General features: G+C 52.7%; 19 protein-coding genes, 1 long non-coding RNA gene, 6 other non-coding genes and 1 pseudogene across 54 annotated transcripts in view; 7 read left to right on the forward strand and 20 right to left on the reverse strand.

Annotated features, from left to right (window-relative positions):
* Nucleotides 1-6,504: 6,504 nt before the first annotated feature.
* LOC120872114 (40S ribosomal protein S23) lies at nucleotides 6,505-7,029 on the reverse strand. The gene has a single exon (XM_040252244.1). The coding sequence runs from the start codon at nucleotides 6,995-6,997 to the stop codon at nucleotides 6,566-6,568; it is 432 nt and encodes a 143-aa protein (XP_040108178.1). The 5' UTR covers nucleotides 6,998-7,029; the 3' UTR covers nucleotides 6,505-6,565.
* Nucleotides 7,030-7,669: 640 nt separating this feature from the next.
* Nucleotides 7,670-13,541, forward strand: FUZ (fuzzy planar cell polarity protein). Its single transcript, XM_040252247.1, has 11 exons — nucleotides 7,670-8,019; nucleotides 8,266-8,387; nucleotides 8,635-8,719; nucleotides 9,222-9,290; nucleotides 9,516-9,620; nucleotides 10,717-10,914; nucleotides 11,060-11,155; nucleotides 11,503-11,609; nucleotides 11,685-11,749; nucleotides 11,830-11,904; nucleotides 13,057-13,541. Exons 1-11 carry the CDS (start codon nucleotides 7,909-7,911, stop codon nucleotides 13,281-13,283), a joined length of 1,260 nt encoding a protein of 419 aa, XP_040108181.1. The 5' UTR covers nucleotides 7,670-7,908; the 3' UTR covers nucleotides 13,284-13,541.
* LOC120872117 lies at nucleotides 12,364-13,060 on the reverse strand. The gene is made up of 2 exons (XR_005723188.1): nucleotides 12,745-13,060; nucleotides 12,364-12,601 (listed from the first exon to the last, which is right to left on the reverse strand). It is a non-coding gene; the product is annotated as an uncharacterized LOC120872117 (long non-coding RNA).
* Nucleotides 13,324-40,489, reverse strand: AP2A1 (adaptor related protein complex 2 subunit alpha 1). Of its 2 annotated transcripts, XM_040252245.1 has the most exons (24): nucleotides 40,249-40,489; nucleotides 27,742-27,810; nucleotides 27,477-27,619; nucleotides 26,798-26,991; nucleotides 23,379-23,508; nucleotides 23,026-23,127; nucleotides 21,500-21,608; nucleotides 19,569-19,719; nucleotides 19,069-19,237; nucleotides 18,781-18,918; nucleotides 18,459-18,641; nucleotides 17,964-18,061; nucleotides 17,597-17,828; nucleotides 17,333-17,500; nucleotides 17,082-17,245; nucleotides 16,726-16,791; nucleotides 16,331-16,387; nucleotides 16,145-16,227; nucleotides 15,951-16,040; nucleotides 14,734-14,857; nucleotides 14,533-14,649; nucleotides 14,371-14,440; nucleotides 14,028-14,162; nucleotides 13,324-13,762 (listed from the first exon to the last, which is right to left on the reverse strand). In XM_040252245.1, exons 1-24 carry the CDS (start codon nucleotides 40,313-40,315, stop codon nucleotides 13,685-13,687), a joined length of 2,937 nt encoding a protein of 978 aa, XP_040108179.1. In that variant the 5' UTR covers nucleotides 40,316-40,489; the 3' UTR covers nucleotides 13,324-13,684. The 2 variants fall into 2 exon arrangements, with proteins under 2 accessions (XP_040108179.1, XP_040108180.1); XM_040252246.1 differs by lacking the exon at nucleotides 16,726-16,791.
* Nucleotides 40,490-45,845: 5,356 nt separating this feature from the next.
* On the forward strand, nucleotides 45,846-61,046 carry TSKS (testis specific serine kinase substrate). Its single transcript, XM_040253826.1, has 11 exons — nucleotides 45,846-46,015; nucleotides 46,586-46,811; nucleotides 54,917-55,012; nucleotides 55,219-55,302; nucleotides 55,614-55,697; nucleotides 56,223-56,509; nucleotides 56,954-57,148; nucleotides 58,581-58,754; nucleotides 59,402-59,537; nucleotides 60,611-60,735; nucleotides 60,867-61,046. The coding sequence occupies exons 1-11, from the start codon at nucleotides 45,846-45,848 to the stop codon at nucleotides 61,021-61,023; spliced, it is 1,734 nt and encodes a 577-aa protein (XP_040109760.1). The 3' UTR covers nucleotides 61,024-61,046.
* A 3,094-nt stretch (nucleotides 61,047-64,140) lies between these two features.
* LOC120872118 lies at nucleotides 64,141-64,848 on the forward strand (annotated as a pseudogene).
* Nucleotides 64,849-65,979: 1,131 nt separating this feature from the next.
* On the reverse strand, nucleotides 65,980-87,451 carry CPT1C (carnitine palmitoyltransferase 1C). 5 transcript variants are annotated; one of them, XM_040252254.1, is made up of 20 exons: nucleotides 87,211-87,450; nucleotides 86,373-86,524; nucleotides 82,494-83,539; nucleotides 81,586-81,725; nucleotides 78,709-78,880; nucleotides 78,449-78,550; nucleotides 78,218-78,355; nucleotides 74,420-74,497; nucleotides 74,080-74,187; nucleotides 73,889-73,973; nucleotides 72,200-72,395; nucleotides 71,941-72,123; nucleotides 71,088-71,193; nucleotides 69,607-69,723; nucleotides 68,516-68,680; nucleotides 68,130-68,264; nucleotides 67,370-67,522; nucleotides 66,770-66,883; nucleotides 66,543-66,635; nucleotides 65,980-66,312 (listed from the first exon to the last, which is right to left on the reverse strand). In XM_040252254.1, the coding sequence occupies exons 3-20, from the start codon at nucleotides 82,497-82,499 to the stop codon at nucleotides 66,199-66,201; spliced, it is 2,205 nt and encodes a 734-aa protein (XP_040108188.1). In that variant the 5' UTR covers nucleotides 82,500-83,539; nucleotides 86,373-86,524; nucleotides 87,211-87,450; the 3' UTR covers nucleotides 65,980-66,198. The 5 variants fall into 5 exon arrangements, with proteins under 5 accessions (XP_040108188.1, XP_040108187.1, XP_040108186.1 ...); XM_040252253.1 differs by lacking the exon at nucleotides 82,494-83,539 and having other exon boundaries at nucleotides 78,218-78,319; nucleotides 87,211-87,451; XM_040252252.1 differs by lacking the exon at nucleotides 82,494-83,539 and having other exon boundaries at nucleotides 87,211-87,451.
* LOC120873369 lies at nucleotides 72,432-72,537 on the forward strand. The gene has a single exon (XR_005723444.1). It is a non-coding gene; the product is annotated as a U6 spliceosomal RNA (small nuclear RNA).
* Nucleotides 87,452-87,978: 527 nt separating the features above from the next.
* ADM5 (adrenomedullin 5 (putative)) lies at nucleotides 87,979-89,812 on the reverse strand. Its single transcript, XM_040252269.1, has 2 exons — nucleotides 88,642-89,812; nucleotides 87,979-88,436 (listed from the first exon to the last, which is right to left on the reverse strand). Exons 1-2 carry the CDS (start codon nucleotides 88,710-88,712, stop codon nucleotides 88,184-88,186), a joined length of 324 nt encoding a protein of 107 aa, XP_040108203.1. The 5' UTR covers nucleotides 88,713-89,812; the 3' UTR covers nucleotides 87,979-88,183.
* Nucleotides 89,813-90,120: 308 nt separating this feature from the next.
* PRMT1 (protein arginine methyltransferase 1) lies at nucleotides 90,121-100,445 on the reverse strand. 4 transcript variants are annotated; one of them, XM_040252262.1, is made up of 11 exons: nucleotides 100,014-100,445; nucleotides 97,753-97,806; nucleotides 97,114-97,215; nucleotides 96,205-96,360; nucleotides 95,995-96,058; nucleotides 94,102-94,244; nucleotides 93,252-93,339; nucleotides 93,040-93,155; nucleotides 92,256-92,406; nucleotides 91,836-91,957; nucleotides 90,121-90,420 (listed from the first exon to the last, which is right to left on the reverse strand). In XM_040252262.1, exons 1-11 carry the CDS (start codon nucleotides 100,047-100,049, stop codon nucleotides 90,337-90,339), a joined length of 1,116 nt encoding a protein of 371 aa, XP_040108196.1. In that variant the 5' UTR covers nucleotides 100,050-100,445; the 3' UTR covers nucleotides 90,121-90,336. The 4 variants fall into 4 exon arrangements, with proteins under 4 accessions (XP_040108196.1, XP_040108197.1, XP_040108198.1 ...); XM_040252263.1 differs by lacking the exon at nucleotides 100,014-100,445 and adding an exon at nucleotides 98,989-99,018; XM_040252264.1 differs by lacking the exon at nucleotides 97,753-97,806 and having other exon boundaries at nucleotides 100,014-100,142.
* Nucleotides 100,446-104,192: 3,747 nt separating this feature from the next.
* Nucleotides 104,193-111,139, reverse strand: BCL2L12 (BCL2 like 12). Of its 3 annotated transcripts, none has more exons than XM_040252266.1 (7): nucleotides 111,033-111,139; nucleotides 110,248-110,362; nucleotides 109,891-110,033; nucleotides 107,881-107,967; nucleotides 107,703-107,794; nucleotides 106,243-106,521; nucleotides 104,193-104,407 (listed from the first exon to the last, which is right to left on the reverse strand). In XM_040252266.1, exons 2-7 carry the CDS (start codon nucleotides 110,352-110,354, stop codon nucleotides 104,357-104,359), a joined length of 759 nt encoding a protein of 252 aa, XP_040108200.1. In that variant the 5' UTR covers nucleotides 110,355-110,362; nucleotides 111,033-111,139; the 3' UTR covers nucleotides 104,193-104,356. The 3 variants fall into 3 exon arrangements, with proteins under 3 accessions (XP_040108200.1, XP_040108201.1, XP_040108202.1); XM_040252267.1 differs by having other exon boundaries at nucleotides 110,912-111,037; XM_040252268.1 differs by lacking the exon at nucleotides 106,243-106,521 and having other exon boundaries at nucleotides 111,033-111,118.
* A 183-nt stretch (nucleotides 111,140-111,322) lies between these two features.
* IRF3 (interferon regulatory factor 3) lies at nucleotides 111,323-117,627 on the forward strand. 4 transcript variants are annotated; one of them, XM_040252259.1, is made up of 8 exons: nucleotides 111,323-111,472; nucleotides 112,269-112,441; nucleotides 113,350-113,417; nucleotides 113,705-113,825; nucleotides 114,240-114,426; nucleotides 114,531-114,911; nucleotides 115,878-115,993; nucleotides 116,653-117,627. In XM_040252259.1, exons 2-8 carry the CDS (start codon nucleotides 112,277-112,279, stop codon nucleotides 116,818-116,820), a joined length of 1,206 nt encoding a protein of 401 aa, XP_040108193.1. In that variant the 5' UTR covers nucleotides 111,323-111,472; nucleotides 112,269-112,276; the 3' UTR covers nucleotides 116,821-117,627. The 4 variants fall into 4 exon arrangements, with proteins under 4 accessions (XP_040108193.1, XP_040108191.1, XP_040108192.1 ...); XM_040252257.1 differs by lacking the exon at nucleotides 113,705-113,825 and adding an exon at nucleotides 113,092-113,263 and having other exon boundaries at nucleotides 111,354-111,751; nucleotides 116,653-116,885; XM_040252258.1 differs by having other exon boundaries at nucleotides 111,362-111,751; nucleotides 116,653-116,885.
* Nucleotides 117,628-118,131: 504 nt separating this feature from the next.
* Nucleotides 118,132-131,385, reverse strand: SCAF1 (SR-related CTD associated factor 1). 3 transcript variants are annotated; one of them, XM_040252248.1, is made up of 11 exons: nucleotides 131,349-131,385; nucleotides 128,600-128,713; nucleotides 128,297-128,354; nucleotides 127,514-127,608; nucleotides 127,098-127,198; nucleotides 126,895-127,010; nucleotides 121,185-123,968; nucleotides 120,608-120,690; nucleotides 120,181-120,399; nucleotides 118,794-118,922; nucleotides 118,132-118,563 (listed from the first exon to the last, which is right to left on the reverse strand). In XM_040252248.1, the coding sequence occupies exons 2-11, from the start codon at nucleotides 128,705-128,707 to the stop codon at nucleotides 118,372-118,374; spliced, it is 3,885 nt and encodes a 1,294-aa protein (XP_040108182.1). In that variant the 5' UTR covers nucleotides 128,708-128,713; nucleotides 131,349-131,385; the 3' UTR covers nucleotides 118,132-118,371. The 3 variants fall into 3 exon arrangements, with proteins under 3 accessions (XP_040108182.1, XP_040108183.1, XP_040108185.1); XM_040252249.1 differs by lacking the exon at nucleotides 131,349-131,385 and adding an exon at nucleotides 129,748-131,173; XM_040252251.1 differs by lacking the exon at nucleotides 131,349-131,385 and adding an exon at nucleotides 129,108-129,738.
* Nucleotides 131,386-133,272: 1,887 nt separating this feature from the next.
* Nucleotides 133,273-137,049, forward strand: RRAS (RAS related). 3 transcript variants are annotated; one of them, XR_005723190.1, is made up of 7 exons: nucleotides 133,285-133,459; nucleotides 135,295-135,382; nucleotides 135,493-135,595; nucleotides 135,678-135,786; nucleotides 136,242-136,433; nucleotides 136,544-136,662; nucleotides 136,743-137,049. XR_005723190.1 is itself a non-coding variant. In XM_040252273.1 (6 exons), exons 1-6 carry the CDS (start codon nucleotides 133,307-133,309, stop codon nucleotides 136,825-136,827), a joined length of 657 nt encoding a protein of 218 aa, XP_040108207.1. In that variant the 5' UTR covers nucleotides 133,273-133,306; the 3' UTR covers nucleotides 136,828-137,049. The 3 variants fall into 3 exon arrangements, 1 of the variants encoding a protein (XP_040108207.1); XR_005723189.1 differs by having other exon boundaries at nucleotides 136,262-136,433; XM_040252273.1 differs by lacking the exon at nucleotides 136,242-136,433 and having other exon boundaries at nucleotides 133,273-133,459.
* Nucleotides 137,050-141,118: 4,069 nt separating this feature from the next.
* Nucleotides 141,119-170,349, reverse strand: PRR12 (proline rich 12). Of its 2 annotated transcripts, none has more exons than XM_040252272.1 (14): nucleotides 170,085-170,349; nucleotides 168,465-168,577; nucleotides 167,347-167,508; nucleotides 163,939-167,258; nucleotides 162,781-163,426; nucleotides 160,458-160,867; nucleotides 150,187-150,303; nucleotides 149,836-149,969; nucleotides 149,065-149,537; nucleotides 144,314-144,439; nucleotides 144,122-144,219; nucleotides 142,621-142,767; nucleotides 142,304-142,399; nucleotides 141,119-142,106 (listed from the first exon to the last, which is right to left on the reverse strand). In XM_040252272.1, the coding sequence occupies exons 1-14, from the start codon at nucleotides 170,168-170,170 to the stop codon at nucleotides 141,960-141,962; spliced, it is 6,075 nt and encodes a 2,024-aa protein (XP_040108206.1). In that variant the 5' UTR covers nucleotides 170,171-170,349; the 3' UTR covers nucleotides 141,119-141,959. The 2 variants fall into 2 exon arrangements, with proteins under 2 accessions (XP_040108206.1, XP_040108205.1); XM_040252271.1 differs by having other exon boundaries at nucleotides 162,781-163,447.
* A 534-nt stretch (nucleotides 170,350-170,883) lies between these two features.
* On the reverse strand, nucleotides 170,884-176,583 carry PRRG2 (proline rich and Gla domain 2). 4 transcript variants are annotated; one of them, XM_040252278.1, is made up of 7 exons: nucleotides 176,436-176,583; nucleotides 175,486-175,582; nucleotides 174,654-174,829; nucleotides 174,448-174,487; nucleotides 172,811-172,946; nucleotides 171,850-171,987; nucleotides 170,884-171,467 (listed from the first exon to the last, which is right to left on the reverse strand). In XM_040252278.1, the coding sequence occupies exons 2-7, from the start codon at nucleotides 175,568-175,570 to the stop codon at nucleotides 171,449-171,451; spliced, it is 594 nt and encodes a 197-aa protein (XP_040108212.1). In that variant the 5' UTR covers nucleotides 175,571-175,582; nucleotides 176,436-176,583; the 3' UTR covers nucleotides 170,884-171,448. The 4 variants fall into 4 exon arrangements, 3 of the variants coding, with proteins under 3 accessions (XP_040108212.1, XP_040108211.1, XP_040108210.1); XM_040252277.1 differs by having other exon boundaries at nucleotides 175,486-175,656; XM_040252276.1 differs by having other exon boundaries at nucleotides 175,486-175,705.
* A 714-nt stretch (nucleotides 176,584-177,297) lies between these two features.
* Nucleotides 177,298-188,324, forward strand: LOC120872128 (nitric oxide synthase interacting protein). Of its 2 annotated transcripts, XM_040252275.1 has the most exons (9): nucleotides 177,304-177,414; nucleotides 184,185-184,354; nucleotides 184,941-185,046; nucleotides 185,902-185,983; nucleotides 186,405-186,567; nucleotides 186,656-186,774; nucleotides 186,949-187,136; nucleotides 187,252-187,360; nucleotides 187,525-188,324. In XM_040252275.1, exons 2-9 carry the CDS (start codon nucleotides 184,285-184,287, stop codon nucleotides 187,594-187,596), a joined length of 909 nt encoding a protein of 302 aa, XP_040108209.1. In that variant the 5' UTR covers nucleotides 177,304-177,414; nucleotides 184,185-184,284; the 3' UTR covers nucleotides 187,597-188,324. The 2 variants fall into 2 exon arrangements, with proteins under 2 accessions (XP_040108208.1, XP_040108209.1); XM_040252274.1 differs by having other exon boundaries at nucleotides 177,298-177,414; nucleotides 184,185-185,046.
* An 11,888-nt stretch (nucleotides 188,325-200,212) lies between these two features.
* On the reverse strand, nucleotides 200,213-208,624 carry RCN3 (reticulocalbin 3). Of its 2 annotated transcripts, none has more exons than XM_040252282.1 (7): nucleotides 208,518-208,624; nucleotides 207,857-208,104; nucleotides 205,894-206,096; nucleotides 204,717-204,889; nucleotides 203,342-203,402; nucleotides 201,025-201,224; nucleotides 200,213-200,771 (listed from the first exon to the last, which is right to left on the reverse strand). In XM_040252282.1, the coding sequence occupies exons 2-7, from the start codon at nucleotides 208,096-208,098 to the stop codon at nucleotides 200,664-200,666; spliced, it is 987 nt and encodes a 328-aa protein (XP_040108216.1). In that variant the 5' UTR covers nucleotides 208,099-208,104; nucleotides 208,518-208,624; the 3' UTR covers nucleotides 200,213-200,663. The 2 variants fall into 2 exon arrangements, with proteins under 2 accessions (XP_040108216.1, XP_040108217.1); XM_040252283.1 differs by lacking the exon at nucleotides 208,518-208,624 and adding an exon at nucleotides 208,332-208,352.
* Nucleotides 208,625-209,041: 417 nt separating this feature from the next.
* On the reverse strand, nucleotides 209,042-215,623 carry FCGRT (Fc fragment of IgG receptor and transporter). Of its 2 annotated transcripts, none has more exons than XM_040252279.1 (7): nucleotides 215,192-215,314; nucleotides 214,677-214,763; nucleotides 214,130-214,378; nucleotides 213,743-214,018; nucleotides 210,579-210,848; nucleotides 209,840-209,956; nucleotides 209,042-209,530 (listed from the first exon to the last, which is right to left on the reverse strand). In XM_040252279.1, the coding sequence occupies exons 2-7, from the start codon at nucleotides 214,747-214,749 to the stop codon at nucleotides 209,451-209,453; spliced, it is 1,065 nt and encodes a 354-aa protein (XP_040108213.1). In that variant the 5' UTR covers nucleotides 214,750-214,763; nucleotides 215,192-215,314; the 3' UTR covers nucleotides 209,042-209,450. The 2 variants fall into 2 exon arrangements, with proteins under 2 accessions (XP_040108213.1, XP_040108214.1); XM_040252280.1 differs by lacking the exon at nucleotides 215,192-215,314 and adding an exon at nucleotides 215,537-215,623 and having other exon boundaries at nucleotides 209,049-209,530.
* An 8,399-nt stretch (nucleotides 215,624-224,022) lies between these two features.
* Nucleotides 224,023-226,655, reverse strand: RPS11 (ribosomal protein S11). Its single transcript, XM_040252284.1, has 5 exons — nucleotides 226,413-226,655; nucleotides 225,354-225,485; nucleotides 225,094-225,169; nucleotides 224,630-224,759; nucleotides 224,023-224,204 (listed from the first exon to the last, which is right to left on the reverse strand). The coding sequence occupies exons 1-5, from the start codon at nucleotides 226,425-226,427 to the stop codon at nucleotides 224,081-224,083; spliced, it is 477 nt and encodes a 158-aa protein (XP_040108218.1). The 5' UTR covers nucleotides 226,428-226,655; the 3' UTR covers nucleotides 224,023-224,080.
* Nucleotides 224,872-224,958, reverse strand: LOC120873404. The gene has a single exon (XR_005723472.1). It is a non-coding gene; the product is annotated as a small nucleolar RNA SNORD35 (small nucleolar RNA).
* A 5,542-nt stretch (nucleotides 226,656-232,197) lies between the features above and the next one.
* On the reverse strand, nucleotides 232,198-235,930 carry RPL13A (ribosomal protein L13a). 3 transcript variants are annotated; one of them, XM_040252285.1, is made up of 8 exons: nucleotides 235,692-235,930; nucleotides 234,214-234,286; nucleotides 233,761-233,826; nucleotides 233,442-233,543; nucleotides 233,157-233,242; nucleotides 232,918-232,977; nucleotides 232,503-232,625; nucleotides 232,198-232,313 (listed from the first exon to the last, which is right to left on the reverse strand). In XM_040252285.1, the coding sequence occupies exons 1-8, from the start codon at nucleotides 235,704-235,706 to the stop codon at nucleotides 232,227-232,229; spliced, it is 612 nt and encodes a 203-aa protein (XP_040108219.1). In that variant the 5' UTR covers nucleotides 235,707-235,930; the 3' UTR covers nucleotides 232,198-232,226. The 3 variants fall into 3 exon arrangements, 2 of the variants coding, with proteins under 2 accessions (XP_040108219.1, XP_040108220.1); XM_040252286.1 differs by having other exon boundaries at nucleotides 235,557-235,723; XR_005723192.1 differs by having other exon boundaries at nucleotides 232,503-232,977; nucleotides 235,692-235,781.
* LOC120873403 lies at nucleotides 232,746-232,834 on the reverse strand. The gene has a single exon (XR_005723471.1). It is a non-coding gene; the product is annotated as a small nucleolar RNA SNORD35 (small nucleolar RNA).
* LOC120873399 lies at nucleotides 233,047-233,117 on the reverse strand. Its single transcript, XR_005723469.1, has one exon. It is a non-coding gene; the product is annotated as a small nucleolar RNA SNORD34 (small nucleolar RNA).
* Nucleotides 233,318-233,402, reverse strand: LOC120873397. Its single transcript, XR_005723467.1, has one exon. It is a non-coding gene; the product is annotated as a small nucleolar RNA Z195/SNORD33/SNORD32 family (small nucleolar RNA).
* On the reverse strand, nucleotides 234,086-234,169 carry LOC120873398. Its single transcript, XR_005723468.1, has one exon. It is a non-coding gene; the product is annotated as a small nucleolar RNA Z195/SNORD33/SNORD32 family (small nucleolar RNA).
* Nucleotides 235,931-236,750: 820 nt separating the features above from the next.
* FLT3LG (fms related receptor tyrosine kinase 3 ligand) overlaps nucleotides 236,751-244,021 on the reverse strand; it is a 9,358-nt gene continuing 2,087 nt past the window's right edge. The window contains exons 4-9 of one of the 3 annotated variants that reach the window (XM_040252287.1): nucleotides 243,584-243,637; nucleotides 243,258-243,401; nucleotides 242,732-242,870; nucleotides 242,266-242,346; nucleotides 239,116-239,303; nucleotides 236,751-236,974 (exon numbers count right to left, since the gene is read on the reverse strand). In XM_040252287.1, the coding sequence (XP_040108221.1) occupies nucleotides 236,768-236,974; nucleotides 239,116-239,303; nucleotides 242,266-242,346; nucleotides 242,732-242,870; nucleotides 243,258-243,401; nucleotides 243,584-243,637 (813 nt within the window). In that variant the 3' untranslated portion in view covers nucleotides 236,751-236,767. The remainder of the gene's footprint in view (nucleotides 236,975-239,115; nucleotides 239,304-242,265; nucleotides 242,347-242,731; nucleotides 242,871-243,257; nucleotides 243,402-243,583; nucleotides 243,638-244,021) is intronic. The other 2 variants (XM_040252289.1, XM_040252288.1) reach the window with 2 other exon arrangements.

The raw sequence follows: 244,021 nt of genomic DNA on the forward strand, positions 1-244,021 counted from the left end.
GCCGCCGCCGCCGCCGCCTCAGACGCCGCGGGCTGAGCGGAAGTGCGCCTGCGCCGCGCGCGCCCCCGCGCAGGACGGCCTCGGCGCTGGCGGCGCGCTGGCGGCGCGCTGGCGGCCATGTTTGTGCGGGGCGCCCAGGGCGGGTGGGTTTATCTCCATCCTTCTTCGCACCCAGTGTGTGTAACACTCAAAAAGGACCTAGAGAACTCCTTCGGGGACCAGAGGTGGAAGCTTGAATTATTTGCAGAACTTTCGAGGGCGAAATATACTGAAAGCCGCGCGTCAGACGCCATTTTTGAGAGGGGCGACCTTTCCGACACCGGTTTCAAAGGAAGGGCCAGGAGACCTGGTTGCTATGCAACGCATACGCTGCCCTTGTTTTCCTAAAAAGACAGATTAGGTTTCTAGTTAAGTTCTTTCTGGTTCTTGGGGGATGGGGGTGGGTGGGTCGTGTGAAGGGTCCAATCACAACGTCTGAAACGGGGTTACTAGGCAACGCTTTAAGGTGGCAATCAACTCTGAAAGGAGTGCAGCTGTTTTTTCCGCACTAAAAGAAGCCGAACTCTAACCCGAGTGGAGGTTGCTAAGCAACACCTGATAGTTGTTTTCTGGGAGAAAAGCCAGAAACTGGCCTAGGACGTGAATACATTCCAGGTGGATTAAAAATGTAAATATAACGAATGAAACCATAACACTGTATAATCCTGAAGACTGGGGAAGAAAGAGTTTCTTATCATTACAGCAAAGCCAGAGCACGGAAAATATTGAACTGTTTGTCCGCAGAAGACTTCATAAACCAAGCTGAAAACGATACGGTAAACTGCGGAAGTCACTGTAACATATGTGTTGACAGAAACTTACTACCCAATTACGTATTACTGATCAATAAAAACTTAGGAAAACAGAAATACTTTATTTTTTTTTAATTGGGGAGGAAACTAAGCAGGTTTTTCCCGTACGCAAAAAAATGTTAAAAGAAAGTCGCTCATATGCACAAGTTAATAAGTGCTAACACAGGGTCCAATGATATGTCACTTTATCTTTGTCATGTTAATTAATGTTGGAAAAATAAGTCCATGACGGTGGGAAGGTTTGGGTGAAATGAGCAGGCTCAGACGTGATCTAGTGGAGATGGAAACCAAAACAGCTTGCTCCAATGCAGTTTGTCAATATATTTCAAGGTAAAAGGGTGCATTGCTTTGCACTCAGCAGTATCACCGTTTTGTCACATGTACTTTATTGATCCTTTTATTTTCTTTGCTGAACGCTTGTAAAGCAAATCCCAACATCGTATCATTTTACCTCTACCTGCTAGATAGGCATCTCCCAAAAGTTGCAGGTAACCACTATGCCATTAACACCTCTAACAAAATTCTTACTTCTGGGTATTATGGAACACTTAAATCCGTAATCAAATTTTCCCAGTTCTCGCAAAATGTCTTTTTACAGTTGTTTTATTTGCATCAAGATCCAACAATGACTGAACCTGTGTTTAGACATCTTAAAATTCCTTTATATCTAAAGCAGATCCCTTCTTTTGTATGCTAGTGTAATTAAATTTTAATAAAATCATAAGGAAGATAAAAGTAAACTGGAGAAAGGCAAAATGATCAACAGGTATGGAGCTTGAAATGGTACCTAAAATGCCCTCCTTAACCATAAGGAAACTTTCCTTTAGATAAGCTGAATGCATAATTGGTTCCGTTAGCTGATTTTAAACTGTTACCATGGTTACCATCAATGGATTACAAATAGTAAAACAAACAATGAGATATTTTAGCTTGGACTTCAGCTTCTGGCATTGATAATTAGATGATATGACACTGTTTTTGCGACATTGGTGGTTTCATAAGAGGTATGGGTAGTCTTCAAGGATCTTACCTCCCCCGGAGAGGAAACAAATTGACAACAAGAAAAAAAGATGGGGTTGGAAAAGAAATTCTAGGGGTACTCATTGGCATTACCAAGAACCTGAAGGCAGCTGTGATGTGAAAAACTTGGTGTGGTTCCTCAGCTAAGCAATGGCCTTCCACAGCAGCTGATCTAATTCTGGGCTAGTCTTTAAGCCTCTCACACAGAGAAAAACAAGTATATTAATGCAAATATATGGAATCTAGAAAAATGGTACTGATGAATCTAGTAGAGGGACTTGTGGACACAGCAGGGGAAAGTGAGGGTGGATAGAGCTGAGAAAGTAGCACTGAGGTATATACACAGTCACCTGTAAACTAGTGGGAAGTTGCCAAATAACAAGTGGAGCCCGGCCTGACACTGTGATGACCTGGAGGGTGAATCCTCCCTAGAGGACTCCGACCTATAGCACAAAGACCACAGCTGCAGAGACAAGGATTGAATTTAGAATTCACAGAAACAAAAATTAACCCGATGTAGCCCCACTCCCACCCCCAGGATTCAGGTACAGGAATTGTCAGGTTCATAATATACCACAATATGCAAAATAATAGAAACAAAGGACACTAAGTTACCCTGGGCTGTGTAACAAATTACCCCGAAACTTAGTGGAATGAAACAGCAACATTGTTACTTTGAAGTTCCTGTAGATCAGAATTGAGATGTGGCTTAGCTGGGTCCCATGCTTCAGAGTTTCTTACAGGCTATAATCAAAGGGTCAGCAAGGGCTGTAATCATCTCAAGGCTCGACTAGACAGGACCTGCTCCTGTGCTCATTCTTGTCATTGTTGGCAGGGTTCAGTTCCTCCCAGGTTATTGACTAGAGGTTCCATGTGTTTCTGACCAGGGTCCTTGGGCTTGATTTTAATCAACAGAAATTGATAAGAGGCCAAATGAGAAATTCAGGCAAGGCTTTATTGGGACTCTCCCACAGACTCTTAGCATGAGGGAGAGAAAAGAAGAATAAGAAACATGCACCCCTGCTTGCTCATGAGGAGAAGCAGGCTGGTTCTTTTAAATAAGGCGAGGGTGGGGAGGGGTTGGGCTGGAAAGGTGGCTTAGGTTGTCTGCCCACCCCTTGGTGGTGCTGTGTGCAGGAATCGGGCACAGTACCCTGCTTTAGCTCCTGGAGCCTCAGAAGTGGCAACTGGTTTGTGGCCTTTTTGTATCTTATTGAACATTAATTAGGGCTCAGCATTAAAAAAAAAAAAATCTGCTTTCAGTGCAGGAACTGCAGGAGATGTAGGTTCGATCCCTGGTGGGGAAGATCCTTTGGAGGAGAGCATGCAACCCACTTCGGTGTTCTTGCCTGGAGAATCCCATGGACAGAGGAGCCTGGTGGGCTACAGTCCATGGGGTTGCAAAGAGTTGGACACAAAGCGACTTTGCACATATGTACATGATTTTCCCCAACTGCATGCATGCAGTTATTTTTAGTCTCATACTTTCTTTGTATTCTCTTGCTCAAGGAGATGTCTCTTTTAAGTGCAAGCACTCTAGTAAAGGTTCCCAAGTTTCAGGTCCCAGCCTGACTCACAAGGACCTCTTTTTGGGTAAGTCACAACATGGCATGGGCTGCATCAGAGTGAACAAGAGAGGGCAAGAGAGAGAATACAAAGAAGAATGGAAGTTGCCACTTTATAACCTAATCTCAGAAGTGACATCCCACCACTTTTGCCAAGTTCTTTTTTTATTATTTATTCGGCTCTGCCTGTTCTTAGTTGTGGCACATGAAATCTTTAGCTGCTGCATGTGAACTCTTAGTGACAGGATAAGGGGCCTAGTTCCCTGTGCGTGCCACGTGCATGTTCAGTCACTTTAGTTTTGTCAGACTCTTTGCGACCCCATGGACTGTAGCCTGCCAGGCTCCTCCATCCATGGGATTCTCCAGGCAAGAATACTGGAGTGAGTTGCCATTTCCAGGGATGAAACCCAGGAGCCCCCTGCATGGGGAGTGTGGAATCTTAGCCCTGGACCACCAGGGAAGTTCCATATCCATGTAATTGTTTGTGTCTCTGATTCCAAAGTCCCAATCTATCACTCCCCTGGCTGTTCGTTTTTATCCTTTGTAATATCCTTTATAATAAACCAACAATAGTGAGTAAAATGTTTCCGTGGGTTCTGTGAATCCTAAGCAAATTATTGAACATGAGAATGAAATAGTGTACAAGCCCTGTGTCCTTGTCTTTTGAAGTAAAATGCTGACCCAAAAGTTAATGATTTGGAAATATGAAGACGTAGAAACAAAGAATAGCTGTTGAACTGGGGAACTGGTAACAATTTAGACTATAATTCTGCCACAGAGCAGAAACACTGAAATCCCAGTTCCCTGAAAGATATAGATAAAGGCCTGACACACATTCCTAAGTTGTTTTTTACAGGAAGCAGACCCGCTCCAGATGAAAACTGCTGACCACAAAAATGTAGACCCTAGACTGGTTGAAACCAGAAAATTGATGATGCTTGAAACTTCACCTAAATGCCAACCAATCCAAGAATAGTCCACGAGCTGATCACACCCTACTCCCTGAACACTGTGACATTCCTCCCTGCCCGCTCCAGGGTGGGTCACAGTCTTTAGGACATCAGCCCACTTGGTCCCTTTTGCCTGGCAAAGAAATAAAAGCTACTCTTCTCTACTCCACCCAAAACTCTTATCTCCATGTTTCTATTCAGCACCGGTGAACAGAGGCCAAGTTAGGGCAATAAGAAGAGGGGGTCACGGGGATCCCTGTTATATGTAGGCCACTCAGACTGAAGTGTGGATAACCTGGGGACCCACTACTTCTAATTGGTGTGTGAAGTGGCTGTAGTCTTGTGGATCTGAGACCTTAAGAATGTGAGTGTGTGTGTGTGTAACTCTAGGTGGTTGGTGTCAGAATTTAATTGGCTTATGACACAGTCTGTATCCACAGAAACTGGAGAACTGCTTGGTGTGAAAAACCTGCACATTTGGGATTAGAAACATTGTGAGTAGAGAAAGTTTTCCAGTAGGAAATCCTCTAGGAAGTAGGAAATTTTTCAGCTATCCCTGGAAAGTGATCTGAAATGCAAGAAGGAACAGGGAGGGCAAAATGTCATAAAGATACAATTACAATTGCCTGAATAAAATAAGAAAAAATATTTAACGAAGGCATTGAAAAAGTCAAGTTAGAATGCTAGTGACACTGGTTGCTTAGTCTGGAGGGAGTTTAATGGAGTTAACTTGTCACATTCTTTGTAGTTTTTGAGAGAGGGTTTAAAAACCTTTAACCTTTTGCTGAATTAAATGTGATGGCAAAATTTCAAAAATAATTAGTAGAAGAGAATTAATGTATAAATTTGAAACCAGAAGAAAGAGGACAAAATGGATCGAGGAAACAAATCCAGTAAAAGAAAGGAAGAAAAAAAGCATGGAAAAGGCAGGACAACAAGAAATATAAAAATAAAATGATAGAAATAGGTCCCTCTTGCCTCTGCGATGGCCTCCATGCTGTCTATGGAGTGTTCTCACATCACACTGTCGTCAGTCGTGTCCGACTCTGTGTGACCCCACAGACGGCAGCCCACCAGGCTCCCCCGTCCCTGGGACTCTTCAGGCGAGAACACTGGAGTGGGTTGCCATTTCCTTCTCCAATGCATGAAGGTGAAAAGTGAAAGTGAAGTCACTCAGTCGAGTCCGACTCTTAGCGACTCCATGGACTGCAGCCCACCAGGCTCCTCTGTCCTTGGGGGTTTCCAGGCAAGAGTATTGGAGTGGGGTGCCATTGCCTTCTCCAATGGAGTGTTCTACTTCTTACCAAAAAAAATTAAGTGATAGACATAAACCTAAGTATATCAGAAGTCTAAATAAACATAAGCAACTAAAGGAAAAATTCATAGAACTACAAGGAAAAACTGATATTTTTCTTCATTTGCTATTTTATGCATCTTTTTCCTCTTTAAATTTCATGTAATTTAATGTGCAGAGTAAACGTCTTATTTCTTATCCACTACTAGAAATCAAGTCCAGAATGCAGGCAAAATATGTTTAAAAGAGATAAACGCCTTCTTAATACAACTATATGTTTTGTAAATATATTTGCATAAATGAAGGCAACTGTTCTGAGAAAAACGATCTGATTAACTGAAAATGAATATTTACTTTATCCCTTTAAACACATAGTGAAAAAAACCTAACATGTCAGTATAGGATGAGCTAAATATATTGTTACATCCATGATATAGGTTAGGATAAGACATTTTAAAAAGACGAAGTATATTTCTACAATTTCATGAGAAAAACAAAGTTTGAAAACAACGTTAGCACAGTTGTATCTGTGAAAACGTGAATATCCTGTGTTAAACTGTCAACGTTTTTTTTCAGGGAAAGGATTTCGGTAGGAGTATTTTCACATTCTGCACTATACACTATCATGAATAAATTCATTATAAATAATATTATTTTACGATTCTGGAATATAAAGGACTTCATCTTCCCTGTTCTAATAACAAAAACAACCAAGTCATTTGTTGGTTACTAGGCAACTCTGGAGAAGGCAACCCACTCCAGTACTCTTGCCTGGAAAATCCCATGGACATGACTGAGCGACTTCACTTTCACTTTTCACTTTCTTTTTTTTTTTTTTTTTTGGTATAGGAAAATTTATTACTATCGTGCTTTCATCATCAAAACTTATGATCTTGGTCTTTCCTTCTTGCCTTTGTATAAAGCCAAAAGAGAGACATTGGCTACTTTGACAACCTTAAAGCGGACTCCAGGAATGTCACCAACAGCATGACCTTTGCGACCAAATCCAGCAACCAAAACTTCATCATTTTCCTCAATAAAATTCAAGCAACCATCATTGGGTACAAAAGCAGTGATTTTTTTGCCATTCTTGATTAGCTGAACCCTGACACACTTCCTGATGGCAGAATTTGGCTGTTTGGCTTCAACTCCTACTTTTTCCAGCACAATTCCCTTAGCGTGAGAAGCGCCGCCAAAAGGGTTGGCCTTCAGGGCTGTGCCCAGGTGGGCTTTCTTGTACTGCTTATCATGCCACTTCTGGTCTCGGCGGTGGCTACGGAGCTTCCTGGCAGTACGAAGACCGCGACACTTGCCCATCCTGCCGGCGCCAAGGGCCTGAGCGAAAGAAAGCTCACTTTTCACTTTCATACATTGGAGAAGGAAATGGCAACCCACTCCAGTGTTCTTGCCTGGGTCCCAGGCAAGGCGGAGCCTGGTGGGCTGCCGTCTATGTGGTCGCACAGAGTCGGACACGACTGAAGCGACTCAGCAGCAGCAGCAGCAGCAGCAGCAGCAGCAGGCAACTCTTGCCGGACCAAACCATCCTCGAAGGTAAGGGGGGAGATGGTGTTTTTCTCAATTTTGCTCTAAGGAAGATTGCTCGTGATTCGTCATGCGGCCATCTTTGAGAGGGGCACAGCTATTTACAGCCTTAGAAGGAAAATAAGACTGGTCGTTGCTAGGAAACCCCAAGGCACGGTCGGCATCTTTGAGCCGGGCACAGTGTTTCTACCATGACAGAGAAAGCCAAGCTGAAGCGGTTGCTAGGCAACGCCTCGGCACCATCGCCATCTTTGAGTGTGGTACGGTTGTTTGTCAATTCAGAATGTGAAACACACTCGTTTACGTGGTGGTTACTAGGCAGCGCCTTGGGGTAGTCACTACCTTCAAATTGGGCTCTTCATCTTCTTTAAATAAAGTCAAATCGCTTCAAGTAGCGACCAGTCAACTTAGCAAATACAAAGCCGCCATCTTTATTAGGGGTATTGTGACTTCCGGCGGGGGCGGAAGAGAGCGTAACCGGGCTCGGGGAGAGGCTCTGGAAAAGGGCTTGACGAAGGGTTTGAGTTGTGATGAGGAAGGCGGGAATCTAGTCCTCTTCCAATCAGCTCCCTATCTCGCCCTCTGGCGGCTCCGGACAGCAGCAGCCCGACTTCGTGTGACTATGGGCGTGCTCCGAGGCGGGCACTGACTCTCTCCACGAGGGAACTGGGTGGCGAGCGTTCCAGATGGGGGAGGAGGGGTCCGAGGGCACGGTACATCTGCTGTGCCTCGCGGCATCTAGCGGGGTCCCCCTGTTTTGCAGGAGCAGCCGCGGTGGCGCCCCCGCCCGCCAACAGGTGGGAGCCCTGGCGCCTGGATCTCTGAAATAGCAGGGTTTTAGGACTGGGTCCTCAAGGGAGTAGAGGGTGGGGACTTTCAGAGTTGTTTAGACCGTCGAAGGTGCAATTGACCAGTGATCCTGGTTCCTTGAAGCGGAGGGCCCAGGGGAATCTAGAGAGAGGAACGGGGCTGGGGGCCTGAGTAATTGGTTCCCAAGGAGGAAATTGGGAGGCTCTTGTCTCAAGTTCCCAATCTTTCCCCAGCTCCCATTCTCTGTCATCGGCTCCCTCAATGGAGTCCACATGTTTGGGCAGAATCTCGAGGTGCAGCTGAGCTCTTCGAGGACGGAGGACACAACCGTGGTGTGGAAGAGCTTCCACGACAGGTCTCCAAGGGTAGCTTGGGGGCAGGGCCAGGGGGACAGCCCCTGTTGAAGATGACCCCTAGGCTGTCCGGATCTCCAGCGTCAGCTGAGACTGGGTTGTGGGATCTTTGACAAGGCATTCAGCCTGATTCCTGAGCTTCTTTGTATGAGAGGCCGGTTGTGCTGGGGCATGGATCCAGGGCAGACCTACTCCTCTTTGCCTTGTTTACTTGGCCTGGACTCATCCTTCTCACCTTCTTTCTCACAGCATCACCCTCATTGTTCTGTCGTCTGAGGAGGGCACCTCGGAGCTGAGGCTGGAGAGACTACTCCAGATGGTGTTTGGGGCCATGGTGAGACTCCCTAACCCTCTTTAAAAAAAAAAAAAAAAGTTCTTGTTTGTTTTTGTCCATACCCTGTGGCATGTGGGATCAGAGTTCCCAGACCGGGAACTGAACCCGCCCCCTGCTGGGTGGAAGTGCCCTGTCTTAACCACTGGACCACTAGGGAAGAGAGAAGTTGCTCAGTTGTGTCTGACTCTTTGTGACTCTATGGACTGTAGCCCCCAGGCTCCTCCATCCATGGGATTCACCAAGCAAGAATACTGGAATACTAGGAATACTGGAATACTAGGGAAGTCCCTCCTTAACTCTCTTTCCCAACCCCAGGAATCTGAGCTCTCAGCATCCCTCTCACTCAGACCCAGGAGTCCAGACTCCCAGCAGCCTCCTGTAGAACCCACGAATTCTGGCCCTCAGTCTGACTCCTCCCTTAGACACAGAAGTCTGAGTCCCAGCCCATCCTGTCTTATAACCAATTGTCCAGGGCCCCTACTCTCCTATATGGTTCTTCTAGGTTCTTCTTGTGGGACTTGAAGAGCTGACCAATATCCGCAACGTAGAGAGACTGAAGAAGGAGCTGAGGGTGAGGATGCAGGACATGAGGATGGGAAGTTAGGATACCTGGTCACTGATATTTGGGAACTGTAGTTTCCAGAAAACCCTGGGGCAGCCTTATCCACTGGGCTCCCAGGGCATCTTGGTTGTCTAACATCCCCTAGCAAGGCCCAGTGGGCCAGTTTTCTGAGGGGGAGCCAGCAAATTTGGGTGCCACCTGGGTCTTAGGCTTCTCCATTTTCCCTTCTGCTAGGCCACTTACCGCCTCATCGACAGCTTCCTGGGGGACTCAGAGCTCATCGGAGACCTGACCCAGTGTGTGGACTGTGTGGTTCCTCCCGAGGGGTCCCTGCTGCAGGTATTGGGAATGCCTTGTAAACTTTTAAAACTATCCCTCTCGCCCTGGCTCAGTGGCCATCGTCTTACCTTTGGACCATTGCTTCTTCCTATCCTTTTGGCTTCCAGTCCAACTCCCACTTGACCCTGGAAGGATCTTTCTACACCCACAGCTGACTCTGTCCTTCCCCTGGTCACAGCCCACCTGAGACTTCATCAGTCCCAGGACAAGGTCCCAGCCCCTTAGTCTCAAGTTGAGGACCTGAGGAATCTGATGCCACCCACCTTCTCGCTCTAACCTCTGCTAACTCCTAACTCCACAGTCCACCCTCTCTTAGCTGCCTCATGAGTCTCACAAATCCCCACAACTCCCCAGTTTCTCTGCCCTGGCACATCCCGTTCTTTCTACCACGGAAATCTCTATCTACTGCTACTGCTGCTAAGTCACTTCAGTTGTGTCCGACTCTGTGCGACCCCATAGACGGCAGCCCACCAGCCTCCCCCGTCCCTGGGATTCTCCAGGCAAGAGTACTGGAGTGGGCTGCCATTTCCTTCTCCAATGTATGAAAGTGAAAAGTGAAAGTGAAGTCGCTCAGTCGTGTCCGACTCTTGGGTACCCCATGGACTGCAGCCTACCAGGCTCCTCCATCCATGGGATTTTCCAGGCAAGAGTACTGGAGTGGGGTGCCATTGCCTTCTCCAAATCTCTATCTACTGTTCCTTAAATATCAATCTGATTTCATCTGGCATGGGTGCCTCCCAGCAGTGTGGCTCTGGGCAGGTGATGACCTCTCTGAGCTTCAGTAGATTGTAGATTGCGCCCATCTGGCATTTAATAGCACTCAATAAGCTGCTGCTGTTAAAATTACTAGCTTCGGTAGGACGTGTCAGACTAGGCAGCGGTCACCCTACCTGTTTAATGTTACAGTGTGACTTGGGGATGGTAAGCTGCATGTGAAGGTGAAGGAACTCAGGCCCAGGGAGGGTGAGACACAGGAGCACGGCCACCAAGCTAGCTTTGAATTGTACGCCAGTCTCTTCCCCCTACTCACCCACCTGGGAAGTCTGTCGCCCCTGCTCTTGTCCTCTGACTCGCACGGCCTGCCTCCCTTACCCAGGAAGCCCTCTCTGGGTTCGCTGAGGCGGCGGGCACGGCCTTCATCAGCCTGGTCGTGTCGGGCCGGGTGGTGGCAGCGACCGAGAGCTGGTGGCGGCTGGGGATGCCGGAGGCCGTGCTTCTCCCTTGGCTGGTGGGGTCCCTGCCGCCGCAGGCCGCTCGCGACTACCCGGTGTACCTGCCGCACGGGAGCCCCAAGGTGAGTGAGTGGGTGGGGCGGGCAGGGCGAACGGTGAGGGCTGGGAGGAGCGCGCCGGGGGTGGGACCTGGAGGACCGCCTCTAGGAGCCCGGGCTTGACATGAGAAGAGGAGCTCAGGCCAGCCTACCCTCCTCGCTGCTGCAGGTTCCACACCGGCTACTGACCCTGACGCTTCTGCCGGACTTGGAGCTGTGTCTGCTCTGCGGCCCGCGGCCTCCCCTCAGCCAGCTGGATGCGCAGGTGAATCGGGGCTCCGTCCCGCTTTTCTCCTAGTTCACCTTTCTAGTCGCGAGCCCTGGCCCTCCCCTGAGCATCGTGCGGGGCAAGTGCGCCTTTACCCTGAACCCGCCCTGTGTCCGCCCCGCCCCTCAAGGCCCCACCCATCACAGGCCCCACCTTCTTGTAGGCCCCGCCCCCTTGGGCTCCGCCTCAGTGGCCCCCATCCTTCCAGGCCTCTATCTTCCCTTCCGCGGTCCCCTCAGCCTTTGTGGTCTCCTCCCCAGCTCCCTGGCCAAACTGCCTCCCCTTGGTACCCCCTGACCTCGTCCTTGGGCCCCGCCTCTCTCGCTGATCTCGCCCCCCTGCAGCTTCTGGAGCGCTGGTGGCAGCCCCTGCTGGAGCCGCTGCGGGGCTGCCTGCCGCTGGGACCCCGAGCGCTGCCCACGGGCTTCCCGCTGCACACGGACATCCTCGGGTAGGGCGCGGCAGGAGGAGTGGGTTGGAGGCCTTCAGCACCTCTTTCCTGGCCGTGACACCTGTTTCCCCACAGGCTGTTGCTCCTCCACCTGGAACTGAAACGCTGTCTCTTCACGGTGGAGCCCTCGCGGGATAAAGGTGACTGGGAAGTGGGCAGGGCCGGGAGGGGCGGGGCTGGGCAGGGGCTCTGCGTTACCACGCCCCTCTTCCACCTTCAGAACCGTCTCCGGAGCATCGCCGGCGCCTTCTCCGCTCTTTCTACACCCTGGTTACCGCCACTCACTTCCCACCAGGTCAGCGGCGGGCACAGTGACCCCTTTGCACAGATTGGGGCACGGGGTCCCAGTTCTCACGAGGTGGGAGTAAGAGGCGGAGGAGGGGAAAGCGGTAGAAGCGCGGACTGGGTATGGCCGTCTGTGAGGCCAGTGCATGTACACGGGCAAGAAGGGAAGAGAGCTGAAGGGAGGGGCAGGGAGGGCCCAGCCTGCAGGTGTCAGCCTCCTGGTTGATCTAAACACCCAGACCTCATCTCCTGCCAGGTGCTTTTTGTGTATTGACACGTTTCTTCCTCGGCTTTCCCTTATAGCTCAGTTGGTAAAGAATCTGCCTATGATGTGGGAGTCCTGGGTTCGATCCCTGGCTTGGAAAGATGCCCTGGACAAGGGAAAGGTTACCCACACCAATATTCTGGCCTGGAGAATTCCATGGACTGTATAGTCCATGAGATCACAAAGAGTCAGATAAGACTGAGCGACTTTCACATCCTAATAGTTGAAGGTTATGTCCTGTTACATCATTATTTCCATATTATAGATGAGCAACCAGTCTTAGCTAATAAACAGCAGAGCTCTGCTGTGATTCAAACACAGGCAGCCTGGCTCCCACATCCACACACTCCTGCTCTACTGCTGAAAATACAAGCTTTTGGGTGGAGGAGGTTGGTAGATTCCACAGAATCCAGGTCCAAGAGGAAAAGCTGTCACACAGAACCTGAGGCCCAAACAAAGAAAGGGACCCAGAGTGATACTACAGTCCCAGCAAAGACCCTGATGAGTGTAACAAAATGGTGAAAAGTTCCATCTGGAGGGGCAAAGGACTGCCCCTTCCTAGTCATGTGACCCCACCTCCCTCACCTGTTTCCCAAGTTGGGTGGGGTCCTCTGAGGCCAGTGCCTGGCACCTGGGCAGCATCTCTTGCATGTCTGTGATCTGTACTGCTAACCAGATTGCTTGGGGCTGCACACACAGTGTCCCCAGGAAAGTGGGGCACTGGGGCTGGAAGAGGGGGAGAAGTCTGATCTCCTCAAGTCCTGACAGCTGGCTGGAGCTGCGAGCCTCTTCCATCAGATGTCAAACTTAGCCCAGGATGGGGGTGGCTCCCTCAGGTTGGCATCCTAGTTGTCCAGGCCTCACTGGTCACCTCGACCTTCGCTGTCCTTCCTTCAGAGCCGGGGCAGCCAGAGGAGAAAGCAGAAGAGGCCGTCCACCGGGCCCAGGTAGCCAGAGCCTGCTACTTGGTGTTGGGGACTGAGGAGCCAGGCACGGGATGGCGGCTGGTGGCACTGCAGTTGGGGCCACGGCGGCTGCTGCTGCTGCTGTCTGCTCAGAGTCCCACATATGGGCTGCGGGGCCTGGCCACCCACACTCTGCATGCCCTCACCCCGCTCCTCTGACCACTGGACCTGAACGCCAGACACAGACAAGGACAGGGGCTATTAGCGTCTCTGTTTATTCGCTCACAATAATACACAGCCCCTGGAAGGGAGGGGGCAGGAGGGGCTATGACAGGATGGGGTGGGAGAGGAGGAGGCACCCACTTCCCCGGCCCCTCTCCCCTCTGTGCTTCGGGGGAAAAGGGAGGGAGGGGGCTCCCCCTTACCCCCCCAGAATGTAAACAGCAGCAGATGAACAAAAATAAAAATACAAAAGGCCGGAGGAAGTTCCTGGACATCCCCCCACCCCAGGGTCTTCCCGGTCACCAGCGGAGGTCCCTCGCTGCCCCATCCACCAAAGCTGCCTCAGTCCTGGGGGCTGCCCAGTGCCAGCCACATCCCCGGGGGGCAGAGTCCAGGGCTCAGAACTGCTGGGCCAGCAGCTCACACAGGTGACGGGAGACAGGCTCCTTGCTGGTGCGCAGGGTCAGCCGGTACATCTAGCAGGGACAGGGCGACTCAGGGAGGAGGCAGAGAGAATGGAGAGCGGCGGGGGGGAGGAGAGTTAGGGCAGATAGGTGATGAGAGAGAAAGGATCAAGGAGTCAGAAAGGTGATATAAGAGAGGAAAAGGATGAAAGGTAAAAAAGAGGTCAGAAAGGGTATAAAGGATATATAGAGAGAAAAAGCAGGGAGGAAAAGGGAGAGGAAGACAGAAGGGCAGAGAATGCACAAAGAGCAGGAGGCCTTGGAAACCACCACTCACCTGAGCCTGGGCATTGGGCTCCAGCCGGAGCAGACAGCCCACCTGCAGGGCTTTAGTCTGGATGATTCCAGCCCCCACAAAGTTCTCAGGGTTGGGGTCCACATTGTCCAGGAGAGCAGAGCCAAACCCCAGGAGCTAAGGGGGAAGGGAGGGTGCCCAATCTCTGTTAGTTCCCAGACAGCGGCATACCAGTTACCCCAAACCCTCGGGAGTGGAAATTAGTCCCACTTGACCAGTGGGAAAACAGGTTCAAGTAAAGCAGCCACCGTACTCCAAATCAGAGTTTGGGAGAGGAAAGAGGCTGGGATGGTAGCCCCCGTACCTCTCCTGTCTAGCCTCTCACCTTGGCCTTAGTGACCTCTGCGTCCATGGGGTGGTTGGCTTTGAAGATTTTCTGGGCCTCCTGTTGGGGGCTAGGGGCGGGAAAAGGTCCAAGTCAGGGATCTGGAAGCCCCAGTCCTGCCCACCCTGAGGGCGGCTTTGGTTCCCCTTGCCCGCGGCTCACAGGCTCAGCTGCTTCCAACGCTGGAAGAAGTCCTGGGCCGCCATCTCTGTCGGCTGGAAGAACTTGTTGATGGTCACTGGGAGCTTCAGGGTGAGGGACTGGGGGGCGCCCCCGTACCTGTAGGGAGAGGGAGGGCTCGTCAGGCCCCGCCCTCGCCCTGGAGGCCCCGCCCACCCAGCATCGCCCCGCCTCCTGACTCACCGGAAGCGCACCGACAGGAGCGGCGGCGTCAGGAAGTCCCGCAGACACTCAATGTTGAGCACCTGCTGAACTTGCGCCCCGCCATCCACCTGCGAGGCCACCCGCTTGGTCTGCACGGCCAGCTGTGCCCGCCCGTGGTCAAGGAAGCCAGAAACGCGAGCGGTGGAGCGGGGAGGAATGGAGGGGAGCCGAGGAGGGTGTGGGGACTTCACCATCACCTGATGGTTCAGAACTTCCCTGGCGCTCCCAGCCCTGCCATCCCGGGCTCATCCAACATGAACCAGCTCCAAAGTCCTTCCTAATCCAAACCTCTGACCTGGGTGCCTCTGGCTTTCCACAGTGGGCTCAGCCACCTCTATGGCACAGGTCACGGCCTGGCTCTGAAGGCTGACCTGGGCTTGAATCCCAGCTCTTAGAGATTAAGAAGTCACTTAACCTCTCTTAGCCTCATCTTCAAAATGGATGTAAGTGTCCTCAGCAGTCAATGAAATAATCTCCCACAAGTACCTGTCAGTGTGTCTGGCACATGGTAAGTTCACTGAAATGGTAGCAATCAGTGTTACCACCATCTATCTTTGTGTCAACAACCCATGGCAAGTTGGGGCCTTATTTCTCTCCTCCCGCCCCTGCCCAGCACAAAGCTGAGCCTCCAGGAGGTCTCTGGAAATGATGAATGAAACAAAGAGCTAAAATGGTCTTCAAATTTTGGGGTATAATCACTCTAATTTCCAAGTTGTGGAAACTGAGGCCCAGAGAAGGGGGACAGGGGACTGACACTGCTCAAGCAGTTCCTTCATGCCAGCCACCCTTCCAGGGTCTTCCAGCACACTGATTTTCAAAATGAGACTGAGAAGGAGAGGATCCACACTTCACTGAAGGAATTTCAGGGCTCAGAGAGGCCAAGTGACTGGCCGAGGCACTGGAATCATGGGTGTGGAGCCCGATGGAAGACAAGGTTAGGACGGGGGGCCTGACAGGGACCAACTGAGGCCCAGAGCATGTGGGATTCGGGAAATAACATCTGCATCCCCGTCACATCATGTCAGTGTCCTTTCCTGTCCTGGGAAAGAGGCCTCTTATAGAAGATGCTAAATCTCAGAGAAGTACCATGGGCTCAGTCTCTCAAGTAAGGGGGCCAAACAGGGATCTGGATCTGTTTCCCAGCTGCCAGGAAGGCAGACCTGGAGGGGCAGGGCTGGGCCAGGCTGAGAGGATATGAGTCTGGAGGTCTCCAGGGTGGACCACAGTGGGAGAGAAGTTCTGGAACTGCACCGAGGTCTTGTTGCCATAGAAGAGATACATTCGGCCTGCGGGAGCAGGGGTGAGAGGCAGGGCTCCATCTGAGTTCCTTCCATGTCCTCCCCAAGCCGGGATCTCCTGGAAACCTCCCCCCATTGCCCCCAGGACCCACCCAAGTTCTGCCGGAACTCTGACTTGACTCCAATCTGCAACAGCTGGTTCTCAAACAGGACCCCGTTATTCCTGCACACGAACCTGCGTGGGGCAGTTGGGGGTCAGGATGACGGTGCCTGCCTGGGCTCTGCTCTGTGCTCCCCACATGTGCCTACTTCCCTCCCCAACCTCACCCACAACTCACTTATTCAGCAGCTCATCAGCTTCCGGGATGGGCGGGCCAATGTCCTCAGGACCTGGGCTGCAGGTGGGAAAGGAGAGAGATGGGACGGGGGTTGGGGGACTAGAGGTCAAGGCCCAGAGCTAGTGGTAGGAGACAGCAAGCCCTGAAGGAACAGAAGCCCAGAATCCACATACCTGGATTCCCCACAGAGCCCCTCAATCACACTGGCAATTGCCTCTGATGGGAATAGGACCCTGGCAGGAGCCATCACCCCCCTACCCTGTACCAGACGGCCCTGATTCTCACTCCCAAGCCCTCGCAGCTCATCAGGAGAGACTGCTGAGAGCTCCCAGTCCCCTAACCCTCCCTGGGGGATACAAGAGTCTGCCCCCCAACCCCCTGAGGCCACCCCTTACTCAGCAGCTGGAGCTGGGTCAGCCAGCAAAGCCATGGGGCTCTCAGGGGCAGGCGGCTCCAGCTCGCTGGGCCATCCAATCCCAGAGCAGACAAGAGAAGACAGGCGTGGCAGGCAGCCAGTCCCAGAGAGGCAGCAAGAGGGCAGAGAGAGAAAGAGAGACGGGAGGAGAGGAGAAGGAAGAGCAGGCTGAGACGGTGACAGGGAAGGACGACACAAGGTGGCCAGGGTCAGCGAGAGCCCAGAGAGGCCCAGAGGGAGGGAGCGGGGAGACCGGGGCAGGCAGCAGCCAAGGCAGACACGAGGCTCAGGGAGAGGGGAGTTCGGGTGGGGGGCAGATGGGCCCAAGGCCGGTACCTGAGGAAGGCCTCCTCGGGGCTGGGCCCCAGACCGGGCTGGGTGGCCGGGCTGTCGGAGAAGACATCCACCAGGAGGTTGCCTGCACCTGAGGGGGCCGGGGGTGCCGCGGGGGGAGGGGCTGCCCGCAGCCCCAGGAGGTCGGCGGAGGGCGAGGGTGTGGACTGCGGGCAACGTGGAGGCAGGTGAGAAGGGGCTGGCCTGGCTGGGCCCAGCCGCCCCTGCCCCCAGCCCAGCCCCCCGGGACTCACCACGGTGCTGGGGGTGGGCTCCACGCCCCCATTGATGTCATGGCTGCTGGGGTCCCTCCGGCTGTCGTCCAGGGCGCTGCCAGCCCCCGGCCCCTTCTTGCGCTTCAGCTTGGCCAGGATGGACGACTCTCGCTCTGGGAAGGGTGGCATCTCCTCCAGCACCGTGGCCTGCAAGGTTCGGTCAGGGACGGGCATCAGCGCCGGTCTCGGGCTGGAGCCGGGGAGAAGGTGCAGGGGCGGGGCACATGGGGACTGGGCTCTGACCAGGACGTCTGTGCTGGCCACCGAGCTGAGGGTGAGGTACTCAACAGCCCGCTGCTGGAGCTCCACGTCGGCGTTGCGCAGCTGGGAGCCGGCCCGCAGCACGCCCTGGATGGTGGCCTTGGTCTCCGGGAAGAGGTTGATGAACTTGATGTAGGTGGAGAGCAGCAGGGCCCGTGTGGCCACGCTGCACAGGTGGAACTTGGAGTGCAGCAGGGAGAACTGCACTGGGGGGCTGCGGGGAGTGGGCGGATGTCGGTGGGCGGCGCCTCTACCGCCCTCTCCTAGAAGCCCCCGCAGGAGGTGCCCCCTCCCTCAGAGGGACCCTTTCTAGGACCCCATGTGGGCCCTGGAGCCTCAGACCCCTCACCTGGAGCGGGGGTCCCCAGCAATCAGGTTCCCAAACTCCCCAAGGATGTAGCCGCCGACCTTCACCATGTTCTCATGGCAGGCGGGTGCCTGGAGCGCCTGCGGGCGGGGACAGCGGTGAGCATCAGCATCCTGGCTCAGGAGCGCTCAGCATGCGCCAGGCGCTCCACTGAGCCCTTGACTCCTATTAACTGCAGAAGCCTGGTGACTGCTGTGGGTGGGTTTACAGCTGGGGAAACTGAGCCATGGAGCAGTTAAGTGAGTGAACTGAGCTCACACGGGGAATAAAACGGAGCTGAATGGGCCCTCTTGTCTGGGGTGGAAGGGGTGGGAAACTGGCGGAACACACCAGGCATCCTGTGCCCTGCTGACCTTCACGTTGGCCCGTGGTGGCCCAGCCCCTCTGAGGATGAGGCCTGAGCCAGCTGGCCCCACAACCCCAGCTGTCCTGGCTCTGTCCTGATGCCCCATTATGGGGTGGGACAGGGGCGCTGACCTCGAAGACGGTCTTGGCAGCGTAGCCCTGCACGTCGTCGCGGTTGGTGACGATCTGTAGCACGCGGTACCACACCTCCTCGCTCACGTAGTCGCCCGCGATGCGGATGAGGTTCAGGATGGTGTCCACGTACCAGCTGTAGTCCACGGCGTACTTCTCAGCCAGGATGGCCACCTTCAGGACCTGCCGGCCGGAGGGAAGGTAGGGCGTGCGTGTGTGCCCCAGACAGGGGAGGTGGGGTGTGGACTTGCCACGTCTGGGCTCGGCAGGTCCCCACCTGGAGACCCTGGAATCTGGGTGCCTGGCCCCTCCCAGGACTCACAATCTCTTCACGAATGGCATAGTCGGCCGTCTCCAGGTACCGCAGCATCTCTGACACGATCTGTTTGGCATTGCTCCGGTCACACATGGCGTAGAGGAGGTCAGCCGCCCGCTGCCGCACACTGACGTCCCGTTCCGTCTGAGGAAGCAGAGCAGGCAGGGTGTGCTCTAGGCTCCCTTCTGGCCTGGGCTGGTCACCCAGGGCCGCTGGGTCCCTGAGCCGCTCCAAGGGAGCAGAGGAGCCACAGGCCAGGTCAGTATGGCCAGGATAGGCTCCCAGAGGTCGCACCTTGAGGGCGTTGATGACGGTGTCGATGTGCGTCTTGACTGCCTCGTGGGAGAACTCGGAGCTGGCCAGCGTGCACATGCTCTCCAGGGCCAGGTAGCGCAGGTTGGTCTCCCGGTGCTGCAGGAACTGGCCCAGCTGGTTACAGGCCCGAACCAGGAGGTTGGGCTCACTGCCGGCGCGAGAGGGAGAGATGGGGGCCGGGGGCGGTGAGAACACACAGCTGACATGAGGAGACGCAGGACTGGCCCCAGCCGACGCATCTCGCATCCTCCTCAGGACCCCACTCTGAGCTCCCACCCTGTCCCAGTCACAGCCATGCCTGGGGACCCAACACCTGGGCCGTCCAGCCCAGATGCGGAGAGCCAGGAATTCTGCCCCGCAGAAGGGGCCCAGCGCCCGCGAGTCACGGCAACATTCCAGAACCACATCACCCTCCTACCTCGAAGTCACGTTCCCAGACCCTGTCCCCTAGGACCCGGGAGTCTGGCCCCTGCAGGCACCTGTCATAGTGGATAATGAGGCTGATGGTCTCGAAGAGGATGGCGTTCTTGGCGTTGGAGTGTTGGACCTTCTTGGATTTGGGCGGCTCCTGGGCCTTGTTGAGCACGGTCTCCAGGCACTCCACCAGCCGCCCCTTCACGGCCGCGTCCTCTGAGGAAACAGAGGGCATGCCCCAGGTTGAGCTCCCTGCAGGCCCGGGGCCCCTGCCAGGGGGCAGGGGCCACACCATGGCCCCTGTCCTCCAGAGGAAGAGGGCAGGCCCAGCAGCTTCAGGCTGGGGTCTTGACTCCAAGCCCTTCTGGGGTCCCCAGGCCACACAGGGAAGCTAACAGAGGACAGGACCCCAGACCTGGGCTCTCGTCCTGCTCTGTTCTGATTCTGCTGGGACAGAGTCGGCACCCCGGGAGCCCCTCTTTCCCCTCGCTGCAGCACCCAGGCCCTCTAGGAGTCTCACAGAGCAAAGACAGTCCCAGGAACCCTCCCCAGAGACACCTCCAAACCCGGCCCTTCCCAAGGAGGGGTCTGAGCACCTGAGACAACTGCCAACCAGGAGCTCACAAAACCCAGAAAACCACCATTCCCTTGCCTGTGAGGTGACCCTAAGTGGACAGAACAGCTGGCAACTGTTCTAGCAAAAAATGCGGCACCCAGATCTATCAGAAAATTCACGAGACAGAAAACCAGCTAAAGGACCTAGGGAGCGATCAGCTGAATCCAGAACGTTCCACACACCGCAACACAAAACTCTCCTGTTTTTTAAAAAACAGGCAGTTTTGCAGTTTGTGGGAGGCACAACTATTCCAGATGTGGGGCAAAAAATGACAGACATAATCATAGTTAATTTGCAGTCCTGGACTGTATTTTTTAAGCCCGCCCTGGGCACACCCCAAAATTACGAGGTGGGGCTTAGGCTCTAGCTGTACCTTTTCTTAAGGGGTGAGCAAAGCAGCCCAGCTTGGGAAGAGCCTTCCCCAGGGACTCACAACAAAATGCATCCCTGGCTTTTACAGGCTGAGAAGGGCCTCTGTGTCACATTCCTCACACACTCTACTACAGTGTGTGCACACTGGCTGCAAGATTCAGGGCCGCACACCAGCCACCATCCCCAGCGGGTGCCCAGCACCCTGGATGAATCGAAGGGCACCGTTTCTCAAGCACCTACTATGTGCCGAGTGCCTCAGCACAGGTGCTCGAAACTGCTCTGTGAGGTCAGACAGCCGAGGATCGGGATGTTCCGGGGGAGCCTGGCCCATGTGGCAGAGGGAAGGGGTTACGTGCATGGACTCAGGGGTGAGGCTCTGCTCTTTGTCACTGCCCAGGGCCTGGAAAGATGCCTCATCTCCAAGCCCCCATTTCCGAGACGGCTGCCCCTCGCCAGCTCTGCAGGGGCGGCTGGCCACCCTGGTACAGCACCTGCTCACTGCAGGCCCTTCGTCCACACCAGTGCTCGTGACCACGAGCACTGAGGGCGTGAAAACCCCTAACAGAGCTATGCTGACTCCCACCACTCAGCCTAGGGTTACCCTTTAATCTGCTGGGCAAGGCCCCCTCCAAGCCTCGGTTTCCTCATCTGTAAGAGAGAGGTGACAAGAGCCCCAGTGTTCCAGGGCCGGGGCATGAGTCTGGCTTTACAAGGCCCCTGGCCCACGGCAGGGGCCTCAGTGGCCATCTGTCCGTTCCCTGGGCTGGGGGGAGGGCTCCCTGCTGCAGGTGCCCCCCCCCCGGCCCCTCACTGCCTCGACAACATGCTCGTCCCAGAGCCTAAGTGGGCCGTGGGCTCGGCACTGCCCCCACTGCAGCCTCGGATCAGGGGCTGCAGACACCAGGCCTGCCTCTGGGAAATCTGGACACAGACCCCTGGGGCCCCACCCCCTGGCCAGGCTGGGGGTCAGAGGCCCCCAGACCCCGGCCCGTGTGGGCTTGTTGGTACCTGGTGGCGGGTAGCACTGCAGCAGCCGCAGAAGCTTCACGGAGAGCCAGGGCGCTGGCACAAAGTAGTAGGTGTAGTCCTGGAGGTCAGTGGAGGCCGAGGAGACAATCTGGGGGCAGAGAGGGGTGGGCAGGGGCATGGGGAGGGGCGGCTGTCACAGTGTGAACCTCTATGGAGCAGAAATTGGAGGCTCAGGGAGGGTGGTGAGGAAGCCTTGGGGACACAGAGTCTGACCAGGTGGATCTAAGCCCAAGCTAGGACTGGTCAATTTTTCCAAGTAAAGCTGGTGTTGAGTGGGCAGGGAATCTTGGCCAATCAATCCCCTTCTGTGAACGCCTGATGCCAACCCGGCACCTCACAACACCCTGGGCCACCTCCACTAGCAGATGGACCTCACCAGCTCCCTAGAGCGTGCTCCCTTGTGGCTCTCCTCCAACATCGGAAGCTACTCAGGAACAGGAACTGAATCTGACCCTTTCCTGGGTCCCTGGGCCTACCACACAGTCAGACAGGAGAAGGGCTCAGCGAAGGGGTGGGGGAATTAGTGAAAGAGTGTGTGACTTTATTGTCCTCACAGCAAACTCCTGTGCAACTGTGAAAACCCCTTTTCCAGGAGGCAAGCCTCATCCTGCTCTGAGCCCTCTCCATGACAGTAGTTGCCCCTCCTCCACTGTCACTGTCTGTGTCTCTCCTACCAAGCGTGGCCCACAGGAGTATTCAAATGTGTGGTGAATGAATGAAAAATGTGGTTGAATAAATGAGCTGATGTTTTGTTCTCTTTCATTGAGAACCCAGGCCTCTCTTTACCTGCTCAGGAAATGTTTTTATTTACTCCAAGTTTCAACTCAGGCAAGGATCACCTCCACCAGGAAGCCTTCCTGGACATCCTTGCTATCTCCACGACCATACACACTGTCCCTTTTATGATAATCTGTGCCTGGTCGGCCTGTCCTGCAACACATCCCTCCTCCACATCCTTCCTCCGACCAGGACAGGAAGCCCCTGAAGGCAGGGTCTCATTCATCTGTGTCTCAGTGTCAGTCCGGACAGAGCTGGGCACAGAAGCAGCCTCGGAGCATGCGCCCAGGATAGGGCCGAAGGTGGTGAGGAGCAGAAAGGAGGGAAAGAAAGACGCGTGAGAAGGAGAAGCAGGAGAAGAAGCGGGAGGAAACGAGGGTGCAAGAGGGAGGGGGACAGGAGAGCAACCTCCCTTGCTGGGAGCTCCCGGCGCACTGGGCCCTGTGCTCACACTCTACAGGTTAACTCACAGCAGCTATGCTGTGAGGCAGGTTCCTGGAATCATCCCATCAAACAGATGAGGTCAACGAGGCCCAGAGAGGTGACGCCACTTGCCTAGGGCCACACGGCCAGGGAGTAGCCGAGCAGGGATGAACTCCGCTCCAAGCCTGCGTTCTTAACTGCCGGGCTGGATGGTCTCTCACAGAGAGCGAGGGGGGACCAGAGGGGTGCCCAGAGGACAGGCACACCAGGGCCACCTTCCCAGTCAGCGCGGACACCACACCTACCCGGCTCAGGCGCGACACGGCCAGGGAGACGCACGTCTTGAAGTCATCCGGGTTCTTCTTGCAGAGACAGGTGATGAGGCTGACTGCGGCTGTGACCACGCCCTGCAGGGGCAGGACAGAGGCGGCTCAGGGCCCTCGGGGGACTGGGGCATGGGGTAGGGACAGCGGTCCGCGCCTCTGCCCTGGCTGGGCAGGCGCTGGGACGTGGGGGCCACGCTGGGTGTCAGAAACAGGGGCTGGATGTTCCCTGAGGGGCAGGCTGAGTGATGGATGCTGGGGACACTGGACAGGACCCTGGGCAGCCAGGAGGGTGTGGTGTCGCGGACACAGGCAGGGTGGGGCAGGGGCCTCACCATGTGCTGGTCATTGAGCAGGTGCACCACGCGGGCCGTCCACTCGCCCATGGGCACCAGGTCGGGCGAGGCCTTGTAGAGCCGCAGCAGGCACAGGGCCGCGCTCTGCTTCACGCTGTCCATGCTGTCCCTGTGGGCACACAGAGTGGGGTGGGGGGTGCTCAGTGCGACCCCAGCCCTGCACTCCCTCCTCCTCTCACCCCTCCCGGGAAGGGTGTCCAGCGAGAGGCGGCAAGAGCCTCCCAGGAACCCTCTGAGGCTGCCCTCACTGCCCACCGGGCCTCCGTCTCTTCCTCTGCAAAATGGGTTGTATCGCAGTGACCTCACGGGGTCTCAGGCAGGACAAGTGTGGCTCTGCGCCTTTAGTCAGTCACCGCCTGCTTATCTGAGCACCTACTGGGCGCCGGGCACTCCTGTTGGCACTGTGGACTGTGTGTGCGTGCTCAGTAGCTCAGTCACATCTGACTCTTTGCAACTCTGTGGACTGTAGCCCACAAGACTCTGTCCGTGGGATTTTCCGGGCAAGAATACTGGGCAGAGTGGTGGGCAAATTGCTCCAAACTGTGTCCTCAGAGAGCTTATGTTCTTACCAAGGCAGCCCCATCCTACAACAGATACCGTCTGGGTTCAGCGCTCCAGGGCCAGCTAGCACAGGAGCTCTGGTGATGGTGTTAAGCACGAAAGCCTCACTGATAAGGCACCGGGTGAACAGAAAACTCCGAGAAAACACTACAAATCTACACAGATGCTCCCGGCAGAGCCAAGAGCCTGTGGAGGCCCTGAGCCAGGTGGGCCTGTGTGTGGGAGGAGCCTCAAGGAGGCTTGGCGCCCCCTACAGTCTCTAGACTATCTGAATCTTAGGATCGAGCTCTTTCATTGATTCTTGTATCTTCTTAGCCGTCATCTGTTCAAACACTGCTTCTGTTACGATTCTCTCCCTTTTCTCTTCCTAGAACTCTAAACGGTGTTGTTAGACTGTATCTCCCTTGACTCTTAGCCTCTCTTAAATTTTTCCATCTCTTTGCTTCTCTGGACTGTATTCTGATTAACGTGTCCAGTTCCTCTGCCTATTTCTAATCCCTGCTTTGGTTCTGTCTACTCTGCTGCTAAACTAAAACACTTATTTTCTTTATGAAAACTCCCAATTCTTTTTTTGGCTGTATTACGTGGCTTGTGAGATCTTAGTTCCCTGACCAGGGATTGAACCTGGGCCCTTGGCAGTGACAATGCTGAGTTCTAGCCACTGGACCACCACGGAATTCCCTGAAAACGCCAATTCAACTGTGATTTTCCGTTTTCTTTTTGCTGGCTCTCCTTCATGGCGCCTTGCAGCCTGCGTTTAGTGATTTTCAACCGTGAGCTTCTCATGTAACCTGGAGCTTCATCTAGGGAAATCACAGAGGCTTGTGGTGAAGGTGGCTTTCTCCAGAAACACTTGTTTGCGTCTGTCAGGCACTAGGGTACTAGCAGTATGTATCACTTTAAACTAAAGCTTGGCTTACGGATCTATGGATGATCCAGGAAAGGGAAACTCAGGCTGAAAACCAGTGTTGTGGCCTGTTTCATGCCAAGACTTGAAAGGGGTAACTCTGCCTATAGTCCCTAAGGGGATTTATTTCTAGGTCACCCTCACTTTGAAGTGTGGCCTCTGGAGCCTCTGCTTGAACAAGCTTTGTCTTCTGTTCCCAAAGGCTGCAGGGCCCCAAAACCAATATCCAGGTTCACCCAGTTCAGCAGATGCCCTAAGCAAAATCCATTTCAAAACAGCGATGGTTTTACCTGCTCAAAACACACCAATTGCTTCCCATTTCAATCAGAATAAAATCCAAACACCACTATGGAAACACCCAAGTGAACTTTTTGGCCAACCCAATACAAAGCTCATGCCTACCCGGGCCTTTGCACTTACTGCTCCTTTTGCTTGGAACACTTTCTCCAATACTTCTAACTGTCCTCTCCTCCTCATTCCAGCCTCCAGTTACATGGCACCTCCGTGAAGACACCCCCCCGATGAGTCTGATCTAAGTAGCCATCCCCACATCCTGCCGCCTGTTTTGTTTTCTTCAGTGACGCTGTCACTGTCTGAACTCAACTCACTTCTCTGCCTATGCGTTTGCTCTTTGGAGCCCTTCTCAGATGCCAGCTCCCTGAGGGTGGGGACAACTGTTCCCCCAGCTCCTTCCTGCCTCCCAATGCCTAGAACAGAGCCCGGGACTTTGCAGGTACTCAAGAAATAATTGCTCAACACCCTCCTGCTTTAGAAAGATCACAGGCTGATCACTGACCTTCATCCCTTTCCTTTTTCCACAGCCAACTCCTCTTCCTCACCCAGGTCTCAACCTAATGCCACTTCCTCTGAGAAGCCCTCTGACCCCCAGCCTAGTTCAGATGCTCCCACTAAATGCCCCTAGGCTCCTGTGCCCCACAGCAGGGTTCTGAGAGGAAGTAATACGTTTTACCTTGCAATTATTCCATCAATGTTTATCTCCCACCTCTGGACCGTGAACACCAGGAGGATGATGAGCGTGTCTGCCTCTGGTCATGGCTACGTCCCCAGCAATAAGCACAGCGCCTCACACATAGATGCCCAATAGATGATTGTTGAATGAATGAATGGAAAAGGGGCAAAAGTTCTGGAAGGCTGTCACTGACATAATTTAAGGTCACTGCCTCTTCTTTACCAGATGTTAAAGGTCAATCAGAAATTTTGCAAGTTTTATCACATTCAGTGATAGCCCCTTCACTCCTGTGAGCAAAAAGTCATTTAATTCATTTTGCAAGATGGCTACCCACTCCAGTATCCTCGCTGGAGAATTCCACGGACAGAGGAGCCTGGCGGGCTACAGTGTCACAAAGAGTCAGACATGACTGAGCAACTAACACTATCATTATAGTTATTTTGAGTGTTTCTCATTACTAGACCTGTGCTTCCTATTATTTTTATAAAAAGGTTATTTCACTCCCTTTGTATTGGTTTATCTTATACCACATGGTAACCAAGGTTGTATGAGAGTCAAAGGAAAATGCCTAAGAAACTCTCCAAGCCTTTCAACTGCTTCTTATTTGGGACAATACATTTTTCTAGTTCTTACCATAAATAAATAGTAACAAATTTCTACTTTTTTTAACTGTACTTTTGACCTTATTTTTTCTTATGGTACATAAACAATAATTTATAAATATATTTAAAAAAAAAGGTCAGTTAGACAGACACTCCACTGGCTTTGTTGGGAAGCTGCCTTACAAGGCCGAGTTGGACTGGCGAGATGACAGGAGACAGGCACGGGGCTGCCACCAAGCCCAGTGCAACCCCCACGTCCTGGCTGGGAGACCTGGGCAGGTGACACAGCCTCTCGGACCCTCAAACTGGGCTGGGGCTCGTCTAGCCCGCCCCACCAGCGGGGTCCCCAGTGCCTCACCCAGCCACCAAGATGCGAGGGATGTCCGCGGCGAAGGCCTCGCCCATCTCGCGGCTGCCCACGTTGGCGATGCAGTGCAGGGCCAGGCACATGAAGGTGGGGTTGCGGCTGGCCAGGTCGTTCTTGATGGCGTTGTTGATGAGCCGGATCAGCTCGGAGTTGGAGTTCACCAGCACCGAGATGAACAGGTAACCCTGGGCGGCGAGGAGGTAGGGGGCTTGTGGCTAACTGACCCTCAGCCCTGCAGTCTACATTTCTGGCTCCTCCTGACTCAGACCCAGGGGTCTAGCCCCCAGCCCCTCCTCCCCAAGACCCAGGGGTCTGGCCCCCAGCCTCTACCCCCTCAGACCCAGGGGTCCAGACTCCAGCCCCTCCTCCCCCAGACCCAGGGGTCCGGCCCCCAGCTCCTCCCCACTCAGACCCAGGGATCCAGCCCCCAGCCCCTCTCCCCCCAGACCCAGGGGTCCAGGCCCCCAGCCCCTCCCCCCTCAGACCCAGGGGTCCAGGCCCCCAGCCCATCCTTCCCCAGACCCAGGGGTCCAGGCCCCCAGCCCCTCCCCCATCAGACCCACGGGTCCAGGCCCCCAGCCTCTCCTCCCTCAGACCCAGGAGTCCAGCCCCCAGGCCCTCCTCCTCAGACCCACGGGTCCAGCCCCCAGCCCTTCCTCCCCAGACTCACAATCTGCTTCTCCGTGTACTTGTTGGAGCTCAGCAGGTTCACGGCCTCCATGTGCCCAAAGTCGATGTCGTGGCCAAGCAGGAAGATGAAGAGCAGTTTACACACATACTTTTTCTTGCTGTAGCCGTCCAAGGCTTTGTCCCCTGGGGTCAGAGGAAGGAGGACAGGGTGGCAAAAGTGAGAAAGGATTATACTTACAAGTCTCAGGTATTCCAGCTCTCAGCCTGCTCCTTCCACAGACCCAGGAGACGGGCCCCCAGCCTACCCTTGAACTTGGAGCGGATGTTGGCCAGTTCCTTGTTGATTCTCTTAATCTCTGCCTCCTTGCTCTTACCTGGGGAGGAGAAGGCAGGGCAGGTGAGGAGGGTCCCAGAGAGTTGAGCTGCCTGCTCTCACTTTCCGGGGCCAGGACCCTCCAGGCAGGACCGTCCCAGGCAGAAGGGCGGATTCTCTCTATGCTGGGGTCCCGGTCTGGGGGCTGAAGTCAGGCCTGGGACCCCATCTCTGTATGGGAGCTTCAGGGAGGTGAGAACCTTCGCTCAGGGGTCCCTACCACCCAGAGGAAAAGCCTGGCACACACTCTGAAGCGATCCCTGACCCCCTCCCTTCTTCCTCTTCCTGTTCCCGTCGCATCCATGGCTCTGCACCAGCCCCCAGCTGAAATAAGCCCCTGGCAGAGAATGTGTGATGAATGAAGGAGTGAAGAGATGGGCTGCCCTCAAGCCGACCCCTGGGGCCCTCAACCCCACATCCCCACTGACCTCAGCATCTCCTGAAAACCTCCTCTGCCCTCAGCTTCCTGATCTTACTCGCTCACCAGGCCTTGTGTCCTGAGCTGCCCTCCTCTGCCGCCAACTGGTCCCTCCTCCCAACCTGCAAGTTCTCTCCACACCCCATGCCACCCCCGAAGCCTGGCCCACGGACCCACTTCCTCCTTCCCCGCCACACGTCTGTCTGCAACATCCCTACTCTTCTGATGAGACCCACCCAGAGGCGGACTCAGGAGGGCCTCCCTGGGCCCCACGAGCCTCTGTGCTCCTTGATGCCCAGGAGACCCCATCAGACCATGATCCGACTGGACAGTGACCCGGTCTCGGCCACCCTCACCGCCAGCTGTGTCCCTCCTCCAGCCTCCCAGTCCCATTCGAGCCAGACTTCACCATTGCACCCTTGGCAGGCTTCAGCACTCACTCAGCTCCTCCGAGCAGAGAACCCTGGGTGTCCTCACCCCTCACTCAAGTCGTCGCCACGTCCTCTCTGTCTGACCTTCAGAACATGAGCCCAGACAACCTCCACCATGACCATTTTGTCCAGACCCCATGCCCACCCACCTGGATCACTGCAGCAGCCTCCCAGGGCGGGGACTCCACCCCAGGGCCAGCAAGCCCTCTGGCCCTGCCCTGGTCACCCCTCACATCTCGCTGTGTGTCCGGCCTGGCGGGCCTCCGCCAGTTCCAGGGCCATTCCAATGCCCTCCCACCTCTGGGGTCTTTGCACCTGCTATGCCCATCTGTCCAGTTCTCGTCTCGTCATTTGGGTCTCAGCTCTTGTCATCTCCTCCACGTGGCCTTTCCTGGCCAGTTCTTTAAAGGCAATGCTTTATTCTTCAGTTTCCTCATTTTATAAAATGTCCTCCCTGGCACATGTCACATTGCATAACCATTTATCTCTACTGTCAAACCTCAGCTCCCTCTTCATTACAAGCCATCATGAGGGAGTTTCTAGAACAGTACCCAGCATATAGCAGGTGCTTAATAGATGTCTGGTCGGGACTTCCCTGGTGGTCTAGTGGTCAAGGCTCCAAGCTCCCAATGCAGGGGGCCTGGGTTTGGTCCCTGGTCAGGGAACTAGATCCCACATGCTGCAACTAAGACCTGGTACAGTCAAATAAATAAAAATAAATATTATAAACAATAAAAATAAACGGCTAGTCATCGGAAGGGTGGAGACTGCTCTGACCCATGGCTTGTGCCAAGGCAACAAGGAGGTTCAAGTGAATCAATGAATGAAGGCTCAAGTAAGAGGATGTCCTCTCCTCCTCTTTAGAAATCCTGCCTCGCCAACTACTCCCAACTTCCCGGGAAGCTCCCGTAAGCCCCACTTCAGCTATCAGCTCCCTCAGGAAGCCCCCTCTGATTAGCACCTCCTGATCAGTTCTACGCAGATGCTACAGCTGCCTTGTGCAATACGGCAGCTGTCAGCCAGGCAGCTCTCGAGCACCTGAAAGGTGGCTGTTCTCAACTGAAATGAGTGGCAAAGACACATTTAGAAGACTCAGAGTCGGGGGGAGAAAACGAATGTAAACTATCTCATTACAAAGTTTAAAATATTAATTAGTTGATGTTGTTCAGTTGCTAAGTTGTATCTGATTCTTTACAACGCCATGGCCTGCAGCACATCAGGCTTCTCTGTCCTTCAACTATCTCCGGGAATTTGCTCACACTCATGTCCATTGAGTCAGTGATGCCATCCGACCATCTCATCCTCTATCACCTCCTTCTCCTGCCCCCAATCTTTCCCAACATCAGCGTCTTTTCTAATGAGTTGGCTCTTCGCATCAGGTGGCCAAACTTTCCTTTAGGATTGAGTGGTTTGATCTCCTTGCAGTCCAAGAGTCTTCTCCAACACCACAGTTCGAAATCATCAATTCTTCAGAGCTCAACCTTCTTTATGGTCCAACTCTCACATCCATACACGACTACTGGAAAAACCACAGCTTCGACTAGACCAGCTTTTGTCAGCCATGTGATGTCTCTGCTTTTTAATACAGATATTTAGTTTGCCATAGCTTTTCTTTCAAGGAGCAAGTGTCTTTTAATGGCTTTGGTCTTTCATGGCTATGGTCACTGTCTGCAGTGATTTTGGAGCCCAAGAAAAAATCTGCCACTGTTTCCATTTCTTCCCCATCTATTTGCCATGAAGTGATGCGACCGGATGCCATGATCTTAGTTTTTTGGATGTTTACTTTTAAGCCAGCTTTTTCACTCTCCTCTTTCGCCTTCATTAAGAGGGTCTTCTTTAGTTCCTCTTCACTTTCTGCCATTAGGGTGGTTTTAAATGAAAAAAAAAAAAATCTAAATACTGATAACATGTTGAAATGATGCTTTCAAATTGTGGTGCTGGAGAAGACTCTTGAGAGTCCTGTGGACAGCAAGGAGATCAAACCAGTCAATCCTAAAGGAAATCAATCCTGAATATTCATTGGAGGGACTGATGCTGAAACTGAAGTTCCAATACTCTGGGCACTTGATGTGAAGAGCTGACTCACTGGAAAAGACTCTGTTGCTGGGAAAGACTGAGGGCAGGAGGAGAAGGGGGTGACAGAGGATGAGACGGTTGGATGGCATCACAGACTCGACATGAATTTCAGCAAATTCCAGGAGACGGTGGAGGACAAAGAAGCCTAGCATGCTGCAGCCCATGGGGTTGCAAAGAGTCGGACACGACTGAGTGACTGAACAAGAGTGTATCAAGTTACATAAATACATTAAAATTAATTTGGCCCATTCCTTTCTGCTTTTTAACAAAAATGTGGCTCCCGAGGAAGTTAAAAACCACACATGCGGCTCACACTCTGGGTAGGACTGCTCTCAGGCTTTCCCAGGGCTCCCCGCACTGCCCAGGTCAGAGCTGCTGTGGTGTCTGGGTCTGCCCCTTCCCCAGACCACACTGGGAACCACCTGAGGGCTGGGCCACTTTTCTAGTAATGACTCCATGTTTCACAGGCTTACTGAGTGGCTGCGCTCAGGAAAGACAAGATGTGAAAAAATACCAAGTGCCTGAAGAGGTACAGTGACCCGCTCCCAGTCCTCAGGGAGAGAGGAGGGTCTCCGGGACCTAGGTGAAGGGCCGTGATGAGGCTGAACCGGCCTGTGTGGCCCCAGAGCCCATCTGACACTTCATTTATTAATTACATGGTTCCTGAGCCCTGTGGGGCAGGCTGAGGAGGGCCACGCTGGGCACCCAGGACTATAGAGGTCCAGCACTTCTGAGCCTCCCCCAGGGCCTCTGGGCCCGGTGGGGCACAGGCTGCATACCCCCTGCCCACAACTGAGCAAGCTATGCATGGATGGAGGTCATGGGGGCACCTGTGGGGCCTTGCTGGTGGCTGCCGAGAGGAGGGGACATTTGAGGAGGGCTGTGAAAGATGAGGCGAGTTCAGGCGCAGTTCACCAGGGAGAACTAAGCCACGCTGCTGAGTGCCCAGGGGAGGGTGGCCAGGGCGTCAGGACAGCGCCTCCTGATGGGGCAGGGGCAGGGACCAGCATCCACGCACGTGGTGCGCATGTTCCGTTCATTCTCCCAGGCTGTGCAACACTCACTCTAGTAAGTTGCCTTAAAGCTATTCTGTAGGTACCAGAAAAGAAAAAAAAACAAAGTTTTTATAAATGGACCACATACCACACAGCGGCTGCCTAACTTTTACCACGGGTAGATGGAAACCTGAATGGTAATTACATTTCCAACACTAGAGCCCTCTCCGGCCTTTGCTTACACCTCTATTAAAAGCTCCAAGAAGCAGAACAGAACTAACCGAGAGTGCTGGATGACTGAGCAGTGAGCAGAAGGTGCTGGGGAGCTGGGGATGTTTGTTCCTGCATCTGGGGGCCAGTTATGCAGCTGTGTTCAGCTGAGGAAAATTCATCAGATTTTGATGATGGCTTCATCAAAATTCATCACGTATGATCTGTGAGCTTTTTTATAGATACACTATATATATATATATACCTATAAGTGAATATATATTTGTATAGGAATATATATTAACATGTTTTTATAGTTAAGTATATCAATGACATAGAAGAGAATGTCAAACAGACACGGAAAATTTAAAGAATATTCAGGAATTCCTTGGGACTTCCCTGCTGGTCCAGTGGCTTAGACCCCACGCTCCCAACACAGAGGGACCAGGTTAGATACCTGGTCAGGGAACTAGATCCTGCTGGCCGCAACTAAAGATCCCATGAGCTGCAAGTAAGATGCAGGACAGCCAAATAAATAAACAAACATTAAGGGACTTACCCACACTCCAGTGGTTAAGAATCCACCTTCCAATGCTGAGGACATGGGTTCAATCCCTGGTCGGGGAACTAAGAGGCAACATGCGGCAGAGCAACTAAGCCCACCCCAAAGCCTGCACGCCACAACTAAGACCCAACACAGCCAAATAAATACATAAAATTAAAAGAAAAAGAATTTATGATAGTCACCTGAGTGAATTATTCATTTATTATGCTATAGTTGGACATTTCACTCCTTTAATAAAAAATATTAGTGGCTGCTATCTGTAAAAATTAAAAATAAGCTTTAAAAAATCTTTAAATTGTCCACATCTATTTGATGTTATCTTCTGGATCACCAATATACTTCCCTATAAAAAAAGAATTCACAGAAAGAACAAAGCATCAGGTCTCCAAAAGAGAATGCTCTGTGGCCCTGAGGAAGGGCATTCTGGCAGAGCACATAACCTCTGCAAATATCTAGGGCCCGGGTGCCCAGAGACAGCACCTGGGTGCTGCTGAGGGTAGCGCACGGGAGAAAGGGGCTATAGGCAGCTGTGACAGAACTGGGCTGCCGGAAGAAATTTTTCATCACTCAGGGCCAGCCTGCGACAGGAGGTGAGCTCCCTGTCACAGGAGGCATGTAAGCACTTCAGGGTGTTTTTTAAAGAGATTTCTTTATCTTCAAACATTCCCTGGGTCAGGCTCAGACCCTGCTCTGCCCTGAGGATGCTCCCTGATTGGAGGGGAGGCTGATAGGGATAACATGGAAAACTTTGACAGAGGCAAACACGGTGAGGGCTGGGAGGCTAGAATCAGATGGGAGGAAGAAAGCTTCCTGGTACCCAGCTCCTGGGATTTGAGGCTCCAAGGACAAGGCTGAAATGCACAAAGCAGCAATAAGGGGAGGTGTGCTTGGGGTACAAAGGTCAGCTTCTGTGAAAGCCCGGGGGCTAGCATAGCAGGGGGGGGTAGACTGCAGGGTTCCCTGCGGGTGCTGACCTCTTCTGCCTGCAGCGGTTGCTGTGAGGGCCCTGCAGGAGGGAACAAGGCCACTGTCTGGCTACAGGCCCGGGCAGGGGACTGCTGGACGCTCCAGATATACCAGGGGACTCCTGGCTGGGGCAGCTGCAGCTTCCCTGAACATGTAACCTGGGGCATCGGGGTGCAGCTCCCGCTGCCATCAAAGGGATCCTCACCAACCCTGACTGCCATGAAGGGACTGTCACGCTTTTACAGCAGTCAGGTAACCCAGGCACTATCCGGTGCCTCACTGCCAGGCCCTTCGGTGCTTTCCAGACAATTGCTATTTACAGTACAAAAGAGCAAATGTTTCTCTCTACTAGGATGTGCCCTGCTGTCTCCCACACAAGTCCTGACAGCCCCGAGTCCTCAAAGACGCTTCTGGGAGATGAGACTGTTGACTCTGGATCCCTGTGAAGTTCACAGCGTGCTGTCCCCTCTCCGCCCACTAGGGGAGCCACTGGCCACACGCGGCCACTGGGCACTCCAAATATGGCTGGTGCCTCTGAGGGACTGGATTCCTAATTTACTCGTAATCAGTTAAAAATTAAAAAATGATCCTCCACTCAGTTACCGGGAAAGTATGTTTGGAACGACTTGGACCCTTTTGTGAAGCTTCTTTTTAACTACAAGTTTTATAAACTATTCAGACAGACCAAGTTATTTCCAATGAAAATGGAGCTTCCGAGTGGAGAAAGGAACATAAACTGTCTCATTAATCATTGAAAAAATATCGATTACACATGGAGATAATATTTGGGCCATCCCGGGGTAAAGGAAATAAAACATGTTAAAGTTAATTTCCCCAGTTTTATTTTTGTAATGTGACTCCTAGAAAATTAAAATGTCTATATGTGGAGGGACCTCGAGATTGTCATATTAAGTGAAGTAACAAATATATTAGAGAGACAAGTATCATATGATATCACTTATCTGTGGAATCTAAAAAAATGATACAAATGAACTTCTTTATGGAACAGAAACAGACTCACAGACATAAAAAACAAATTTAAGGTTACCAAAGGGGATAGCTGGGAAATTGGGAGGGATAAATTAGGAGGTTGGGATTAACATATACACACTACTATACATAGAAGAGATAAATAAGAACCTATTGTATACCACAAGAACTATACTCAATATCTTATAATATCCTAAAATGGAAAAGAACCTGAAAAAGGATATATGTGTGTGTGTATATATATATATACAAAAACTCAATTAAAAAAACTGAGGTATAGTTAATTTCCAACTCACTGGAAAAGACTGATGTTAGGAAAGATTGGTGGCAAAAGAAGGAAGGGGCAGAGGATGAGATGGTTAGATAGCATCACTGACTCAGTTCAGTCAGTCAGTTCAGTCGCTCAGTCGTGTCCGACTCTTTGCAACCCCACGGACTGTAGCCCGCCAGGCTCCCCTATTCATGGGATTCTCCAGGCAAGAATCCTGGAGTGGGTTCCCATGCTCTCCTCCCAGGGATCTTCCTGACCCAGGGATCAAACCCGTGTCTCTTGCATCTCCTGCACTGGCAGGCAGGTTCTTTACCACTAGCACCACCTGGGAAGCCCCTTGTCCTGACAGGTGAGGTGCTGAATGTGATTGTGGACCGAGGTCACAAGAAACACAACGAGAGGGAGAAAGAGGGCTCAGGCCTGGATCTGTCTGTTGTTGGCATCAAGCCAGTCCCTTTAACACACTGATGCTGGGGCACCACCAAAGTGGGACTCATTCCTTCTGCTGAGTCAAATCCTATTCCTTCACTGCTCTGAATCTCTCCCTGGCTCCCATCTGGCCCAGTGTAAAAGCAAAGTCCTTACTGGATCCACTAGCTCCCTCTCTGACCACAGCTCCCACCCTCTCCCCACATTCCTATTCCTCAAGCACAGTCCTGCCTCAGGGCCTTTGCACAGGCTGTCTGTGCACCCAAGAATGTCTTTTCCAGATTTCTATGGGCCAATTCACCCACCAAATTCTGCTCCAATGTCACCTTCTCAGAGAGAGATTCTGACCAGCCAATACCAGAGCGCCATCCCTGACCTTGTCCCGACACCCCTTCCTTGCTTTATTTTTTCCCAGCAGTCTGAACAGCTGAACACTGTATATTTACTTCTGTGTTGGTCCAGCTCCCCGCTAGAATGGGAGCACCACAGGGAAGGGACTTTTGCTCACCACTGTGGTCTCATCACTTAGAAGAGTGTCTAGCACTCAGTCAGTGCTCACAAAGATAGATTCGTTCATTCATTCATTCAATCAGCAAATACCTCAAAAGGGCTCCCACGGGCCAGGCCCTGAAGGTGGAACTGGGGGCCCAGGGAGAAATCAGACCGAGGCCTGTGTTCCAGGGTTTGGGGAAGACTGCCACAAAGAGGATGGGTCACAGTTTGTTGTGAAATGTGCCCCCTGGAGAGCTTGGGGCACTACGACAGCCCAGCACCCACTTCCCGTCCATCACCTGCACTCTCCTCAGGCTTGGGGAGGGCTGGGGCCCTAGAGAGGAGGTAGCCCCACCCCTGCCTTAGGGAGCTCCTGGCAGATAAGTGTCTGGAGGCCAGACTCCCCTCCAGACAAGACAGGACCACGCCTTCAGGCCGGGCCAGGCCTCACCCCTCCCTTTCTTATCTGCAGAATTTGCCCTTCCTGGCTCTTTTCCTCAAAGCCTGCCTTCATCCCCTTCTAGATCCTCCCCCCAGCTCCACTGTGCCAATCCTCCAGTAGGAGGCCTCCACTCTCCTCCTGTCCTCCACCTGCCCCCCAACCCTCCTCTTCCCCTCACTCAGGTTTGAAACCCTCTCTAGTGCTCTCAGGACAAACACCATCCTGGCCTCTGCCCACCTCCCCAAGGTCAGATCGCATCCCTCTCTGTACCAGCTGTAACACAGACCTCAGAGAATCTCGACGGGGCCTCAGGATCTTTGCACGTGCTGTCCCTCTGCCTTCAGAGCTCGCCTCCCCTTCCTCTGGCCTGGCTAACTTCTCCACATTGTCTGGGGAATGCAATAAGACAGTACCTGCTCTCCCAACACCCTGGCCCTCTCCCTCACTGGACTTAGGACAGCTACAATCTTTTTTTTTCCCACTTAAAAAAAAAAATTGGGGGACTTCCGTGGTGGTCTAGTGGCTAAAACTCCAAGCTCCCAACGCAAAGGGCCTGGGTTCAATTCCTATTTGGGGAACTAGATTCCACATGCTGCAACCAAGACCCAGTGCAGCCAAGCAAATAATAAATATAAAATTTTTGATGAGAATAGGAAAGGAGCCAAGATAGGGCTTTTAAACAAGTCGATATCAATTCTGAAAGTAAATTTCACATGACTTTCTGAGGGGCAACAAGATATACCTCCCTGAATGCTCTGTAATATATTTAGATCTGACTTTATGCTACATAAAGAAAATAAATTTAATGTATCATCAAACAGTGGCATACGTGAAATAAGAGGATTTGCTGTATAGCACAGGGAACTATATTCAACCACAGTGGAAGAGAATATGTGACAAAAGACATATATGTATGACAGAATCACTTTGCTGTACACCTGAAACTAACACAATATTGTATATCAACTGTACTTCAGTCAAAGAAAAATTGAGCTACAATTCACACAGCACACAGCTCACCACTCGGCAGTGCCAATCAGGGTTTCTTTAGTAGATCCACAGCGCTGTCCATCTATCACCACCACCTAACTCCAGAACATTCTTATTACCCCCTAAAGAAACCCTGTTCTCATTAGAAGTCACTCCACATTCCACCACCCCCTCGCCCTAGGCAGTCACTCAACTACTTTCTGATTCTCTGGATGTGCTGCTTCTGCACGTTTCGTATCATGGAATCCTACAATATGTCGCCTCTTATGTCTGGCTTCTTTCCCTCAAAATGATGTTTTCGAGGTTCACTCATGCTGTGACCTCTACAGTCCTTCATTCTTTTTGATGGCTGAATAACATTCCATCGTGTGGGCGTCCACACTGTGTTTTTCCATCCATCTGCTGGTGGGCATCTGGGTTTGTTTGTGCTCTCTGGCTATGGATCGTCAATGATGCTGTACGAACATCCATATACAAGTGTTTGGGAGACGGACAGCTGCAATTTTTATGCAGTTCCTGTCTCCTTCTGGGGCCGGGAGGTTCCTGGGGGTACAGACAAGTCTGTCCTATCTACCACTGTGTTCCCAGCACCCACGATAAGGTTTGAAACATACCAGCCAGGAAACATACACTCGATGAGAAAACCAAGGACAAGGGGCACCCTGATCCTCCAGTCCTGATTCTTTCAGCTAAACGACCTCCACTGCCCCCAAGTCAGAGTATCTCCTCCATCCTCTGGCTTCCCTCTGAGGTCCAGCGATGACACCCACTTGTTTTCTCTTTCCTTCTCTACCCCCACCATCCAATCCCTTTGGAGATCCTCCAAGATCTATCTCTAACCCAAACACTTCTCAGGGATTCCTTCCCACCCCAGTCGAGTAAATCACCATCTCGCGCGAGGATGCCTGCAACAGCCCCGTAATTCTTTCCCTGCTTCCATTCCTACCTCCTTGGGTCTACTGTCTATCCAGCAGCCAGAGGAACTATTTTAAAACATCAATCATGTCCCTTCCCTCCCATGCTCAAAACCTTCCCGCCACTCTCGCTTCAGAGAAAGGCCAAGGTGCTCCCCATAGCCCACAAAGCCCTACCTGCTCCCTGTCTCTTCTCTGCCCAAATCTCCCACCTCTCCCACCCTCCCTTGCTTGGCTCCAACCACACAAGCCCACAAGCCCCCTCGCTCTTATCTGAACCCTCACCAAATGTGTTACAACCTCAGGACCTTTGAACACACCATTCCACTGCCTGGACCCCTCTTGCCTCCAAAATCTGTACCACTTGCCCCTTCTCAATCCTGTTCCCTTCCCTCTTTTCCCGTCCTTATTTTTCTTCACAGCACTAGTCATCGTCTGTAGTTCTCTGTGTTTGTATTTTAATCTCCCTCCTGGCACGAGTGCTCCAAGGGGCAGGGATTTCTGTTCACTGTGGTAGCCCTCATGCCTAGAAGTGTCTGGCACACTGGATTGATCAAAAAGCATTTGTCAAGTGAGAACGAATGAATGAACCTTCAGAGACAAGATGTTCTGGTTAACGGAGTCAGCTGACAAGAAAATGGAGCCTTCAAGAGGTTGAATGACTTGCCAAGGGTCACAAGGTAGGTGTCAGAGGCAATGCACACCTTCTTCTAACAGCTGCCCTCCACCACAACCCACAACCCCTCAATGCTCCACACCTTTCCTAACAAACATAACCTCCCTCTGCCACTTGGTACCCAAGTTTCCACTCTTCTTGCTCGCTGAGTACCTACTATGTGCCAGATCATCCCATACCTGCTAAATTCTAAAATCATCACTGGGCACTTGCAGAGGCTGCTCCTCAGATTCGGCCAAGTAACAAAAACAGGAGCCAAGACATCTAGTGCCTGGAATGTGTGAAACGCCTCACTCACATTTGGTTATCATCACAACCCCATCAGGAAGATGCCATCAGCAGTCCCTCCTGACAGATGAGGAAACCGAGAGGTGAAGTCCCTCATTCAAGGTCACAAGGCAAGGGGATGGGAGCAGTCAAACTCAAACCGAAGCCTGGCTGACCCCGGAGCCTGTGCGGATACAGCCTCTGAAGCTCTTGGCAGCTCCAAACACCAACACCCGCTCCCAAGAGCTGGGAGCTGACTTGGCGCCAGGCCTCCCATAGTCACGACCATTCTTCCTGCTGGTGAGGGCTGTCCCCATGTTGATGTGGTCAGAGGGGAGAGGGCTCCAAATTCAGGGCTATCCTGCTCCCCGACCCATGACCCCTCTGGAACCAGGCTTCCCCCCATGCCCACCAGCTTTCCAGATCTCTTCCCCATGGATGTCTAAGGCCCCCCAGGCCCCTTCTTTGAGATCTGAGCTCTCTCCCTTCTGGCACTTCCCCCAAGTCCCCACATTATAATGACCTCTCCTTTCCAGGCCCCCCAGCTCCCTGTTTCAGGTTCTCCCAAGACTCTCCATCTGCAGCACTTCTCCGTGCTCCCCTCAGTAACCCCTCTAGCCCCTTCTCCACTGCCCGCCACGTCTCCATCCAGGAGCCCCTCTGTGCCTCACCAAGGTCCCAGAGAGTCTCCCTTGTTCCCATCTCTCCTCCCCAAATCCCTGGGACTTTCTATCACTCTCAAGTCCTCTCTATGAACCAGCTGAGCGCCTCCATGACCTGTCTAGCCCCTTGGCCTCTATGACACCCCCTCACCCAGGCCCTCAAGCCCGGTTCCTTTTAGGTTTCCTGTGTTTCGCGTCCTCCCAGTCCTCTCTGGCCTCCTCCTATTCTACCTCTCCATAGGGTACCCCCACCCACCCTCCCACCCATGCACCTTCTTCCTTTTTCATCTGCAACAACAGGGATCTCTCTAACCCTACCGCTAATATGATCCCCCAGCCTTCCTTCCATTCCCAGGGGACACCTCTATGCCCTGTTCCCGGGACTTTACTAGTCTCCTCTATTAAGACCCTCCGCGATGCCTCTAACCACTCCGCGTCATCACCTCGAGAGGCACACTATGACACCCTAACCCCCTCCATTCCCTCCAACCCACCCTTAAGTCGCCCCCCCCCCGGTGGCCTCTTTCGCCTCTCACTCTATGGCCGCAATGGATTTCTAATCCTTGGGCCCCTCTGTAACGCCCCCCCGAACCCTTCAATTTCACGCTCTCCCCACTGCCCGATCTCCCCCGGCCGCGCTCTCACAGTTCCGGATGTCGGAGATGAACACGGCGAGCCCCCGCATCCCATCGCCCTTGGACACGGCCGGCATGATGGCGGTGGCGTCGGCTCCAGGCCTGGCCGGGCAGGGCACGGCACGGCGGGGGCTGGCAGGCGAGGGGTTACCGGGAGGAAAGGACCCCAGGCAGCGCGGAGAAGCCGAGCCGGCCGGGGCGGGGGGCGGGCAGGCGGGCGGGGAGGGCGGGCTGGCGGGCGGGCTGGCGGGCAGGCCGCGGCTCCGCCCCAGACCCCTCCCCTCGCCTCCGCCAGCCTGCGCTCTCGGGGCCGCCTATAGGCTGCAATTACTGGCGCTCAGACACAGGCTCGGCCCCCCCGCCTGTCTCATTGGTCACTGGACAAAGGCGTGCGGCTCCGATTGGTCCAGCGCCCCGCTATTTCCGCTCGGGAGTGGAGGGGGAGTGGAGGCGTTGCCCGAGCGACGGGCGGAGTTCGTGACGTACAGTGGGACCGCCCCCTCCGCTCGGCCGCGTGAGGGACCGATTGGATCCGGGGGCTCTCCCAGGAGTGAGGGACGGACGCGAAGGACGGAGGGGGCGTGGACTTGCAGAGGCGGGACTCACGTTGACGGAGGCCAATGGGCGGGTAGATCGCCCCCGCGGGCGTCGCGGATTCGCCGAGCCAGTCCTACGCCCGCCCTCGATTGGGCCGGTGTCTGGGGCAAAGGAGGAGGGCTACGATCCGTAGAGAAAGAAGGAGAAAGGGGGGTCGTTACTCGCCTGGGCTGGGATAGGTGGAGCGGCTCCTGCAATTCCCTGCTGCAGAGAAGGAGTTGGGAGGGGCGGGAGAGCGTGAGGTGCCTACTGCGCAAGCGTCTTTCTGTTCCCCTTTTTTTTCCCCTCCTCTTCGCCACCCCCGGACTCCTTAAATCTTCTTCCTGGGAGCCGTCCCTACCTCCTCCCCCTCCCTTCTTCCTTCCTTTCCCTTCTCTAGCCGCCGAGATGTTGGGACCTAACTTGTCCGGAAGCCTAGTATCCCAGAGCTGAAGAAACAGTAATTCAAGTCTACTCCCATTAAGCAGAGGTTAAAACTGACGTCCAGAGAGGTTGAATGACATGCCCAAGGTCACAGAGCTCGGGAGGATTAAACTATATTCTAACATTTAACTACTTTCTCATATACAGTGGCTTTGTTGTTGCAACTGTAACACCATTAAATAGATATCAAATACAAATTGCGAGTCTTTCCACCAGACTTTGAGTTCTTCCTGAAAAAGAAGGGGACCCGGTAATGAATGAAGAACGTTGCATAAGGAAAGCAGTCGATGAGCCCTCTTTGTTTGGCCCAACCAACACCAGTTGTCGCCCCAGAGACCTTCCTCGTTAGACTGTATTTGGGGAAGGCAAAACCTCAGAAACCCCAACGCCCCGGGCTATTGAGAAATTTGGGGCAAAGGGAACTGGAAGAGTCCATTCTAGCACCTAGAGGAACTAAGTCCCCGGTCAGGCTTTTCCAATATCGGAAATCTAGTATGCTTGGATTGAGCCTTAGGAGTTTCACGGGTCCTGGAACATCCCCTGAGGGAGATGGGGATGGGGCAGAAGAGCCCATCTTCCAGGTTCAATGGATTCGTCCATTTGGGTTTCCAGGGATGGGGCTTGGGAAAGTCTATTTTGGATTCTAGGGGGACAAACATCTCTGGTGTGGGGGGAGGCTGTCTGCCCCTGAAGACTATATAGAATGGCCCCATAAACAACAATAACAACAAACTATTAGGACCAATAAGAGTTGGAAAAGCTCCTTTTTATGGAAGATAACCTCAAGCAATACAAGGACTGGAGCAGTCCATGACAAAGGAAGAAGCACTTTCCTCCCTGAGGATACCACCATTAAATACAGATAGATACCAGATAGATAGATAGTAGTGGGTTGGAATTAGTCTGCTTTTCAGGGGATGCAAAGAGAGACATCCAGAGCCGGATGTACAGAATTATGTCCCTAAGGAAGAGGGAAAAGACACCCTCTTCCTAGACTTCATGGGGATGGATGTGGCACCCTGGACAGGAGCTCATGGGCTCACCAGTGCCAAGTTAGAGCAGCGCCTTCCAAAAGAAATGCAGTGGGGGCCACAAATACAGTCACAAATATGCTCTTCCTGCATTAAAAAAGTAAAAAGAAAAGGTGAGATGGATCTTAATAATATATTTCATTTAACCCCATGCACCCAAATATTGGGCTTCCCTGGTGGCTCAGTGGGTTTAATCCCTGGGTTGAGAAGATCCCCTGGGGGAGGGCATGGCAACCCACTCCAGTATTCTTGCCTGGAGAATCTCATGGACAGAGCAGCCTGGCAGGCTACAGTCCATGGGATCACAAAGACTCGGACACGACTGAGTGACTAACAACAGCACAGGTGGTTCAGCGGTAAAGAATCCGCCTGCCAATACAGGGGATGCGGGTTCAATTCCTGGGTCAGAGTGTTCCCCTGGAGAAGGAAGTGGCAACCCACTCCACTACCCTTGCCTGGGAAATCCCATGGATAGAGGAGCCTGGTGGGTTATAGTCCCTTGGTCACAAAAGATTTGGACATGACTTAGCGACTCAACAACAAACAACAACCCAAACATTATGATTTCAACACAGCTAACATATCATCCTAAGTGTTTGAAATCTGGTGTTTATAAACATAGCACATCTCAGTGGAGACTCACCATGTCGCAATCGCTCAGCAGCCATGGGGCATTATCAGAGGCAGAAAAAAATTAGAGACCGGATTTGAGCGAGACCATTCTGGGGTGCAAGGGCTCAGCAGGGGACCCTTTGCTAAGTTTTAAGACCATCATGAACAAGCTCATGTGTGGGGGTCTGGATGAGGTTTAGACAAATCCTTGTAGGTTTCAGGATGGAGCACAAAGAGAGAGAACACAAGGAGTCCCTCGAAGAGCTCACAGGTTGAACTGCAATAGTTTCTGAGATTCTGACCTGAACAAATCAACTCAATTTTCACCGGAAAAACAGGACTCATCCCCCGTCTTCCCATTTTGGCAGATGGGCCCACCATTAATCACCCAGGCACTCTTACCAGAAAGGACCCCGCTGTGTCCTTCACACCAAACCAAAGCCAGAACATACCCCAAAACCAGCCACTCCCTCCCACGGCCACTGCCTCCCGTGTGCAGACCACCATCACCATCGTCTTTTGCTGGAACCTTGCTGTGACATCCCACGCTGTTTTCCCTGCTTCCATCCTGGCCACTCAGGGTGCTTTTTACAACATCAATCAGCTGTGTCCTTCCCTAGCTTAAATGCATCAGCCACACTGGCCTCCTCTAGGCAACTCAGACCCTCCAGACTCATTCCTTTGGCCATCTGATGCAAAGAGTCAACTCATTGGTAAGGACCCTGATGCTAGGAAAGATTGAGGGCAGGAGGAGAAGGGGGCGACAGAGGATGAGACGGTTGGATAGCGTCACCGACTCAATGGACTTGTCCCACTCCAGGAGACAGTGAAGGATGGAGGAGCCTGGCATGCTGCTGTCCATTGCAAAGGGTTGGACATGACTTAGGGACTAAACAACAACAACATGAAGACTCATTCCTGCCCCCTGCCCACCGTGGCTTTCCCCACGGCTGGCTTGTCCTTCAGGTCACAACAGAATGGCGCCTCTTCGGAAAGAAATTCCGGATTTAGGGATTTAAAGTGATCTCTCCCTGTTATACTTGCACACATTATCCAGAATTTTTAAAAAATGTGTTTTAGCAATTCCATTCCTGGGCATATATACAGAAAAGATGAAAACTCTCCTTTGCAAAGACAGGTGCACTCCAGTGCTCATACCCTACTATTTACAATAACCAAGACACGGAAGCAACCTAAATGTCCATCAACAGAGGAGTGGATAAAGAAGATATGGTCTATATATACAATGGGATATTACTCAGCTATAAAAAAAGAAGAAGAAAATAATGTCATTTGCAGCGACACAGATGGACATAGAGATTACCACACTAACTGAAGTAAGTCAGGCAGAGAAAGACAAGTATTGTATGATATCACTTATATGTGGAGTCTCATAAAATGATACAGGGGGACTTCCCTGATGGTTCAGTGGTTGAGAATCCACCTGTCAATGTAGGGGACAGGGGTTTGATCCCTGATCCAGGAAGATCCCACGTGACATGGAGCAAATAAGCCCATGCGCCGCAACTAGAGAGCCCACATTCTAGAACCTGTGAATCAAAAAATACTGAAGGCCGAGAGCCCTAGAGCCTGTGGCACACAACAAGAGAAACCACCACAATGAGAAGAAGCCCACACACCACAGCTGGGGAGTAGCCCCCACTCTCTGCAACTAGAGAAAAGCCCGTGCAGCCAAAAATTAATTAATTTTAAACAATGCTACAGGGAATTCCTGGCATTCCAGTGGTTAGGACTTGGTGCTTTCACTGCTGGGGCTGGGGTTCAATCCTTGGTTGGGGAACTAAGATCCCCGAAGCCACACGGCACAGCTGAAAAAAAAAAAATGTCAACTTTATTCAATAAAGAAACCATTAAAAAAAAAAAGTTGTAGACATCAGTACACATTAATCCTGTTCTGGGTTGAATTACATCCTGCAAAAGATGTTCAAGTTCTAACCTGCAATAGCTGTGAATGCGCCCCTATTCAGAAGTAGGGTCTCTAGCAATGGTCAAGTTAAGATGCAGTCATCTGGGTGGAAATGGCAACCCACTCCAGTGTTCCTGCCTGGAGAATCCCAGGGATGGGGAAGCCTGGTGGGCTGCCGTCTATGGGGTCACACAGAGTCAGACAAGACTGCGGTGACTTGGCAGCAGCAGCATCTGGGTGGGCCCTGATCCAGTATGTGTTCTTAAAAGAGGGGAAGCTTGGAAACTGGTCCAGAGATAAGACAGTGTGAAGAGTCCTAACCCCTGGACCACCAGGGAAGTCCTTAGTTTTGGGGGGTTTTAAATCGGCAGAATTCACACAATAAGAGGCTCAAATCCCAGGCGCACAAATTGATGAGCTTTGACAAACATCCACTTTGCCGTCACCGGTTTGGACTCCCTTCATGTCACATCTGGACACCTGCTCTTTTCGGTCGGTTTCTACTGCTTGTCTGTCTGTTCCCTTCCAGCTTCCCATAGAATATGAGATCCTCCAGCGACCCTCCTTCCAATCCTCATCCTCTCCAGACCCTGGGAAAGGGACAAGTCCGGCAGGATGAATCAAGTCTGAATGCAGGTGGCAGGGGTAGGGGTGGGTGGGGAGAGTGCCGAAACAAGAGTTTCAGGGAAAGGGAATTTGGACCCCTCCCAAGAAACAGTGAGCCAGTCCACTGCTCAGAATGAATCAATTTCACTATGGTTCTGAAGTGAGGGAAAGATCAGGGCAGAACTAGAGAGCTGGACAAGGAAGAGTTCACTGAGCCCCTCTGGGGGAAGGTGATAAGTCACGTTTCCCACCCCTGTGCCCCGCCCCCCCACCCCCGCCTTACTGGAGCCCAGTGGTTGGGTCCTTTATGAGGCAGGCTTGTGAGGACGGGGGACCTTGAGGGGGCAGTGGTCAGAATAGGTGGACAGTCTCGGAGGAAGGAGCCCCTGGGAGCCGGGCCCCCCACACGCCATGGCGAGCGTGGTGGTGAAGACAATCTGGCAGTCCAAAGAGATCCATGAGGCTGGGGACCCCCCTGCGGGAGTCGAGAGCCGCTCCCAGCTGGTCCCCGAGACTCCTGGGGGGGTGACCAGCCCAGTCAAGGGGATCGCGAAGAAAAAGAAGGCTGTGTCGTTCCACGGGTGGGTTTGTCGCACCCTGTCGGGGTCCTAGGAGAAGGCAATGGCACCCCACTCCAGTACTCTTGCCTGGAAAATCCCATGGACGGAGGAGCCTGGTGGGCTGCAGTCCATGGAGTCTCGAAGAGTCGGACACGACTGAGCCACTTCACTTTCACTTTTCACTTTCATGCATTGGAGAAGGAAATGGCAACCCACTCCAGTGTTCTTGCCTGGAGAATCCAGGGACAGAGGAGCCTAGTGGGCTGCCGTCTATGGGGCCGCACAGAGTCGGACACGACTGAAGCGACTTAGCAGTGGCAGAAGCAGCAGTCGGGGTCCCAGCGCCCAGCGCTGCCTCCGACAGAGCACGAGTTCCACCGTGGGTGCTGGAGGAAGGGGTGGGGAAGGAGAGGACAGGGCAGAGGAGAGGCAGGCAGGGGGCCAGTGGCCAAGGGGGACTCAAGAGTGTAGGAGGAAGAAGGTAGTGGGGACGGAGTCAGAGGGACTAGGGGATGTGCAGACAAGGAGGAGGGAGGGGCCGTGCCCTACTGGGGCCGCACCCTGACCCTCCTGCCCGTTTCTCCGCCCCAGGGTTGAGCCTCGGATGTCCCATGAGCCGATGCACTGGTGCCTGAACCTCAAACGGTCCTCGGCCTGCACCAATGTGTCCCTGCTCAACCTGGCGGCCGTGGAGCCCACCGACTCCTCAGGCACAGACTCAACCACAGAAGACAGCAGCTCACTGGCACTGCCTGTGCCCCCTGCCTCCCCTACGCAACCCTGGGCACCAGATGACCCAGACATCACAGAAATACTGGTGAGGGGCCCCTGGCTGGCTGGGGAAGACCAGGGTCCTCACCCTGGCGGTAGACAACTGAGGATGGCTGGAGGGGTAGTCTTCATGATTGGAAATGAGAAGGTTCTGGTCACCCTACAGGGCCCTGACAGGCAGCCACGAATCTGCTCCATCGGGGGTAAATGATGCCTGTTGCCTGGGGTTGGTCTTCCATTCATTCAGTCACTTCCAAATGCCCTGAGTGAGACTGGGTTCATAGCTGGGAATCAGGCCAGGTCCCTGCTCCAGGGAAGCTCCCAGTCTGGTGGGAGTGACAAATACAGATGGGATGATAAATTCCATGATGGCAGTTCACACCAGAGATCCCAGAAAAGGGCCCCTCAAACCAGACCGGGTATATCAGGGAAAGCTTCCTGGAGGAGGCGGCGTTGGCACTGGGCTTTGAAGGATGAGTAAGAGATCTCAGAGGGGGCCACTTCAGAAGGTGTGACAAAACTGCAAGGTGAGCAAAATCCAGGAAAATTTAGAGAATTCTGGCTAGAGCATAGAATGCTACGTGTGTGCGTGCTTAGTTGTGTCCAACTCTTTGCAACCCTATGGACGAGAGCCCCCCAGGCTCCTCAGTCGACGGGATTCTCCAAGCAAGAATACTGCACTGGGTTGCCTGCCCAACTCAAGGGGGTCTTCCTGATCCAAGAATCAAACCAAAGTCTCCTGTGTCTTCTGCATTGCAGGCAGATTCTTTAACCAATGCAATACCTTGGTCCTTTAACTCCCCTATCACCCAGGTTTCTCCTGGGCCAGGCTCTGAACTAGGCTTGACACAGACACTGAGAATCACACTAACAATAACCCTGGTTATAATGATAGTAAGATTCATTAGCAGATACTGAACCCTTTCTATGTTCCAGAGCCTCAGTTTCTTCATCTGTAAAATGGAGATGCATGTGTATGTTCTTTCAAGAAATATTTCTTAAACACCTACAAATGTGTCAGGCACTGGTCTAGGAGCGGGAAATACAGTAGCACCTAAGATAGAGTTCTGTAGAGAACGTCACCCTCCTCATGAGATTGTCATGACAATGAAATGCAATTCATTCATGCAAAATATTTAGCTCGAGTCAGCCGCATGCTCAGAATACGGGTTAGTTGTTGTTATCCCCATTTCACAGGCAAAGATACTGAGGCTCTAGAAGGTTAAACAGCACCCTCAAATTCACACAGCTTCTAAGTAGTGGGGCCAGGTTTAGGAGTCAGGGGTTGGAGGAGGCGCCATGCATTGACGGGGGCAGTACAGGTCACCGTGGGAGCCCTGAAGAGCAAGGCCTTGGCCCAGCTGGACGTGGTCAAGAAAGGCTTTCTCACTGGAAGAGGCAACTCCCAGGTTGGATCTTGAAGAAAAGGAAGGTGGAATACAGGGAAGGGTGTTCCACCTAGCTGGAACAGCATAAACAAAAGGACAGGGGTTGAAAAGAGCCCCGGGGGGAACAGGTCCTTGTGGCTCAATTGTGGTGCATGGGAGAGGTGAGGCTGGCAAGGGATGGAACAGAGGACACAGAGGCTGAGAAGTGTGGACACTCTCCTGAAAGCAACAGGGAGCCATTGAGTGTTCCTGGGCGAGGGGAGAGGAGCCACGCTGGAGTTTGGGCTCTGTACCCATTTACTGAGCACCTACTATGTGCCAGGCACTGTGCCACATCCCTGTGGTGGGAAGGAGGTTTCATTTTCCTCTCTGAGTTCTGCAAAGGAAATGGAATAATGACCCATTTGAAGAAGAAAAAAAATAACTGAGGCAGAGAGAAGTAGTGTGACCCTCTGCATGGTTAGAGAGCTTGTAAGAAGCAGGGCCAGGACCAGAGGTTTAGTGGCTGTGATGCTTTCTTTCCTTAGGAGATGCCTCTGGGCCCAGGCAGGAGATGTTTGGAGGGGAAAGACTGGAGGCAGGCGGGCCGGAGAGGAGGCCAGGCGAAGGTCCCGGGTAAGAGGACCAGGTGGAGAGAAGGGAGCGGGCAGAGAGAGTCCAGCTGGGATGGATGGCCTGGAGGCATCTCCTCCTCCTCGCTGCCAGCATCGCTCAGGCAGCTCTTGCAGAGGTCCACCTCCCACTGGAGCTATTTCTGAGTCACATCCCCCAGAGGACTGTGATGCCTGAGAAAGAGCCCTGGGCGGCCAAGATCAAGGTCTGCTGCAGCTGCGAGCTGACTGTGGGGCTGCGGGGGAGCCCCAGCCGCTATGAGGCTTCTCTGTAATATGGAAAAAACTACTGACAGGCAGCATCCTGGGCCAGGGGCAAGAAGAGCGAAGAGGCGGGCAGTAACAGGGACTGGAACACAGCGTCAGAGCTACATCAGGACAGAGAGCTGGAGATGGACCAAGAGGAGGGGGCAGAAACCCAGAGATCAAGCAGGACCAAGATCCGGGGACGGGGCACAGGGACCCCAGAGAGAGGAGGACTTGGACCTAGGGAGGGGGACCAACTGAGGGGGACACAGAAACCAGAGACAGAGGAGGGGGCCAGAGACCTGGAGAAGGAAGGAATGGACACCATAGAGAGAAGTGGGACAGAGAACTGGACAGAAGAGGAAGACACCCCTGAGTGACGGAGGCCCTGGAGAGAACGACGATCCCCAGACTGGATGGAGGGTTGGAAGAAGATGGTGAAGCAGACGCTTTGGTTCGTGTTTTCCTTTTTGTTGTTTCTTCGGCCATGCCGGTGCAGCTTGTGGGTTTTTGGTTCCCCAGCCAGGGATCGAACTTGAGCCAACAGCAGTGAGAGACAGAGTCCTCACCGCTGGACTGCCAGGGAAGTTCCTGGTTCATGGCTTAAGCTCTGAGATCTTTATGAGGCCAGAGGATGCAATTGAGGAGGTGGTATTCCTTTTAGGAAATGTCAGTGCCTACGTGCAGAAATGGCCAGATTAGATCTTTGCAGCCTTGCTTCCCACTTGTCCTGCTGCCTGCAGCCTTCCCTAAGGTGGCTGTGCTAACCACCCTTCCTGGTATGTCCTGTCGTATTCTCGTTACCTTTAATGATGCTGACACTAAGCACGGCGCTTGCCTTATGGATCCTAACATCTTGTTGACCCCTCCTCACCACCATCTGCCAAGGTATAGTCATTCCCATTGGAGAGGAAAGGAAACTGAGGCAGGCTTGGAATGGGGAATTGGACTGCCCAGCTGCATGGCGTGTGGGTGGCCAAGGAGGAGAGGTTTATCTCCTGATCTGGCTGCCGCCCACCTCCACCATGGGGCTTCCCCAGTGGCCCAGTAGTAAAGAAGCCGCCTACAATGCGGGAGCCGCGGGTTCAATCCCTGGGTTGGGAAGATCCCCTGGAGGAGGGCACGGCAACCCACTCCAGTATTCTTGCCTGGAGAATCCCATGGACAGAGGAGCCTGACGGGCTAGAGTCCATGGGGTGGCCAAGAGTTAGACGCCATGGCAGGGACTGAACAGGTAGCACAGATGCACCTCCTCCATGCCGTTCACTTTTCAGCCAAGGCTAACAGGCTCAGCCTTCACTATTTCCCAAATCTGCTCCCAGAGAAGCTAAAACTCACCTCCAGTGAACCCAGCTTTTCTCCAGTGCCCTTTCTCTTTCCCCAAGTGTTGACCAGCTGCCTTTCTGGGTCAGCCTGTACTCTTCCCAACAGCAGCCCCGTGAAGGTAGCAATTAGTCCTTCCCTGTTTTACAAGAAGAGAAACAGAGGCTTAGAGAGGTGAAGTCCCATCTCTGAGGACTTACAAGTAATAAGTGGGAGAACTGAGTTGACCCCAGGACCTGCTCCCCTAGTTTTCCAAAACCTCTACCTACAAGAAGTCCAAGACTTTTGGGGTCTTCAGTTTTAAAATATCATTCTGTGCATCTGTTAGTGATTGCAGTGAAACAAATGATTCATGACCTTAAAACAACAAATCTGGAGTGGTTTAGTTGGGTGCTCCTGGCTTAGGGTTGCAGTCAAGATTTTGGCCTGGTGGGACTTCCTTGGCGTGTCAGCGTTTAAGACCTCATGCTTTCACTGCAGGGGAGGCAGATTTCATCCCTAATCAGGGAACTAAGATCCTACATGCTGCTTGACCAAAAAATACTAAAAAAAGAAAAAAAGATTTTGGCAGGGGCCATAGTCATCTGATGAGAAGGAAATGACAGCCCACTCCAGTATTCTTGCCTGAAGGATCCCATGGACAGAGAAGCCTGGTGGGCTACAGTCCATGGGGTCACAGAGTCAGACACAACTGAGTGACTAACACGAGTCATCTGATGATTCCCCAGGTGGCACTAGTGGTAAAGAATCCACTTGCCAACGCAGGGGATACAAGAGACATGATCCTTGGGTTGTCCCTGGGTTGGGAAGATCCCCGGGAGGAGGAAATGGCACCCCACTCCAGTGTTCTTGCCTGGAGAAAATCCCATGGACAGAGGAGCCTGGCGGGCTACATTCCTTGGGGCCACAAAGCGTCGGACCCATCTGAGCAACTAGGCACACACAGTCATCTGAAGGTTTGACTGGGGATGGAGGGGGTGCTTTCAAGACGGTGCACTCATATAGCTCTTGGTTGGTGGCCTCAGTTTCTTGCCACATGGGCCTCTCCAGAAGGAGCTGCTTATGGCCTGGCAGTTATCATCCTCCAGAGCCAGACAAGAGTAAGAAGGAAGCCACAGTTCTTTTCGTGAACTAGTTTTTTTAAGTCACATACCATCACTCTGACTTATGCTATTTACTGGGTATGAGTCACTAGGTCCAGCCAACACTCAAGTGAGGGAATAAAGCACTACATTTGGAAACAGCCTCAAAAAATTTATGGGTGTATTTAAAACCACCATGGCTTTGTTGTGGGTTTTATTGTTTTTAATTATATTTTTTGTAGGTGCTTTTTTCCAGGATGAGGAAGTTCCCTTGTACTTTTAGTTTGTTGAGTGTTTTTATCATGAAAGGGTGGGTATTGGATTTTGTCCAAAGCTATTTCTGTATTCACTGACATGACTGAATTCCACACTCCCCTTGTATTTTACTAATATGGTATGTCACATGGATTAATCTTCATGTTGAACCAATTTTGCATTCCTGGAGTAAATCATATATGGTGTAGTATATAATCCTTTTTTTTTTTTTTTTAAGGGCTTCCTAGGTGACTCAGTGGGTAAAAAATCTGCCTGCAATGCAGGAAACTCGGATTCAGTCCCTGGGTTGGGAAGATCCCCTAGAGGAGGGCATGGCAGCCCACTCCAGTATTCCTACCTGAAGAATCTAATGGACAGAGGAGCATGGTGGGCTACAGCCCATGGGGTCGCAGAGAGTCAGACTCGACTGAGCACACATGCACACAATCCTTTTTATACGCTGCTGGACTTGGTTTGCTAGTGTTTTGTTGAAATGTTTGTGGCTATTTCCAGAAAGGATACTGGTCTGTAGTTTTACTACCTGTGATATCTTTGGTTTTGGTATCAGGGTAACACTGGCTTCATAGTTCCCTCCTCTTCTGTCTTTTGGTGAAGAGTTTGAGATGATTTGGCAGCAACTCTTTTGAAAAAAAAAAAAAAAGATTGGTAGAATTCACCAGTGAAGACATCTGGGCTTTCTTTGTCGGAAGTTTTAAAATCACTAACTCAAACCCTTTACTTGTTATAGGGCTATTCAGATGTCCTATCTCTTCTCCAGTTAGTGTTTTGCAAGGAATTTTTCCATTTCATCTAGGTTATCAAATTTGACAGCATCCAATTGTTCATAGAGTTCCCTTGTAATCCTTTCTCTTTCCCTAAGACTGGTAGTAATGTCCCCTTTTTCCTTCCTGATTTTAGTGATTTGAGTATTCTTCCTCTTTTTCATAGTCAATCTAGCCAAGAATTTGGCAATTTTGTCGATCTTTAAAAAAAAAACAACTTCCAGCTTGTTGATTTTTCTCTACTGTTCTATTTCATTTTCTCCACTGTAATCTTTTTTCATTTTCCTCTCATTCCAAAGTATAATTTCTCTTGTGATTCTTCTTCCACCCATTATTTATGAGTGTGTGTTGTTTAATTTCCATTTATCAATACTTGTGAGTTCCTCAAATTTCTTTCTGCATTTGATTCCTAATTTCATTCTACTGAGGTCTTTGAGGTCAGAAAGCACACTTCATTTTCATATCCTCTAGGGTCTGTCCTTGACCATATGAAGAATGTTTCATTCCACTTGAGAAGAATGTGTGTTCTGCTGTTGTGTGTTATGTTCTATAGATGTCCATTTGGTTTGGTTGGTTTATAGTGTTGTTCAAGTCTTCTGTCTCTTTGCTGATCTACTTTCTAGTTTTCAATTCATTCTTTCTTTTTGAGTGGGGAGGGAAGGGCGCTGTGCCATGCAGCATGTGGGATCTTAGTTCCCTGACCCAGGAACTGAATCTGGGCCCTAGGCAGTAAAAGCACAGAGTCCTAGCTCCTGGACTGCCAGGGAATTCCCAATTCTGTTAGTTTTTGATACATATGTTTTGAAGCTCTATTAGGTGCATATATATTTATGATTGTTGTAATCTTCCCAATGACTTGAGTCAGTTTTAGTCACTTTTTTTCATTGTTTTCATTGAGGGGTGGGATTTGGGGGTTTCCAACTCCTCCATTTTGCTGATATCACCTTAATACAGTATTTATCATGGTATTTATCCAGAGCAGTTGTGCAAGAAATGTGAAGTTGTTCCCATTTTACAATGGAGGAAGCTTGTTCTCTTTTCTTTGTGTATTACTTTAGCAGCTGTGAAAGAAAACCAAAATATCTGGTTGAAGCAGGATAGTTTATTGCTGACATAAACATCTCAAGTTATTAAGTCACAAGTTTGGCTGCTGTAACAAAAAAGACACAAAGTAGCAGTGTTGGGTTTTTTAAATATTTATTTGGCTGCACTGGGTCTTCCTTGTGACATGTAGGGTCTTTAGTTACTGTACTCAGGATATTTTTAGCTGTGGCATATGTTTATGCAAACTCTTAGTTGCAGCATGGAGGATCTTACTTCCCTAACCAGGGATCGAACTCAAGCACAGAGTCTTAGCCACTGGAGCACCAGGGAAGTCCCCAAAGTAGCATAAACAAGGTGGAAAACGTTCTCCTTCTCACATGTAAAGTATTTGAAAGTGGTTGGAATTGAGTATGGCAGCTTCACAGGGTTAAGAATTCAATATTCTTTTATCTTGTGTCCTCCATCTCATAGTTCAAGATGGCTGCCCTGGCTTTAGCCATCAACATCATGGGGAGAAAGGGAAGTATGTTCCCTACTTTCTTTTATTAAAGGCATGAATTGGAAATTGCCTACATTATTCCCACTCATATTCCATTGGCCAGAACTTAGTCACATGGGCTTGCCCAGCTCTAAGAGCACCTGGGAAATGTAGTCTTTGGCTGGGCAGTCGTGTGCCAGGCTAACTCTTCTATAAATGTGGAAGACAGGAAAGTGGAGATCCTGTCACATGCAGCCTTCCTGAGCCAGTTTTTTTGACAGGGGTCACAAAGCATTTTATGATATAAGGTAGCTATGATCAGCAGCTGCACGGCATCATGGTTTAAAACAATGGTTCTGAGTATAAATTCTGACAAGGGCACCTCACATACCATGTACCTGGGAATACAAAGGACATCCCCTCTCTGGGCCTCATTTGCCTCCCTTGCAAAATGCGCCAAAATAACCTCAAGAGGTGTGGTTGTGGGGAATAAATGGGAAAACGTGGGTAAGTGCGTGACTTGGTGCATAGTGAGTGCTTATATTTGGAATGTGGGTTATCTTTAGAATTCTCCACTGCCTGGAGAGAAAGACAGGGCATGTGTTTTAACAGTTTATCTTATTTATGTCTCTGGACCCAAAGGCATTTATCTCAGGTTAAGAACATCCCCCTTCTCCCACATGTCTGAGCAACCCCCAACCCCCCACTCCCTCCTGGATCCTACTTATTTTTCTTCCCATCCACTAAGCAGAAAAAGAGTCTGCCCCCTGGCTTAATGGAGCAAGAACACCGAGAATAAAAGAGGCGCAGCCCTGGCCCCCAATTCCACCAGCTATTCCAGGGCAGAATCCAGGTGTAAAGCCAGTTTTAAGACTTTATCTTGGGGTTGAGGTTTGCTCCCCTACACTCACTGACCCCTGGCTGTCTCTGGTTCTTCCCCAGAGTGGGGTCAACAGTGGATTGGTGCGTGCCAAAGATTCCATCACCAGTTTGAAGGAGAAGACCACCCGGGTTAACCAGCACGTGCAGACGTTGCAGGTGTGAGGGCCACCCCGTCCCCCGCCAACACCTCCTCTTCTTCCGGGGCCACGTTCCCTTTCTTTGAGCTATCCTCCAGCTCAATGCACCCATAGCCCAGTTGGGGGAGACTGAGGCTCAGAAGGGAAAGGGATGTTCCCACCTCTCCTCCCCACGGGGTGTCCCCTGGAGGCCCTGGCTAACCCCTCCTCCCTTCCATGCTCCAGAGTGAGTGCTCTGTGCTGAGTGAGAATTTAGAGAGAAGGCGGCAAGAGGCGGAAGAACTAGAAGGGTACTGTAGTCAACTCAAGGTGAGCTACTGAGGGGCAGGAGCGGGGCAGAAAGAAGGGAGCAGAAGTAGAAAGAGGATGAGAGGAAATGGGGAGGAGTGGAGTGGTCGACAGGAGAGAGATGGGGGCAAGCGGACAGGGAGTATGGGAGAGGTCCGAGGACGAACCCGCCCTTTAGCCATGCGAACCAAGGGTGGAGGCAGTCCTTGCAGAAGAAGTGGGCATGTCTCGGCTGAAGGGGGTGGAGCCTGCATGGAAAATAACGAGGATAAGGGTTGGGAGACGGAACCGGAATGGGAAGGCAGGGCCCCTGCCCTGGTGTCCTGACCCAGGAGAACTGCCGGAAGGTGACCCGGTCGGTGGAAGACGCTGAAATAAAAACCAACGTCCTGAAGCAGAATTCTGCTCTGCTGGAGGTAAGGAGGAGGGGGTCTAAGGGTTTGGGGAAGTTACTCAAGTATGTGAGGTACTCGAGGTGGACTTCGGGTAGGACTTCCCGCACTTCCTGCTCCTTCGTGTTCATGGTCATACTTCTCCACGCACAGTCATATTCAGGTCCCAGGGAGAGGAATTCATGTCAGCCTTGGAGTGGGTGGGAATGCCTGTCCTGCCCACACGCCCACTGATTTCCCAACAGAATGTTGGGAAAGCTTCAGTTGTTCTTCCTAAATAGGAGGGACTGGAGTTTGAGGCCTATCGAGGACTAGAGTTGGGGTGGAGGGCTAGATGGAGACAGAGAGGCAGGCATTTAGAGGTTAAGGTGAGTTGGGACTCCAGCTGGGCGTCAAATGGAACCTCCCTCCCTAATCGCGTCTCCACATCCATTTACTTTCTAGTGTCAGGAATTCATTGGGTGGATCTGGGGGTGGAGGTGGAGGTAGCGGTGGTGGGAAGCAAGGGGCCGGATGCTCAAGCTAACCCTGCCTGCTTTCCCTGCCCAGGAGAAGCTGCGCTACCTCCAGCAGCAACTGCAGGATGAGACTCCAAGGAGGCAGGAGGCCGAGCTGCAGGAGCTGGAGCAGAAGCTGGAGGCTGGCCTCTCCAGGCACGGCCTGGGCCCCGCCACCCAGCCCCTAGGCTGCTCCGGTCCGCCCGGGAGCCCCGATGAACCCCCGCGACCGCGAGGCCTGGCCTCAGGCGGCTGGGGAATGGGGCCCCGAGCAGGGGAGGGCCCCGTCGTGAGCGACCAGGAGTTGCAGAAGGTCTCTGCCGGCCTGGAGGAGCTGAGGTGAGTGGGATCTCGAGATGGGCCCGGGGGGTGGAGCCTCGAAGAGCCTAGGAAGGAGTATTCTGGGGCCATGACCCGAAAGGGCAGGACTTCGAAGAAGTGAGTAGAGTATAGGACTGGTGTCGGGGAGGCCAGTGAAAATGAGGTGGGCGAAGTTTGGGAAGGTGGCAGGTGGCTCCAAACTCAGGGGGACAGGGTTGGGGCGAGTGGTATCTTGAGGAGGCAGTGTCTGGAGCAGTTGATGCAGGGCTGGGAGGAAGGCCGAGAGAAGGCCAGGATATCTGACAAGGGGATTCTTTCTGGGCCGGGTTCTAGGGGAGGTGAGAGGATTCCAAGACATGGACAGGACGGGAGAATTCGGGAATGGGTGGGTCCGGAGCCCCTGGCCAGGCGGACAGGGTGTGTCCAAACAGCGTTGCTGGGTTCCTTACCTCTGCCCCACAGGAGGGAGGTGTCTTCGCTGACCGCCCGGTGGCATCAGGAGGAGGGAGCCGTGCAGGAGGCCCTACGGCTGCTCGGGGGTCTGGGTGGCAGGCTCGACGGCTTTCTGGGCCAGTGGGAGCGGGCGCAGCGCGAGCAGGCGCAGACCGCGCGGGGCCTGCAGGAGCTGCGGGGCCGGGCGGACGAGCTGTGCACCATGTAAGGGCCCACCCGAGAGCACTATGGGAACCTGGGAGGGCGGAGCCTTGAGTGAAGGGGTGGGCCAATCAGCTGGAGTCAATCGGGCGGAGACTGTAGTACTGACAGGTGGGGGCCCCAATTAGAGAGGAGGGAGGGGTGCTTTCTATCTAAGGACTGAGGGGCGGAGCCCTACAAAAGAGTTTCCCTGGTAGCTCAGCTGGGACAGAATCCGCCTGCAATGTGGGAGACCTGGGTTCGATCCCTGGGTTGGGAAGATCCCCTGGAGAAGGAACTGGCAACCCCCTCCAGTATTCTGGCCTGGAGAATTCCATGTACTGTGTAGCCCCTGGGGTCGCAAAGAGTCAGACACAACTGAGCAACTTTCACTTTCACTGCACCGTAAAAGGGCAAGGGGAGGCAAATGGGAACAGGACAAACCAGTTAGAGAACAAGAAGGGGCATTCCCGAAATAAAAGGAAAAAAAAAAAAAAGATGGACCAGTCAGAGCAGAGGCTGCACGTGTGGCGAGGTATTGCAAACTGTACAGAGGCAGAGGTACTGGGCTAATCTTGGGTGAAGCCTTGCTGGGCCTTCACTCTGCTATACAAAAGTAGAGCGGTTCCTGTGAAACCTTTGGTAAGCCAAAATAGCATAAAGCAAAGAAGCAACTACCTTAGAATACATCTTGCCAACAGATGCACAAAATAAATTGAGGTAAAGCACAGATGCCCACAAAACACAGTTCAAAGATATGGTGCTTGATGCCTAGATACTGAGTGTAGTTCTCAGAGGAGGAGCTTGGTGGCTCCACTCTGCTTGTAGTGTGTCCTGCTTCTGTAAAAGCAGGCTGAGCCGGGAAGAATTGATACTTTCCAACTGTGGTGCTAGAAAAGACTCTTCCGAGTCCCTTGGACAGCAAGGAGATCAAACCAATCAATCCTAAAGGAAATCAACCCGGAATATTCATTGGAAGGAAACTGATGCTGAAGCTGAAGCTCCAGTACTTTGGCTACCTGGTGCGAAGAGCCCACACACTGAAAATGACCCTGATGCTGGGAAGGACTGAGGGCAGGAGGAGAAGGGAACGACAGAGGATGAGATGGTTGGTTGGATGGCATCACCGAATCAATGGACATGAGTTTGAGTTTGAGCAAACTCCAGGAGATAGTGAAAGACAGGGAAACCTGGCTTGCTGCAATCAATGGGTTGCAAAGAGTCGGACGCGACATAGCAAATGAACAACAACAAGAGCTTGCTACAAAACGAATGCTTTGTGCTTTTTTCATAAAAGCAAAAATCCTTTTCTGATTTCTTTTGGTTAGTGAAAACAGGTACTAATGTAGGTATTTCCTAAAAATGGACTGGAATAAAGTGACCTTTCAGAAATCAGAGGACGCCTGTATTCTCTTTGAGAGGCAACCTCACTGCACTGCTTATTCTCACATCTCAGGGTGGAGCGGTCCGCAGTGTCTGTGGCTTCCCTGAGGAGCGAACTGGAGGGGCTGGGCCCAGTGAAACCAATTCTGGAGGAGCTTGGACGGCAATTTCAGAGCTCTCGGAGAGTGTCTGACCTCTCTATGAACCTGGATCGGGGAGCCCAAGGCTCCTGTACCCGCTGTGCCAGGTAAGGGGGCAGCACCTGGCTCCAGGTGCATTCTGTATCATATTGAGGACACAGCATCAAAGGAGATGAGACTTTAGCATGAACGGAGAGGGAGATGCACTGTGGGAGACAGGGCAGCCCCATGTATTTTAGGATGGGCCAGTCTTCCTGCATTTGGGGAATCATATTTCTTCCCTTCCCCACACGGTGAAGTCAGTGTTTTGTGGAACACAAGAAAGTCTTGCTTTGTTTCGAGCATCCTGGATTTCCAAGTGCATCATGGGAAGGTTGGGCAGTGGTACTGGTGGGAGGCAGAGTTCTCCAGTGCACTGTAGGGAAGTGTGAGAGCTTGGGGTATTGGAGAGGCACCGGATACCATGTTTAACCTGTATTAGGAATGGTGGGGGCACTTCCAATACAATGTGGGATCAATTTTAACTAGCGCATTGTGAGAAATGTGAGTTTTTGATGTGCTGAGGGCCATCTGCTGTCAGGAGTGGAAACTCCCAGGCACTGTGGGAGTTCCACATGCTGTGGAATCCAAAGTGCACCTGATGCACTGTAGTCTGGCCCCCGTGCATGGTGGGAAGGTGGCCTGGGTGAAAGCAGGTAGGCCTGGGCCATCCTGCTCTGAGGCCTCTTTCATCTGGTGACTACCCCTCCCCCAGCCAGGGGCAGCAGTTGTCCACGGAGTCCTTGCAGCAGCTGCTGGAACGAGCGCTGACCCCGCTAGTGGACGAGGTGAAGCAGAGAGGCCTGGCTCCTGCCTGCCCCAGCTGCCAGAGGCTACACAAGAAGATTCTGGTACCAAGGACCATGGGCCACCATGGTCCAGTTTGTGATCAGGGCAGGGGGAGGGGAGCCCCAGGCACAAGGATACTGCTGGTGTGTGGCAGGATGGGAAGACAGGAGCTGGGGGCAGCAGGTGTTGGGGGTACGCTTGGCTCTAATATGTCAGAATGCTGGGGGGCGGGGAGAGCAGTTTGGTTGTTAGTGAGTCATAGGTCAGTCATTATGGAAGCTTGGGTGATGGACTTGGGCCCAAAGCATCATGGAACCTGGATCTGGTGCTTTGTGGGACAGAGAAGACAGACACCAGTCTATAGCTTCGTGGAATGTAAGCCTGATTTTCTATGAACATTGAGAGGCAATGCATTATATGGGATCATTGCGGTCAGACGAGGGACCAGTGAGTACAGCTCACAGTAAGCTAACGCATTATGGGAAATGGAACCACAGCCCTTCCTGAGGCATTGCACACAGACACGGGTGCGACAGCAGGTGGAATCTGAGGCTGGTGTACATTCTGAAACATAGTGATCTAGTATATTATGGGATATTGGCCTAATGTGTGATGACATAAGAGTTGTAGTGGGTGAGACGGACAAATGAGGCAGTAAAGAACCTGGGGCCTGGTGCATTGTGGGACACAGGGCACCAGAGCACTGAGGCCTATTATTGGGACAGAGAGTCCTGATAGACAAGAGATGTGGGGTCTTGTGAATTATGGGATGTAGACGGTCACCACGTGATGAGAGATGGGGGCCCAGACGTCAAGCACATGGTGGCTCATGGGCAGTAAGGAACAATGTGACAGATGATGATTTAGTGCTTATAGGGACAAAGAAGGCCAGTGCAACCAATAAAGGACAGATGGTGGGACAGATATAAGTCTAGTGCACAAGGGAATCAGGAAGGCCCAGTGCATTGTGGGATGCTGGGGTCAGCCTCAGGCTCAAGGCATGATGGGATACTCCCGGGGGGGGGGGGGATGTGGGCCCCAGGGGACCCTACCCCTTGCGCTTCGCGATCCAGATCCCCCCTCCACCCCCAGCCCAGTCCAGCAAGCCCAGCGGCGCCTACGCTCCTCTCCCCAGGAGCTGGAGCGCCAGGCCTTGGCCAAACACGTCAGGGCAGAGGCCCTGAGCTCCACCCTTCGGCTGGCCCAAGACGAAGCCTCGCGGGCCAAGAACCTGCTGCTGACGGACAAGATGAAGCCGGAGTGAGGAAGGAGGCTGAGGGCATGGGAGGAGGGTGAGGTCTTGGGGAGAGGGCCTGAGTCACCCCCACCTTCCACTTCAGCCCCAAGGCCTCTGGCCTCACCAGCACTAACTGCCCACTGTCTCATTACAGGGAGAAGGTGGCCGCCCTGGATTATCTACACTTGAAAATGTGCTCCCTTCATGATCAGCTCAGCAACCTGCCACTTGAGGGGTCCACAGGGACAATGGGGGGAGGAAGTGGTGGGGGAACTCCCCCCAAACGTGGGGGCCCAACCCCTGAGCAATAAATGGCCCCTCATGCTGGCATGAATTCAGTCTCCTGTTTGACACCAAAAGAGAGTTAGTAAAATTGCACACGCCACGCACCAGCATCTGTGCTCACTCTGACTTGATCCTCAGCCGATGGGATGTCAATGATGGTACACTCTTCTGATGAGTTCTGCTTGAAAGGGGAGTCAAGAATGAACTAATAGCCAGTGTAGAGAAGTGGGAACAAAGAAAGTTCAGAAGTCTCAAATTTGTCTGTGTTCAACCAGATGTTCCCATTGTAAGTCTCAGGCTTCCACTCCTTCCCAATCAATGCCCCAACCTTCCTATCGGAGACTTAGCAAGGTTTTTAATTCAACTTGGTATGTAATTCTGGAACCCATACAGCTACAGCTTGTGTTGGATTTTCAGCCATGTTGACTCTGTGTTTACAAGAAATGTGAAATTCTTTTAGGGTTTCCATGGAAACTCATTAGTTCTCTGAATGTGATTGGAGCTGAGAGTTTAAAGATCTCAGCTCAGGGGGTACAAATTCCATCCCTGTTTGGGGAACTAAGATCCCACATGCTTTGCAGCCAAAAAACAAAACACAGAAGCAATATTTCAAAGATCTGAGCTCATAATGTTCTTTCATTAAGCCTGTCAGGGCACTGAGAAGAAGCCACTGAATGCCACTCCTTGTGGCCATTGTTAGTACCCTGATGGTTCATTGCACCAGCCACTCATCCCTCAAGTCACAGACTTCAATTGGAACCTCCTAACAGTCAAGATGGATGCTAATATATGATTTACCATGATGCCACTGCAGACTGTGGAATATTAGCATTCCATTTCTTGACAAGGAGCTCATCACTATGTTCAAATCCTAAGAACCAACTAAACCATTTCCCAAACCAAATTTGAGAATTCACTTCCTATTTCAAATATTGATGTCAGCCAAGGTATATTCAGGAGACAGAAATCACACTGGTTATTTTCACAAGAGATGATTTCATATAAGGAAATATTACTTAGGTATAAAGAGTTGGTAACTAGGAAACTGAAAAGGCAAGAAGAGAGCCCTGTGGTATCATAGTGGTAATAACTCGTGACAGTGGAAGCAGCTAATAACACTGGTGAAGGAAAAACAAAGAATATGGGTTAGAATTATGAAAAGTAAACACTTGGGTGAGAGGCTCACCAAAGATGAAATCTGAGGATATGAGGAGGGGAGAGTGCTCAACTGGTGCAGATGTTATCTGAGGTTAGAGGACCACCAGGGACTGGGGCCTTCTCTGAAAGCATGCTAAAATGGTACTGGCATTTCTCAGGGTGCGCAAGATTTGGAAAAACTGCAAACTAGACTTAGCAGCTGCTGCAGGAAGGAAATGCCTCAGCTGGGATGAAGAAGCTATGCTGGGTGATAACCGATGAGTAGGAAAAACTGACAGGAAATAAGCAGAGAGCAAACCGGAAGAGCCCAGTCTCTTGGCTTCCTTCAGTCCCTTTGGTGCCCCCTACTGGCAGAGTCGAACACAGCCTGTTGACAAAGAAAAAGTGTGGCTTTCGGTGTCCCAGAGTCCCAGATACACAAGGGAGGGAATTTGAATCCAAGAGATAATAGCATAATAATCGGCACACGTAACAGTAGTGTGTACCAATGATCAGCGATTATGAGTAATCCAATTCCATACCCCTAAGGCCCAAATGCATCTTTTAAGGAGTCCTTGAATACTTGAGAGACTAATTATTTTCCTGGATAACTAGTCTGAATGTTGTGCTGATGTTAATTCTATCCAAATTCTATTGTGGTTTTAATGCAAATTCTTTTTTTTTAATGCAAATTCAATCAAAATCCCAGTGAGATTATTTTTTAAAGGAATTGACCCAATTATTCTAAAGGTCTCCTGAAGAAACAAATAGATGAGAGAAGCAAAGATTTTTTGTTTCTACAGTAAAGTAATAACATGGGTCTACAGCCAGTATGTTAAAATATAAAGTTACACTGGGAATTCCCTGGTGGTCCAGTGCCTAAGACACTGTTTTGAGCTCTCAATGCAGGGGGCCCTGGTCAGGGAACTAGATGCCACATGCCACAACTAAGAATTTGCATGCTGCAAAGATCCAGCACAGCTAAGTATCTTTTAAAAATCATATTTAAAAAGAACAAAATAAATAAATAAAAAGTTTAAAAAAGAATAAATCAGGTTGCTCTTTTGGGAACACTTATTGAAGATACCCCACAGAGACAGAGAGCTCTGGCCACCCATTTCCCAGGTGACCCTTCAGCTTGATGCAATGACCAATGACTAGTGACCACAACAAGGCCAGTGAGTCCAACTCAACCCAGATTGTATGACTGGCACGTTGAATGACTGGCTTTCAAAATTTTGGCAAAATATGCATCATATACAGTTTACCATTTTAATCATATTTAAGTGTCTAATTCAGTGGCATGAATTACACTCACAAGGTTGTGTAACCATCACCACTGTCTATGTTCAGAGCTTTTCATCCTCCCAAACAGAAACACTGTAGCCATTAAACAAAACCTCCTCATTCCCCATTCCTCCCTCCTCCCAGCTCCTGGCAACTGCCAGGAACATCTTTTCATGGGCTTGTTTGAGAATCTTCAGTGCAGAAATGTCTATTCAAGTCCTTGGCCTATTTTTTGAATGGGGTTGCTTGGCTTCTGTTGTTGGATTGTAGGAGTCATGTCATATATCTGATATTAACTCCTTATCAGATACACAACATGCAAATTATAGTCTCCCATCATGCCAGCTCTTTTCACTCTATTGATCGTGTCCTTGGATGCACAGAATTTTTTAATCTGGTTGTAATGCCTTTTTTTTTTTTTTTTTGCCTTATGTTGTCAGTGCTTTGGCTATCACATCCAAGCTGAGAAGTCATTGCCGAATCCAATGTCATGAAGCCTTGAGCCTATGTTTTCTTTGGAAGGGTTTTATAGACTGGGATCTGCAACCTCTGGGATCTAATACATGATGATCTGAAGTGGAGCTGTCGCAATACTAGTAGAAATAAAGTGTACAACAAATGTAGTGCCCTTGAATCATCCCGAAACCATCCCCCCACCCCCGCACTGGTCCATGGAAAAATTGTCTTCTATGAAAGCTGCCAAAAACGCTGGGGACCGCTGTTACAGAGTGCACGTAGTGGTCTCACAGACCCTCTTTCTTCCACGGTGTATGGATGCAACAGACCCAGGGATGCCCCTTCCTCCAGCTTCCCACCACCCTCCAACATTTTTTTTCCAGTTGCAAACTTTGGAATCAGCTACTCAGCTATCCTCGGTCACCAAGACCAGCCGACACCATTTTTTGAGCTTAACTCCTTATTACCGATCAGCCATGAGCTCCCAGATTCGTCAAAATCATTTCACCGAGGTAGAGGCCACCGTCCACCACCTGGTCAACAAGTATCTGCAGGCCTCTTACATCTACCTGCCTCTGGGCTTCTTTTTCCATTGCCACAATGTGACTCGAGGGCGTGAGCCCCTTTTTCCTTGAACTGCTCTAGGAGAAGTGCCAGGGCACCCACCACTTCTTGAAACTGCAAAACCAGCATGGCTGCCGTGCCCTCTTCCTAGATGGGCAAAAGCTGTATCAAGATGAGTGGGGTAAAACCCAGAACCTCCATGAACCAGGCCCATATGGATCCGCATGCCCTGGGTTCTCCCTGTGCAGACTCCCACCTCTGTGACTTCCTGGAGCCTCGGCCTAGGTGAGCAGGTGACATTTATCTGCAAGATGGGTGATCACCTGACTGACCTCTGCAGGCTGGCTGGTCCCCAGGCTTGGCTGGGCAAGTATCTTTTTGAAATGCTCAGCCTTAAGCACAACTAGGAGTCCCCCCCTCCAGAGCCCTACAGCCCTTGAGGAGCCCCCCTGATGTCAGGCCTTCTTCCCGAAGCCGTTCTCTGCAACCACTAGGCAGCTTGTTAACCGCTCTGGTGAACCAGCCCCACCCCAATGACCTTTCCCCTAGTTTCACCAGTTACCAACTCATGGCCAGTCTGGTTTCATCTATGCACCTGTGGTAGGCAGAACAATGGTTCCCCCAAAGATGCCCTGGACCCTGTGGATATGGTATTCTACATGGCAAAGGGGAATTAGTTTGCAGAGGGAATTAAGGTTGCTAATCAGTTGGAGTTGAGATTAGGAGCTAATCCTGGATCATCCCGGATGGGCTCAGTCCAAGAAGGGTCCTTAGATGGCAGGAATCAGTCACAGGAGGTGTGAAATGAAGTCACTCAGTCGTGTCGACTCTTTGCGACCCCACGGACTGTAGCCTACAAGGCTCCTCTGTCCGTGGGATTTTCCAGGCAATAGTACCAGAGTGGCTTGCCATTTCCTTCTCCAGGGGATCTTCCCGACCCAGGGATGAAACCCGGGTCTCCCGCATTGTAGACAGACGCTTTACCATCTGAGCCACCAGAGTGGAGAAAGGCAGAGGGATGCAATGATGATGGCTATGAAGATAGAAGATGGAATCAAAACCAATGAATGCGAGCAGTCTCTAAAAGCAATAAGAATATTGGGGGATTCATTTGGGAGTTCTCAAACTTTAAGTTTAGGGTGGGCAGGGACTCCCCTGGTGGCCCAGTGGCTAAGACTCTGTGCTCCCAAGGCAAGGGCCCCCAGGTCCAATCCCTAGTCAAGATCCAGGACAGCCAAATAAATAAGTATATATATATATTTAAAATGCAGGGTGGGCATTAGGTGTCGGGGCAGCAGGATCTGAACTCATGAAAGCTTGTGGGGTTGATTGGGATGGGTCTTGCATGGTTGGGTTTGGTGTGACTGGAGCTGAAAGGCAGTAAATTAGGCAGGTGCCAGGGTTATAGCTGACATGGTGACTGTAACTGGGAATTCATGGCAGAGCCTGGGGGTGGGTGGGAACTTTTTCTCTTCCTCCACCCTGACCTTCACCTCACCCACCCCTGCCCGGCCCAAGAGCACAGCAGACATCACACCCCCAGCTTACACATCTTTATTAGTCAGGATGTGGGATTTCCAAACCCAGACAGGCTGCCTCTGTCCTGCACCAGCCCAGCTGCAGAGACCTTCCCCCTAGTTCCTGGGGAGACCAGCTCCCCTCTGGAAGGCGTCAAAAGTTAGTGGCTGTCGTGGGGGCCCTGGAGCCCCTGGTAAGGCAGGGGAGAGAGCCACAGCTGTGCTCCGAGTCTTCCTCCCCTAACCCGAGTCTTCCTCCCCTAACCCTCTGCGCTTAAGACGCTGCCCCTCCGGGAAGAGGGAGGCCACGTCCAACAAGGCGTCCTGGATGCGCTGGCCCAGCCGGTGGGAGTCCTGGAAGGAGAGACGTGTCACGTGCAAGAGAAGCTGGGAGAGGGGCTCCCAGAGGCTGAGAAACGAGAAGGCTGGGGTCCCTGCCCCTGGGCCTGAGGGCTGCGGGGTTTGAGCACTGGGACTCCGGGATCGTGGGCAGGCGGCGAGCTGGGAGTCTGGAATCCTGAGCTGCAGGAGGGGAGGGAGGCGGGAGTCCCGAGCGAGGAGGGGCCGGGGTGGGTTAGCCTCACCGTTCTTGTGCTTGATTTGTTGCTCGAGATGTGGAAGGTGATCACGTCATCGCCCATGAACATGTAGGACACACCGTAACCATGGTCATCGGCCTGCAGAGGGACGAGTGAGGGGAACAACACAGCCCCAGGTCCCATCCCCCCGCCATAGGTGGGAGGCCGGGCCTCCTGGTAGATCCATCTATCAGGGCCGGCCCCCTCTTCTCTCAGGGCCCAGTTCCACTCACAGGCCCGAATCCACCACCAGAGGAGACATAGTCGGGGTAATTGTGAATGTCGAACAGGTGAATTTGCTGAACAGGAATCTGGCTGGTGGCCAGTTGCCACTGCTCTGAGTGAACCTGAGGGACAGGAGTCGGTCACGTGTGCGATAAAGACAAGCCACAGAGGCTGAACTGCCCATTTCCCTTCAAGATGTGCCACTCTGCCCCGCCCCTTCCTGACGTCACCCTGTGCTCTTTCCCCCTCTAGACCACACCCCTCTCTCCTTGTTCCCGCCCCAACCACGCCCCTCTCACCAACTCAGAACCCGCCCCTCCTTGTCCCCGCCCCTAACCACGCCCCTCCCTTTCAACTCCTGACCCCGCTGTCTTCTAGACCACATTCTTCTCCCACTGGCCCCGCCCCTCCGCCCTGACCACGCCCCTCACATCCTTTCCATAAACGTGCCCCTCTCTCTAGGCCCCTCTTCCCTCTCCTTTCCTTCCCTTTCTCTCTTGCCTGGCCTCCCTAGCTCTCTCCTCTGTTGATACCTCCTTTTTCCAACATCACCCTCCTTGTCCTGAAGTGCCTCCCTTCTCTCCTTTAACCCTTTCCCTGCTCGAAACCTGGTCCAGGAATGGAGACTGCAGATGGAGGAACTGGGACACCACGTAGAGAGCAAAGAGGTGGCGATCGACCCCCTGTCCACTCATCGCTGCCTTCAGCAGAGCTTGGTGCTTATCCACCGCCAGGCGGAACAGGGCGAGGCACTGTGCGTCCTGGGGCCCCCCGGGGAGGTCGCAGGTCATGGAAAGACAGGAAGTGGGCTTACTGCTGGGGCCTGTCGCACCCCCGGCCTCAACCCAGCTTGCAACTTCCCTGCAAGGCAGAGATATCAACTCCACTTCGCAGCAGGGATACAGGCACAGAGAGGGAAGTCACTTGCCCAGGGTCACACAGCAAGGCAGAATCAGGTGGGTTCCCAGGTATCGAGGGCCCAAACTCCCTTCACTGAGCCTCAAAACAAGTAGGGGGAGAGGAAACAGAGGTGCCTGCAGGGTTCTGAGCAGAGACATTATGTAGGGAACATGAGGAATGGTACAAATGAAAGCTACAAGGTCACACAGGGGTTAAATAAAGAGACCTACATTTTGGAAACGGGTGCCCACTCGTGCCCTCTGTGTGATCCCCATTAAAGGATATAGTACACTATGCTGAACTACCTCTGTCTCCCCTCATCAGTGAGCTCCTTGAGGTCAGAGACTCGGCTTGTTCCCCCCTGTCTCATCACAGAGCTTGGACCTCAGAAGGCGCTCCTTAAATGTTTGTAAATGTATGAATGAGAAGGTGGAAATGACTGAAGCCTCCAATGAGGCCCACACCCACTGTCTTCTCTTTGTCCTCCATGGCTCTCACAAAGTTGCAGGCCTCCCTTGTGCAAGAACGCACCGTCTCTGTGCGGCCTTCCAGGAATAAGCGAGTCATGGTGGATTCATAAGTCAGGCAGAATTGACCCCTGTCCTGGGGGACAAGGAGGAGACACACCTGTCAGCCAGGCTCAGGAAGCCTTCACAGACCTGACCCACCTCTGTGTGGACCTCCAGCCTCCTTCCACCCAGGAACATGCAGTTGGGAGAGGGCTCGATGGAGCCCTTAATCAAGATGGCAGACCCACCACCAAGAAGTCACGAAAGGGCTCGACAATAAGGGTCTTGGGAGCCCAGGGGAAATGAGGTCCTGAGAGGGGGGCTAGGGTTAGGAACCCAACTGACCCGGAAGTGGGCCAGCTGCAAGGTGGTCTGGATGAAGCTGTCTGAAGAGAGATGGCAGCGTTTGATGAAACTCTTGCCGAAGTGGGAGAAGGGGAAGACGTGGCATTCGATGTTTCCAGACAAGGTCTTGGCTGCCCTCAGGGCTAGAGAGATGGATAGATGGATCTACCAGAGAAGGAGGGAGGGAGGAATGGCTGGGAGTTACAGACAGGAGGAGGTTAGAGTTGGGGCTGGTGTTGGCAATGAAGGTCAGGATGGGATTGAGGTTTGGGGACAGGGATGGGATGGACAGGGAATGGAGCTGGGAATGAGGACTGAATTAGGGCTGGGAATGGGGTTGGGATTGGGTATAGGATGGGATATGAATGGGGGTTGTGTATAGGATGAGGTTGAGGAGGGCATGGCAACCCACTGCAGTCTTCTTACCTGGAGAATCCCATGGACAGAGGAGCCTGGCGGGCTGCAGTCCATGGGGTGGCGAAGAGTTGGACATGACTGAGGCCACTTAGAATGCATGGGATGAGGTTAGGGTTGAGGATGGGATTGAATTTAAGAATGGTGATGGGGAGATTTTCCTGGTGGTCCAGTGGCTAAGACTCCGTGATCCCAATGCAGGGGGCCCAGGACAAGGAACTCTATCCCACATGCCCCAGTGAAAAGACCCACCTGCCAAAAAGACCCTGCAAGATGAAACTAAGACCTGGCACAGCCAAATGAATGAATGAATGAATAAACCAAAAAGGAATGGTGCTGGAGATGGAGGTGGATATGAGTTTGGGATGGAGACAAAGTTGGATCTGAGTTGGGATAGAAGTAAACTGAGGTTGAGGATGGTGTGGAGATTGAGGTTGAGCAGGGCTGGTGGAAAGAGGGTTAGTTTGGGGTTAAGGTTAGAATAGAGGATGTGGTTGGGATGAGGTTAGATTGGAGACAGGATTGGGGCTTGGGTTTGGCTTGATTTGGGATGTAGGTTTGGAATTGGGCTTAGGGATGGGATTGATTTTTTGCTTGAGACTGAGGTTGGGGATGAGATTAGAGGCAAACACAGGAATTTGGGGATGTGGAAGAGGAACCTAGAAACCCGGCCTCACCTTGTCTGGAAGGTCCCAGTGCAGCCTCTGGGGCTGGGGCAGCGAGGGGTCAGGGTGCCCCTTGCAGTGACCGTCTGCCAAGTAGCCCAGCTGAAAGCATTCTGTGGCCAGAGTGAACTGTGTGCAGATGGAAGCTGTCAGAGTCCCTCCTCCCACTGGACCAAGCAAGGGGCATCGAACCAGGTCCCCCTTTTCTTAAGTCCCCTCTTAAGGGAGTCAGGACAATATCTGAGAAACAGAAACCTCTGGATGGTCACAGGTGGGATCTTGGGGTCACAGTCATTGAGAGCAAGGCTAATACTAATACTCAGTTTGTGCTTACTGCCCTTGTACTTCTGACTGGTTCAAAGCATGATATGCAGAGATGATAAATAACAAGAAGTGTCTTGTAGGGTCTAAGGTTAAAGTGAATTGAGAGTGTCATTTACCAATATAATCAAAGGCAAAAAAAATTCATTTTTTAAATAAAATATAGGCACAGAGGAATCAGTACTTAGCTAGGGCTGCTCTCAAGATCTAGAATCAGCCCTCCTTCCTCTCATACATGCCTGATCCTCACCCTGGGCCCCAGCCAACCCCTCATGCAATACTACGGAAGACTGGGAACCCCGTGGGATGCAGACATCACCCCTGATGGTTTAAGGACTAAATGAAACAGAGAATGGAGAGAGGCTAAGTTTCTCAGGACTGGACAGGAGCTTAAAAATGAAAGAAAATACAACCCTTTCACTTGATGAGGCAGAAACTGAGGCTCAGAGGAGGGAAGTAATTTGCCCAAAGTCACACAGCAACCCAGAGCCAGAGGATGGTTCTGACTCAGGGTGATATGGTTAGAAGGCCTCACTCTGGTCTCAGAATATTCTGGATTTTTATTCTCACTCGGCAGCTTTTAACTCTGTGACTCTGGGCAAATCAGTTCCCTTTTCTGAGTCCCATATGCCTATTTGTCAAAGAAAGGTCATAGGGAGTTCCCTGGCAGTTCAATGGTTAGGACTCAACTCTTTCACGTGGGAGCCTGGATTCCATCCCTGGTCGGGGAACTAAGATTCTGCAAACTAAGCAGCACAGGCCAAAAAAAAGAAAGGTCATAATCCTAGATGGGCCTCCCGGTGGTTCAGATGGCAAAGAATCCGCCTGCAGTACAGGAGAGCGGGTTCAATCTCTGGGTCAGGAAGATCCCCTGAAGGAGGGAATGGCAACCCACTGCAGTATTCTTGCCTGGAGAATTCCATGGACAGATGAGCCTGGTGGGCTACAGTCCATGGAGTTGCAAAGACTGAGCAACTAACACTTTCCCTTTTCAATCCTAGATACCCTTCTTTATTGGGTGACCCTGGTCCAGTGTCTGCCTCTCTCTGAGTCTCATTTTTCCTCTAACCTTAAGGCACCAGAGAGGAAGGTCTTTGGAAATGGTGGGAGGAGGGTGGCAGTCCCCAGGGTGGAGTCCCCTTTCTTTTTTTTGGCCAGCCAGCTTGCCCTACCTCCCACATGTGTCCTGAGATGGGGCAGTCAGCCCACGAGTGCTCCACGCTGAGGCCCAGCTTCCCATTGGAGAAGACGATTAGGGAGAAAGATTTGTCAAACCAGCTGCCAGGAAGAGAGTTCAAAGTGGTCACCAAAGAGTCAAAGAGGCCAGGAGGGAAGTCGGGGGGCTCTCTGTGGGAACTGAGGGGGTTTTGGTTGGGAGATCTAGGAATCAGGGCTGGGGGCCTGGTGTGGGGATCCCTAAGAAGGTAGGGGTCTCTAATTGGGGGTTCTGATCACCTCTTAAATGTATCTCAGGATCACAGGGTTCAGGGCTTTTGAGAGAACATGTTTTTTTTAAGTTCAAAAAAAATTCAGAAAAAATTAAAATTTTTTTCAGGGTTTACAGGTGCTGAGAGCTTTGGGAAATTCTCCCAAGAGCCTCAGAAATCAGAATGGTGCCTGGTGGGCATCTAAGAATTTATCTGAGAATCTCTAAGTAGGGGTCCCAGGGCTGAGATCCTGAATTTGGGGCACTTGTATTAAAGTCTGAGGATTCCACAGTCTGCAGTTCTGAGTCTGAGGTCCCCAGGCTTAGGGTTTGGCTGGCAGATTCCCTGGGTCCTAGGTTTGGCACCTATTAATCCTCAGATCTGGGGTCCCTGTGTCTGCAATTCTGAGTCTGGAGTCTGAGTCTAGAGTTTCTCAAGGTCTGAGAATCCAGGTCAGGATTTTGGCGGTCCTGAAATCTGTGGTTCTGGATCTGGGGTCCCAGGTCTAGGGGTTAACGGCGTCAGAGGTCCCCAGGTCTCACTGCATTGGGTCTGGGGTCGCAGGTCGGGTGGGGGCCAGATCTGCGGGCTGACTCACCGGTCGTGGCCCCGGCCGGCCAGCAGGGCGTGTGCATAGGCATCTAAGGAAGCCGCGGGGTCCTCCCTGGTGAGCCCCGCGGGCTCGGAGTCCAGTGATACGAAGAAAGCGGCCCCTTCAACGGCTTCCAGGGCCTCTTGGGCCTGGGTCTTCAGAGACCTCCGCACCTGGGCCCACGTGTCCCTGCCGGAGGAGTGACTGAGTCCCCCCTCCCCCCTGCCCAGCCTCCGCCTCGGGCCTCCAGACCTCTGACCCTCACCTCGGAGCAGCGGTCAAGGCCGCCAGATGTTCCTCGTGGGGGCAGGCGGGAGAAGGGTCGTCCAGGATTCGTTGAAACTGCTGCTCCAGGGCCCGCGGGGAAAGCAGGCGGCTTTGCGAGTGAGTCCCCACGCGGAAGAACCGGCCCCGGTGGAAGACGGCCACGTGTCGGCTGTCACGGAGGTGGCGAATGTGATCTGGGGTGGGGGAGATACGTTGTAAGAATAAGGGCTGTGCTGCGTCGGCAGCACATATACTAAAATTGGAATGATACAGAGAAGATTAGCATGGCCCCTGTGCAAGGATGACACGCAAATTCGTGAAGCGTTCTATATTTTTAACAAAGGAAACTATAAGCAAGGTGAAAAGACAGCCTTCGGAATGGGAGAAAATGATAGCAAATGAAGCAACTGACAAACAACTAATCTCAAAAATATACAAGCAACTCCTGCAGCTCAATTCTAGAAAAATAAACGACCCAATCAAAAAATGGGCCAAAGAACTAAATAGACATTTCTCCAAAGAAGACATACAGATGCCTAACAAACACATGAAAAGATGCTCAACATCACTCATTATCAGAGAAATGCAAATCAAAACCACAAGGAGGTACCATTTCACACCAGTCAGAATGGCTTCGATCCAAAAGTCTACAAGCAATAAATGCTGGAAAGGGTGTGGAGAAAGGGAACCCTCTTACACTGTTGGTGGGAATGCAAACTAGTACAGCCACTATGGAGAACAGTGTGGAGATTCCTTAAAAAACTGGAAATAGAACTGCCTTATGACCCAGCAATCCCACTGCTGGGCATACACACCGAGGAAACCAGAATTGAAAGAGACACGTGTACCCCAATGTTCATCGCAGCACTGTTTATAATAGCCAGGACATGGAAGCAACCTAGATGTCCATCAGCAGATGAATGGATAGGAAAGCTGTGGTACATATACACAGTGGAGTATTACTCAGCCATTTAAAAGAATACATTTGAATCAGTTCTAATGAGGTGGATGAAACTGGAGCCAATTATACAGTGTGAAGTAAGCCAGAAAGAAAAACACCAATACAGTATATACTAACACATATATATGGACTTTAGAAAGATGGTAACGATAACCCTGTATGCGAGACAGCAAAAGAGACACAGATGTATAGAACAGTCTTTTGGACTCTGTGGGAGAGGGAGAGGGAGAGGGTGGGATGACTTGGGAGAATGGCATTGAAACATGTATAATATCATATAAGAAACGAATCGCCAGTTTAGGTTCGATGCAGGATACAGGATTCTTGGGGCTGGTGCACTGGGATGATCCAGAGAGATGGTATGGGGAGGGAGGTGGGAAGGGGGTTCAGGATTGGGAACACGTGTACACCCGTGGCGGATTCATGTTGATGTATGGCAAAACCAATACGGTATTGTAAAGTAAAATAAAGTAAAATTTAAAAATTAAAAAAAAAAAGAATAAAGACCTTTGTTAGCCACTCACCAAGTGGGTTGCGGGTACCCTTATTGTCCCATTTGAGTGAAGAGGAAACTCAAGCTCAGAGAGGGTAATAACTTGCCCAAGGTCACACAGCTTGGGAGTTACGGAGCTGGGATTTGAACCCCGGTAGGCTGGCTCCAGAGAGCGTGTTCTTAGCCACTATACTGTTCTACCTCTATCAACGAGATGGGTAGAGGGGGCTCACCTCTGTGGACCCCGGGAATTCGCGTGGTGTTGAATATCTTCTCATACTGGGCGGAGCACAAGGGTCGAATTCCCATCAGCAAAGTCTGCAGGAGATCACAGGCTCGTGACCTGCCTCCCAGGACCCAGGTGTTGGCCACACATTTCAGGACCACAGCCTCCGTCCCCAGCCCGCAGGGGCAGCCCTCTTACTGGCAGGATCTCCTGGCGGTCCAGGCGGTGGCGGTACAGAAGGAGAGCATGGACTGCGTTGCCCGCACGCGCTGCCTGCACAGGAGTGGGCGTGACGTACAGGAAGTCCTGCGGGCCAGGCCAAGCCAGAGCAAAACGCCTGCGGTCAGGTTAGTGCAGGATGGAGGCACTGACCTCAAACACAGGTCTTGATCCCAACAGGTGGGATGGTGAATTCCAGACTGTGATTGGGGTCACTGACCCTAAACCCCACATTCTAGCCAGACATCCCGACCCTAGACCCAGGGAACTATGAACCCCATCCCTTGCCCACTTCCTAACCTCCATCTCCCCTTCTCACCATCAGGTAATAGTTGCTGTTCACCATCAGTGAGTTCCTGGAGCGCAGGTATACAAATTCTTCCCACCAGTCACTGACCTGGGAGTGGGGCAGAGAGACACACAGCTGGGGTGGTTGGGGTCAAGGGAGGGGGGAAATGAGGGGATGGTCCCTCCAGACTTTGCCATGTCAAATGGGGAGCGTGGAGCTCAATGAAACAGGCATCAAGATAGGTAACTAGCAATAACTTAGATGTCCACCCATGGGGGACCAGTTAGCTAAACTGTGCAACCCTCATGTTATGGAATAACATAGCTGTTTAAAAAGAACAAGTTACATCTATATTACTGACAGAGAATGAGCACCAAGAAAGCTGCACAGTGAAAAAGGATAGGCACACAACAAGACATGTGAAATGATCCCATTTTATTAAAAAAAAAAAAAATTCTACTAAGACCCAACCTGTCCAAGTGGATGAATAGACAGTGTGGTCTATCTATACAACAGACTGTTAGTATAAAAAGGAATGAGGCTGTAATTCTTCAGAGTGACAACACAGATGAACCCTGAAAACACACTAAGTGAAATGAATCAGACACAACAGGACTAATAGTGTATGATTCCACATCTATGAAAAATCTAAAATAAGCCAATTCATAGAGACAGAAAGTAGAATAGAGGTTACCTGGGGCTTCAGAGAATGGGGACAGGAATTTTTAAAAAATATTTAGGGACTTCCCTGGTGGTCCAGTGGTTGAGAATCCGTCTTCCAATGCAGGGGATGTGGGTTCAATCCCTGATCAAAGAACTAATATTCCCACATGCTTCAGGGCAACCAAGCCTGTGCGCCACCACTACTGAGCCCGTGGGCCACAACTAGAGAGAAATCTATATGCCGCAACAAAAGAACCCACATGCCACAACTAAGACCGACACAGCCTAACAAGTAAATAAATATTTAAAAAATGTTTATTCTACTTATTTATTTGGCTGTGCTGTCTTAGTTACGGCATGTAGGATCTAGTTCCCTTACCAGGAATCGAACCCAGGCCCCCTGCATTGGGATCGAGGAGTCTTAGCCACTGGACCACCAGGGAAATCCCTGGGATAGGAATGTTTTGCCTGTGGGCACAGAGAGTTTCTGTTTGAGATGATAAAAAAGCTCTAGAGATAAATAGTAGTTATGGTTATACAACATTGTGACTATACTTAGTAGTACCACTGAATTGTACACTGGAAAATGGTTACAATGGCAAAATTTATATTATGTACCTTTGAATCACAATTAAAATTATACATGATATTTATGTTATGTGGCTTCCCTGGTGGCTCAGACGGTAAAGAATCTGGCGCAATGCGGGAGACCTGGGTTCTATCCCTGGGTTGAGAAGATCCCTAGAGAAGGGAATTGCAGCCCACTCCAGTATTCTTGTCTGGAGAATCCCATGGACAGAGCAGCCTGGTGGGCTACAGTCCATGGGGTCACAACATTGTGACTATACTTGGTACTACTGAATTGTACACTGGAAAATGGTTACAATGGCAAATTTTATATTATGTACATTTGAATCATAATTAAAATTATATATATTTATGTGTGTTTATATACTATATATTAAACATGTAATATGATATAACATGTTATATTATTAAATATATTAAAATATAAATAAAATATATATACCTGAAGAATATCTATATAACCCTGGGTATCAATATATGTATACATACACTCAGAAAAGACTCTGACCAAAGTGTTTCTCACAGGCAATGGTGGGAGGGACAAGAATTAACAGGGAGGTGGTCAGAGATTTTTAGTGTTTTCTAGATATTTTCCTTCCTTGTTATTAAGGTTATTTTTAAAATATATATTTAATTATTTATTTATTTTGCTGCACTGGGTCTTAGTAGTAGCCCATAGGATCTTTGGTCTTCTTGCAGCATTCGAGATATTTTAAGTTGGTGGTATCGTACATTTCCTTAAACTTAGACCAGCCAGGATGTAGTTTTCGTTCCCTGGGAATAGGCAACATATTCTGGAAAAATCCAGAAGTTTCCAGCAAATGGTAGAAAAGTAGATTGATCTAAGTAGGTGTTATCTGGTTATATACGTACATAAAACTTAAGCTGAACAGGTAAGACTTGTGTGTTTTACTATATGTATAATATTGTAACATTATGTCCATGTGATGCAACAGGATATGCAAGTGATGTCTCTGCTTTGCGTCTTAGTTGCTGCATGCAGGATCTTCATTCCCCGAGCCAGAGACTGAACCAGTGTCCCCTGCATTGGAAGGCAGATTCTATAAACACTGGATCACTAGGAAAGTCCCTAAGTGAGCTCTTTTTAATATACACCTGTTACTCAAGGTCGTTATGTCCTATAAAGTGGCAGTGAACGCTGATTAGCCAACACTGAGCCATTTTTACAAAGGGAAATACAGGGTCAGGTTCCTTCCGCTCTTGTTTCACCTCAGCTAGGAATGTGCACTTCAAGCCAAGTCAAAATTTTTGCAACCTTGCACAACTCTCCAAATGATCACAAAAGTGCCGCGTGTACTGATTAGGGGTTACAAATATAAGTAGAAGAATCTCAAACACAGAATGTGTGAATAATGAGGATTGATCTGTATAAGTGATAAGAAAGCATTGTGTTAGACTTAATTCCTTTTCTTTTCTTGTCCTAAGGTAATGGTGCTTGTTACAACTGACAGTGCCTTAGTGGTATAATGAAATGTATCAATTAAATGCATATATGGTGTGTATATATATTATTTATATAACTATACATGTACATTATATTTATACATTATATAATTATGTTATTTAAGTGTTATATATATATATTAAGAATGGAATCTAGTCCAAGAATATGAAGTAAAAAAAACCCTCTAAAACTGAGGCTTGCATAGAAAAGAATGAAATACTGCTATCTGCAGCAACATCAGTTCAGTCACTCAGTTGTGTCCAACTCTCTGTGACCCCATGCACTGCAGCGCGCCAGGCCTCCCTGTCCATCACCAACTCCTGGCGCTTGCTCAAACTCATGTCCATCGAGTCAGTGATGGAGATTACCACAGTAAGTAGTCAGACAAAGACAAATATTATATGTTATCACTTATAGGTGGAACCTAAAAAAAAAATAACATCTATTTCTTCTTCACTATCCCCAGCACATCACATGCTGCCTGACGGCTATTTATGGCTTCCTACAGAATGGGAGACCTGGAAGCCGCTTACAGGGCAATTCGCTGCCTGGTTCTATGCCTCAGATTCTCAAGGAGTTTAACTCCAAGTGCGTTCTAGGACCCTAGTTCCTGAAATCAGATGAAAGTACGTTTAGGGCAGGCGTCTGTGCACAGAGAAGGCAGAGGAAAAGAACTATTCTAGGGGAAGGCTTAGAGTCTGTGGCCACCAGGAGAGGGACTGAAATGTTGGAAAGGGCCCGGAATTCCGACTTAAATAACTAGAGGGTTGGGGGCGGAGTTCTCGATGTGGGCGGGTCCCGGAGGTGGAGCTAGATCTTTGAAGACCCAGTCTCCGAATGTGGGAGCGTGGGGGGATGGGGCCTAAAATGTTAGCACAGGATGGACGGGGTTCAATATATTGGAGAGGTGAGGGGAGCTCAGAATATTGGAGCATCTTGGGCTAGGTTTAAACTATTGGAGCGTGGGGGCGGGACTCAGTGGGCTCTCATCGGGAGTGAAGCGCCAATCGCCGCCGGGCCTGGGGTTGTGGGCGGGGCGTAGGGCGGGACGTAGAACTCGCAGGGTTAGGGGCGCGGGTTCAGAAGCTTCGCCTACAGGACGCTGTACTCACGTAGTTGGACGCCCACCAGGACTTGAGCTGCAAGTGCCACTGCAGCAGCGAGGCCTGCAGCTTCAGGAATTCCTGCGCTGCGCCCGCGGTCCAGTCGAAGTCCTTGTCGGAGAGGACGGGGCGGACAGACTCCAGATACTGAGGGACGCGGAGGGGAAGAGGGCAGGTCCCATGGACAACCCCCCTACCCGCTCGGCAGCCTCCCTCCCCATCCTGGAGTACCTGGCCCACCTTGCGCACGGTGTCCTGGACGGAGGGCACAGGCTGGCGCGGCAGAGAGCGCTGGTAACTGAAGAGCCTTGGATGGCGGCCAGAGAAGATGCGCACCAGGGCCTGGTGGGGAGCAGGAATTAGTGGCTCATTAAACCCCTCACTGCAGCCCGGGGCCAAGGTGCTGGGGGGGCGGGGCGCGGCGGGGCGCGGCGAGCGTGGCACTCCACAGAGAGAACAGGGCAGAGGGGGCTTGATCAAGGGCTCTGCCTCTCCCATACCAGCCAGGTCTTGGTGGGCGAGGACATGGCTCCGTGGGGTTCGAGGAGCCAGCCGTGGTAGGACAGAAGTAGCCTCAGGGCCACATGAAGCGTGAAGATCAGAGCTCCCCACAGACAGGACGCAAACAGCGCGGCCGCCAGGACCCCCCGCAGCCTGTGATGCTGTCCACCCCTGGGGGCGGGTAGACAAAAAGAGAATAGGGCAGCGTCTCCTGGCCTCAGAATATCCCTCCCCTCCAGCCCTATCCCAGCGCCTGCTGTTCCTAACACTCTCTGACTGTGATCTTTTGGCTGTTGGAGGATGAATATCCTGCAGAATTAGAGTTGGTCAGAAAAAGTCCAGTTTCCTCACTTGTGAAGTGCTAGAGGTGTGATTCTCTTTCTTGGTGTGCCCACCATCTCCCCTCAGGAACATGGAGACACCAAGTTTCTAAAATCACATCCCATGGAAATTGGTAGGAGCTTAATAAATGCAAGCTGGTATTTCTATGGAAATATACCAGATATCAGGTACAGCTGGTATCTGAGCTATTTCCTGATAGCTCAGTTGGTAAAGAATCCGTCTGCAATGTAGGAGACCCCAGTTCGATTCCCAGGTTGGGAAGATCCCCTGGAGAAAGGAAAGGCTACCCCCTGCAGTATTCTGGCCTGGAGAATTCCATGGACTGTATCATCCATGAGATCGCAGAGTCTGGCAGACTGAGCTATTTTCACTATCAGTTCAGTTCAGTTCAGTTCAGTCGCTCAGTCGTGTCCGACTCTTTGGGACCCCATGAATTGCAGCACGCCAGGCCTCCCTGTCCATCACCAACTCCCAGAGTTCACTCAGACTCACGTTCATCGAGTCAGTGATGCCATCCAGCCATCTCATCCTCTGTCGTCCCCTTCTCCTCCTGCCCACAATCCCTCCCAACATCAGAGTCTTTTCCAATGAGTCAACTCTTCACATGAGGTGGCCAAAGTACTGGAGTTTCAGCTTTCACATCATTCCTTCCAAAGAAATCCCAGGGCTGATCTCCTTCAGAATGGACTGGTTGGATCTCCTTGCAGTCCAAGGGACTCTCAAGAGTCTTCTCCAACACCACAGTTCAAAAGCATCAATTCTTCGGCGCTCAGCTTTCTTCACAGTCCAATTCTCACATCCATACATGACTACTGGAAAAACCATAGCCTTGACTAGACGGACCTCAGTCGGCAAAGTAATGTGTCTGCTTTTGAATATGCTATCTAGGTTGGTCATAACTTTTCTTCCAAGGAGTAAGCGTCTTTTAATTTCATGGAGGCAGTCACCATCTGCAGTGATTTTGCAGCCCCCCCCAAATAAAGTCTGACACTGTTTCCACTGTTTCCCCATCTATTTCCCATGAAGTGATAGGACCGGAGGCCATGATCTTCGTTTTCTGAATGTTGAGCTTTAAGCCAACTTTTTCACTCTCCTCTTTCACTTTCATCAAGAGGCTTTTTAGTTCCTCTTCACTTTCTGCCATAAGGGTGGTGTCAGCTGCATATCTGAGGTTATTGATATTCCTCCTGGCAATCTTGATTCCAGCTTGTGTTTCTTCCAGTCCAGCATTTCTCATGATGTACTCTGCATATAAGTTAAATAAGCAGGGTGACAATATACAGCCTTCACGTACTCCTTTTCCTATTTGGAACCAGTCTGTTGTTCCATGTCCGGTTCTAACTGTTGCTTCCTGACCTGCATACAGATTTCTCAAGAGGCAGGTCAGGTAGTCTGGTATTCCCATCTCTCTCAGAATTTTCCAGTTTATTGTGATCCACACAGTCAAAGGCTTTGGCATAGTCAATAAAGCAGAAATAGATGTTTTTCTGGAACTCTCTTGCTTTTTCGATACCAGATATCAAATTATACCCTGAAGCAGAGGTTCTCAATGTGTGGCACTTAGACCGGCAGCATCAGCACCATCTGGGAGCTTGTCAGAAATACAAATTCCTGGGCCCGAGGCCCAGCAGTGTTTTAGCATGTCTCCCAGCTAACTCTAATACAAACTCAAGTTTAGGAATGGCTGGTCTAAAGATACAGTAAGTCAATATGTTTGCAAAGTTGCAATAGGACAGATTGTGAGCAAATCCCACCTGGAGGACTTGAAGGGAGTCACTTACCCTCTTTAGATTAAGTAAATCTAGCCTTCCTGGAAATTTCTACTTCCGATCCTAGATCTGCCCTTTCAGGCTATCTGCAACTTCACCTACATCTGGTTTCCAGACAACAATAATCATTCAACTACTCCCATTTAATAACCTCCTAGTGAGTGACTGTCCGACTCTTTGCGACCCCATGGACTGTAGCCTAACGAGGTTCCTCCATCCATGGGATTTTCCAGGTAAGAATACTGGAGTGGGTTGCCATTTCCTTCTCCAGGAGATCTTCCCGACTCAGGGACTGATACCATCTGAGCTGCCAGGGAAGATCCTAGGACCTCCCAGTACTGTACTGTACATCCCACATGCGTGATTTTGTTTAATTCCTCCAACCACCCTAAAAACCAATCATTGGGTTGGCCCAAAAGTTTGTTTGTGTCGTGAAGCCCCTGACACCAAGAATAGTGAGGTCTCTTGCCAAAGACCACACAACTGTAGATTAGCAGAACTCATACTTCTGTTAGTATATATAACCATAACTGGCCTTTGTCTAGTTTGCCAACATTCCCTTTAGCAAGAAACAGCCAGGATGGAAAATGTGCAGAGACAATAGAGGAAATCACCTCCCTTTACTTGATGCTTTACCTTTATTAATCTGACCCCAGGTAAGTCTTAGAGGTTACTTTTCTTAACAGGCACACACGTTGATACAGAAATGTCCTGGGTGGAGGGCAAGGGGTTAGGAGGTTACTGGGTTGAAGTGGGGAACCTCACCAGTCTGGCAGAGACTCTTTGATCTTCTCCATCAGTCCTAAGGAAGGATCCAGCTGGAGGAAGCAGGCAAGTTGAATTGCACTGAAGAGGAAAAGCCAGCTGAGGGGGCTAGCAGGGAACACGCCTGTAAGAAAGTCGTTCTGTGGAGAGGAAAGGTCACCTATTCAATCAGTTATCCCCTCTGCTAAGCACCACTCTTAGATGTTGACTCAGCATTGAGATGCATGCCCAAGATACCGTGAGGAACAAACAGATCTGGGTCCTGCCCCCAAGGAGGTCAGACCAGAATGCAATGAGTGCTCATGGCGATAGGATAAGGCAGGTTGCTCAGGCTGAGGGAGTCAGGGAGGGCTCCCGGAGGAGGGGTTACTCTCAGGCAGAACACTGAAGGTGAGACTGTCAAAAAGGCAAAACAATTGCCAGGCTATAGCAGGGTCCAGAGCTCAGGGGCTGGCCTTGGAATGAATGAGGAATGAATGAAAATGTTGGGTTGGGATTCCCTGGTGGTCAAGTTGGTAGGATTCCTTGCTTTCACTGTCACGGTCAGGGTTCAATCCCTGGTTAGGGAACATCCCACAAGCTCCTGGGTAACTAACCAAACTCCCAACTCCCAGGGAAGCAATAACTAACATTTAATGAGTCCTTACTACATGCCAGGTGCCATTTACAAGTATAAACTTTTTTTTTTTTTCCAAACTGTGTAGCTTACGGGAATTTAGTTCCCTGACCAGGGATCAAACCTGTGCCTCCTGCAGTCTTCCAGAGAAGCACACAATCGTAACCACTGGACTGCCAGGAAATTCCCAGAGATCATGGTTTAGACCTTGGGCTCTGGAGTCCCCACCCTCTGGGCTCAAATCTCTGCTCTGTCACTACCTAGCTGAGTGACTGCAAGCACGTGACTTTACCTCCATGTCTCAGTTTCCTCATCTGTAGAATGGGAACAATCCAAATCTCAGTACTTGGCTCATAGGGCTGTCACGAGGGCTGGATGAGGAAATGTCATTTCACAAAGGCTTACTGCAGTCCAACAGCAGTGACAAGACAGCAAGATTCCTGCTCTCATGGGGGATAGAGACAACACCTACATAAATACAGGCTTTAGTGGAATGAGTCAGATGGCAAGAGGTGCTATGGAGAAAATGAAGCAGAGGGCTAGGGGTGGGGTAGGGTGGTGCAGGGTGGTCAATTGCATAGCTCAGAGTCAGGCACACCATAGGAGCTCAGTAATATTACCATGTCCTCTTTGTTGCTAATCTTCTTCTCACTGGGAATTTATTTACTGGGCAATCTCCCTTTGGCTTGGCAGAAGGAGGTTACTGGCAAACCCGGTTATTTTTGTTGTTTGGTTTTTCTTTTTTTAAAAGATGTTTTCAGTGCTTCTATCTGGGGCTCTAGATTGCAATAGAACAGGGGCTTCCTAATATCAGAAAATTTCTCTATAGCATTTCCCAAGTACCAGGAGCATCATTAAATCATTTCGTCCCCCTGTCACACTCAGTAAGATAGTAATTATTCGTATCTCCATCATATGGATGAAGAAACGGAGGCGACAGGAAGTTTGAAGAACTTGTCCCAGGCCACATGGCCAGGAAGTGGTGGAGGAGTGATTTGAATCCAGGTCTCCTGGCTCCAGAGGGCACTGTAAATCACTCAAACCAGCCAGATGAGGGTACCATACTCTGAAGTATGCTATATCTGAGAATTTCATATCCATTTGGAAACCATCTCAGGCAACACTCTAATCTCCTGCCAATGAACCACCTACACCAAAGCCACAGGCTTGGCCCAAGTGACCCACTGCGTGTAATTCACAACAACTCTTGGGCATCAGTACTGAGACCATGTTCTGGAAAAACAGCCCAGGATAGTGAGGAGTCAGCATGGGCTCCAGAGCCAGACTTCTAATTCTTCCAGGTCTGCCTCTACTTCTGCATCGTGGCAGCTGTGTGACCTGGGGGAGGTGAAAACATCTCTCTGAGCTTCTGTTTCCTCATCTGTAAAATGGGACTAATGACGGGCTTCCCTTAGAAGGCTCTAAATGAGGGAATTCCCTGGCGGTCCCGTGGTTAGGACTGCCATGGCCAGGGTTCAATCTCTGATTAGCTGATTAGGGAACTAAGACCTTGCAAGTCACTCAGCATGACAAAAAAAGAGGTCTTAATGAGAACCAGATGAGCAATATATTCAAAGGCTTTGCTTGGTATAGAGCCTGAGATCTATTACTATCTATTATGGTTTTAGAATTGAGGAAGCAGAAGGCCAGAGACTAACACGCCGGAGGTCACACAGCACCTGTGTGGTATGTAAGATAAGAACGGCAATGCTGGAGTGGTGACTTCTGTGGGTCAGACCTTCTCCTAAGACAACGAATGGTTACAACAGTCCCTCAAGGCAGGGACTGTCAAGATTTCCATTTCTTAAGTGAAGAAATTCAGGCTTAGCAATGATCTATGGAATTACAGCTCTGGTGTTGCTGAGGGCACAGCCCTCACCTTGGGACCCAGTTCCAGGAGCTACGGCTTCAGGGTGGTTCCTGGGGTCCCCGATTGGAAAGGAAGGATGTGAGAGCTCCAAGTGACCATCGGGGCAAGAAGCAGCTATGTGACTGAAAGGAAAGAGTCACTATTACAATTATCAGTTATACTACTATGAGTGTCTGGTGGGGGCCACTGACCATCAGTGACATTTGAGTCAGAAAGGAGTTTCAGAGCTGACTTGAATACAGGCGTTACAGTTAAAATTTTTTGACATAGCAACACCAATTCAAAGCCGTCTATAAGCATAGAAGTCAGAACGGTGATTGCTTTGCGGTGAGGGCGAGGTAAGGGGTACTGGTGGGAAAGGGGCTCTAAGGAAATTCTAGAATGATGGCTGTGCTGTTTTGTTGGGGAGTTGGTTACATAGGTATTACCCCAGTTACAAAGATACTACAAAATTCAAGGTCTGTACACTTTAAAAATCCTCATTTTTCTGTATATAATTACATCTTAGTTTAAATACCTATTTGTGTGTGTATATATGTGTGTGTTTATCTTTTAAACCACAAGTTAACACTTTAATTGCTGGATTGGCCTGAGGCCCAAGGGTTCCCAGGGGTAGGGCTGAAAGGGGTTCTCTGGGGGTTTGGGTTAGTGGCTATTTACTCACTGGAGCAGATACATCTCTATTGTAACAATCGTTTTAACAACCAATATGGCCATAGAAGTGCTATCCAGCCTGCTCAAATGTTCCAGCTTCCAAAGAGAACCCTGGGCTGCCCCTGGGTTGTACTCTAACACCTCCATGCTCCCTCTTCCCTGCCTACATTATCATCTACTATAGAACGTCACCATCTGACATATTCTATGTTTTGAGTACTTATCTTCCCCATGAGGAAAGGACTCTGTCTGTCTTGCTCCCTGCCATGTCTCCAGGGCCCCAAATGGTGCCAGGCCCTTCACAAATGCTCCACAGATATTTGGCAAATGAAGAACCATATTATAATCCAAAGCTAACACTCAGAGGGCTTCCCTGGTGGTGCAGTGGTTATGACCCCTCGCTTCCACTGCAGGGATGTGGGTTCAATCCCTGGTCGGGGAAGTTCCACGTGCCTTGTGCTCAATCATGTGACCCATGGATTGCAGCCCACCAGTATCCTCTGTCCCTGGAATTTTCCAGGCAAGCATACTGGAGGGGGTGGCAATTTCCTTCTCCAGGCCACATGCCTCAAGCTGCAGCCAAAAAATAGCTAACCTTCAGCACTTGCCATGGGCCAAGCACTTGACTCAGGGCTTGCATGTGAGAGTTTGTTTAATCCTTGCAACTGTGCCGTGAGGGAGGTGCTACCATCACTCTTGTTTCACATGGGGGGATACTGAGGCTCAGAGAGACGAGCTTGCCCAAGGCCACACAGCTAGTCAGTGGCAGAGTCAGGACTCAAACCCAGTCCTGGTAGACCACAAAGGCATTCAAGACCTGTGTTCACAAAGAGGGTGTGGCCAGCAGGGAGATTCTATGAGCCCATGCTAAGTCACTTCAATCATGTCCGACTATATGACCCAAGGACTGTAGCCCGCCAGGCTCCTCTGTCCATGGGATTCTCCAGGCAAGAATACTGGAGTGGGCTGCCATTTCCTTCTCCAAGGAGACTCCATAGATGGTGCCAGACTTCTAGAACTGGGGACCCCGGGGCTGACACGGGTTCTAGGTGGATGTGAGCATTCTAAGGCATTCTAGGGTAAAGGCAAGAAGTGTGAGTTTGGGATCCAGTCAGTGGAGGTTCACATTTCAGAACCAGAGGGAGGGTGTGCCACATACTGGAGAGGGTACTGGGGTTTCAGAGCAGGGGCAAGGAGGTGGCGCAGAGAGCCATTGGGCAAGGGCTTTGGGAAAGGGGGCCTTCAGGACTGGGGTGTGGGCTACCCAAGTCGTTGATCAGGCCATGGGGTTCTGGAACAGAGAGCATCTCGTTTAGAGCCTGGAGATGAAAGGGAAAGGTGAGAGGCGCACCACAGGTAAGGGGACTGACTGAGTTCTAGAAACTGGGGTGGAGGTTGTGGGTGTGGGGAGAGTGTAAAGAGTGACCAGGAAGTGGGTACCACAGGTGAATGGCAGCTTTCCTAGGCGAGGTTGAGGAACCCAGCAGTGAGCCACAGAGAATCCGGAACTGGCTTTAAGGGGTCTTGGAAGTGGACATGAAAACTCCCCGAAGCGGGACCACCCGGGGTGCCGGGAAGGGAGCCTCGCGTATAGCGGAAACAGGTAACTGGATTCCCGGAAGGAAACGGCGTCGCAGCCCTTCTCACCCAGAAACGGGAGAGATGCCTTTTCCAAGAGCGCAGTCCGGAGAGGCAAATCTGCAACACCGGGGCACCGAGCTCCACTTCCCCCGCGTCCGGAGTCAATGAGGGTCGGAAGCCCACCGCCTGGTGCGCTTCAGCCATGTCAGGCTACAGCCCTGGGAGGAGGACAGAGGGTCATTCCCCAGACCCCCAGCCCCTTCTCCGCAGACCCAGGAATGTAGGACGCCAGCTCAGCCTTCCCTAACACCTGAGGGGTCTTGAGGGTCCTGGCCGTAGACTCCAGTGTTAGGGGGACTTCAGCCGGGGACCTCTGTGAACGCACAGAAAGGCAGGGCGGATAATTCGCGTTAACCCCTTTTGTGGCTATTCTGAGAACGCGGTGCGGGGACAGTGGCCCCCTCCAAATGACTTTCAAGATTTGGGGGTCGAGGCGGGAAACTGGTCTAGGGTGAGTTGCGGGATCTCGGGAAAAGCGTTATTCCCAAACCGATTTTGAAATGAACACCTGCCGGACGTTGGCATTGTCCACTTCATTTCCGCTTCCCATTCCGAGGCAAGGACTGGGGGTGGGGGACTTGTGGCGGGGGCGGGGGGCGCGGAGAAGAGCTGAGGGGGGTTCTCTATAAATTTATGTGCTCCGGGGTGACCCAGCGTCCCCTCCCCTAGCCCCGGGCTGAGGGGGATGGGGGAGGAAGCACACTGCTGCGCATGCCTCGGGGATGCTGAGGCTGAGAGCAGAGGCGAGCGTCGAGGACAAGTGATGGAGATGCCCGCACTCCCAGCCCAAGACGCAATCCTCAGGCCCCCGCAGGAGTTCGCTCCCCTACAGTCCGGCACTTACCACGCTGAGTCAGGGGTCCGCCGACCGGATCCTGGGGACCAAGCCCGAGCACACATACACCCCCGCCCCCTATTTAGAGCGCCGGACTGGAGCCTCCCACGTGCATATGTCCCAGTGCTGTGAGTCCACGAGTTGGTTGATGCGCCTCCGGAGCTCCTGTCGCCTCCGACTATCCAAAATCCAGGAACCCCAATTTCTGTCTCTCGGATGCCTCGCCGGGTATTCAAGCCCCGGGTTTTATCCCCGCCCTCTTCTAATCTTCTATCCCCGCCCCCTTCAATTTTCTGCGCTCAGTTCCCGCCCCCTTCAAATTCCAGCGTCCAATCCCCTCCCTCCATTGGATCCCCTGCCTTCAGACTCGTACCCGCCTGATTCTCCACTATTGGGCCTCCCCTGTTTTACGCAGCACCTCTCCTCCGAACCCCAGCTTCTTCGGCTCCGAGTCCATTCTTTGTCTCTTTTCTCTCCTTTCTCTTCGAGGAAAGAAGCTCAGTTTAGAGTTCAGCCCACGCGCGTGGGAGCCGGAGCGAATCTCAGCCCCATCACCCAGGGGAGGGAGGGGACTGCTTTGGGGTCCGGTAGACCCACCAAAACCACCCACGGGAGATGCGGCTGCAGGGACTGAGTTGGCGTGGAGGTGCTACAGCGGGTCGGATTCAAGTTAATCAGAGGGGCTTCCGTTGGGGGGGAAATTGCCTAGATAAAGCGGAGAATATATTAGAGACCCGGCTCAAATTGGGAGGCCAGAATGGGCACAGACAAGCCGACTGAAACACGGAACTCTCGTTTTATTCAGCTCTGGACGTTAATATTCTTTGTCCTTGCTGGGGCCGGTGTGCACGTGGGTCCAGCCCAGTCACAGCGCGGGGAGAGCCCAGGAGGTGGAGTTAGGGGATCTTGAAACTGGAGGTCACGGCCCCAATACACGATTGGGTAAACTGAAGCCAGGGGACGAGCAGAGATGTGCCCAGCATCACCCAGCGAGCTGGGCACTGCGCTGGCCTTGCCGCAGGCTGGGGTCCTGGAGACGTAGAGGGACTCTGGCCTCGCGCCGCCGGCGGCGCCCGTAGCTGTGGGGATCCTGAGGCTTGCGGCCAGCCTTCCCTGAGGGCTCCTTGGTGGAGGCAGACCGGAGCCAGTATATGATCTCCGGCAGGCGGTGGGTCTGGCACGTGCCCAGGGAACAGAGGCGCCCGCGCTGCTGGGAGACCTGGGGCTGGAGCCGCCTGGGGATGGAGCATGGGAGAAGACCGGGTTCAAACACCCCACCCGAGAAAGGGGGCTCAGGGGAGTACCCAGAACTCCGAAACAGGCGAGGCCCATTTCCGGGCCAACTTCCCATTCCACCGAAGCGGAAAACGGCCTAGAGAGGGCGCACACCCGCCGCGGTCTCCCTCCCGCCCCGTCCCCGCTGCCCTCGGCGTTTCTCACCTGCCCGCCGAGTCCGGGTCCCCCAGGATGGAGGAGGCGACAAGCAACAGCAAGAGAATGTGGGCGGTCATCGTGGGGGTGGGGCGGACCGGCGTTTGAGAAACCGGTGGGCGAAGCGGCTCCTCCGGGGTGCGGCCCCGCCCCCTCCCCGGGCCTGGAAAATGCCCTGAGCGCCTGCTTTAGCGTCAGGAAATCAGGGCGTCCCCACTTCTCAGACCGTGCAAACTGAGGCCGAATGAGCCACACCACGCCAGAAGGGCAGGATTAGGACTCGGGATGCCCACTTCCCTCACCACGACCAAGGAGACCTCACGGGACCCGCGGTGCCGTCGATGCCCCTGGGAGGCCCCGGGAAACGCGACCCCTTTAAGGCGGAGGGAGGAGGGGCGGGGCAGCTGACACCTGCAAGTGGCGACGCAGTTTAGGGCTTCCTGGAAAGGACTGGGGGCGGGGATGCTGCAAGGCGCGACTTCACCCTCTTCTGCTGAGTTTTGGCACAGCAATGTCAAGGGACAGGCGATTTCCAGGGTGGGGGCTGGGCAATGCGGGTCGCTGACAATTGAGACAGGCGGCAAACTGAGGCACCTCAAGTCGTGGAGTCAGCCTGGGCCCTAACACCATCTTGGTAGAAGAGGAATGTGTGCAGATGGGTGTGGGGTGCCAGCAGGCCAAGCATTTCAGCTGTGCTGAAGCAGCTGTAGGAAGGCCATGGAAAGGTCATGGGTTATGTCTAGGGTGATCCAGGTAGTGTGGACAGAGACGTAGGGGGCCAGTGACTTTGGGACATGGCCTTGGGAAGGGCAGGGTGGGCAGGCGCAGGCACTACGTCTGCAGCAGAGGCTGGAGAGCCAGTCACTGGGAGCAGTGAAGGCCAGAGGGGTCTCTGTGCATCTCCAAGGTGGGGCAGACGGTGGGAACCCCGAGTTCCAAGCCAGGCTGGGGGAGGAAGCAGGCAGCCACCCACACAAAGAACTCTCTGAACGCCCCCCCACCCCCCGACTCAGTTTCCCCAGGTGGAGAGGGCAGGGCAGCAGGCACTGCCAATCAGCCTTGGTTTGGCCTTGGAGGGTCCTGGACAGGAAAAAACAGCCCGAGAGGAACAATGTGTGTGACGGGGGAAGGCCGGAGAGAGGGCTTCTGGGAAACCTCAGAGACCAGCTGTGCTGGGAATCCACACCCCAGCCCTCCCCCAGCCCGGCAGAGGCCCGGGTGACAGGAGACATTAGATGGGGGTGGGGGGAGCACAGACTCTGAGAGCCAATGGAGACCACCCTGTGAGTGAGCTGAGGGCCAGGTGGGACTTGAGAGTGGAGGCTGTGGAATCCGGGAGGCTGGGGAAAGGTAGCAAGACCCAGAGACACAGAAGTGATGACAGAGACCTGAAGCCGCCAGCAGGCGCTGTCTCTTCGCCCTGGGTGGTTTGGACGCCTGCAGGCATAAGCTTGACCCCACCGTGCCCCCCAGGAAGCTGAGCTGCCATCCCAGCTGAGGATTTATTGGCGTAAATGCAACCATATAAAAACATAAGTTATGAAAAACACAGTCACGATGTGCCCCCCCACCCCCAGCCCCTAAAACCCCCTTCTGTGGGAGGGAGGGAGAGGAAGGGGGAGCCCCGAAACCGCCTAAGAACGCCGCAGCCCCTGGGCCCTTGCAGGGCCAGCCTGGCTGGGGTGGGAGAAGCCGGGCGCCGCCTCAGCGCATCCGGTAGTCAGTGGAGCAGGAGAGCTCGCACAGCTGGCCCTTGAAGTCCAGGTCGATGGTGAAGTCCAGGTCACGCTGTGGGGAGAGTGCGGCCGTGAGGGGGGCTGGGACAGGGCGGGCAGAGACAGAGGGCAGCGGGGGAAGGGGGAGGAGGCATGGCCGCCTGAGGTGCCGCAGGCCCCCACCGTCCACACCCCCTCCCTGGAGACGCCGAGTTGCTGCTCCCACACCCAGCATCTGTCTCAACCAGTGCGGAGTCCCCATGAGGTTTCCAACGTGACATCCTCAAAACCACCTGGAACCCAGCCAATCCCTCGCCTTGGGGTGGGGGGAGGGAGGAGTAACTGCTGCCTTCTGCATGGTAAGATTTCCTTTATCAAAACCATCCCCATCAGCAAATGTTATTTCTTTCTTCTTTTACAAGAAGCAAACCTCTCTCTAGCAAACTTCCTCCTCTCAAAAACTCCAAGGCCCCACCCCGCCGCCCCTTCTTCCTCTCCTCCAAAGCTTCCTGGAGGCCAACCCTCCTGGGGCCCACCCTGTGGCTCGGCCCCCAGCACCCCCTAGAAAGACTGGGGCAAAGCCACCAATGACCTCAAGAACTGCTGCCCGCCTCAGGCCTCACTGCACATCACTCCCGGTTCCCTCCTCCCTCTTTGGGTCTCTTTCAGTTTCTCGTTTGGGTTTTCTCAGCCTTTGCGCTACCAGACCACTCTTTTCCTGTGAGGAAGTCTTATCTTGTGCCCTGCACAGGAGCGGCTCCCCTGCCTGTCCACTAGATGCCAGCCGTGCCCCTTCTTCAACTGTGGCACCCAAAATGTCTCCAGATGATGACGTGGAGGGGCGGGGGCAATACCATCCCTGGCTGAGAACAACTGCTGAAACTGGCTCGTACCTCCCTTAGAAAGTGGGGCCACTGTGGGGTGCTCCCCTCCATCCAAGCTCACACAGTGCCACTCCACTGACATTTCCAGCCCAGGCCACGTCCCTCAACTTCCAGACCTTCTTCCCGCCAACCCAGGAGTCCTCCCACCCATGCCTGAGCTCCTGACTTTCCCCCAGACCGGCTTCCCTGCCACGTCTCAGCGGATGAAACAGCCCTCCTTTCCTTTCTCGCTCCCACTCCTGGGCCAGGATATCCTCCGGCCCCGTCTCCACCTCTCCAATACCTGCTAGCCCCTTTCCCAGCTGAGCACAGAAGTCCTGACCAGCTGGCACTGACATGACTCTCCTGTGTTTAGAACTTAAACAGCAGGAGTCTGGCCTGATCATGCCTGGGTCCCTGGGGTCCCTTGGTATCCAGCAGGTGCTCAGTGAAACTGCGGTCACAGGCAGACCGGGGGTGGGGGTGTGGGGGGCACAGGCCAGACAGATGAGTGCAGAACAGAGGGTAAGCGGGCTAGCTGGCAGGTTTCGGGCCGAGAGGTCCCTGGGCCCCAGAACAGGCAGAGGTGCCCGAGCCCACCCCCCCAGCTGCCCCAGAGCCTCACGTTGTTCTTGGCGTTGGGCCGCATGCCAATGGTGCCAAAGATCTCCTCGCCCGTCTTCACCGTCAGGTAGTCCTCCATGTAGAACACTGTCTGCTTCCAGTGAGTGTAGGGGGACTCGGGGCCTGGGGTGGGCATGGGCAGCATCAGCCCGGCCCACCCACCTCACCGCCTGTCCTTCCCCACCGCCACCTTCCCTCCGCAGGACCCCCTCGCCCTCCAGAGCCCATTTACTGGACGGTGACTGCGGCCCCTTCACTCTGACTAAGCCTGGGACGGGTTTTCACGCGGGCGCAGAGACTGGAGCACTGTGTGCTCGGGCGGCTGGCAGAGCTGCTGTCAGAAGCCTCCAGGCCCCGGGGCTCCCTCTGGCCACTCCTGTTGCAGGTCCCACCGCGCCCGCGCCCCTGCGCCCCGCCTCACTGGTGGAGAAGCCGGTCCTCTTGTGGCAGCGGGTGAACTCGATGTTAAAGTAGGCCACCAGGGCGTGCACGTAGTCGTTCCGCTTCACTTGCAGGCAGAAGGGGGAGGTGAAGGTCAGGTCTTCCACCTTGACCGTGTAGATGTCCACCTCCTGTGGGAAAAGCCTTGTGAGCCCGCTTCCCTGACCCCCGGCCCAGCGGTCAAACCTGGGGGCCCCTGCTGGATCCCCTGCTCTCCCAACCCCAACCCCGAATCTGACAGGCCGACCTCCTAGGAGGAGGACTGCTCCCTGGAGAATCGTCCAGTTTCCACTCTCCACTGCCTGCCTCGGCCACTGTCCCCACTCCACTGTGGTAGCATCTTAACAGGGTTCCCTGGCTCCCGCCTTCTCCCCCCACATCCCTTACCAGACAGCCTGATGGCCTAGAAAAGGATCACGTCATAGCCCTGCTTAAAATCCTTTGACTGCTCAGGGTAAAACTGAGAGTTCTGCCTCAGGCCACGGAGGCTTGCCCAGTCAGGGCGTTTGCCCCCCACCCCCCATCTCCATCCACAAAACTCCCTCCTCCACCCAGTTTGGCCTGCCTCCCGTATCCTTGTGAGAGTTGATACCGGGGGTTGAGAAGGGGAACCTCAAAAAATGATGGCTGTCGGTATTATCCCACGTGGGTATATAAGCTCCCGAGACCTCAAACAAGCAAGCATTCATGGTCCCACACCGGGGCCAGGTGCTGGCTCTTCTTGGGTTGACCCTGAGCAACCCCCAGCCACCCTACCGGCTCACCTTGATGAGGCAGGCATTGGTGACCAGCTGCTTGGGGTCCACCACATCCACCAGGGGCTCCTTGATGGCCACGTCTTTGATGCAAGACATGTCAAAGCCGTACACATTCTCCCACCCTGGGGAAGAGGCGGGGAGGAGGGTGAGCCCACGGGGTAGCTGGCACCCAGCCAGTCCTCCCCCAGCACCGTAAGCTCCCTGGGCCGCGAGCTCACAGTGGATCTTGTAGTCTTTGTACTGCCGGTCCTCGATGGCCGTCACGTACAGCGTGGCTCGGTCTGGGAAGATGAGGCCGTCGGGTGCCTATGGGGAGCAGGGCAAGGGCGTGAAGGATGGGGGGACTGGGCAAGGTTGCCCCATTTTGTTTCTTTATCCACCCCTGACACCACCCTGGTCTGAGCTCAACAATCCCCAGGTGGGCTCCTGTCGCGGCCTCCTCACTGGTGCCCAGCGTCAGTCTACTCCCCAGATAGCTGCCTGATGGCTCTGAGAGCATCTAAGTCAGATCCCGTCCTAACCTCGCCCCTCTGAGGAGTAAAGCAAAGTCTTACACATCCACGAGGTCCCATGAGACCTGCATAGGCCCCACCCCACCCCTCACCTCCAACTTCCTTCCCAATCCTCCTTCTACTGCAGGTTCCCTACTGCAAGTTCCCTACACAGCGAACTCGCTGCTGCCCCAGGACCTTTGCACTGGCCGAAATCCTCTGTTAAGTGTGCCTTGCCCCTCAGATCCCACGTGGCTCCTCCCCATCCGGGGTTCAGGTCTCAGTCAGGGAGGCCTGCTCTGACAGCACTTGGGTCCAGTCCCTCCTAATCCCTCTGGCCTGCTGTGGTTCTTTTCCAGCACCATCTCCCTGTCCCTGTCTAGCTTCCGGTACTGGGCCCCCTCCATCTTGCCCGTGGGCCTCCTAACATCCGTGTAGGAGATGTCTTCCAGCCCCTGTACTCAGTCCCCGTGGTGGAAGGACCGAGCATGGCTTCCCTTTTCTGCCTGGACCCCCACAGCGGCTCAACAGCAGGACCCCGGCCTGCACAAGCCGCTCCTGCCCCGCGGGGCCTCACCAGCCACTTGTCTCGGGCGTAGAGCACGGTGTTGAGCATCGACTCGTAGAAGAGGCAGTAGCCCATCCACTCACTGATGATGATGTCCACCTTCTCCACCGGGAGCTCCACCTCCTCCACCTTCCCCTTGATGATGGTCACCACTGCGGGGCAGACAAGGGCACATGCCACCAGCCCCGAGGACAGCCGTCTGCCTGCCTGCCTCCCCTGGGGGCGGTGGGGGTGGGGACACCCAGGGCCTGAGGACTCCACTGGGACAGCCCTGTCTTCTCAAGGAAGGGCTGGGGGCTGCGTTGGGGCATCTTTAAAGAACTCTGTGAGCTGAAGCCACACCTTGTCAACTTAAGTTTTAAAATTCATTCATCACGGGATATTTCTGAGGCAGGAACAGAACTTGACATGAATCAGGTATTAGGTGACATTAAGATTTTGCCATTAACAGGCAGGACCAGGGCCCGGTGCAGACAGCCCCTCACTCTAGGACACAGAATGGGAAAGGCGGCCACCCCCTTACCCGTCACGCCTCGCACTCATGCGGAGCCTGGTGCCGAACCATTTGCAGATGACCTGCTTCTGGGTCAGGGTTTTGTATGGGGCAGAGCAGCTCCCTTCCTGAAATCTACTGGAAGTCAGCCCATGGGATTCCCTGGTGGTCCAGTGGCTAAGAGTCCATGCTCCCAGTACAGGGGACTGGGGTTCAACCCCTGGTCAGGGAACTAGATCCCACATGCTGCAACTAAGACCTGACGCAGCAAAGTAAAAATTTTTTTTAAAATGAGAGAGATTTTGCCACTAACAGCCACAGTCATGTTTTGTTTTTCTGACTGCACTGTGTAGCTTGTGGGATCTTAGTTCCCTGACCGGGGATCGAAGTGGAACCCTAGCAGTGAAAGCAGTCCTAACCACTGGGCTGCCGTGAAATTCCCGTGGTCATGCTTTTTTAAATAGCCTTATCTATCAGAGATACACATGGCAGAATTTATAGTCAGAATTTGCTTCAAAAGGAGGTATTTAAAGCTCAGTGATGGGAACCTGGGAATTCATTACACTAGTTTCTCTTTTTTAAAAAAAAAAAAAAACCCCTTCAGCTTCTAGAATGCCAAGGGCCCTCATATCAAAAAACCCCACATGTTCCCATGTCCTCTGCTCCTCAAACCTTGCAGGTGGGAAGGGCAATGTGGCACCTTCTGCCCAACTTTCTTCCACTTTTGATCCATGCAACCCTACTTTTATGAACTGACCTCACAGATAACATTAGTTCATATATGACTGATGATGACATTACATGTGGGGGATGAAAGTCTTGGAAGCTCAAATGCCCGTGACCAGGAACCTGGTTAACAGACCTGGTGTATGTGAAAATAAGAGGACGGCAGTCATCAAAAAGCAAGATCCTCTCAACATCCTGTCAGGTGTTAAACTACACAATACGCAGGTGGAAACTGCAAAGGGCACGTATGAAACATTATCTGTGTCAAAAACCAGCACGTGAATGCAGAAACATACACATGCCATGTTTGTTCATCGGTATGAACCTCTCTGGGAGGGAGAGCTGGCTGCACTTTGAGAAGAGTGGCTGAGAGGCGGGTGGGAGACTTCTTCCTATGGGCCTCATGTGCCAACCACGTGACTCTATCACTCACTGAAAAAACTCAAGATTGCTTCTCGAACTTTTTGTTTTTTTAAATAAAAGACTGAAACACTAAGCTTGTGACTTTGACATGCAGATTCTAAGACGGCTCGTCAGGTGGTGGGTTCTGAGAAGGCTGGAGCCCACGGGGGAGGAACGCCTGAATTTGACTTCCATGGCCTCCATTCCCTTGCCGAGGGGCCCTGGGGAAGCTGGGATCCCCCACTCCCTCCCCAAAGACCCCGTTCTCTTCCTGGGCTCACCATGGTCTAACTTGTTGGCTTTGACGATCTTCACCGCATAATCAGAGATACTGGAACACTCGATCTGGGGGCCCAGGAAGAAGGGAGGGTGAGACCCCCCCCCCCAAGTGCCACCCTCCGCCCCCACTCCCCTCCACCCAATCCCTGAGCCCCAAGGGGCCCCCTTTCCGTCCCTAGGCCCAGGCCTGGCCGGCCGCCGAGGACACTCACCCCGATGACCTTGCGGGCCCCAGCCTTGGCGGCAAACATGCAGAGGATCCCTGTGCCCGAGCCCACGTCCAGCACCACCTTGTCTTTGAAAAGGTGCCGGTTGTGAAACATGGAGTTGCGATATGTGAGGGTGCGGACCTCATCTTTCAGCATTTCCTGGCAGGGGTGGGAACAAAGAGATCATGAGGGGACTGGCGTCCCCTGCTGAAAACCAGGGTGTCCTGGCCTCCAACACGCTGATCAACTTGAAGACTAGCACTCAGTCCTCACACCTGCTTTAGTCCCCTTGGGACAAGTTATTTCCCTTCCACACGCCACAGTTTCCCTACGTGAAATTGGACTGGATGGACCAAAATCCCATCTTAGGCATTTTCTACCCTTGCCGTCTAACCCCCTATAGAGCCTTGCCTTTAAAAAGTCCTCAGTAAGCCAAAGCCATTAAACCGCCCACGTGAAAATGGTAAATTTTGTTATGCATATTTCATAACAATTTTAAAAAAAAGGAAAGAGAAAAATCTTCCCACCCCATCTCTGCTGCTTTCTGGGACCTCAGCCTCCACACAGGCAAAAGGGGTGGAGAAGACTTTCGAGCCGCTGGGGGACAGTCCCGCTGCCGGTCACTAGAGGGCGGCAAAGACCGGTAGGCCCTGACCTCGGGCTGACGTCTCAGATGCACATGCGCGCTCCCACTGCAGCCTCCCAGGAGAGGACTGGTAGAGCGCCAGGCTAACTCCGTCTCCCAGGCAACGGCTGCGCGAGGCGACCCGGAGTGTGAGCTCTGCCTGCGCAGAGGGGGTGGCCCGCTGCCAGGGAAGGCAGTGCGCATGCGTCAGAGATGAATCTCCAGCCCTCCCCAACATGACCCCCCGGAAGATTCGGCACTCTTAGGAGCTGTCTGTCCATACTCACCTCGTGGATGCCGAAGTGAGCATAGGAGTCAAAGTAGTAATCTTTGGACGTCATGTCCTCAGCGTTGGGCTTCTCGCTGCTTTCTGCCTGGCCACAGGAGACCTGGGAGGGGGTGAATGGGAGCAAATGGGGTCACATCCGGGGGCTCCCCACAGATTCGGAAGCCTCCAGGCAGGTCTACTCCCCCTTGGAGTATACAGAACCACTCCCCAAACCGTACCATGGCAACCCTACAGCCCCCAACTGCCGTCTTGCCTCTCCCAGGAACCCCCCACCCCCAGAGCACCATCCAGGAGGGCACCCCCGATACCTCAGCCAGGCCTACCATCTCTCCAGTCTCTCTGCCCCCGTCTCTAGCTCAGCCCACAGCTGGGGAAGGGAGGGGAGAGGAAGGCAGAAGCAGGGCAGACACAGGGAAGGACAAAAGTGGGGTGGGGGGCTGTAAATGGAGTTAAGGAAGTAGCCACAGTATTGGGAGAGGCCAGGTGGGGGCCAAAACCTGGACGGAGTCTGGACTAAGTGTTTCGGGGGCCAAGGGTAAAGTGGTTTGAAGCCAGAGGGATCAGTTAGACCACTAAAAAGGGCGTGACGTATGAGGAAATGTGTATGTGGGAAGGGGTCTCACAAAAGGATATTTACTTCTTCAAGAGGCGGCTGGAGGCTCATCCCATTAGCCAAGGTGGCTACAAAATTCTAGGAGAGAGTAACAGGGAGAAAGGATTAGCTACCAGGAGCGGCTAGGGGAGGGCCAGACCAGGCGACCCGGGCTCTTGGGCAAGAAGGAAGTGTTTCCTACAATTTTGCTTTTCCTTTGTGAGCAGTGGTGGGAGAAGGAACAAGTAAAGAGGCAAGGCTGTTTTCAACAGGGGTGGGGGAGATGTGGGGGAGCAGGGAGGGGGTTCTATCCCAGCTGTGGCTGAAGAGATGGTGGCCTGCCCCCACAATGCCCCTGTTGGGCCAGGAACCTGAGCACACACGCCTCCCCCATCCAGGCCAGAGGAACTGGCACCCGCCGGGCACAAGGGCACTGCCAGCTGTCACTCCCCCTCACCGTCTAATCTCCCCAGATTAGATGACACTTCCTGACACAAAGCCTCATCCTGGGGTACCATTCGTAGCTGGGGGAAGGGGACTGGCAGGGTGTACCCACTGGGCATCTGCCACCTCTGCAAAGCACTCTCTCATCTGAGAGGATTCCAGAAAGGAGGTGTGGCACACGGGCACCCCCACCAGAGCTGGCATGTGGGCTGCTAGCTCCTGCCTGGGACTCAGGAAGTCCCAGACAAAACAAGGGAGTGCCAATCTCCTGATTATGACCCTCTGCGCAGGAGGGCAGAGTCCCACGGAGGAGGCCAGACCCTGGACCCCCAAGCCCATCTACTCCCCGTTCGAACCACCATCTCAGGCCCAGAAACTCCCCAGGGGAGGGGCCGAGTCCTGGATCCACCTCTGAGGAAGATATTTCCTCCAGCCAAGAAGGCCCTCGTCTAGCAGAGAGCCAAGGGGGAGTCACTGGAGTGACCCCTGGGGGCTGCCCCCCAAGGTATGCATCTTGGAACCTCATCTCCCATTCCTGAGACTGCTACAAGCTAAGAGGTGAGGGTACTGAGGGCCCAACAGATTACAGCTCTTCCTGATGCAAGCACTCTCCAGGCGCCAAGAGGCGTGAAATCACAGACATAACCCCTGGGCTCCAAGCCCCACCTCCATCCTCCCCAAGCCAGTGAATGACGCGGATACAGAAAGACGGCGGGTCAGGGGACTTCCCATGAGGGCCCATTTCTCTACACCACCGACATCACCGCCAGACATGCCCCCAGAGCGCTTGAGACACAGCATCATGGCAAGCCCCACATAACTGCAAGAGAATCACACCTCACGGGACACCATTTCACGCAAGCAGGTTCAGGACCCTCAAACAGGGGTTCAGGGAGGAGGTCAACTCCCACCTTCACAAATACCCCAGGGAGAGGAAGGGCCAGAAGAGGGTAAATCCGCTGCCTCCACTACCTCACAGCCCTTCCCAGGAGAGATTCTCTCTCTCCTCGCCCGGGAGGGCTTCGACGGGGAGGGGGGCTTGGAGACACGCCCCATGAAAAAGATGTCCCTCCCACACACCCAGAAATGGCCACAAGGGGGTGCACAGCGCCTAATCGGGAAAGATCTTCAGCTCGATGCCCCCCCATCGACCAGAGGGAGGTCACAGGGGCATGCCCCATCCCCCCAGCTCCCAAAGAGGGGGAGAATCCAGAGACAGGAAACTGGAGGGTAGGAGGGGTCCCAGAGGGAACCAATTCTTCGTCTTCCTCCAATCCCAACGCAAGAGCGCACGAAACCTGGACCGATGCCTAAGCAGATGCCTTGGTCCCAGGAAAGGGTTTGTTGAGGGTCGAGACACACTGCCCCTCCCAAGAGCCTCATTACTGCGCGGAGGTCCCCACCCCGAGGTGCCTGTCACGATCCCCGCGGAGGAGGGTAGGGGGCCTCGGAGGGAGGGTCCGAGCCTCCTCTCCGCCCCCCCCCGGGGCGCCCCTCCCCCGGCCGGGGGCGGGGCCTTTGTCCCGCACGTGGAACCCGCCGGGCCAGCGGGCACGGCACACCCCCTCCCCACCCACCGTGCCGCGGCCACGTGGGGGCCAGGCCGGAAGCGCCCCCAGCCCTCCTCCACGTGGGAGGGGGCAGTAGGCCCTCGGTTCGGCGTGGCGCGTCAGGCCCCCGAAAGCTAGGGAACCCGCACTTCAAACGGTATCCTCGGATACGGAGCACGCGGCGCCCCCCCTCCGTAGGGCCAGGGGCCTTCAACCCCAATCCGGAGACTCAGAGCCCCTTCCCCACGGCGGAGGCGTAAAACACCGACTTCCAAACCGCCCCCCGCCCCCGGTGGCGCTCCTGGCGCTCACCTCCATGATGCAGTTCGCGGCTTCGGCTGCCGCCATCTTCACCCGCGTCTACTCCTCCTCCGGCCGCCGAGACCCCCCCCCTTTCTCCGCACTCCCCCGGGACCGCCTTATACCGGAGGGTCTATGGCCCGCCCACCGCGACCCCGCCAGGAGATCTCATTGGCAGCGGAGGTGACCCCTCTGGAAATACCATTTAGCCATTGGGCGAAGGAGACACCCATCAAAGCTGAGGTGCCCGCCTACTCTGGCGTGCCGAACCCCGCCCCCTTAAGTCGACAGGGATGGGAAAGACTGCCCGTCTATCGCAAGAAGCGCGACTGACGATTGGGCAGAATCTACTGGGAGTTCCCGCCCCTTCTCCAGTACCGCCTCAAAGCTTCCCGGCGGACCCTGCGCTAAGCGGACATCTTGAAATAGAACTATCACCAAAAGTACCCGCCTCTTAATAGCTGCTATTGGTTTATTAGCGATGTGACGTCATGAGGCTTTCGGCCTGCCTCCACCAAGCTGCTGGCCTCAAGGAGAACGTGACGATTGGCCCACGAAAAAGGAAAGCAGGCTTTAGGCTCCAGAGATTGGCTCAAACAAACTGTCACTCATCTTTCACTCTGTGGCTTCTCCCCGCTTGTAGGGAATCCAAGGGGAAATAAGGGAGCTTGTGCCCATTTTCCTGATGGAAAACTGAAGCAGTGAGAGGCTCAAAGAGGTCTTGTCCGTGATCCCGAATCAAGTCAGAAATGGGACTCAGGCGTCGAGGTATTTAATCTTTAGCCCTCTACTTGTTACAAGTTTTTAAAACCCAGTGACCCCACTCAAGCACTTGGCCTTTGCCAAGTCCTACCCATGCTGGAACACCCACCCCCTTCGTCTGGCCTTCATGAGTCCCGGCACAACTCAGTCGCCACCTCCTCCAGCAGCTTCCCTCGACCTGTAGAAAAAGTTTTGTTGAATGAAGGTAACTGCTACTTGGGGAGTGTATCCCATCACCCTAGAAAGTTCCTTCACGACCCTTTCTAGTCAACACCGCCCTCCCACCCAACCCCAGAAGCAATCACTGTGTTTTGTTACTATAGTGTATCTTTTCAGCTTCTAAATTTTCCGATAAAAGTATGTGCTCTTTTGTGCCTGTCTTGTTTTTCTCAGCATAATGTTTTCAAGATTCGTTCATGTCGCATATAACGATTGTCCAACCCTTTTTATTGCTGAGGAGTATTCCATTGTATTGCTGGATCATATTTTCCTCTTGGTGGACTTCTGGGTGGTTTCCAGATTAGGGCTGTTATGAATAAAGAGGCCATAAACCATCGTGTCCCAACCTTTCTGTAGATGTACACTTTCAATTCTCTTGGGTCAAGCTAGGAGGACATGCTTGCCCCTCCAGCACTTGATAAAATCAGTCTATAATTTTAACGACTCTCCTGTGTAGGAAGAGATTATCTCCTGGTTGTGACTTGCATTATTGCCCTGACCGCCAATGTTGTTCAGCACCTTTTCGTGTTTTCGTGTGCTTATCGGCCATTTGCATGTTGTCTTTCTTAAAAAAAATTTGGCTGCTTCGGGTTTTATTTATTGTGCACAGGTTCCAGAGCATGTGGGCTCAGTAGTTGCTGCAAGATTCCCAACCAGGGATGGAACTCACACCTCCTGCATTGGAAGGCGGGTGGGTCCTTAACCACTGCACCACCTGGGAACTTCCCCCATTTGTATATTTTCTTTTGTCAAGTGTCCGCTCAAGTCTTTTGTGTATTTTTGCAAACAGAGTTGTTTTCTTATTCACCAATTGTAAACGTTCTTTATAGATTATAGATACAGGTCTCTTTTAGGTATACTGACTTTACATTTTTCTCCCAATCTGTGACCTGTCTTTTCCTTTTCTTAATGTTGTCTGTTGAAAAGCAGAGACTTTATCTGAACCCACATCTTGACCCTTATATTGTATGTTGTGTGGAATTTTTTTTTTCCTATTTCTCCAAATGTTTCAGCAGGGTTTTTGTCTTATTTTTTTGTTTTTCCTCTGATTTCCAATTAACCCAATCAATTACTTTTGCTCTTGTGTTGCTATAAAGAAGGAAAAATTATAACACATTCTCTCTACAACATTAGGGAATAAACTTATGTCACTGGGTATAGAGTACAGGGGCTTCCCTCGTGGCTCAGATGGTAAAGGGTCTCCTTGTAATGCAGGAGACCCAGGGTTTGATCCCTGGATAGGGAAGATCCCCTGGAGAAGGGAATGGCAACCCACTCCAGTATTCTTGCGTGGGGAATTCCATGGACAGAGGAGCCTGGCAGGGTACAATCCATATGATCGCAAAGAGTCGGATACGACTGAGCAAATTCCACACCACAGAGAGTACAGGGGGGGAGTCTGGGCTGGAAGCAAAACTGGGGGAGTTGTCAAGTGTCAAATTCTGCATTCTCCAAGATGGCAGCCACATGGGACTACTGAGTAATGGCCCATGACAAGTCTCAGCTGAGATATGCTATGGCTGTAAAACGCACATCAGATTCTGAAGACTTCACGTAAAAAAAGAATCTGTAATACTTCATTTGTATTTTTAATATTGATTACATGTTGAAATGATTCTATTTTGGATAAATGGGGTAAATAAAAATTATGGTTAAAATTAATTTAACTTTTTTACTTCGCTTTCATGGGGCTACTATTATATTCTAAATAACACATATGGCTCATGTTATATTTCTATTGGCCAGTGCTGCATTAGGTCGCAGACCACGAAATGGACAAGATCACGGGGGAGTTTGTGTGATTAGAAAGGTGGTTAGAAGACCTGAGTCAAAATGAAGAGTCGGGTGTCTCTATGAGGCCGCAATGACTCTGCTAAAACAAGCGCTGGCAAGAGGCCCCCAGCCTCAGGTGAGACAAGCTGAGACCTTGATAGCAGCATAGTCACACCCGGAGCCAAGCGCCCGGCTAAGCTGCACCCATGCCCCTGACACACAGAAACTGCGATTAATAAATGCGTTATCATGAGCCGCTAAAGGCATATGATCTGTCACAGACCATAACTGATCCATCTCCAAATGTCATTCCTGCTCTACTTAGAAATCATGGTTATGAGACCCACTCTAGGTGTTTTTAATTAACGAGGAGGCATGTCTATTATTATACCACTAATTTTTATATTAATCTTGAAAGCTTTATTTCCGCACTCAATCCTTATTTGCGCTAGTTACATCCCACAAAGTCATTACAAACACTGAATTGGTGAACACCCTGTTCCACCCTGATCCCAGGGGAGATACAAGGTCAGGTTGCCACAAGTGTCTTGTCACAACACTTTCATCAACCCATCAAAATATAATCAGGTTTTCTGTGTATTTTCTGTTTGTAGACACATTAATGTATAGTGGGCCTATTCACATTGGTCTTGCAGCCAACAGTAACAAAAATGATCTACGACAAACTGCATTGAATTGTGGTTCATGGCAGCCTTCCTTCACTTAGGAATGCTGGCTAGGACCTTCTGGCTATGCTTTGGGGCCCTTTGGGACATCAGAATCACCACAAATAGCACAGAAACGTGAAAAACGTGGCACTGAATATAGACTGTGGAAAGGATGTTTGTACAGTGTGAAAGCTGCAACAAGAAGGCAGCCTTGCCTCGCCCGACCTGAGCTGAAAGGTGCCCACTGGGTCGGTCCGATCATTTACTGCTCTGAGCACGTGCACGCCTACCAGTGAGTGCAAAGGCACGTGAGTATTCGTTTGGGGACTACAGATAAATGTTCAAGAGTAGGTGAATTCGAAAATACGGAATCTGTGAATACGGAGGCTTGACTGTACTTGGCTTCCTTTGTAATCCTGTACTTTTCATTTTAGGCATTTACAGACATAATTCAGTGAAGGGGGTGATAGCCCTAAGAAGGTGACAACCTCTGGTAGACAGGTAAATGAGGAGAAACCAGCAAAAAAGGCTCAGAAGGAGCGGTGTGAAGAGAAAAATGAGAAGCGGATGGCGTTCTGGATGCCCCGTGAAGGAAGAGCACAGCTTTGTTCTGGAGATAGCTGTTCAGGTGACAGGAGTTTGTAGGTGCCCCAAATGAATATTTCCAAAAGGAATGAATTGGTTCTTTCCCCAGTTTATAAACTAGAGAGGTCCCTGAACCAAACCTCCTCTACTTAGTCCTTTAGTTTTTGAGAGAAAGAATACATAAGACTTGAAAAAGTTTTTAATGTGAAAACATTTTAAACAGATTTTTTTTTTTGGCAAAAAAATAGAGGGCAGGCACCACCCCACAGCCCTGAGTGGAATAGGAAGGCTTGGAAAGAGGGTGCAGGGACATGAGGTCTGATCTTACAGCAACTTCTGAGGGAGAGCTCAGTCCAAGGGTAAGTTCAAGTCCACAGGTGAAACTGCCAAGATGCCCTCCTGGAAGGGAAAAGTGGCGGATCCCCATGAGCGGAGAGGCGTCCTCTACTCACAGCGGTGTCCACACTGCCCCAGTGAGAGCAGAGATCAGGAAGGCAAGGAACCAGAGAGGGGAAGGGGACAGAGACCCAGAGAGAGGCAGACAGGGATGAGAGGTGAGGGATGGAGACCCCAAGAAAGGATCAGAGACCCAGGGTGGGTGGAAACGGTCCTGGGGGTGGGTGGGAGAGGCAGAGCCACACAGCTGGGGGAGAGAGACTGAAGGAAGGGGAACAGAGTCCTGGGGCTTTAACAATCAAGAGCCCTGACTTTGCATTAAAGTCCTAATTCCAATTCCCCACCCTGAATAAAGGACTTTCCCTCAGCATCCATAAAACTAGGATAATAATCGAATCCTATAAGGTGGTTGAGGGGTATAGATGGGATCATTCCACTAAAGGCCTTGCCTGAGTACCTGGCCAAGCTTGCCTGTTATCATTCCTTAAAGAATAAAACGTTCTTATGACTAAACCAGCTTCTGCACTGAGCTCTGGACCCTAATATCTACTGTTCCGTCATCATCTTGCATTGAGGTCTGAAGGGTCTCTCTCTCTCAATTGAACCACCTCTGATCACCTCTAACTCCTCCTCAAACCTGCCCCCCACCTTCCCCTCCATTCTGCTCTTCCCGGTCTCAGGGGACATGAGATGTAGCTCTGTAGCTGCTCAGGTCGGCATCTTCCGCATCATCTGCGACTCCTGTCTCCCATTCGGTCTCCCCATCCACTCCGTGAGCAAAATCTGTCAGGCCTATTTCCAAATTAAATCCAGAATTCTCCACTGCCCCGACCCTGGTCTGATACACCCTCATCTCCTCCCTGAACCAGCGCTGGCATCCCCCTGGGGCTCCCCATTTCCGCCCTTGCCCCCTACATTAGTCCCCATACGGCCGCCAGAGGGCGCCCGTGACCACCCAAGTCAGCTTGCATCCCTCCTCTACAAAGAGCCCTCCTACAACTCCTGGCTCACTCTGTGTGCAAGTTCTTCAGCATGATCACAAGGCCTAAAGACTTGCACGATCTGGCCGCCTCTCCTGCTTTCATCTCCCATCCTCTCCCCCTCACCCACCCTGCTCCAGCCCTACTGGCTGCCGTTCTGCTCCTCAAACACACCTAGCCAGCTTCTGCCAGTCCGTGAAGCAATGACAGCCTGGCAGTGATGAGGCCGGTATTTGAGATGGTGTCCACTGAGCAGCCAGAAATTGATGTTCAAGGAGACGGGGACAACAGCCAAAGGTCATTTAGTCCGTACACAGGAGCCCCATCCAGCTCTGAGCAAGCATGGTAAGGGGGGAGGGTGTGGGGGTCACTGCGACTTTAAATGAAGACTAGAGAAGGCCTCACTGGAGGTGATACCTGAGCAAATGGGCAGAGGAAGCAAGGAAGGGGGATACTGGGGAAAAGGCATTCCCGCAGGCAGCGCTGCACAGACAGTCATCCCACAAAGACCAAGTACCTACAAGGATGATTCCATTTTAATCCTCACAATAACCCTTTGAGGTAGCTATTAAGAGTTCTCCTGCCTTTACTGATGAGGAAATTTGTTTCTGACATAACTTTTTGTGTATACCAGAGTGGTTAAAGCTGCGTAGGGCATCTGCAGTTATCAAGACAGTGCCTGCTGTACAGTAGGTGCTCAATAAACACAGAACGGACAAACGGTGGAAGCGGGAGAACACCCGCGATGTCTGAAAGGAAGGTTAAGACCCCACCCCCGTCCCCCCACCCCACCCCAAATACACACACATACAACGACAATTAGGTAAAGAGAAGCCCAGAGAGGCTTTGGCGGCTCACCCAGCCCCCGTGGGCCTGGATCCAGGGCGCGAAGCTGTGCACATGCTCTACACTGAGTCCGGCCAACGTGCCCCCCAGCCCAGCCACGCGCCGACTCAGCTCCATGGCCAGGGCCAGGCGGGCCAGGGGTTCTGGCGAAGGTGGCGGAGGCCCAGGGCACGGTAATGCTTGGCTTGGGCGAGGGCTGATCTCTCTGCTAGAGAAGAGCTCCACTAGGCGGCTGAAGGAACTGGCAGAGAGGCGCGCCAGTTTGCGCTGCAAGGCTGGGTCTGCAGCCAGCTGTGGGACAGGGGAGGGGAAGAGCTAGGGTAAGTTAGCCCCAGTCACACCCTTGTAGCTAGCCAATAGGAAGCTCGGAGGCGTGGCTTCAAGCAAGTTCTAGGTGTAACTGGCACCCTAGGCCACGCCCCTATCCAGCACATCAGCCAATCACAAACTAGACTATAAGGTCTCAGCCAAGCTACTCCCAGAAAGATGGCGGAGAACTGGCAAAGCCAAGCCACGCCCCTGCCAAGGCCCCAACAGCCAATCAGGGCCAAGCCCTATACTAGCTGTGTTCTAGCTTGCTAATGGAAAAGGCAATGGCACCCCACTCCAGTACTCTTGCCTGGAAAATCCCATGGATGGAGGAGCCTGGAAGGCTGCAGTCCATGGGGTCGCTAAGAGTCGTACACGACTGAGCGACTTCACTTTCACTTTGCACTTTCATGCATTGGAGAAGTAAATGGCAACCCACTCCAGTGTTCTTACCTGCAGAATCCCAGGCACGGGGGAGCCTGCTGGGTTGCCGTCTATGGGGTGCACAGTCGAACACGACTGAAGTGACTTAGCAGCAGCTTGCTAATATTCTAGCGACACTTCTGTGGGCTTCCCAGAGACCCAGAGGCCAAGCCAGTGTCTACAGCAACCTTACCTTCTACCATGCAATGAATAAAACCGTACACTTTGCCCAAGCTCCTGACCCAACTAGATTCCAGGACAGAGCCACAAGCCACACTCCCTCTGGCAGTCCATTTCTCTTACATTCTAAGTCATAGCCCTATATAGTCAATCAGGTCTTCAGATTTTAGATAGCTGCCTTTGGGTTACAGTCCATTGGGTTGCAAAGAGTCAGACACGACTTAGCAACTAAACAGCATCAGCAGCTTCAAACCACACCTCCCACCCTTTCCCACACCATACATTCCCTTACTTCCTCACCTGGTCCCAATCTCTTTCTTAGAATGTGTTTCTGGTGGCCATAGTCCTTTGCCTATAAGCCACTCCCCTCTAGCGATCAATGAAAGGCAGTAATTTAAGGTACTGCCCTGGCTTACCCTTCACTCACTCTTTCACTGAAGCCTTGTCCCACTGTTCCCTGTCTGACCATCCAGTGAAAATGCAGATCCAGCTTCAGATCCCAGTGTGGAACCATGCTGCAATTCCTATCCTAGCTAAAGGGGGAACAGACCACCCATCACCTTCTGGTTGATGACTTCTGCCTCCTCTTCCAGCAATGCCACCAGTTTTCGCAGCAGGGCTTCCTTCTCTGTGGGTGCGGGACCCTGTAATTCTGGAGGCAGAAGAGAATTTGGCTGGGGGCAGAACCCCGGTGACCCTTCTACCTGCATCTTTGTCAAGCGTCCCTCTGCACCTCACCTGGACTAGGTGGGGACCTCAGTTGCTCTTGGACCAGCTGTTCCAGCCGCTGGGCCACCAGGGCATAGAAATCTGGGGTAGCAGGGCCTGGAATGAAAAGAGCCAATGATGGGTCTTTAGGAACTTTGGACCCAACATCGGGAACTTGGGTATTCTCTCCTCCCAGTCATCTTGCCAGGTAGCAATGATTTCTACTTCAGAGTGGGGTAAACTGAAGACCAATTAGAAAACCTGATTAAAAAACCCCTTGTACTCTTCCCCAAGCTGGACTTAAGAGTGTTTGGACCTTGAAGATTATCCTATCTAAGGAAGGCAAACACACGGCACACCCCAGGTTAATGACCCTTAGTATCCCATTCTATCCCTTGTTCTTTTCAGGCAACTCATCATAGAACTCTTCTCCCCAGCTATGAAATCCTCTTCAACAAAGCCCCTCCAGAAGCCATTACTAGTATATCCAGGCTCAGGTATGAGAAAAAACCTACCTATCACTCTTGATCAAGTCCAATTCCCACCCCTCTTCATTCCTACTTTGCTACTGGAGAAAAGGATTCATGTAACCAAAACGGCCAGGCAATTGTGACTGAAAATCAGGTCTCCTGCCTCCCTACTGGGGGTACAGTTCAGTTCAGTCCAGTCAGTCAGTTGTGTTCAACTCTTTGCGATACCATGGACTGCAGCACACCAGGCCTCCCTGTCCATCACCAACTCCCAGAGCTTGCTCAAACTCATGTCCATAGAGTCAGTGATGCCATCCAACCATCTCATCCTCTGTCATCCCCTTCTCCTCCCACCTTCAGTCTTTCCCAGCATCAGGGTCTTTTCAAATGAGTCAGTTCTTCGCATCAGGTGACCAAAGTATTGAAGCTTTAGCTTCATCATCAGTCCTTCCAAGGAAAATTCAGGACTGATTCCTTAAGGATTGACTGGTTTGACCTGCTTGCAGTCCAAGGGACTCTTCTCAAGAGTCTTCTCCAACACCACAGTTCAAAAACATCAGTTCTTCAGTGCTCAGCTTTCTTTATGGTCCAACTCTCACATCCATATATGACTACTGGAAAAACCATAGCTTTGACTAGATGGACCTTTGCTGGCAACGTAATGTCTCTGCTTTTTAATATGTGGCCTAGGTTGGTCACAGCATTTCTTCCAAGAAGCAAGCGTCTTTTTATTTCATGGCTGCAGTCACCATCTGCAGTGATTTTGGAGCCCAGAAAAATAAAGTCTGCACAGTTTCTATTGTTTCCCCATCTATTTGCCATGATCTTAGTTTTTCGAATGTTGAGTTTTAAGTCAGCTTTTTCAGTCTTCTCTTTCACTTTCGCTGAGAGGCTCTTTAGCTTCTCTTCACTTTCTGCCATAAGGGGTAGTGTCATCTGCACTTTTGACCTTACTGATATTTCTCCCAGTAATCATGATTCCAGTTTCATCCAGCTTGGCATTTCACCTGATGTACCCTGCATATAAATTAAATAAGCAAGGTGACAATATACAGCCTTGACATAATCCTTTCCCAATTTGGAACAAGTTTGTTGTTCCATGTCTGGTTCTAACTGTTGCTTCTTGACCTGCATACAGATTTCTCAGGAGGCAAGTAAGGTGGTCTGGTATTCCCATCTCTTTAAGAATTTTCCAGTTTGTTGTGATCTACACAGTCAAAGGTTTTAGCATAGTCAATGAAGTAGAAGTAGATTTTTTCTGGAATTCTCTTGCTTTTTCTATCATCCAATGGATGTTGGCAATTTGATCTCTGGTTCCTCTGCCTTTTCTAAATCCAGTACTGGGGGTACTGGTGGCTACAAAAGTTTAGGGGCAAGGAAGCACGTGTGGAAAGAGAGAGATAATAGAGAGGGACCAAAAGCTGTCCTAAAGCAGCTCACAGAACTGACAGATAGCAATCCAGTTGGGTGTCAGGGGGTGATCTTGAACTAGTTCCTTATCCTCTCTATGCTTTAAGAATCAAAGCTGCTGACCATGCCAGTTCTTGGATGATTGAAGGAAATCTCTTACCAGGCTCTGAACCATAGCAGGGCCGGAGTGGCAGGGAGCAAGGCCGAGGGGACTCAGGGGGAACGGTTCCTCGCCCCAGGGAGCAGGGAAGACATCTTCGAAGGCGGCTCAGGAAGTCTGTTGGCTCCTCCTGGGCAGGACTCCTGGGGAAGGGGACCTCAGAGAGTGATCCCAGAAGCTCTTCGCAAGCAGCCCCTTTGTCCTCCTACTGAGAGCCCTTCCCTGCAACCCCCAGGACAAGGAGTAGAATGAGATATAAAGAGGCGGGGAAGGAGACAGACTGAGTCCAGGAGCAAGAGTTGGAGAGGGGTCCATCCCAAATGCAGCTCCCTGAGGAAGGAGGGCAACTCCTCTTACCTGGGTGGGGTCGGAATGGGAGACCCCACAGCCTCACCCCGCCTAAGGAAGGCAGCTAGGACCCTCAGCATGTCCTCCCGGAGCCCCAGCTCTTCCGAGCCCGCCATGGGGGCACCTGTGAGAGAAGGAAATGGAGGATGGGCTCCAGGGTTCAAAGCGAAGTGAAGGCTGGGGCCCAAATTCCTAGTCCCCGAATGAGGAGGGAGCCAGGACTAATGAACCCCCAAAGAAGGAAGGGGCTCCCAGGTCTTTTACGGGAGTTTCGGGGTCTGGGGGCCCCTATCCTTGTCTCTAGAGAGAGAAGAGGAATGAGGACAAAGACACCTTGATCCTGAGAGAGGAGACGTCTGGGGATTCTGATTCTTGGGTCTAAGGGAGGAGGGGTCTGGGGCCGGAGTGCTTGAATTTTTGGAGAAGAGGGCTGGGGGTCTGAACTCCTGAGTCTCAGAGAGAAGGGTTAGGGTTGGGGCTGTGGCCTCAGACCCCTGAGGAAGGGGCCCTAGGGCTCCGACTTCTGGAACTGAAGGAAGATGCCAAGAGACTGAAATCCGTAGAGGATTAAGAACTACCAATCCCAGCAGGCGTCGCAGCAAACATTCCCCTCGGTCCGTTACTGGTTCGCCCCGCAGCCTGCTGGGAGGTGTAGTTCTACTCTCTGACTCACGCTAGAATTTGGGAGACTGAAGACGCTTGGATGTCGGAGGAGTAGGACTGAGTTGCCCGCTCCTGGATCCCGGCTCCCTCTTCTTTCCTCCTCTCCAAGCCCTCGCTGATGTCCCGCTCACCTGGTCCTGGGCCCCCGCCGCCGCCACCTCCTCCTCCTCTGAACTTGTATAAACTTTCCTTTCTTAGGACAACTTTCCCGCGCCTGCGCACTGGTTCGGGTTGGTGAGGGCCCAAACGCAAGAGGGGCGGAGCGCTGGGTCCCGCCTAATTTGCATGTGACTTTCCCAGCATGCCAATGGTCGGAAAACCTAAGAAAGGCAAGGGGTGGGAGGTGAACGGACGTCACGGCTCGCCGAGCCGCCTCTTTGGTTCTGGAGTCTGTCACCCAAACGACGATCAAGCCCTTTTTATTTCGAGAAATCGAGAGAAAAAGAAGCCCCACCTCTAAAGCTCAACTGACGGGAAGTGGGGGTGTGCAGCTGAGAGTTCGAGAGCTACCGGACCCCAAAGACACGTCTGGGCCCTGGCACCTACCTGCGCGCCCCGACCCAACACTTAGGTAACACGGAAAAACTGAGGACCTGGTGGCGTCCAGGAGTGAGGAAGCGGAGAAAGGAAGGGTGTGCATTGACAGTGGAGAAGGCGGGTTGTGTAATGTGGGGAAAGTGAAACAAGCAGGGAAAAAAGTGAAGCAATAGCAGGCGCCGAGGTCGGCGGTAAAACAAACAAAAAGAAACTCAGAAGGAGTAGCAAGGAGGAGGGGAGAGGAGGCATCTGTATTGGCGGATCTCGAGAGAGAAGGATCACTCTGCGAATGGGAGGCCGTCCACTCTAGAAAGTGAGGATAGGCTCTGGGGGAGGTTGTTTGGGAGAGACTGTGGATGGTCTCCGGTGGAAATGGGTGAAAGGATCATGGCGGCGGGGGGAACTGTGGAAGTGTCTCTTCACTGGGTAAGTGCGGGAGGTGGAGGTCTACAGGTCAGTCGCATCTACACCCAGTAACTAGGGGGAGGGCGCTACCTTGGAGGTGGAAGTATCTGCACTGGGTGATGTAGGTGGGAGGGAGAGGTATGCAATGGAAGAGAGGAGGTCTACACAGGCGGAATTGAGGGAAGTAGAGATGTCTACACATCAGAAGCTGGGGGAAAGAGGGGAGGGGTGTAAAATGCGCTTGGGAGGGAGTCCTCGCTGAATTTAGAGATCCTCCGTGGAGGATGGGAGGTCACCTGTACCCCAGGAAACTATAGGTTAGAGACCTGCGACGCGGCCCTTGAGACGGAGGTCTGGGTGCGGAACTCTCCGACTGGGCGGGCCTGGGAGGCCGCCTGTGCCCAGGAAGTATTCTCTGCGCGCAGGCCAGACCATGGGAACCCAAAAGCCTCGGATACTGCCCTGGCTGATATCTCAGCTGGACCGAGGGGAGTTGGAGGGCGTGGCCTGGCTGGGCGAGAGCCGCACGCGTTTCCGCATCCCTTGGAAGCACGGCTTGCGGCAGGATGCCCAGCAGGAGGATTTCGGCATCTTCCAGGTGTGTGCGAGCAGGGAGGGGCGGTCCCTGAGGGGGGGCGGGGCCGAGAAGGCGGGGCTAGCGCCCCTGGAGCTGCTCGCTATTTATGTTGGTTGGTGAAAGTGGGTGGAGTTAGAACTCGAAAGGGAGAAGCTGGTAGGATCCGCAGACTGGTGTGGGAGAGCAGTCAGGATCAGAGTTTCCTGGTTCTGGGAATAGAACCGGAAAAGGAAGGAAATGCATCCTGGGGGGTTCAGAGGCCCCTGGGGTGGGAATCTTGGTTGTAGGATTTCTGAGGGCCGGCTTGGAATATTAGAGGCGAGACTTGGCCCTGAAACTAAGGTTTCTTACCACCAACCTGGGATACACCGGTGGTGGTAAGCCGAGGTAAAGTACGAGGGGCCGAGGTTATCACAGAGTGTGTCCTCGGAGAAGTTGGTGGCAAACATTCACTGGGACCTGGAAGGCTGGCTTAGCAAGCAAAGGTTTTCGAAGGGCGGAGGTAGAGGGACTTGGGGCACAGAGAATCTGAGAATTTGGGGATGGAACCTTGACAAGTTAGAACGTGCCAGCGGAGAGGACGGTGTTAGGGCACAAGGAGACAGGGTTAAGACCCCTGGAGCAAGGTCTAAGTCATCTTCCCCACTATCTTGGCACCACTGGCCCCCTAGGCCTGGGCTGAAGCCAGTGGTGCCTATACTCCTGGGAAGGATAAGCCCGACCTGCCCACATGGAAGAGGAATTTCCGGTCTGCCCTGAACCGGAAGGAAGTGTTGCGTTTAGCGGAGGACCACAGCAAGGACTCCCAAGACCCGCACAAGATCTATGAGTTTGTGAACTCAGGTGTGCTGGAAGTGAGGCTTCCCTTAGAGGGATGGGATTTCGAGGGTCCCCAGGGCCGCCACTACACTCCCCACTTTTCTCCATAGGAGTCAGGGACATCCCTGAGCCAGACACCGCTCAAGACAATGGCAGACACAGTACCTCTGATACCCAGGTAAGAAGGCTCCCCAACCATGCTGCCTTCAGCCTCTACCCCATCTTCTGTGTCCTCACCAGCCTGTCCAGATGTCATCTTCTTCCCCTGGGACCGTCACCCCAGGCTCCATTCTGTCCCCTGCAGCCTGTCCCCAACCTGACCCAGGTCTGCCCCTGACCCTTCCCTGTTCACAGCCCTCCCATGGCTTTCCAGTGCCATCATCAAGAGAAACTTCAGAGCTTTCACCAGGCATTTAAGGCCCCAGTCCACCTTTCCAGAATTTGATAGCTTTCCTCCTTGTGCAGGGTTCTCTCAGCCTCTTGTGAGCTCAGAACCTCGCTATCCTTGATCATGCTGATGTCTGTGCCGGGGAAAGTCCTCTCTGAAATTCTACTGAGACTTCTCTGCCCAGGTCTTCTTAAAAAAGTATTTATCTGGCTGCACCAGGTCTTAACTGTGGCATGCAAACTCTTGGTTGCAGCATGTGGGATCTAGTTCCCTGACCAGGGATGGGACCCGGGCTGTCTGGGTTGGGAGCACGGAATCTTAGCCACTGGACCACCAGGGAAGGCCCTCTGCCCAGGTCTTGCCTGCACAGAGCCGGTTCCTCAGGCTGGAATTAGCTGCTCCCCTCGGGCCACTGTAGTGCCAAGCATACACTCAAGCTGTCTTTTACTGTGCTGGTGGCTGTGTCTCCCCCAGGCTGGAAGCCCCTTGAGGGCAAAGCTCAGGTCTGTCTCCTCTCTGGGTCTCCACATGGCCGAACACAAAAGCTTGGTCAGTGGGAAGTCTCCAGAAAAGGCCATGGAAACACCTGGATCTTTATTTTTTCCTGTCCAGGAAGACATTGTGCAGAAGTTACTGAGTGACATGGACTTGAGCCCAGAAGGAGGGCACTCGAATCTGACTATGGCCTCTGAGAACCCCCCTCAGCTCTTACTGAGCCCCGAATCAGACATCCCTGCTCTTTGCCCAAACTCAGGACTCTCTGAAAACCCCCTGAAGCAGCTATTGGCAAACGAGGAAGGTGAGTGCCAGCTGTGGGGCAGGAGGGGCCAGGACCCGAGTTGAGAACCCCCTTAGACCCGCTCATTTTCTGTCCCCCTTCACGTTATGGCTGCTGCTGCTCAGATTGGGAGTTCGAGGTGACTGCCTTCTACCGGGGCTGCCAAGTCTTCCAGCAGACTGTCTTCTGCCCTGGGGGCCTGCGGCTGGTGGGATCAGAAGCAGGGGACAGGATGCTGCCCGGGCAGCCAATACGACTGCCGGACCCCGCAGCGTCCCTGACAGACAAGAGCGTGACAGACTACGTGCAGCGTGTGCTGAGCTGCCTGGGCGGGGGGCTGGCCCTGTGGCGGGCTGGGCAGTGGCTCTATGCCCAGAGGCTGGGGCACTGCCACGTGTACTGGGCCATAGGCGAGGAGCTCCTCCCCAGCTGTGGCCACAAGCCTGACGGCGAAGTCCCGAAGGACAGGGAAGGAGGTGTGTTCAACCTGGGGCCCTTCATAACAGGTGAGTGAGGCAGGGCCTTCGCTCTGCTGTGGAAACAGGAGGCAACGGTGGTGAAAATCTCTGGGGTCAGGAGGTTGGAGATTGAATTCAGACCCTGCGGCTCTGCTTGTGCTTGAACCTGGGGAGGACGGACTGCTCTGAACCTGTGAAATCTGCAGACTGTCTCTTCCCTCTCCTTACCTGCCTGGAGCTGGCAGGAGGCTCAGGCCCAGCATACAGAAGCCGCTCAGGGAATTAGCTGCCAGAGTCGTTATCATATTACCAATTGTGGTAGAAAGACAGATGTAGGAGAAAGATATCCCCTAGAGGCTTGCCATCCGAATAGACCTTTGTGCAGTGATGCAGATAGCACTGTATTTGCACTGCCCAGCTTCGTATCCACTAGCTGCATGTGGATGCTGAGTATTTAGATGAGGTGAGTGAAAACGAGGAAGTGAATTTTAAGTTTTATTTGATTTTAATTAGATACAATTTTTTTTCTTTTCTTTTTTTTTTAAATTTTTTATTTTACTTTACAATTCTGTATTGGTTTTGCCATAATTAGATACAATTAAAACTTAAATAGCCATGGCTAATGGCTACATAGTGGACAGTGTGGCCTTAAGGGGTTAAAAAGCAGTCACCACCACCTATCTGGTACTCCAGAACCACTGAGCATCCTTGGGGAGGAGAACACCCCTCCTGGGCCTGTTTCCTCATATCCAAAGGCTGGGGCTCTGGGCAGGGTGGGGTTCACCTTCCAGCCCCATCTTGATGAGAGGGAGGGAGGAGGAACATTTAAGCTTGTGCATAAGTAGAGGGGCTTTCCCCAAATTAACAGCCCCTAGTCATGGTGGCAGAAGTATGCCGGGCTTTTGATCAGGAGAGAAGGTTAAGTTAAGGATGTTAATGAGGTTTTGGGGGAGAGGGGAGGGGCAGGTAGAAGGTCTTCTTCCCATCCCTAACTCTCTGTTCCTTGGCCCCCAGATCTGATCACCTTCACTGAAGGAAGCAGACGTTCACCACTCTATACCCTCTGGTTCTGTGTGGGGCAGTCATGGCCCCAGGACCAGCCATGGATCAAGAGGCTTGTGATGGTCAAGGTACTGCCAGCCCCAGGCTCCTGGAGCTGAGAGGTGGATTTTAAAAGGAAGGCTGCTTCCAGAAACTACAGCTACCATAGTTCTTCTGATAGTCTCTGCAACTACCAGTTCTTCCTCAGGGGCTTCTGGGTGTCCCTCCAATGGCCTTTCTCCCAGAACCAATTTTGAGTTCGCCCAACCATGTGGAAGTTGGTGGACTACAAATCCTAGCAGCCTGTGTGAGGTACTTCAGCTCCCAAGAGTCCTTCTGAGCACCAGCTGCTTCCCTAGCTTCTAGGAACCCCTTCAACAGCCTTAACCCTAGTTTTTGTGGCCTCCCTTGGTTGTGGGAGAAGGGGACAACAGAGGATGAGATGGTTGGATGGCATCACCAACTTGATGGACATGAGTTTGAGTAAGCTCTGGGAGTTGGTGATGGACAGGGAAGCCTGGCGTGCTGCAGTCCATGGGGTTGCAAAGAGACTGACACGGCTGACAGACTGAACTGAACTGAACTTGGGTGTGAATATAGGGGAAACTACAACTCCCAGCAGGCCTGGGCCTAATGGTTTATCCTGGGTTACCATGGGGGATGCTGGGACTTGAAGTCTATTCAACCCCATCCTGGGTAGTGGATGGTGTTGGGTGTCTCCTGACAATTTCTCCCCCATCTCTCACAGGTTGTCCCCATGTGCCTCAGGGTTCTTGTAGACATAGCACGGCAAGGGGGTGCCTCCTCCCTGGAGAACACTGTCGACCTGCACATTTCCAACAGCCAACCCCTCTCCCTCACCCCAGACCAGTACATGGCCTGCCTCCAGGACCTGGCCGAGGACATGGATTTCTAGGTTGCTGGGGAGGCCTGAGCCCGAGCCCTTCACCTCAACCAATAAACTGGTTCTGGCCACGGTCATCACTGTGTGTCTGGTGTTCAGTGTCCCTAGGCCAGCCCTGACCCAAGCACAGGGTTATTTCTCCTTAAGGCCCGTTTATCCACCCGTGCGAGCCACTCACATCCTAGGTGCTCACGGCCTAAGGGCCAGGCACTGTGCAGGGGGCAGCTGATACTTTACCTCTCTTCCCTGGGACCTAGTGAGTCACCCCTGTTTTAGAGACCAAGACACTGAGTCTTAGAGAGGAAGAAAGGTCACAAAATAGGAAAACAAGGCAGGTCAGAATCCAGGTCTCATTCTTAAAATGGCTGGTCTTTGAGGGTGGCCTTTGGGCTCAATTTGGAACGTCCATCTTGCCTATAAACAGTTCAAGCCAACGGCCAGAGGCAGAGACTCTGTCAAGAGCCTTGGGTGCCGCTCTCAACTCCTGCTGGGTGACCCCAGGCCAGTCCTTTCCCTTTCTGGGCCCGGGGCTCCCTCCGTGTGGGCCTGCAAGGGCCAGTTGTAAAGAAGTTCTGACCCACCCCCATGGGCTGGATGCCCCCACCTCACCTCATCATTCCTGGTTCTGGGTAACAGGGACTGATGGATGGGGGAGAACAGACACACGTGTACGTATGGCTGAGTCCCTCTGCTGCCCACTTGAAACTATCCCAACGTTGTTAATCGGCTATACTACAATACAAAATAAAAAGTTAAAAAAAAAAACACCTTTCCAAGATTCTATCAACCCATCTGACACAATTCTATTTACTTCTACTTTAAAAAAAAAAAAACGGGCTGACAGAGGCCTGACTTGCTGTGTGGCCCTTGCTGGGCTGCGCTTCAGTCTCCCTCCATCTCGGGGGAGTCAATTAGATCACCCCGGCTTCCCTGAGGCCTCAGGGAAGCCGGAGAAAGAATCCAACTGAATGGAGGACAAAGATCCAGTTTCTGGGGCAGTTCCAAGGCAGACAGACAGCAGCCAGGTGCCCCGAGCTGGGCAGACAGTGATCAGGTGGGTGGAGACCCCGCCCTCCCTCTCCACCCCAGCAACAGCTGGGGAGCTGCCAGGCCTGGTTCCAAGTGCTTCACGCCTTGGGTCTTTCCTAATCCTCAACCCCCACTTTATACGTGAAGAGTGAGGCCCGGTGAGACGGCTGCACTTTCCCCAAGTCACACTGTCTATCCTCCCCGATAACCACCCTCTCACCTGGGCCAAGTCTCCTCCCAGACACTCCCCAAACTGGACTTTGAGAAGGGCTAAAAATCATGGGGCTCAGGAGCAACATTTCATGAAACCTTTAATGAAACTGAGGGAGGGGCACGAACAAAGGGTCTGGGCGCGGGGCACAGGCTCTGGGGCGAGGGAGATGGGCGTGGGACGGGGCAGGGGCTCTCCTCTTTCCCGCAGCAGCCCTCCCCCAATCATCCCACTGACGGGGGAGGGACGCGGGAGACGGAGCCATAAATACGTCCAGAATTCCAGAGAGGCAGCGAAGGAAGAAAGGGGCGGGGCTGGGAATCTCAGAGAGGGGGCAGGGGCAGGCCCGGGCCGCCTTTGTCAGGGGGCCCTGGCTCCTTGGGCGGCCGTGGGGGCCCCGGAGGGTCCCCTGGCTTGCGGCCGTGCTTGCGGAAGTAGCGGTAGCGTTGGACATAGGCGCGCACCAGGTTGCTCACCTTCACTGGGTTGATCTCCCCACTTTTGCTGTGGCAGATCTGGGGGGCAAGGGGCAGCCGCAGTCACCACCAGCCCCCAGGGCCCCAGGGTGGGAGGCCCGCCCTCAGGTCCAGGCCATCTGAACTTGACCCCCTGATGCCGGCTGGAGGAAATCCTAACTCCCTCTCACCTTCCAAACTGACCCACCGTCCCTGTCTGCCTGTCCGCTCACGTCCACCACGCAGTCTCCCCCCTGCCCACACCCGCATCTGTCTCCTCTGGGCCCCACCTTGTGGACGGCCTTCCTCAGGATGTCCTTGTACTCTTCCTTGGTGATGTCCTTCTTCTGATAATACGGCTTGATGGCCAGCTTCACCTCCTCCACCGCCCGCTCCTGTGTGTGCAGCTTCTTCAGATACTGGGAGGTGGTGACAGGGTGGGAAGGAGGGACAGCAAAGGCTGGGTGAGTTTCTGCAGAAGCCTGCCTCCACTCACCAGCCTGCCGGTTCAGAATTCCTGCCCACCCACCCAGCTACTCCCAGAGGTGAAGTCCTGATGAGGATCTGCCCTTGCTGCAGTCGCCCCGCCAGCCAGGCCAGGCCTGGGCCTCAGCATTTCCTCCAGGCTTGACCCTGGGCTGGCTCAGGTATCCCTGACCAGGATCCACGTGTCCGCTGCCCTTAGTCTACTAGGGAGACAGACCTGAGCTAGGTGGCTGCTCCCTGCTGCCTCAGAGAGATGGAGGCAGCAAAACCGAGGCCTGGGAGGGCAGGACACCCCACACTTCAGGGCAGCATCTCCCCAGAGACAAGAATGCCAGCTGTCGGGCAAGCTGCTAGGGCAGCCATGGCCACCCCACGGCGTCTCCTCAGGCCTCCCCAGCCCCACAGGAATGGGTTTGAAACATGTGGCCAAGAGAAAGGGGTTGTGGCCCACCTCCATCTCGGATGTGCCGAGACAACAACGGCAGGGCACAAACAGGCACAGGGACCTGCTGCTCGTCAGAGCCCATACCGTCCCTGTCCTGCAGCCCATGGCACCGACCACAGGCAAGTGTCCATCAAAGCTGTGGCCCATCTCTGTTTATATGGGGCTTACAACACAAGGGTTTGTTCTGCCCGCCTTCTGGCACCTCACGCAAGCTGCAGAAAGGGTGAACAGCGCCATCATCTGGTGACAATAGGGACCAGCATCCAGACCAAAAGGCACACAAGCCCTGAGACCCAGAGGAGGCAGCTAGAGGAGCAGAAAAAACCCCCACTTGCCCTGTATCCTTTCTTCCTCCCTCTGCCCACCAACAGACGCTTGATTTTTCGTTTGTATACCACCCTGTGCCCCACTTACACAAAAAGACTGGGGTCAGAGAAAGAGACAGGTAACCAAGGGGCAGACTGCAGTGGGTATATATATAAATACCAGTGTGTGTTCATATCCATCTCTCTCTCTGCCCCCACCCCTATATGAAACTCTTAAAAAACCTGCCTAAGACCCCTTTCCCACCCTCTCGTCTAATCAAGAACAAGTTTCCTTCCTTACAATTGAATGACTTCCCTTTCATCTAAGTCCTCATCTGCCGGCATCAGTCCACAGCTCTCCTCAGGCCCTGCATCTCAGTATCTGGCTGCGATCTCGGCAGAACCGTCACCATCAACCCACCTCTCCCGAGCCCAGTTCACCTTGTCTGTGTCCCCTCGTCCCTCGGAGCTGCTGCTGCCCTCTCTCTTGTCAGACGCTGCAGCCAGCCCAGTGGGGGTGGGAGGGGTGGAGCCGCAGCCTCCCAGGGGAAGGCTGCCGGGCAGCAGGTAGCTGGAGGGGCCTGGGGGCAGACCCAGGGAGGTGGGCACAGGAGCTGGGGTCACTCCCAGACTTGAGGGTGGCTTCCTGTGGCTGAGGATCTGTGGGAAAAAGTTGGAGGATAAGCAGGAGGTGACGACAGAACCGGTACCCCTGTTCCCGCCCTGATTTCCCAACAGTCCCAGAGGCAACAGGCTCCTCTTCTGGTTGATACCCTGCTCCAGAGCCTGCCGGGAGCTGTAGTCCTCTCCTAACCCGAAGCAGGGGACAGGAAAGGGGGCAGCGGGGACTCCTCCCCAGGAAGCCCACCTGGTTGGTGGCCTGGATCAGCTCCTGGGCCTTTGCTCGGCTCGCCAGATTGGCTTCTTCCATCTTGAAGAGAAGTGCAGTCACTGCAGGAGGTGGGGATCGGGAGTTGATGCGAGAGGAGAGGGTGAGCCTCCCCCAACCACTCAGGACTTCAGGTGTGTGGGGGTGGGGCTGGTCCCGAGCCCCCATGGCCGCTCACCACATCTGCAGTCTAGCAGACTCCTGGCGTCCCCTAAGGGGCCATGCTCTCCCCATTCTTCCCAGTTCCTCCACCAAGCCTATTCCAGGCTGCCTCTATGCAGACCCCAGGACACAGCCCACCCCTCGCGGCTGTGTTGGAGTGGCCCAGCTGCCTGCTGCCCCTGCGACCCTGCTGCTCTCTTCCAGCACACCCAGACGTCATGGAGTCTTCTGGACAGATGTTGACTGGCCCTCGCCCACCTGAGGTCCTCCCTGTCCTGGTCATTATACACCCAGTGTCTCCACCGCTGCCTCCAAGCTCATCCCCAAATGACCTTCTCCTCCTGGATCCCGTCTGTCTGCCCCCGCCTGCCCTAGGCCCCCGGGGGACACTCACAGGCCAGGACGCCGCTGGTAGTGCAGTCCACACCCGCGGGCAGGTTCCAGGGCATGGGCGGAGGCAGGGTGGGCAGCTGGGAGACGCGGGGAGCAGGCCCGTCCTCTGCCCCCGAGTCACCGGCTGTGGACCCTGCGCTTGGGGCGGCGCTCGGCGCGGCGGCCGCCGTGCTGGTGGCTGTGGTGGTGGCCGGCTGCTGCTCCTCCTCTTCTTCCTCCTCCTCCTCCTCTTCCTCCTCCTCCTCCTCCTCTGCCCCACCTCGGACCCCAGCCTCCTCAGCGGCCTCTTCTGGCAGGAAGGAGACCTCAGGTGTCTTGCAGCTGCTGTCCACAGTCTGCGAGTCAGGCGTCAGCGCGGGGGGCGGAGGGGCCACCTTGGGGGGTGGGGTGCTGGGGGCCTTGGCTGCCCGCTCTTCCCCGGACCAGGAGGTCTCCTCGGCCCCCTTGGCTCCCGCCGCCTGGCTGCAGCTGTCCGCCTTGGACTTCTTCAGCGTCACCGGGCCACTGCTGCCCCCGCTACGAATCTTTTTCCTGGTCTTGGATGGCTTGGTCTTTCCCTTGGTCCCCTTGGTTTTCTTGGCCCCAGCCTTGGCCTTGACCTTGGTCTTTTTGGGCTTGGTGCTGCCCTGAGCTGCTTTGGCCACCTCCGCAGGGGCCCGCTCATCCGGCTTGAGGAAGGGGGAGCGGCTCTCTCGGTCGCGGCTGAACTTGACTCCGATGGAGCCCAGGCCGGCAGACGAGGCCTCCTTGGCCGGCGTGGTGCTGCTGACGCCCTCACGGATCAGCACCGCCACCTTGGACTGCAGCTTCACCTTCCGGGAAGATGATGAGGACGAGGAGGATGAGGAGCCCGAGCCGCTGCTGACCGGAAGCTTTGGCGGGGGCCCCGAGGAGGGTGCCAACTCTTTGGGGGGCCGGGCCTTCTTGGACGACCTGTCCCTGTCCCTGTCCCTCTCCCGGTCCCGGTCCCCACCGTCCAGCGCCTTCCGCCGCGATCCCTTCTCCCGGGAGGAGGAGGAGGAAGAGGCGGCCCCCGAGCGCCGTCGGTCCTTCTCGCTGCTCTTGCCGCCCCGCTCCTCGGCACTCAGCCCCTCCGAGTCGTACAGGACCTCCCGCTTGGGGGATGAGGCTGGGGCCGGGGAGGGGCCTCGGGGGTCAGACTTGTCCGGCCGGCCCACGGTGATGGTCCGCTTGATGGCGAAGAGGTCATGGTCCGTGAGGTCCTGGATGGAGGGCGGAACGGCCCCCCGCCGGCGGCTGTCCCGGTCACTGCCCAGGGAGGTGGAGCCGGAGGGTGGCTGGGCCGGGGTAGGGCCCTTCTCGCTGTCCCCCGAACGCTTCTCGCCCCGGGACCGTGACCGCTTCTTCTTCTTCTTGCTGCCACCGCCATCGCGGTGCTTGCCACGGTGCCGCTCGCGGCGGGAGGACGAGGAAGATGAGGTGGCTGGAGGCGGTGAGTTCGAGCGCCTCCGCCGCCGCCTTTTCTCCCGGGACCGCGACCGGCGGCTGCCCCCGCGGCGCCGGTCGGTGCTCCGCGACCGGCGGCGGGTGGAACGGGACCGCGAACGGCGGCGGGTGGACGATGAAGCGTGGGAGCCCGGCTTGCGGTCCCGCGAGCGGTGCTTCTTGGAGTCCCAGGGGGAGGCCGGGGCTGGCGGGGCGGGCTGCGCACCGGAGGAGGAAGAGGCGGCCTCCTTGGCCTCACCACCACTCCGCTTGCGTTCCCGCCTTGACTTCTTACGGGTGGGTGGGCCGGTGGGGGCGGTGGGGGCGGGGGCCGCGGCCGGCGAGGGTGATCGCTGCCGGTAACGCTCGCGCCGCTGGGTCAGGATCTTGCGCCGCAGGTCCAGGCCGCCCCAGCGCGTGTCGGCGGCGGGCGGCGCGGGGGCCGGCTCCCCCAGGTCCACCTGCAGGGCGCCCTCACCGTCGGACTCCGCGTGCAGAGACAAGAAGTCGTCCCCCTCGGGGGCCCGGGGGGCGGGCGGCGGGGGTGGGGGCTGGGCCACAGGAGGGGCCACGGGTGGGGGCCGCGCAGCCCGACCGCTGGCGCGGAAGAGGGAAACAGCCATTCTGGGCTCCTCCTCGGGCTGGACAATCTCGCCCTCCTCAATCTCCGAGTCGCCCGGAGGCAGCAGAGGGGGCGGGAGGGCAGCTCCACCAGCTGTCACCACCTCTACGGAGACCTTGCCTTCCCGACAGGCCTCCGCCTCGGTCCCCACTACAAAGACGCGCCGGCGGGTTGCTCCGTCAGCCCGGGTGGAGTCGGCCTGGGGCGGTGTGCCAGGGGCTGGAGTCGGCTGCAAGGGCTGGGGGTCAGGCCCCGGGCTCTCGTCACCTGGGAAGTCCTGGCTCAGGCTGTTGTCGTCGTAGATGCCCGCCAGGGTCTCGGAGATGCGGCTGATGCTCTGTGACAGGCCCTCCTCCTCCTCTTCTTCCTCTTCCTCCTCTTCCTCCTCCTCAGGTGAGGGGGTCCCCGCTGATGAGCTGGGGTTGGAGCCTGTGGGCTCGAAGGGGTCGTACTTCTGCTCCGGAGCAGGCGGTGGGGAATAGGCCTCATCGGTGGGGTGGAAGGGGTCATAGATATCAAACCGGGGTGCAGGAGGAGCTTGGGGGGCTGGGGGTGGTGGAGGGGGAGGCGGGGAAGGGGAGGATGAGGAGGGCGAAGGGGAGGGGGAGGAGGATGCAGAGGAGGGGGCAGGGGGAGGGGCAGGGCCCCCGTCTCCGGTGCCCAAGGTGAGGAGGTGGCGGGCACAGGTGGGTCGAGAAGAGTGAGACTGTGGAGAAACTGCAAAGGAAGAGCGGAGACAGCGGGGGTCAGGGGCCTGTCCCCGTGTGGCAAGGGGCCTGCAGGCGGTCAGCACCCCGTCTGCTGGGCCCCCTCACCCAGCCCTCACCGCTCCAGCAGGCACTGCTTCCAGTGCTTCACGAAGTCAACACGGAGGATGCTCCTAACAGCTCCACGCGGTAGGTACTATGACCCAGAGTGGCAGGATTTCCCCTGAGGGCGCAGTCAGCGCAGTACAAGTGACCCCTGGAGGCTGCCCTCTCATATCCTGAGAGGCAAGCAGGCCGGCGACCCAAGACCGCCCTGACCAACAAGAGCACTGACATTCCCACAGGAGGCATGGGCTGGGACTGGAGAGCCAGGTTCCAACCTAGCGCCACCTACAAGGTCAAGCCCCTCTTCTGGGAATCCATCCCTTTGTACAGAAGGCCTGAGAAGGTGAGGAGTGGCAGAGCCGGTAAGCCCCAACACGCTGAGACCTCATGTGCCCCCAGCCGTCTGATGAGCCCCATCCCCGGGGCCGTATCTGCTCAGGACTCAGACATCAATGACCCGGCCAGGCAGCGGGCTTTCCTCCCTTATTTCCTCTGCCCTCCCGAAATCTTGCTTTTGAAGCACTTCATGGCCTCCACACCACAAGTCATACACATGTAGAGCCAAGTGACCAGGGCTGCCCCCAGGCCAGGTGACAGGGCCAGAGTTCAGACACACACATCAGAGTTCAGAGGCCACTCTCTCAACCACATGTAACAGCCAGGCTCCTGCCCCAGCAGGGACCTCGGCAGGGTCACGTGGACCTCGGCAGGGTCACGCGGACAGTGCTGGAGAAGTCCGGGGCTGAGAGGGTAGCACCAGGAGCCACTTTCCTCCTGGATCTGAGGCTCCAGCCCTCAACCTCAACCTGCCCACAGGCAAGCGACTCAACCCCTGTCTGCCTCAGTTTCCTCATCTATGAAATGGGAGTCTACTCATTCAGCACTTTTTTCTGATCGCAGATTAGGAGCAGTTTGGGGTACTGAGAGATAAAAATCTCTGCTTTTAAGGACTCTCTGGCCAGGAGCTCTGACAACCCTAGCTGTTATTACAACCATCTCAGGCAAAAACCAAGCCTGCAGACTGAAGCAAAGCAAGACATCTGCTTCTTTACAGTTTTTGGGTTTTTTTTGCAAAACAGGACTACAGGTGAGTTTCTTTTCTTTTTCTTGCATTCTTAACATATTCCAAATAAAGACCAAAAAACACCTGAAATAAGAAAAACAAGCCCATGGGCTTCCCTGGTGGTCTGGTGGATAAGAATCCGCCTGCCAATGCAGGGGACAGGGGTTTGATGCATGCCATGGGCAACTAAGCCCACCTGCCACAACTACTGAACCCGTGCTCCACAACAAGAGAAGCCACCGCAATGAGAAGGCCACGCGCCACCACTAGAGAGTAGCCCCACTCCCCGCAACTATGGCAAGAGCCCGAGTGCAGCAATGAAGACCCAGGGCAGCAAAAATAAATAAATAAACCGTAAAAAAAAAAAAGACAACAGATCATAACCTCAGGGTCCTACTGAAGACAGCTATTCCGTTCCAGACACACCTAAGGATATCACTTTGGCCCAAGAATCCCACCCACCATCTGTTTTAGTAAGTAAGGTCTGACTGTAAATAAGTAAATAAGGTAACAGTACCCGCCCACTTGTTTACTTATCTCCTATGACTCCTGATTCTAAAGAAGGCCACTGGTGACCCAGGCCTTGACAGTGAAAGCCCGGAACCCTTGGCTGGGGAACTGACAGCCCGCAGGCCCAGTGGTGCAGCCTAAATGAATAAACTTTTTAAAATAATAAAAGAAATGAAAAGACCCCTGAGGGCCCCCAAGAGTCTGATGGGCCCCCAGCACCATGTTCCCCGAGTCTAGTAGATAAGGAAGTCACCCTGCATATGTGAGGGAAAAAACAGACAAAACCTGACCTGCCTCACAGGGTGTGCGAGCCACTGGCAGAACAGCTGCTCACAGCTGACCCACTGCCCTGCCTTCCTCTCCTCCCCACCGCTCCCAATATGTATGGGCACGCAGAAGGGAAGTCTAAACCCAGGGTTCTCATCAGGGCCCCAGCGACCAGTGGCAGCAAAACCGGGGAATTAGTCAGAATCCACCTGCAATGCAGGAGACTCAGGAGACGTGGGTTTGACCCCTGGGTGGGGAAGTTCCCCTGAAAGAGGGCACGACAACCCACTCTAGGATTCTCGCCTGGAGAATCCCATGGACAGAGGAGCCTGGCGAATCCCATGGACAGAGGAGCCTGGCGGGCTGCAGTTTATAGGATTCCAAAGAGTTACACACTACTGAAGTGACTAAGCGCACACACACATCCCTGGGCCAGGTTACTCATGGATTAACAAATCCTCCGTGGTGATTCAGACGCCCAGAGTTGGGAGACCCTCTGCTCTACAGTGCTCAGGGGTTCAGCCCGCACTGTGTGCGGGGCTGGGAGCAGACACTCCCTCAGACAGGTGCCCACCTCAGAAGAGAAAAAGTCCAGCTTTACAGAGAAGGCCCCAGGCCCAGAACCACCATGAAGCAACTGCCTGTGCCACCTCAGGGAAGAACCTTCCCTCGTTCAGACTTTTCTCCCCCTGAAGTCTGCGCTCCTGAGAAGCCCCCATCCTGGAGAGCTGAATTCCTAACACAACTACACTGATACGCAGAGCCCTGGACACGCGCTCACTGCTCCCAGGCAGTAGCTCTGTCAGTTTCAGCTTTATTTACATCGACACGTGCGTGCTTACGGCCTTTCCTGAAGTCCAGCGGGAAAAAGACGTTAAGATACAGGTTTTGTCTAAATGACACAAACTGCACTACCACTGCAACCAACAACAGCTAAGGCCCTCTCAACGGCTCGGCTGACCCCTGCCAGGGTGGCCCTGGCCCCACATACCCGTTTTGCCTGTCCTCCAGGCCCTGAGACGGGGCAGCAGGCTGGGTACCGGCAGAGGGACTGGATCCCTGTCCCCAATTCGGACCTCGGCCACCAGCTCCAGCATGTCCTCGCTTCTGCAAGACAGGGAGGAGGGAGCCTCAGAAGTGCGTCTGACCCCCACGCCGGGGCCTCTCCCAGTCCAGCAGCCCAAAAATACTCACTCGCCAGGCCGCAGGTCCATGTGGCTAGGAACCCAGGTGTCTGGGGGATCCAGGATGCTCACCAGCCCCGCAAGGAGGCCATCGGCAGCCACGTCCAACACCTGGAATAGGCCAGGAGGGGCTCCACCCTGTCCTTGCTCACATGAGGACCACACATCCCATTTCCCCAGGCCCCAACCTCTCAGTAACCCAGACACCTGAGACAATAAGAAAACAGGAGGATCCCACCAATTCCCTCAACCTGACTGCCCCTAGGACCCAAGGGACCAGGCCCTCAGACACTCCCACACTGCCCCTGATCACCACCCCAGATCCAGGAGACTGAGTCCCCAGCCCTATCTCTGGGGTCCAGGCCCCAGCGACCTTGCTGCCCCAGCACCAGGAGTCCAGGTAGCTAGCCCCGTCTTCTTACTTACTGTAGCCGTGTCAGTCCCCCCAGATTCCTGGGAACGGGGCTCTGATCGTGGGCTCCGGCAGCGCCTCCATCGAAGGCCATGACACCGAGAGCCATCTGGAGAGAGATTGAATGGGGGACTGGAGACAGGGGACTAGAGGCAGAGACCTTACAGAGCAGAGAAGAAAGAGACCGCCTCGCTCTTGACAAGAGAACCGAGAACATCTGCCTACTTTCCCGGCCTCCATCCCACCATCTCCCAACCCAGGTCCCACCAACACTCTTCAGAGGCCCCAACTCTCTCACCCAATTTGTGCCCCCAGCCATCCTTGGGATAAAGTCCAGACAGGTCAGCCTGACCTCTGAGCTTTGCTATGACCCAGTCTTCACTGGGCTCTCCTGCCAACACCCTCTGCCCGCCGGCCCCAAGACCCATAACTCAGTCCAGCGGCCTCTGGGTCGTGTGCCTGCTGCCTCTCAGGCTTTCCTCTTCACCAAACAGTGCTCCTACAGCCTTAGAGACCAAGGTCACCTGTCACTTCCTTGCCGAAGCCTTCCCGGACTCCATCTCTCCCCACACTAGCCTAGTTGGGCTGCCTTGGGTTACCTCTGTGAGGGGACTGTGTCTCCCCTCCACCAGACTGTGGGCCCCTCCAAGGCAGCCACGGAGGCCAACCCATCTGGGGCTCCCTGTGCCAGCACCAGTGGGGGCACCCGGGAGACCTCGGGAAATCGTGTATGAATGAGAGTAGGAGGAAGAACACAGAGATGGGGCAGGAGTCAGAGGAACCAGACACCATCATACCTTTATCATTTGGCAGATCCCCCTGCAGGGAACTCCCCACAGCCTGCTGAATGGCCCGCTGAAGGCAAGGTGAGAGGGAAGAGGGTGGAAACAAAGACAAATCAGAGATGCATGCCAAAGGTCACAAGCTCTGCTGCTGGGAGACAGCCATTCCAGATACCTCTACAACCAGACGCAAACCCTACAGACAGGCCAAGAGTCCTGGCCCCCAACCCTCCTCCTCCGGGGGTCCAGGAGTCAGGGCCCAGGAATCTGGGCTCCCCGCCCCTCCCTCCCTCGGCCCCAGGCGTCTGACAGCCTCACCAGGATAAAAGCAGGAGGAGAAAGCGTAGGGTCTCTGTCTGGCGGACCGTCGCCCCGATCCTCGCCTGACTCTTCCGTCTTCCCTCGAGACTCATCCTCTTCCTCCATGGTCACCTGGTGGAGGAGCGGAACAGAGTCTGGAGTGGAGGCCCATGGGCAGCACATGGTGGTGTCAGGTGGCGGAAGGAGACGATGGACGTGGAGGCCTTGGGGGCCCCCAGTACTGCATCTGCTGCAGCATCCCTCCTCCCCCAACCCCCACCTCATCCCTGGCCGGGGCAAGTAAGCCCCAGGCCCAGTGCAGACGCTGGAGGGGCTCAGGCAACTCTCTTTGTCTAGTTTCAGTTGCCTCCTTTGTCAAAGGGTGGCCTTCCCAGTATATGTCCACATCCCACTCCCGTCCCCACAGCTTCCCCCACAACCAAACTTTAAGACCCCACAGGAGCCGAGACTCTTTTCTGGTGAGTTGTGATGTCAAATACTGCATCCAGAAGTCTCGGAAACCCACCTTTCCCGAACTGAGATACGTGCCAGTGTGCTCGCGTGTGCCTCAAACACCACGCCACTTCCTCAAGCATCGAGTTTCCTCGATGGTGAGGGACCCGACAGAATGTATTTAAACACACAAGATGGAACTAGGATAGAATGATCTACAAAACCAGTATGCCATCTTGAAGATGAAAACACCCATTTCAGGAATGCTGTCCACCAGACACCACAGGGAACAACCTCCGATCACCTAGCTGCCCCCTGTATGAAGCGTGGCTGCCTTTGCGTTGTCACAGAAATTCTTAGATAACACGCAAAGGTTGAAAGATCACTCTTCAGACTGACTGGGGGGGCTTGATTAGGGCTTCAGAAAACATGACTGTTTCACTGTACGTTTCCCTGCAACCATCAAATCTCCTACTCTGAAAACAGCATCCAGTCCCACAGTTCCTAGAAAGCATCAAAACCTCTAACCCCCAACTCCATCCACTTAACTCCAAGTGGGTCCAATAGGAAACTCTAACTCAAGAGAAAGGAGACTACCTCCTGACACAGAGTTAACAGCCCAAGCCCTCTATACAGAGTAACAATAATTATCATTAGCCTTTAATGCCCAGGTTTCCCTTACTGTGGTCTCCCCCACACCGCTAGTTGCATACCTGCAAAACAAAGAAAGCTCCTGGTCGGCCTCATACCAGATTTTCAAAAAGCTCTTGTGCCGCCTCCCAGCTCTCTAAGAGCTTGCACCTCCTCCCCTAACTCCGATAGACACCTCTCATCCTGATCAGCGGCCCCCCCTCCGGCCCCCCAACAGTTCCCAGCCCTGGAGCTGCTCTCGGGCACCTCTGGGGGGAAGCACATATTGTGTATGGTAGGGCAGTGTCTTAAGAGGTAAGAGATATTCAGTCAAGACTGAGGCTGTTGACTACAGACCTACATAGCCTCAAACCCTCTGTGGTATAAAGATGCCTCAGGCTTTGCAGACACACCCTGGGCTCACTTAAGACCTGAGAAGCCTCTGCAGACACTGCTTGGTCACTCTAGATCAGTTTCCCAAACTTGGTAGCAATTGAGTGCTTCACAAATAGCTTGTCATCAAAGCAAATTGAACACACAAGGTTCTTCACCATACAGCACAAGTAGATGGAAATATTATTAATGGGATTTGAGTACTAAGTTCGTATGACGGTGTACCCTGGGTCTCAATGAAAAATGTATTTCTCACTGTAGATCAAGGTCAAAAGAGTTTGAGAAGCACTGCAATAGATGGGTCTAGATGATCCTATGGACTTTCCCAGACCAATGTGGGCTAATTTTAACTCTCTCTGTAGCCCCAGGGACATGCAGAATTTTTCAACATTTTGCATTTCAATTACTTTCCAAAGGGCAAATACAATACAGCCCAGCAAATTTTCCAAATCTCTTCATTGTCTTATTTTCCATGCAATTATCGGATCCCCAAAGGCATTCAAATTTGCTCCAGACGTAGACTGCACTCCTGCAGTCACACTCAAAGCCACCTAGATGGTTCCAGGTCTTTCTAACTGCCCCAAGCCTTCTGTCACCCAGACTAGACACTCCTCAGACAGCTGGAGACCTATCCACGCCTCTCTCAGCACATCTCAGGATTTGTCTCCTTCCCTTAGTGGGTACATCCTGCTCCTCTGGGTGACTATAAAAGACTTCCCAGTCCTGAAACAGTTCTTCAGAGCCCACCTAAATGGCCCCTACCCATATAGGTGAGCCGTATCCTTAGGTCAGCCCGTGCACACACTTCCCAGCGCTAACAGACATAGCCCAGGCGCTATAGTTGGCTCTGCAGATACTTCCCAGCTCTTGCAGATCTCTATAACCCCTGGGACATATCTCAAGATCTCAAGATGGCCCCAGAACCCTCTAAACAGACCCTAGCCTCCGGTCAGCTCATAAAGACGCTCAACAGTGCCCACAGAAATGACTCAAGGCAGCTATATGATGGCAGGCAGGCTTCAGTCTCAGTCCAGGCCCTGTGGACGCCCCCAGTCCTTTCGGGGACGCCCCGTGGATGCCCCCCGGCACCACAGACGCGTCCCGGGGCCTTCAGAAGGCCCCTCTCTGGGCGCCAGCTTCTGCCGCCGCTACCGGGCCCGAGGCCACCCAACCAAGCCCTCCAGGCCCTGCGGCGTGCCGGGAGGACCCCTGGACAACTAGCGACCCGACTCCGCCCCGCCCACCCCTATAGGCCCAAGCCCCGCTGCCCGGACCTCCGCCGCCATCTTACCCCGCCGCTCGGGCTGCGGCTCCGGCCCCGGCGCGGGGCGGGGCGGGCTGGGGCGGGGCTCGAGAGCAGAGGGAGGAGAGGGGTGGAGCTAAAACGCCGCCGAGCTTGCCGGGACTTCAAGTACCGAGCACGGTGCGGCGAAGGCTGGTGAGAAGGCTCCGGACTCAGTTTCCCGGCAGCCAACGGGACACATGGGCAGGGTGCGCGCGATGCACGCCGGGAGGCGTAGTCCTCGCGTCGCCTTTGCCGCGAGGGGACGGCAAGGGGATGAGGGGTGAAGTGGGCGGGGTTGCGGTAGCCCGCGATTAGGCCCCATAGTGCCCTGCACGCGCGCGGAAAGAGCGGCGGTAAAGGAAGTGACGTAAAGAGCGGTCAGCCTGACAGATGCAAGGGAGTTGTAGTTCCGCGGAGTGTGCCGTAGGGAAAAAAATGCAGGACTGGTTGGGAGCTGCCCCTCCTACATTCTAGGGATCCCCGAATCCCGATACCAAGTCCTCGCTAAATTTAGAACCTAGGAGCCCGACCCTACAGCCTCCTCCTCATTTAGGACAGAAAAGCCCAAACTCCTCTCACTCAGAGCAGAGTATCCGAACTCATATTTCCCTCCTCCATGGGACTGTTGTTCAGCCGGTAAAGAATCCGCCTGCAATGCGGGAGACCTGTGTTCGATCCCTGGGTTGGGAATATTCCCTGGAGAGGGCATGGCAACCCCCTCCAGTATTCTTGCCTGGAGAATCCTCATGGACAGAGGAGCCTACAGTCCATGAATCTGGCGGGCTCAGATTGCGTCCATGGGGTCGCAACGAGTCGGACACGACCTAGCGACTAAGCACACATGGGACTCAGAAATCTGAGCCCTTCTTGGTTTTTAGATCCAGGAGTCAGGCCCTTTGGTCTTCCACAGACCATTCCTGGTCTCAAGCAAATATCTTACACTAACACAGGTGTTCGGGTTCACTAACTCCCTCGGGACCAGAACTTTCGGTCCCTAGCCCCTGCAACCACTGGATCCAAGAGTCTGGGTTCTCAATTCTCTCCTTTACCGAACCTAGTACTAAGGACCCCCTGGTCCCCTCCTTCCAAGGATCCAGGAGTTCAAACCTGCAGCCCTATTCTCTCCTAGGGACTCAGGGGTCTGGGCTTCCCTCCTAGAGACCCTGGGGTCTCAGCTTTCTCCTCTCTCATGACCCAGACATCTTGACCCTAGACCGTCCATAACCCAGGCATCCCGGCTTGAGTGAGCTGGCTCATGAATTAGGAATGCAGTGATCTCACGGCCCCTCCCTGCCCAGCTAGCCGCTGTCCCCCTCCAGGGCCCCATCTTCCCTCCCAGTCTGTCTTCCGCTTGGCTGGGACAGCAGGGACCGGAAGCCTGGGTCCCTTAGCGGGCGGAGCCTCCAGCATCCAGCCCAGACATCCGGGTCGGGAGCCTGGCTAGGATCCCAGGTCGGGGGCTGAGCTTCCCCTCAAGACTTGCTCCTTTCTCGGAGCGCGCCTATATACGGCCGCGCGCGGGTCCTTGAGCTCCGCCTACTAGAAGGAGGCCTCCGGGATGGCGTCCTAAGAAACTGCATCCCTGGGTTTCTTATTTGCATAGCCCCACCCCGAACGAGCTTCTCAACCCGTCCGCCGAGAGAATGAGGCCCTTATTAGCATAGCTCCGCCCCCAGGTGGCCCGGCAGCCGAGAGCGCGTGGCGCCGCTCCGGGTGAGCAAAGCTCTGTATTAGCATTCTCCTGCTCCACTTGGAATTCCCCTTCTTGGCGAACGCCGGTCGCCTACCCTTATTAGCATAGCTCCTCCTTTTCCCAGGCCTTCCCTCCTCCTTAAGTGTCCGGAGACACAAGTCTTTCTCGCTGGAGCTCATGATTATGCAGTAGCCTTATTAGCGTGGCCCGCCCCTACGCCCCGCCCGGTTCCCCCCCAGGCGGTAGCGGCGGCAGAGGCAGCGGTGGCGACATGAGCAGCGGGGCGGCGTCCGGGACAGGGCGGGGGCGGCCCCGGGGCGGGGTGCCGGGACCCGGGGACCCCCCACCCAGCGAGACACACAAGCTGGTGGTCGTGGGCGGCGGCGGCGTGGGCAAGAGCGCGCTGACCATCCAGTTCATCCAGGTAGAGGGCCCTCACCCGGGGGGGTGCCCCCGGGACCTAGAACTGAGCCCTTTGCGGGATCCCAGAGCTCCCGTTTCCCCTCGATCCATCACTCAGCCCCTCCTATGAGGCCCTCTAATCTTAAAAGAAATCCCCTCAGATGTGACTCTGAGCCCCTTGTGGCCTCCACCCCCCCAAACACGAGGGACGTTCCTCCTGTACTTGTGTCCTGAGACCCATCACCCCATCCCTAGTACTCAGAACCCCGCTTCCCTGCTGACCTGACCCTGGGTGCCTCCTGGGAGCACCTTAAATCCAGAAGTCACCCCATCCAGACCCTAAGCACTCTCATGGGCGCCCACCGCCCCCCCCCAGGTGCCACCTCCCCCCAGCCTGAGCCCCATCTCCCCCAAATCCTAGATCCCAGCTTCCCCTCTGAGCCACCCAGAACCTAACTGGGAGAACGCCCCTGAGATTCCCCTAGTCAGATTCTGCCTTCTGGCCATTCCAGAGAACTCTGAGATCCCAAGTTCTGGGAATCCCCCATCCCCCCAGACCGAGACCCTCCCCTCTGCCAGCCTTCCCCAAGGAAAACCAACCACTCCTCCATCTTGAGTCGTCCTCCACTCCGATTCCCCGAGTCCCTCTCTGAAAATCTGGCGAGTCTTCAAATCATCTCCATGGAGCAGGCCCCCAGATTCTTGACACCCCCAGACAGACCTGCCCCTTGAGAGTGTCTCTGATATCTTAAATGCGTCTCCAGGGTCTTTAAGACTCTCTAGACTCTATATTCTAGGGCAAATCTCCCAGATGCTCCTAAGCCCAGCCCCCAGTTCTCACCACTGAGCTTCCCCTTTGCAGACACACCCCTCAGTCCCCTAGGGCTAGATCCCTCCCTCATCAAACACTTCTCTAACAGGCAGAATGCAGCCTGCAGACCCCCAGCTGCCAGGTCATCACTTCTCTCCTGGAAACCCACCTCTGCGTGGGAAACTTCCACCCCATTACCAAGGGAAACCCTCCCACCTCAGAGAAACCCGAGAAAGGTGTCTGTCTGCTACTGAGACGCTACCACAGAGCTCTCCACCAAGAGACCCCAGCCAGCACCTGCCTGGGAGCCCCTGTCTGTGCAGAGAAAGGCCCTAGCCCTGGGCCCCTTGCACCCAGGGGCAGACCCAAAACTGGCCCAAAGCCTGGCTGGAGGCGGGCGGGACCGGGCAGGAAGGGAGGGGCTGGCCTGCGGGCGGGGCAGCTTCTCGCCGCCCGATTGGAACCGGGACCTTCCCTTGGGAGGAGAAACTGCCCGAGGAGGAGGAGGAGGAGGAGGGGAAGGGGGAGGAGGAGGGGAACGGGGAGGAGGAGCGGGGGGAAAAGGAAGAGGAAAAGGAGAAGAGAGAGCTAGACAGGCAGATTCTGCACAAGAACAGCTCCCAATAACCAAGCACCTACTATGCCCAAGTGATGTGTTAAATACTGAACCGGGGTTTTCCCTGAATCTCACAAACCCTGGATTAAGCCTACAGCTATTTTTATCATTTTCCAAATAAGAAAACTGAGGTTCAGAGAGGGGAACTGATTTAGAAGGGAAGTGATTCGTCCAGTGCCACACAGCCAGGATGTAATGACGACGCCAGGAATGTACCTTATACCAGAAAAACAGAGAGAGGACCAGGAAGGAGACAGAAGAGCCTGGGGAAGGCAATGGGAAGCTCCAGAGACCCAGAGAGAGGGAGACAGACTCAGGGAGAGGAAGAGACCCAGAAGGAAGGAGGCCGATAAAGTCAGGGCTCGGAGGCTGGGCTACGTCACCTTTGCTGGGACGCTGCACTAACGAGGTCCTCTCCCCGTCTCACCAGTCCTACTTTGTGTCTGACTACGACCCCACTATTGAAGACTCCTACACGAAGATCTGCACTGTGGATGGCGTCCCAGCCCGGCTAGACAGTGAGGGCGGCAGAGACGACGGTGGAGGGAAGGGTGGCAGGGCTGAGGGCTCTTGGGGGTGGCTGGCCAGACCCCCGTCCCCTTGGAGACCCTTTTCCCTCTCTCTGCAGTCCTGGACACTGCCGGCCAGGAGGAGTTTGGTGCCATGCGGGAACAGTACATGCGTGCGGGCCACGGCTTCCTGCTGGTGTTTGCCATTAATGACAGGCAGAGGTGAGAGTGACGGGATGGGGAGGTGGGTAGGGAGGGGGCGCGGGGAGAGAGCAGCTGGCTGGACCTCTGGCTTCATCCGCAGTTTCAACGAAGTGGGCAAGCTCTTCACGCAGATCCTTCGAGTCAAGGACCGAGACGACTTCCCCATCGTGTTGGTTGGCAACAAGGCGGATCTGGAAACACAGCGCCAGGTCTGGGATTTCCCCCCTACCCCCGACCCCAACCCCATCTCAGTCTTGGGAGGTTCCTTCTGGCGCCACCTCCTGAGGCTCCTCACGTCAGCATCCTCTTCTGACTCCCTTGGTCTGCAGCCACGCACCCCACTAGTCATAGCTTCTGAGTCCCCACCGTTGCCCACATGGGAGTTCTCAGAAGTGGCTGAATTGGAAAAAGGAAGAAGGGTGCCTCCCCCAGGGTCTACCAGCCCCAGGATTGTTCCGTCCTGACCCCTCCTCTTGTTCCCACCTGGAGCCTGGCCTTCACCTCCTCTGGATTTCTCCCCTCCAGTCAACCTCCCACTCCACCTGCCCCTCCCCTGCTCACACCGCAGCTCGGCCACCTGGCCTTGGATGCCCACCCCCGCGGCCCTGTCCTTTCCCTCCTCTGTTCTATTTCCCTATACACACAGACTGTGATTTCCACACAGAACTCATCTTTTCGATTAAGGCCTTGGAGCTTTGCTTGGGTCTCTGCCGGGGACACCCTGACTTTTTTCTGCCCCACAACTCAGGGAGGTCTGTGGAGCCTTCTCTGACTCCCTTCTTACATGGCACCCAGCCCCTTGGGCTCCTCCGTCGTGATCACCCGGGACCTTTTCCTCTACACTTGAGCCTCCGCAGTACGTTACCCCAGTTAGAGCACACAGTGTGTCTTTCTGCCTCCCCACCCTGGCTGGGACTAGCCTTGACTGCAGGCACCTGACTCCTCCATATCCCCCTTGTGCCCCAGGTCCCCCGATCTGAAGCCTCCACCTTCAGTGCCTCCCACCACGTGGCCTACTTTGAAGCTTCTGCCAAACTGCGCCTCAACGTGGATGAGGCCTTCGAGCAGCTGGTGCGGGCCGTCCGGTGAGCTGAGCCCCCTTCCCGTGATCCTCCTCATCCCCTAAGCCCCTACTCCACCCAAACTCACCAGCCTCTTCCCACAGGAAGTACCAGGAACAAGAGCTCCCGCCCTCCCCGCCCAGCGCCCCCAGGAAGAAGGCCAGAGGCTGCCCCTGTGTCCTTCTGTAGGGACCAGCTGCTCTCGCTGAGCACCCTTCCCGATCTGGGTCTCCCAGGACACACTACACCCCTACCCGCGATTCCTGGCCTCCCCCCCGGGGGCCGTGACCACCCTGTGCCTTCTGTCACCGCTGCCTTCCCCCACCCGAGCCCAAGGGTGAGGGCTCCCGGGCACCCGGGTCACTGCTGTATATAACTCCCCTCCCCAGAGAAATAAACGTCACTGCCAAAGAGGTGTTTTTTTATAAAAGGGACTGGGTGAACTCCAGGCCTGTGCACACTCGCTAAAGCCTAGCGCCACCAAGAACCATCAGATCTAAGACCCTTTGCTCAGGGCAGGGACAAGCTGAGCCAGCCGTCTGACCCCCACTTCCTCTCTTAACAGATTCCACCCTTTTCTGTCTCCGTAGGCATTTTGTTGGGATGAGGATTGTTTGAGGGGGGACTTCCCTGGCAGTCTAGTGGTTAAGACTTTGCCTTCCAAGGCAGGGAGTATGGGTTGGATCCCTGGTCAGAGAACTAAGATTCCCACATGCAGGCAGGGAGGAGCTGGTGACGGGGGCGGGGGTGGGGGGGGGGCGGTAAATAAAAAAATCTTTTTTTCTGGAAAGTTCTAGAACTGCACTTTTCAGTCTGGTAGGCGGAAGCTACATGTGGCTATTTAAATTAACTTCAATGTAAAAACTCAGCTCCTGAGTCACACAGCCACATTCAAAAGCTCAGTATTCACACGTGTGACTTAGTGGCTACTACCCACACCCCACCCCCACCGCCGTGGGCAGGGCACACACACAATATTCTCATACTGCAGAAAGGTCTGTCAGACAGAAGTGGTGTTCTAGGAGACCTTGGAGACAGGCAGCAACTGCTACAAACCGTGCCCACCTGCCTCCCACCTCCAATGTGTATTGAGAAAGGCGCTTTGGCTGCGGAGGGGAGAAGGCACAGGTGGGCTGAATGGTGTTTAAGCCGCCGACAGGCAGGTTCTCAGCTCCAGAAAGCTCTAGGTTAGGCTGACATCTGACTCTCAACCTTCAATTCACCTGGAGGCTGGTGTGGAGGCACCCCCCTGCCAGCCTCTCCTCTGGGGGTGGGGGGTGGGGCTGAAGTATAGGGTGACAACGGTCTGGGGATCAGGACCCCCAAATCTGTACTGCAGCTGCTAACTTCGAAGACTGGAGCCAGAACCGGAGAACACCACTCCCCCATTGCCCAGGCCCGTCAGACAGGCCATCTTTTTAAAAAAATATTTCCTTATTTGGCTGTGCCAGGTCTGTTTTGGTATGTGAGATCTAGTTCCTGGACCAGAGATCAAACCCAGGGCCCGTGCACTGAGAACGCAGTCAGCCACTGCACCACCAGAGAAGTCCCAGACAGACCATCTCTGAACTCCAACACACCAAACCAGAAATCCCAACCAAGATGTCCGTGTCTCCTGGAACTTTGGTCCCCACCTGACTACTGTTAAGTCAATGATCTCTTCCCCCAACCCCCACATCGGCTTATTCTCAACAGAATCTCTGGGCCCTGATCCCAAAACGCTCCCTTCACACCCACCCACCCAGAACCTGCTTCCTGGTTCTGGGGTGGACGATGACCCCGCGTGGCCCCTAGCAGCAGGCTGCCTGGGTTCCAATCTGGCGCTGACCCTCCTAGGCAAGTGCCTTTGTGCGCGCTTCTGTTTTCACATCTGCAGAGTGGGGGAGACTGCAGTTACTTCCCACTGCCTTTAGGAACCAAATCTGCCCCCAGGTTTGGGTGCAGAGGATGAAAGCAGCGCCTGGGAGGTACTCTGCGCTCAGGAGCAATGACAGAGTTCTCCAGTCTTAGAAGCATGAAGGTCCCTCTGTATTCCAGATTAGAACAATGATTAGCTAAAGATCCCTTTCCGGGTTTCATTATCACAGAATCCTTGGCCTGGGTTCAACCTTCTGCCCTGGGAATAAGCGTGGCTCAGATATATTTTGCTGCATTTCCCCTCCCTTCCCCAGCGTCCACTCCCCCAGAAGAACCTCTGTTCAGCAAAGGCCTCCCCTGTGGGACGGGGATGTTTCATTTAAGATCTGATATCTCCACCTAAGCCCCGGTCAGGGGTGAGCTCCTCTCAACAGGAACCGGGGGGGGGGCCCTGCTAACTCCTCTCCCCGCAAGACTGGGTCTCCTACCAGTCTCGCCGCTAGCAGTCTTTTCTGTGTTGTCTAATGGGGTGAAGTTCTGGCTGGGACACCTCTTTTCTCAGAAGACCAAGATGCACTCCGACAAAGTGACAAAAGCTACTGCTTGCCCCTAAAAAAGGCACAGATACAAAACCCACATGACAACTGGCAGGCCAGTTTTGCAAAGTTTGCAGCCACCACCATGCCAAAGCTCATCAGACAACAGCGAAGAGGCTGGGCTGGCCCAGTTGGCATCTGCCTAGGTGAAGTGTGTGCCTGTAAGCCTCTGGATCCTATCCTCCCCTGGGCTTAGCAGGGCTTGTCAATGATTTCAAATCCCTTGGGGGTTTTAATGTCCCTCGCTTTAACCATCTTTGGAGTTCTTTGCTTCTCCTCCCTTTTCACCATCTCTTGGACCGTTACCAAACCTCTCAGGGTCTCCTGCTATGCACTGAACAGTGCTTCAAACAAATAGCTTTCCTTTGTCTTGACAGAAGCCCATTTTACAGATAACAAAGCTGAGGGTAGAGGCTATTATCCAACTTGTCTGGTCAGTGCTGGAGCTGATATAGGAATTTGGACAGTTGAATTCTGAAGGCCAACCACAAGGTAATTATCCCCAAAGGGATGATACTGCCTCCGCAGATCACCTTCTGAACATTTCTTCCAAATTCTACTCTGGATCTCTACTCTGGGACAATCCAGGGACCTTTGGCCCCAATTTGACATCAGCAGCCCAGAGTCAAGAAGTGTGACTCTCTCACAGAGGCTGCACTCATTTCCTATAGGTCAGAGTTCAAGGACACTAATGACTCATCTTAATTCCATGATTCTAGAAAGTAAATGGCTCATCATTCACTCTGTCATGGTCCTCAGATGTTACTAGCAGTCCTCTATTCTATAAAACCAGGTCTCTAGAATTTATCACATTGGTTATGATCTAGCCAATATCCAAGGTTCTAGAAGAGGGGTTCTTCCTGTTTCATCTGGAAGAGAATCTAGAATGCTGATAATCCGCCTTACACTTCCCGTTGGGTCTCTACCCCTTGACCAACCACCCTCAACGCCAACTCCAGAGTTCTAAAATACCAATGGTCTCCTTTTGAGGATGTGTCCGCGATCTAGAACAATGGCTTACTCACTACCTTATAGGCTGGGTTCTAGAAGACACCAGTTGACCTCCAAATTGTAACACTCTTATTCTTATTCTAGAACATTGTTCCTCAAACTTGAACGCATATTAGAATCCTCCCAGGATTTTAACAACGGGTTCCGACTCAGTGCTGAGAAAGAACCCGGGTCTACATCTCCACCAGCTCTTTGAGGATTCCAGGAAGGCATGAGAATACAGGAATTCACATTCGGCTCTGCAGGCTGACCTCTAAAATGCCGGCTCACTTAGGATCTTACAGTTCCAGGGTTCACCCTGGAACCCTTACTTCAAGTTCAAGAACCCTCAAGCCTACCTCAGGGAGCCAAGAGAAACCTGGTTAACTCCTGACACCCATCACGGCCTGGACTGCTTTAAAGGTAACATCCCAAATTCATATACTTTCCCCTTCACAAAGTAGAGCTTGATTCCCCTCCTTGAGTGTGTGCTGGGCTTAACGACCCTCCTCTAATGAACAGTGTGGCAGAAGCAGTGGAGTACAGTGTCTGAGTTTAGGACGTAAAGATTAAGCGGCCTTCTCCTTGATCTCTCCTTTCAATCATGCACTCTGGGGGAAGCCAGCTGTCACGTCTGGAAGACTCTTAAGCCATCCTATGGCATAGTCCACACGGCAAGCAACTGAGGCCTCCAGCCAAGAGCCACATGAGTGAGCCACCTTAAAGCAGATCCTTCAACCCCAGTCAAACCCATGAGGGCTGCACCCTTGTGACTGACCCTAATACCACCCAACTAACTGGCTCCCAAATTCCTGAACTCAGAAACCCTGTGATATGTTGTTTTCAAGGTATTAAGTTTTGGGGTAGGCTAATTTAACACAGCAAGACATAATGGAAAACAGTGACCCCAGCCCAACCACCTTCCAGGGCTCTAGAAAAGCCACATTCCAGATTCCAGACTCTGCCCATGCCAGCAACCCCCCACCCCCGCCCCCCGCCCCACCACGTCGCAGGACAGAGGCACTCCAGCCAGCCGATAAAGTGTTTGCCGTTGGGTTTTCGTTTGGCTGGTTGTGTGTACACAGTGTATACAAGTTGAGTTGTACAGAAGCCCAAGAAAGAGCAAGAGACGAAGGGAGGTGGGGAGATGGGAGCAGAGGGGTTAGAGAGAGCGGAAGGAGGAGAGAAGAGACTGATAAAAAATAGAACCACATCCAGATGACAAGGGGATGGGGGTGGAGGGGGCAGACACAGACAAATCGCAGTAGAAAAGGAGTGGGAGGGGTAAAGGGAGGGGACCCTTCTCCCCCCTCCACCTCCCCAGACCCCCGCCCCAGGTATGTACAATAAATAAGATTAAAAATAATTAACAAGATGCGTTTTCCCCCTCCCACCCGACGCCAAATGTCCTGGGGAGGGAATGGCCTTTAGCAAAGATCTTGGCCTGTGAGGGAGGGCTTGCGGGGAGGGGGGAAAGGGGTCCCCCAGCTCTCTGAAGCCGCCCCGCCCCCCTCAACCATACATAGACTTTTCCTATACATTATGTACAAGGTGGAGGGGGCTGGGGCTATGGCCATGGAGGGGGGATCGGGGCAAGGCGGGGGAGGGAAACCGTTACTAAATAGACATTTATACATATATATAAATAATTTCTCTGTACACCCGACAGTGGGAGGAAAGGGGAGGGAGTGGAGAGGGCTTGGGAGGTGGGGGGAGTCGAACTTTGAACCCTGCCCTGCGGGGGCAGCACAAACACACCCTGACCAATGACCCCCCACCCTTCCCCAGCAACGGGGCCCAGGGGTTAACTCCTGAGGGCACAGTTCTGTCCCCATTCTCGGTTCATGGAGGAGGTGGCCCCCCCAGGCCAGGGTGGGGTCACCCGCAGCGGCTGTGGGCCTGTGCTTGGGCCAGCAGGTCGCTGAAGGAGTCAAAGAGCTGTTCCAGCCACGGCTGATTCCGCATGCACTGCTGGACTACCTCCTCCTGGCCTAGGTCCTCTGCGCCGCCCTCGATGGCCAGGGTCTGCAGAGGATTAAACGTAGATCTGGGGTGGGAGGGGGCTGGGGGCCTCGGGGTCAGTGTCTCGGAGAAAGGGGCTGGGAGTGGGACTCCTGGGTCTGAGGGAAGATGGGTCGGGGACCTGGACTGCCAGGGTCCAGCCAGGAGCCTGTGATGGGCAGAATCCCAGAATGATACGTGTGGGGCGTGCGTGGGCTCACCTGGTCCCGGCAGCGCAGGAAGGTGTGGTACTTATAGTGGTGGAGTGAGTGGTAGAGCGTGTAGTATCCCGATTTGTCCAGTTCAACCTTGAACTCCTGGGCAAGTGGAGCGCAGAGGCCTCAGCCACCCTGCCCAGCACGAGGCAGCCCCTCCTTCCACCCCCCACCCCAACCCCGCCCTCCCTCTCAGGCCCCGCCCCCAACCCACACACCTCCAGTCCAGGCCCCGCCCCTGACCCACACACCTCCAGTCTGGGCCCCACCCCTGTCCCCCCACCTTCCCGTCCAGGCCCCACCTCTCCGGTTACCCATCGTACCTGGGCTCGGACCACGCTCCTCTTGAGCTTGCTGAGCGTCTTGCGGTTGTAGGGTTCCCCGGCTGGCCGCAGCCGCACGGCCCCCTCCTCAGGGGAGCCCTCCCCACTCTGCTCCACTTGCAGCTGGGGGAACGTGTGCAGAGCATCCTGCAGGAATCCGGTGGGTCAGGGGGACCTCCTTGGACCCGCCCACCCCAGATCCACCCACCTCCCCGGTTCTCAGATTCCGAGTGGTCAGAAGCCTGGGTTTCACCCAGAAAACCCGTCAGAAAAGACACAAGCATCTCGGTTTCCTCCAAGGACCGCAGAAACCTAGGCCAGGCAGGTGACCCTTATAATGTGCTCTGTGGCCCAGCCCAGGCTTTTCTGAGACTGCTAACATCCCACCCAAGCTTCTAGAGTCACTTGCAAGTCCTACTCAAAATTCTGAGTTGGCCTGAAACCCAGAATCCCTAACATCCACCACAGAATTATACAACCAGACTCATATTCCATCCCATAATGCTCAGACCTACCCTAATGTTCTACCATGTAAATTTTTTTTTTTTGGAGAGGGGGGCATGCCACCAAGACTTACAGGATCTTAGTTCCCTGACCAGGGATTGAACCTGTGTACTCATCAGTGAAAGTGTGGAGTCCTAAACACTGGACCACAGGGAATTCCCATTATAGCGGAATTTTTAATCCTAGCACAACACCCAGCCCTGTCTTCTCAGAGCCAGATGAATAGTCAATCCCAGGATTCTCAGAGTCACCCTGACTTCCCACCCAGAGTTCCTGAACCAGATTACCCCATGTTTTCATAGTCAGGCTAATATCTCAATAAGAATTTTTAGAGCTAGCCTAAAATCCATCCCAGAATTCTCAGAACTAGACTAACATTCGGCCCCCACGAACCTTCAGGGCCAGACCAACATTCCATGGCTGAATTCTGAGCCATCCTGATATTTTACAGCCCAATTCTCAGCACCACACTAACATCCCCATCAGAATTCTCAGAGCCAGATTAGTGTTATCTCCCAGAATTTCCGGAGCCACCCTAACTTCCCATCCCAGAAGGGAAATTACATAGACAACTTGATGCTCAAGCCTGAAATTCAAAGAGCCTGAATTTATGTTGACAAGAGAAGCCATCAGAATCTGCACAACACTCTGCCCCAGCGAGCCCTGGGTCCAGGCCCTAGTTCACCTTTTGTCCCCAAATTTGTACTCCATAACCATGCTCTGCTGGGCCTGCCCAGCAGCCCAGCCCAGACCTTGACAATGACCCCATCAGGCCATCCCAGCTTGTCTCTATCTGGGTGGGCGGGGATGCTGGGCCCAGAGATCCCTATGGAACATCTCAGCCTTCCGCTATTCTCCTGGCCAAGCCTGAGCCTTCCAACGATTGCCCCCTCCAGGGCCCAAAGCTCTGGGAAGGAGCACAGTGGCTGACGGGCACGTGTCTACTCTGGGCCTGGGCTCTGGGTCCCAGAAACCGCTTGCCCAGCCCCCCAAGCACCTGCAGGGCTGGGCTCAGCGACAGCCGCTTCAGGACTTTTTTCTTGTGCTCATTCAGGAGGCCATCAATCTTCCGCATGGGTGGGAGGTACAGCTCGTCTGAAAGGGGAGGAGGGACATCATCAGAAGAGCTTAGCCCCACAATGATACACGGTGGGAGGAAAGCAGGGGTTGGGGGACTGGGTCCACTTACCATGTGTGTCCTCCAGGGCCTGGATCATGTCTGGGTCAAGTGCCGTGCTCACCAGCATCTCCACGTAGCTCCGGTACATTTCCCGCATCGCCCGGGTTTTCAGCAGACGCCCAGGTACTGCCCGCTCTGGGGGGGAAGAAAGAAGACGTGGATCCACTATTCCAACCTCTGAGTCCGCTGAGGGAAGACTCTCCAATACCAGGACAATAAACTCTAAGGCTGAATCACAGGTACCATCACGAGCTCAGCCTGGCAAGTCAGGGAAGGCTATTAAAGGTCACATAAGCATCACACCTTGAGATCAGAAAGAGAATTCCAGGTCGGTGACCTTTGTGTTTGACCAGTTCCATGAAGTTTCTGTAAAGTCTAAAGCAGCAGCAGGATTGGTTTCCAAACCGGTGAATCAAGTTCAAGAGATCAGATCACAAAGGGCAAGTTTGAGGGAAGAGGTGGGAACTGAGACTGCAAAAGTTAGTGTAGGCCAGACCACGTGGGGCCTCCAAAATGAGGGGCAAAGGGCAGGGGCTTTTTTAGGGAGGCATCCTAGGGAGCCATGGGAGAGAACTGTGAGCAGGGAAGGGTGAAGGTAATTGGGGAGCAAGCTTTCCGAGGCCATGTTGATGGATCGGAGGGGGAGACCAGAGGCCAGGGCAATGGAGCAGCTGAGAAAGAACAAGGCGGGGATGGGGCTGGAGGGACAGGTACAGAGATTTTGAGGGGCAGGAGGGCCAGTGTCTGGGCCAGGGCTATGGGACAGGGCAGTGGTGGTGGGGGCAGTTGGGGTCAGAGGGGTGGGACTGGGGGTTTCCCAGCTGCAGAGGTGAGGGAGGGGCCTGGAGGGTCTGGCCTGGTGAGCGGGTGGCTGGTGGGGCTGCATCTGAGATACAGACACTAGGACCTGCTCCATGAACTCTGGGAGTGGGTTGGGGGTAGGCTGGGAGGGTGGCCAGGGTAAAGAAAGGAGTCTGAGGCTCACGGAAGTGGAGGGAGCCTGCCAAGTTGCTTGATGGAAGGTCAAGCAACAAGATGGAAGACCGTCTTCTTACTTTTTGTAGTGCATGCTACCTGGCTCATGGGATCTTAGTTACCTGACCAGGGATGGTACCCGGGCCCCTGCGGTGAAACCTCAGAGTGCTAACCAGAGAATCCCCCAAGGATAGCACTGGAGGGACACCCACTAGCAACTCAAGGAGCAGTGGGGAGAAAACAGAAGCAGGAGGCCCACGCATGTTCTTAAGACCCCAAAAAATCCCTTAGGAAGAGGCCTGAGAAACGGCCGCCTGATTTATCCACATGGACGGTCCTCGCTGACAGCGGTTTCAAGAGCCCAGAGTGACGACCTGGCAGCAGAAGTCAGACCCCGTCAAGCCTCGGCCTGAACCTTCCTATGGCTCCCGTCTCACTCGAGATAAAATCCTGCCAGTAGGGCTGCAAAGTCCCAAGTTCCTTGTCTCTCCAGGATCTGGTCTTGTTCCTTCTCTGCCCTCACTTCCTCCAGCGCCTGGCCTCTTTCCTGATCCTCAGACACGCCCAGTCCAGAATGTTCTCTCCCTTAATGTCACACCACCCCAGCCCTGTTGCATTCAGATCTTGGCTCCAATGTCACTTCCAGAAACCTTCCCCCACTCCCGTCTCTCCAGAAAATAATCACGCAGGATCCCACTCGGATCCTGTTTACCAGATTTATTTTTCTCTACTGCTCTTAATCCCACCCAGCCTTACACTGATGATTTTTCATAGTTTTCTATGAAATTCTATTACATAAATTCTATTACATAACCTCTTTATCTGATCGACTCCCCCAGAGAGACTAAACTCCCATGGGGATACATGCTTTTGTCTACTCTGTTCGCTGTTAGAACCCCCAGTTCATGGCACATAGTAGGTATTCAATTAACATCTGCAGAAAGGGGCTGAGAAAGCCAGATTGAGAGTGGACTAAAGGAAGGGAGAGAGGGTACAGCCCCTTCTTAGAACTTTCATTGTGAATCCAAGGAGATGCATCAGCTTCTAGCACAAGGAAAGTCACCAGTCTTAGACCAGTGAGAGGGTTGGTCTGAGGTCTCCTTGTCTGGGCAGAACCTTCAGGGCATCCAGAGAGGAGTCAGGCTCACCCTGCCCTGGAGGGGCTCCTGGTCAAATGAGGTGAATGGACAAAGAACAAGACTGAGAGAAAGATACTGACCCTTGGCTGGGGAACAGCTTCCCCAAAGGGTGTAGAATTTAGTTTCTCCCATTTCATAGGTTCAGAAAATTCTGGGCTGTCCACATAGGTTCACAGCAGCAGTAGCCAAAGAGCAGAAAACAGCCCAAATGCCCATCAACTAGTCCATGGATAAATAAAATGTGGCATATCCAAGCTATGGAATAGTATTTGGCCATAAAAAAGAATGAAATACTATAAACAACTATGTATAATAATAAGTAAGCTACAGGGATATAGTGTACAGCACTGGGAACATAGCCAATATTTTATAACTTTAAATGGAGTATAATCTATAAAAATATTGAATCACTATACTATACACCTGAAACTAGTATTGTAAATCAACTGTAGTTTAATTAAAACAAAAAAAAAAGAATTTAGTACTGATACACACTACAACATGGACGAACATCAAAAACACGCTAAGCAAAGATGCTAGTCCTTCAGGAGTGCACATCGTGTGAGATCCCTTACAATGAAATATACAGAATAGGCAAATCTACAGAAATTAGTAAATTACTGGTTGCTCAGGGTATGAAGAAGGGGAGTAAGGGAAGTGATGGACAAAGGAAGCAGGGTGTCTTTCAGGGGCAATGAAAATACTCTAAAGTTGATTGCCAGATGGATACACAGCTCTGACTACTAAAAGTCAAAGAATTATGGCTTTTAAATAGGTGAGCCACACGGTACATGAATTAGATGTATAAAACTCTTTTAAGAAATAAAAGTCCTGCAAATCTGGGCCTTTGGTTAAGCTCCTCCATTGCCAGCATCTTCCCCTGACCCAGCTGTAACCAGCCAAGGGGGCTTCCACCTGGTCAGAATGAGCCCACCACCCACCGAAGACTGGATTTCCCAGGCTCCTTTGCAGCTAGATGTGGCCATGTGACGAGTTCTGGCCAGTGGGATAAAGAGGAGACAGGATGTGGGCCATCCCCAGATCTGGCACTGAGCTGAACGGTCAGTCATACCCCTACCTTTGGGTCCTTTCCTACTGGCAGGACTGCAGCTGTGGGGGCTGCTGGGCTACGCCTCTCACCACGTGCTTGACAACAAGCTTGGGGGCGGCCGAGCAACAAGAGGAAAAGAAACCCGGACCTGGACAACCTTGAGAGGAGCCTCTTATTCTCCACAAATCTTCTACTTCATCAGGACTTCGATGGAAAGAGAATTAACTCCATCTCTCTCATTTGACTGACTAGCTGTATATTTAGCCTCCGTTAAAACAGCTACCCTGGTACTGCACCTGAAAGAGTAGGTGACCTTGGGCAAGTCATGGCACCTCCCAGGGCCTCAGTGTTCTCATCTTTAAAATGAGGATAATAAATTAATTAATTAAAAAACTGTTGAAAATAAAATGAGGATAGGGACTTCCCTGGTGGTCCAGTGGCTAAGACTCCCATTGCAGGGGGCCTGGTCTCGCACTCTGGCTGGGGAAATAAGATCCCACATGCCACAACCAAACCCTGGCACAGCTAAATAAATGAAATAATAAGTATTTTTAAATGAAATGAGAATTCTAAAGTACCTAACCCCACAGGGTTTATCTAAAGGTGAAATGAGCCAACGTGTAAAATGCTTAAAATGATGCCTGTCACTTAAAAGCACTAAGTCAGCTATTATATTTTTATACATATGTGCACATATATTTTTGTTGTTCCTGTCATAATAAACCAGACATCATTCTAAGCAATGGAGCTCCCATCTGGTGCCCACTATAGTCGAGTACCCTCGTACATGCTTTACTGTGAATACCCACTTGACTTTATTATTAACCCATTTTACAGGTGAGGTCACTGAGGTGCTGCCACCCGCTTCCTAGAGTCACCTAGCGGGTCATAGGGAACACCACTGTCTCTGGGCTTCCAGGACAGATGCTGGTCCCCAGTCCTCCTCAGAACCTGCTTACGCGTGTGCATGCTCAGATGCTTCAGTCAACTCTTTGCAACTTGCAACTCTTGGACTCTTTGCAACTCTATGGACTATAGCCCTCCAGGCTCCTCTGTCGATGGGACTCTACAGGCAAGAATAGTGGAGTGGGTTGCCATGCCGTCCTCCATGGGATCTTCCCGACCCAGGGATTGAACCCCTGTCTCTTAGGTCTCCTGCACTGCAGGCAGATTCTTTACCCACTGAGCCACCTGGGAAGCCCCAGAATGTGCCTGTTCTGAGACAAAACAGTGTGGAAGCACAGCCTGAGACTCTGCTGGACGCAAGCCAACTCAGGTGGGATTCCACACCCAGCTGTGCTGAACTCTCTCCACGTCAGTTTGCTCACCTGTATTTGAGGATAATATGGAGTATCTACTTCATAGGGCCACGGTAAAAAATCAAGCAAGTTAACATGTATAAACAACTTATGGGACACCCTGTCACGTGGTTAAGTGCCAGATAACCGTCAGCTATGGCTATGATTTTTAACTCATTACTACCATGACTGTCTGCTGACGCTGCGTGGAGTCCTCTGTATAATAACGACCCATGCCTCTTTCTGAAAACCACGGGGTCGCCTCCCCACCAGCCTCACAGCTGCCGATGGCCTTACCGTCCTCGCTGGGGGCCCCGGGGGACGACTCCGAGTCCGAGGAGCTGCCCGGTGGGCCCCCGCCCGCCGAGGCGTTGCCCGCCACCTCCTTCAGCCACTTCTTCCTCTTCTTGGGGGGCGGCTCGGCCTTCACCTTGGTGGGTCGGGACTTGGGCAGCCGGGAGGTGGCGGGCTGGCCTGTGGAGAGGTTCCGATCCGGCCGAATCTGCCGGCCACCCATGCCCCGCTCGCCCCGCAGCGGCCGTTCTGCGCGCGTTGCCCTCTCTTTCTCCTTTTCCTTCTCAACTGGCCGTGGTGGCGACGGCTTCGCGGGGGCAGGGGGCTCAGGCATGGCCGTGTCAGTCGTCTGCTCGGGGGGCTTCTCGGACGTCGTTTTGTCAGGGTTCTCGGGCTTAGGAGGTGGTACCGGGGCCTTGGGGGGCGGTGCGGAGCTACCCCCAGCGGACATGGGACCCTTGGCCTGCCCAGAGCGCCTGGAAGGAGACATAGATGGGACTGTGCTCAGCAGCCCCCGAAACCCAAATTGTCCCCCTTGGGGTACCCCGGCCCCCACTACCTAGCCCACAGCTGAAAGCACAGACTCTTATGGAGTTGGTTTCTGTCCCCATCTCTCTGAGGCCCCCATTCTCAGGGTCTCTGCACCCCCTTCCCAACTCTTGCTTTCAAGCATTTTGTACTTTAAAATTGTTGATCTTATGTCAGTATCTTAGTATGTTTCACCCCTAGGCCTATTGGCCCCGCCCACGACCTGCCCCGCGGCCTCCAAGGTACCTGACAGGCACTGGGGGCCGGTGCCAAGGTTTCCGAGCACAGACCCTCACGTAATCCTTCTTGTTGACGTTTTCCAGGAACTTGACGTACAGGCGCTGGTACCGGTTTTTGGCATCCCCGAAGTACCCCAAATACTACGAAAGGAAAGGAGCACGTGAAGAACTCCGTCCGCCGCAGATGGGCAGCCCAACACCCTGAACTCCCAGCCCCGCCCTGCGCTACCGCGGGAGCCTGCCGGGGGGTGGAAAGCGCTTTCTGGACGCCTCTTAGACCCACAGTAAATCAGAGTCATGTGTGAGGGAGACCCCGCCTCCCCCCGCCCCTGGCCCTCGCTCTCCTCCGCAGGCTCACATTACTGGTGGCACAAAACTGCCGCTGTCCATCCTTGATCTCTGGAGTGAATTTCTGCAGCAGCGCCTTCTGGACTCGCCAGATGGGTGGGGGCTCACGCCCAGTCTGCAAGGCCAGCTGAGGAGGGGCACAGCAAGACCACAGGGTCAACCCCCACCCTGGCCCTTCCAGACCCAATTCCTAACCTCTCTCCTCCCTCCACACCCCCTTAAGAGAAAAGACATCGTCGTCAACAAGAATCAACGAAGACCCAGCTGATGGGTATCTTTGGCTTCCTGATGCTCTCAGCTCTGAGGCTGCAGCTTGAATCTTGCCCTGCCTTCCTACAGCTCACCCAACACAGAGCTTCTCTGACTTGCCATGGAGTTCCCTCCCAATAAACCAAATACATCATACAGCATAGCTTCGCCCAGCCTGCCTTAAACGTTCTCAAAACACTAAGTCATCTAATACAAAACCTATTTTATAATAAACTGTAAAGTATCTCATGTAATTTATCGAATACCGGACTGAAAGTAAAAAACAGAATGGTTGTCTGGACACGGGAGGCTTGAAAGTGTATCACTTGTTTACCCTTGTGATTAACTGCGTGGCTGACCGTGAACTGGAGGTTTCTGTTGCTCCCTGCTACTTGCCCACCATCATAAGAGTATCAAAGCATGTATCATTAGCCAGGAACAGAAAAGAACTCAAAATTAAAGGCGTATTGCATTTGCATCACCACCAAATTGGAAAATCCTGAACTGACCACTGAGGACAATGTGTATTTCCAACCGGGCTGTTCATTCTATTGTTTTTTGTCTGTCTGTTTCATTGTATTGAAGTATAGTTGATTTACAATGTTGCACTAATTTCTGCTATACAGCAAAGTGACTCCGTTATACATATTCTTTTTTATATTCTTTCCCACTATGGTTTATCACAGGATACTGAATATAGTTCCCTGTGCTATACAATGTAGTTTATCCATCCTATATACAACAGTATACACCTGGTAATCCCAGACTCCCCATCCTTCCCTCCGCACCCACCACCCCCTTGGCAATCACAAGTCCACTCTCTATGTCCGTGAGTCTGTTTCTGCTTTGTAGTTAAGTTCATTCGTGTCATACTGTAGATTCCACATGCAAGTGTTTTCACATGGTATTTGTCTTTCTGACTTACTTCACTCAGTACGATAATCTCTAGTTCCACTCACGTTGTTACAAATAGGCCGTTCATTCTGTGCTACCAGGTTTTACTTATCATAGCTTTATGGTGTGATTGTTGTTGTCGTTCAGTCATATCCAGCTCTTTGCCACCCCATGGACTGTAGCACGCCAGGGTTCCCCATCCTTCACCATCTACCGGAGCTTGCTCGAACTCATGTCCATTGTATCCTTGATGCCATCCAACCATCTCATCCTCTGTTGCCCTCTTCTCTTGCCCTCAGTCTTTCCCAGCATCAGAGTCTTTTCCAGTGACTTGGCTTTTCACATCAGGTGGTCAAAGTACTGAAGTTTCAGCTTCAGCATCAGTCCTTCCAGTGAGTATTCAGGGTTGATTTTCTTTAGGATGGACTGGATTGATCTCCTTGCAGTCCTGCAGTCCAAGGGACTCTCAAGAGTCTTCTCCAGCACCACAATTTGAAAACAACAATTCTTTGGCACTCAGCCTTCTTTATGGTCCAACTCTTACATCTGTACATGACTACTGGAAAAACCATAGCTTTGACTTGATGGACCTTTGTCAGCAAAATGACGTCTCTGCTTTTTAATACTCTGTCTAGGTTTGTCATAGCTTTCCTTCCAAGGAGCAAATGCCTTTTAATTTCCTGGCTACAGTCACTGTACAAAGTGATTTTGGAGCCCAAGAAAATAAAATCTGTCACTATTTCCACTTTTTCCCCATGTATTTGCCAGGAAGTGATGGGACCGAATACCATGATCTTAGTTTTTTGAATGTTGACTTTTAAGCCAGATTTTTCACTCCCTTCTTTCACTCTCATCAAGAGGCTCTCTAGTTCCTCTTTGCTTTCTGCCATTAGGTATCATCTGCATATCTGAGGTTGCCGATATTTCTCCTGGCAATCTCGAATCCCACTTGTGATTCTCTCAGCCTGGCATTTCATATGATGTACTCTGCATATAAGTTAAATAAGCAGGGTGACAATATACAGCCTTGATGAACTCCTGTCTCAATTTTGAAGGAGTCTATCATTCCGTGTCCAGTTCTATCTTGACCTGCATATACGTTTCTCAGGAGGCAGTTAAGGTGGTCTAGTATTCCCATCACTTTAAGAATTTTCCACAGTCTGTGGTGATCCACACACTCAAAGGTTTTAGCATAGTCAATGAAGCAGAAGTAGATATTTTTCTTGAATTCCCTTACTTTTTCTATGATCCAACAGATGTTGGCAATTTGATCTCTGGTTCCTTTGCCTTTTCTATATCCAGCTTGTACATCTGAAAGTTCTCAGTTCACGTACTGTTTGGAGCCTAGCTTGAAGGTTTTTGAGCAATACCTTGCTAGCACATGAAATGAGCACAATTGTACGGTACTTTAAACTTTCTCGGGAATGAAAACTGTCCTTTTCCAATCCTGCTGTGTTTTCCAAATTTGCTGACATATTGAGTGCAGCACTTTCACAGCATCATCTTTTAGGATTTTTAAATAGCTCAACTGGAATTCCATCACCTCCACTAGCTTTGTTCATAGTGATGCTTCCTAAGGCCCATTTGACTTCACACTCCAGGATGTCTGGCTCTAGATGAGTGACCATATCATTGTGGTTATCCGGGTTATTAAGACCTTTTTTTATATAGTTCTTCATGTATTCTTGCCACCTCTTCTTAATCTCTTCTGCTTCTGTTAGGTCCTTGCTGTTTCTGTCCTTTATTGTGACCATCCTTGCATGAAATGCTCCCTTGGTATCTCCCAATTTTCTTGAAGAGATCTCTAGTCTTTCCCATTCTACTGTTTTCCTGTTTCTTTGCATTGTTCACTTAAGAAGGCTTTCTTATTTCTCCTTGCTATTTTCTGCAATTCTGCATTCAGTTGATGTATCTTTCCCTTTCTCCTCTGCCTTTTGCTTCTGTTCTTTTCTGTTATTTGTAAGATCTGCTCGGAGAACCACTTTGCCTTCTTCCATTTCTTTTTCTTTGGGATGGTTTTGGTCACTGTCTCTTATACAGTGTTAGGAACCTCCATCCGTAGTTCTTCAGGCACTCTGTCTACCAGATCTAGTTCCCTGAATCTATTCTGGAACAAGCCATCTGCATGACTCAAAGAAATGACAGAATCTGAGCACTCACCCACCCACCATCTTTGAGATATGGTGATGGGGACCATGGTACAGCAGAGAACAAGGCTGACAAAGCCTTTTTTGGGGCCGTCATTACAGACATAATAAGACAAGCAAAGAAGCAAAACAGGGTGAAGTAGTGGCTTATGCCTAGAAAAGACACGTGGCAGGTTACCTGAGACCATTTATTTCATCAGCCTGTCCACTGCAGGGCAGGACAGTGACACAAAGGCTCCCTAATCTACACTCCCCTTAGCATACTCAGACCCCCATCCCCAAACCCAAGGCTTATGTATCCCAGTAGGGCACTGAGAACAAAGGATGTCAGGCCCAGAATCTGATCTCAGGGAATAAGAGGGATACCTGGGAACCAGGCTTGGGCATAAAAAAAAATAACAGCACGAGTAATAAATGTGGTGATGGCAGGTGTCCCAGAAGCCTAGAAGGACTCTGGACTCAGGCTCAATCCAAGAATGCTTCCTTGAAGAAGTGACACCTAAATGAGGCTGTGTCTCCCTTGAGGGGGCTGGGTGATGACCAGGGACTGCCAGGTAATGTGTAGGACAGCTATGGCTCTAGAAAAGAGCAACTGACAGGCATCAGTAAGTAAAGAAAAAGAACACAGTGGGCAATATGCACTGGGCTTTGTGATAACCCAGAGATGAATGACAGGCAAGCCCTGGCATTCAAAGAATCCACAGGCAAGTGATAAATAGGACTCAGATGATAATGCCAATGGATTGATCATGGCTGCCCTGAGCACTAGGCTCAGGAGCAGCAAGTGCTGGGATCAGTTAGTGATGTCTGCCGCTGACAGCAGCTGCAGCTCAGAAGCCTGAATGCCACGTACTGGTTATCTACTTTTGGTTTTTGGTCAAATGTTTTCACATCCACGAATTTTTGTATCCTTCACATCAGCCAGGGGAACAGAAAGGAGGAGTTAAAATAACCGAATGAAAATGAGGGCCAGAGAGGTTCTTGGCTGCAATCTCATTGGAGAGAATGAGGCAGAAAGGGAAAAAAAAAAAAAAAGGAGGAGGCAGGATGAGACAAGGCTGTGAACCTCTCACCCCAAGTGCTTTCCCCAAGGATACCACAGTTTTCAATCCTCACTCCTGGCTCCTCAGGTCAGAAGCCCAAAGATCAAAAAGTCTATTTCCAATCCTTTTGAAGGACTGAAAAGTTGATTTACATCCTGCCTGCTCCAAAACCTTCCACCAGGGCCCCCAAAGCAGATTCCACAGCCTGGTACAGAGACTGCCTCAGTTTCCTTTCCTTTCTCCCACCCCAGGCCATCCTGGGGTCGTCCTCAAAGCTCAGCACCCAAAGCCCAGACTCTCTGACTTTCAAGTCTCTGAATATGCAGGGGCCCCTGACTAGGGGTGCCTTTTTTTCCCTCTCATTGTGGATATAATGTTCCTTGTTCCAGTTCTCAGATGTTTTTGAAAAAAATCCATCAGAGCACCTCTTCCTCTGTCTCTTGCCACTGCCAATCTCCTTTCTCTAAGGAGCCAGCTATTTCTCTTAACTGGACGTGGGGCCCTCAACTCACCACATCCCGATTGGGCTTGGCTTCTTTCCCCAAACCACTCTTCCTCCCAGGATCCCACCATCCCCCAATCATCCAGGCCCTGGCGACATCCTCCTTGCCTTCTCCCCAACCAGGGTCCGTTAGTTCCAAAGCCACGTCTTTCCTTTCCTTCCCCATGTCAATCAAATCCCAGACCACACCCACTTCCCCTAAGTGGGAAAGTTGCCCCACCCATGGCCCCTATTCAATAGAAGCCACAGCTGATTGGAGGAGACCTGACAAGGGCAGCCAATCAGCAGGCACACCATGAAGCTCATCTTTACTTCAAATGCTGTGCTGGACCAATCAGATTGTCTTCTGGGAATCTGAATGGTGACAAAGCTGAGACAAGGGGAGTAAGAAGCAGGATATGAGTAAGGTAGAGGCACCCAGCTTGGCCATTAACGAGAAAGCTACAGGTTCAGACACAGGGGAGTCTGTGTCACAGAACTGAGGCAGTGGACAGACTGTCAACAGGACTGCAGTTTCCCAGCCACCTCCCTGCTGGCCAGGGCAGAGAAGCAGCCAGACAACCCAGAGCAGATTCTCAAGCAGGCACCCCCCTGATCTCGCCCCAGCATGATCTGGACTCTGCCCACCTTCCCAGCCTCGGCTCCTGCTGTCCAGCCACTTAAGCCCTTGCTTCCATCCCAACACATCACAGAGATATGTCTCACCACAGGGCCTTTGCACAGACTATTCCCTCTGCCTGGACTGCCCTCCACATACTTTTCTCCATCCAATAAACTTACATGCTCAGAGATCAGCTCCTGATAAATCTTCAACATTGCTAAGGACTGGGAGTTAATATTCTCATGCTCATTTTACAGGTGGGGAAGATGAAGCAGAGAGGGCTGTTAACCCTACACTGTCCAGTTCAGTAAGCCCTCCCCACACGTGGCTCTTGAGCACTTGAAACACAGTTTATCTGAATCAATGTTCTGTAACTGTAAAATATAGTCTGGATTTCAAGGACTTGGTAAACAAGAAAGACCGTAGAACAACTCACTAACTCTTCCTAAACTATCCAGAAACTAAATATTTCAGATGCACTGGGTTAAAGAAAACCCTATGGCTAACCTCACACATCTTTTAACATTTTTTAAAGAACTGTAGATGTAAGAAAATTTGAAATGAAGAACATGGCTCGTATGATTATTTCTAGTGGGCTGCCCTTGTTTTACCATAAACTATGGCCAGTGGCCCATTTCTATAAATCTATGAGTTAAGAATGGTTTCTACTTTAAAGAACTGTGAAAAAGAAAATCAAAAACCAAACAAAAACAAAAGAATACCTGGCAGACACCATAAGCAGCTTGCAAAGCTTAAAGTATTTATTATCTGTGTGCTGTGCTTAGCCACTCAGTCATGTCCGATTCTTTGCAACCCCATGGACTATAGCCTGCCAGGCCCCTCTGTCCCTGGGATTCTCCAGGCAACAATATTGGAGTGGGTGGTCATGCCCTGCTCCACAGGATCTTCCCAACCAAGGGATCAAGCCCAGGTCTCTAGCCTTTCACAAAAAAAAGTTTGCCAAGCTCTATGTTAGAGATTTGCCCAAGATCACTGAGATGAGTAACAGAAGCAAAGTTCTGTTTTGTTTTTATTTGGCTGTGTGGCCATGAGGCATGTGGGATCTGTTACCTGACCCGGGATAGAACCTGTGGCCCCTGCACTGAGAGTGTGGTGTCTTAACCGCTGGACTGCTAGGGAAGTCCCAGAAGCAAAGTTTACAGGGTGCTTACGACATGCCACCCACAGTCAGAACACCGGACAGGCTGTAAAACTTGAGTCCTCGCATTGTATGAAGGAATTCTAACACAGTCAGCTCCCATTTTACAGATGAGGAAACTGAGGCTCAGGACAGTCAAACCCTATTCCAGCTTTAAAGTGGCAAAGATTCAAGACAATGAGTTTTGCGCCAAAGCTGGGCTCTTAATAACCATACTGCCAGCCCGCCTGGAATCCAGAGACATGAACAAGTCCTCATCTGCACGAGTGGCTCAATCCTGGCGCTCTGAGTTCCCCATCAGAACACATACCCGAGTTGTATTTTAAGCATCTGAGTCCTTGGCTGGCCCCCTCCCCTGCCCCATGCCAGCTGGGAGGTGGTATCAGATGGCCCTGGCTCCAATCCTGGCTTGGCACTCGCCAGCCAAATGATTCCCTCACCCTGAATGTGAATTTCCTCATCTGTATACTGGGGATGGTCAGGGTCCCAGAGTTTGGCTCATCTGGTCCAGTACTGGGTGCCCAGAGGCACTACCAGTGTTTGCTAGAATTCTAATACCGAGAGAACAGCTGACCCTGGTGCTGAGAGTGTGGGCTCCCAGGGCCAGTAACTGTATCCAGGTCCCAAGCTGCAAAAGCCTGGAAAAGCCACTTTAATGCTCTGAGCCTCAGTTTCCTTCCCTGCAAAAGAAGGATAGTAATCCTTATAAAGAAAGTGATTATAAAGATAAAATTTACAAGTGGGGCGACGGTTTGCATGACAATGTGAAAACACTTCATGCTACTGAATGATACACTTAAAAATGGTTAAAATGAGGACTTCCCTGGTAGTGCAGTGGTTAAGACTCAGTGCTTCCACTGCAGGGGGTGTGTGGGTTCAATCCTTGGTCAGGGAACTAAGATCCCACATATGGTGTGGCATGGCCCCCCACAAGGAAAAAAAATGGTTAAAATGATAAACTTCATGATATGTATCGGTTATCATGATTGAAGAAAAAAAAAATTAAATCCTGAATGTGATGTATCCCGAATCCTAACCCCTGGACTTCCCTGGTGGTCCAGTGGTTAAGAATTCACCTGCCAATGCATGGGACCCGGGTTTGATCCCTGGTCCAGGAAGATCCTACATGTCACGGAGCAACTAAGCCCATGTTCCACAACTGCTGACCCTGAGCTCCAGAGCCCATGCTCCACAACAAGATAGCCACAACTACAGAAAGCCCACGTGCAGCAAAGAAAGGCCAGTGCAGCCAAAAATAAACCAAAAAAAAAAAAAAAAAATCCTATCCCCTGAGAACTGGTAGCAGTTCCCATCACTGCTGTTCATTTGACATCTCCATTGCTTGTCCCAGCTGATGGCCAAAGAGTCTCAGAAATCTTGACATCAAATGAAACGATGTACACAGGGCATTAGGAGAGTGAGCACGACCGTGAGGGGAGGGCACTGAGACTCAAGGCATTGGGAATGGTCCCATCGCTGGAGGAGGGGTGGGGATGTGAGAGGTCACTCGAGCATTCATTCTGCTTTACCACTTACATATCTCTTGTGAATGTTCTTTTGTATGTTATCAAATACCATGATATGAAAACGATAAAACAATGGGTGAGAAGACACAGAGCCTGGGATTGTCGGGATGGGGCAGGGGAGGTAGAATGGTGGAACCTTCCTGGTGGTCCAGTGGTTAAGACTCTGCATGTCGAATACAGGGAACATGGGTTTGATGCTTGGTTGGGGAACTAAGATCCCACATGCTGCGATGTGTGGCCAAAAAAAAAGAAAGGAGCAGAAAAAGAATGCCAGAATGGAAAGGAAGCAAGACCAACAAAAAGGCAATAAGGTAAAAGCTGAGTGATGGATACACACAGCCCCCTTACTCTATTTGCTCTGCTGCTGCTGCTAAGTCGCTTCAGTCGTGTCCGACTCTGTGCGACCCCACAGACTGCAACCCACCAGGCTCTCCCATCCCTGGGATTCTCCAGGCAAGAACACTGGAGTGGGTTGCCATTTCCTTCTCCAATGCATGAAAGTGAAAAGTGAAAGTGAAATCTCTCAGTCCTGTCTGACTCTTAGCCACCCCATGGACTGCAGCCTTCCAGGCTCCTCCATCCGTGGGATTTTCCAGGCAAGAGGATTAGAGTGGGGTCTATTTGCTCTACTCTTTCCATAATAAAATAAATTGAAAACAACATAGGAAAAAGCACATTAAGCTCATCTCCCGAAATACACTCTTAGTAACAAAGTATAATAATAGTGTCTATCTTTATAATGAATGCATTCCACAACCTCTCTATCTGTAACTGACAAGAAACAACACCCAAGGTGAAATTAAAGTTAAGATATGTGGTTCCTGCCCCCTAGTGAATATCCAGTCAGTGACAGTAACCAACATGAAGAATGGCTTCACTTAGCCTTTGGTATCTTGACCAGGGCCATCATGGCTTGCTGACCTACTGAGAACTCCTTCTAGCCCATGCCCTGTGAGAAGCACCACACAGGCATCTGAATTCACCTACCCTTATCAAAAGTAAGTAAAGTCACTCAGTCGTGTCCAACTCTTTGTGACCCCATGGACTGCAACCCACCAGGCTCCTCAGTCCATGGGATTCTCCAGGCAAGACTACTGGAGTGGGTTGCCATTTCCTTCTCCAGGGGATCTTCCCGACCCAGGGATCGAACCCAGGTCTCCCGCATTGGAGGCAGACGCTTTAACCTCTGAGCCACCAGGGAAACCCTTATCAAGCACTGACATTAACCCTCTGATCCAATTACCTTATTCAATGAACAAATGACCCCAGGAGAGGTCAGTACACTTTTTCTGTAAGAAGTAGACAAGAAGTATTTTGGGATTTGTGGGTCAGCTCAGCCCTGCTGCAAATACCCCACTCTGCTATTGGATGGGAAAAGCGGCCTATGTATATGATATGTAAATAAATGGGCGGGGCCATGTGCCAATAAAATTTAATTTCCAAAACCAGGTGGGGTGGGGGGTGGGGGTGTGTGTGTGTGTGTCATAGTGCTCCAATCCCTGTATAAAGTAACAGGAAGTAGTAAGTGGGCTGGTGGATATAGAGTATTTAACAGACTTCCCTAGTGTTCCAGTGGTTGAGACTGCTTCCACTGCAAGGGGCACAGGTTCCATCCCTGGTCACAGAACTAAGATCCTACATGCCCTATGGTGCGGCCGAAAAAACAAAAACAGGGCTTAAGATGTGGCCTGACACACAGGCATTCCCAAAGCATCAGCTGTGACTGTATAGGTGTGTGTTTTCAAAGGTACGGGTCACATCAATACCTCACCTTTCCATCTATAAGTGACAAGTAGCCTTTACAGCACCCATCAGCTTGTGTTAGAAGCTCCCGCTTCAGGTTTGTCCCTCAGTATGACCCTAACACTCACAGCAAGAGTATCTGGAAAAACTGCCAACAATCATTTCACCCTATTTACCGCTGACATACGCGTATACACCCGAGTAACAGCTCAGAGGCCGGGATCCTCCACACTGACCAGCAGGTCCCATCCGCCCACCCCGCCACAGGTCTCAGGAGGTGCAGGGGGGTAGGCCCCGCCACCGCGGTACGTGCAGCCCCCAGGACCGGGCCTGTCATCCAACAAGCGCTCAGCAAACGCTCCAGCAGCTGAGGCAGCAGGCTCACTGGTGCCCCGCGACGCTGGGGCGGGGGCTCACCTTGAGAGAAGGGATGTCCTCAGCGCGGATGACGAACTCGTCGCGCTCCCGGAAGATGCCCTCCCCGCCGCTCTCGCCCGCCTCCTCGTCCGTCTCCCCGCACACGGCCGCCGTCTCCTGCTTCTTGGCCAGGTGCAGGGGCCGGGCGTCGGGCGGCTCCGGGTCCTCGGGGGACGGGGCAGCGGGCTCCTCCGGGGGCGGCGGCGGGGGCGCGGCGGCCGGCGGCGGTGGGGGCACGGGGGCGGGCGGCGACGGCAGGGCCGGTGGGGCTGGAGCAGGCGGCGGCGGCGGGCTGGGTGCGGGGGCCACCAGCGGGGGTGGCGAGGGCAGGACTGGCGGTGGGGGCGGCGGCTGCGGTGTCGGGGCGGGAGGCGGCGAGGGTGGGGGCTTCTCCTCCAGCAGCGGGGGCTCTGGGGCGAGAGAGGCATCAGGGCTGGAGCGCCCCCTCAACCCACCCCCCCCAAACTTGTCACCTGCTGACGGTGAAAAGTCTCTCAGCCACTCTGGGGGGGTCCCAACACAGTCCTCTTCCTGCCCTGTACCCCAACATCCCTCCCGATCAAACTGAGCTCTTCACCTAACAGCCATCTCTGGCCCCAACCCCCCTCCATCTCCTTCCCATTCCTCTTCTGTTGCCCTTTCTCCTTCAAAGAGGGCCCTGTCTGACCCACTCACTGTCCTCTCCCTGACCTTCAACACCCACCCCGTCCCCTGACACCCACAAGAAGCCCACGTTCCTTTAACTCCTCTTCCTAATGTCCTAATGGGCTTCCTTGGTAGCTCAGATGGTAAATAATCCATCTGCAATGCGGGAGACCTGGGTTGGATCCTGGGTTGGGAAGATCCCTGGAGGAGGGCATGGCAACCCACTCCAGTATTCTTGCCTGGTGAATCCCCATGGACAGAGAAGCCTGGCGGGCTACAGTCCAGGGGATGACAAAAAGTCGGACATGACTGATCCAACTAGGCACTCAGGCAGACGTGCCACTCTGGTCCTCATCTTTCCCCGGTCTCCGCAGACCCCCAGTGTCATAGGGCAGTTCTGCATTACTCAGTGTCCCCCACCACAATGGCCAGGAGGCCTCTCTGGTCCCATCAAAGCCCCCTCCTGGCTCCCTAGCCTGGCCCCTACAAATCTTCTGGCCCTTCCCTGCCCCCCAGTCTCTGAATAGCATTCGCCATCCCAGCACCTCTGCTCTTGTCCCTGAATGTCCCTCCCTGTGCCAACAGCCCCTCGGCTCCTTCCTTATTGCCACTCAGTTCCCCAGCAATCCTTCTGCCACACCAGCACCCCTCCCTGAGACTCCAGTGGGGATTCTGAGCCCCTGAAATGGGCTCCCAGAGTTCACGGTAGTCCAGAATTATCTTTGCTGTTTTGGGGCCCCAGTCTTGTGCTTACTTCCCATCCGTTAGTGTCCCTCCTGATTCCTGGGTCATCCCCTCTGTATACCTGTTCCTTATCTGCTCAGAGATTTCATCCTCCTCTATCCAAGCTCTCCCATTTCCTTTCCTTTCCTTTCCTCAGCCTGCTCTTCACTCTCGGAATTGCCAATGCCCTCTCCTTCCTGTTAAACACCCATGATATTTGAAACATCCCCACCCACCCAGCCCAACGCCTTGAGATCTCCTGACTCCTCGAACTGCTTTTGATCCATCCTTGGGTCCTTAGTCATGAGCCTTCCTGACCCTTCCAAGGCCCTCTCTTCCCTTGATGCTCTCCCATTACAGCCGATCCAGACACTCTGCACAGAACTTGCCAGTGTTTCCCCATCTCTTTCCTGATGCTTTCCTTTTAGTCTCTCACTGTCTTACTTCCCATTTCCCACCTTCCAGAAGACGTCACCATTCCATAAGATTCCTCTGAGCACCCAAGCCTCCTCATTCACTGCTCCAAACGCCCTCCCCAAAACCTCATCTCTTTCATCCCCAATGCCCCTATCAAAGGCCCTGAAATTTTGTCCAACACGCCCTCTCAGGACTGAATGCCATTCAGACCTGACTGTACCCCTAGCCTTTCCTGATGCCCCACACCCCATGATCTGACTAGTCGTTGTTAATGCATGTTTCTTTAACCAACCCTCCCCAAGTCTGTCTGCTCCCCCAGACCCTCTTCTGTCTCTGTCATAAATCTCTAACCCCTAGAGGTCTTCTCACATCCCATGTCCCCTCATCAGTATTAAAGGCTCTCTCCGACCCTGTCACCCACCTGTCCCCATCACTTATAACCTGTGCTGACCAGTGTGTAATCTACACCATCAGACCTGTGCCCTGAATCTTGGAGAATCCCTGGCCTGCCCCCACAGACTCCCTTCCCAGCTCTTACCAGGTGTGCCACTGCTGCTGGCGCTGGGGAGCCCCGGGAGCGGGGGTGGCCCGGGGACCGCAGCCTCTGCAGCCAAAGGGGGCCCATCCGGAGTGGAGGCGTCCTTAGGCCCGGCCAGCGGCGGGTCATCGAGAGCGGAGATGGCTGAGGAGATGCTCTCCTGGAGGTCCCGGTTCTTGGCAACAGAGTCTTCCTCGTCAGAGGAGAAGGAGGGCAGGGTCTCCAGGTTCCGCTTCAGCTCCTCGTCCAGCCGCTTACAGGGCGAAGGGCAGCCGAGCCCCAGCCCCTCGCTCTCTGCGGCCTCCAGCGCGCCCCCCAGCCCGAAGGCGCTGGCGGGTGGGGGGTGTGGCACAGTGGGGGCGGTGGGGGGTTGGGGAGGCAGGCCCCGGGCCGGCACAGTGGGCGGCACACTCTTAGGGGGGCTGAGCGGGGGTGTCAGGCCGGCCTGGTAGAGTGGTGGATGGCGCTTGCCTGACTTGAGAAAGTCTAGGAATGAAGCCATGAAGCCGGACTTCATCTCAGGCTGCTTCTCCTCCACCTCCTTGATCTTGGCCTCGATCTTCTCCCGAGTAAGGCTGGAGTCCAGGCTGTTGTGGTCAGCTCCTGACACGGCATCACCCGTGGAGGCTCCCAGACCCTCGCCGGCCTTGGGCACAGACAGCTTGATCTAGATGTGGGGGCAGTGGGCAGTCAGGGCCCACGTGTCCCAGCCCCTAAGTTCCCTCCTCCCTCCGACTCAGGAGTCTGGGGCGCCAGGCCTCTCCCTGCTTAAGACTATGAAGTTCAAATTCTCAGCAATCTCAGCCTGCAGACCTGGAACTCAAGCCCACAGACCCTTTTGCTCAGATTCCAGAATGACAGGACTGATATCCCTCCCTCATTACTCACTGACCCCCTCCCCACAAGACCCAGGAACCCAGGACCCCCACAATCAATAGTCCTGTGGGACCTAGAACCTAAGAATACAAGCACTAACTCCCAGCCTCCCTCTGGACACACAAATTTCAACTCTCAGATGTCTCCAAGAAAGGAACTCTGGAGTTTGAGCCCTCTGATTAATTTTCTCCTGGGAGTTAGTTCATACCACATTCTCCATCCTGCCCAAGAACCTCAAATGTGGCCCCAACCCCCAGGCATCATGGTCCCACTCCCCCTCACCTTCAGTGGTTTCAGGGGCTCCAGCCGTGTGCCCCCTGCCTCCTCGGCCTTCCTGCCCCGGCCCCGGCCCCGGCCCCGAGGTTTCTTGGCCCCATCAGCAGGTGCGGAGGCTGAGGCTGGCCCGGCGGTGGTGGGGACCTCCAGTGGGCGAATCCGGGGTCTCCCGCGGGGCCGGGGCGGCCCATCACGCTTGGCCTTGGTGGGTTTGCGACCTCTGCGCCGGGGGCCGTCCGGGCCTGGGTTGGGTGGACAGAAGTCAATGTCACCCAGCGGGGAGAGAGCCGGGCGGGAGCGGCAGCTGGACACCAGGTCAGGCAGGCGCCGGGGGTTGAGGCGGATGTCGGCGGGCACATCGGCTTTGTCCTCGTCGGCCTCAAACTCATACTCCTGGGCATACAGTTTCTTGGGCGTCTGGAAGGGCGGGTCGCGGCGCCGCAGCAGGTGGAAAGAGGACGTCTTGAGCAGCTTCTTTGGCTTGGTAGAGCAGAAGATGGGCGAGGTCAGGCCTCCCTTGGGCTCCGAGGCAGGGGGCGGCGGCGGCGGAGGGGGAGGCGGGGGCGGGGGGGCCGCCTGGTGCGGCCCACTCTGGATCAGGCCCAGAGGCTCAGCGTTGACTGTGGAGGGCAGCTCGGGTGGCTTGTTGGGGTCCAGGCCCAGGCCCGGAGTCTCGGGGCCGGCTCCGGATGCCCGGCCAGGGCAGTAGGGCCCGTAGGGATCATAGGCAGGGGGGCCGGGGGGCGGCCCAGTGCCCGCCTTGGGATCACCCTCGTCCTCGGGCGGCCCAGCCTTGCCATAGTCATCCGCCGGCCCTCCGCCAAACATCTCCTCCATGGTGGGAAAGAAACTGCGCTCCTCATCTTGGAGCAAGGAGTCAGGGAAGCAGATGGAGGTGAGTGGCACGAAGCGGGGGGCCTTGGTGCCTTGCGGGCTGGGGCTGCGGTAGGCACCGGAGGGATCCTTGCCCTCGGTGTTGGGTGGGCCCACACCAGTGTCACCGGGCCCAGCAGGTAGCGGCTCCAGGGCCCCCAGCAATTCTTGCATGGCACCAGGCGGCTCCAGGCTCTCCTCTGGCCGCAGGCGGGGGCTGGGGGCACCAGGCTCCAGGCCATGGCTGCGGAGGTGGGCCTCAAGCTGGAGGGGCATGGGCGGTGGGGGTGGGGGAGGTGGCGGGGGCGGCTGGGGTGCCCCATCTCGGGTGGCCGGCTCAAGGAGGTGGACGCCGACTTTGGGAGCACTGGAAGAGGGGCTGGGAGCATGGCTGAGGACCGAGGGGAGCAGCTGGGGAGGAGGGGGCGGCAGCACCAGAGGGAGGTCGGGGCCCCCTGCCTCTAGGAGGAGGCCATGCGGGGCAGACTGGGCCGACTGGGCCGTGGGTTGCGGGGGCGGAGGGCTCTTTTGGAGGAAGGCCCCCAGCTCCTTGGCACCTGCCCCATAGTGGACAACTGAGGTGGCCAGCCCCTCGGGGGTCTCGCCACCCCGTTCCGGCCCTTTCTTCTTCTCCTTCAGCCGCCCCAGGCCCAGCTCCAGGGCTGCGGTGGCACCCTCGTCAAGGCTGGCACTGGTCCGGATGACGCTCTGCAGATGGTACCGCTGGGGGTCTTCCTTGGCCAGCTCATAGGGTGTGCCTGGGGGACCCCCAGCCCCACCACTCCCCCCAAGTCCCTTGGAGGCATCTGCCGCCCCATCTTCGCCCACCAGGCCATCTGCCCCTGAGGTCCGCGGGGGGCTGGGCGCCTGGAGGAGGTGCTGAATAAGGAATTCTTCATCCTCCGTGCGCTCAGCAGGAGGCCCACCCGGGCCCGCCAGCAGCTCGGAGCCGTCCCCCTTGCCCTTGTAGCCACCTGCTCCAGCTGCATAGCTGCTGGCCCCTGGGGGTGCCAGGAACGGGGCTGAGGCCAGGACGGAGCTCAGGTATTTGCCAGGGGCTCCTGGAGAGCCGACTCCGGGTGGGCGGCCAGGGGCAGGTGGCGACTGTAGCGGGCGGATGATGTGAGAAGGGCTGGCCTCTCCGCCGCCCCCCAGGGAGCTGGGCCCCCAACCGCCTCCATGGCCCGAGAGTGCTGGGGAATGGCCAGTACTGTAGCTGAGCGAGGGGCTGGCCGTGGGCAGACCCTGGGAGTGGGCAGCTGGCCCCGGGTACGGCTCACCCTGCACCCCGTACAGCTGCCCCTGCAGCTGGTCTGGGGAATAGCTCTGACACGTGGCTAGGCCAGGAGGCGGGGGACCACTCGGGGGCTGCTGGGGCCCCCCTGAGTAGCTAGGGCCTTTGCTCAAGTCCTGTGCTTGACCCCCTCCGAACCCCTGCCCATAGGCCTGGGGTCCTAGAAGCCCTTGGGGCTGACCAGGGGAATAGGCCTGGCCTCCGGCCCCTCCAGCCCCCGAGGCCTTCCCAGTGGCATAGGCTGCTGCTGGCCCACCTAGGCTCTGGCATTTGGGCGTGGCGGTTGAACGGGCTGGTGGGGGCCTACTTGCACTGCCCGCAGCTGCCCCGTAACCACCTTTGCCCGTCTTATAACCAGGCGACTGAATGATGGGGCGGTAACCTCCACCGCCACCCCCTGCCCCACCTCCTCCGGCTGCCTCAGGGCCCGCAGCCCTGCCTGATGCCCCGGCCGTGGCTCCACTGGGCCCAGCTTTGCTAGGCTCACCAGCGCCAGGCGAGGGTTCCCCACCGCCCAGCGGGCTGCAGGCCAAGTTGGCCCGATGGCCCATGGAGGCGTAGCTGCCTCCACAGCTCAGGTAGTGCTGGAGGGCATGGGCTGGGGGTGGGGGTGGGGGGGGCTGGGCACTGGCAGGCCGCTGGTAGTGCTTGATGACGGTGTCCTGGCGGGGCAGGGCCCGCTCGGGGGGCGGCGGGCCGGGGGCAGCACCCGAAAAGTTGTAGAGCTGTGGAGAGGACTGTTCAGCAGCAGCAGCAGCGGCAGCGGAAGAGGAAGCCAACAGGTTGAACTGAGTCGGGAGGTGGCGAGGAGGTGGGGGTGGGTCTGGGGGACCAGGGCGGTAAGGTGGGGTTTGGGCTGGGCCAAGACCAGCGGGCCCCAGGACACCACCCCCCGCCAGGCGCTCAAAACCTAGCGAGGAGGGCACCGTGGGTGCCTGCGAGGGCTTCAGGTGCAGCACGTCATGAGGGGAAAGGAGCCCATTAGCTGGGGGACTAAATGGGGGATCCTGGAGGCTGAGGGAAGAGGGAACTGGGAACGGGCGGCTGCCAAAGGAAGCCGGGTGCTGATAAGCCGACAGGGCGGAGGAGGATGGAAACGTGCTGGAACCGGGCAGGGCGCCTGAGATGAAGAGCTCCGTGGGGCCTGGCGTGTGCATGGCTAGGGATGAATGAGGGAGGAGACCACAGGTGAGAGTCGACCACAAGCCAGCCCCACCCTGGTCCTCCTGGGCTGGCAGCGGGCTTACCTGTTTGCCAGGAAGGACTGCGGAACTGGGAGAGGAGAGAGGAGGCAGAAGGGCCAGGCTGGGGGCCCCGGGACTCCAGGGCCGAGATGAGGTTCATGACGGAGGCGTCGGGCCCTGCTGAGCCTGCGTGATGGAGGCCAGTGTCGAAGAGTCCAGAGAGGCCTGGCAAGGGTTGGGGCGGGGGTTGAGTCAGCTAGGTGGGGGATAGGGCAAGGTTTAAAGGGGAAAAGAGCAAGTCAAAGGCAAGTTGGGTCAGGAAAGGGGGTTGGATGGAAGGTGCAGATTCAAAGAGGAGAAAGTAGGCAGAGACAAGGAGACAGTACGCAGGATGGAGTAGGATGCAATCCTAAGGGCAGGGAGCCCAGGAGGGGAAAAGTAGACAAAGGAGTAGAAATATCCAGAAGTGAAAAAAAGTGGGAGAAACAGAGAGTTCCTACGGTCCAAGGGAGGGCAAAAGAGTTAGGCAATTCTAACAAGGAAGGGGAAGAGATGGGGTGATACTGGAGCCACTGGGAAGAACCAGAGAACAAGTCGAAAGGGGTTGAGTCCAAGTGAGAGGGTCCAGATTTTTTAAAAAAAGGCGGGGGAGGGATAAAGGGAAGGAGCCAACCAAGAGGGTCGTAGGGTCAAACTGGACAACAGTCTGGTTGCTGATCCATTTAGGAAAGGAAACGGCAGGATCAAAGGAGAACCAATCCGAGGTACTAGAGGCCCGGTCACAGAAGAATCAGGCAAATCTAAAGGAGGAGGGGGAGGTCCAAGAATCGGAGCCAATCAGGAAGAAAGAGAATCAGGAAGAAAGAATTCAAGAAACCAAGAGGATGGACAAATCCAGAGGGAAAGGACCGGGGTGGGCTGGAGAGGCGGAAAAGCCTGGAAGAGAAGGTGGGATTTGGGGGCTGAGAGGACCGGACCAATTGGAGCCAAAGAGGCGGGACCAGAAACAGGAGCGGACGAATCCGGCGAGAAATTGACCAGCCTCAGAACAACCAATCAGGGAAGAAGTGGCAAGGGGCGAGCCGGGACGGAGGGCACAGCCAATTAGGAAGGGTGGAACTTTCAGCAGCCAATCAGCCGCTTCGGAGGGAGGGCCAGGCGGGGCGGGACAGGGGCCGTACCTGCCGGGTGGTGGTTGGTGGCATAGCTTTGCAGTGGGTGGGGGGCCGCGTAGGCCTGGCGGTGTAAGATGTCCGTCTCGGGGTGTGAGGTCCTGGAGCTGCCATAGACCAAGCTGGGGGGTAGGGGGGGGGAGGGAGGTGTTAGGGTTTCCTCCGAAGCTGCCCTCGGAGTGAGAAACTCAGCAAATCCCCCAGGGAGTTCGGGAGAATCTTCCAGCTGACTGGGGGTTATCCTCAGGAACCTTGGGCCATAAAGGAAAGACAAGGGAATCGGGGTCCCCAACTTCAAAGATGGTCCCCACTCGAGCCCCAGTAAATAGATCCCAGAGAGCCTCACAGACATGCACAGGAAGGAGACAGACAGGCTGAAGAGTCAGAGAAAAGTGTCTTAAGTTGAAAACAGGGAGTTTGTTCCCAGGGCCCCCACCCTGTAGGTGACACAAAGCCCTGGGGCCAACCCCCGAGGGACGCCCCCTCTTCTTCAGACACGTGGGAACAGAGGCCCTGAACCTCACGGGATGGTGCAAACCGAGCCAGGGGCAGTAGCAGATTGTTCCCCAACAGCAGGGATGGGGGAGGTGGGGTGAGGATAGGACTCCGGGAAAGTACCAGGTACAAGTGTGAACATGAACGTCGTCCATCCCCCGGGTTGAGGTTCAGATGCATGGGCCCGTGCAAGGCCAGGTATGTGTGCAAACCAGTATTCAACTCACTCGTGGGGAAAGATACAGAGCGAGGAGTCCCACATGGAAAATACTAACTCACGTGGGGTCCTGCCCTGCCTGGCTGGGAAACCCTGGTGTGTGGGGGGAGGGGGGCAGGGGGCAGGTGAAGAGTGAGGGCGTGACACGAACAGCAGAAAAGGGGCAGATTCGCGGGTGAACTGGCTGCCAGCTATGTACGCCTGGGCCCACGCTCACACACACAACCACACACTGGAGAAACAGCCTCGTCTTCCTATGCAGCGGCCCCCATCCATGGCCCCGACTCAAGAGGTCAAACACTCCACTCCTCGCCATCAACTAGGATTCTCTCTCTTTGCGGGTGGGGGAGCTCAAGGGGGCGTGTCTCTGATGCCAGGACCCCCCCCCCCTTACACACACAGAACCCCAGCTTAGGAAGGGGGCGGGGCCCCGTGCCCACTCAGCTCGCGGAATTTCTGGGGGGGCCCCCGCGTACCGCGGCCTCGCGCAGTCCCGGAACAATAGGATCTGGGGGGGGGCGCGCCCCCCAGGTCTGCGTTCTAATTCTCTTTTCCTTCCCACCTTTGCAAGAGCAGAGCCTGGGGCGCGAGGGGGAGGGGTCAGCAAGCCGGGAATCCAAGGATGGGGGGAAATCCAGGCCTTGCTTCGCCAGTCCCTCCCACCTTCCCAAGGCCTCTCGGTCTGAAATTGTTTTGCACCCCCATTTCCCCGCTGCATCTTTCTCTTTGCATGCCGGAGCTGGCTTTGGCGGAGTTTGCAATTTGCAAACTGGGGCGGCGGCGTTGTTGCAAACCGAGGAAGGCCGCTCCCTTGCAAGCCGGAGGGGAGTTTGCGATGCACGCGTAGCCGGGCGGGCCCGGCCGGGCTGGGCCCCCACCCCTTGGCCCCTTCCTCCAGGCCACCCCCGGCTCCTTACCTAGCTTTCGCTGACCTCTCGTAACTCCATCCCGCCCCGGCGCCGAGCGGGTCCCCGAAGCCGGCGCTGGGGTAGTTCCTGTCCATGAATTGGCCGCGGTGGAAATTGGGGGAGGGGGAGGGAGGGGGGAGGGAGGGGGCGCGCGCGCGCTCTCCTCCGCCGCCTCTCCCTCCGCTGTTGCTTTTTTTTCCCTTCTCTCTCTCTCTCTCTCTCTTTTTCTTTGCAGCCGCCGAAGGCCCGGGAAGGCCCCGGGCGGGGGAGGGAGGGGACAGGGGCGGAGGGGCGGGCAAGGGAGGGGGTGCAGCCGCCGAGCCAAGGAGGGGGGAAGGGGGGTTCCCCCTGGAGGGAAAGAGGGGGGAGGAGGGACCCCGCTGTCTCCGCCTTTGCCCCGGCCCTTGCAAGAGAGAAGGGGGGGCGCGCGCTCAGGAGGGGGCGTCCCGGGCGGCCCCGGGGTGGGTGCGGGCTCTGGGTGCTCGCTCTCGCCGCCGCCGCCGCCGCCTCCTCCTCCTCTGCGCTCACGGTGCAGCCATCTTTGCACAAGGCGGCTGGGGGAGGGGGGAGGGGAAGGGGGGGCGGGCGGCGGGGTGTCTGGCTGCGCTCCGCTTCCTCCCACAATCCCGTGCAAATGCAAAAAAAAAAAGAGAGAGAGAGAGAGGCAGACACAGGGCGCTAGCAGGGCCTGGGGGTGTAGGGTGCAGCGTTTGTACAGAAAGCCAGCTCCGCCGAGCGCAGACGCGCCTGGGAACGCAGTTCAGTTTATTTGATTTTTTTTTAATTTTTGCATTATTTCACTCTCGCATCTCTTTTCCAAGATGTTTTTATTTGGGGAAAGAGGTCAACTCCAGTCCCCCAGGTGCAGCGCGATCCTGCCCCCAACCGAGCCCGCTTGCAATACGCACCCCCCCATCTTTTCCTGGATTGCAAAGTGCCCCTGTGCGCGCAGGGGGAGCGCGGGGAAACACGCGTGTGCACAAGCGAGTCTCTGCGTGTCCGTGGTCCGTGACACTGAGGGCGATGGCCGTGTCACACCGGCTCACATGCGAGTCTGCGCACCCGGACTGCACTCCTGGGTCCGAGTTTCCACGCACTCCTACCCCGGGGGCGGGGCTGGCGGATACCCCCAGGTCAGAAGACCGTGGGGGCCTGCGAGGGGCCGGGACGCGGGAACACGTTGCCTGGGAACTTGCGTGTATCCGTACGCAGCGGAAACACGTGTGCTAGGGTAGGCCTCGGGCCGGACGACCCCTACTCCCATCACCCCTCCGAGCTCAGCTCCGGAGTTTAAGGGGCCTGGGGGTTTCCGGAATCCGGTGCGAATCTCGGGCACGGTTCAGAGAACCCCGGCTCCACTCCGAAGCCGCTCTTCAGCTGTGTCTCCTGAGACTGCAGGGGGAGGATAACAGCAAAGTCAAAGGCCCGGCTGTTTTTGCCCCTTCAACCAAGACCACTCCGACCCGCCCTGGGCGTCTCAGCCAATCCCGGACCCTCTGGGTTCAAGACCCACCCTCCTATAATATACCAGACATACACACACACACAAGACCCACCCTATAATATTCCAGACACACACACGCGCGCGCGCACACACACACACACACACACACACACACACACACACACACACGGCTGGGCCACGCCTCCGTTCTCCAAGCCTCTCCCTGAATAATAAGCTCAAAATTCTAAGTCCCGCCCCTAAGCCCACGCCCCTCCCCGTGCCGTGCCCTCCCTCTGCGCCCCGCCCCCAGGCCGAAGCCCAGCCCCATACCTTGTGTAGGGGGGCGGAGGTGCGTCGTGCACCCCTGAGGCAGCCAGCGCCTGCTCGTAGGTCGGGAGGCCTGGAGGTGGGGGTGGAGGCTGGGGCGTCTGCGGGCTCAGATCGCTAAGGGGCCTAATGAGTTCGACACTGGGGACAGAAGGTGCACTGTTAGCAGGGGAAACCTACAGGAGAGAAAGCCTTGGGAAAAGGTCAGACTTAGGCAGACAGAGTCTCTGAGGGTGGTAGGGGGACAGAGTAAGGGAGATAGACCAGGGAAAAAGAGGGTCACCTTCAACCGAACTCTGCACACAGAAAAGCACCACGCAATGACAGGCAGGCACAGAAATCAACAGTTGCTGAGACAGGCTTATTCACAGACACATGTGCCCCAATACAGGCAGAGTCATGGAGAAACAGCCCTGCAGAGAAGCAGGCAGACACACACAAGAAACAGACACAAAAGAGAAACACTCAGGCGCAAATTTCCCAGATCCGCTCTTCCAACAAACTCTTCCTGGAAACCTCCAAATCCACTCCACTTCGAGACGGATGTTTGAGCACTCTCTTACACTCTGCCACGGAGAAAGACACACCTAGACAACTCACACGGACACACACACAAAGACAGCCTCATCCTGTCACCCCAGAAACTGACATCCCACAGACACCCACAGACCACAGGCTGCAGCCTCATCAGATACAACATCCACAGGATGAAGGTCACTGGTAAAGCGGGTACTGCAAAGACAGCCAGGCAGCAAATACTGACGGAGTCCCTATTTGGTGCCAAGCACTGTGGATATAATCGGATGCTGCAACCAGACAGAATCTCACCGACTCTTCACGGGACGATCTCCTCAGATCTTTCAGCAGTACCCACCTGCCCCCGATCTGGTCCGTCTCCTTAGGATGACCCTCCCTCCCCTGCTCACCCTGCTCTAAAGCTCTAAAGCCTCCAAAGCCCTCTTACTCTTGAGGACAGGAATGCTGCCTGCGGCCCCGACGGCCATGTAGATACCAGAAGGCTCCTAGGCCGGCCAGGATGATGAGCACAATGCCTACTGTCAGCCCCACAGCCAGGCTTGCGACATCCACTCGTCCACGTCCTGTGGGGGTGGGAGGGGTGGGGGTTGTTTGCAGTTGACATACTTAGTTAAGGTAGGGAGTTCAGACAGACAATTTTCGGAGCCCCCACGCTGAGTACTGCCAGATTTTAGCAAATAATAATGAGACCCAGTTAAATGTGAATTTTAGATAAACAATGAGTAACTTTTTTTGTATAAGTATGTCTCATGGAATATATGAGATATACTAAAAAAAAAAATTATCCCTGTGTATTTAAGATTCAAATTTAACTGGGGGTGTAGGGCGGGGAGCAATCCTGTATTTTATCTGGCAACCCTGTCCCCTCTGGAATGCAGTCCCTTTTACCAACCAGCCCACAGAGGGGCGGGGCCTCACCAGACAGGGCAGAAAAACTCATCTATCAAGGGTGACATCCCCCCTCAGTCACAGAGCGATGGGGTTTAGGACTCATGTGGACCCTTGGCTAAGGTGAAGTGCCTTTAGCAATCAAGGTTTCATATCTGAGGAAAAGGGGGGGGTGGGGCACAGGGAGGCTTCCTGGCTTCCTGAGGCCTTGCTAGGTCTTGCTGTTGAGGAAGCTTCCTTTAGGACTGGGTCGGGGGGAACTTTCCTCAAACAGTAAACCCCAGGCTTTTAGCCCTCTTCGCAAAAAGCTGCACTCAGAAGGTGGCGCTTCCTGATTCGGACACGCTTCAGGTAGATTCAAGAAGCCACCAGGCCTTGATAGGCCTGTAGCAAACCAGTTACCTCCCCTAGCAACCAATGTGAGGATTCTAGCCCAGACTTAGGGCCTGTTGCTAAGGATACACTCCTAGCAACCAAGCCACTAGGGGGGGTGAGATGCCTGGTACCTGGAGGGGGGTCCTCCTGTGGGCAGGAGGCCTTGGGCCCTGAGCCTGGCTAGGTGTGGTTGCTAGGGAGAAGGCCTCCTTAGCAACCAAGGAGAAGCCAGGATGGAGTTGTGGGGGAGGGGGAACCAACCAGGTAGTGAGTGCTGCTGGCTTCTTTGGTCCGGCCTGGCCAGGCTTGGTTGCTAAGGAGCACCCCCCCCCCGCCTTAGCAACAAGGCTGCAGTCACCACGGGGGCCTCAGAACTCAGAGGAGGGGTTGGGGTTGGGCCTGGGCTGATCCGGCAGGTGAAGACACACAGGCTTCCACCAACTGGCCTACCCAGGCCCCGTTGCTAGGGAGCAACCCCCTTAGCAACCAAGCTGCTGAGGCTCTGGACTCCAAAGATGGGCTCAGGTGGGCCGGGACTACAGTCTGAGGCCTCAGGGCTGTAACCTCTCCTTCCAACTGTCCCCCTTCCTGGGGACAGGGGACCTCCCCCCAGTGAGGTGTGGTGGGATTCTGAGGCAAGGGCTCTAGTCTCAGAGGAAGGGCTTTCTTTGACAACTCCCTCCAGGAACTCAGGGAGCATAGAATCTGGAGGGAGCCAGTTTTGGGTGGGGGATGGTAGTTCAGCCTCCCGGCTAAAGCCTTCCCCTAGTTGTACAGGATGACAGAGCTCTCCCAACTCACCTCCTTTGCCATTGTAGATGTAGCTCTCCCAAAAGCGATCCTTGAATGGGCAGGAAGAGGGAAGGCTGAAAAGCATCAACTGGAAGACTCCACACCCCCAGACCAGCCCACCCTGATCTCTGAGGCAGGAGGGCAGAGGGAGTTGAGGGGCAGGACCCGACCCCCAGGTCCTAGAGGGGACTCCTCTGGGGACCCTAGGTGCTCACCGTCAGAATATTGTCCTCAAAGTACTCTCGCGCCTCTTCCCAGGAACATATCTCCTCTCGACACTCCCGTTCCAAGTTCCCTGGCGTGAACAACTCCAGGTCCCAGTAATTGGCTCTTGGAACACGCTTACGGCTGCCCAGGAAGCTCTGTGCCTCTGGGGAGTCCAGGAAGACCTCTAGGCCCAAAAGACACACAGCGCATTACTCACTCAGTTGTATCTGACTCTTTGCCACCCCACGAACTGTAGCCTGCCCTGGTTCCTCTGTCCATGAGATTCTCCAGGCAATGATGCTGGAGTGGGTAGCCATTCCCTTCTCTAGGGGATCTTCCGGACCCAGGGATCAAACCCTGGTCTCCTGCATTGGGGGCAGATTCTTTACCATCTGAGCCTCCAGCGCAACCCAAAAGACATAAGGGACAGAAAACGGAGGGGTCCTAGGACTGAGGACGCATGTCTGTGTGTGTGTGTGTGTGTGTGTGTGTGTGTGTTAGTCGCTCAGTTGTGTCTGACTCTTTGCAACGACATGGACTGTAGCCCACCGGGCATCTCTGTCCATGGGATTCTCCAGGCAAGAATACTAGAGTAGATTGCCATTCCCTTCTTCAGAAAATCTTCCTGACCCAGGGATCGAACCCTGGTCTCCTGAATTGCACGAAGATTCATTCCTGTTTGTACTACAGGGAAGTCCTTGGGAACATGAAGAAGCCTGAACTTAAGGAGACGGAGACCATGGGGTCCTGGGGAGGAGGCGACTGGAGCCAGGGTTTCTCCTGGGCCAGAGGAAGGTGGGTGTTGGTGCCTGGATGCTGTCTCTTCCCCCCAGCACTCACCTTGGCCTTGCTTCCCACTGGGTGAGGTGTCCAGGCAGGTGGCCAATCCCAGGTATAGCAGCAGCACAGAGGGGCGGCCCCTCATATTTTGTGGACACTAGGAACCAGGTGTGGTTAGATGAGAAGTGCCTCAGCCACTGAAGAATGAGGCCAGGTCTCCCTGATCAGACTCTGTGGTCCATGAATTATAATAAGAGTAGACACTTACGTGGCCTGTAATCTGGACCAGAGACTGTTCAAGGTCATTTACCTCTATCAACTCAGTTTCATTTTCATCACAGTGCTATTATTATCTCCGTTTGATACAGGAGGAGACTGAGGCACAGAGAAGTAAAAGAACTTACCCAAGTTCACACAGTTTGCAAGATTCAGAGGCAGGATTTCAGCAAACACAGTGTCCCTCCAGAGACCAGAGCCAGGAGCTTATCTTTTTCCCAGCTGTTCATGCAGCACCCAGCATGGGTTTGGGCACATAGCAGGCGCTCGTAAGCACGTCCATTGATTGGATCCCTTTCTTCCTGATAATCTCCATGTATACCCATCTCTCTGTGCCCATTGCCACATCCATCTACAGCGTTTGTCACTCAGTCGTGTCTGACATTTTTGCGACCTTATGGACTGTAGCCCATCAGGCTCCTCTGTCCATGGGACTTCCCAAGCAAGAACACTGGAGTGGGTTGCCATTCCCATCTACAGGCAATCTTCCTGACCCAGAGATTGAATCCAGGTCTCCTGCACTGTAGGCAGACACTTTACCGCCTGAGTACCAGGGAAACCTTTCCACCCACAGAGATCAAAGAGTATATAAGAAGTAAAACCAGAGGGGCATATCCTGGGATCCAGCAGTTGAGGGAGGGGGCAGTGATCCTGGACTCCTGGATTTGGGGGCTCCAACAGCCAGGTCGCCAAGGTCCCCAAGCCAAACTCTGCCTCCAGGGACATTCACTTACCTGCCTAGACTTGTGAGCACTGTCCTCTCCTTAATCGGGGCCTCCTTGGCTAACTGCGGCCAGCTGTGAAGAGGGGCAGGGGAGAGGGGAGGGGAGAGGAACGAGAGGGTACTTTGTTCATTAAAGCCGGCACAATCCTGGTTCCAGGCAAGAGGGGCGGGGCTTTTTATTACCTGCCCTGGGCGGGACTCAGGTAAGGGACAGAGTATTTAAAGGGACCTTATGAAAAAATACATAAATAGAGAAAGGGACCTTATAATTAAGGGTATAACGTCCAGAGCCCCATAGAGAGCCTGGGTCTCCTGACACCATGGGGACACTTAGGGTGTTGGATAGGCGCCTCCTCCCCTCCCCTCCTATAATTTCCTCTCTCCCCACCCCCAGAGAGCTCGCCAGGCTGAGCTAGGGAAATGAAAATCTAGATATCTAGTTATCTAGAAACTGGAGGGGAACGTATGCCTTAGTCCCTAGAGATAGGTAGGTATACAGCAGTAAATTCCTGCTTTCTGAGACAATTTGAAAGGCTTTGACTTCCGATTTCTCAACTGCTCCATTTGCAAAGTGGGGACAGAGGAGCCGTCCCTTCTCTATTGTTTCTTCTTTTGCTGCAGAAAAGTGGATGATTAAGCGGGCTTTTCAATTTCTGGGCAAAGTGGTTAGTCTTTAAACACAGGCTTGAAGAGACGCAAAGCCTAGGAACAAGCAGGAAATTGCCCGCCCAGGGAAACGCCTAGTGTTTACTAAGCACGCCCCCTATTCACGCCAGTTTCACCGGCCGGAACCCTCGAGTTGCCACTCATGTTTCCGGGGGGAGGGAAAAAAAAGAACGGAGACTTTACTAAGCCAGAAGAGCTATCTCCGCCTCTAGGGGCAGAACTACTTCCGGTTTCTTCGCCGGGCGGAGAGAGAAAACAGTGCTCCTTTCCGGTGTAGGGGTACTGTTGAAGTAGCCACCGAGGAAAGAGGGGTCGTCTGTGAGGTGAGTTCTAGGCGGTAGAAGAATAGTGTTAGTGCGGTTGCCTTCCCGTGGGCAAGAGTCTTGTGGTCCTGAGGGAGACTGGGACAATATTTTGAAATCCTGATTTCCTGGCAGTTATTAATAGAGCGCTCTAGGTGCCTCGTTTGAAGCCGAATTGGAGGTTCTTTAAATCCCTTTAGGTAGCCAAACCTTCATCTGTCAGTTCTCCCGAGAGTATTAATTCCAGTGCAGACGAATGGGCTGCGGATCCCAGGGCATGGAAGAGACTGGGACTCCTGGATGTCTAAGGAGTGATACTGAATGAGAAGCAACCCCCCCGCCCCCCGCCACTTTCGTGGCCTCAGTTTCTCAGACCATGATGAGGAGAGCGGGGAAGGGTTGTGCAGTCGCCGCCGCTGTCTCCTTGCACCTTTTTGACAGGCCCTTCCCTCTTGGAGTTGCTGTAGGTTAACGTTTTCGTCTGTGGAGCTTTGGGGTTAGGCAGTCCTAGGTTCTCACCTTGATGGTACTGCTGATTCGTTGTGAACTGAGGCCTTGATGGATCCTTAAAGCAGTTTTACTTTAATATTTTATTTTGAAAATGTCCCACCTATCAGGTTAGTTTCTTTCTCTTCCTCCGTTCTTGTCTCATGGCAACAAAAATTTGGAGCAATGGACGAGAAGGTGTAGAACAACAGACAAGTTACAGCTCCATTCAGCTCAAGCAGATAATCTTTTAATCCAGCACTCCGTAGGAGTCCTCCTCGTCCTTCCTGTCAAGCCCTCTTGGCTTCCCTTTTTACACTTCCGGTCTCCTTCTTTTGGCTTTGCCCCGTTCAAAGTAGGGCTTGTACCCACCATGAGTCAATGAAAGGGAGTAAAAATGGGCATACGGTCAAGGCCAAATGATAATTATAAGTTGTGTAGCTGCAGGCTGTGTTGGTTATGTCTTAATAGGCTCCTAACTGCCTAACCGCAGGTAAGGTTACTTGGAGAGGCCCCTGTGGTCATTTTATATCCACTGTGTGAATAGGATACATGTGCAGGAGTTGAACAGTCTCTGTGGTTATATTTGTAGCATATTTGTGAGCTCTCCTGGGTTTGTCTCAGAGTTTAGAGACGGCTTGGATCCCTTTCAGCCAGGCTTCCCCTCGTTGCTCATGTCTAACTTCCTACCTAACACAACTTACATAAAAGTGGGATCATAATATAAAAATTCCTATGGCCAGAGTTTCTGTTTATTAATACTTTTGCCATAATGGCTGGGTATTTTTTTAAATATATAAGGCAAAGCCTGTCTGTCGTGACATTTCACCCCTAAATACTTCAGGATACATGTGTAAAAAGCAGAGACATTTTCACAACACTAAACTAACTATACTTCAACTTTTTTTTAATGTTTCAGCAATTTTTTTTTTAATTTTAAAAAGCATACAGGCACACAAAAAAGCAGGAACATTTTCTTCCATCGCCATAATACTATTATCATAATCATATTATCATATCATAATTATCATACTATTATCATAATACTTACAAAAGCAACCCTAATTAAAATGTCAGTTGTTTGAATCAGAATCAATTCAAATAATTGTTTTGTCTTTTAAATTCATCTTAATTTCTAACAGTCTCCCCCTCCACACCATCCTGTTTTTTTTTTTTTTTTTTAATATTTATTTGTTTATTTGGCTGTGGTGGGTTTTAGTTGTAGCATATGAGATCTTCAATCTTCGTGGTGGCATGTGGGATCAAACCCGGGTCCTTGGCATTGCGAGCACCCAGGTGCTTCTCGTTACTGGACCACCAGGGAAGTCCAGTCATCTCTGTTATTATAGTGCTTTTGTGATGTATTGACTGGATGGATGGTTCGTTTCATTGATTACACACCTACCTGGGCCCTATGGTTGGAAGTCATTAACTGATCTCTGTGCCCAGCCCCCACCCCCAGGTGCCAGGCAGTGCTGGGACCCAGCCTGGAGTCCAGCCCAGGCCCCACCTCTAGGGGACTCCTAGTCTGGAGGGGGAAATTCTGAGATGGCTGTAATGGAGGTAAATCAGGGCATTGTCAGAGCATCAGGAATACCTACCTCAGGCTTCCTGATGGGGCCTGGGAGGAGGAAGCGGATGGGATTTCCAAGGTGGGGTACGGGGAGGACCAGACCCACAGGGATGTCCAGGAGTGGAGCCAGGCCCTGCCTGTAGGAGCTGCCCCATTCCACACTGAGAGTCAGCACAGACCCTGGGGCCACCTGCAGCCAGGTGGCACCAGCGATGGCCTGGGCCACAGACGCAGATGCCTGGGTCAACCCCCGGCTGCACTGGGCACCTTCTCCCTAAGCGAAAGTGAAAGTCGCTTGGTGGACTCTTTCCAACCCCATGGACTGTATTCTCTAGGCCAGAATACTGGAGTAGGTAGCCATTCCCTTCTCCAAGGGATCCTCCCAACCCAGGGATCGAACCCAGGTCTCCCACATTGCAGGTGGATTCTTTAACGTCTGAGTCACCAGGGAAGCCCAAGAATACTGGAGTGGGTAGCCTATCCCTTCTCCAGGGGAACTTCCCAGCCCAGGAATTGAACCACCGTCTCCTGCATTGCAGGCAGATTCTTAACCAACTGAGCTATCAGGGAAGCCCTGGGATTCAGTGGAGTTAACATGTATAAAAAGGCTTATAACAGGACTGGGTTTACCAAACCTCTTAGATGAATACCAGTCACTATTAATAGAAAAATCTCAGATGTTCCCTTTTTGCTTTTAGGGAGACTCCCTCCTTCCTGCTTCCAATACTTCCTATATCTGTCTGTGAGTTCCTTGAATGTAATTGGCCCTTTGGGTTCCCTTAACACAGGCCTGCACCCCCCTGGGACAGCCAGCAGCATCCATGTGACCCCATGCTCTTCTCAGGAGGGGACTTGTAGTATCCTTTAGTTCTTTAGTTTTCTCATCCTTTAGTTCTAAGAGGGATCTCTGACCTCAGGAGATTGAGGATTCAAACAAATCGTCGGCAGAAAAAGACCTGGGGAGATAATAAGGGAGATTTGAATACCAGCTGGATAGTAGATGATGTTAAGGAATTACTAATACATCTATAGTATTGTGATCACATTTTTTAAACACAGTCCCCAGAGGCTGTGGCACACTTTGACACTTGTCTCAGGGCCCCGAGGGACTGTATTTTTTTAAAATCACTTCATTTTAATTAATTTACATTCAAGCACCAATACTGGATTCAGTCCCTGGGAAACTTTTAAGTATGTCTGGTGCAACCAGGACGTGTGATTGTACATTTGCTCCTGTAAATTTTATGAAATCTAAATGTAGGACAAGTGCCTCCAGTGAAAATTGTTCTCTGAGTCAAGACATATTAAAAGAGTGGACTAGACTGTGGATTTTGAAGATTTCATAGGAGAATGGGAGTGGATTAGCCTTTATTCTCGGATTGTGACCTCCCCGGGAGGACTGCCAGCTGTCACGTGACTGAGGGGGGCAGCTCTGGAGCCCCAGTGCCCGGGTTCAAGTCCAGCTCTGTTGCCAGGGGGGCTCCATGGGCCTGGTTTCTCCTCTGTAAGAGGGGAAGGTTGATAAGTAATAGCTGCTCTTACTTGGCCGTGTCCTCTCTGAAGTGCTAGTGACAGCAGGTGGTGGTAGTTCTGTTTTCTGAGCCTGTCCTAACTGAGGAGACCATAAACCTGCCCACCCCAGTCAGCGGTTCTCAAAATTCTTGGTCTCGGGATCTTAAAAATCAGCAAGGACTCCAAAAAGCTTTTGTTTGTGGAAGTTCGATCCATCACAGTTTTCCACATCAAGGGAGTTCCCTGGTGGTCCACTGGTTAGGACTCCACACTTGCACTGCTGAAGGCCCGGGTTCGATCCCTGGTCTGGACACTAAGATCCTGCAAGCCACAAGTGCGGCCAAAGGAAAGATTTGTCTTATAAGATGAAAACAGACATGAAAGGGTCTTTATTGAAATACTCATATAACAAAAAATTCATCTACTTAAAGTATACAACTCTGGTTTTTCATATAATCACTATTTTGGTAACCATCTCCACTTTCTGATTTCAGGACATTTTCATCAATGCAGAAAGAAACCCCATCCCCCTTAGCAGCCACTCCCCACTCCCATCCTCTCTTCTCCCAGCGGGTGGCAGCCACCAATCTCCTTTCTGTTTCTATGGATCTGCTCATTCTGGACCTTTCATATAAACGGAATCAACAATAGGGACCTTTGTACCTGGCTTCTTTCACTCTGTACCAGACATCTTTTAAAGCCAGGGTTGTACAAGCACAGCCTCTGGAAAACTCCAGCAGACACTCATTAGGGAACGAGAGGAACAGAGGCAAACACATACTGGTGTCATGGAAATCATTCTGTGGGCCCCCTGAAAGTATCTTAGGGACCCCTGGCGTCTCCGCAGACCTTACTTTGAGAACCACTGGCCTAAGCAAGTGGCTTCACTTCTGTCCCTCCGTTTGCCTCTCTCCAAAGTGGAGATGCCAGTGAAACAGACCTCAGAGGGTTGCTGAAGTTAGACGATTGATGAGATGAGGCTGCGGGGAGTTGGCCTGGGGGTCAGGGGTCAAGCAGTGTCCCTTGTGCTTATTCCCGTGACAGCCCAGAGAAGTAATGATCCCTCTCTAGTGGTTCCTCTCTTCTCAAAGAGAGAATGTCCCAGTCTACGAAGCCAAAGAGCTTGGCCACAAGACAAGCAGCCCAGTGCCAAATACCACGGAGGGTCAAGGCAGTTGACAACTAAGAATAGAGTGGGGAATTTGTCCCTGCGGAGGTGAACTCGACCTTCATGAGTGGTGATGGGTGGGGGGACGGGGGCGGAAGCCAGGGGGCCAGGGCGGAGGAGGGGGCTGGCAGGTGAGCCGGGGAGGCAGCAGGTGCCAGCCACCTGCTCCAAAGCGGGGGGTTGAGGGGAAGCCGGAGGAGGGGCCATGGGTCGAGTTGGGGTGTTTCACCAAGGTCAACCTCTGCACGCAGCACAGTGGCCGCGGCGGGAGTGGCAGGAATGTTCCACATCGCAACTGGGGCAGCAGTTAGGAGGGCGTGTGCATCTGTCAGAACACATCAACTGCGGCCGTATGGGTCTGTGCATCTATTCCCTGTAGATGTACCTACTGGGAGGGAGACGCCAGTAGGGGGCGTGCAAGGTCCATAAGTTCCAGAAGAGGTTTATGTTCTGAAAGAGAAAGGCGAGTTTCTGAAAGCATCACAAACCAGGGAAATAAAGATGAAGTTGCTTTTTTATATTTTGGGAGCCCCTGGTGGTGCCCCCACCCCTACCTTCTGGATCCTCCTTGCAGCCAGAGAACTGGGGAGAATAATTTCCTGAACATTCCATATGCCAGACTGTGTATGACTTCATTTAGTCCACACAGCCATCCAGTTAACGTCAGGTACAGCCCATGGTTCTCCGCACCTCTTACCAAAGGGCTCTGAAAGGGAATTGCCCGTCCCAGTGAGGAGAGGGCCCAGGCCAGGCAGAAGGTCTTATTCCATTGATCCCATCAACCCTCAGCTTGTTCTGTTGATTTAATCTTGTTAAAAGGGGCTTACTCTTGTAATCCCCCTAGTCTTCTACTAGCCGGTCAAGACCCTGCCTACCGACGTGGGAGACGTAGGAGATGTGGGTTCAGTCCCTGGGTTGGGAAGATCCCCTGGAGGAGGGCATGGCAGCCCACTCCTATATTCTGGCTTGGAGAATCCCACTGACAGAGGAGCCTGGTGGGCTGCAGTCCACGGGGTCTCAGAGTGGGACAGGACTGAAGCGACCGAGCATGCGTGCATCTGTCCCCTAGTCAATCCCCTCCCTTCCACGGGCAGCCATTGTTATATGCATGACCCTTTTGTTTGCAGGTGTTCAAAATGTATTGTTTGGGGCACGTGTAGATTGTTTTCTTTCTTTTCGCCCAGCGTCATGGTTCTAAGATCCACCCATGATGCTCTGTACACACCCAGTCAGTTGCACCTCGCTGTTGGGTGGTCTCCTTGGTGGGCAGTCACTGCCTGTTCCACCAGGGCAGGATATTCAGTTGCCTTCAGCTACCCCCAGGATAAACGACACCACTGTGAACATCCTCGTACATGCGCCCTAGTGGGTGTCTCTGCAGAATTGCCTCCACTCGCTTTGTGGAAGTCACCCAGCATCCCCTGCGGGGCGCCTCTCGCCAGCTCTCACCCTGGTCTTGGCGCGCGCTCCCAGCGCCGCCCGCTGCCCTGGAGAGAGGAGCACAGTGATGTCCCATCGCGACTCTCCTGTGAGGAGAGCTTGAGGCATCCACCCGTCCGTCTTGGGCCGCTCCTGTAACTCGCCTGTTTCACCCTTGGCGCATTTTCCTATCAGGGTAACTGGGTTTTTCTGGTTGATTTACCAGTCAGTTCTCCCTCTAACACTTGTTTTGAAAACTCGGTATCTATTCCAACGCGAATGATATGTGAGGGAACAATTTGAGCAACAGGCACACTGCACCTAAGCGAATCCAGACGCACTCAGTTGCAACGCACGTGTAGCATCCACACGCACTCGGGAACCCAGAGCATCTGCCCGGCGCTTCGGTCTCCCATGCGTGTTCTTCCCCACCCATCGCCTCGGATGCCAGAACTTTCCGTCAGATTGCACATAACCCTCCTTCCACCACCTCAGGATAACTCGCAACTTGTGCCCCTTCCAACACCACTTCAGGCCTTTTTCAGGATGGAGTGCCTTTTTTTTTTTTGAGGATAGAGGCCTTTCTTAACCGTTTAATGAGTGGAAACCTGTCTTCCGCTGCCCCACTCCCAGCTTCCCCATCAGGTCAGATCAGGAACCATAAAGCTCCAGCCTCTCTGTGGGCTCCCTCCGGTCACCACCGCCTTGCAGCTACCTCTCCCTCCCCCCGGGGATGACGCGGCACGGCAAGAACTGCACAGCGGGGGCCGTCTACACCTACCATGAGAAAAAGAAGGACACAGGTACTGGGTTCACGAGGGGGGCAAATGGGCCCCATAATGCCCAGGTCGCTCACGTTGCCCCTCTGGTTGAGCTTGCTATGCGTGTCTTTCTCCTGACCCTGTTAACACAGCCCACGTGACTGATGGTCATAACCAGAGACGTAACAGCCCACACAAGCCAACAACCTTTTCCCTGCCTTGTACATTAAGTGCCTTCCGGCTTGAATTCATCTAAGTCTCCTGAGCACCCACAGAGGAATGAATCAGTGCTGTCAGCCCATATTCCAGACGGGGAAACTGAGGCCCAGAGAGGTGCGGGCACTTGGGCTTGTTTCCAGAGCCAGAAGCCCTGAGGGGAGTCAGCCACGAGCCTCTTCCCCCAGCTGGCTCTCAGGCTGCCTCAGAGCCTGTCTGTCTGTCACTTACCCTCTGGGGATGAACGCCTGCTGTGGGTGTGCCCCGCCCCTGACACACAGACCCCAGGCACAAGCTCCTGATTGCACAAGTGCCCCCCACCTCCGCTGTGTCCTTGCTGTGCCTTTCTCTCCGTGTTTGCACAAGGGCACGTCCCCTGTCTCTCCATCCCTCTGTGTGTTCCTGTCCCCAGCGGCCTCAGGCTACGGCACCCAGAACATTCGACTGAGCCGGGATGCCGTCAAGGACTTTGACTGCTGCTGCCTCTCGCTGCAGCCCTGCCACGACCCTGTCGTCACGTAAGCTGGGCACGTGAGTGGGCTGGTCAGGGGGCAAAGGGCAAGGGAACCGCTGGAGGGGCTGTACAGCCAGGGTGCCCTAGATAAGCCACCTACCCTCCCGGAGCCTCGGTGTTCCCCTCTGATACCTGGGCACGATCCTAGTGTATTTCGTGGGGTGTGGAAGAGAATACATTCATAATAGAGGGTAGGGCTTCTGGAACACTGCCAGCCTGTAATAACTGTTCGTGGAATGCTTCCCGTTATCTGCCTCCTGATTGCAGAAGCTTCCCTGGTGACTCACTGGGTAAAGCGTCTGCCTGCAATGTGGGAGACCCAGGTTTGATCCCTGGGTTGGGAAGATCCCCTGGAGAAGGAAATGGCAACCCACTCTAGTACCTTTGCCTGGAAAACTCCATGGACAGAGGAGCCTGGTAGGCTACAGTCCATGGGGTCGAAAAGAGTCAGAGACGACTGAGTGACTTCACTTCCCTCACTTGACTGCAGAGATCCAGCTAATGCCACATAAGCCATACCCCCCCAGGCAAACCCTTACCGGGAGGGACATTCCAAGGGCTTAGGAGTACCCTTCCAGGAGCCAGGCACAGGCCAGTCCTTGGGTTGGAATATGCAGGGTGTGGACAACCTTGGCCTCCTGAGCTAACCCTTTATGGCACAAGATTTTCCCCTACGCGTTGGAGCACATTACAAAGCCAGGAGAGTTAAAACGGCACAGTCACCTCTGAGAGCTAAGCAGATCCCTGAGTGAGCTGCTGTCTGTAAGATGCTTAGGGGGTCTCCAGGACAGGGAGCTGATGTTTGGCTGGTGGCTGTTAACTGCTGGCCATGCTTTCTCATCCTCTCTTCTCTTTACAGCCCAGATGGCTACCTGTATGAGCGGGAAGCAATCCTAGAGTACATTTTGCACCAGAAGAAGGAAATTGCCCGGCAGATGAAGGTGAGCCCATTTTATGGGTGAAGAAACTGAGGCCAGGAGATGTCACAGCACTTTCTAGAGGCCACAGAGCTCATCAGTGACAGAGGCAGGGTTTGAGCTCTGGTGGTCTGTCTCCAGCCAAGCTGTTGACCACTGCTGCCAAGGGACAGAGAAGCCACCGAGTCCCAAACCAGCTAAACGGAAAATGGTTTGGGTGTCCTACACTTGATGGGAGGAACCAGCCAAGGCAGCAGAGACACACGGCGTATGACTGTGCGGCCACCAGCCTGCACCAAACAGAGCCTCTGCCCGGGGTGTCCCCTGCGTGGGTCCCGGTTTACCCTCCTTTAAATTCAGAGAGCCACCCCACCCCCACCTAGGGTGCCCCAAACCCACAACCCACAGGAGAGTGCCCGGCTCACTGCTCCCTGGCCACCTGCAGGCCTACGAGAAGCAGCGGGGCGCCAGGCGAGAGGAGCAGAAGGAGCTGCAGCGGGCCGCGGCACAGGACCACGTGCGGGGCTTCCTGGAGAAGGAGGCAGCCATCGTGAGCCGGCCCCTCAACCCCTTCATGCCCAAGGCCGCCTCTGCAGGGAATGGCCCAGGTGAGAGAGAGAGATGAGTCTGCAGGTAGGTGGGGGGGTCCCACAGGTGCCTCTGTGGGTGCGGCATCCCAGCCCCTCCCCGCTGCAGACGATGCCCAACCCGTGTCCAGTGCGGGCTCCGCAGGCAAGGACAAGGACAAAGCGCTGCCCAGCTTCTGGATCCCGTCGCTGACTCCCGAGGCGAAGGCCACGAAGCTGGAGAAGCCGGTGAGACCCCTACCCCAGCACGCGCCCGTGCGTCCTCTTTGCCAGAGAGGGCCAGGTTCACCTCTCCGACGCCCTGCCCAAACCGGGGTCCTGAAGGCCCCCTCCCCATCCTCACACCACCTGGCTCCAGCGCCGCCTGCTGACCCTGCCTCCCTCTCCCACCCTCACCCCCAGTCGCGCATTGTGACCTGCCCCATGTCCGGGAAGCCGCTGCGTATGTCCGACTTGACGCCGGTGCGCTTCACGCTGCTGGACAGCTCCGTGGACCGCGTGGGGCTCATCACACGCAGCGAGCGCTACGTGTGCGCCGTGACCCGCGACAGCCTGAGCAACGCCACGCCGTGCGCTGTGCTGCGGCCCTCGTGAGTCATCAAGGGGAAAGCCCAGGGACATGCTGGACGCGGTGGGTGTGGGTGTGGCCCACTGTCTGGGGCGGGGCCCCTGATCCTCACCCCGCCACCCTCACCTTCACCACAGTGGGGCGGTGGTCACCCTGGAGTGCGTGGAGAAGCTGATTCGCAAGGACATGGTGGACCCGGTGACTGGGGAGAAGCTCACGGACCGCGACATCATCGTGCTGCAGCGGGTGAGTGGCGCCCCTCCTCCCCGCCCCCTGGCCTTCCGGTAACCCCGCCTTCCTTCCAGGGGCCCCGCCCCTTTGTCTTAGCCCCGCCCTCATCAAGCCAGGGGCCAGGGCTCAGCCTCACCTCCGCAGCTAGGGAACCCTCATGGCACCCTCTCCTCCTACAGGGCGGCACCGGCTTCGCGGGCTCCGGAGTGAAGCTACAGGCGGAGAAGTCCCGGCCGGTGATGCAGGCCTGAGCGCGGGAAACCAAATAAAAGAGGCTTGGACGCGACTGGCCATGTGGCGCCTTCATTCACCGCACCGGAGCCCAGGATCCCGGGAATGGCGTGCGCTCCGGAATGACTGTGCTTTGAAAGCGTGGGCTAGGAATGTTTGGTGTGGTCTCACGTTAAGAGTGAAGTCTGAGTGGAATGCAAACGCACAGATGTAAATGGGTTGAGTGGCCGCAAGTCAGAATGTGAGCGACGACCACCGGAGGGCGCCACGTTAACGGGCTAAATGGAAATCCCCGCGCATTCCTTTTGAGTTAAACCAAATTTGAAGCCTGGGAGCTTCAGCGGCACGTGTCTCCCATTGCAAAGTGTCATAAGACACCCAAAGGTAATGAAGTGCTGTGTCTGTGAGAGAAAGTTAGGCATCCAGTCTCGAGAAGGCTGTGAGGAACACCCCCTCCCCCGCCACCTGAAGGCTGGAGGGTGGAGAGGAAGAGGAAACCGCAAGTGCAAAAGCGCGGAGGCAGCAGGTGGGTGTGAAGAGTGGGAGGAGGTCAGAGCAACCTGGTCTGGTTGACCTGCCTGGAGCTCGGACTCGGCTGGGAGGGCGGGGGGCCCTTTCAAGCTATGTTTTTAGTAACCGTTGAGTCAGAGAAACAGACCCTGTGCATTGTGGAGAACCAGAGCTGAAACCTGCAAACTATGGCAAAGAGTATAAAAATAAAGACTGGAAGTCCTGCCTCTCAGAGCGACCCCCGGGTTCTGTCCTTCCAGGTCTTCCTCTGCCAGGTCTTTCTCACAGGAGTTTTTTCCACCAAAGAGATTTCCATGCACATAGTGCTCCGTTCATTGAACAGTCACTGCCCTTTCATTTTGGAAAACGGTCTTGTCATCTAAAGCCCAGACGAGATTCATAAGTGTCCTTGAATGCTGGGCAAGCTCATGTCTGGTGTAGGACCAGTGGGTGCATCTAGGGTGCTGCAGGGAAAAGTTATCAGGAGGAGGGTGGATCATCCTTGCTTGCACTCTGGGGAGCCCCCAAAACCCAGCATTTCCTCCCTCAGACATTTCTAGAACCTTCATACCCTGCTCTTGGGATCCCAGTCTCCAGAAACTAGCTCAGGTGCTGCCGACACTCAAGGAGCCCTTGCCCTCTGGGCCTGTCGCTCTACGGTGTGAGTGAGTCCTGGCCACAATCTTGAGGGAAGAATGCTTGTACCCATTTTGCAGAATAGCTCACTGAGGCTGAGGACGCTTGCACAAAGTCACACTGCTCAAGGCGATAGCTGAACCCAGGTTCCCCCAGAGATCAGCCACCTCTGGATCCCCTCGTTCAGTCCTGCCTTTCCGCCCATCATTTTACGCTTCCCCCTCCCTCAGACTTTACACATGGCCACCCACACACCTCTCCACTGTAGCAAGCTCTCACCCCATCCCTTTATACCCAGAATGATAAGAGATCAGCCCTCCCTAAACACCCCCAATCCCTGTCCTTCCTAAGAGCCTTTAACTACCCAGAGTCTTTTCTCTTGGGACCACATCCACCCAATGACTCCAATCCTGCGTATGTGTGGCACAGGCCACTCGCCACCCCAAATAAAGACTTAAAGGTGCAACTTGGAAATCCCAGATTTCCACAAGGAGCTTAAACCTCACTCCTTAATTCACAGGCCCTTTGAGATACCCTTTCCTGGGAGGGGTAGGGTGCAAGTCAAGGTCTTGGCTCTAAGAGATAGGTTTTCTTTAAGATTTCAAATGTAACAAGGAGAGGAAGCAAGAGTCAGACCACAGCAGAAGCTGAAGGGAGGAACGGGAAGTGGAGACAAATTTTGTCTTTTCTCAGTAGAGGTTCTCTAGATGCTGGTCTACATTTTAGAGCAAGAAATGGGCATGGGGGGATGGCGCTCATCTTGACCTTCAGCATCAGCTAGCCCACAGACAGCATTTTAGGACAATTACAATTACTGGTTGAGATTTTTTAATGGGGAGACTTTTCTAAAAAGGGAAAACTATATAGACAGGGAGCAAACTGTTGGTGTCTAGGGCAGCAGGAGGGATTGACTGCAAGAAGGGCTAATAAGAACTTGAGGCGGCATGATGGATCTATTCAGTATCTTAATTGTGGTGGCCGGATGGCTGATTTATCAAAACTCATAGACCTATACAGCAAAACAAGTGGACTTTATCTGAATCAAAACTTTAAAATGCAAAAGGGGATATCATGAGAGTAGATTTTCATATCCCTTTAAAAATGAGCATAGCAATTCCAGTCTTACACATAGACCCAAGAAAATAGAAAACATAATGTTCATGCAGAAACTTCAACATGAATGATTCTAGCAGCACTAATCTTCTAATAGCCCCAAAGTAGAAACAACCTGAATATCCATCAGCTGATGAGTGGGTAAACAAAAGGAGCTGAATCCATGCAATGAAATATTACTCAGACATAAGGAATGAGGTTCTGATCCGTACTACAACGTGGATAAGCCTTGAAAGCATTATACAAAGTAAAAAGTCAGACGAAAGGTCATACATACTGTGTGACCTCTGTTACATAAAATGTCCAGAATAGGCAAATCCATAGAGACAGAAAGTAAATTAGTGGTTACCAGGGGCTGAAGGGAGGAGGGAAGTTGAATGGTTCTATGAAGACCTACAAGACTTTCTAAAACTAACACCCAAAGAAGATGCCCTTTTCATTATAGGGAACTGGAATGCAAAAGTAGGAAGTCGAGAGATACCTGGACAAACAGGAAAATTTCGCCTTGGAGTACAGAATGAAGCAGGGCAAAGGCTAATAGTTTTGCCAAGAGAACGCACTGGTCATAACAAACGCCCTCTTCCAACAACACAAGAGAACGCTCTACACATGGACATCACCAGATGGTCAATACCAATATCAGATTGATTCTATTCTTTGCAGCCAAAAATAGAGAAGCTCGATACAGTCAGCAAAAACAAGACCAGGAGCTGACTGTGGCTCAGATCATGAACTCCTTATTGACAAATTCATACTTAAATTGAAGAAAGTAAGGAAAACCACTGGACCATTCAGGTATGACCTGAATCAAATCCCTTACAATTATACAGTGGAAGTGACAAATAGATTCAAGGGATTAGATCTGACAGAGTGCCTGAAGAACTATGGATGGAGGTTTGTGACACTGTACAGGAGGCAGGGATCAAGACCATCCCCAAGGAAAAGAAATGCAAAAAAGCAAAATGGCTGTCTGGGGAGGCCTTACAAATAGCTGTGAAGAGAAGCGAAAGGCAAAGGGAAAAAAGGAAAGATATACCCATTTGATTGCAGGGTTCCAAAGAATAGCAAGGAGAGATAAGAAAGCCTTCCTCAGTGATCAATGCAAAGAGATAGAAGAAAATACAGTGGGAAAGACTAGAGAACTCTTCAAGAAAATTAGAGATACCAAGGGAACATTTCATGCAAAGATGGGCTCAATAAAGGAAAGAAACAGTATGGACCTAACAGAAGCAGAAGAGATTAAGAAGAGGTGGCAAGAATACACAGAAGAACTGTACAAAAAAGACCTTCACAACCCAGATAATCCTGATGGTATGGTCACTCACCTAATGCCAGACATCCTGGAATGTGAAGTCAAGTGGGCTCTAGGAAGCATCACTAAGAACAAAGTTGTGGAGGTGATGGAATTGCAGTTGAGCTATTTCAAATCTTAAAAGATGATGCTGTGAAAGTGCTGCACTCTATATACCAGCAAATCTGGAAAACTCAGCCGTGGCCACAGGACTAGAAAAGGTCAGTTTTCATTCCCATCCCAAAGAAAGGCAATGCCAAAGAATGCTCAAACTACCACACAATTGCACTCACCTCTCAAGCTAGTAACATTCAAAATTCTCCAAGTCAGGCTTCAACAGTATGTGAACTGTGAACTTGCAGATGTTCAAGCTGGATTTGGAAAAGGCAGAGGAACCAATGATCAAATTGCCAACATCCACTGGATCATTGAAAAAGCAAGAGAGTTCCAGAAAAGCATCTACTTCTGCTTTATTGACTACGCTAAAACCTTTGACTGTGTGGATCACAATAAACTGTGGAAAATTCTGAAAGAGATAGGAATACCAGACCACCTGACCTGCCTCTTGAGAAATCTGTATGCAGGTCAGGAAGCAACAGTTAGAACTGAACATGGAACAACAGACTAGTTCCAAATAGGGAAGGGAGTACGTCAAGCTTGTATATTGTGTCACCCTGCTTATTTAACTTATATGCAGAGAACATGATGAGAAACGCTGGGCTGGAAGAAGCACAAGCTGGAATTAAGATTGCTGGGAGAAATATCAATAACCTCAGATATGCAGATGACACCGTCCTTATGGCAGAAAGTGAAGAAGAACTAAAGAGCCTCTTGATGAAAGTGAAAGAGGAGAGTGAAAAAAGCTGGCTTAAAACTCAACATTCAGAAAACTAAGATCATGGCATCTGGTTCCATCACTTCATGGCAAACAGAGAGGGAAACAGTGGAAAGTGACAGATTTTATTTTGGGCTTCAAAATCATTGCAGATGGTGACTGCAGCCATGAAATTAAAAGATGTTTGTTCCTTGGAAGAAAAGTTATGACCAACCAAAATATCATATTAAAAAGCAGAGACATTACTTTGCCAACAAAGGTCCATCTAGTCAAACCTATGGTTTTTCCAGTAGTCATGTATGGAGGTGAGAGTTGGACTATAAAGAAAGCTGAGTGCGGAAGAACTGATGCTTTTGAACTGTGCTGTTGGAGAAGACTCTTGAGAGTCCCTTGGACAGCAAGGAGATCCAACCAGTCCATCCTAAAGGAAATCAGTCCTGACTATTCATTGGAAGGACTGATGCTGAAGCTGAAACTCCAATACTTGGGCCACCTAATGCAAAGTTCAATTCAGTTCAGTCACTCAGTCGTGTCCGACTCTTTGTGACCCCATGAATCACAGCACACCAGGCCTCCCTGTCTATCACTAACTCCCAGAGTTCACTCAAACTCATGTCCATTGAGTTGGTGATGCCATCCAGCCATCTCATCCTCTGTCGTCCCCTTCTCCTCCTGCCCCCAATCCCTCCCAGCATCAAAGGTTTTTCCAGTGAGTCAACTCTTCACATGAGGTGGCCAAAGTACTGGAGTTTCAGCTTTAGCATCAGTCCTTCCAATGAATAGTCAGGACTGATCTCCTTTAGGATGGACTGATTGGATCTCCTTGCAGTCCAAGGGACTCTCAAGAGTCTTCTCCAACACCACAGTTCAAAAACATCAATTCCTCAGCGCTCAGCTTTCTTCACAGTCCAACTTTCACATCCATACATGACCACTGGAAAAATCATAGCCTTGACTAGACGGACCTTTGTTGGCAAAGTAATATCTCTGCTTTTCAATATGCTCTCTAGGTTGGTCATAACTTTCCTTCCAAGGAGTAAGCGTCTTTTAATTTCATGGCTGCAGTCACCATCTGCAGTGATTTTGGAGCCCAAAAAATAAAGTCTGACACTGTTTCCACTGTTTCCCCATCTATTTCCCATGAAGTGATGGGACCAGATGCCATGATTTTAGTTTTCTGAATGTTGAGCTTTAAGCCAGCTTTTTCACTCTCCTCTTTCACTTTCATCAAGAGGCTTTTTAGTTCCTCTTCACTTTCTGCCATAATGGTGGTGTCATCCACATATCTGAGGTTATTGATATTTCTCCCGGCAATATTGATTCCAGCTTGTGCTTCTTCCAGCCCAGCATTTCTCATGATGTACTCTGCGTATAAATTAAATAAGCAAGGAGACAATATACAGCCTTGACAAACTCCTTTTCCTATTTGGAACCAGTCTGTTGTTCCATGTTCAGTTCTAACTATTGCTTCCTGACCTGCATACAGATTTCTCAAGAGGCAGGTCAGGTGGTCTGGTATTCCCATCTCTTTCAGAATTTTCCACAGTTTATTGTGATCCACACAGTCAAAGGCTTTGGCATAGTCAATAAAGCAGAAGTAGATGCTTTTCTGGAACTCTCTCGCTTTTTCGATGATCCAGCAGATGTTGGCAATTTGATCTCTGGTTCCTCTGCCTTTTCTAAAACCAGCTTGAACATCTGCAAGTTCACAGTTCACGTACTGCTGAAGCCTGGCTTGGAGAATTTTGAACATTACTTTACTAGCGTGTGAGATGAGTGCAATTGTGTGGTAGTTTGAGCATTCTTTGGCATTGCCTTTCTCTGGGATGGGAATGAAAACTGACTTTTTCCAGTCCTGCGGCCACTGTGAGTTTTCCAAATTTGCTGGCATATTGAGTGCAGCACTTTCACAGCATCATCTTTCAGGGTTTGAAATAGCTCAACTGGAATTCCATCACCTCCACTAGCTTTGTCCGTAGTGATGCTTTCTAAGGATCACTTGACTTCACATTCCAGGATGTCTGGCTCTAGGTGAGTGATCACACCATCGTGATTATCTGGGTCATGAAGCTCTTTTTTGTACAGTTCTTCTGTGTATTCTTGCCACCTCTTCTTAATATCTTCTGCTTCTGTTAGGTCCATACCATTTCTGTCCTTTATCGAGCCCATCTTTGCATGAAATGTTCCCTTGGTATCTCCAATTTTCTTGAAGAGATCTCTAGTCTTTCCCATTCTGTTGTTTTCCTCTATTTCTTTGCATTCATTGCTAAGGAAGGCTTTCTTATCTCTCTTTGCTATTCTTTGGAACTCTGCATTCAGGTGCTTATATCTTTCCTTTTCTCCTTTGCTTTTTGCTTCTCTTCTTTTCACAGCTATTTGTAAGGCCTCCTCAGATCGCCATTTTGCTTTTTTGCATTTCTTTTCCACAAGGATTGTCTTGATCCCTGTCTCTTGTACAATGTCACGAACCTCAGTCCATAGTTCATCAGGCACTCTATCTATCAGATCTAGGCCCTTAAATCTTTTTCTCACTTCCACTGTATAATCATAAGGGATTTGATTTAGGTCGTACCTGAATGGTCTAGTGGTTTTCCCCACTTTCTTCAACTTAAGTCTGAATTTGGCAATAAGGAGTTCATGATCTGAGCCACAGTCAGCTCCTGGTCTTGTTTTTGCTGACTGTATAGAGCTTCTCCATCTTTGGCTGCAAAGAATATAATCAATCTGATTTCGGTGTTGACCGTCTGGTGATGTCCATGTGTAGAGTCTTCTCTTGTGTTGTTGGAGGAGAGTATTTGTTATGACCAGTGCATTCTCTTGGCAAAACTCTATTAGCCTTTGCCCTGCTTCATTCTGTACTCCAAGGCCAAATTTGCCTGTTACTCCAGGTGTTTCTTGACTTCCTACTTTTGCATTCTAGTCCCCTATAATGAAAAGGACATCTTTTATGGGTGTTAGTTCTAAAAGGTCTTGTAGGTCTTCATAGAACGGTTCAACTTCAGCTTTTTCAGCATTACTGGTTGGGGCATAGGCTTGGATTACCGTGATATTGAATGGTTTGTGAAGAACTGACTCATTTGAAAAGACCCTGATGCTGGGATAGATTGAGGGCAGGAGAAGGGAGTGACAGAGGATGAGATGGCTGGATGGCATCACCGACTCAATGGACATGAGTTTGAGTGAACTCCGGGAGTTGGTGATAGACAAGGAGGCCTGGGAGTGCTGCAGTCCATGGGGCAGCAAAGAGTCGGACACGACTGAGCGACTGAAGGGAGGAGGGAATTGGGTAGTGACTAATTAAAGCCACCTGCCTTGGAAGTGTGGCATCTCAACAGCTGGACCGCCAGGGAAGTCCCTGGGCAGCTTTTAATCATAATTTGTTCCCTACAAATTTGTTGCTATGTCTATTGTTTTAATTTTTTTTAAGTTTTCAAACAGTGTGGTTCAATCGCTCAGCTGTGTCCGACTCTATGACCCCATGAACTGCAGCATGCCAGGCTTCCCTGCCCTTCACTATCTCCTGGAGCAGACACAAACTCCTGTCCATTGAGTTGGTGATGCCATCCAACCGTCTCATTCTCTGTCACCCCCTTCTTCTCCTGCCCTCAATCTTTCCCAGCATCAGGGTCTTTTCCAATGAGTCAGCTCTTTGCATCAAGTGGCCATGCAGCTCTCAAAAAACTACAAATCTGCCCTACTCCTTCCTATACGGGAGAAGTACCAATAACCTGAGATACGCAGATGACACCACCCTTATGGTCAAAAGTGAAGAGGAACTAAAGAGCCTCTTGATGAAAGTGAAAGAGGAGAGTGAAAAAGCTGACTTAGAACTCAACATTCAAAAAACTAAGATCATGGCATCTGACCCATCATTTCATGGCAAATAGATGGGGAAACAATGGAAATAGTGACAGATTTTATTTCCTTGGGCTTCAAAATCACTGCAGATGTTGACTGCAGCCATGAAATTAAAAGACACTTGCTCCTTGGAAGAAAAGCTATGACCAACCTAGACAGCATATTAAAAAGCAGAGACATTACTTTGCTGACAAAGGTCCATCTAGTCAAATCTATGGCTTTTCCAGTGGTCATGTATGGATGTGAGAGTTGGACCATAAAGAAAGCTGAGCGCTGAAGAATTGATGCTTTTGAACTGTGATGTTGGAGAAGACTCTTGACCCTTAGAGTGCAAGGAGATCCAACCAGTCCATCCTAAAGGAAATCAGTCCTGAATATTCATCGGAGGGACTGATGCTGAAGCTTCAATTCTTGGCCACCTGATGCAAAGAGTTGACTCATTAGAAAAGACCCAGATGCTGGGAAAGATTGAAGGCAGGAGGAGAAGGGGACAACAGAGGATGGGATGGTTGAATGACATCACCGACTCCATGGACATGAGGTTGAGCAAGCTCCGGGAGTTGGTGATGGACAGGGAAGCCTGGCATGCTGCAGCCCATGGGGTGGCAAAGGGTCGCACACAACTGAGCAACTGAACTGAACTGAACTTCCTAAACAGAGTCTCCACCTTCCGCCACTAGGTGGCAGTGTGTTATAATTAAAAGCTTTGAGCCACACGGATTAAAAAATTCCAACCCTCCAACAGGTAACAATTATAAACTGGGTAAGACAAAAGAATTACTGTCTAGGCCTAACCCAAAGTTAAATTAGTCTCATGACATATTTTACTAATGGTCCCCTTTAACATAGGATTCATTTTCTCAGTTTTTCCTGTTAATTGTAATCTCCAGGACAAATATACTTTCCAATTTATGTGTAATCCTTTAGATATCTGTTTCGTTACACCGGAGACAAAAGCAAGCACACTGTCCCTTTGAAGGAAGTTGTTGTTCAGTTGCTAAGTCGTGTCCAACTCTTTGCCACCCCATGGACTGCTGAATGCCAGGCTTCCCTGTCCTTCACTATCTCCCAGAGTTTGCTCAAACTCACATCCATTGAGTCAGTGATGCTATCTAACCATTTCATCCTTTGCCACCCTCTTCTCCTTTTGCCTTCAGTCTTTCCCAGCATCAGGATCTTTTCCAATGAGTTGGCTGTTCGCATCAGGTGACCAAAGTACTGGAGCTTCAGCTTCAGCATCAGTTCTTCCAATGAATATTCAGGACTGATTTCCTTTAGGATGGGCTGGTTTAATCTCCTTGCAGTCCAAGGGACTCTCAAGAGGCTTCTCCAGCACCGCAATTCGAAAGCATTAGTTTTTCAGCACGCAGCCTTCTTTATATTCTCTCACATTGGTACATGACTACTGGAAAAACCATTCAGTTCAGTTCAGTTCAGTCGCTCAGTCATGTCCGACTCTTTGTGACCCCATGAATCACAGCACTCCAGGCCTCCCTGTCCATCACCAACTCCCGGAGTTCACTCAAACTCATGTCCGTCGAGTTGGTGATGCCATCCAGCCATCTCATCCTCTGTCGTCCCCTTCTCTTCCTGCCCCTAATCCCTCCCAGCATCAGGGTCTTTTCCAATGAGTCAACTCTTCGCATGAGGTAGCTAAAGTATTGGAGTTTCAGCCTCAGCATCAGTCCTTCCAATGAACACCCAGCACTGATCTCCTTTAGGATGGATTGGTTGGATCTCCTTGTAGTCCAAGGGACTCTCAAGAGCTTTGACTATATGAACTTTCATCAGCAAAGTGGTGTCTTTGACTTTTAATATGCTGTCTAGGTTTGTCATGTTTTTTTTTTCCCCAAAGTGCAAGGGTCTTTTAATTTCATGGCTGCAGTCAACATCTGCAATGATTTTGGAGCCCAAGAAAATTGAAGGCTGTAAGGTAATCTTAATTGGGGAATAATTTCTTTAAGGAGGGTTTTCACCACTTCAGAGGCTTTTTCTGTCTGGGTGGGAAATGCCTCCATTTGTCCTGAAAAAAGACTGTCCACAAGCACTAGCTGATATCTGAAATTTCCCACAGCTTAAGGCATTTGAGTAAAGCCTATGTGCTGATCCTCAGTGGACAGGTTGACGTTGTGTCAACTCTGTCAACTCGCTCCCTTCCTTTTCTTCCTGTGTGATAGATATTATCTTGGGTTTCTATTACCATTAAGTGACAACTGTCTTTTTCTCACCCTGATGTAATACACAAATGCTTGCACCTAGATAATTCCATTATTCTTCCTTGTTTCACCACAGAATAGCTCCAGAGCCATTCAAAGACCCCTGTAAAACCACACATAGCAATTGAGCATCTCTAACCATTAAAAGATGACTTTTGGCCTTGGCATCCACCAAGTGGGCTGAATTCTGGGATAAGGCCGTCAGTGATTTTAGGAACCAAGTAAAACCTTTCTCTTCTCCCTGGGCATGTCCCAGTTTGGGACAGGGATGGACAGGTGTGTGTGTGTCTATCAGCAAGTGTGTCTGTATATGTGTATCTGTGTCTGTCTTCCTTTCCTCCACTGGACATCAGTGTGTAAATAAAGAAATGGTACCAAAGCAAAATGAAAGTAAAAACCCCAGACCACAAACAAAACTCTAAATAAATCCTCAAGTTTGGCCTCGAGGTTTTACGTATCACAAGAACCATCAACTCAACCCCTGTGCGATGTGACTCCTTGGAGAGCTGCTGTATCCAGACCAATGACCCAGGAGACTGCAGACAATGGAATTAACACAGCAAAGGTGACGGTACACAGGGCAGAGTCCCAAGATGGCCCCTCAACCCTCTTGTGGAGATCCTAACAGGTACTGTGATCACACATTGTAACCCATTATCTGCCTCTCAGTCATGGGTTTGTAGCTGTAATCAGGTCATCTACCTAAAATGTGCCCTAGACAGTTTCTTTAGGGATAGTTGGAACAAATTTGCAAAGACAGAGACACAAGAAAAATAAAACGCACACAGCACACACAAACGCCAGCATCAGACAAGCCGGTTCACGATTCAGGGAAAAGTTCAGCAATCATTGCCTCTCTCCAACAGGGTACCCCACTTCAACACAAAACAAATTGGCTTATTCTAGAGGAAAAAAAGCCCCAACTGGAGCAAAAGTTTCCTCCGGCAATGACTTACCCTACTGTATGGAACCCAGCGGCTCCCACAGGTCAATTTCTTGCTCCAACTGCCAAGCAATGGGGCAGCTGGTGCTGCTTTGGGGAATTCTGAAAGGAAGATCCTCAGGACATGTGGTCCCATAGCTGCTAGGGATTTACCCCAAAATTCCCTAACAGGGGTGGGTTGGCCAGGAGCAAGGAGGCTCCCAGTTGGCTTTGCCAAAACTGGTACTGTTCCCCCTACAACAGGCCAATAAATCCAGAGGTAAGTTGTCAGGGCAAAAAATAGTGACTTTATTCACAAAGTCAGCAGACCAAGAAGGTGGTGGACTAGTGTGTCTCAAAGAACCATTTTCTCCAAGTTAGAATTCAGACTTCTTTTATACTAAAAGGGGAGACAGCAAGTCCTGGTTCTGGGTCAGAGCCTGGAGGGGATGTGTTCATTTCTTCCTTCCCACAATCATTCACAGGTGAACCTAAGTAGGTTTCTCATGAGTTAAATAGGTATTCTGGCTTAATGCTCAGTATCTGGGAGGCAATGACAACCCTAGACAGCATATTAAAAAGCAGAGACATCCCTTTGCTGATAAAAGTCCGTCTAGTCAAAGCTATGGCTTTTCCAGTAGTCATGTATGGATGTGGGAGTTGGACCATAAAGAAGGTTGAGCACTGAAGAATTGATGCTTTCAAAATGTGGTGCTGGAGAAGACTCTGGAGAGTCCCTTGGACTGCAAGGAGATCAAACTAGTCAGTCGTAAAGGAAATGAATATTCATTGGAAGGACTGATGCTGAAGCTGAAACTCCAATACTTTGGCCACTGATGCAAAGAACTGACTCACTAGAAAAGACCGTGATGTTGGGAAAGACTGAGGGCAGGAGAAGAAGAAGATGACAGAGGATGAGATGGTTGGATGGCATCACCAGCTCAATAGACATGAGTTTGAGCAACCTCTGGGAGACAGTGAAGGACAGGGAAGCCTGGCATGCTGTATAGTCCATGGGGTGGCAAAGAGTCAGACACAACTGAGCAACCGAACAACACCTGGGACGTAGGTTCCCCGAGATGGGTCATTATGTATAATTTAAGGAACAACCTCAAACCCTGCCCAACCTCTAGAGCCCCCTCTTCAAATGCCTAGTCCCGTCCTTCAACCCACAGCAGTCCCCCAACTCCCAACACTTTCCTCTCCCAGTCACAGCCACCGAGGCCCATGTCCCCCCTTCAGAGAGACACACAGGTGAGGCCCCAGCACTGGATTTTATTGCCTCCCTGGCAGAGAAGAGACATCCCTTGGGCAGGTGCTGGGGGCGAGTTCAGGGCACCTGGGGGTGTGTTTCTCCGCTGTGTGGTGTGAGGCTCAGATTTGGAGCTGGGGGGTTAGTGGAGGCCTTTGGAGGCTGAGCTTGATGTCGGGGGGCCTTGGTCTGGGCTGGGAGACTCTGCCAGTGAGAAAGGGGTGGTCCCTCATCTCATCATTTGGGCCTGTTTGCCCCCCTTTGGGGAGCTGGGAGGGGCCATGGTGTCTCAGGGAGAGAAGTTGACGCAGTGGTGAGTCCGTGGAGAGCCCAGGGGCAGGGGGACGCCGAGGTCGGTGTCCACCTCCTGCAGGGCTGGACAGGTCGGGGCCTGGCCACTGGGGCGCCCCAGGTCAGCCTGTGGGGCAACAAGGCGGCAGTGGGTTCATGGGGCTCAGAGCTCATCGTGGTGCCGTGTCAGATCCTCGCCGTAGTTGGTGGCCTGGCTGCCCACGAACATGTTCCAGTTGCCCAGGATCTCAGCCTTGCTCAGACGCCCGTCCTGAGGGGGTTAGAGGTCAGGGGACTGGCAATGGACCCCATCTGGGAGGCTCCTCCCTGAAACTAAGGATGGCCTCCCGAGCTCCATCACCCTCTGAGTCCCTGGTTCCCCTTCTTTTCCCTCCCCATCTCAAACTCTCTGTCCCTTTTCCTTTCTCCAAACGAGAACCCCAAAGCCCCAGGCCCGCGTCTTGGTCATTTCTGCGCATCCCACAGCGCCGGCCACCCACCCGCCAGCCGCCCCGTCCGTGCACCTTGTCCGTGTCGCTCTCGTGCAGTAAGTGGTTGGCCTCCACCAGGGGCTGGTCCTGGGCGGGGGGCAGCACCCAGTGGCCCACTTCACTCCCGTCCAGCTTCCCGTCCTTGTTCAGATCCCGGAAGTCCCGGAACTGCTCTCGCTCGGTCTGCACCCAGGCCGGCTCCTCCTCCCCAGGCTCCGCTGTGTACAGGTCAGCTGGGATGGGGCAGTCGGGGGCGAGAGGGGGTGACGTCAGGGGTGGTTCCCAGGACCTCCCAGCCTGGTTCTGACATTTCCGGATCCCGGGCCTTTCACTGTCCTTTGCCTTAATTTCCTCTTCTGTTTAAATCCGATTAGGAACATACCTGACTTACAGGTGATCCCTTATGCATGCATGCTCTGCATGCTAAGTCGCTTCAGTCGTGTCCGACTCTTTGCGACCCCATGGACTGTAGCCCACCAGGTTCCTCTGTCCATGGGGTTCTCCAGGCAAGAATACTGGAGTGGGCTGCCATTCCCTTCTCCAGTGATTCCTATGCTACACTGACTTCACTGATGGATTGGTCATTTGATTGACTGAATCATCCATCCATTTGGTTGATACACCCGTGACACAGGAGTGTGCACTGCTTGGCACATAGTAGGTGCTCATAGGAAGGAGGAATGAGTGAAAATTTTTATAGGCGATCTTCTGAAGCTACACTTTGAACAGCTCACCATATCCAGAACATCCCTCAAGATTCTAGGAGCCCCTCCTTTGTGGCAGTCATTTGTAAATGTTTGCAAAACCCTTCACCTCAAGGGCCCACAGATAGATCCGGAAGACATTACAAACAGACAAGTCTTTTTATACCAGACACAAAGCCACCGTAATTAGGACAGATGCTTTCTTCTCCTCTGGGTTTGAACCAGGGAGCTGTCTTAGAGATGTCATCAAAGATGGAGCAAGCGGGGGAAAAAAATAATGGAGCAGGTGCTGGGCATACAATTACCCAGTTAACCTTCAGACTGCCCTTTTTTTCCCGCCACACCTTACGGCTTGCGGGATCTTAGTTCCCCAACCATGAACTGAACCTGTGGCCATGGAAGTGAAAGCGCCCAGTCCTAACCACTGTACCCCCAGAGAAGTCCCAGTCATCATTTCTTACGGGAAATGATGACCATAGTAACTGGAAGTACATGGGGTTCTTTTATTTTTATTTTTGGAATTGTGGTAGAAAGCCCACAACCTAAGATTCACCGTTAGTGACACTTAGTACATTCTCAATGTGCAGTAGCCCCCTCCCTCTAGTTCCAGAACATCTTCATTTCCCCAAAAGACACCTATGCCCATTCGGCAGTTACTCCGTATTCCTTCCTCCCTCCAGCCCCCTGGAAACGGATGATCTGATTTCTATCACTATGGATTTTCCTACTCTAGACATTTCAAATAAATGGGATCACGTACGATGTGGCCTTTTATGTCTGCTTCTTTCACTCGGCCTGATGTTCTCGAGGTTGATCCACATTGTTATACGGATGGTGCTTCATTCTTTTTTTTACAGCTGAACAGTATTCCGTGGCCTGGCTGGATCCCCTCCTGTTTACCCATTCATCCACTGATGGGCATTTGGGTTGACTAGATATACAGCTGCTACATGGTAGGTGGTCTATTATCTCCATTTACAAAATGAGGAAACTGAGGCACATGGTAGGTGCTTGATACATGCTTTTCTGGTCTGGCACACCGAAGGAAGTCAATACATGTTTCCTGGGCCTGGCACACAGTGGGTGTTTGATCAAGATCTGCTGGAGGGTTTCCCTGTTGGCTCAGTGGTAAAGAATCCGCTCGCCAATGCAGGAGTCACAGGTCTGATCCCGATTTGGGAAGATCCCATACGCCCCGAGGAAACTAAGCCTGTGCACCACAATTACTGAGCCTGAGCTCTAGAGCCTTTGTGACGCAGCTAGTGAAGCCCCCACGCCCTACAGCCTGTGCTCAATAACAAGAGAAGCCACCGCAATAGGAGGCTCGTGCACCACGACTAGAGAGCAGCCCCCACGCTCTCCGCAGCTAGAGGAACGTCTACACAGCCACGGAGACCCAGCACCACCAAAAATAAATAGATAAATACATAATTAAAACAAATGTGCCCAAACTCCGCAAGTATACATCATCGGTAAAGGCCCCCCAGGCCTGACCCACAGCTGATGCTCCATGAGTGTCTGGGTGAATGGATTCAGGCAGCCTCCACTTCAGAGGGTCTTTGCTCTAACAGCTGATATGTATCAGCTGCTACCCGTGGCTGGGGAGAGGACAGGCATCCCCCGGGGGGAGAGCTGGGCCCACTCACCAATGTACTCCTCCACTTGTACGTAGCCGTCTTTGTTCCTGTCCAGATCCTCCAGGGTTTCCTGGGGAAAAAGAGGCATTGGGGCTGAGAAAATGCAGAAACAGAGGAAAGCAGTCAGACAGGACAAAATAATAGGAGTTTGGTCATTAAGTTCCTCTTCAAGAGCTGTAGATAATATTCTGAGCCATAGAGACTTCCCTGGTAGTCGAGGGGCCAAGACTCTGCACTCTCAATGCAGGGGGACCTGGGTTTGATCCCTGGACAGGGAACTAGATCCCACATGCTACAACCAAGAGTTTGCATGAGGGTTTCCCTGGTGGCTCAGTGGTAAAGAATCTGCCTGTCTAGAGCCTGGGAGCTGAAACTACTGAGCCCACCCACCCATGCTCCACAACAAGAGAAGCAATGAGAAGCCTGCTCACCGCACCCAGACAGTAGGCCCTGCTCAGCGCAACTAGAGAAAAGTCTACCCAGCAATGAAGACCCAGCACAGCCAAACATAAACATAATAAAGTAATTTTTAAAAAAAAGAGTTTGCATGCCACAACTAAGACCCAGCACAGCCTAGTACATAAAAATAAATACTAAAAAATATACTGAGCAATATCCTTTGAGATGTCTAATGTAATAAAGATACTGAAACCCCCACCACATGGAACAGGTGGAAGAATTTAACTCCCCCTAGCATGGGCAGGGGGACAGGGGAAATGTCTGGACTTTCCATTCAACTTTGCTATGAACCTAAAATGGCTCTAGAGATTAAAGTCTAGTGGAAAAAAGAAAAGGGAGAAGAGAAGAAAAAATCCTGTCACTCTAGAATACAGACAGTGTTGGCAAAAAAATTTATAATAATAGTAACAGAAGATGGGGGGCAAGCAGAAATGGCCTCAGAGTGGACACTCCATGTCTAGGGTTGGAATTTTCCTGGGATTCAGCCTGGACAGGGTCTCCTCTAAGGCACTTATGGAGGGGGATGATTTTCTGAAGGTAGCCTGGGTGCTTGGATCCCAAATGTGAGCACAGAAAAGGGGAGGCCAGGGACTTCTCTGGTGGCCCAGTGGCCAAGACTCTATGCTCCCAATGCAGGGGACATGCATTCAATCCCTGGTCGGGGGATGGGATCCCACATGCCACAACCAAGAGTTTTCAGGACACAACTAAAGATCCCATGTGCCGCAACAAAGACCCAGTGCAGCCAAATAAATATTAAAAAAAGAAAAGAAAGGGAGAGGCCAGATTAGGAGAGATTAGACACTAGGGGGTGGAGGGTGGGCACAGGGGCCCCCAAGGTAAACGCTGGGAGGCAAGTCTTGGCATCAGAAGCCTAGGTCCCAGGAAGGGAGGTAAGAAGCCGGATTCCTCAGGCCCCACTCACAGCAATCACAATGTCCCGCATGTGAGGGAACTCCTCCGGGTGCAAGAAGGCCGTCAGCTCCTCCCGAGTGGCCATTGAGTCCCCATCCTGGTCAGCCACGCGGAAACGCCGCTCGTCCCGAGCCAGCATCTTCTTGTAGGTCTCCGCATCCTCCACGTCATGAAATTCTTCACCTGGGGAAGGAGGGGTCTTGGTGGACTGGGCTTTAAGAGAGAGGGATCTAACTCAAGGGAGTCACGGCAGGAAGACCTCCACCAATTAATAATAATTAACAGTAGCTACCTTGTAGTGAGAGCTGATGATGTGCTAAGCTCTTTATCTACAAAACTGCAATTCATCCTCCCAAGAAGCGAGTACAGTGAGTTGTTTTGTTTGTCCTCACTGTATGAAGAAAACTGACTCTCAGAGACAGGAAATCACTTGCCCAAGGTTATGCAGTCAGGAAGGATGGACTTTGAGTTGACACTGGCCCTCTGGGCCCTGAAGTCACACTCTGGTGCAGTTTACTGACTCAGCTTGCTGGGAACAGAGGAAGGGAAGAGCATTTTCAGCAAAGGAAATGGTATGTGCAGAGTACAGAGATTTGCAAAGCATGGTGAGTTCACGGGAACTGCAGAAGATCCATTTAGCTGGGACAGAAAATGCAGAAAATTGAAAGTGGAAGGTTGGCTGAGGTGGGGCTGAGGTTGGGTAAGCCTGAGGACCCTGGGGAGCCACGGGAGACTGTCAGCAAAGGAAGGTCAGGGTCAGCTCTGAGTGGGGAACGATCCCCCTGAGGGTATGTGAAGAAGTCTGGAGCGGGGCTGGGGTGAGGGTTCAGGTGCCAGAGGATAAGAGCCCTGTTGGGGCAGAGGGCTTGGGCCTGGTGATGAGAGGCGGGAATTCAGAGTCAGAGGCAGAGGAAATGGCTTTGGGGTTCTCAGGATGAGAAGTCAGAGGTCAAAGGTCAGGCTGATAGTGCTCGGGCCCTTAGATGTCCCTGGCCAAGAAACTGAGGTCCCCAGTGGATGTCAGAACGAGAAACCAGAGATCAGGGATTGGGGGTGGGCCCTAGTCAAGGGTCAGAAGTCAAAGGTTAGGGATCTGGCTAACGTGGCTTGAGGTTCTCAGGATGAAGGTGTCACAAATGTCCGGTCACGGTGTGTGGGGGGACCAGGGGTCGGTTCTCGCCGCGTACCCGGCTCATAGTGGCCGTAGGTGGCGTTGCGCAGCTCCTCCCAACCCACACGCCCGTCGCGGTCTGTGTCGTACGTGTTCCAGGCCGCGCTCACTGAGTCCCGTATGTGCCGCTGCTGCGTGTGTGCGATCCATGAGCGGAGCTCGGCCAGCGACACCCAGCCATCCCCGTCTCCGGCGCGGTCCATGCGGTCCACGATGCGCCTGCGAGCCGGAGCGGGCGCACGTCAGTCTCGGACCCCGCCCACCCCGGGTCCCGCCTTCTTCTAGACACTGGAGACACAACCCCATATAGGACTGAAAATGCTGTCCCCGCCGACAAACCGGGGGGAGGAGTCTGTCAATCCCAGGACCACTCCCACCTTAGGGCTCCGCCCTCTCAATCCAGGCTCCGCTCCCGGAGGCGATAACCTCTCTGCCGGGATGTAGCGGGCCTGTGGCTGGCGCTCCGCTCTACAATTCGACGGCTTGGGGGAAGGACCCATGACAATCCAGGTCCAACCCTCCACTTTGGCCCCACCTCTCAACTCTGCGCGTGTTCCATCTCTCACTTGAAAGAGCTGGGAGGGGACGGAGGGCAGGGAATCACACCGCGCCCATCGCCCGCGGATTCCCTGCCCCAATACCCACTCCGAACTCCGACTGCCACGGCAACATGCGGTCCGGACCTCTCCCCGTCCCTGGCCCCGCCCACTTCCCTGGCTCCGCCAATCTCCTGGCCCACTAGCCCCGCTAGCCTCGCCCTCTTCCCCGCCCCCTCCCTGGCCGCGCGCGTCTATCTCAGGCCAATATCCCTGCAGTTCCGAGTTATGCTGCGACTCTCCCCTTGCGACTGGTTTTTCCTAGCCGTTATCAGGCTTTGCCCTATGACTGTCACCGCCAACACGGCGGGCTCGGCCTTCACCCACTCCTGTCCGAGCTCCAGCCTGATCCGGCACACCTCCCTGTCTCAGGTCAAGCCCCTTTAGGCCATCACCTCATGCCCCTTCTCTCAGGCCACGCCTGTCGGTTCCCAGGTCCCATCCCTGGTAACGTCCCGTCATTGGTCTGTGTCCTCGCCCGACCGCTAACGGAGCCCTTCTTCCGGTCTCCATCCCAAAGCCCCTAGACCCAGTTCCCAGAATCCAGTTTGAGATGGCCCTGCCTAGATCGCTGACCCGTCCCTCCAGCGTTATGTTGTCTCTGCTCTGCTCCGGCTACCCTGAGGTTCGAGCTGTGGTTAAGAGCTTGGACTCTAGAACCAGACATTAAGGTTCAAATCCTGCTGCCTCTTCTTGCTGGCCGTGTGACTGTCGGCAAGTCATATAACCTCTCTGTGCCTTAGTTTCCCCCTCTGTAAAATGGGAATAAATAATAGAACATACCTCACACTGTGGATGTTGGGATTAAATGAGTTAAGCCTGGTAAGCCCTTTGAACGGTGCTGGGCATTGTAGTAAGCGAGACCACAAATGCGTTAGCCTACTTCATCCAACTCCATCCATGCACAACATTCCAGTCAGCATAGCTGACCACCACGGCTATCTCCACACTGAGTCGGGATACCCTGGTCTCTTATCTCCCACCTGGAAGACTGCAGTCCCTTTCTCAACGGGCTCTCTACTTCTTGCTCCCTATAGTCTGTTCCCTGCATGGCAACCAGAGGGATCCTGTTAAAACTGAAGTCGGCTCACCTCCTTTCTTCACAGCCATTCCATAGCTCTCATCTCACTGGGTCCCCTGCACAACCTGACCTCTCTGTTCTCTCTGCTACTACCTCCTACTTTCTCCCTCTGCTCACTGGGTTCCAGTCACATAGACCTCTCCCTTTTTCAGATACACCAGGCACATTTGCACTTACAGTTCCCTCTTCCTGGAATGCTATTCCCCCATATACCCACGTGGCTCAAATATTACCTTCTCACTGAGGGCTCCCCTAACCTTCTCTTGAAAATTACAATCCTCCTTCCCCTCCATCTCTCCTACCCCAGACGAGCTTGACTTTCCTCTGGGGTGAGTTGGTCGAATTCCTTGGCCACTTCTCGTCCCAGAAAAGCCTCATGATCATATTGGAAGTTCCCGTGAGCATCATCATGAGGGGCTTCGCTCAGGGGGGCCGCGTGGTGCACCCTCCCCTGGCCATGAGGGCCGGCGTCAGGAGATGGCTTCCCCTGGGCTCCACGCCTGAGCAGCAACAGCAGCAGCAGAAGTGAGGGTGGCCACATCATCAGTCCCTGAGGAGTGGCAGAAGCTAGGAGTCAGAGTCACAGAGAAAAGGACAGAGAGGGGATGGGAGGGATGGGGACGCGGGCGGGGGGGAACCCAGGAGAGGACAGAGAGCTGGTAGCTGGTTGCAAAATTTGGGCCTCAAGAAGGGACAGGAAGGGGAAAGGAAGGCGGGATTCTCAGAGGTTAACCAGCTGTGGGGACCGAATCCTCCGAGGAAGCCCCAGAGGAGTACCCCAAGAGGGTAGGATTCAAGCGAGAGACGTGGCGCACTTCCCACGCGTAGTTCAGGGCAGGGTCGTGGCCAGAGAGAAATCTTGCAGGTTCCCGGGCATCGCTTTCAGCCTGGTCCCCAATCCTCCACCCAAGCGGACCCAAACCGTCCTGCCTGGACATGCCACCCGCCCCCGCCTCCCTTTACCGGGTCAGATAGCTTCACTTCGCTCTCTACGGTCCACCCTGCGTTCTCCAAAAAGATGCCCAATTTGGCGGCTCTCCAGTCAGGCCCCGCCTCCTGAAGCGCAGAGGCCCCGCCCCCAGCCAATGAGCGCTCTTGAGGGCCTCATGGGGCGGGGCCAAAGAGAGCAGGGCGGGCCAAGGGCGCCCCTCGCCACGTCCACAAAGGAAAGCGCGGCCCCGCGAGGCTCGGCCCCGCCCCTTCCCAGTGAAGACGAAGTGGGCAACTCCGGAGTGACACGGCCGGGGGAACTACAACTCCCGGCAGGCGTCGGGGCGCCCTGCCCGACCACCTCCAGTTGCTCTAGCTTCAAAGCCTCACGGGAAATGTATTTTTATCTCTTTCCCTTTGTCCGCAGGTTTTAGGAAAGGGAACCTAGGAGCCAGAGGAGGCTTTCCTTTCCCTCAAGGAGGGAACATCTCTTCCGCTACACCAAGAAGTCAGATCAGACTCCAGCCAAGAATTCCTCAAAATGCCTGTCACAAACATCCAGTAAATATTTGTGAAATTTATTCATTAAAAATACATGACTTGGTATATAAAGTTGGCAAATTCCACCATGGCAACAAGTTAGCCTCAGGAAAGATTTGAAGCCCAAGGCTTACACCATTTATCCCCCCTCACAATTCCCTAAAAAAGTTGAAACGATGAGAACACAACGATTCGGGCCTAAACCCATGTTATATGTGGAGCTGGAAAAGAACCATATGTATCAGGAGGGGGAACTGAGGCAGATCACAGGAGGAGAAATCCAGAGGGAGGACATTGGGCTCCTTCCGGAGGCTCAAAAATACCAGGATTCCCGGAGGTCTCACAGCATGAAAAGGACCTGAGGACATTAGCTGGTAACAGCCAGGATGGGGGATGATCGGCAGTTGCTGGGAATGCATTTTTATCCTAAGATTCACCATCCTTGGACAGGCCCGGAGTGGGCAAGAGGGCCCCTACATCCTCCCCACGGAAAGAGATCCACGGAGCTGAGAAAAGAAGGACAGGGGAGATGATTAGAATCTTTGAAATCCTCCAGGTCTCTGACTGCCCCTCCCCACGTCTGTGTATGTGTGTGTGTGGTGTGCGGTGTTTGTGTGTGTCTGTGTCTTTTTCAGTCTCTGTCCTACTCTATGGATTTCTATCCCCCTCTGAGTCTCTGTCTCCCCTCCAGTTTTCTTTCTCCCCATCTCTCTCTGGGTCTCTGTCCCTCTCTGTCCCTGCAGGAATGAGTCTCCCAATTTTGGAGGGGGTCTCTACCCCTCTCTCTGAGGCACCTCCCTCTTCCTGTCCCACACCTGGCAGCCCCTTCCTCATCCTTCTCCACAGGAGAGCTCCTCCCGCAGCCACTGTCAGGAGCAGGAATAAGCCGATGACGATTCCCACCACTGGCACCGAGGTCCTGGCTGGTGATTCTGCAGTCAGACAATGTTGTGAGATATTTAAGGGACCCTCCGCCACATCTGAGTCAGGACAGGGGACTGGGGGTTTGCAGTCCTTCCCAACCCCAGAGGTCCCAGCACCAGGTTGTGGAGAGTGGGTGTAGGTAAAGGGAAAGCCACTCCCAGGATGTTCTAGATCAAGAAAGCCCCCAGGTTGGATATAAGAACCAGCTGTAGCAAGAGGGGTCTCAATCACTCTGGTCAAGGGACCTGTAGCAGCGGAGTGGGCGGTGTTCCAACTTGGAGAGGAGGGGTGGACACAGAGCAGTAGAACATCAGACTCATAGAGGCCTGCAGCAGCACACAACGAATGGTCAGACTCCTGAAGACTAGCAGCAGCAGGACGGAAGGTGGTCAGACTTAGGGAGGACTTCCCATAGCGGTTAACGAGTGGCCAGAATCAACGAGGGCAGCAGCAGCAGGATGGAAGGCACTCAGACTTGGGGAGGCAAGCAACGCAGGACAAGAGGCTGTCAGGCTTTGGACGAACTGGCAGCGGTGGGGCAGAAAGCAGTCAGACTCAGGAAGGGTTGCTGCAGCAGAGGGAGAAAAGACAACCGGAAGTCGGGAGCACAGTTCCCCAGCGGGACCTCACCCAGCTCCACCGTGAGGGGCTGGGCCAGCCCCACGTGCTGCACCACGCAGCGGTAGTGGTGCTCGTCGCCACTCTTGACTGTGAGTGATGACCAGGCGTAGAAGGAGCCGTCGCCGTTGGGGCCCATGTCTATCTCACCAGAGCCAATGGCCAGCCCGTTCTGCAGGAAGTGCAGCTTCAGCTCAGGTGGGTAGAAGGAGAAGGCGCTGCAGGTGAGCACAGAGAGGCCGGGACTGCTGGGTCTGGCCTTCAGGCGCATGGAGGGTGGCTCTGCAGACGAACAGGCAGACAGGCCTAAGCCCCAGGCCCAGGGACCCCCAGGACCAGGACCAGGGTTGTGCAGAGACGGAGAGAGGCCTCCATTCCTCCCCCTCTACCCAGCAGGCCCCACCACGTGCCGCGTGCTGCTCTGTGCTGTGTGCTCCGTTGCTCAGTCATGTCTGACTCTTTGCGACCCCATGGACTGTAGCCCACCAGGCTCCTCTGTCCATGGGACTCTCCAGGCAAGAATACTGGAGCGGGTTGCCATTTCCTACTCCAGGGGATCTTCCGGACCCAGGGATCGAACCTGCGTCTCTTGCATCTCCTACATTGGCAGGTGGATTCTTTACCACTGAGCCACCTGGGAAGCCCCCATACCACATCTGATCATGCCCTATGCTGGCCTGAGCCTAGAGAACATAACAATAAAGGGGGAAAGGCCTTCTTAGGGGTACTGATATCCAACCTGCCCACCACAAGGGTATCCACCTCTCTTCCAGTCCTTCCTACAATGACACATACAGGCATCTACCATGGGATGAGCAGGCACTCTTCCAGGCACTAGAGATACAGCAGTGAACAAGAGAGACAAAAGTCCCTGTCCTCATGGAGCTTGTGTTCTAATGAGAGGAGTGTGTTAGTCGCTCAGTCGTGCCCAACTCTCTGTGACCCCATGGACTGTAGCCCATCAGGCTCCGCTGTCCATGGGACTCTCCAGGCAAGAACACCGGAGTAAGTGGCCACTCCCTTCCCCAGGGGATCTTCCCAACCCAGGCATAGAACCCAGGTCTCCTGCATTGCAGGCAGATTCTTTACCACCAGATTCTCTGAGCTACCAGAGAAATGAATATTTGTGTATATGTAAATGAAAGGGAGGACTTCGCTGGTGGTCCAGTGATTAAGATTTTGCCTTCCAATGCAGGAGACGTGGGTTCGATCCCTGGTCGGGGAACTCAGATCCAACATGCTGCAGGACAACTAAGCCTGAGCACTGCAACTACCCAGCCCATGCCCTACAGTTAGAGAGAAGCCCACCCGCCCAAATGAAGACCCCGAGCACCACAAGGGAAGATCCTGCATGCCACAACTAAGGCCAGACACAGCCAAAAATAAATATTTTTAAAATAAATGAAAGGGAAACAGGCTATGAAAGTGTGCTGAGGGAAAATAAGATAGACCCTAAAGTCATTCAACAGATAGTGAGAGGATATGAAAATTTCAAGCCAGCACACTTGAAATTTAAATGAACTTGACAAATTCCTGAGAGACACAATGTTCCCGAACAGACACAAGAAAAAATTTTACAATTGCGTAGTGGTCCTATAACTATTTAAAAATTTTAATCCATAATATAAAACTTCTTGACAAATAAATTCCAGGTTCAGGGACTTTCCTAGTGGTCAGTGGTTAAGACTCTGTGCTTCCAATGCAGTAGGCACAGGTTTAATGCCTGAGTAGCACACCCAAAAAAAAAAAAAAATTGAGCCATGTACTTTTTTTTTTAGCCACACTGTGTGGCATGTGGGTCTAGTTCCGTGAGGGATTGAACCCTTGCCTCCTGCATTGGGAGCTCAGAGTCTTAACCACTGAACCACCAGGAAAGTCCCTGAGTGGTGTACTTTAGATAGGTAAGTCACACCTCAAGAAAAAATAATAATAATAAAAGATGCTATAATGAATGAATGGACAAAAAACAGTGGCATGAGAGACAATATTGGGGGTGCGACGAGGGGGCACCCTTTAGCCAGGGAGGGCCCTACTGAAGAGTGGACATTCAAGGTCAAACCTCTAGCATGAGAAGGACCCAGTCCTGGCCGGAGCCCAAGGAAGAGAATCAAAAGCAAAGGGAACACTGAGGACTACTCTGGTGATCCAGAGATTAAGAATCCACCTTGTAATGCAGGGGACAGGGGTTTGATCCCTGCTCGGGGAACTGAGATCCCACATGCCGTGAGGCAACTGAGTCTAGGCACCACGACTAGAGAGAAGCCTGCAGTGTTGCCACAATGAAGACTTGACAACAGCCAAAAGTAAATTAATTAATTGTTTTTAAAAAAGGCAGTGGGAACAGCTGGAGCAAAGGCCCTGAGGGAGGAAAGAATCTGACATATTGGAGGAAAGGGAGAAGTCCAGTGTCACTGGGGGCATTGTGAAATTACAGCGGTGGAAAGCAGCCAGACTATGCAAGGCTTGCAGGCCTCGGAGGAGAGTTTGGATTTTCATCCAAGATTAGCGTGAATCTGTGGTCTGGTTTTAAGCATGGGTGGGATGGGAGCTCATTTATGTTTTTAAAACGTTCATCTGACTCCTGGGTGGAGGAGAGTCTGAACTGAGGGCTGAGACAGAAGCAGGAAACTCAATGTTGGAGAAGCTAAGGACAAAAGCGCTCTAAACTGCAGCCCTTGAATTCCCTAGACATGCCTGTAATTATAGCTCAGAGTGACATGTGCTGTATGGACTGGAGGTCACATAAGGTCCTGCGGGCGTCTGAAGGAGGCGAGAGAAAAACCTCAGGGCCAGAGTGGAAGCTGACACCAGTGGCCCCTGGCACCAATGAAACTGGCAAAGGTGGAGAAATGGGAGGGCTGGGGCAAGCTCAAGGGGCTCCGGATGGCTGCGTCTGGCTGAGTGGAGCAGATGGAGACAGGCGAGGCTGAGCTGAGGGGCAGAGGCCATGCCACGTGGGATCACAATGCCAGGCCGAGGGGCCTGAGCCGTGCCCCAAGGGTGAGCTGTGTGCAGGAGAGGGGCTGGGGACCGCTGGGGGCGGAGGAAGACCCTCAGAGATAGGATTGTGGGAGAGCAGGGTGGACTAGAGTCAGGGGGACCAACGGGGAGAGGCTGGGGAAGAGGATGAGGCCCTGGGAATGGAGGGGGCCTGCAGTGATCAGGGGGTCGCTCACCCTTCCACTCCAGGTTGCCTCGGCCCCTCTCTAGATGCCCCAGCAGCCGGTGTGGGCAGGAGTAGAGGAGGAAGGTCTTCTCCTTGTTGACCGCCTCCGGCCGCTTTGTCCACTGGATACTGACCGTCCGGGACTCAGGCCAGTCACCATCCCAGATGCCCAGCTTGGGGTCAAACATCATGAACTCCTCGCCGTTCAGGGCAAACTTGGCCACCGGCACCGAGACATTATCAGGGCCCAACTCGCAGCCCAACAGGCCCTGCATGGTGAAGGGGCCTGGGGTGCCCATACACGTATGAGTGGGCCCGTGAGCAGCGGGCACACCGTCCCCTCCTCCCTCAGACCCGGGATCCAGGTTCCCAGCCCAGGAAGTCCTCGTCGTCTCACCTTCGCCTAAAACTTGGAGCGCTTCGAGGAAGAGGGTCTCCTGGTTCCTTAGGTCCGTGGTCTCTTTCTCCCAATACCAGGACACCTGGCTTTCCCAGACCCACGCGCCATAGGGCTCAGCCTGTGCCCGCAGGTTATTGTAGCTCAGGTACTGCTGGGGCCCTAGCCAGCCCGAAACCCAGAAAGCAGGGGTCCCCGCGGCGGGGGCCGACACGGCGGTGAAGTGGTACTGGAGGGAGCGATGGTTCTCTGGCGGCGAAGAGAGCAGATGGGGCAGGGGACCTAGATGGCACAGACACCCCGGGAGAGAAAAGACCCCACCCCAGACAGAGGGGCCAGACCCTGGCGGAGTGGGGGGTAGGGTGGGTGGGTGGTCCCAGGAAGAAGGGGACAGGTGTTTTCCAGACAGACCGCCAGAGGGAGAAAAGATCGTGGGAATCCAGACGAAACGCGGCCGAGAAGGAAGTCCCCCGGCTCGAGCCGGGGATCTCGTATTTCGCTCATTTCCCGGAGGCTGGCACCTCCCTCGTGCCCGGCACCCCCTCACCTGCGCTCAGCGCCCCAGGCAGGAGGACGAGAAACAGACCGAGCCCCCAAGGCTGAGGCCGGGGAAGCCGCATCCTGAGTGGGAGACCTGGGGCGGGAGGGGGCGCGTGACTCCTTCGGACCCCCGGCCCGCCCCTCCCGCAGCTCTGGCCCGGCCTGGCCCGGCTCGTCCCGGCCCGGGTCGGCTAGGCTACTCCGCGCGCCCGCGGTTGCAGGTGGAGGAGCTCGATCCCGGGGGGAGGATGACAACAAGGCCCTCCTCCTCGGTGAACTTTCACCCACTAATTTGATCCGCTCTGGTTAATTAATTACAGAGCCTGGATAGGCTGAAATTCCTGGCTCAGACTTCGGCCCCGCCTCCTCCACCCTCCTCCTCCTTCCTCAGACCCGCGAGTCCCGTCCCCTCCTCCCTCGGTCCCCAAAGTCCAGATCGCCGGCTCCCTACTCCCTGAGACCCGGGAGTCCTGCGCCCGGCCCTCTCCTCCCTCGGTCTCGGGACCCCAGCTCTGGACTCACTGGCAGCCGCGATCCCTTCCCTCTGCGGCCCCAGCTGGCTCCCGTGACTGGAGACCCCAGTTCCTCTCTCACATCCTGTCCAGAGACGACGGCTCCTCGACTCCAGGAATATCCAACCCCGCCCCTACAGCTGTAGGGCACACCCCGGGCCCAGAGGCTGGTCTGGCTGAGTGTCCGTCTCTGCCTCTCTCGAGAAACTTTTGTCTTTTTTTTTCCTCTCTTGCACTGTTGCTCCCTGATTTTCGTATCTTGAGAATGTCAGCCACCCAGCAAATTCATGACAAAGTTGAGAATCAGTATTATCCGAGTGCCAAATTTGGAGGTCTGTGTGGGTCCCCTCCTTACCTCCTTGTCTGCCCCCCACCCCAGCAAGGTCACTAACGCCTGCGTTGATAAAAGTTCTCCAGCTTCCACATTTCTTCCTTCCTCTCCCAAGGGGCCTCTTAAAGTGCCCCTGCAGTTCCTTAATATCTTCTGGTATGACCTCAGTAATGCACAGACCCAATATTCTACATCATACTTGGGGCATCATCCAGCCTCCCACTTCCAGCCCACCTTCCTGCTATAATGCTTCCATTCACTGGTTTTATTGTGGTAAAGTGCCCAAGACAAAGGAGTTACTATTAGTGACATTTGGTGCACTCACAATGTTGTGCAACCATCACCACGATCTAGTTCCAGAACTTCTCATCATCCCAAAGGAGAGCCCAGACACATTAAGTGGTCCCTTCTCCCCCCCGCCCCTGGCAACCACGAATTTACTTTCTGTCTCCACAGATTTGCCTATTCTGGACATTTCAAATTAATATGGTATTTTATATCTGGCATCTTTCATTTCGTGTACTGTGGGGGTTTTCTTTCTTTTTTTTTTTTTGGCCTCCCCGCAGGACTTGCAGAAGATCACAATGAAAATCCAGAGTCTCAACCACTGATTTGCCAGGGAATTTCCCAGCATGCTGTTTTCAAGATTTAGCCACATGGTAGCATGTGGCAGGACTTCATTCCTCTTCACAGCTGGATGATATTCCGTCGTATGGATTGACCACACTTGGTTCATTCCTTCAGCAGTTGATGGACATTTGGTTGTTTTCACTTTTTTGACTATTGTGACTAATGCTGCTGCAAACATTTGCTTGCAAGGTTGTTGTTTTTTTTAATTTTTTTTTTTCCTGCATAGCTGTATTCAGTTCTTTTGGATATGTACATAGAAGTGGATTTGCTAGGTCATATGATATATTAGTCAAGGTTTCTTGGAGAAACAGAATCAACAGGATGTGTATATATATAGAGAGAAAGAGACTTAGTATAAGGAATTGGTGCACGTGATTGTGGAGACTTGGCACGTTCAAAATGTGATAGAGGTGGCCGGAAAGAATTACAGTCCAAGTCCAAAGGCGGGCTATCTGGAAAACCCAGAAGAGCTCATCTTGCAGATGAAATCTAAACGCAATCCGCTGGCAGGGTTCCCCTTTGCTTGAAGGGATCAGTTTTCCACCTTTGGCTGATTGGATGAGGCCCACCCACATTATGGTGGGGGTGGTCAGCTCTACTCAGAGTCCACTGATTTCAGTGTAATTTCACCCCCAAACACCCACTCAGAAACATCCAGAATAATGTTGGACCAAACATCCGGGCGCTGTGGCTCCGCCAAGTCGACACGTCTTTAACTCTGACTCTTCACAACCCCGTGCAGTGTAGCCCATCAGACTCCTCTGTCCATGGGCTTTTCCCAGGCAAGAATACTGGAGTGGGTTGCCATTTCCTCCTCCAGGGGATCTTCCCAACCCAGGAATTGAACCCACGACTTCTGTTGCCGTCTCCTGCATTGCTGGCGAACCAGGCAAGAAACTTTCCGCATTTCTCAGGAACTTGCTGACCTTCCCTCTTCTAAGGACCCTTGTGATGACATTGGTCCCACCTGGATAATCCAAGATTATCTCCCCATCACAAGATCCTGAATTTAATCACATCTTCAAAGTTCCCTTTATTAAATAAGGTCATGTAATCACAGGCTTTGGAGCTCTAGGGCATAGGCAGCTTTGGGGAACACTATCCAGCCCAGCATGGTCACGGCCACGGAGGGTGCCCGCCCTTGACTCTGCTGTAGTGTCCCCATTCGGGTCTTTCTTTGCTCCTGTCAGAATGACCTTGGGGTTTAGCCATGAGGCCTCTCAGAGGTCCGACCTGAACATTCCTCATAATGTTCCTCCTTCTTGCTTCAAAAGAAAAAGCTCTCAAGGTCCCTTAATACCCACCAGGAATCGCTGCTAAGTGTACTGGAAGCTTCTGTGTCTTCAGGGACCATTTACAGCATCTGCTGCCTGTCTCATATCTTATCCCCAGGGTCCTATGCTCTAATGATCCCTGCTCATGCATTTTTTTTGGGGGGGGGGGAGGGGGGTGGTGGTGTTTGCAGGGTGTGCCATGCAGCTTGCAGGATCTTAGTTTCCCTGATCAGGGACTGAACCCTGGGCCCCAGCAGTGAAAGCACCGAGTCCTAACCACTGGACCACCAGGGAAGTCCCTTTGCCTATGCCTTTTAGATTCTGTGGGGTCCTACTATCACATCGCCAGGGGCCCACAATAAAGTAATAGAAAACAGCAGGACAGTTATGAAATGTGCAGAGCCCAGGGGTAAATGAAAATATGGGCGCTTAGCTCCAACTTCAAAACGAACCAAGGTGCCTTTGGAACAACAGCACAGAGAGCTCACTCATGATGCCGCCCTTGGAGTCTGGGGACACAGCCCGCGGCAGTTCTGAGCTGTCTTCCTGAATCACCACCTTAACATCTGCCCCTCCTCTCTACCCTGCACTGTAGCGCCCCCTCCTGACCCCAAGATGCAATCACACCAGAGTTTGAAACCAAACCCCCTCTCTTTCCGGTGGGCTTCTCTGTGCCTCAGTTTCATCTGGGAGGTGGGATAATAATCGTGCCTCCTTCGGTAGAAAGGCTTCAATGAATCAAAGGTTTGGCACGAGGCACATAGTAGAGCGTAGTAGTAACCTGTTCCCCACACTGCCTGCCTCCCACTCAGTGCGGTGAAAGCCCCCAGGGTTGTACTAGATGGTAGGCAGGCCCTGGCTCTGTCTCGCTCACTCTTGCATCCCCAGGGGCCAGCACAGGAAGCATCAGCAGAATGAAGGAAGCCGGTAGTGAAAGACCCGGGGCTGGTTTAATAGGTCCCTAAAACTTCTAGAATGTTCTAGCAGAATCTGTATGCACCCCTGGAACAATCTGTGGGTCTCTGTTTAAATACCACAGAGGTCAGACCTACTGTAATGCGAAACTCCAGGGTTTTCCAGTGATGGAAAACTCAGGGAAGTGCTAACATATGACAGCAAGGCTGCTCACATATCTGAAGCCGCTCCAATTCCATATTCCTATTCCACTTGCAGTCCTAGGGCTAGTTAAATGAATCCAGGTGCCTGCTCCACACATAATACGCATGTGCTGGCTCTCATCTAACCCAGATATTGCGACCACCAGTTACAATGGACGTACTTGGTGGTGGTCCGGTGGTGGTGCGCAGGTTTCATCCCTGGTCGGGGAACTAAGATCCCACATACCATGTACTGTGACCACAGGGAAAATTAAAAAAAAAAAAATGTTACAAGACCCTGAAGTCCCACTATAATCTATTATAGGTCGTGCTATAATACCACAAGGGGCTGCAACGATGCTCGCTAGTCTGGCTATAACAGAATATTCCTGTGGCCAGTTCTGATAGATGCGAAGCCGCAAAACATTATGATATAACCAATATCTGCCCTGTTTTCATGTAACAGGCCTGACACCTGCTGTCATAACCTGGGAGCCTGCTTTGAAACATACTTGGAGCTAATTTCCCTGGAAAATGACCACTGGGGACACCTATAAGAGGCATGCAACAGAATATTCCAGAAGCATGCTAAAATAGTCTCAAGATCCCATGACAAACCACCAGGATTTGCTGTAGCAGACCCAGGATTCCATAACCATTGATACTTCTAGGGCCTTCTGCCAAAGACTTTAGTTTTTAAATTTGTTTGGCTGCACCAGGTCTTATTTGCGGCATGCAGGATCTTTAGCTGTGGCATGTGGGATCTAGTTCCCTGACCAGGGATCAAACCTGGGCCCCCTGTGTTGGAATTGCAGAGTCGTAGCCACTGGACCACCAGGGAAGTCCCCTGCCAAAGACTTTTGTCCTCCGGCCGGCCAAGGCGACTCAGCAAGGCTTCGCCAAGGTCTCACTAGGCTTTGCTCTAACAATAGGCTCAGGAATGTGACACAATCACTTCCTTAAGAAGTATCACTTACTAGAGCTAGTTCTACCCCCAATAACACAGGTAAGTCTATTTCATGTTCCCAAAGGGGCAGGGAGGCAAGATTTTACAGATTAGGAAACTGAAGCCCCGTGGTTCCCAGAATAACATCCCCAAGGTTATGCAGCTAATGAGGGCAGGGCTAGACTCTGCAACAGAGCCTGCAGTCTTCGTACTAACATTGGGAGGTTTCTGTGCAAGTTCACTGCTTCCGGTTACTCTGTGCCTTGAGACCCAGTGTAAGCGGATAGGTTAGAGGGTCCCTGAAGAAAAAGAACCAGGAGTGACTTTCTTGATGTAAGAGAAGCCATTTTGGCCTAAGCCATCTGTGATCTAAGCCTGGCCCCAGTGCTTGCCCTTGAACAGGTCTCAGTAACCCATGATCTTCAGGGAAGTAAAGTGTGAAAGTGTGAGACGCTCAGTCGTGTCCGATTCTTTGAGACAGGCTCCTCTGTCCCTGGAATTCTCCAGGCAAGAGTATTAGAGTGGGTAGCCATTCCCTTTTCCAGGGGATCTTCCCGACCCAGGAATCAAACCTTGGTCTTCTGCAGACAGATTCTTTACTGGAAGAGAGGGCATACAGAAAAAAGGAAAAGCTGTCAAGAAACAATAAAACAGTCCTCATTCCTCCTCAAAGGATGTACAGAACCATCTGATACAGTCTTTGAGTTCTGCAGTAACTAAGGCCCCACCCAGGTGAAGGATAGAATGATATTGCCCCTCCAGACTTCAATAACTATAGTTAGGGCTCGGGTGAACTTTGCCCCAATTCTGTGCTGATTTCTCCTCTGCTCCACCACCCCCACCCCATGAATGTGCTTGTTCCCTTAGCTTAAAACTTCCCCAATTTTGCTGCTGGCGAGACACTCCTTTGGGGAGCGTCCCTGGGGTTCCCCTTACTTGTGGCGAGTTATAACAAAACTTCCTTTTCCTGATCTTTGGCTCAGACCCCACCGAGAGACGGATCTGGGGTAATGCTAGGGGTCAAGCCTGGCCTGTGAGAATGTGAGGATTTAACTTTTTTAAAAATTAATTCATTTTGGATTTAACCTTAAAAGGATTCATGCACTCGGGTAAACGTGTGCGGCGCACTCACAGTTTGTTCCAGGTGCTAGGGTTGCAGAGATTTTTTTCCCCCTTCTTGGAGTTTATATTCCAGCAGCTAACAGGTTAACTAATAAGTGTGCCCGGTCATACAGGATCTGTGCAACAAATATAAAAATATGCCATGACCAGGCTTTCCTGGCTATGTGGGACATTCAGGCAGGGAGGGGGCACTGGGAGGGCTGGAGGTTCTGCCAGATGGAAAGAGGTTGGTGAGAACTAGAGGTTAAGGGGTACGGGAAGCAGCAGGTGGAAGCCTGGGGTTAGAGGTTCTGGGCAGAGGGCACAGCCAGTGCAAAGGCTCAGAGCAGGGAGCAAGTCTGGGGTGCAGGGAGGGTGGGAGGAGAAGGCAGGCAGAGGCCAAGCTCTGTGGCTGTGAGCTGTGCCCAGGAGTCATGTCTCTAGCTGCCACAGGGCTCTGAGAAGGGCAGGTGGGGACCCTCCTGGTGGTCCTGGTCTCAGTGAGGCGGCAGTGAGCAGTGGCTTGAAGCGATATTTAATTCCCTTCCCAAGAAATGAACTGGGTAGCCTGGAATCCTGGCCACCAGACCAGCAAGGGCTAGAGGCTAGAAACTATTTTTCCCTGGCTCTTTGGCCCCAGTGAAAAATGCAGTTATCACAGAGGCAGAAACTAGAAAGGCAGGTACAAAGTTTATTGTTAGAGACAGAGCACAACAACAAATGTGGGGAGCGCACACACAGAAGTGGTTTGCTCTGTTAAGACCGAAGCCAGGCAGAGATGCACACCCAGCCAGAGAGGGTGTGGGCGTCCCCTGTAGTGAGGGGGAGCGCGGTAAAGAGGCGGTTAAGTCGTTTATATAGGTCAGTTCTTCCAGGTCTTTGTTTACCTTTAGCCCAATATCTGTTTCCTTTTTCCACACCTGGCCTACCCTGGGACCCTTACCCTGGGTGCGCACGCACCGCTCAGCCAAGATGGATCTCAAAGTGAAGGCTTCTGGGAGGAGCAAGAATCATTATGGCCTGGCGTTATCCCCTGATTTTTGGCTTCCAAGGAGCCTTTTTGCGCATGTGTAGGGTCTCCCTTGTCCCAAAAGAGGGGGAATGAAGATCCCGTAATCCTTTATTCAAACAGGGTTTTGCCCCTTTGTCCTTGCCCTGACTGTCACCTTGACTATTGCCATGACTATTACCTTAAAGTGTTTACAAGAGACAAACACTGGCTATTTACCCTGTTTCTGTTGTTACTTCTATTTTGCCGAGCAAACGGGAGGCTGATTGTAAATTCCTCAACTGGAGCTCATTTATCTCATCTCAGGAAATGCTAACAGTTGTTAAGGATCCAGCCTGAAGCCCACATCTTTGTGCTCCGTGAAATGCAAACAGGAGGCCAGCTGTAATGTCTAACCTGGAGCCCCTCTATCTCCTGTCTCAGTCCAATGGTTAAGAATCCGCCTTCCAATGCAGGGGATGCGGTTTTAAGCCCTGGTCAGTGAACAAAGATCCAACATGCTGCGGGGCAAATACTGAGCCCACCCACTCTATAGCCCTTGCATTGTAACTAGAGAAAGGCTGCACGCGGCCACAAGGAGCCCGTTTGCCACAAGGAGCCCGTTTGCCACAAGGAAGACCCAGAGCAGCCAAAACAAACAGAACTGCAGGTAATGTCCTCCTCCAGGTCATTGGAACAGAGGATTGACAGGGCCCTGGGGACTTTCTCCTTGGATTTTGTGCACTGACCATCAGGAGGTCCCCACCAGGTCAGGGCTGCACCCGACCCTAGGTAGCCTGACAATGGGGTGCCAAGGAGACGCCCAGCAACCCACCGCTGGAAGGAAACAGAGGAGCGGGCCTGTTGTTGTTGTAAACACCGTGGCCCCACCCCGAACGGAAACACCTGCGGGTGGGGGCTCCTGGAGCGGCCCCAGGTCCCCCTCTGGGTCTCCGTTCCCCGTCCTGTCTCTCCGGATCTGCCTGGCCCTGGCCCCCATCGCTGTCCCCCGCTCTCTGCGTCCCAGTGCCCCTCCGCGGGGTCTCCCACCCTCCAGCAGCAGGTGGGGCGGGCTCGCAGGCTGAACCTCGGGGCGTGCCCCCTTCTGACCCGTCCCTGCCCCTTCCTGCCCTCTTTGATGCGGCCCCACTTCCTCTGGCAGGAACCCCCGCCCTCACCAGGCCTGGGTAAAAAGGAGCCCCCGGGCCGGTCCAGATGCAAAGTCCCCGGAGGCGGCAGCAGCGGCGGCGGCGGCCCTTCTCTCCTCACGGCCCTGTCTCCCAACCCTTGTACCAGTGTGTGTCTTGGTCCCTGGTACAGGTACGGGGAGGCAGGGACCTGGGGATCCCAGCAGCACCAGGCCTCCGGGTTGGAGTTAACGGGGTAACTCCAGCGCCTCCCCTAAACCTAAGCCTCCATCTCTGCCCCGTTGTGGCTCAGGTGAGGGTCTCTGCTGTCTCCCTCTCCTCGGCGTTTGTCTGCACCTGCTGTCTCTGTACCTGCTTCTCCGTCTGACGTGTCCAGCAGAGGGGTGTCTCACATCTCTGTTATCAGACGCTCCCCATTTGTCTCTAGCAGAAAGACTTTCCTGCTAATAGCAACTGTTAAGCTCTAATTTCCTGAGTTTTTACCCTTGACACTCAAGGTTGCCCTGTCTGGCTGTCAGAAATCATTTGCCTTGCCCTCATTTTGCCCCATCTCCAATTTCTCCTCACCCAAAGCCACCCCATCTGGTCTGTCCTGATTCAGTCCCACCTTGAGGGACTTCCTATCCATGCAGCCGCCTGTGACCCCTCACTGCTGGCTGGCCTTGCTATGCCCCCTAGGCCATTTTCCTTACTAGGAGTTTTGGGCAAAGTAGTCACCATCATCTGATGCCTGCAGCTTAGGTACTTCCTGGGACCCTAAGCAGAGAACTTGCCCCCTCAGATGAGTTCACTCATCTGCCAACAGGCATGGTGCTCACTTAGGAGGGTCGGCGGGATATGCAGGGGGAAGGTGGGTGCCTTGCTTTCCCGTCAGAAGACAATCCCACCTTGAGTTCAAGACCTTCAACTCCGCAACAGGCAGCTTTGAACCCAAGCCCACCCAACCCACCGACGCTGACACCCAGCAAAGCCAAGAGGGCGGATATTTCTCCTTCCCCCTCCCCACAGAGACCAGAAAAGGCTCAGAGTCTAGAGAACCCAGGAACCTCCACCCTCACTCACTTCCTCCCCAGAGACTTGCGGGGGGAGCTCAACACCAGGTAGAAAGGCCTCATGTGCGCAACACCAAAAGGTAACAAAGACCAAAACAGCAGAGGAGTCAGCATCTTGACACAGGTTGCTTCACCCAGACGTGAGGGCAGGAGGCAGGGTGGGGGCCCCATCTTTATGCCCCCAGAAGATGAACACGAATCCCATCTTCCACACCAACCCCACTTAATTCCTGGGGACAACCCCGCCCTCTTGTAGGGGCAGACAGCCAGAGCCTTCCAGAGCCTGGGAAAATAACTTTATTGTGTTTGGGGCAGCAGGCAGAGGTCCAGTCTCAGAACTTCTGGAACTGCTTCTTGGTGCCGGCAGCCTTGGTGACCTTGAGGACATTGAAGCGCACGGTCTTGCTCAGGGGCCGGCACTCACCCACCGTGACGATGTCGCCGATCTGGACGTCCCTGTGGAGGGGAGCAGGGCTGGGTTAGGGGAGGCTCTGCTCTCAGCAGGCCCTAAAGGCATCTTCATGTCTCTAGGCGGAGCCTCTCAGCTTTGGCTCCTCCAAACCCCAACCAAGCTCCTATTTCCAGTTTCACCCGCCCCCAGGGAATTACTGAGCATAATGTGTAAGGCCCCAGGTTCCAGGCCATGCAGAGGATGGTCCGACCCTTCCAAGGACAGAACACCTCCATCTGTCATGTCTTTTGCAAGGCACTGGAGGCTCACAATGATGATACAGGACCCCTTTACTACCCGCCCCAACAGCTGATGACCTCCACACGGCAGCCAGGGCGTCCTGTTAACAGCCAGGTCTGGTCCCATGTCACTCACTCCTGTGCAGCCCAACCCCTCCCCCCTGCCCAGGAGGGCACCCAACCCTGCTCACCTGAAGCAAGGAGAAAGGTGCACGGACATGTTCTTGTGGCGCTTCTCGAAGCGGTTGTACTTTCGGATGTAGTGAAGGTAGTCTCGGCGGATGACGATGGTCCTCTGCATCTTCATTTTGGTCACCACGCCTGGGGGGACGGGGGGCAGTTCCTGGTCAGGCCCCACAGGGAAGGGAGCCATAGGCAGCCTGGGGTGTCCGGGAAGCAGGGGGCCGCTGAGTAGGGTTCCCAGGAAGCCCTGCTTCCAGCATCAGTTGTGCCAAGTGGCGTTCTCAGCACTGCCCAGGGTGGGCGTCTGAAGACCATTGTGAAATAGACATCAGTTGCCAAAAGTGTCCCCCTGGGGTCACCAGAAGTCTGCCAACCCCTTCCCCAACCCAGGACCCTGGAGCCTCAGTGTCCCCAGCCCTTCTTTCCTCAGACCCAGGAATCTGAACCCAAGCCCCTGGAGGTCCTCACTCACCAGACAGGATCCGCCCTCGAATGGAGACGTTCCCCGTAAAAGGGCATTTCTTGTCAATATAGGTGCCCTCGATGGCCTAAAGGGATAAGGAGGGTTAGGGAGCCCTAAATATAGTTCCTGGAAAGAACAAGGGGCGTGGCCTCTCTAAACACAGACTACAGTTCCCAGCAGCAGCCACTGTGATGCGGATAGGTCAACTCAGTTTGGGCACATGTGCAGAGACACAGGAGTCTCCTCCTTTATTCTGAGGGTGCCCGTACCTCCTTTGGAGTCTTGAAGCCCAGACCAATGTTCTTGTAGTATCGAGGGAGCTTTTCTTTGCCAGTTTCTCCAAGCAGGACCCTCTTCTTATTTTGAAAGATGGTCGGTTGCTTTTGGTACGCACGTTCTGTCTATAGAGATGAGGAGGAAGCTGGTAAGACCCGAGCAGGCATCAACCTGGCCTGGAAAGCTTCACAAAATCCCAATACCATCTTGTCGGGTATTTAACTCCCTGAACTCTGGCCACCAGCGCCAAGCGCCCCAGAATTATCTTCCAAGACACTAACCCAAATATACCTCTAATTCAGACTCAACTCTGAACCCAGGGTTACATCAGCATTTATGGTCTAAAACACCTCCTACCACCTGGAGCATTCACTCCTTAAAGCCCCAGCGATACAAAACCATGCCTCAAACACCAAAACTGTTCAGCAAAAATTATTCAAAACACAAAGACATCCAACCAGGATGCACTCCTTAACTAACATAGGCGGCTCCAGAATTAAATACCAAACTGACGGGCTCCCTGGAGTGGCCCTTAGAAGTCAGTTCTCAAAGGATTAACCCTACAGCCTAAGGCCTCCAAAAACCAATAAAAAGTACTCTGTAAATCTTGATTTTTAAAAAGACAACTTCCAAAATCCTTGAACCTTAAATTAAACCCCAAATGCGGAGCCTCCAACATTTAAGTTTAAGTGTTAGTCGCCTAGTCGTGCCCGACTCTTTGCGACCCCATGGACTGCAGCCCACCAGGCTCTTCTGTCCATGAGATTTCCCAGGCAAGAATACTGGAGTGGGTTGCCATTTCCTTCTCCAGAGGATCTTCCTGACACAGGGATCGAACCCAGGATTCCTGCACTGCAGGCAGATTATTTGCCAACCGAGCTACAAGGGAACATTTAGGAGGTGCTAATCGAGATTAACGCCAAGACAACTGCCCTCTGCCCAAATTAACCCCTGGGAAATTAACCCCCAAACTGGAGCGCGGAGTCCCGCTCTCCAGGACTCGCCCCTGAAACCCAGACCCCGCAGTGTCGGCATCAGCCCGTAGCCCATACCTGAATGTCCGCCATCTTCCCGGCTGCCTGAAAAAAGGAAGGCCGCGGCGGCGTCCGGGTTTCCTTATCGACTGCACAAGGGTTAGAGAGGAAGTGACGACAAAGGGGGGCGGGGCATACACCGTTTGGGGCGGTGCCTTGGCGAGACTCTGATTGGCGAACGGTCCTACCTAAGCACGCGATTCGCAGACAGAGCGAAAGCCGCCATGATGTTCAAGGCAGAGGGGCGGGAAGCGGCACCCTGTCTCGCGAGAGTCTTACGCCATCATTGCGCGCCAGCATGCTAGGTCACGTTGGGAAGGCGTGGCCAGCCTTAACCAGCCTATGTGATCGCGAGAGTTATCGGAAGCGGCCATGTTCCTGAGGTGAGTGAGACCGCGTGGGGTTTGCGACCTCGTGTCTGTGTCCGTGCAGGGTTTGAACGGGTTGTGGTGGCGGCCATCTTTTTGCGGGGCGCGAGACCAGAAAGTGTTAGGAACATGCACGCGCTGCGAAGCGCCATCTTTGTGAGGGACGGACACTACCCATGAACTTCTGAAGTTTAAGAAAGTCGTTTTCATTTGTGGGCCGTTTTTTCCCCAGAGAGTGGTTTCGTTGAAAATTTTAATTCAATTAAAAAAAAATAAAAAGGCCTTCTGCTAATTGTTGAGCAGCGCTGTCCAATAGTACTCCCCGCTATGATGCAAATGCTTTCTATGTGCGCTGTCCAACACACTGGTCACTGGCACTGTAAGTGGGGTGCGTGTGACTCTGAACCTCAATTTTTAATTTTATTCGATTTAAATAGCCACATGGAGCTAGTTATCTACTGCGTTAGTCAGTGCAGGTCCAAATCTGAATATCAATTTATTATTTTACAAATTTTTGGAAAGCAAAAATCTAATAGCAATTACCATGTACACAGAATTGCGCTAACACACTAAGGATGGCTCTGATAATTATTCCCATTTTGCAGGTGTGGAAACTGAGGCATAGTTGGGAATTTGGGAATTTAACCTGAGCAATATGTCTCCTGCCTTCTTAATCACCTACCTTTAAAGAAATTGAAAGACGCTTGCTCCTTGGAAAAAAAGTTATGACCAACCTAGACATCTCATTAAAAAGCAGAGACATTACTTTGCCGACAAAAGTCCGTCTTGTCAAAGCTGTGGTTTTTCAAGTAGTCATGTGTGGATGTGAGAGTTGGACTATAAAGAAAGCTGAGCGCCGAAGAATTGATGCTTTTGAACTGTGGTGTTGGAGAAGACTCATGAGAGTCCCTAGGACTGCAAGGAGATCCAACCAGTCCATCCTAAGGTGTTCATTTGAAGCACTGATATAGAAGCTGAAACTTCAATACTTTGGCCACCTTATGTGAAGAGCTGTCTCATCTGAAAAGACCCTGATGCTGGGAAAGATTGAAGGCAGGAGAAGGGGACGACAGAGGATGAGATGGTTGGATGGCATCACCGAATCCATGGACATGAGTTTGAGTAAACTCCGGAAGTTGGTGATGGACGGGGAGGCCCGGCGTGCTGCAGCCCATGGGGTCGCAAAGAGTTGGACACGACTGAGCGAATGAACTTAAATGAACTTTTAAAGAAGGAACACCAGAGTCCTTTTTACATTCACTTCGCACTTTTTGCGTACTGGGCCCCCTTCTGGCCAGTGGTGGCAACAACCCGGTGTCTTGTAACACCCTGATCTGGGCCTTGGGAGAATTCAAACTCCAGACTTTGGCCTCTTTCCTTAATTAAGTCTTGGCCTGAATTTCCCCAGCGCTCTCGCTGAGGCTTTACATTCACCAAAGACCTCAAATTTAGGCTTTTGCTAGACTGTTCCAGTTCAATGTACAAAGTTGCATTGAGTTCATAATCAATATATATAAGACTTATATGTATGTTTTATTCTGCTTCGAATTGCCTTTGAATTAATCATTTTAAAAGAAATCCTGGTACATTATTATATTTGTGTGGGTGTGTTAAATGCAATTTCTTTTACAAATAAAAGTTGGTTTCTTCAATATAAATATTTAAGTAAATATTATGTCACATTTAAGTAAAAAGTTAACTTCTTTAATGTAAATATTTAAAATATATATTCTAGGAAGTCCAAAAATAGATCCAACTCTGAGAATTTAGCATATGATGACAGGTACAATTAAAATCCCTGGGGAATATATAAACTATTCAGTAATTTTGTGTTAGGACAAGTGTGAGACCATCTGCAGATAAAGTTGGATCCCTACTTCCTACTTTATGCCAACGTAAATTTCTGGTGTGTAGGGATAAAATTTAGGTAGGTTTGAGAAATGAAGCCATGAAGAAAAGAAGCTATATATTAGAAGAAAACATGAGGGTTTGTTTTTTTTTCCACTTACAAGTCTAGTAAAGATTTTTTTAAGCACTGCATTTAGATTATACAATCTGTGCTCCTAACAAACTTCTACAGGGGTCACAAAATATTCTTTTGATTTTTTTGCAATAAAAACAAAACGGAATTATAGTTTATTTGGAATGTTGTGTTTCAGGTGTATAGCAAAGTGATTCAATTTTGCATATATATATACATTCTTTTTCATATTTTCCATTATGGTTTATCACAGGATATTGAATATAGTTCCCTGTGCTATACAGTTGATTATCCATTCTATATATAACAGTTGGCATCTGCTAATCCCAAACTCCCAATCCATCCCTCCCTCACCCTCCACATGGCAACCACAGGTTTGTTCTCTATGAAATCTATTTCTGTTTCATAGATAAGTTCACTTGTGTTCTATTTTAGAGTTCACATATAAGTGATGAATGGTTCATTTTTAATTGTCACCCTTTCAGTCCCTCTGGGATAGCATTAAGGAAGAGAGACTTTTTGTTTTAAAACCTGCTGTTATCTTCCTCCCAGTGATCTTGTAGTTGTTTTATAATTTATTTTTTTTGAAGAAAAAAGTTCTAGAGTTCTTGAATACCTTGGAAAGGATTTATATTTAGTTTTTTAAAAGGGGGAACCTGGAGTTGCTGCCTACAATATGTGCTAAACTGTGTATGAAAGTTAATGTAGAAAAAAGCCTGGAAGGAAATACATGACATTGCCCTAGTGGTTTACATCTCCAGGTGGTGAAATTAGGTATGATTTCCTGTCTGGTGTCTTAAATGCTCAATACTTTGCAAATTGCTAAGAGCAGCTGGTGAGGTTTTGATGATAAGGGAAGAGCAAATAAAAGTAATACTGTTCCACTCTGAGGGGGTGAGGGCAATTTGGAGATGTTTAGGTCCTTAGCTTCTAGGTGTTGTTGATCACAACTCAACAGTAGGAAATCCTTTTTGTATTGTGACCAAACACACTTATCTCTGTCTTACCCTCCCCTGCCTTCGTCAACTTGTCTGATTTTTAAGTCTTTAAACTCTCTCCTTTACCTTCTATAATACATTGATTTTTTAAAAATTTTCTATTCGTTAGTATTTTAAGGCTGCTTACAAACCACCACCTTGAATTTTTTGAACTGTGGTATAAACAGCCTTGGTGCTCGTTAACAAGCTTCAGCCAACTTAGTTATCACGTGAGGGCGTATTTCCCTGTCTCTGACAGATCTCGGATATTTCCTAGCATTTCACAACAGAAATGCAAACATTAGAGTACAGAAGGGTCCCCTCCTCAGTGAGCACTGAAATGCCTGTTAAAACAAGCCATTCCTCTGTGTCCAGCCCAAGGACCAGTGTGTCCAAGGTTGCTGTAGCCCAGGAGTTGAAGCTGATCTGGGACTAGAGTGCTGTTGGAGGGCGCTTTGGGCAGTTTGGTCTTCCTTGGTGGCTCAGACGGTAAGGCGTCTGTCTACAATGCAGGAGACCCATGTTCGATCCCTGAGTCAGGAAGATCTTCTGGAGAAGGAAATGGCAATCCACTCCAGTACTATTGCCTGGAAAATCCCATGGACAGAGGAGCTTGGTAGGCTACAGTCCATGGGGTCGCAGAGTTGGACACGACTGAGCGACTTTACTTCACTTCACTTTGGGCAGTTTGGGGAACGTTCCTTCTGTTGGCCCAGAGGTTCTGATTCCTTATATTTCTCCCCCAGGAATGATTAAGGCTATGCCTGGAGATTTCATTATCTTCTTTAATGGGGAATGATGAGCATCTCTTCACATGCTTATTAGCATTTTTGTATTTTGGTGAAAGCCATTTTCAAATTCTGGGCCTAAGTTTTTATTGGTTGGCTCATTGTTACTGAATTTTAAGAATTTTTCTATGTATTTAGCATTCAAGTCCTTCAAGAGACATGATTCACCAATACCTTCTCCTAGTCTGACATGTAATCTTCCAAAGTGTTTTAACATTTGGCTTAATACTTGACTGTACTGGGTCTTGGTTCCCGTTCATGGGATTTTAGATCTTTAGTTGCAGCAGGTGGGATCTAGTTCCTTGACTAGGGATGGAACCCACAGGCCTTCTGCATTCGGAGTCGTCTTAGCCACTGGACCACCCCGGAAGTCCCAATGTTGCATGTCTTTTGAAGTGACAAGTTTTACATTTTTAAGCCAGAATTAAGTGGTTTGGGCAATCTATTGTGCTGTTCTAACATAGTGTCATAAGATTTAAATTCTAGGATTTTTAGTTGGTTCTGGAGGCGGCTCTACTGGAGAGCAGGAGCCCCCAGGAGGAGCAGGGACACCACCCATTTGCAAAATGATTCTGAGAAAACTTGAGCTACTGCCTTGGACATTTTGGAGACTAAGCAGGATAGAATGGCAGTGTGGAAGTTATTATCTGCTCAGTGAACCCACACACACCAAGTACTGCCCACCAGTCTCAAAGGGCAGCAGGAATCTAGCTTTCCTGACCCCTCTGGGTGTCATCAGCGCTGACACCAGACTGCACAGAACCGGGGGCCCACCTGGGTGTTGAGAAGTGACCAAGGGCTAGGTACCTTGACCCTTTCAGGGACTCATCCTGGCAGATCTAACAGGTCTAATCTTAAAAAAAAAAAAACCAAACAAACCTCACTTCTCTAATACCTCATCACCTATTTCTCTGCATTACAGCCTGACAAGCCCACATGCCCCAATCAATGACTTATTTTAGGGAAGAGTGGCCAATTCCATACTTTGCAGCTGAATTAGCGAGACAATTTTATGTAAAATGGGCAACACCCGGCTCTACAGGCCATAAATACCCACAAACCCACAGGCATCTCAAATTCCTTGGCATGTAAAATCTCTACCAAGGTCAACTCTTCCATGAAAGGCAGTTTCTGATCCACCTGTGTAAAGAGCACAGCCAGTCTTATTCTCCAAGTCCCCCGTCAGCCGAGAGCCTTGCTCCCCTGGGCCTGCCTCTACAGCAGACACACACTGCAAAGACGCCACATTTCTTTAAAAAAATAATTTATTGGTTTTGGATCACAAAATATAGGGAAGACACAAGGGCGATGCCTGTGACCCCTTGGCTGAAACTTCTCTTCCAGAGACACTTTTTGGGCATTCTCTCACATCCTAACAGCTGCAGAGTATAGTATCCGACCACGTGGGAAGCATGAACAGACTCCCTTAAGTCATGCGAATCCCTTCCAATAGTCTTCCAGCTCACTTCTGCCAATATTGCAACTGGACTGGCTGTTCCAACTGTTCGTCTTAAAAGTCTCACGAACAAAGAGGCTGCAGACCAGCGATGCCTGCACAGCCCCTGGGCCTGCCTACACTGACTAACGCCCCTCGGCTATACCCCGTCTGCCTGTGGCACCTGCATGGCAGCCCCTGGGGGCCCCCACATCCTAGGGTGGCGATGGAGGAAGGGCAGGCCAGGCCAAGCATGAAGAATAAACAGTCAATTTTATTTGGCTCAGACTAGGAATCCGTGAGTCTTGAGGACCTCTGTGAATTTGCCAATTTTCTTCTCGATGTTCTTTTCAGCCTGCTTCCGTAGCCTCTGTGGGGCCAAGATGACAAATAGTGATCAGTGGCTGCTCCCTGGGACTGTGCTCTTCCCAGGGACCCAATCCCACTCCCCATACCCACAGTGGGCCTCAGGCAGAGACTTCCAAAGCCCTAACAAACAGGTGAGAGTTGCCAGCTGCCCGGGGATGTGGCGCCCCTCCAGTACTAATCCCACCCTCACCATGAGCTGCTTCTTTTTCCGGTAGTGGATCTTGGCTTTCTCCTTTCTCTTCTCCTCCAGGGTGGCTGTTACTGCCTGGTACTTCCAGCCAACCTCATGAGCCAGGCGCCCTAAGTAGGCAAACTAGAGGGGAGGGAAAAGAAACGAAGCTGTTAGAAAAGGAGGCCAGGATGACTAGGGGAGGGGCGTTAACATCCTGTCCTAGAGCCTTCCAGCTAGTCAGGGAAGCCATGCTCCCTGTTCCTCCTGGCATCAGCTGAGCCATTGGCGTTTTCGGCACTGCCCACAGTGGCATCCGCAGACCATCGTGAGAAAAAAAAACATCATCTGCCAGTCCTAGGGCCCTCAGCGCACCCACCCTCCCAGGAAACCTAAGAATCCCAAGGGTATCACTCAGCAAGATCTGGAGGCTCACCTTGCGAGTAGGCTTCAGACGCACAACCTTGAGGGCAGCAGGAACCACCATTCGCTTTTTCTGTTAGAGAAGGAGAGGGGCTTAGAGACCTGGAGTGAGGGACAGACAGGGAAGAAGGCTGGCTGGGGCAGGTGTCTCAGCCGGTGCTCTTTTCACAGAGATCAAACAATGTAGGTAATTGCAGAACATCACCGACGCCAGCCACAGGGATACTGTCGAGGGTGCTGGGTCCTGCTCACCTTGTCATAGGGCGGTGGGATCCCATCAAACACCTTGAGGCGCTCCAGAGCAGCCTGGCCCCGCTTGGTCTTGTGGGGCAGCATGCCTGTGGACAGAGGACAGCAGGCCTGCTCAGTGGGGCGCATGGGGGAGCCGCTGTGCCGCCCAGGCAGGCAGGCAGGTGGCCTCAGATGGTAGTGCATGTGGGGTCATCTCATAGCCGGGAAACTCGAACACGAGTGGGAGAAGTCTTCATCACTGGCCACCCGCCCCCGCAGCACCTGCGGTCCCCGGGCCCAGCTCACCGCGCACTGTCCGCCAGAAGATGCGGCTGGGGGCTCGGAAGTGGTAGGGGCCACGGGAAGGGTTGGTGTTCATCCGCTTGCGGAGAAAGGCCAGGTATTTCACTGGGAAGAAGGAGAGCGTGTAAGGCCTCTTAGTCCCCAGCCAGGTAGTAACTCCTTCCAACGCCAAGACCTCACTTCTGAGGGCCTGCTAGGGAACTCAGACTTGCACCTCCCACCACGGGGGGGGGGGGGGGGGGCAGTCTGCTTTCCAAGTCTGTGAAGCCTGAGCCCCACACAGGTCCACCCTCCCCAACCCTCCTCCCAGGCCCTAACTCACATTTATTTCTGTAGAAATTGCCAGAAATGTTGATGCCCTCACAGCGCACAACCACAACCTTCCGGCCTAGAGGGAATGGAAAATGGAACAATCAAGGAGGGCAAAGGTCAGGAAGCCAGGTGCCCAGTTATTGCCCAGAAAGGAGACCCCAGCCCTGCCTAAAACTGGCCCCTGTGCACAAACACACCAGAAGACACCAGAATCTCCTGCCCCAAGTCACAGAGCGCTAACTGGTGGAACTGGTCTCATGCTAAAGTTCAATTTGTTACTCTAACAAAACACGTTTTGAATTCAGAGCCCCTGACCCGGGACGGGAGGATGCTGGCAGGTCTCAGAGCGGTGCATGGGGTTGATCTCAAGGTCGTGAGACTCAAACGAAAGATGGTGATTTTTGCTCATCACTGACCTGCGAGCTCATGTCTGGTGGGAGCTGTGGGCAGTGGGCAGACTTACCCAGAAGCACCTGCTTGGCCACAATGGCTGCCAGGCGGCCCAGGAGATGGCCTCGGCCATCAAGCACCAGGACCTGTTGGAGACAGGTTGAAGAGCTCAGAAAGGCTCAGAGGCACCCACAACTTTCACTGCCCACCTCAACCAATTACTCCTCTCCATTAGTTCACTTACCTCCCAGAATGCCTGCTAACCAGATATCAGACCCAAAACTAGAACTTAAGGCTCACTTTAGAGATAGCCAAGAAAGCAAATGACTGACTCAGAATTTCAGCAAGCGGGTAAGACACAAAATAAACCAATCCCTCACATTTCAGCTGCTTCAAGGGCAGGCATCTTTATGCTCAGATTATGTTCCATGGTCAGAGAATAAGTTACAATCTGAATCAACACTGATCACCCAGTTAGAGGAACCAGTCATCTGAACGCACCCTGTAGAACCTGGACAGAATCTGATCCTGTTCTGATCTCAAAGGTAGCTTTCTAGTGTGAGTATCAAAGCAAACAGGTTCAGAGCCAGTGAAGCTAAGTACGGTAGTCAAAAACCCAAGCTTGCTCTGGTACTGACTAGCTCTGCATCCTTAGGCAAGCTTTAACAGCTCAAATACTAATCTAATCCTTGGCTTCTTTTCAGAAGTTCCAGCTCTTACAAAGTGTATGTTATGTGAACGCATGGACCCATGTTCAGAGAGCTCTACCACTTCCCTGGTTTCAAACTTAATTTTCCTTCCTGAACCATTCACTCCATCACATGTTCACCCCTTCCAGAGCCACTCCCTCCCTTTATCAGGAATAGGTTACACAAGGAGTTGGAGAAGAGTCAGTGGTAAGCTTCTACCTTCCTTGAGGGCCTCTAGCTGGTTAAGCAATTAAGACTGTTTCAAGGATCTGGAACATTTCATTCAGTCCAGTTGCTAGCACTGGCACTTTTAGACTCCATCTAACCACGAAGCATAGCAATTTGTGCCTGCCCCATATGCAAGAGATCTCCCAACCTACAGCAAAGGTTTCGTGCCAAATTACCCCCAACTGCAGGGGAACCCTGATGCACACTTTCACGTGGCCGAAGCAACCGGCGCCTGGGCAAGGCGGAAATACCCTCCATTTTGGCCTACCCCCGGCTTCTCACCGTGCCCAGGTGGCGTAGCCGCCTTCAGCGTGCTTTCCCATTGCTGGGGACACACCGGTTTAATTCCGCCAAGATCTAGATAAATGAGGCCTAATTTTAAAATAACTCTTGTGTAGGAAGCCCCGATGACTGCCCCTCGAGGGAAAAATGATGCCGCATTCTTAGCCAGCCCAGAGCCCAAAAAATGCCTTATATTCCCGTTTTGGATTTCTCTTACCCCGAAAGCTTTCTGCTTTGCTCAGTTATCGTCCTTAAGTTCCACAGCACACTTATGAGAGAAAAGAGGTCCAACCCCGGTCCGGCCCGGACCCCACCCGGCCCCACGCCGCCCCGGCCCGCGCGGAGCCTGTACCTGCCCCTCCGCCATCTTCGGCAGCCGCCTGGGAAAGAAGGAACCCTAGACGCAGGGTTTCTTATCCCTTGAAACAGGGGCGGAAGAAGTGACGCAACACGGCCGCTTTCTGTCTTCTCATTGGCCAGAGTGTCAGGCGCGTGCGCAGAAATGCCCCACTGGGAGGCGGGTCATCTTCTGACTGTCCAATCAGTATCGTTCCCATCGAGCCTAGGCGGCCATGGCTGAGCCGGGCGAGATCACGTGGGGTAGGGGGCGGTGCTCTTCAGCCTCCGCGGCAGTATTCTTGAGGGGCTGGTAAGCCTCGCGTGAGTTGCTCGCTGGCTTGCTGATGGGCGGGGCCGGGAATTCTGAAGGAGAGGCGGTTACCCCCTGAAGGGATGTCGCGCTGCAGGGCACGTGGTGGCCTGCAGGGGGCCAGGAGGGCTAGCCCTTCAGCGCTCCGCCAAGGCTTAGAGATCTGAATTCCAGTGCCTGTCTGACTTGTGATCTGACTAAATCCCTAGCCGTGTATGGGCTTCAGTGTCCCCACCTAGTAAACAGGTGGAGATAGTCTTCCGCTTGAGAGCTGACGAATGAAAGAATGACTTCTAGATGCCCGAGTGTTCCCCAAAGGAGCTTCTCACTTTCTGGATTTTCTGGATAAAGTCTTTGCCTTGAAAGTGTCCCTTGACTGGGATGCCGTCCCCCCACCTCCGCCCCCACACCCTTTTCTAAAATCTGGTTTGAGTCCTTCCCTTTAGAGAACCTCCCTGATATCGCTCAGGCTGGCTCAGGTACCGCCTGGGGGATCTCACAGTGCCTACGCCACCTCCATTAGAGCGTGTGTAATCGGGGACTGGGGCTCTCTCTCCCCTCTGGCCCAGGAATCCTGAGAGGGCGGGGACTGGTTCCGATTCACATCTGGGTCCCAGTATTGCCCTCTTCTGGCCCTGGGCCCCAGGAGGACTCAGAAAATAGGTATTGAATGAAACATTGCATTAACTGAAAAACCAAACCCGAACCCAAACGGCCCCATACACACACCTTGTCCCATCCACAGACAAACCTGGCCAGAGCTGGTAGAAAATGATGATTTATATACAATTTCCTGGGGACAAGGGCTTTGTACAAAGGGGAGAAGGGAGAGCCGATGGTGGGTGCTGGCGTTGCCTCCATCCCGGGGGGACAGTGACAGGAGCAGTGTGGCCAGGGAAAGGACCAGGTTCTAGCTGACTTCCTCCAAGTTCCGACTCTGTGTCCGCTGGCAGGTGACTGCTCTCTCTGGGCCTCAGTGTCCTCCGCTGTAAAAGGGGATGATAGATGACTCACTGGGCTGTTTGAGGTTCCATGGACAGAGGAGGGGAAAGTAGGAAGCTCAGGGTACAAGCTCAAGAACAGACTCAATACTCAAAAACAACTCCATTCACCGTGAGCACTCACTATGTGTTTGGGCATTGCTGTCAAAGAAAACTTCGCGCAATGATAAACACGTTTTAGATCTGTGCTTTCCAAGATAGCCCTTGAGACCAGCCCCATGTGAAAACTGGGCATTCCTATTGTGACCAGCAAAACTGAGGAACTTAGTTTTTCATTTCATCTAATTTAAGCTTCAACTAATAGTGTGGTTATTGGGAGCGTGGGAAAACAGGGTATGAAAAGGGACAAGGATAAGAGGACAATTTCTCAATCGAAAATTGTATCTCAAAACCAAAAAGTAATAAAAAGTACTGTCCAAAACAAATGCCAAAATGAAAAAAATCATTGAATTCAGAAACTGTTCCTTGATCCAATTATTGGAAAACTTCTGTAGGTTTCAAAGAACTTGAGTATAGGAATCTACTTATGCAACTGTAAGTTTCATGGAATCTTAATATAGATCAAGTATTTCTAATAAAAGTTTCTCATATGAATTGAGATGTGCTGTGAGCATCACATTACACATTGATTGGATTCTGAAAACTTGGTATGGAAACAAGAATGTAAAAATATCTCAAAATATCTCAATAATTTTTAAAGTATTGACTGCATGTTGAGATGACAAGATTTTGGATACACGGTGAAATAACATAAATTCTTTAAGGTAACTTGTTTGTTTTTACTTTTTAAAAGATGCACTGGCACAATGTGGTAAATCAGCTATACTTCAATTAAAAATTAAAAAAAAATATGCAGCTACTAGAAAATTTAAAGTCACATGTGTGGCTTGTATTCTGTTTCCTATGGACAGTAAGTATTGCTCTAGGGGGTTTTTCGTGGTCCTTTCACTTAACCTCCTGACAATTCTAGCGTAAAGGATGATTATGAGTTTCTTGTACAGATAAGGAAACTGAGGCAGAGGAGTGAAAGGCACAGATGCTGGAATCAGAGGGCCCAGAGTCCAGTCTTGGCTGTCACTCAGGAGCTGTGTGACTTTCAGCAAATGATTTACCTCTCTGAGCCTCGGTTTCCGCCAAGGGGAAATGGGGAAGATAATGGCCACCAGTTTCTCAATTAAGCGAGTTTATTTGTAAAAAGCTTCAGTACAAGGCCGGAGGCACTGAGGCACTCAACAGGTGAGCAATTGCTGCCAAATGTTTCCTTTGGGCGCTTGGGGAACCCACAGGCCCCTCCCTGCCTTTCTCCCTCAGGGTACCACCTACAACCCCCAAACCGGTTCCCAGGTTCACCTCAGGGGCTTCTTGCTTCCCCGGGGTAGGAAGTCCCAGCTTCCCTTCCTTACCTTTGAGGTAAGGAAGATGTTACCTCAAACAGCTTCCAGTGCCTTTTTTTTTTTTCACCCCACCCCCAGACTGGACAAAGTTGCTAGAATAACCTGAGCTTTTTCATACCTGGAGGGCTTTGCAGAGCCTGCTCCTGGAGGCGGCTCTCTGCTGGCTTGCAGACTCCTATATCCAAATACCTCCCCGCCTGCTGAGCTTCACTGTCTTTCCAGAACGCCTAGTGCCGGACTGTTCCTCCTCCTCCCAGGTTCCCCACTGGGCCAGACCCAGCGTCCTCTGCCTGTGCCCCTCCCCTTCCCTGCTTGCCCCCGGCCCCCGACCCCGCCAAGTCTGTCACTCTCCAGCCCTGTCCCTTCTGACCCCTGACTCTGCCTGTCCCCTCCTCTCCACCCTGTGGTCCTGTCCCGGCCCCTGCTCAGACCTTGTCCTCTCTTCCTGGACCCTCACCCAGCCTCCAGTCTGTCTTCCCAGTCTGTCGCCCTCCATGGTCCCAGAGGGGTTTTCTTACATCCAGAGCTAACCCACCGCTTCCCTGCTCCCACTCTGTCATCCCCCACCCCCATGGCCCTCACATCAACACCAAGTCCAGGGTCCTCCAGGAGCCGCAGGAGCAGAGCATCCTGGGGATGGGAGGAGCAGGGTACCTTGTCGCCCATGGAATCCGCCACCTCTGGTCACCCCCTGGACCCTCTCCACCCGCTCTGCGCACCCCGCTGGCTCACCCTCTCCCCAGGGTAAGGTGTCCTCTGTCTCCTCCTCCACCGGCACAGGCACCAGGCAGCGGCCAGCAGCAGGAGGGCCACCGGCAGCAGCAGCAGCAGCAAGAGGAGTAGAAGAGGGGACTGAGGGGCAGGCAGGGACGTGGCTCCCAAGGCCCCAGGACTCCTTGGGGGCAGCAGAGTCGGGGAGTCTGCCAGGAGAGAGGTCAGGTGACTGAGAAGTAGGGCCAGGCCAGGGAAGGGAAAAAATGGCCTGCCTGGTGCTGGCTGTGTGACCTGGGGGAGGGGGTGGGGGTAGGCTGTGCACTTCTCTGGGCATCAGTCGCCTCATCCATAAAGTGGGTATAATTATTATACCAACTTCATAAGGTTGTCACAAAGATTAAATGAGTGAATATACCGAAAGTGCTTAGAACAGTGCCTAGCATGTAGTAAAGTTGCATTTTATTGATTTTTTTAAAGTCACTAATAGGACTTCCCTCCTGGTCCAGTGGTTAAAAATCCACCTGCCCATGCAGAGGACATGGGTTTCATCCCTGGTCTGGGAAGATTCCACATGCCACAGGGCAACTAAGCCCCTGGGCACAACTGCTTGACCCATGCGATAAAGCCCGTGCTCCAGAACAAGAGAAATCACTGAAATGAGAAGCCTGCACGCCAAAATTAGAGAGTAGCCCCACAACGAGGGCAGCAACGAAAACCCAGCGCAGCCAAAAATATATTTAAAAAATAGTCACTAATAACTTTTTAAAATTGGTATGCTTGTTTACTTGTTTAACCAGACTTTATAAATTTTTTAAAAATATTTTAATTTATTATTTACTTTTTATTTATTTGTTTATTGACTGGGTGGCATTTGGGATCTTACTTCTCCAGCCAGGGATCAAACTTGTGCTGCTTGCATTGGAAGCTCGGAGTCTTAACCACTGGACTGCCAGGGAAGTCCCAAGAATTCTTTATTTCAAATATATCATTTTACTTGTTTTGGCCTTGAGCCATGAAGGATATTAATTCCCTGACCAGACCAGGGATTGAAACTAGGCCCCCAGCAGTGGAGGGGCAGAGTCCTAATCATTGGACCACCGGGAAATTTCCTGCATTTTATAATTGGACAAACATGTGTCTAGTGCTTACCTATTGGTTTATATATTCATTTTCTTCCCCCAGTAGTCTGTGAGCTCCAGGAGGGTGACAGGAGACATTGCCAGAACCTAGTACTTCTTGTTGTTGCTGTTTAGTCACCAAGTCATGTCCGAGTCTTTGCGACCCCAAGGACTGTAGCCCACCAGGCACCTCTGTCCATGGGGTTTCCCAGGCAAAAATACCGGAGTGGGTTGCCATTTCCTTCTCCAGGCACCAGGGATCAAACCCCAAATCTCCTGCATCGGCAGGCAGATTCTTTAAGGCTGAGCCATCAGGGAAGCCTAAATAGTTTAATTTACATAAATTAAATATCTGAGTGAATGGACAGATAATAGAACAATGAAAGATACACTGTATGAAGCCATGATGGCTCACAAGGCCCCATTTGAGCTGGCCCCCTTTATTCCCTCTGTACCCTCACTCCACACCTTTTCCCCTTTGCTTACTTGGCCTCAGCCACTCGGGCTCCTTCTTGATTCCTTAAACAGGGAGGCAGGTTTCTGCCTCAGGACCTTTGCACTACCTGTTCCCCTGTTTGCAACTTTCGGTGACTTTCCAGCCGACCACTTCAAGCCATGATTCCACCACCCCGTTTTAATGGGCCTGCATAGGACTCATTACACTCAGACACTTTCCTGTTTATTTATATGTTTACATGTTTATCATGTCTCCCTGATCAGCAGGTTAGTGCCCCATGGACACAAACTTGGTCTTGTTCTGTGCTGTGTCTCCAATGCCAAGCATCAAGGAAATGGTTAGTAAAACTTAGTTGAAAAAGAAAAAAAAACTTAGTTGAATGGATGATTAGTGATGCATGTAAATATGAACAGCAAACAGTGGGTAAGTGGTGAAGAATTCACCTTAACATGCAGAGGATGCTGGTTCCATCCCTGGTCAGGGAACTAAGATCTCACACGTCAAGGGACAACTAAGCCTGCACACCAACCGAAAGCCCATGTACTGCAGTGAAGACCAGTACAGTGCCACACACACACACACACACACCTTTTTTTAAAAAAGGAGGACTTCCCTGGTGGTGCGATAGATAAGAATCTGTCCGCTAATGCAGGTTCAGTATATGCTGCAGGGCAACCAAGTCTGTGTGCCAAGACTACTGCAGCCCTCCGGCCTAGAGTCTGTGCTCCCCAACAAGAGAAGCCACCACAATGAGATGCTCACACACCACAAGGAAGAGGAGCTCCCGCTTGCAGCAACCAGAGGAAGCCTGCGCACAGTAACAAAGACCCAGAGCAGCCAAAAGTAAATAAATAAAATTATTTTTAAAAGGGCTCTTTGTGATTGAAATAATTATCTTAAAAATTATAAAACTATGAGAATTAAATTCAATAGCATTACTGGTTGCCAGGGGATAGAGGTGGGAGTTTTGGGATGGGGATCAAGTTACACAAACTCAGGGATTTCTCTGGCAGTCTGGTCCAGTGGTTCAGATTCCTAGCCCCTATTGCAGAAGGCATGGGTCCCATCCCTGGGTGAGGAACTAAGATCCTACAAGCCGTGTGGTACAGCCGGGAAAAAAAAAATTTTTTTTTTCATATGATGCAATTCTAATCCCTAGTACCTCAGAATGTGACCTTATTTGGAGATCAGGTCTTCAAAGATGTGATCAAGTTAAAATGAGATGGTTAGTGGTGGCCCTAATCCAATATGACTGGTGTCCTTATAAGAAGGAGAGATCTAGACACAGAGATAGGCATGGGGGAGAGCACCACGAGCATGAAATTGGCCATCTACAAGCCAAGGGAGACAACCGAAACAGATCCTTCCCTCACAGCCCTCAGAAAGAGCCAGTCCTGCTGACTCCTCAGTTATAAGAGGATGCACTTCTGCACTTTAAATCACCTGGTTGGTGGTACCTTGTTACAGCAGCTAATACACACTACTTACTACACACACATGCGTGCCTGCAGTTATGCACACATAACTGATAAACTCTGAATAAACTCTGTGGATTGCACTCACGTCAATTTCTTGTGCTGTAATTAACATTACCAAGCAAAATGTACCACTGGGGAGGCTGGGTAAAGGGTGTCCGGGACTTTCCTGTACGTTTCCTTGCCCCTTTCTGTGAATCTGTAATTATTCCAATGTAAAAAAGTTTTAAAAATAAACCCACCTATAACATACTAAAAAATAACAAACATTAAGAATCCTGAAAAATAAGTTAATTTACCTTTTTTTTTTTTTTTACCTTTTTAAACAGGTCTATAAGAAATTTTACACTCAAACATGTGACTCTCATTCTGTTTCTATAGGATAGAGTTGCCTCAGAGAAACAGGCAAGGCTGGTTACTCCCTTCTCAGAGATAAGTAAACTGAGGCCCAGAGGGGGATGAGCTTGGGGAAACAGGCCCAAAGTCACACAGTCTATGGGAGCCCTGAGTGGAATGGGTGAGGGGCTGTAAAGTGGGAGAGGAGTGGGTGGGGCGGTGGGCTTGGGGGCGGTGGGAGGCTTTACCCGGCTGACACTGCAGTTCCAGGCACCGGGAGAAATTCCGGTGGGTGATCCAGGGCTTCAAGGCCTCGAGCTGCTGGGAAGTGTCCTGCAGGAGGTGGGAGATGTTGGCCTGGACGAAGCGAAGACAGCTGGGAAGGGGCTGGGGGCAGGGGAGGGAGACGTCACCACGGCATCACCCCCAGCGTCACCTCAGGTCAAGGGTGAGGCCTGGGTCTCATGGAGAGTCTGGACCCTTGCTCTCCCTGGTTGCTAGCAACCGGGCCCAGTCAGACCTGGATCAGGAGGGTCCCTTGATTTAGGGTCCCCTCCTTCTCTCTGTTGCTAGGGGTAAGAACCCTTTAGCAACATCCTTCAACAGGGCCTGAGAAATGAGCAGAATTGATGCCAGGTCTGAGGTTCCAGCTCCACCTCCCTCGGGATGCTCCCAGTCAAGGGGAAACCTCCAGTAAGGTCTAGCAGACTTTTGCTGCCAATCCCTAGGAAAGCATCAGGCTCTCCGCACTTGTCCCCCAATTTCAGGGCTGACCTGGAAGGCACATGAGGTGACAAAGTGTATCTCGGTGTTGACATCCTCCAGCAGTTTCTCCATCTCCGACCCAGCCACGGTCTTGAGCCGTCCCATCCAGCGCTGGGCCAGGACCAGACGCCAGAACGCCCCGCAGAGCTTGTCCTGGGGGAAGACCACCCAGGCTCTGGGTCCCGCGGGTGGGCGGAGGGGGCTGGGGGCCAGGATTCCTGGGTCCCGGGGGAGGGGTGGCCTGGTGGGCACACTAGCCTGGCCCCTAAGGGGGCGGTGAATCTTGAATCTCTCTTTCCCACCTCCATCCTGGGCCCCTCCCGTCTGTGACTCACGTCCTGCAGGTTGGAGGCAACAGTGACGGGGTAATCTTGAAGCAGGTACTTGGACTGCGGGAGAAAACGGGGTCAGGCCTGCGCAGACAGGAGGAAACAAACTATGGGGACCCAGAGGGAGGGGGTGGGGACCCAGAGGGAGGGGGCGGGGACTCGGAGAGAAGGGGACAGGGACCCAGAGTGAGGGGGCAGGGACCTAGAGTGAGAGGACGGGGACCCAGAGAGAGGGGGCGGGGACCCAGGGAGATGTGGCGGGGACCCAGGGGAGAGAAGGTGGGGACCCAGAAAGATGGGGCGGTGACCCAGAGACAGCGGCGGGAAACCCAGGGAGAGGGGGCGGGGACCTAGAGTGAGGGGACGGGGACCCAGAGAGAAGGGGACGGGGACCCAGATAGAAGGGGGCGGAGACCCAGGGAGAGGGGGCGGGGACCTGAAGTG

This window comes from Oryx dammah, unplaced genomic scaffold (assembly GCF_014754425.2).
Source record: "Oryx dammah isolate SB20612 unplaced genomic scaffold, SCBI_Odam_1.1 HiC_scaffold_13, whole genome shotgun sequence".
Classification (NCBI taxonomy): Eukaryota; Metazoa; Chordata; class Mammalia; order Artiodactyla; family Bovidae; genus Oryx; species Oryx dammah.

Coding starts and splice junctions, on each gene's coding strand:
- LOC120872114 (XM_040252244.1), bottom strand. CDS start 6,997: ATGGGCAAGTGTCGCGGTCTTCGTACTGCCAGGAAGCTCCGTAGCCAC.
- FUZ (XM_040252247.1), top strand. CDS start 7,909: ATGGGGGAGGAGGGGTCCGAGGGCACGGTACATCTGCTGTGCCTCGCG. Junction 8,720..9,221: donor AGATGGTGTTTGGGGCCATG/GTGAGACTCCCT, acceptor TGGTTCTTCTAG/GTTCTTCTTGTGGGACTTGA. Junction 11,750..11,829: donor GGAGCCCTCGCGGGATAAAG/GTGACTGGGAAG, acceptor TTCCACCTTCAG/AACCGTCTCCGGAGCATCGC.
- AP2A1 (XM_040252245.1), bottom strand. CDS start 40,315: ATGCCGGCCGTGTCCAAGGGCGATGGGATGCGGGGGCTCGCCGTGTTC. Junction 18,919..19,068: donor CCGTCATCAACGCCCTCAAG/GTGCGACCTCTG, acceptor CTGCTTCCTCAG/ACGGAACGGGACGTCAGTGT. Junction 17,246..17,332: donor AGCCCACCCCCAGCACCGTG/GTGAGTCCCGGG, acceptor CGTTGCCCGCAG/TCCACACCCTCGCCCTCCGC.
- TSKS (XM_040253826.1), top strand. CDS start 45,846: ATGGCGAGCGTGGTGGTGAAGACAATCTGGCAGTCCAAAGAGATCCAT. Junction 46,812..54,916: donor CAGACATCACAGAAATACTG/GTGAGGGGCCCC, acceptor GTTCTTCCCCAG/AGTGGGGTCAACAGTGGATT. Junction 55,698..56,222: donor AGAATTCTGCTCTGCTGGAG/GTAAGGAGGAGG, acceptor TTCCCTGCCCAG/GAGAAGCTGCGCTACCTCCA.
- CPT1C (XM_040252252.1), bottom strand. CDS start 86,510: ATGGCTGAAGCGCACCAGGCGGTGGGCTTCCGACCCTCATTGACTCCG. Junction 81,726..86,372: donor GGCATCTCTCCCGTTTCTGG/GTGAGAAGGGCT, acceptor TCCTCTCCACAG/AACGACTTTCTTACAGGCGT. Junction 78,881..81,585: donor AAAGAGTCTCTGCCAGACTG/GTGAGGTTCCCC, acceptor ACCCGCCCCCAG/GGGTGGACAGCATCACAGGC.
- ADM5 (XM_040252269.1), bottom strand. CDS start 88,712: ATGACCGCCCACATTCTCTTGCTGTTGCTTGTCGCCTCCTCCATCCTG. Junction 88,437..88,641: donor GACCCGGACTCGGCGGGCAG/GTGAGAAACGCC, acceptor CTCCATCCCCAG/GCGGCTCCAGCCCCAGGTCT.
- PRMT1 (XM_040252262.1), bottom strand. CDS start 100,049: ATGGCGGCAGCCGAAGCCGCGAACTGCATCATGGAG. Junction 97,807..100,013: donor CCGCGAACTGCATCATGGAG/GTGAGCGCCAGG, acceptor ACTCTCTCCTAG/AATTTTGTAGCCACCTTGGC. Junction 93,156..93,251: donor CAAAGACTACAAGATCCACT/GTGAGCTCGCGG, acceptor CCTCTTCCCCAG/GGTGGGAGAATGTGTACGGC.
- BCL2L12 (XM_040252266.1), bottom strand. CDS start 110,354: ATGGCGGGCTCGGAAGAGCTGGGGCTCCGGGAGGACATGCTGAGGGTC. Junction 110,034..110,247: donor CCCATTCCGACCCCACCCAG/GTAAGAGGAGTT, acceptor CCCCTTCCCCAG/GAGTCCTGCCCAGGAGGAGC. Junction 104,408..106,242: donor TCCAGGCCCACGGGGGCTGG/GTGAGCCGCCAA, acceptor TTTCCCTTCCAG/GAGGGCATCTTGGCAGTTTC.
- IRF3 (XM_040252257.1), top strand. CDS start 112,277: ATGGGAACCCAAAAGCCTCGGATACTGCCCTGGCTGATATCTCAGCTG. Junction 114,912..115,877: donor CCTGGGGCCCTTCATAACAG/GTGAGTGAGGCA, acceptor CTTGGCCCCCAG/ATCTGATCACCTTCACTGAA. Junction 115,994..116,652: donor AGAGGCTTGTGATGGTCAAG/GTACTGCCAGCC, acceptor CATCTCTCACAG/GTTGTCCCCATGTGCCTCAG.
- SCAF1 (XM_040252248.1), bottom strand. CDS start 128,707: ATGGAGGAAGAGGATGAGTCTCGAGGGAAGACGGAAGAGTCAGGCGAG. Junction 127,609..128,296: donor GGATCTGCCAAATGATAAAG/GTATGATGGTGT, acceptor ATCTCTCTCCAG/ATGGCTCTCGGTGTCATGGC. Junction 123,969..126,894: donor CTGGAGGACAGGCAAAACGG/GTATGTGGGGCC, acceptor CTTCCTTTGCAG/TTTCTCCACAGTCTCACTCT.
- RRAS (XM_040252273.1), top strand. CDS start 133,307: ATGAGCAGCGGGGCGGCGTCCGGGACAGGGCGGGGGCGGCCCCGGGGC. Junction 135,596..135,677: donor GCCATTAATGACAGGCAGAG/GTGAGAGTGACG, acceptor CTTCATCCGCAG/TTTCAACGAAGTGGGCAAGC. Junction 136,663..136,742: donor CAGCTGGTGCGGGCCGTCCG/GTGAGCTGAGCC, acceptor CTCTTCCCACAG/GAAGTACCAGGAACAAGAGC.
- PRR12 (XM_040252271.1), bottom strand. CDS start 170,170: ATGGACAGGAACTACCCCAGCGCCGGCTTCGGGGACCCGCTCGGCGCC. Junction 149,538..149,835: donor CGGCCCCCAGTGCCTGTCAG/GTACCTTGGAGG, acceptor GTCTCCTTCCAG/GCGCTCTGGGCAGGCCAAGG. Junction 142,400..142,620: donor GGAGCGTGGTCCGAGCCCAG/GTACGATGGGTA, acceptor CCACTTGCCCAG/GAGTTCAAGGTTGAACTGGA.
- PRRG2 (XM_040252278.1), bottom strand. CDS start 175,570: ATGAGGGGCCGCCCCTCTGTGCTGCTGCTATACCTGGGATTGGCCACC. Junction 174,830..175,485: donor CAGTGGGAAGCAAGGCCAAG/GTGAGTGCTGGG, acceptor TTTTGGGCCTAG/AGGTCTTCCTGGACTCCCCA. Junction 171,988..172,810: donor CAGCATTCCTGTCCTCAAGA/GTAAGAGGGCTT, acceptor TTCTGTCCCCAG/TGTCGAACTCATTAGGCCCC.
- LOC120872128 (XM_040252274.1), top strand. CDS start 184,592: ATGAATCAGTGCTGTCAGCCCATATTCCAGACGGGGAAACTGAGGCCC. Junction 185,047..185,901: donor TGCCACGACCCTGTCGTCAC/GTAAGCTGGGCA, acceptor TTCTCTTTACAG/CCCAGATGGCTACCTGTATG. Junction 185,984..186,404: donor AAATTGCCCGGCAGATGAAG/GTGAGCCCATTT, acceptor GGCCACCTGCAG/GCCTACGAGAAGCAGCGGGG.
- RCN3 (XM_040252282.1), bottom strand. CDS start 208,098: ATGATGTGGCCACCCTCACTTCTGCTGCTGCTGTTGCTGCTCAGGCGT. Junction 204,890..205,893: donor CTACGGCCACTATGAGCCGG/GTACGCGGCGAG, acceptor CTCCTTCCCCAG/GTGAAGAATTTCATGACGTG. Junction 203,403..204,716: donor TGCGGGACATTGTGATTGCT/GTGAGTGGGGCC, acceptor CTTTTTCCCCAG/GAAACCCTGGAGGATCTGGA.
- FCGRT (XM_040252279.1), bottom strand. CDS start 214,749: ATGCGGCTTCCCCGGCCTCAGCCTTGGGGGCTCGGTCTGTTTCTCGTC. Junction 214,019..214,129: donor GCTCCAAGTTTTAGGCGAAG/GTGAGACGACGA, acceptor TGGGCACCCCAG/GCCCCTTCACCATGCAGGGC. Junction 210,849..213,742: donor AGGCAACCTGGAGTGGAAGG/GTGAGCGACCCC, acceptor GTTCGTCTGCAG/AGCCACCCTCCATGCGCCTG.
- RPS11 (XM_040252284.1), bottom strand. Junction 224,760..225,093: donor TCGAGGGCGGATCCTGTCTG/GTGAGTGAGGAC, acceptor CCGTCCCCCCAG/GCGTGGTGACCAAAATGAAG. Junction 224,205..224,629: donor CACCTTTCTCCTTGCTTCAG/GTGAGCAGGGTT, acceptor TCCCCTCCACAG/GGACGTCCAGATCGGCGACA.
- RPL13A (XM_040252285.1), bottom strand. Junction 233,243..233,441: donor CTTCTGGCGGACAGTGCGCG/GTGAGCTGGGCC, acceptor CTCTGTCCACAG/GCATGCTGCCCCACAAGACC. Junction 232,314..232,502: donor GGAAAAAGAAGCAGCTCATG/GTGAGGGTGGGA, acceptor TTGGCCCCACAG/AGGCTACGGAAGCAGGCTGA.